At 45.8% G+C, this 278,125-nt stretch overlaps 1 protein-coding gene and 113 non-coding genes across 114 annotated transcripts; all 114 read right to left on the reverse strand.

The window, feature by feature from the left end:
- Positions 1 to 508: 508 nt before the first annotated feature.
- Positions 509 to 86,632, reverse strand: LOC126267803 (cilia- and flagella-associated protein 157-like). Its single transcript, XM_049973108.1, has 8 exons — positions 86,505 to 86,632; positions 42,872 to 42,993; positions 42,622 to 42,790; positions 42,414 to 42,516; positions 38,065 to 38,218; positions 37,872 to 37,995; positions 722 to 883; positions 509 to 598 (listed from the first exon to the last, which is right to left on the reverse strand). The coding sequence occupies exons 2-8, from the start codon at positions 42,985 to 42,987 to the stop codon at positions 509 to 511; spliced, it is 918 nt and encodes a 305-aa protein (XP_049829065.1). The 5' UTR covers positions 42,988 to 42,993; positions 86,505 to 86,632.
- Positions 86,633 to 103,934: 17,302 nt separating this feature from the next.
- Trnas-cga (transfer RNA serine (anticodon CGA)) lies at positions 103,935 to 104,009 on the reverse strand. Its single transcript has one exon. It is a non-coding gene; the product is annotated as a tRNA-Ser (tRNA).
- Positions 104,010 to 104,834: 825 nt separating this feature from the next.
- Trnas-cga (transfer RNA serine (anticodon CGA)) lies at positions 104,835 to 104,909 on the reverse strand. The gene has a single exon. It is a non-coding gene; the product is annotated as a tRNA-Ser (tRNA).
- A 225-nt stretch (positions 104,910 to 105,134) lies between these two features.
- On the reverse strand, positions 105,135 to 105,209 carry Trnas-cga (transfer RNA serine (anticodon CGA)). The gene has a single exon. It is a non-coding gene; the product is annotated as a tRNA-Ser (tRNA).
- A 1,125-nt stretch (positions 105,210 to 106,334) lies between these two features.
- On the reverse strand, positions 106,335 to 106,409 carry Trnas-cga (transfer RNA serine (anticodon CGA)). Its single transcript has one exon. It is a non-coding gene; the product is annotated as a tRNA-Ser (tRNA).
- Positions 106,410 to 108,432: 2,023 nt separating this feature from the next.
- On the reverse strand, positions 108,433 to 108,507 carry Trnas-cga (transfer RNA serine (anticodon CGA)). The gene has a single exon. It is a non-coding gene; the product is annotated as a tRNA-Ser (tRNA).
- A 525-nt stretch (positions 108,508 to 109,032) lies between these two features.
- Positions 109,033 to 109,107, reverse strand: Trnas-cga (transfer RNA serine (anticodon CGA)). The gene has a single exon. It is a non-coding gene; the product is annotated as a tRNA-Ser (tRNA).
- A 525-nt stretch (positions 109,108 to 109,632) lies between these two features.
- Positions 109,633 to 109,707, reverse strand: Trnas-cga (transfer RNA serine (anticodon CGA)). Its single transcript has one exon. It is a non-coding gene; the product is annotated as a tRNA-Ser (tRNA).
- Positions 109,708 to 114,377: 4,670 nt separating this feature from the next.
- Trnas-cga (transfer RNA serine (anticodon CGA)) lies at positions 114,378 to 114,452 on the reverse strand. The gene has a single exon. It is a non-coding gene; the product is annotated as a tRNA-Ser (tRNA).
- A 1,972-nt stretch (positions 114,453 to 116,424) lies between these two features.
- Positions 116,425 to 116,499, reverse strand: Trnas-cga (transfer RNA serine (anticodon CGA)). The gene has a single exon. It is a non-coding gene; the product is annotated as a tRNA-Ser (tRNA).
- A 4,864-nt stretch (positions 116,500 to 121,363) lies between these two features.
- Trnas-cga (transfer RNA serine (anticodon CGA)) lies at positions 121,364 to 121,438 on the reverse strand. Its single transcript has one exon. It is a non-coding gene; the product is annotated as a tRNA-Ser (tRNA).
- An 825-nt stretch (positions 121,439 to 122,263) lies between these two features.
- Positions 122,264 to 122,338, reverse strand: Trnas-cga (transfer RNA serine (anticodon CGA)). The gene has a single exon. It is a non-coding gene; the product is annotated as a tRNA-Ser (tRNA).
- Positions 122,339 to 122,863: 525 nt separating this feature from the next.
- On the reverse strand, positions 122,864 to 122,938 carry Trnas-cga (transfer RNA serine (anticodon CGA)). The gene has a single exon. It is a non-coding gene; the product is annotated as a tRNA-Ser (tRNA).
- Positions 122,939 to 125,209: 2,271 nt separating this feature from the next.
- Trnas-cga (transfer RNA serine (anticodon CGA)) lies at positions 125,210 to 125,284 on the reverse strand. Its single transcript has one exon. It is a non-coding gene; the product is annotated as a tRNA-Ser (tRNA).
- A 1,675-nt stretch (positions 125,285 to 126,959) lies between these two features.
- Trnas-uga (transfer RNA serine (anticodon UGA)) lies at positions 126,960 to 127,034 on the reverse strand. The gene has a single exon. It is a non-coding gene; the product is annotated as a tRNA-Ser (tRNA).
- A 525-nt stretch (positions 127,035 to 127,559) lies between these two features.
- Positions 127,560 to 127,634, reverse strand: Trnas-cga (transfer RNA serine (anticodon CGA)). Its single transcript has one exon. It is a non-coding gene; the product is annotated as a tRNA-Ser (tRNA).
- Positions 127,635 to 129,605: 1,971 nt separating this feature from the next.
- Trnas-cga (transfer RNA serine (anticodon CGA)) lies at positions 129,606 to 129,680 on the reverse strand. Its single transcript has one exon. It is a non-coding gene; the product is annotated as a tRNA-Ser (tRNA).
- Positions 129,681 to 141,838: 12,158 nt separating this feature from the next.
- Trnas-cga (transfer RNA serine (anticodon CGA)) lies at positions 141,839 to 141,913 on the reverse strand. Its single transcript has one exon. It is a non-coding gene; the product is annotated as a tRNA-Ser (tRNA).
- Positions 141,914 to 142,438: 525 nt separating this feature from the next.
- Positions 142,439 to 142,513, reverse strand: Trnas-cga (transfer RNA serine (anticodon CGA)). Its single transcript has one exon. It is a non-coding gene; the product is annotated as a tRNA-Ser (tRNA).
- Positions 142,514 to 142,738: 225 nt separating this feature from the next.
- Positions 142,739 to 142,813, reverse strand: Trnas-cga (transfer RNA serine (anticodon CGA)). Its single transcript has one exon. It is a non-coding gene; the product is annotated as a tRNA-Ser (tRNA).
- Positions 142,814 to 143,338: 525 nt separating this feature from the next.
- Trnas-cga (transfer RNA serine (anticodon CGA)) lies at positions 143,339 to 143,413 on the reverse strand. Its single transcript has one exon. It is a non-coding gene; the product is annotated as a tRNA-Ser (tRNA).
- A 525-nt stretch (positions 143,414 to 143,938) lies between these two features.
- On the reverse strand, positions 143,939 to 144,013 carry Trnas-cga (transfer RNA serine (anticodon CGA)). The gene has a single exon. It is a non-coding gene; the product is annotated as a tRNA-Ser (tRNA).
- Positions 144,014 to 146,637: 2,624 nt separating this feature from the next.
- On the reverse strand, positions 146,638 to 146,712 carry Trnas-uga (transfer RNA serine (anticodon UGA)). Its single transcript has one exon. It is a non-coding gene; the product is annotated as a tRNA-Ser (tRNA).
- Positions 146,713 to 147,237: 525 nt separating this feature from the next.
- Trnas-cga (transfer RNA serine (anticodon CGA)) lies at positions 147,238 to 147,312 on the reverse strand. Its single transcript has one exon. It is a non-coding gene; the product is annotated as a tRNA-Ser (tRNA).
- A 2,870-nt stretch (positions 147,313 to 150,182) lies between these two features.
- On the reverse strand, positions 150,183 to 150,257 carry Trnas-cga (transfer RNA serine (anticodon CGA)). Its single transcript has one exon. It is a non-coding gene; the product is annotated as a tRNA-Ser (tRNA).
- Positions 150,258 to 151,082: 825 nt separating this feature from the next.
- On the reverse strand, positions 151,083 to 151,157 carry Trnas-cga (transfer RNA serine (anticodon CGA)). Its single transcript has one exon. It is a non-coding gene; the product is annotated as a tRNA-Ser (tRNA).
- Positions 151,158 to 154,028: 2,871 nt separating this feature from the next.
- Trnas-cga (transfer RNA serine (anticodon CGA)) lies at positions 154,029 to 154,103 on the reverse strand. Its single transcript has one exon. It is a non-coding gene; the product is annotated as a tRNA-Ser (tRNA).
- A 525-nt stretch (positions 154,104 to 154,628) lies between these two features.
- Positions 154,629 to 154,703, reverse strand: Trnas-cga (transfer RNA serine (anticodon CGA)). Its single transcript has one exon. It is a non-coding gene; the product is annotated as a tRNA-Ser (tRNA).
- Positions 154,704 to 158,121: 3,418 nt separating this feature from the next.
- On the reverse strand, positions 158,122 to 158,196 carry Trnas-cga (transfer RNA serine (anticodon CGA)). Its single transcript has one exon. It is a non-coding gene; the product is annotated as a tRNA-Ser (tRNA).
- A 225-nt stretch (positions 158,197 to 158,421) lies between these two features.
- Positions 158,422 to 158,496, reverse strand: Trnas-cga (transfer RNA serine (anticodon CGA)). Its single transcript has one exon. It is a non-coding gene; the product is annotated as a tRNA-Ser (tRNA).
- A 2,872-nt stretch (positions 158,497 to 161,368) lies between these two features.
- Trnas-uga (transfer RNA serine (anticodon UGA)) lies at positions 161,369 to 161,443 on the reverse strand. Its single transcript has one exon. It is a non-coding gene; the product is annotated as a tRNA-Ser (tRNA).
- Positions 161,444 to 164,862: 3,419 nt separating this feature from the next.
- Positions 164,863 to 164,937, reverse strand: Trnas-cga (transfer RNA serine (anticodon CGA)). Its single transcript has one exon. It is a non-coding gene; the product is annotated as a tRNA-Ser (tRNA).
- Positions 164,938 to 168,906: 3,969 nt separating this feature from the next.
- Trnas-cga (transfer RNA serine (anticodon CGA)) lies at positions 168,907 to 168,981 on the reverse strand. The gene has a single exon. It is a non-coding gene; the product is annotated as a tRNA-Ser (tRNA).
- A 1,675-nt stretch (positions 168,982 to 170,656) lies between these two features.
- Positions 170,657 to 170,731, reverse strand: Trnas-uga (transfer RNA serine (anticodon UGA)). The gene has a single exon. It is a non-coding gene; the product is annotated as a tRNA-Ser (tRNA).
- Positions 170,732 to 171,256: 525 nt separating this feature from the next.
- On the reverse strand, positions 171,257 to 171,331 carry Trnas-cga (transfer RNA serine (anticodon CGA)). The gene has a single exon. It is a non-coding gene; the product is annotated as a tRNA-Ser (tRNA).
- Positions 171,332 to 174,153: 2,822 nt separating this feature from the next.
- Positions 174,154 to 174,228, reverse strand: Trnas-uga (transfer RNA serine (anticodon UGA)). Its single transcript has one exon. It is a non-coding gene; the product is annotated as a tRNA-Ser (tRNA).
- Positions 174,229 to 175,900: 1,672 nt separating this feature from the next.
- On the reverse strand, positions 175,901 to 175,975 carry Trnas-cga (transfer RNA serine (anticodon CGA)). Its single transcript has one exon. It is a non-coding gene; the product is annotated as a tRNA-Ser (tRNA).
- A 2,324-nt stretch (positions 175,976 to 178,299) lies between these two features.
- On the reverse strand, positions 178,300 to 178,374 carry Trnas-cga (transfer RNA serine (anticodon CGA)). The gene has a single exon. It is a non-coding gene; the product is annotated as a tRNA-Ser (tRNA).
- A 4,672-nt stretch (positions 178,375 to 183,046) lies between these two features.
- Trnas-cga (transfer RNA serine (anticodon CGA)) lies at positions 183,047 to 183,121 on the reverse strand. The gene has a single exon. It is a non-coding gene; the product is annotated as a tRNA-Ser (tRNA).
- A 9,417-nt stretch (positions 183,122 to 192,538) lies between these two features.
- Positions 192,539 to 192,613, reverse strand: Trnas-cga (transfer RNA serine (anticodon CGA)). The gene has a single exon. It is a non-coding gene; the product is annotated as a tRNA-Ser (tRNA).
- A 1,124-nt stretch (positions 192,614 to 193,737) lies between these two features.
- Positions 193,738 to 193,812, reverse strand: Trnas-cga (transfer RNA serine (anticodon CGA)). Its single transcript has one exon. It is a non-coding gene; the product is annotated as a tRNA-Ser (tRNA).
- Positions 193,813 to 194,338: 526 nt separating this feature from the next.
- Trnas-cga (transfer RNA serine (anticodon CGA)) lies at positions 194,339 to 194,413 on the reverse strand. The gene has a single exon. It is a non-coding gene; the product is annotated as a tRNA-Ser (tRNA).
- An 825-nt stretch (positions 194,414 to 195,238) lies between these two features.
- On the reverse strand, positions 195,239 to 195,313 carry Trnas-cga (transfer RNA serine (anticodon CGA)). Its single transcript has one exon. It is a non-coding gene; the product is annotated as a tRNA-Ser (tRNA).
- A 1,424-nt stretch (positions 195,314 to 196,737) lies between these two features.
- Positions 196,738 to 196,812, reverse strand: Trnas-cga (transfer RNA serine (anticodon CGA)). Its single transcript has one exon. It is a non-coding gene; the product is annotated as a tRNA-Ser (tRNA).
- Positions 196,813 to 197,936: 1,124 nt separating this feature from the next.
- Trnas-cga (transfer RNA serine (anticodon CGA)) lies at positions 197,937 to 198,011 on the reverse strand. The gene has a single exon. It is a non-coding gene; the product is annotated as a tRNA-Ser (tRNA).
- Positions 198,012 to 200,035: 2,024 nt separating this feature from the next.
- On the reverse strand, positions 200,036 to 200,110 carry Trnas-cga (transfer RNA serine (anticodon CGA)). Its single transcript has one exon. It is a non-coding gene; the product is annotated as a tRNA-Ser (tRNA).
- Positions 200,111 to 201,534: 1,424 nt separating this feature from the next.
- Trnas-cga (transfer RNA serine (anticodon CGA)) lies at positions 201,535 to 201,609 on the reverse strand. Its single transcript has one exon. It is a non-coding gene; the product is annotated as a tRNA-Ser (tRNA).
- A 1,125-nt stretch (positions 201,610 to 202,734) lies between these two features.
- Trnas-cga (transfer RNA serine (anticodon CGA)) lies at positions 202,735 to 202,809 on the reverse strand. Its single transcript has one exon. It is a non-coding gene; the product is annotated as a tRNA-Ser (tRNA).
- Positions 202,810 to 203,334: 525 nt separating this feature from the next.
- On the reverse strand, positions 203,335 to 203,409 carry Trnas-cga (transfer RNA serine (anticodon CGA)). The gene has a single exon. It is a non-coding gene; the product is annotated as a tRNA-Ser (tRNA).
- Positions 203,410 to 204,234: 825 nt separating this feature from the next.
- Trnas-cga (transfer RNA serine (anticodon CGA)) lies at positions 204,235 to 204,309 on the reverse strand. The gene has a single exon. It is a non-coding gene; the product is annotated as a tRNA-Ser (tRNA).
- A 525-nt stretch (positions 204,310 to 204,834) lies between these two features.
- Positions 204,835 to 204,909, reverse strand: Trnas-cga (transfer RNA serine (anticodon CGA)). The gene has a single exon. It is a non-coding gene; the product is annotated as a tRNA-Ser (tRNA).
- Positions 204,910 to 205,434: 525 nt separating this feature from the next.
- Positions 205,435 to 205,509, reverse strand: Trnas-cga (transfer RNA serine (anticodon CGA)). The gene has a single exon. It is a non-coding gene; the product is annotated as a tRNA-Ser (tRNA).
- Positions 205,510 to 206,334: 825 nt separating this feature from the next.
- Positions 206,335 to 206,409, reverse strand: Trnas-cga (transfer RNA serine (anticodon CGA)). Its single transcript has one exon. It is a non-coding gene; the product is annotated as a tRNA-Ser (tRNA).
- A 525-nt stretch (positions 206,410 to 206,934) lies between these two features.
- Trnas-cga (transfer RNA serine (anticodon CGA)) lies at positions 206,935 to 207,009 on the reverse strand. Its single transcript has one exon. It is a non-coding gene; the product is annotated as a tRNA-Ser (tRNA).
- Positions 207,010 to 207,234: 225 nt separating this feature from the next.
- Trnas-cga (transfer RNA serine (anticodon CGA)) lies at positions 207,235 to 207,309 on the reverse strand. Its single transcript has one exon. It is a non-coding gene; the product is annotated as a tRNA-Ser (tRNA).
- Positions 207,310 to 208,135: 826 nt separating this feature from the next.
- Positions 208,136 to 208,210, reverse strand: Trnas-cga (transfer RNA serine (anticodon CGA)). Its single transcript has one exon. It is a non-coding gene; the product is annotated as a tRNA-Ser (tRNA).
- A 225-nt stretch (positions 208,211 to 208,435) lies between these two features.
- Positions 208,436 to 208,510, reverse strand: Trnas-cga (transfer RNA serine (anticodon CGA)). Its single transcript has one exon. It is a non-coding gene; the product is annotated as a tRNA-Ser (tRNA).
- An 824-nt stretch (positions 208,511 to 209,334) lies between these two features.
- Positions 209,335 to 209,409, reverse strand: Trnas-cga (transfer RNA serine (anticodon CGA)). Its single transcript has one exon. It is a non-coding gene; the product is annotated as a tRNA-Ser (tRNA).
- An 825-nt stretch (positions 209,410 to 210,234) lies between these two features.
- Trnas-cga (transfer RNA serine (anticodon CGA)) lies at positions 210,235 to 210,309 on the reverse strand. Its single transcript has one exon. It is a non-coding gene; the product is annotated as a tRNA-Ser (tRNA).
- A 226-nt stretch (positions 210,310 to 210,535) lies between these two features.
- On the reverse strand, positions 210,536 to 210,610 carry Trnas-cga (transfer RNA serine (anticodon CGA)). Its single transcript has one exon. It is a non-coding gene; the product is annotated as a tRNA-Ser (tRNA).
- An 825-nt stretch (positions 210,611 to 211,435) lies between these two features.
- Trnas-cga (transfer RNA serine (anticodon CGA)) lies at positions 211,436 to 211,510 on the reverse strand. The gene has a single exon. It is a non-coding gene; the product is annotated as a tRNA-Ser (tRNA).
- Positions 211,511 to 212,035: 525 nt separating this feature from the next.
- On the reverse strand, positions 212,036 to 212,110 carry Trnas-cga (transfer RNA serine (anticodon CGA)). The gene has a single exon. It is a non-coding gene; the product is annotated as a tRNA-Ser (tRNA).
- A 225-nt stretch (positions 212,111 to 212,335) lies between these two features.
- On the reverse strand, positions 212,336 to 212,410 carry Trnas-cga (transfer RNA serine (anticodon CGA)). Its single transcript has one exon. It is a non-coding gene; the product is annotated as a tRNA-Ser (tRNA).
- An 825-nt stretch (positions 212,411 to 213,235) lies between these two features.
- Trnas-cga (transfer RNA serine (anticodon CGA)) lies at positions 213,236 to 213,310 on the reverse strand. Its single transcript has one exon. It is a non-coding gene; the product is annotated as a tRNA-Ser (tRNA).
- A 225-nt stretch (positions 213,311 to 213,535) lies between these two features.
- On the reverse strand, positions 213,536 to 213,610 carry Trnas-cga (transfer RNA serine (anticodon CGA)). Its single transcript has one exon. It is a non-coding gene; the product is annotated as a tRNA-Ser (tRNA).
- A 525-nt stretch (positions 213,611 to 214,135) lies between these two features.
- Positions 214,136 to 214,210, reverse strand: Trnas-cga (transfer RNA serine (anticodon CGA)). Its single transcript has one exon. It is a non-coding gene; the product is annotated as a tRNA-Ser (tRNA).
- Positions 214,211 to 214,735: 525 nt separating this feature from the next.
- On the reverse strand, positions 214,736 to 214,810 carry Trnas-cga (transfer RNA serine (anticodon CGA)). Its single transcript has one exon. It is a non-coding gene; the product is annotated as a tRNA-Ser (tRNA).
- Positions 214,811 to 215,035: 225 nt separating this feature from the next.
- Positions 215,036 to 215,110, reverse strand: Trnas-cga (transfer RNA serine (anticodon CGA)). The gene has a single exon. It is a non-coding gene; the product is annotated as a tRNA-Ser (tRNA).
- Positions 215,111 to 215,335: 225 nt separating this feature from the next.
- Trnas-cga (transfer RNA serine (anticodon CGA)) lies at positions 215,336 to 215,410 on the reverse strand. The gene has a single exon. It is a non-coding gene; the product is annotated as a tRNA-Ser (tRNA).
- Positions 215,411 to 216,235: 825 nt separating this feature from the next.
- On the reverse strand, positions 216,236 to 216,310 carry Trnas-cga (transfer RNA serine (anticodon CGA)). The gene has a single exon. It is a non-coding gene; the product is annotated as a tRNA-Ser (tRNA).
- A 525-nt stretch (positions 216,311 to 216,835) lies between these two features.
- Positions 216,836 to 216,910, reverse strand: Trnas-cga (transfer RNA serine (anticodon CGA)). Its single transcript has one exon. It is a non-coding gene; the product is annotated as a tRNA-Ser (tRNA).
- Positions 216,911 to 217,135: 225 nt separating this feature from the next.
- Positions 217,136 to 217,210, reverse strand: Trnas-cga (transfer RNA serine (anticodon CGA)). The gene has a single exon. It is a non-coding gene; the product is annotated as a tRNA-Ser (tRNA).
- An 825-nt stretch (positions 217,211 to 218,035) lies between these two features.
- On the reverse strand, positions 218,036 to 218,110 carry Trnas-cga (transfer RNA serine (anticodon CGA)). Its single transcript has one exon. It is a non-coding gene; the product is annotated as a tRNA-Ser (tRNA).
- Positions 218,111 to 218,335: 225 nt separating this feature from the next.
- On the reverse strand, positions 218,336 to 218,410 carry Trnas-cga (transfer RNA serine (anticodon CGA)). Its single transcript has one exon. It is a non-coding gene; the product is annotated as a tRNA-Ser (tRNA).
- Positions 218,411 to 218,935: 525 nt separating this feature from the next.
- Trnas-cga (transfer RNA serine (anticodon CGA)) lies at positions 218,936 to 219,010 on the reverse strand. Its single transcript has one exon. It is a non-coding gene; the product is annotated as a tRNA-Ser (tRNA).
- A 525-nt stretch (positions 219,011 to 219,535) lies between these two features.
- On the reverse strand, positions 219,536 to 219,610 carry Trnas-cga (transfer RNA serine (anticodon CGA)). The gene has a single exon. It is a non-coding gene; the product is annotated as a tRNA-Ser (tRNA).
- A 225-nt stretch (positions 219,611 to 219,835) lies between these two features.
- Trnas-cga (transfer RNA serine (anticodon CGA)) lies at positions 219,836 to 219,910 on the reverse strand. The gene has a single exon. It is a non-coding gene; the product is annotated as a tRNA-Ser (tRNA).
- A 2,025-nt stretch (positions 219,911 to 221,935) lies between these two features.
- Trnas-cga (transfer RNA serine (anticodon CGA)) lies at positions 221,936 to 222,010 on the reverse strand. The gene has a single exon. It is a non-coding gene; the product is annotated as a tRNA-Ser (tRNA).
- A 2,925-nt stretch (positions 222,011 to 224,935) lies between these two features.
- Positions 224,936 to 225,010, reverse strand: Trnas-cga (transfer RNA serine (anticodon CGA)). The gene has a single exon. It is a non-coding gene; the product is annotated as a tRNA-Ser (tRNA).
- Positions 225,011 to 225,835: 825 nt separating this feature from the next.
- On the reverse strand, positions 225,836 to 225,910 carry Trnas-cga (transfer RNA serine (anticodon CGA)). The gene has a single exon. It is a non-coding gene; the product is annotated as a tRNA-Ser (tRNA).
- Positions 225,911 to 226,135: 225 nt separating this feature from the next.
- On the reverse strand, positions 226,136 to 226,210 carry Trnas-cga (transfer RNA serine (anticodon CGA)). The gene has a single exon. It is a non-coding gene; the product is annotated as a tRNA-Ser (tRNA).
- Positions 226,211 to 227,935: 1,725 nt separating this feature from the next.
- Positions 227,936 to 228,010, reverse strand: Trnas-cga (transfer RNA serine (anticodon CGA)). Its single transcript has one exon. It is a non-coding gene; the product is annotated as a tRNA-Ser (tRNA).
- Positions 228,011 to 231,835: 3,825 nt separating this feature from the next.
- Trnar-gcg (transfer RNA arginine (anticodon GCG)) lies at positions 231,836 to 231,910 on the reverse strand. The gene has a single exon. It is a non-coding gene; the product is annotated as a tRNA-Arg (tRNA).
- A 525-nt stretch (positions 231,911 to 232,435) lies between these two features.
- On the reverse strand, positions 232,436 to 232,510 carry Trnas-cga (transfer RNA serine (anticodon CGA)). Its single transcript has one exon. It is a non-coding gene; the product is annotated as a tRNA-Ser (tRNA).
- A 225-nt stretch (positions 232,511 to 232,735) lies between these two features.
- On the reverse strand, positions 232,736 to 232,810 carry Trnas-cga (transfer RNA serine (anticodon CGA)). The gene has a single exon. It is a non-coding gene; the product is annotated as a tRNA-Ser (tRNA).
- A 1,125-nt stretch (positions 232,811 to 233,935) lies between these two features.
- Trnas-cga (transfer RNA serine (anticodon CGA)) lies at positions 233,936 to 234,010 on the reverse strand. The gene has a single exon. It is a non-coding gene; the product is annotated as a tRNA-Ser (tRNA).
- A 225-nt stretch (positions 234,011 to 234,235) lies between these two features.
- Positions 234,236 to 234,310, reverse strand: Trnas-cga (transfer RNA serine (anticodon CGA)). Its single transcript has one exon. It is a non-coding gene; the product is annotated as a tRNA-Ser (tRNA).
- Positions 234,311 to 234,835: 525 nt separating this feature from the next.
- Trnar-gcg (transfer RNA arginine (anticodon GCG)) lies at positions 234,836 to 234,910 on the reverse strand. The gene has a single exon. It is a non-coding gene; the product is annotated as a tRNA-Arg (tRNA).
- A 525-nt stretch (positions 234,911 to 235,435) lies between these two features.
- On the reverse strand, positions 235,436 to 235,510 carry Trnas-cga (transfer RNA serine (anticodon CGA)). The gene has a single exon. It is a non-coding gene; the product is annotated as a tRNA-Ser (tRNA).
- Positions 235,511 to 235,735: 225 nt separating this feature from the next.
- Trnas-cga (transfer RNA serine (anticodon CGA)) lies at positions 235,736 to 235,810 on the reverse strand. Its single transcript has one exon. It is a non-coding gene; the product is annotated as a tRNA-Ser (tRNA).
- A 225-nt stretch (positions 235,811 to 236,035) lies between these two features.
- Positions 236,036 to 236,110, reverse strand: Trnas-cga (transfer RNA serine (anticodon CGA)). Its single transcript has one exon. It is a non-coding gene; the product is annotated as a tRNA-Ser (tRNA).
- Positions 236,111 to 237,235: 1,125 nt separating this feature from the next.
- Trnas-cga (transfer RNA serine (anticodon CGA)) lies at positions 237,236 to 237,310 on the reverse strand. Its single transcript has one exon. It is a non-coding gene; the product is annotated as a tRNA-Ser (tRNA).
- Positions 237,311 to 241,135: 3,825 nt separating this feature from the next.
- On the reverse strand, positions 241,136 to 241,210 carry Trnar-gcg (transfer RNA arginine (anticodon GCG)). Its single transcript has one exon. It is a non-coding gene; the product is annotated as a tRNA-Arg (tRNA).
- A 525-nt stretch (positions 241,211 to 241,735) lies between these two features.
- Positions 241,736 to 241,810, reverse strand: Trnas-cga (transfer RNA serine (anticodon CGA)). Its single transcript has one exon. It is a non-coding gene; the product is annotated as a tRNA-Ser (tRNA).
- A 225-nt stretch (positions 241,811 to 242,035) lies between these two features.
- Positions 242,036 to 242,110, reverse strand: Trnas-cga (transfer RNA serine (anticodon CGA)). Its single transcript has one exon. It is a non-coding gene; the product is annotated as a tRNA-Ser (tRNA).
- Positions 242,111 to 243,834: 1,724 nt separating this feature from the next.
- Trnas-uga (transfer RNA serine (anticodon UGA)) lies at positions 243,835 to 243,909 on the reverse strand. The gene has a single exon. It is a non-coding gene; the product is annotated as a tRNA-Ser (tRNA).
- A 226-nt stretch (positions 243,910 to 244,135) lies between these two features.
- Trnas-cga (transfer RNA serine (anticodon CGA)) lies at positions 244,136 to 244,210 on the reverse strand. The gene has a single exon. It is a non-coding gene; the product is annotated as a tRNA-Ser (tRNA).
- A 1,125-nt stretch (positions 244,211 to 245,335) lies between these two features.
- Trnas-cga (transfer RNA serine (anticodon CGA)) lies at positions 245,336 to 245,410 on the reverse strand. Its single transcript has one exon. It is a non-coding gene; the product is annotated as a tRNA-Ser (tRNA).
- Positions 245,411 to 246,835: 1,425 nt separating this feature from the next.
- Trnas-cga (transfer RNA serine (anticodon CGA)) lies at positions 246,836 to 246,910 on the reverse strand. The gene has a single exon. It is a non-coding gene; the product is annotated as a tRNA-Ser (tRNA).
- A 225-nt stretch (positions 246,911 to 247,135) lies between these two features.
- On the reverse strand, positions 247,136 to 247,210 carry Trnas-cga (transfer RNA serine (anticodon CGA)). The gene has a single exon. It is a non-coding gene; the product is annotated as a tRNA-Ser (tRNA).
- Positions 247,211 to 249,535: 2,325 nt separating this feature from the next.
- Positions 249,536 to 249,610, reverse strand: Trnas-cga (transfer RNA serine (anticodon CGA)). Its single transcript has one exon. It is a non-coding gene; the product is annotated as a tRNA-Ser (tRNA).
- A 2,025-nt stretch (positions 249,611 to 251,635) lies between these two features.
- On the reverse strand, positions 251,636 to 251,710 carry Trnas-cga (transfer RNA serine (anticodon CGA)). Its single transcript has one exon. It is a non-coding gene; the product is annotated as a tRNA-Ser (tRNA).
- A 1,425-nt stretch (positions 251,711 to 253,135) lies between these two features.
- Trnas-cga (transfer RNA serine (anticodon CGA)) lies at positions 253,136 to 253,210 on the reverse strand. Its single transcript has one exon. It is a non-coding gene; the product is annotated as a tRNA-Ser (tRNA).
- Positions 253,211 to 254,334: 1,124 nt separating this feature from the next.
- Trnas-cga (transfer RNA serine (anticodon CGA)) lies at positions 254,335 to 254,409 on the reverse strand. The gene has a single exon. It is a non-coding gene; the product is annotated as a tRNA-Ser (tRNA).
- A 526-nt stretch (positions 254,410 to 254,935) lies between these two features.
- On the reverse strand, positions 254,936 to 255,010 carry Trnas-cga (transfer RNA serine (anticodon CGA)). The gene has a single exon. It is a non-coding gene; the product is annotated as a tRNA-Ser (tRNA).
- A 737-nt stretch (positions 255,011 to 255,747) lies between these two features.
- Positions 255,748 to 255,822, reverse strand: Trnas-cga (transfer RNA serine (anticodon CGA)). The gene has a single exon. It is a non-coding gene; the product is annotated as a tRNA-Ser (tRNA).
- Positions 255,823 to 257,547: 1,725 nt separating this feature from the next.
- Positions 257,548 to 257,622, reverse strand: Trnas-cga (transfer RNA serine (anticodon CGA)). The gene has a single exon. It is a non-coding gene; the product is annotated as a tRNA-Ser (tRNA).
- A 3,225-nt stretch (positions 257,623 to 260,847) lies between these two features.
- Trnas-cga (transfer RNA serine (anticodon CGA)) lies at positions 260,848 to 260,922 on the reverse strand. The gene has a single exon. It is a non-coding gene; the product is annotated as a tRNA-Ser (tRNA).
- A 1,425-nt stretch (positions 260,923 to 262,347) lies between these two features.
- Positions 262,348 to 262,422, reverse strand: Trnas-cga (transfer RNA serine (anticodon CGA)). The gene has a single exon. It is a non-coding gene; the product is annotated as a tRNA-Ser (tRNA).
- Positions 262,423 to 265,647: 3,225 nt separating this feature from the next.
- Trnas-cga (transfer RNA serine (anticodon CGA)) lies at positions 265,648 to 265,722 on the reverse strand. The gene has a single exon. It is a non-coding gene; the product is annotated as a tRNA-Ser (tRNA).
- A 1,425-nt stretch (positions 265,723 to 267,147) lies between these two features.
- Trnas-cga (transfer RNA serine (anticodon CGA)) lies at positions 267,148 to 267,222 on the reverse strand. The gene has a single exon. It is a non-coding gene; the product is annotated as a tRNA-Ser (tRNA).
- Positions 267,223 to 269,247: 2,025 nt separating this feature from the next.
- Positions 269,248 to 269,322, reverse strand: Trnas-cga (transfer RNA serine (anticodon CGA)). The gene has a single exon. It is a non-coding gene; the product is annotated as a tRNA-Ser (tRNA).
- A 224-nt stretch (positions 269,323 to 269,546) lies between these two features.
- Positions 269,547 to 269,621, reverse strand: Trnas-cga (transfer RNA serine (anticodon CGA)). Its single transcript has one exon. It is a non-coding gene; the product is annotated as a tRNA-Ser (tRNA).
- A 7,117-nt stretch (positions 269,622 to 276,738) lies between these two features.
- Trnas-cga (transfer RNA serine (anticodon CGA)) lies at positions 276,739 to 276,813 on the reverse strand. Its single transcript has one exon. It is a non-coding gene; the product is annotated as a tRNA-Ser (tRNA).
- Between the last annotated feature and the right edge of the window lie 1,312 nt (positions 276,814 to 278,125).

Raw genomic sequence — 278,125 nt, forward strand, 5'->3', positions numbered from 1 at the left:
TGAGGGTGAGGTGCCCCTGTGGCCACCAAAACACCAGAACTGTCCCCAGTAGAACGTGTGGGTCCAACTTGGATGCAATTCCATTCTAGTGACAGTATCCATGATGACTTGACTGGTTACAACAGATGTGAGCCAGCTTGCCTCAGGAGAGGATGCAATGGCATTATGATACCCTTCCCAATCAAATTAGTGCACACATCCATGTTACAAAAGATGCAACATTGTACTGGTGAGTGAGCTCGTACTGCCAGATTCTTTGTAAATTTAACCCTGTTTGGTAATCAATGGAAAACTTCACATATTCTCTAAGCTCATAAAGTTTTCTTTTGTTTCTTCCTCCCTTTCTGCGTGTTTCACTTTTTGTCCCTACACACAATCAGCTTTCTAATAAATTTCTAGGGCCATACTAAAAAAATTAGATTTATTTTTAAAATGACCTTGCTTTCTCTCTTGATGTGTTCAAATGTATTTCAGACATTACATTGATATCTTTTACCACAGGATGATTTCATGTTCTAGCAGGGCTCGTTAAGATGATCATATTCACAGGCTGCACTCCCAGGTGTGCTCCTTCATTATTTTTATATTTATTTTTATCCTAGAAGACAGCATTTAATGTCTTTTCCATCAACATCCATTCAAATTTTTGTATGCTTTTCAATTTCAAAATTTAGTTTAATATTACATACCCTAAGCATTAAACGTTACAAAGAAAAAATACTTGAAACTGAACACTTGCCTTTAGATGTTCAGCATTCTCCTGCATAACTATTGTTTTCTCCTCCTCTGTCAACTCCTTCTGAATTTTCATGTGCCTGTCATGTTCTTTCAACTTTTCATTTTCTTTGATTAATCTGTACGTTGTTTCCTGGACTTTACGTAGCTGAAAATCACCAAAAAGAACATATCACTATAACATATAAGTAAGAATAAATTTATCAACTGGATTATGAAATTCAATGTTAAGTACAACAAATAAGCTTGCTTTGCAATCTTTCATATGTATCTTTTAACAAATGAGAGTACACACACACACACACACACACACACACACACACACACACACACACACACACAGAGAGAGAGAGAGAGAGAGAGAGAGAGAGAGAGAGAGAAATATAAACACACACACACTGTAATGTAACGAACTACTGAAGAGTGCAATACCACCATTATAGTCGCATCTGCCCTTGCAGGGTCAGTGCTCCAATTTCATTTCTATGATTTTTTTATTTAATATTATTGTCTGTAGTATTTAATTTCGCCCAAATCTTTTTTATTATATTATTCTATAATGTGAACTTTATTTGTTTAATTCTGGAGAATATGTTGGCACCAGTGTGAGCCGAAGACATTCGTGTGTGAAAGGTAGAGAGTTGGACATTGTTAAGGTGACGGTTGGAGTGAGTTAGTTGGATGGTTGTGGGGAGAACGTGGTTTTTGTGAGGTGGACTGTTGATGGGAGTACGGAAGGAAGTCTGTCGTCTTATATAGAGAGTATCTATAAATAGTATGTGATATGAAGATGGAAATTATTGTGAAAAAATAAAATTAATAAAAATGAAGAATCAATAATAAAACAAAAAGCGAGTACCAGTTTTCATTAGCACACAAAGACCCGGACCTAATATTAACAATGTTAGATGGATGGAACACACCATGGTGAGAATCAAGACAATGAGACCAAATTCAGCATCTAAAGGTAAGGTATTTTAATTAGTTTTAGTATTCTGTGATGTATCATTCTTTTGTCTAAATATTAAGCTTAACATCGTCTGTTGTAGATACAGACCACCCAAGCTGGCGGGGTGTCGTCAATTGATCATCATAATCTCAAGGTTTGAAACAGCATTTAAATGAATTGAAAGTTTGTCGCTTGATATTTGATTTTCACCCCGGACGAAAGAGGGTACATTACAATTGGAGGCTCTTGTCCGGGATCCATTGCATTATTGGACTGATACTCATTTTTTGTTAACAGGTATGGACTAATAATGTATTAGAAAGAAGAGGAGAACAATCTAAATGAAAGGAAATATAATCTACTGACAAATGGAAGTAACAACTCAACAAGAATAAGGAAAGTAAATAATAACGGACGTGGGACTGCGCGGAAAAACAAGATAAGTACACCTATTAAGTTATTTGTATTGTTGACATTTTGGGCGTTTTGTCGGAGCAAGAGTTTCTTAATTCGATTAAAAATGACCGTGACAGACGAGTTGGAACAAAATCAGCACGGGGATAAAAAGTCTATCGAAAGTGTTCAAGCAAGTGCTAGTACAGAAATGGCAGGTAAAAAATCGGAAGGAAAGGTTGAAGAATTAGATATGTCCGCTATGTTGCAATTACTGTTAACACAGAATGCTGAACAATTCGATACTTTGAACAAACGGTTTAGTTGTTTGAATAAGCAATGTTCTGAACAATTTAGTTTCTTGAATAATGTAATTACAGAAAACGCAAGAAGTATGAAAAGGAAGTGTGTGATTTAGAAGAGAAGCTTTTAAAAGAAAATAGCCAATTGGCTAAGGAATACTTTAATGGATGTTCAACTATCAGATCAGAAATGAAAGAGACGAAAACCAGTTTGGAGGAGCGAACAGACGAAATTGAAGATAGGGTAGACAATGTGGAAGTTAAACTCAATAAAGTCGAATTAACAATCAAACGGGAAGTGGAAGAAACCGCGAAGTATTTTGAATCATTTTCGAGTGAGAGAAAAATTAAAGATAGGGAAATGATTACCAGAATTGACTTACATACAAAAAATGTCGATGACAAATTGTCATTGTTCGAAAACAAGGTAACAGAAAAAGTGAAAATTATTGAACATAATGTAGATTCTTGTAACACTGTAATTAAAGACAGTGAGCATGAGGTAGTTCGACTACAGAAACAATTAAATGAAATTCGGGATAATTTAGCTATGAAATCGGTAGCGACTTCATTTAACGAATTTTGGCCAGGTACAAATGTGCATAATTTTCTGGGAGACGGAAAATTACACCCAGTTGATTTCATTATGAACTGTCGTGACAATTTTTCGTTCGAAATGAGTAACACTGTAAAGATCAAATTTGTTAAAAAATTCTTAGATGGAGAAGCATTGTCGTGGGCTAATCTGTTGCCAGTTCTGATTTAACCTATAGTCAATTTGAAAAAAGTTTTTTGAACAAATTTTTCTCAGCGTCTGTTCAGGCCAAAATCTAAAGCGATTTTCTTAATGGGCCTAATTATAAAGAATGTGATGGTACAATGAGGGAATTTTGCGAGAAACAGCTAAGAAAGTTGGCGCATTTAGACAGACCTTTTGATGAACTAACGCAAATAGATGCTCTAAAATGGAGGTTACCAAATAGAGTTCAGTGGGACTTGGTATATGGGCCAGATGATTCAGTTGAACAATTTTTGAATTACGTAGAGAAATTGGATCGTGCATTAGAAAGAAGCAAAAGATTTAATGGGCATCATTATGAACAAAATCATGGAGCGTGGAACCAAAATTCTAATAATGGGAATAATGGTATGCGAAATAATCATAATGGGAATAATCAGCATGATCGTCAAGGTAATTTTCAGGGAGATTTCAATAGAGGAGAGAATAGCAACTGGCGTCAACTTGAGAATAAGGGAGGTAATTATTATGGTGGGAACAGAAATAGACAATGGGACAATCCAGATAGAAGACAAGATGGGAATGGGCAAGGCCAGTTAAACTAAGAGCCGTCCCAATGAGGGCCTGTCAGTTTGGGACGAACAGATTTAATGCTAGAAATCAGGCTAAGTGGAATCAGAATAGGTATGGGCAAAATGATTACAGAAAAAGACATAGTAATAACATGGCAAGAGCACCGGAAATTGATAAGAGACCATTTGATAAACAGTTTTGGCAGCAAGTCAGTGAGAAGGCTATGAACACAGATAATTATAGACACATTAGTAATGAAGATTCAGAGGTTATTGGGGAGATAATGAATAATTTGTTTAGGGAGGAAGAAAGTGATGTGAGGGGGGATGTAGGTGGTTGTTCCTATGATAATAATAGTTATGATACCTTCGGAATAAATGCATTACTGTATTCTGATGAAATTGCAGTAAATCGAGATCTGAGTGATGTAAAAACTTCTGTGGGTGAGAATGTCAATCAAGTACTGAATAATAAGGTTGTAGAATTAGAAGAAGTAGAGTGTGATGTTGATGTGAGAAGTCGTGCTGAAGTAGCTAAGGTTAGGGAAGTTGCGTCAAATGGTGAGATATTAAATGATGCTGAGGAAGAGGCAGTTGATGATAGTGATGATATGGAATATAGAAGTGAGATAAGAGTATTTGTTGTGATTAAGAACGATGCAGATGTAGTTATGAAGGAGGAGGGTAATAGTGTTAGAGAAAATAATCATTCAGTACAAGAGGATCAGGCTGCAGTCACGTGGGTTAATACATCACCAGTAATCGAGGGGATAGACAGGGATGGCATTAATATTGCGAATGAAGAGAAGGTAATTATTAACTTAGGAAACCAGGGACAAGAGTTCATTTGTAGATTGTGGGACAGCCTTAATGAGGCTAATAAACATAATATGTTTTGGATACAATTGTTATCCATCTGCGAGAAGGTATATCCTATTTGGTGGGAAAAAGCAAATACAGGTATAAAATGTAAAGAATTGCCTATGATTACTGTTAATAATAATGTGTCTAATTATGTTTGTGTTGAGAATCCTAGTTGGCTTCTGCACAATGTGCAGACTGAAAATAGTTTAGCTTATGTCAAACAAAATGATGATCTGAATTTTAAAAGTGTAGAAGATGACTTGATGCATGAAGATATTGGTGATCAGGAGAGTGAAATTGTAGGAATCCCATACATGCAAATTTGTATTAATGATTGGACAGGTTATTGTTTGATTGATACTGGAAGCCCGATATCAGGAATCAGTGAAAAACTGAGGGATAGGATAAATAAAAACCATGAATTTGCAGAATTACCAGTAGTTGGGGTTAAAATTAGGGGAGTGACAGGAAGTTTCAGTAAAACAGTAAAATGTCAAATTCTTTTGTCTTTCAAAGTTGGAGATGTGGTCTTTGATCAGGGTTGTCTTGTCATTCTGGAAAAACAAAACTGTCAAATTTAGGGAACCAACAGATAAAAATAAGTTGTATACAGAGAGCTTCATTGAGAAGAATAGTAATAGTCATAATCAGATCAGGGGAGTGGATTATTTAGATGATGGGAGATGCACTGATCCTTTTGAAAAACATACTTCTATTGATGACAAAGATTATCAAAGCAAAGTAGAAAGTAAGATTGCTGAAGCAGAGAGTTTAACTAGGGAACAACAATCTGATCTCATGAAACTTTTATGGGAATATTCTGATGTATTTAGTGACAGACCAGGCAGAATGAAAGGGTATGTACTCAAATCGCATGATCCATTTTTCATTAAACTTTATGGGATTCCATTAAGCAGGAGGAAAGCTGTAGAGAGGGAGTTGGAAAAGATGCAGACTTGGGGGGGGGGGGGGGGGGGGGTTATTCAGAGGTGTAATAGCGAATATAACAATCCTATCATAGCCATTGCCAAGAAGGATAATAGTGTAAGACTTGTCCTAGATTCTAGGTTCCTCAATAAATTATTATGTAGGGAAACTGATCATCCTGAAAACATTGATGAATTACTACACAAGTTTGAACATGTAAAGTTTATGTCTAGCCTGGATCTGACCTCTGGATTTCATCAAATACCATTAGCAAGAGAATCTCAGAAATACACAGCATTCTTATATAATGGAAAATGTTATACCTTTAGTGTAGTACCATTTGGGCTGAATGTATATGTTGCAGAGTTTATCAGAGCTTTAGATTATGTGTTGGGAAAGGAATTGTTACATAAATTAACTATATATGTAGATGATATTTTGGTATCCAGTAAAAGTTGGGAAGAACACATAGGGTTACTTAAGGAAATTTGTGAGGAGTTTAGAAAAGGAGGAATGTCACTGAAGTTATCGAAATGTAAATTTGCAGTGAAACAATTAAAATTTTTGGGGCACATTATATCTGACAATGGAATTATGCCAGATGATGAGAAAATTGAAGCAATTGCAAAGTTTCCACCACCTAGGAATAAGAAACAGCTAAAGTCATTTCTCGGACTGTGTGGATTCTATAGGAAGTATTGTGCTACTCAGGGTCTTAATGCACCTTGTTTAGGGAATTTGCTTAAAAAGAATACTATATGGGATTGGAATAAAGATTGTCAGATTGCTTTTGAAGAGATTAAACACCAGTTGGTAAATAGTAAAATCTTATGTAGGCCAGATTTTGGGTTGCCTTTCTGTATTATGACTGACAATAGTAACTATGGTTTAGGGGCACACCTTTTCCAAATGAGAAGTCAGAATGGGGTGGAAGAACATAGATCTATTGCTTTTGCCAGCAGGACATTGCAGAAACATGAGAGGCAGTACACCATTACAGAAAAGGAACTATTAGCCGTTCATTGGGCTTTCTGCAAATTTAAGAATTATTTATTGGGTCACAAGGTGATAGTCTTTTCAGAGTCTTTTCAGATCATAAAGCACTATCCTACTTACTAGAATGTAAATTATACCATAGTAGAATCACGAGATGGGCACTTTTTCTTCAGCAGTTTAACTACACCATCAAATATATTAAACGTGATGAAAATTGCATAGCAGATGCTCTTTCAAGGCATCCTTTGGGAGAAACTATTGGTGACAATGGTGATAAAGGAGGGAATGAATTTAAAATTATGTATTTAAAAGGGATAAATGAGGAGAAAGATGTCGTGAAAATCTGCAGTGACATTAGACGGTTTCAGTATCATGATGAAGAGTTATATTGGAAAGAAGGGAAAAGAAAAAGTAGGGCAGTATTACAAAGTTCATAGGGGAATATTATTTCGGAGGATGAAGGAAGATAGTGAGGTATGGAAGTTATGTTGGCCATATGAATTTGTCAAATTACTTGTAAAATATACCCATGAAATATCTGGTCATTATGGGGCAGCAAAATGTATACAAAAGATTCAAGGAAACATTTACTTTTACAATATGGCGAGGACTGTGAGGAAAATCTTGTCCACTTGTGACTTGTGTCAGAGAGTGAAGGTAACCAATCAAACGAGTAGAGGTCAGATGCAAAATATACTTCCGAAACAGCAGCTTGATATTGTAGCAATTGACTTGTATGGGCGACTGCCAACCACTAGAGGAGGGTTTATGTATGTTTTTGTAGTGGTGGACATATTTTCCAAATTTATTAAGTTGTACCCATTGAGGAATGCTACTAGCAAAAACATTATTTCATGTTTTACCCGTGACTGTTTTAAATGTGTAGGTGTACCCAAGGCAATTCTTAGTGACAATGGATCACAGTTTACATCCAAAAGTTGGGAAACATTTATATATAGAGAGGAGATCAACCACATACTTATTTCAGCTTATCTCCCATCCAGCAACCCAGCCGAAAGATACATGCGTGAAATTGGGAGATTATTTAGGACTTACTGTCATACTGACCACAACACTTGGATACATTACATTAGCAAACTTGAAGATGTGATGAATAGCTTACAGCACAGTTCAACAGAATTCTCTCCACATGAGATACTTTATGATAAAAAAAGCCACCAAATCTTATTAGTGAATTGATTTGAGTTTCCAGCATGTAACAGCTTGTCAAAAGAAAAAAAAAGCAAGGGGAAATTAGGAAAAGTAGACATGATAAGAGGGTGAAAATGTGCGAGTTTAATGTGGGAGATTTAGTCCTAGTGAAAACAGTAGAAAAGTCAAAATCATTGTGTGGGGAACTTAAGAAATTCTTTGATATTTATATAGGACCATTTGTGATATCTGAGAACCCACATCCAAATGCCTATAGGTTGATCTATCCTGAATCTAGAAAACTTTTTGGTCTACGTAACATCACGGAGTTGAAGCATTATAAAAGTCCAAGCTAAGTTTACAGTGTCACAATTTTGAAAACTTGGGACTCTGTCTTGATCTGTATCTTTGGTGTTTAATCATGCATTTTGCTTTGTATATATTTATGGTTATTACAATGAATATCTTATGCTCTTGCATTGCACGACAAGTGCAAAACTTAAATGTTTCTTTATACTCATGTGATTTGAAAATATAAATTTTTAATCTTAGTATCATTGTGTTAGTGTAAGTTGATGAGGCCATACTTTATCTGTTTGAATATGGCTATGTTGTGCTCAAAAGAGCTTATTCATTTAGACATTATGCTTAATATCTTTGTTATTGATATTTATTATACACAGTGTAAAATGTTTGTAACATTTTGTTACTGAAGATCCTTTATGGACCAGACTTTATGAGTAACTGACCAACACACTCTTATGCTAAGTATTTGTGTTGGGGAGGTTTTAACTTTTGTATTATCATTTTTATTGCATAACTTTGTCTTGTCCAATAACTATGGACTTTTAACGCAGTATTGGGCCATGTTGCTTCAAGACAGATCACTAGTCTTATCTTGTTTGAAAACATGTGCACTGTACACATAAGTAGATACCTGGACAGGCATTCACTCTTGAACCAGTGAAACAATTATCATTTCTCTGAGAAACTTACCTGAACTATAGTTTTAGAACACTTATATATGCTATACATTGTTTTTCTTGTTGAGGCACAACTCACAAAATATGAGTACTTAAGTATAATAATTTGTACCATTGCCTGTTGTGAGGCTTATCTACTATTACCTCAAGTATATATGGATTTAATAGGATACCATACCCTTTAGAAATGTACATTTTGATTTACTGATACCTAACATAAAAACACAATGATAGGACTGGAGAGAAATAACAGTAGATGAGATTTTTCAGTAGTAAACTTTTATTCGTGAATCCTTTTTATGTAATATTTAAATTTCTTTATGCCTTGTGTTATTACTTAGTCAAAATTCTGGAGGTGTGACGTTTGTTCTATACCACTGAGACATCTCATTCGAAACTTACCTTGCCACTGACAATGTTGTGTCTGTAATACACAAACACTTAGGTAATTCTGTCAAGATTTGATTCTGAGATCTATGAAATAACTGTGAAAGCAGTCTATATATGATAAAACTGTACACTCTAAATGACATTAGAAATCTGGAATTAATCACTTACTGAAGATATACATTGAAACTGCAGATATCAAAATGCTGACTATTTCACTTACTTATGCACAAAGCTATGAAACTTTGGTTCTGTTGTGTGGTCAGCTCAGTAGGGGTTAATGAAATAGGGAGTAAACATCATGTCTTATGACATAGGCAACTACACTAACCACAAATTTACACTTGTGAAGTGACTTATATGCTACGATATGGATATGTGACTGCGAGAAGTTATGACCAGAGTAACCTGTCTTTACTACAAACAATGTGAGTTGAAGTATGAGGATGAAAAACTGCAATTAATCTTGAGTAAACCAGCGTTCATACTCTAATAGTGATGATGATCCTGTTTTGCCACAGTTGTGTATACTATGTGGTTCTCATGGAGACACATAGACACCGTGCGCCTTGGTACTGGTTGGACTTCTGCATACTGTTTAGTCTTGCGTCCTGTGCATATGGCCAAGATTGATTGAAGGCTGAGTATTGGTGGCAGAAGGTGGATTATTCTGCAATTTAATTAACTAATCTACATGTTTTATGTGACGAAGGAACTGGGTATGGAGAGAGGACTACACACTGTACATAGATGTACACTTTACATGATTACACATTGCCTATGCCATGAGTAGAGGGAATTTTCATATATATGTATATATATTTTCTTTGAATTTTAGGATTAGAAGTGTGTTTGCTATTTTATTGTCTTATATTGAAAAACTGACCTGACAAAGCAATTGCTAGCTTCTGTTCTGATCAGTTGAGAAAACAAAAACACTTTTATGTGGATGGAGATCTGTATCTCCGCAGATTTATGTTTTACTGACTAACTCTGAAAGAAATTGATCTTGTATAGACACAGAATATGAGATAAGGGTAGGTTGGATGAGAGTCAGCAAGGAGTGGATTAGGATTAGAGGATAAAGTACATGCAGGAACTGACAAACACAAAACTTTGTGTAGTATTCACATGTATTCGCTTTCTTAGTATTTAATTTATATTTGTGAAAAAAGTATTTTCCCACTACATATGACGGGGTTTACAGATTCCCATTGCAATGCCACCTCTGAATTTGTACATTTGAATTATTTTATACATATGTACAAGTGAAGCATGATACCACTGATGATGGCTGGGTTAACATGATCCCATTGCACTGCCATTTCTAAACTCTCACTTTTTAGCTATTTTGCATTACATTATGGAAAACTTATTGATATGAGGACGCTGAGACACTTATTTAACTGAGATTGTTCAAATGATACTCTTTATATCAAAAAAAAATATTAGCCACATATTTCTCAGTAGATGTCTTTACTAAATTGAAAATAACCTTTTCAGCTGATGTTAAAACCAAGTCGATACAAGACCACATTTATCTCTTTTATGTCTTACTTTTAGTGTCTAATATATTTGTACAATCATTATATAAATATGTAAGTGAACTCTGGTAATCAAACCGAGTATGGTAGGGAAGAGGCATCCTGGGTGAGATACCAATGTACACTCCTGGAAATGGAAAAAAGAACACATTGACACCGGTGTGTCAGACCCACCATACTTGCTCCGGACACTGCAAGAGGGCTGTACAAGCAATGATCACACGCACGGCACAGCGGACACACCAGGAACCACGGTGTTGGCCGTCGAATGGCGCTACCTGCGCAGCATTTGTACACCGCCGCCGTCAGTGTCAGCCAGTTTGCCGTGGCATACGGAGCTCCATCGCAGTCTTTAACACTGGTAGCATGCCGCGACAGCGTGGACGTGAACCGTATGTGCAGTTGACGGACTTTGAGCGAGGGCGTATAGTGGGCATGCGGGAGGCCGGGTGGACGTACCACCGAATTGCTCAACACGTGGGGCGTGAGGTCTCCACAGTACATCGATGTTGTCGCCAGAGGTCGGCGGAAGGAGCACGTGCCCGTCGACCCGGGACCGGACCGCAGCGACGCACGGATGCACGCCAAGACCGTAGGATCCTACTCAGTGCCGTAGGGGACCGCACCGCCACTTCCCAACAAATTACGGACACTGTTGCTCCTGGGGTATCGGCGAGGACCATTCGCAACCGTCTCCATGAAGCTAGGCTATGGTCCCGCACACCGTTAGGCCGTCTTCCGCTCACGCCCCAACATCATGCAGCCCGCCTCCAGTGGTGTCGGGACATGCGTGAATGGAGGGACGAATGGAGATGTGTCATCTTCAGCGATGAAAGTTGCTTCTGCCTTGGTGCCAATGATGGTCGTATGCGTGTTTGGCACCGTGCAGGTGAGCGCCACAATCAGGACTGCATACGACCGAGGCACACAGGGCCAACACCCGGCATCATGGTGTGAGGATCGATCTCCTACACTGGCAGTACACCTCTGGTGATCGTCGAGGGGACACTGAATAGTGCACGGTACATCCAAACCGTGATCGATCCCATTGTTCTACCATTCCTAGACCGGCAAGGGAACTTGCTGTTCCAACAGGACAATGCACGTCCACATGTATCCCGTGCCACCCAACGTGCTCTAGAAGGTGTAAGTCAACTACCCTGGCCAGCAAGATCTCCGGATCTGTCCCCCATTGAGCATATTTGGGACTGGATGAAGCGTCGTCTCACGCAGTCTGCACGTCCAGCACGAACTCTCGTCCAACTGAGGCGCCAGGTGGAAATGGCATGGCAAGCCGTTACACAGGACAGCCTGCATTGCTGCGAAAGGTGGATATACACTGTACTAGTGCCAACATTGTGCATGCTCTGTTGCCTGTGTCTATGTGCCTGTGGTTCTGTCAGTGTGATCATGTGATGTATCTGACCCCAGGAATGTGTCAATAAAGTTTCCCCTTCCTGGGACAATGAATTCACGGTGTTCTTATTTCAATTTCCAGGAGTGTATTTATATGTGACTAATTAAGTGTTGTATGATTTCAGGAAAATTACCATGATATAATTTGACAGATGAGGCGATTAAGGGGACAAATTCAAGAGAAGACTAGCAGAAAGAGACGAGAAGACAACTATTGAAGATTACATTAAAAAAAAAAAACCAGCGGTTCGTTGCTTTGCGTATCTGTCGAGATCTCTTGCAAAATACTTTTGCATGAAATCTCGAGGGGGGTGTGTAACGTAACGGACTACTGAAGACTGCGATACCACCCTTATAGTCACATCTGCCCTTGCAGACTGTGAATTCATTATCCCAGGAAGGGGAAACTTTATTGACGCATTCCTGGGGTCAGATACATCACATGATCACACTGACAGAACCACATTCACATAGACACAGGCAACAGAGCATGCACAATGTTGGCACTAGTACAGTGTATATCCACCTTTCGCAGCAATGCAGGCTGCTATTCTCCCATGGAGACGATCGTAGAGATGCTGGATGTAGTCCTGTGGAACGGCTTGCCATGCCATTTCCACCTGGCGCCTCAGTTGGACCAGCGTTCGTGCTGGACGTGCAGACCGCATGAGACGACGCTTCATCCAGTCCCAAACATGCTCCCCACACCATCATGCTGGGTGTTGGCCCTGTGTGCCTCGGTCGTATGCAGTCCTGATTGTGGAGCTCACCTGCACAGTGCCAAACACGCATACGACCATCATTGGCACCAAGGCAGAAGCGACTCTCATCACTGAAGATGACACGTCTCCATTCGTCCCTCCATTCACGCCTGTCGCGACACCACTGGAGGCGGGCTGCACGATGTTGGGGAGTGAGCGGAAGACGGCCTAACGGTGTGCGGGACCGTAGCCCAGCTTCATGGAGACGGTTGCGAATGTTCCTCGCCGATACCCCAGGAGCAACAGTGTCCCTAATTTGCTGGGAAGTGGCGGTGCGGTCCCCTACGGCAATGCGTAGGATCCTATGGTCTTGGCGTGCATCCGTGCGTCGCTGCGGTCCGGTCCCAGGTCGACGGGTACGTGCACCTTCCGCCGACCTCTGGTGACAACATCGATGTACTGTGGAGACCTCACGCCCCGCGTGTTGAGCAATTCGGCGGTACGTCCACCCGGCCTCCCGCATGCCCACTATACGCCCTCGCTCAAAGTCCGTCAACTGAACATACGGTTCACGTCCACGCTGTCGCGGCATGCTACCAGTGTTAAAGACTGTGATGGAGCTCCGTATGCCACGGCAAACTGGCTGACACTGACGGCGGCGGTGCACAAATGCTGCGCAGCTAGCGCCATTCGACAGCCAACACCGCGGTTCCTGGTGTGTCCGCTGTGCTGTACGTGTGATCATTGCTTGTACAGCCCTCTCGCAGTGTCCGGAGCAAGTATGGTGGGTCTGACACACCGGTGTCAATGTGTTCTTTTTTCCATTTCCAGGACTGTATAAATAGTATGTGATATGAAGATGGAAATTATTGTGAAAAAGTTAAATTAATAAAAATGAAGAATCAATAGTAAAACAAAAAGCGAGTACCAGTTTTCATTAGCACACAAAGACCCGGACCTAATATTAACAATGTTAGATGGATGGAACGCACCATGGCGAGAACCAATATTTAGATATTAAGCTTAACATCGTCTGTTGTAGATACAGACCACACAAGCTGGCGGGGTGTCGTCAATTGATCATCATAATCTCAGGGTTTGAAATAGCAATTAAATGAATTGAAAGTTTGTCGCTTGATATTTGATTTTCACCCCGGACGAAAGAGGGTACATTACAACACACACACACACACACACACACACACACACACACACACACACACACACACACACACACACACACACACACACACCTGAGCAGCTATATTGCGCCAGAGACAGCTGTCTCATATACTCCTAAATTGTCTACATTCTGCCAGAACTTTTCTTGCTAATTGAGTAATTACAAACTCATTACATCCATAAGTTTCTAGCCTAATAACTGAATATGAAAACTTTTTCCCATTATAAGTAAAAAGGGTGATCAACTCTGAGAAGCCACGTCAATAATTTTTTGGGTGGGATGTATAAACAATCAAACTTAAGATAGCTAGATGTCTACAAAGTATTATTGGTTGCACTGTTATTAATCAAAAGTTACTGAAGGAAATGTGCTAGTACATGAATTACAAGATCTTCGTCTACCTTTTGCTCTCAACAGACGACTCCCTCTCATCCTTTGGTCTGAATGGCTTGCCCTTCCTTCAAACCTTCCCCATCTTATCCTTCTCTCCTTTTATTATTTGAGAATTCCTGCAGGATTTAGGGGCATTTATCAATTAGTACATTGTACTGTATCTTCTAAGTGGAATCTTTCCTGCATTTCATAAAAAGTTTTCATGTATATTTACTGTGCAGTCTGAGAATAAAGGTTTGACCAATGGGGAGGAAGCATGTAACTTTTGTTATTTCTGCTTGCATATATATATATGATGGAAATTTTTTTTCAAAATAATTTTGGGTTCAATTTGTGAAATAAATTAACTGAAAAGTATACAAAGAGGAATACTTATTTTTGAGAGAGTGGTAAAAAGTAATGTCTCCAAATATTTATGATAAAACTCTTAAAGCTTCGTTAATAAAAGAAATGTTATTAAAGATTAAAAATCATTATTCTTTATGTCTACATATGTATTCCTCAACATAGTCACCCAGGTAATGAACATATTTCTCCCAACAAGAGACCAGTTTGTTGATATTGTCACTGTAGAATGTTTCACTTTGTTGACAGAGCCACAACTTCACCTCTGCTTGCACGACTAAATCACTATCAAAGTGAAGTCCTGAAAAATATATTCAAGTTTTCAAAACAGATTAATATTGGACAGTGCCAAGTCAGAACTTTATGGAGGTTGATCGATGACTGTGAACCCAAGGCATCAGATTGCTGTAGATGTTGTAGCATTCATGTGTGGTCTGGCATTATCATGTTAAGGGAGGTGGTGCTCCACTTGTGGACAAACTCTTCAGATTTGTAACTCAATTACAGCATGCTGTTTCTCATGCACTGAAATAATTACTTTACACACTGCCTTGATAAATTCTACAATTTGGAGCCCTTTGGCAGCAGAGATACATGTAGCTATGAAGAATAAACATGTATAATGTTAAAAATGTTTGCTTTATGCTGTTTCAGACTTTCCCAATGTAATAACTGCTTCAGTGGTTCACAGGCATCACATTGGATAATGGTGTGAAAGATGCACAATATTTCAGTGAGAGAGCTGCTCATCATCTTCAAATGCTTGCTAACATGTTGCTACAGAGGCATGCCGATATACATGATGTATCACTATTTTTGGCAGGTGCCAAAGGATGGGACTATAATGCACTGTAGATGAATCATGGAAGACAACTACATCCAGTGCCCCTTGCTGAAGAAATGGGCCATGGTCTTTGCATGTGCAATGTGGGAAAAACAAGGCTGCAAATCAAGGCTCATCACGCTTGCAAGCAGTGCGTTTGGTGCTCAGTTTAAGGGTGTATTCTCTGTTTCCCCACCTGTGTTGCTTTCAATTCATTCATCTGAAAATGCCTTAGTACTGCCAATGCTGGTTCCAATGCCTTTTTAATTTAAGATCAGCAAGCTGTTCAAGAAACATCAAATAAAATGTGTCTTCCATCCTCCAGCGTGAGTACAAACAATAGCAGGTTCTGTTAAAAATGACCTAGGTCTAAGGAGACCAGGAATATATAAAATTCTGTGCCAGTGTGGGAAATCATATAATGGCCAGACATGTCAAACCATTAAAGACAGATGCACTGAACATAGACATCACACCAGAGTGGGTCAGCCAAAAATATTCCCTATAGCTGAATGTTGTCTTGACACAGATGATAGTAAGAACTGTGGAGAGACAAAGGTATTTTCATCTGCCTCCATGTACTGGGACTCCACCATTAAAGAAGCAGTTGAAATATGCATAAGTAATGACCTGATTAATGAAGATATGGGATTTCAACTTAGCAACATATGGGAACCAGCACTGGCAGTACTAAGGCATTGTCAGCTGCAGATGAATGAATCTGGATCAACACAGGTGTGGTATCAGAGGCCAGAGATTTAAACTAAGTCCCAAAAGACAACCAGCACCCTCACTGGGCTATGATTTGTGGCCTGTCCATTGCACATATGAACACCCAGGCCCATTTCTCTGGCATGACCACTAGATGTCATCATCCTCTATGATGATGTTATAGCTCCACTCCTTGATGCCTGGGCTTTTGTAGTATATTGGCAAGCCATTGCAGCAGCATATCAGTAAGCACCTGACCATGATGAGCTTCTGTCTTATTGAAATATTTAGCAGCTTTCACAACATTATCCAATGTGACACCCATGAGCCTCTAAAGCAACACTTGGTTATTTAAAAAATCTTTAAAAGTTTTCACATAAAAAATTCAGGTTCATTATTTTTCAACACGTCCTCATATTATGTTCTGATCTCTCAATAGTAGACGGTATGTGTTCTACATTTTGCGTTACGTATATTTTTTATTTTTTTCAATACAAGTAATATTCTTAGCATACAGTTAGCAGTTCCACAAAAAAATGAACCCATATCTTACAACTGATGGGAAACTGAGCAGAGCACTGTCCTTAATACAGCCAATTCTTTGAACTAGACAGACCAGACATTAAAACACTAAACTACATAGCTTATTTGTGGGTGGTCATGAAGCCCCAATTTGGCCTGTCAGTGCACCCTCACAGACGGAATCTCTGCCCTTGTGGACCAGCACCTTAAGCCTATTACTCATAATCTTCCTTCCTATGTAAAAGACACCAAACATTTCAGCTAATGGATTTCCACAGCTCATGTTCCTTTACTACTCAACATCCCATTCATCACTGTTAAACCTTCCTCTCTCTCTGCTTGTACACCTGCACATATGCTCTGCAAATCACTATGAAGTGCATGGTCAATGTATGTCCCACTGTACCAGTTATTAAGAGCTTATCTGTATATGTTCAACATCCCCTGTCAGTTCTATTTGTTATGGGTGTGACATACTTGTTCTAGGATGGGTCACATGAGTGATATGTAAGCAGTCCTTTTTGTAGACTGAATGCATTTTCCCAGCATTCTACCAATAAAGCAAAGTCTACATCCCTAATGCCCATGGCTCTGCAGCTATTGATCACTACATTTTCCCAATGCCTGATTGACTCCAAACCTACAACTTCTTTCCTGGTCATCATGACCAACAATAGCCTCACCTACAATTACTTCTCCTTGGAAGGCATCACTTACAAATCCATGGCACCTACATGGTACCAATCTACATAAGCCCATCCATGGGCCATCTAGAGGAATCCTCAGACCTTTTACCTGATTCAAATACACTGACGACAACTTAATGATTTGGACAAATGGTGAGGATACCCTATCTACTTTGCTCCATAACCTCGACACACTCTCCACCATACACTACACTGGTCCTCTTCAGCTCAAAAAGCTACCTTTCTCAATGTTGACCTTCACCTCAAGGATGACAACAACAGCATTTCTATCCACAATGAGTTCTGCCTCCAGTCCAACATCAAGAAGCAGTGGCAGCTTGTGAGCAAAAATGTTGGCAGTGCACTTTGCCCATCGAGAAAACAATTAACAAAGGATGGAAAATGAGTGCAGTGCTAATATTTTTGTAACCCCTGATAGAAACATTTACTCACTCATGTCACTGTAGTGTCTACTCATAACAACATCAGTAAACATACACAGAATAAAAGAAATTAAGATAAACTGCAACTCTTGCTAACCTTTCTCTGCAGAACCAATGTTAACATCATTCAATTGTATCTTGGCATTTGATGTTGTGATGATCACTTGTACAGGAATTCCATTATTGTTTCCTCCATATTTGCAAATTTCTCAATCACTCTTCAAACTAAGAAATTATTAAAACAAATTCTCATTCCATAGAGAGCAATTTAATCCAGAAAGTCTCGCACATACTTTTGTTCTCCTCCTTTCTATAAACAACAGAGAGTTTTGTTCAATGATTCTTTGCTTCCAAATGTGAAGGTATTCACTAACAGCTCTAAAAGAAGTTTCTGTGAAATTGGGGGAATAAGTGGTGCATTTCTCTGGTTGAAACAGAAAGGCTGCAACTAAGTGTCCAGTGAACATGAATGTTTCTTTCACCTCTTAACTTACAACATTATATATTTATTTTTCCTCCTGCATTAGATTACACATCTTCAGTTGTCTCTCTTTTATTGTACTGGTGCAAAAATTGTTGAATATTCAGACACACCTTCCACAATTTGTAATTTTATGCTCAATAGGTGAAAGCTCATCTTCTGCTTAAATTGGGTCAGTATCCCTTTTTTTATAGCTGTGTATACAAAACATGCATATGGATTATAACTTTATGTATAAATGAGAGCCAGAAAACAAACCATTGTCCTTAAAAATTGTTGCTAAGCCATAGGGTTATACAGTGGTGTTTTAATCACACAGTTTTTCTCCATTGATAATGTTATTCAGGCACCCAATAATATCTTCCCTACATTCAAAATAGCATTGGCACTTCTTGATTGGAATTTCCAAAGAGTAGGCACTGAACATGGCAGTTGTTTTTGTTAAAAATCGCTGTTCCTTATGGAACTGCTGAAAAGGAGCAACGAAGTTTTATCTTTGATAATGATAGAAGCTGAAGAAAAAGCTGAAGAAACGAATTAAAATGTTCACCACAGCCAGGACCTGAAAAGGGTCTCCTGCTTACTAGGAAGGTGTGCTAGCCATTACACCTCCACAGCAATATAGCTATCACATCTGTATGAACTACCCTACTCCATCACCCTCCCTGGAAAAACTTCAATTCACCTTTTCATCCTATTTCCCCTTCTTAAATCATCAGTATTGCAAAGACTCTCCTGCACTGCAATAGCACTCCAGCAGGTGTAAAGGATGGCACATCTGCCTAGTAAGAAGGAGACCCATGTTTAAGTCCCATCTGTGGCACAAATTTTAATTCATTTCTTCAGCTTGTATCATTATCAAAGATAGCATTGAGCCTCATATGTCTCAAGGAAAATTTAATTCCATCAGACCAATAGATCACCTATGCCTGAGGTACAGGCAAGATTTCTCCATTATGCATAAAGCTGAGGTGCTCTTCCAATACTGATGAGCCTCAGCAATCCTGTTGGTTTAAGGAGGGAGAATAGGCTGCAGGTGTGAACTGACGTTTGTGTTGGGGAGGACACTGGACTAGGGTAGAACATGCAGCAGGATTAGCTATACTCCTGCAATGGTGTAATGGCAAGCACATCTGCCCACTAATAAGGGAAACTCCCCATTACATCCCTCTCAGATTTACTGATAAAATGGCCCCATGGATAGCGGAACAAAAATGGAACACAGATCAAGCATGAAAACATGAAGGAGATGTACAGTGCCGTGGGAAAAAAAAAAAAAAAGTCAACAATCAAAGCTCAAGAGCTGCAACAATCGGTGAATTTGCAAGAACCATGATGACATAGTTGTGTGGTCATGCTGTTTGACTTCAAAGTGGGAGTGTTCAGATCTCCATTGTGCCCCATCTTTTTAACAAAATTATGAACTTTCCATCTGGTCGTTCATGTGTCTGTCCTTCTTCTGCAGTCTTAGCAATTACTGTACTGTAAATTGGTTATAGAATATGAGTCATATGGTAAAAATAGTTACCTTCACAAGTAAATGTGAGAATAGTGAGAACAGGTGAGATGCCACATAGGCCTCTCACAGAAATGAAAACAACAAGTAAAAGGGTGTGAACTACATTACAACAGAGGAATTTAAGAGCCAAAACTTCCATAATGGAATGCAAGAGTCATAACATGTGGTGCTTGGGTAGAAAAAATAGGAGGTACATATGTCTGGAGGTCCCTTCCCTACACCTCACTGTTTGCAAATGGGCATTACTCCATGACACAGACACAAATTTGAATACAGTGAACAGACATGTCAAAGACTGGATGGATAGTTCATAACTCTGTGAAGAAAAAAGATGTGCATGAGGGTGAACTGAACACTGATCTCCCCCTTCGTGGTTCAACACTGTGTCCATATAACCATGATGCCATTGCTGTTCATATTTATTCGATATTGCACATTTTCACCATGGATAAGTCATTGTTTCTATTTTGCTTCCTTTTTTACAATTCTGTACACCTTCTGTCTATTTTCATGCTTGATTTGTGTTCAGTTCTTGATGACCTATCCACTGGGCCATTTTACCACTATATCTCAGGAGGGTGTGATGGGGAATTTCCCTTGTAAGCAGGAGACCTGCATTCAAGTCCCAGCCATGGCACAAATTTTAATTCAGTTTTTCAGTTTCTGTCATTATTGAGGAATTCTCTTAGTGATGTATGTGTAATGTGATGTACATCACCAGACCATGGGCATCATGATTTTGGGTGCTATGATGTTCTGAAATCGTTCAGCAGATTTTCCATTAATGATGTACATATATACTACAATCACCTGAAAAACACAGGCTACATCACTGTTTTTGCCAGCTATTACAGCCAAAGCCTCAAACCCTTAATTCCCTTCTGATTTCCTCTTAGTGGACTTGAAGCACAAATTGGAAGTGTTCATTTTTGGTGATTTTAGAGATGCCTTTGAAGACTGTTTCTTTTTTCTAAATATGATTTTAATAGTGGTACCAATCCTAATGGTGCACTAAAATTTATCAAGGTATGAGACTCATTGAGTCTTGTGATGACAAGTTTCAAAGCACCACAAAACTGACTGTAGCTGATTGTTAGATTTAGTATGTACCTGTTATTGGCAATAGTTTGGTTGTGTAGTTCTCTGCCTGCAATCTAACAGACATTGCATAAACTTGTCAAATTCAAACTGTTAGTCACTTGGTCTGAAGAAATTTTGTGTTTTCTAATTTTGTCATGGAAGTGTGGAATGTCAGAGACTACCTGTTTACTTCATGAAGACAAGGAGAACAAAATAAAATGTTTTCCAAACAATGACTGCACAGCCATTCAGGCTTGTTGTACAGTGCAGAGTTAAATTTTTTATTTAATTGACATTTCTTTATAACTGTCTGTGAAATTTTCAAAGTAGGAATCTGAATATGTAGCCTGTAAATTTGTAATTTTTCTTCAAACTTGTGGAAGTTGATGGTTCATAGAGCAAGGAAATTACCTGATTTATTATTTCATGTATTCACTGGTTGCCTCAAAAATTTCTATAACACATGCTAAAATAAGAGACAGAGTGCACAGGAAATAGATACATGAACTGGTAAGGAGGTGCAAGAATCCCACTTAGTTCAAAGATCTGACAGCTCTGGTTCTCTTTGGAAGGATGATGGCTAGAGGGAGACTGTCCAGTCTATTGGACCTAAGGTTCTAAGTTTGCATATTGCAGTCAAATACTCCTTCATCATTTGTGCCATGCTAGGAGCTATGGGTACCATGATGTGATTTTGCAGCTCATGTGTGTGCCTCCAGTCATCCTTGTGGCACAGTGAGGAAATGTTGTCCCATGTTGAGGGCAAATTCTGCTCACCTTGCTCCCATCTTCCTCCTCAACTCTTGGGTGGAGTGTTTATATGCTGAAGGCCTGTATACAACAACACTGTTGCCAAGCATTGTGTCTGCATCCCCAGACCTCCCCAAGACACCCAGGTCCATGTTTGCAAAAGAGATAAATGGCCCACTGCTTCTTCATTGGTATAGAAAACTCAAAAAGCAAATATAGTTTAACAAAATTATTCATGGGAATAGTAAAAACCAGCTGATCTATACAGGAGCCAACCCTGCCAAGAAGCCCCTTTCATACAGCTTAGTCACCTGTGGTCATCACATGTACAGAGCAAATCATGTAAGATCTATCACCCCTTTTTTAAAAACAGTTTCAGATATCAAAATGAGGTTTTCAGCAAATAATAGTACATTAATGCCTACATACTTTTGTTGGACAGTAAAGAGTCTTAACGTTTGTAATGATCAAAATGCAGAAGTCATTCTTGTTATGACATTTAACAGTCTGCATGATGGCATGAGATGTATTGATAAGGAATGTAGCATCAGCCCGATGATTTTTATTTGAATCTTACAATGGTGTAAATTCCACCCTCAAAATCTGTCTTTATACCAGACACTTGGAGCATGTGATTTTGAATGTCAAATAGAATTTTGTCAGTTTGCTCTGCAACATCTGGGAGATGACACTGCATTTTTCGAGCCTGCACTCTTTGCTGGCAAAGCAATGTTTACTAACTAAGGTGCTGTAAATTTTTGTAACATGCACTACTTAGCAGCTGAAAATGCACACTGGCTTTATCAGGCAACACCAACAACCATGTAGTATAAACTTACGTTGTAGCATCATAGGAATTCCACGATGAGACCTGACTTTATCAGGTGCAACACCTACAACCATTTAGCGTAAATGTATGTTGTAGCATCAAAGGAAATTCCATGATGAGACCTTACTTAAATCCAGGGATATAAATGAAATATTGTAATCTCCTCCCTCCTTCCTAATTCCTTCTATTATCCACAATAAGTAAAATATTTTCTGAAGATTTGAGAGGAGTTAGATTACTATAAACTTTTATTCAGTTTTCTTTTCTTGTAGAGTTGTCTCCAGTTTTTCTTGTCTAGGGATCTGATTCTTGAAGCTGAAATTCTCATATTTTATGTCCTCATGGTTGAATTGATCTAAATAATTTTGAACACTGTTGTTGCAATTTTTTTCCCATTGGTATATTTTGTCACATTTTAGTATACCATGTAGATTTTTGAATTTTCACATTAACAAAGCCAAAATTACATTGTTCGCCCAAAATATAAAAATTACATCCAATCACATCAGAGGCACTACTACAATCTTCCAATGGGTTTACAATTTTTCTTGAAAAATAAATTTCTGTTAATTTTGATTATACTTTCATCAATGAATCTAGAAATAAACACAGTAAGTAGTACTAGATTGTGTAATTAATCACACAAATTTTAAGTGTGCTAAGAAATTCATAATTTCAAATGTTTCAAAAAACATAATTTTAACTGTACATTCAGAGCTAGTACCTATCAATTGTAACATCAAAAATAAAGTAACTTGTTGAAATTATTAAAAGCATATCGCATTGAAGCATGTGCTATATTTTGAACTTCTGCAAAACTTTGCCAATCTTCAGGATTTTGCATTCTTTTAAATTTTGCATGCTTTTTTCATTGCTTCTGCAACAGTGATCTCACCCATTTTGTGTACCAAGGGGGATCAGGAACATAAATTATTAATTTATGTGGGCCAGCCAGTGTGGCTGAGTGGTTCTAGACACTTCAGTCTGGAGCCACGTAGTTCCGCACTGTCGCCTGATAAACAAAGTAAGAGCCTACGGAATATCAGACCAGCTGTGTGGCTGTATGGAAGAGTTTTTAGCAAACAGAACACGGCATGTTGTTATCAATGGAGAGACGTCTACAGACCTTAAAGTAACCTCTGGCGTGCTACAGGGGAGTGTTATGGGACCATTGCTTTTCACAATATATATAAATGACCTAGTAGATAGTGTTGGAAGTGCCATGTGGCTTTTTGCAGATGATGCTGTAGTATACAGAGAAGTTGCAGCATTAGAAAATTGTAGCGAAATGCAGGAAAATCTGCAGTGGATAGGCACTTGGTGCAGGGAGTGGCAACTGACCCATAACATAGACAAATGTAATGTATTGTGAATACATAGAAAGAAGGATTCTTTATTGTATGATTATATGATAGCGGAACAAACACTGGTAGCAGTTACTTCTGTAAAATATCTCGGCGTATGCGTGCAGAACGATTTGAAGTGGAATGATCATATAAAATTAATTGTTGGTAAGGCAGGTACCAGGTTGAGATTCATTGGTAGAGTCCTTAGAAAATGTAGTCCATCAACAAAGGAGGTGGCTTACAAAACACTCGTTCGACCTATACTTGAGTATGGCTCATCAGTGTGGGATCCGTACCTGATCGGGTTTACGGAGGAGATAGAGAATATCCAAAGAAGAGCAGCGCGTTTCATCACAGGGTTACTTGGTAACCGTGATAGCATTATGGAGATGTTTGGCAAAACCCCAGTGGCAGACTCTGCAAGAGAGGCACTCTGCATTGCGGTGTAGCTTGCTGTTCAGATTTCAAGAGGGTGCATTTCTGGATGAGATATCGAATATATTGCTTCTCCCTACTTACACCTCCCGAGGAGATCACGAATGTAAAATCAGAGAGATTTGATCACGCACGGAGGCTTTCAGACAGTCGTTCTTCCCATGAACCATACGTGACTGGAACAGAAAAGGGAGGTAATGACAGTGGTATGTTAAGTTCCCTCCACCACACACCGTTGGGTGGCTTGCGGAGTATAAATGTAGATGTAGATGTAGATGTAGACTCCTACAGTCACAGGTTCAAATCTTGCCTTGGGCATGGGTGTGTGTGATGTCCCTTGGTTAGTTAGGTTTAAGAAGTTCTAAGTTCTAGGGGACTGATGACCTCAGATTTTGAGTCCCATAAAGCTCAGAACCATTTGAACAATTTAATTTATTTGGCCATCGATACTATATCTTTGAAATCATTCCACATCTTTTCGACGCTTACGTGATCAGTTCAGTAGGAGTGGAGACTGTCTCTTAAAAAGGCATTAAGAGCATTTTTATCAGTTTTTTAAACAAATGTACTTTGCTTTTCTTTTTGATGGTTGTGGGTGTTACGGTATTCAGCCTAGCAGCAACTGTCTTGTGGTTGCTAATCCCTGTATTCATCATGATACTCCCTATTTGTCCAGGATTATTTGTTGCTAAGAGGTCAAGTATGCTTTCGCAAACAGTTATGCTTCGAGTAGGCCCATGAACTAATTTTTCAAAATAGTTTTGTGAGAAAGAATTCAGTGCAATTTCAGATGATGTTTTAAGCCTGCTGGTGGCTTTAAACCTTTAATTTTTCCAGCATGTCAAGGGTAGATTGAAGTTGCCACTCACTATAATTGTATGAATGGGGTACCTATTTGAAATGAGACTCACGTTTTCTTTGAACTGTTCAGCAACTATATCTTCTAAGTCAGGGGGTTGGGAAAACAATCCAATTAATAGTTTAATTGTCATGAATACCCTACCCATACTTATTTGCAGGAACTATCTACTTAAATTTCACTACAAGGAAAACTGCTTCTGACGGAAATAAATACTCCACCACCATTTGTATTTAATCCATCCTTTCTGAATGCTGTTAGATCGCTTGAAAAAATTTTGGCTGAACTTTTTTCTGGCTTTAGCCACTTCTCTGTACTGATAACTATTTGAGCTTCAGTGCTTTCTATTAGGGCTTGGAGCTCCCAACACAGCTACGACAATTTACAACTACAATACCGATCATTTCTACAACTACCTTACTGTGTTTTACCTACCCCCTTTTAGACAGATGCCCTTCCTGTGGTTTCCTGAGACCCTCTAACCTAAAAAACTACCCAGTCTCTTCCACACAGCCACCGCTACTCATGTAGCCACTTTCTGTGTATAGTGGACTCCTGACCTATTAAGCAGAACCCAAAGCCCACCAACCAATGGCGCAAGTCAAGGAATCTGTGGCCTACATAGTCACAGAACCACCTGAGCCTCTGATTTAGACACTCCACTCAGCTTTGCACAAAATGACCACTGTCAGTTCTGTCAACGATACTGCAGATGGTGAGCTCTGCCTTAATCTTGGAAGCAAACTGGCAATCTTTACCATTTCCGCTAGCTGCTCGAAATCAGAGAGTGACACACGTCATTGGTACCAACATGGGCCACCCCCTGCAGTTGGCTGCACCCTGTATTCTTCATGGCATCCGGCAGCACCCTTTCCACATCCAGAATGACTCCCAACCCCCCGTTATGCAAACAGAGTGCACACTGGCTTTCTTCCCCTCCTTAGCAGCCATGTTCCTAAGGGACCAGATCATGCACCTGGTGTTGGAGCTCCCAATTAACAGCAAATCCACCCTCTGTGAATGCCCAGACCTTGCAGACTGAGAAGCTTCCTCTGAAAAAGGGTGGACGACTACATCCAGCTCAGAGACTTCGTCAGCCACAGATAATGCCTGAAATCAGTTTGTCAAATGAGCCGGGGAGGCCCTACGATCAGCTCAAGGGAAAGTCTTTAGCTTCCTGCCACTCGACCACGGCGAGGGGTCAACCTCAGTGCAGGCAGTACCCGGGGTGGCCACAGTAGTGGATCGATTGAGGGACACATAGGTCATGCTCGACGTCCCTCACATCCCCGGGTCCAGCCTCCCACAGTGATGCCCCTTTGCAGCAGCCTCTCAATCTGTGTGATGGAAGCCAACACTGCCTGGAGCCGTGAGCAAAGGATCACGAACTCAGCTCACATCTGTACACAGCAATCACAGTGCTTATCCATTTCTGAACTCACTCCTGTTTGAAACTTGTAAAGATAGGTAATAAACAAATGCTGTACTCCCCTTATTAGGAGCAGGAACTGAGCATGCCAAAATCAATGCCATTATACATTATAATTACTGCTTCTGGAGTTCTGATGCAAAAGGAATAATAAATGTTTCATCACCAGATCAACAATTGCAATTACTCTAGTCCATTTATTTGATTACGATATTGATCAAGATGTCAGATACTCGCTGGTATGGAAATGATACGGGTTTTGGAGGGTCATGAGCAAACCTCCACCCTGGTCATAAAATACACTCCTGGAAATGGAAAAAAGAACACATTGACACCGGTGTGTCAGACCCACCATACTTGCTCCGGACACTGCGAGAGGGCTGTACAAGCAATGATCACACGCACGGCACAGCGGACACACCAGGAACCGCGGTGTTGGCTGTCGAATGGCGCTAGATGCGCAGCATTTGTGCACCGCCGCCATCAGTGTCAGCCAGTTTGCCATGGCATACGGAGCTCCATCGCAGTCTTTAACACTGGTAGCATGCCGCGATAGTGTGGACGTGAACCGTATGTGCAGTTGACGGACTTTGAGCGAGGGCGTATAGTGGGCATGCGGGAGGCCGGGTGGACGTACCGCCGAATTGCTCAACACGTGGGGCTTGAGGTCTCCACAGTACATCGATGTTGTCACCAGTGGTCGGCGGAAGGTGCACGTGCCCGTCGACCTGGGACCGGACCGCAGCGAGCACGGATGCACGCCAAGACCGTAGGATCCTACTCAGTGCCGTAGGGGACCGCACCGCCACTTCCCAGCGAATTACGGACACTGTTGCTCCTGGGGTATCGGCGAGGACCATTCGCAGCCGTCTCCATGAAGCTGGGCTACGGTCCCGCACACCGTTAGGCCGTCTTCCGCTCACGCCCCAACATCATGCAGCCCGCCTCCAGTGGTGTCGCGACAGGTGTGAATGGAGGGACGAATGGAGACGTGTCGTCTTCAGCGATGAGAGTTGCTTCTGCCTTGGTGCCAATGATGGTCGTATGCGTGTTTGGCGCCGTGCAGGTGAGCGCCACAATCAGGACTGCATACGACCTAGGCACACAGGGCCAACACCCGGCATCGAACCCATCGTTCTACCGTTCCTAGACCGGCAAGGGAACTTGCTGTTCCAACAGACAATGCATGTCCGCATGTATCCCGTGCCACCCAACATGCACTAGAAGGTGTAAGTCAACTACCCTGGCCAGCAAGATCTCCGGATCTGTCCCCCATTGAGCATGTTTGGGACTGGATGAAGCGTCGTCTCACATGGTCTGCACGTCCAGCACGAACACTGGTCCAACTGAGGCGCCAGGTGGAAATGGCATGGCAAGCCGTTCCACAGGACTACATCCAGCATCTCTACGATTGTCTCCATGGGAGAATAACAGCCTGCATTGCTGCAAAAGGTGGATATACACTGTACTAGTGCCAACATTGTGCATGCTCTGTTGCCTGTGTCTATGTGCCTCTGGTTCTGCCAGTGTGATCATGTGATGTATCTGACCCCAGGAATGTGTCAAAAACTTTTCCCCTTCCTGGGACAATGAATTCACGGTGTTCTTATTTCAATTTCCAGGAGTGAATTTCACAAACCTGCAGAAATATCATCCAACTTCACTATCTGGCATGTATAGCATAGATCAGAGCCACTTCACACCATTTATTTTCTATTCAATTTATCACCAAATTCAATTCATGATATCAGATTAGTTTTGTGAATAATTAATAATTTTAAAGACTTGACTCAAACAGAAAATTCTAATTAATTAAAAATAAAGTCAATAGTACAGAGTGGGGGAGCTATTTTATTGTGGTCCAATGTGTGCAGAATCATTGTAATATAGTAGTCTTTTTAGTGTATTGTATTCCCCATGAACCATGGACCTTGCCGTTGGTGGGGAGGCTTGCATACCTCAGGGATACAGATGGCCGTTCCGTAGGTGCAACCACAATGGAGGGGTATCTGTTGAGAGGCCAGACAAACATGTGGTTCCTGAAGAGGGGCAGCAGTCTTTTCAGTAGTTGCAGGGGCAACAGTCTGGATGATTGACTGACCTGGCCTTGCAACGTCAACCAAAACAGCCTTGCTGTGCTGGTACTGTGAAGGGCTGAAAGCAAGGGGAAATTACAGCCGTAATTTTTCCCGAGGGCATGCAGCTTTACTGTATGAATAAATGATGATGGCGTCTTTTTGGGTAAAATATTCCGGAGGTGAAATAGTCCCCCATTCGGATCTCCCGGGCGGGGACGACTCAAGAGGACGTCATTATCAGGAAAAAGAAAACTGGCGTTCTATGGATCGGAGCTTGGTAAGTCAAATGCCTTAACCAAACAGGTAGATTAGAAAATTTAAAAAGGGAAATGGATAGGATAAAGTTAGATATAGTGGGAATTAGTGAAGTTCGGTGGCAGGAGGAACAAGACTTTTGGTCCAGTGAATACAGGGTTATAAACACAAAATCAAATAGGGGTAATGCAGGAGTAGGTTTAATAATGAATAAAAAAATAGGAGTGCGGGGAAGCTACTACAAACAACATATGTGAACGCATTATTGTGGCCAAGATAGACACGAAGCCCATGCCTACTACAGTAGTACAAGTTTATATGCCAACTGGCTCTGCAGATGATGAAGAAATTGAATAAATGTATGATGAGATAAAAGAAATTATTCAGGTAGTGAAGGGCGACAAAAATTTAATAGTCATAGGTGACTGGAATTCAAGAGTAGGAAAAGGAAGAGAAGGAAACATAGTAGGTGAATATGGACTGGGGCTACGAAATGAAAGGGGAAGCTGTATGGTAGAGTTTTGCACAGAGCATAACTTAATCATAGCTAACACTTGGTTCAAGAATCATGAAAGAAGGTTGTATAAATGGAAGAATCCTGGAGATACTAGAAGGTATCAGATAGATTATATCATGGTAAGACAGAGATTTAGGAACCAGGTTTTAAATTGTAAGACATTTCCAGGGGCAGATGTGGACTCTGACCACAATCTATTGGTTATGAAGTGCAGATTAAAACTGAAGAAACTGCAAAAAGGTGAGAATTTAAGGAGATGGGACCTGGATAAACTGTCTAAACCAGAGGTTGTACAGTGTTTCAAGGAGAGTGTATGGAAACAAATGGCAGGAATGGGTGAAAGAAATACAGTAGAAAAAGAATAGGTAGCTCTGAGGGATGAAGTAGTGAAGGCAGCAGGGGATAAAGTAGGTAAAAAGATGAGGGCTAGTAGAAATCCTTAGGTAACAGAAGAAATATTAAATTTAATTGATCAAAGAAGAAAATATAAAAATGCAGTAAGTGAAGCAAGCAAAAAGGAATTCAAATGTCTCATTTTTGAGATCGACAGGAAGTGCAAAATGGCTAAGCAGGGATGGCTAAAGGACAAATCTAAGGATGTAGAGGCTTATCTCACTAGGGGTAAGATAGATACTGCCTACAGGAAACTTAAAGAGAGCTTTGGAGAAAAGAGGATCACTTGCATGAATATCAAGCTCTCATATGGAAATCCAGTTCTAAGCAAAGAAGGGAAAGCACAAATGTGGAAGGAGTATTGTGCTCCCTGCCGCCGTTGGATAAGCAGCTGCAACAGCAAGTCATATAACCCTAGCTTACTTATTTGTTAGATAGTTTAATTAATTTCTTTGCGTGTTTTTGGGTACTTGCATTGTTTAATTCATATATTTCGGGCGTATTATAGTATTTGACAGTTGTAGCATCGCGCTTTAGTGTTTACTTCGTAGATTCTTATTTAAATTGCGTGTGAGTTTCGTATAGGAGGTGCAATTTCGAGTTTTAGTTACTGTAATCGTAAATTCAGCAGATTGTAGCGCAGTCGTTAGGCATTTGTACAGGTTAGTTGATACATTCTTTGCGTGTTTCGCTTGCGTTATCTAGGCACGGACTCGTGTTTCAGTAACTGTTGTTCAACATCGATTAGAATGGACACGGACTGCGAATGCTGTGTTCGGGTGAGGGCTGACTTGGCATCCCTTCGCTCACAGCTGCAATCGGCGCTGACTGTGGTCGCGCAGCTTGAGGCTGTTGCCAATGGGCACCACTGTGGGAAGCCGGACTTGGGTATCACGGGGATGTCAACCTCGTCCCGTCTGTCCCCAGATCGGTCTGCCGCTGTGGTTGCCCCGGTTGCTGCCCGCAGTGGGGCTGAGCTCGCCTGTGGTTGATTGGGAGGTCGTTCCAAGGCGTGGCAGGCAGCGAATGGCGTCCCAGGAGGCTGATCAGAAAGCCTCCTCGGTGCGTCTGACAAACCGGTTTCAGGCACTGTCTCTGGCTGCACCAGATGCAGCTGCCTGCCCTGTTTCAGAAGATCATTCTCAGCCTTCAAGGTCCGGGCAATCGCAGAGGGTGGGCTTACTGGTAGTTGGGAGCTCCAATGTTAGGCGCATAATGGGGCCCCTTAGGGATACGGCGGCTAAGGAGGGGAAGAAATCCAGTGTGCACTCCGTGTGCATTCCGGGAGGAGTCATTCCTGATGTGGAAAGGGTCCTTCCGGATGCCATGAAGAGCACAGGGTGCAGCCAGCTGCAGGTGGTGGCATATGTCGGCACTAATGACATGTGTCGCTTTGGATCTGAGGAAATTCTCTCTGGATTCCGGCGGCTATCTGATTTGGTGAAGGCTGCCGGTCTTGCTTACGAGATGAAGGCAGAGCTCACCATCTGCAGCATCGTTGACAGAACCGACTGCGGACCTTTGGTGCAGAGCCGGGTGGAGGGTCTGAATCAGAGGCTCAGACGGTTTTGCGACCGTATTGGCTGCACATTCCTTGACTTGCGCCATAGGGGGGGTGGGGTTTCGGGTTCCGCTGAATAGGTCAGGAGTTCACTACACTCAGCTGGCGGCTTCACGGGTAGCGGAGGCTGTGTGGCGTGGACTGGGCGGTTTTTTAGGTTAGAAGGCCTCGGGAAAGTGCGGGATGGGCTGCAATGTCAAAGGGTACTTGGCAATTACAGGACGTGCTTGGATCAAGGAACAGTCGAAATTATAGTTGTAAATTGTTGTAGTTGCGCTGGAAAAGTCCCTGAGCTTCTAGCGCTAATAGAAAGCTCAGAAGCTGATATCGTTATAGGTACAGAAAGCTGGCTAAAGCCTGAAATAAGTTCTGCAGAAATTTTTACGAAGTCTCAGACGGTGTTCAGGAAAGATAGATTAGGCAGAATTGGTGGTGGAGTTTTGGGTCTGTCAGTAGTGGTTTATCTTGTAGTGAAGTCGAAGTAGATACTCCGTGCGAATTGGTGTGGGTGAAGGTTATACTTAACAGCCAAATTAAGTTAATAATTGGCTCCTTCTACCGACCCCCAGACTCCGATGATACAGTTGCGGAACAGTTCAGAGAAAGTTTGAGTCTCGTAACAAATAAATACCCCACTCATACGGTTATAGTTGGTGAGGACTTCAACCTACCCTCGGTATGTTGGCAAAAATACTTGTTCAAAACCAGTGGTAGGCAGAAAACGTCTTCCGAGATTGTCCTAAATGCTTTCTCCGAAAATTATTTCGAGTAGTTAGTCCACGAACCCACGCGAATTGTAAATGGTTGCGAAAACACACTTGACCTCTTAGCCACAAACAATCCAGAGCTGATAGAGAGCATCATGACTGATACAGGGATTAGTGATCACAAGGTCATTGTAGCTAGGCTCAATACCATTTCTTCCAAATCCATCAGAAACAAACGCAAAATAATTTTATTTAAAAAAGCGGATAAAGTGCCACTAGAAGCCTTCCTAAAAGACAATTTTCATTCCTTCCGAACTGACTATGTGAATGTAGACGAGATGTGGCTCAAATTCAAAGATATAGTAGCAACAGCAATTGAGATATTCATACCTCATAAATTGGTAAGAGATGGAACGGATCCCCCGTGGTACACAAAAAAGGTCCGAACGCTGTTGCAGAGGCAACGGAAAAAGCATGCGAAGTTCAGAAGAACGCAAAATCCCGAAAATGGGCTAAAATTTACAAGCGCGCGAAATTTGGCACGTACTTCGATGTGAGATGCCTTTAATAGGTTCCACAATGAAACATTGTCTCGAAATTTGGTAGAAAATCCGAAGAAATTCTGGTCGTATGTAAAGTACACAAGCGGCAAGACGCAGTCAATACCTTCGCTGCGCAGTGCCGATGGTACTGTTATCGACGACTGTGCCGCTAAAGCGGAGTTATTGAATGCAGTTTTCCGAAATTCCTTCACCAGGGAAGATGAATGGAATATTCCAGAATTTGAAACACGAACATCTGCTAGCATGAGTCTCTTAGAAGTAGATACCTTAGGGGTTGCGAAGCAACTCAAATCGCTTGATTCGGGCAAGTCTTCAGGTCCAGATTGTATACCGATTAGGTTCCTTTCAGATTATGCTGATACTATAGCTCCCTACTTAGCACTCATATACAACCGCTCGCTCACCGATAGATCTGTACCTACAGATTGGAAAATTGCGCAGGTCGCACCAGTGTTCAAGAAGGGTAGTAGGAGTAATCCATCTAACTACAGACCTATATCATTGACGTCGGTTTGCAGTAGGGTTTTGGAGCATATACTGTATTCAAACATTATGAATCACCTCGAAGGGAACGATCTATTGACACGTAATCAGCATGGCTTCAGAAAACATCGCTCTTGTGCAACGCAGCTAGCTCTTTATTCGCACGAAGTAATGGCCGCTATAGACAGGGGATCTCAAGTTGATTCCGTATTTCTAGATTTCCAGAAAGCTTTTGACACCGTTCCTCATAAGCGACTTGTAATCAAGCTGCGGAGCTATGGGGTATCGTCTCAGTTGTGCGACTGGATTCGTGATTTCCTGTCAGGGAGGTCCCAGTTCGTAGTAATAGACGGCAAATCATCGAGTAAAACTGAAGTGATATCAGGTGTTCCCCAGGGAAGCGTCCTGGGACCTCTACTGTTCCTGATCTATATAAATGACCTGTGTGACAATCTGAGCAGTTCCCTTAAGACTGTTCGCAGATGATGCTGTAATTTACCGTCTAGTAAGGTCATCCGAAGACCAGTATCAGTTGCAAAGCGATTTAGAAAAGATTGCTGTATGGTGTGTCAGGTGGCAGTTGACGCCAAAAAACGAAAAGTGTGAGATGATCCACATGAGTTCCAAAAGAAATCCGTTGGAATTCGATTACTCGATAAATAGTACAATTCTCAAGGCTGTCAATTCAACTAAGTACCTGGGTGTTAAAATTACGAACAACTTCAGTTGGAAGGACCATATAACATCCCAGCTCCTCCACCAAATTATAACATTTCATCTCCTCAACACCAAATTAAAACGTTGCATTAGGAGGTGTCTGCTTCGTGCAAAAGGTCTTGAGTTCATATTGACGACAACAAGTAATTGTTCATTACAGACGTTTATTTACAAACAGAACTGACAGACTTCACAGACTCAACAACTGACTCTCAGAGCTAACCGCACTGCATATCCCAACTGGCAACTGACAACTCCTAGGTGTATTAATATCTTTCCAAACAATGAGAGTCTTTGACAATGCTTTGTTCACAATACGATAGCAATTCACGACTTAAAACTAAATTAGACATTATAGAATTTTAGTACAGATTAAAGTAAGTAAAAGGATCAGCACATATAAATTCTTACAAGCATAATTTCCAAATAGATTTTATAACATTTTTCTACCATCTTCTGGATAACCTTCACCAGATTTGTACCGATGTTTCCAGAAATATCTTGACATTTGATTCTGGATATTTCTTGAGTGATTTAGAACAACTATTTATATGTAAAATGATTTAAATCGTGTTTCAAAACGTAAATAAATCTTTTTAGCAATATTTCTTGATACAAATCGTCTTTCGAAATTAGGTTATGAAACAGTTTTCACAAGTTTTCGTATTTTTGCGATCATAATATAGAATTTCTCCATAGAACGTTCCAGAAGTGTGCATTTAACGTTCATTTACAGACTTTCTCTTTAGCTGGTGAGTTTTTAAAAGTATCTTGTCCATATTATACGAAATAATTTAGCTCAAAACTGATAATTTATACAATTAATCAGAGCTACAGCAAACAGTGAGTCTTTCTTTTACAAAATGAAATATAATTACAAAATTGAATGAAAATAGGTTACTAACACTAATATATACCTACATCAATTCTATTTTTGTTCCTTCTGCGCAAAAAGGCCCCAATATTGACACAGTACAACACTCAAACATCACCAAAGTTTCCCTTTACATTTTGCATATCTGTATCGACATCCCCTAAAAGTCTACAGTATCGAATACTTCAATATGTCCCAATATGTCCTGTAATGTTACAACCACATAGATAATATTGTCGGGAAGGCGAGCCAAAGGTTGCGTTTCATTGGCAAGACACTTAGAAGATGCAACAAGTCCACTAAAGAGACAGCTTACACTACACTCGTTCGTTCTCTGTTAGAATATTGCTGCGCGGTGTGGGATCCTTACCAGGTGGGATTGACGGAGGACATTGAAAGGGTGCAAAAAAGGGCAGCTCGTTTTGTATTATCACATTATAGGGGAGAGAGTGTGGCAGATATGATACACGAGTTGGGATGGAAGTCATTACAGCATAGACATTTTTCGTCGCGGCGAGACCTTTTTACGAAATTTCAGTCACCAACTTTCTCTTCCGAATGCGAAAATATTTTGTTGAGCCCAACCTACATAGGTAGGAATGATCATCAAAATAAAATAAGAGAAATCAGAGCTCGAACAGAAAGGTTTAGGTGTTCGTTTTTCCCGCTCGCTGTTTGGGAGTGGAATAGTAGAGAGATAGTATGATTGTGATTCGATGAACCCTCTGCCAAGCACTTAAATGTCAATTGCAGAGTAGTCATGTAGATGTAGATGTAGGGGGGCCATACAAGGGCGATGTACTTGAGGACAATATTATGGAAATAGAAGAGGATGTAGATGAAGATTAAACGGGAGATACGATACTGCGTGAAGAGTTTGATGGAGCACTGAAAGACCTGAGTTGAAACAAGGCCCAGGAGTAGAAAACATTCCGTTAGAACTACTGATGGCCTTGGGAGAGACAGTCCTGACAAAACTCTAGCATCTGGTGAGCAAGATGTACGAGATAGGCAAAATACCCTCAGACTTCAAGAAGAATATAATAATTCCATTCCCAAAGAAAGCAGGTTTTGACAGATGTGAAAATTACTGAACTATCAGTTTAATAAGTCACAGCTGCAAAATACTAACGAGAATTCTTTCCAGATGAATGGAAAAATTAGTTGAAGCTGACGTCGGGGAAGATCAGTTTGGATTCCATAGAAATATTGGAACACATGAGGCAATACTGACGTTATGACTTATCTTAGAAGAAAGATTAAGGAAAGGCAAACCTACGTTTCTAGCATTTGTAGACTTAGAGAAAGCTTTTGACAATGTTGACTGGAATACTCTCTTTCAAATTTTAAAGGTGGCAGGGGTAAAATACAGGGAACAAAAGGCTATTTACAATTTGTACAGAAACCAGATGGCAGTTATAAGAGTTGAGGAGCATGAAAGAGAAGCAGTGGTTGGGAAGGGAGTGAGACAGGGTTGTAGCCTCTCCCCAATGTTATTCAATCTGTATATTGAGCAAGCAGTAAAGGAAACTAAAGAAAAATTCAGAGTAGGTATTAAAATCCATGGAGAAGAAATAAAAACTTTGAGGTTCGCCGATGACATTGGTCAGAGACAGCAAAAGACTTGGAAGAGCAGTTGAACGGAATGGACAGTGTCTTGAAAGGAGGATATAAGATGAACATCAACAAAAGCAAAATGAGGATAATGGAATGTAGTCGAATTAAATTGGGTGATGATGAGGGAATTAGATTTGGAAATGAGGCACTTAAAGTAGTAAACGAGTTTTGCTATGTGGGGAGAAAAATAACTTATGGTGGTCGAAGTAGAGAAGATATAAAATGTAGACTGGCAATGGCAAGGAAAGTGTTTCTGAAGAAGAGAAATTTGCTAACATCGAGTATAGATTTAAGTGTCAGGAAGTCATTTCTGAAAGTATTTGTATGGAGTGTAGCCATGTATGGAAGTGAAACATGGACGATAAATAGTTTGGACAAGAAGAGAATAGAAGATTTTGAAATGTGGTGCTACAGAAGAATGCTGAAGATGAGATGGGTAGATCACATAACTAATAAGAAGGTATTGAATAGGGTTGGGGAGAAGAGGAGTATGTGGCACTACTTGACAAAAAGAAGGGACCGGTTAGTAGGATATGTTCTGAGGCATCAAGGGATCACAAATTTAGCATCGGAGGGCAGTGTGGAGGGTAAAAATCATAGAGGAAGACCAAGAGATGAATACACTAAGCAGATTCAGAAGGATGTGGGTTGCAGTAAGTACTGGGAGATGAAGAAGCTTGCACAGGATAGGGTAGCATGGAGAGCTGCATCAAACCAGTCTCAGGACTGAAGACCATAACGACAACAACAACAAAATATATTATTTGTATTTTATATGTTTAAGACATTGTATTAATGCTTGTATGTATTTTTTATTGTTGTACAGTCTATAAATGTTTGTAGGAATTGGAGACTGTAACCGAACAAAAACTGACCTTGTAAATCCGAGGGGCTATGCACCACTATGCATGCAAGTAAGCAGTATACACTCAGTTCCTTTATCACTCTGCTATTACCAAGGGATGTAAAGGGTTGTAGAAACAGAGTAGACTGACATTTTTCATTTTCATAGAATTGTTACTCTCAAAAGAACATTATGCATTATTGTAATGATCATTCCTATTAAGACTATAAGACATTATCTGTTATTGAGTACAAATATATTATATAACACAAAGGAGCAGAAATCAGTTTAAAATGTCACAACAGGAGACGACTAACATAAAGCAGGCAGTGGAAAATTTTGTGCAAGCCAAGACTAGCCCACAACAGCTTGATTCCTTAAGATATTTTGTGTAAAACTGTGGGAATGTCTCAGCAACTGTAAGAAATTTTGAAGTCTAATGACATTTTGGAAAACAAGATTGCAGAGCTTAAAGAGGCCTAATGACATCTTGGAAAACAAGACTGCAGAGTTTAAAGAGGCCTATCAGCACTTGCCCAAGGCATTCACCAGCCTAAAAAATGAAGTAGCTGAAATAAAAACCTCACTTACCAATCAAGGTACTCCACTGATGGTTAAAAGGCAGGTGAAATATCAAGCAGTGATGGAGATGATCACATCACAAAGTATAAGACTTCAATATATATTTAATCACAGTAATTGTAAAGCATTTGTCATTACATTGCCAGTAAAAATGAGGTATATTTGTTTTCTTTCATTTATTCCTACCTCATTATTAACAGCAATATTTTCTCTTATGGCTCGTTTTGTGCTTGCTGCAATACACATTTGTGTTGTTGCTTCAAACTCTGATGACAACTGGAGCTGGCGTACTTCCATATCTTTCATGGCCCTATAAAGACAAAACATGTTGCAAACAGTTTCATACCATAAATATAAATACAATTACCAGTGCTCTTACTTGTCTTTGGCAATTATGAATTTCTTTTCCACTTCATAAAGCATTCGTTTATGTTCTTTTTCTCTCTCTTCTATCTCTATTTCTTGTTGTTTAAACTTATTCATCAATTCATCTTGGTGGACACGAAAATGTTCCAAGGCTTTCAATCTACCAGCTGTTTGAATACAAACAATGAAATTAGTTTTAATGAACAATTTACTAAAAATGTGCCATTTTGCCTTTATGTTGCGGAATAACTGATACAGAATAACAAATAGTAATTTTTTTAATACCTAGATGAATAATCACATTATCTGATAGCATAAAGTTATGCATTTAGATTCAAATCAAAAATTTCTGTTAGCTACATGGCATGTGGCAGTGTTTGTTATAAAGTTGTATGATTAGTAATCTAAATAAATAAAAACCAAAAAAAAAATTTGCTCAAAATAGTGTCTCTTTGAAAATTCCCCATTGATTGCTTTGACACTTGACACAATGTTGTATTTGAATACAAACATGTTTTTATATACCCCATCAAGTACTATATGGTACATAAGAACAAACAGAATAATAAATGACATATGTTGCTAACAAAAACCTCATATTCATTTGTTTAAAATCTTAAACTTCCAAATGTTCTTTCCAATTCTTTTGATTTTTTGACACAGCATTGCATTTTAGTATGAACATGTTTTTAAATACCTACTGGAACACGATAACGTATATAAATATTATTTATTACATGTGTATAAATAAAAATGTAATATATATCTCTTTATATAACATATGGCACTCCCACAGACACGTAAAAAACCACATGTATTCAAATACAACTATGTCAAAAATTTAAAAAAGAGTCAGTGAAGAACTTCCAGAGATTTGAGATTTTGAACAAACAGACATGAGATTATTGCCAACAATGTACCAGCTTTTTGTATATATGTATAACAACAAAAATACTCAGTTTCTGACAATTTAATGTAATTGGATCGATACAAAAAACAACTCACCATGTGGCGGCAGAACACACACCTAAAAGAATATTACGCTTATGCAATCTTTCAGAGCCTGTGGCTCCTTCAGGCAAAAGGGTTGAAGGGGAAGAAAGAGAGATAAATCAAAAGGGCTGCAGAGGTTTACAAAAAAGGGTCAATTTTGAAGAAGTCACCCAGAACCAGAGGTCAGGGGAGACTTACCAGACGGGATGAGAACGAAAGATTGATTGTTGGGGACTGCACTGGATGAGTTTTGAAAACCTGAGAGCTTAAAGATGGAAGACTGGGTAATATACAAGACAGAGATTATTACTAAAACATAGTGTATGAGTGAATAAGAGTGAGAAACTAAGCACATTGTACATAACAGAGGTGGAGGGGGATGCTGAAAAATAGACAGGTTGTGAAATGGAAGATATATAACATTAAAATGGAGTGAAGAAAGCAGTAGTTAATGTGAAGAAATGCTGAGACAGAAGAAAGTAACATAGATTAAAGCCAGTTGGGTGATGAGGATCCAAGGAAACATTGTAGCGCTATTTCCCACCTGCGGAGTTCTGGGAAACTGGTGTCTGGTGGAAGAATCCAGATGGTGCATGTGTTGAAACAGGCACTGAGGTCATGACTCTCATGTTGTAGAGCATGCTCTGCAACAGGATACTGTTTGCTGGCAGTATACACCCTCTGCCTATGTTCATTCATCCTAATTGGTAATTTGGTGATAGTCATGGCCAATGTGAAAGACTATACATTGTTTACATAAAAGTTGGCATAGCATGTGCTACTTACAGGTTGATCTCCCTTTGATACTATATGTTTCACCAGTTACAAGGCTGGTATAGATGGCGGTAGGAGAGTGCATAATGCAACTCCTGCAGAGAGGATAGTTGCAGGGGTAGGAGCCACAGGTTAGGGAGATCGGTGCAGTAGGAGCATAGGGTCTGATAACCATATTATAAAGATTGGGAGGCAGTGAAAATCAATTCTAGGCATGGTGGGCAGAATCTCAAACAGAATGGATCTCATTTCGTGACACGGTTTTAGGAAGTAATGTTATTGTTGAAGTAGCTGATTAATACATTCAAGAGAAAGATAATACTGAGAAACAAGTTGTTTTTTGGAGCGAACAGCAGTACCAGGATCCAATGTACTGTAGGAACAGGTGGCTGGCAATTTTGTATATGACGTTGATTCAATTTTATCCTTAACTCTCTAGATGAGGTTGCAAGCCTAGAGAAGATAACTTCAGTTCTGATGCCTACAACACCACCAACAACAAAGATATTACATAAGTGATTACTCTTTTTCCTCAAAAAACACCAAAATTAGCACTGCTTAACTCTTGCTAGGTATGAAGACACATGCTATTTCTAGTCAAGATTTCGAGTAAATATCAGAAGAGGTATGCTCAAAGCAATCTCTGCTCAAAACTGAGTCTTTCCACATCTCTGAACTTGAAATAAATATACCTAGTTCACTTACCAGCAAGGATGTCAGGGTAATATTGTCATTTACCCAGCAATTCAGCATTAGTGTGAGTCATAAAACATTCCAATTAAGAGGGCCACAGAGATTGACTCATTATATTGTCTGCAGTCAGGGGTTTGGTGCAGTCCATAAATATTTGTTCTCCTCGTGAATTTCCATTAAGATATTTGCCTTTTGAATACTAAGAGGTGAATTGAATGCATTCAAGTATTTGACTGTGTGATCTGTTCTGGTCAGTATCTTTAATCCTCACTAAGAAGGCCATTCAGAGTTCTATTCCCAATTCTTAATGGATATAAGCAATGAAATATGCTGTGGAATGAAATAGCTTAAGAGAAAAATAATTACAATAAAAGAGATATAAGACTTATTGATATCTTTAATCTTTGTATTACAGTTTATTTTATTTGATGAATGAGAAGTAACTGATTGATATAGGGCTTTGATTATAGCAGAAACAGATATGAATTCTAAGGCCTGTAGCTAAAGTGAACTAAGTTACCAAAGGTAATAAATAAGAAGAAATACTTAAGTAAGATCTAAAAATAAACTTGTGCAACAACTCCAGTTTCAATCTTCAAATCTCTGGCACCTGTGTAGAGAGATACATTATAGATGACTAGCTGACAAACACAGCATTGCTTGGGTATACATTTTGCCACTTTTGTATTAGAAATGAAAATAAAAAATGAACTGTGTTTGTAGCACAGAATCAAAAAATTTCATTTACAAGTATCTGTAAAAACATCCTTGAGATTATAAAATAGTCACACAAGGAAATATTCATAATTTACAAATGTATAAGTACATTATTCAAATTATGGAACAGGATACTGGGCAGTTTCTGAATGATGTGTCTAGAACATGATTTTGTAAATGTCTCTATAGCAATGCCTCTCCATTGCTCTGTAAATTTCTACATCCGTTTGCAGTTTGTAGTTGAAAGCTGTCAAAAGTGCTACCTTGTGTCAGGGATTTCCTTACATTCATTTGACTGTAGGGCAGTCTTAGCAATAAAGAATAAATGTATTAAAATTTCACACATAATGTGACATTGCAGTGTTTATAACACCATATCTCTTGAACTATGGTTTGTTCAATAGTATATTTATGTAGGTGAACTCAGTGGCATATGTTGATACTATCTGCAAAATGTTTTGTGAACAGATTTAGTAGAAAAGATGAATAAATTTTAGCATCATGTAAGACACAGCAGTTCTCCACACATCTCAGTGACTACAATATCATATCTCCTGAACTGCATGTGATACAAAGATATGATTTTGAAGGTGCATTTAGTGGCATACATGGATACTGCCTGCAAACTCCATTATGAATGCAGATAGTAACTCAGATATAACACATTTAAAGGTCATGCATGATGTGGCAGTTTTTCACACATTTCAGTATATATGACGTCATATCTCCCGAACTATGATGGGTAGGCAGTTCTTAGCCCAACAGAAATTGTTGTCTAACAGTAGGGATATGTGTACCAAGTTTGGTTGAAACTGGTCCAGTAGTTTTGAAAAAGTAGTGGAACTTATACACAAATGCAAACACAAATATACACAAATGCAAAAACACATATACACACACACACACTCTTCTATTTTATGTTTGGATTTTCAAATCAAAAGTATGAGGACACAAAATTTGTTTGAAAATGTAATACAAAAAATTGCAGTTCATAATCAGTAAATTAAATATTTCGTTTTATACTTAAACAACTACAGTAGCTACAACTGTACCTTGCAGGCATCCAACTAACTAGAAAAGTTACTAATGCAACACTGGAACTTCATTGGCTTAAAAATATAAATTGTCCATCTTTACAAAAATGAAATTATATATGGTCATTTACTTTCATACTTAATCACCTACTTAAAAGTTTTATATCTCCTGTCAGCTGCTCTTGCATCACTTTGAATTCATGCTCCATCTGTGCAATTTTTGCAGAAAAGTTCTCTTGCATTGTGGTTTTCTCCTTCAGAGAAAAGCAAGATAATGGAACTATTAAATATATAGAAAGTTTTAATGAATTATTGATAATCTGTCTCAATATGTTTAAGAGTATGACAGAGTCACTTACTAAAGTCAGTTGGTCAACAGTTTCCTGCAGTTGTTTAGCTTCATCTGATTTCTCTTGTAGGGTTCGTTTTAGATAGGTAATTATGTCACCTCTATCCTCATCTAATTTTTTATACTTTTTTTCATACTCTTCATTACTCTTTTCTAACTCCAGACACTGTGCTGTGATCCTTGAAATGAAAATAGTAGCAGGTTAGAGATTTATAGTATGAGGAGAACTTAAAATAACACCTCTAATAATAACTATTAACCTCTCAAGCTTTCGTGTTATATCATTTATGTGCAGCTGGAACATTTCTCTCTCCACTTCTGCCAGAAGTGGGAGAGGTTCCTTAGGACCCTTCTTTCCTTTTCCTTTCTTCCCCATTCTTCACTGAAACAAAAACAACACACAGAATAAAGCTTCAAAATTTTGTATTCTTTTTGTGATGTCTTCTACATGTTAGCTTATGCACATTCACATCAGGTTTTTCTTTACTTCCCAGTTTGGCTATGTAGGGTCATTCCATGACAAGTGAAGGTTTTCTTATGTCTCTAAAACTTCTTGTTCCTTCAATTAGAGACAAATCAATGCAGTTCACACATCAAATCTTCACTCTGTACATTCTACTCACCAAGTGGTGGCAGGTGAACACACATATAAAAGGTATTATGTATGCAAGCTTTCGTAGCCAATGGTTTCTTCTTATCGGTGCGAGGTTCAAGAGGAAGGAATACGGATAAAGGAAAAGGACTGGTGAAGTTTAGGAAAGGGGGTACAGCTCACAAAAGTCATCCAGAACCCCAGGTCAGACAAGACTTACTGTACACGATGAGAGGGAAATATAGATTGTTGGCGACTGGGTCAGAGATTTGAAAACCTGAAAGCTTAAAGGTAGAAGACAAGGTATTTTGCAAGACAGAGATTACTGCTAAAACATTTTGCATGAGTTAATAAGAGTGAAAAGCTAAATGCATTGTATGTGATAGAAGTTGGAGGGGGATGGTGAAAAATAGACAAGTCAGAAAATGAAAGATGTAGAAAACTAAAATGGAGTGAAGAAAGGAGTAGTTATGGTGAATAAATGGTGGGACTGAATAAATTATCGTAAGTTAAGGCCAAGCAGATGGCAAGAAGGTGTTAAATGTCGTAGTGCCAGTTCCAATCTATGGAGTTCTGAGAAACTGGTGTCGGGGGAAGAATCTGGATGGCATGTATGATGAAACAGGCACCACGGTCATGACTATCATGTTGTAGTACATTCTCAGCAACAGGATATTTTGTGTTGCCAGTATACACCCTTTGCCAGTGTCCATTCATTCTAACTGATACGTTGGTGGTAGCCATGCCAATGTAAAAAAGAAGAGTAGTGTTCACATAGCATTTGATACATGAAATGTGTTGTTTCATAGGTGGCTCCCCCTTTTATAGTGTATGTTTTGTCACAGGGCAAATACAAGTGGTGGTGGGAGGCTGCATAGGGCAATTCTTTCAGTGGGGACAGTCACAGGGTTAGGAGATGGGTACAGAGGGAGCATAGGGTCTGAGAAGAATATAGCAGAGGTTGGGAAAGTGACAGAAAGCTATTCTATGTGTGGTCAACAAAATTCCAGACAGAACCATGCCCTGAAATGAGATCCATTCTGTCTGAAATTTTTCCCACCACACCTATAAGACTGAACTTGTGAAAACATTGGTTCCAAAGATTTTGTATGAAATCTTAACAATGAAAGGAGAAAATCTATTTGGATGCAATTCTTGAAATTCTGGAATAATAATTTTAAAAGACAGAACTAGATTTGAAAAATCTGCCAGAAAAACAAAATACTGAAGCTTGGAAAGATCCAGATACAAGCTAGCATTGTACTATAGTTTCTTTAAGAGGAAAACAGCAGTAGCTACAGATGCAAAAAATGGTGTTAAATAACTGGTCATTACAGTTAATTATTATTGTGTTAAATAGCTCTTCAAATGCAACAGTACACTAGGAAAGAAATATGGTTGTAGTACTGACAGTTTATACATCACCAACAGCAATTATCTTAAGCTTCTTAAAGAGCTAGAGATGGATAAGGTTATGCTTGCTAAGTGGAGAATCTTTGTTTGTGGAGATGTTGACATTGATTTTCTGCAGATTCTTACTCATTAACAACACTTAAGCATTACTGAGATGGATTTGTGTTAAGACAGTATCTAAATTAAGTTCATGGCATTTAAACAAAACTAACTGTGAGAATTAAAATTGATTAAAAAATTAAAATGTAATTAGCAAAAATGTTATAAGTGGCATGTAAACATAGGTAGTTCTTTAGGTGTTTTGTCAATAATAAATGAAGGACCTATTTTGTCACATTCGATGGGAGACCTGGAAACATATACATTGATAGAAACATTTTCTGAACTATGTATCTTTTGCATTTTACAAAAATAGTAAAAGTATTGTTGATATTGCATATTTGAGTATTCACATATTCATAAAATGTCAAATAATTAAAAATCGATAAATGCATTTGCTCTATTAGAGACTAGTGCACTATTGAAATATGTAATTAATTTTAAGGCAACAGTTTTAATTGTAATTTTATTAAAAAAAAACCTTTATAACAATACCAAGTATTGTTTGGATTTATACATAAAGTGGCAGCCATGTTGGCATGAGAGAGCAGTGTCTTAGAAGATATTTTGCAAGAAACACGTAATTGCTTAAGTAAGATGTACATCAGTATTGTAAGCATGTCAGCATAGTTATGAAATGATTTAGAATAAAGCTTCTGGAACATTTATTTATTTATTTATTTAGCATCCAATAGATCACACATGTGATATAGGATTTGTCATTTGATTACACGTAACACATAACAACACATACACATAATAAATTGACAAAAATATACAAACAGCAATCAAATTACATACACATAGTACATAAGTACTGTACAAGAACTTATTACCCATAAACAAAGTACGTGCTCATGATAAACAATTATAGATCATTCACTACGTCTCATACTCAAAACATATTACAGATATATAATATTTGTATTGATCATTCATGGTGTAAAAACCATGTTAGAGTCATCAACATGAGATTGTGGCAGCAGCAGATATAAAGCAAATGGATGAGTACACCCTATAAAATTATAATCTTCATTAATAATAATTTCACACTCATCTATACTAAGAAGTGATTGTGATAATGAAGATCAAATAATTTATTTGTTTATGATGTTATTAAGGTTTGTCACTTGTTACATTTTGTTTTAAAAGCGTTATGATGCTTTGTAAATGTGTAACTCTCCTGATTTGATTGCTATTTCCTGATCTATTCAATATTGTTTGATTGATACTTATACTGTATTTATTTTGCTGAATAATCAAAAGAGCAATAATAATTCATTAACTATTGTTAGAAAAGTTAAATATAAAAGATTACTCTAAAGAATCTTGTCCATTTAGGACTAATATGGAAAAAGAAGGAACTGTTACACACATTATGATAAGTAGATTTTGTAGTTATCTGCATGTAGAAGTGTGTATTTTTTAATTAATACTGAATAATACTTCACTTTTAATTGTAACTCTATACAGAGCCTCACTGGAAAATTTTGTACTATTCACGAGGAAGTCCTTATTATGTTATCTGTCAGACAGCAGCAAGCAGTTAATAGCCTTTGGTAATTTCAGTGTAGATTTTCTACAGGATTTTGACAGAAAAAAAGATCTGGAAACCTTATTTGGCTACTATAATTCAGTCTCCTAAATTACAATTCCCACTAAAGTGGGTAAAGACAGAGTAACTCTAATTAATAATGTTTTCTTTGATGAAGCTCAAAGCCAAATGGTAACTGCATATGCAGTAACAAATGTTCTCTCTGATCATGATGCACAGTTAGGATACATAAGGTAGTGCCTTACAGTATAAATCAGTTCAAATAATTAATGACTAATAGATAAATGTATTTTAAAGTTGTTTACAAGACATGATCTGGGTTGAAATTTATAAGGAACCACATATTGGCATAAAATTTAATCAACTCCATGATAAATTCATATAATTCCTTGTAAATAGGTTTTGAGATACACCAATCAGCAAGGATCTTAATGACCATGTCAAAATCCATTGATCACAACAGTGATTAATGTGTATTGTGAGAGAGAAATAGAAACATAACTGTTAGCTACCAGATTCTGCAGCAGTTGCACATTACTAAAGCTACTTGATATTATAAAGAAAAGTTATTAAAAAATGAAAGAACATGTGCCTGTATCAGGAACCCATAATCCTGACAACAGAGTTAGGTCTGTATGGAATGTAGTGAAACAAAACGTAGAAAAACAGGCCACAGAACAGGATAAGGTTACTACTGATTAAATGATAGGGCTATAAATCATCAGTCACAGGTAACATGTATGTTTAATAATAATTTCATAAATTTAGTAGGAAACCTAAGGACATACAGTTCAAAAGAAAAATCAAAGTAGTCTGTGGAGAAAGCTTCACGCACAAAATTCAATCATATGTATGTCTCACTTACTTCTCATACTTAAATCAAGAGAATTTTATATTTTCTAAAAATAAAAGCTCAGCTGGATTTAATGGTAATTCCAAAAGAGTACTAAAGACGTGTTCCTCTATAATAAGCCCTGCCTTATCTTAAGTAAGTAATGTATTGCTAACTCAAGACTTTTTTCCAGAGACATTGAGACATGCCATCATTAAAACCTACCTACATGTTCCACTACTGACATTATTTCTGAAGAGTTGATGTGTTCTAGAATAATATCTCGCCTTAGGAACAATAATATCCCAGCAAATCACAGTTTGAATTTCAGAAGAGTAGCTCTACAGAGTGTGCCATTTTCATATCCATTCACAACTTTTACAAGCATTAAATATCAAAATAGTGCTGGTTGGTATTTTATGTGATTTATCAAAAGCATTTGACTGTGTGAAGCACAATATTATCCTAGATAAACTGAGGTTTTTTGGGACTGATGGTATAGCTAACAATGAATAATGGCACATCTAACCAAAATAATGTAGATTGTAATACTTAGTAAGTCAAGTAATGGAATACTATTCTGACTGGGAAAAACATGTATGGGATTCCCCAAGGCTCAATCTTAGGTCCACCTTTGTTCTTCATATGTGTAAACAGTCTTTTATCTAATACACAGCAAACAGAAGCAGTTCTTTTTACAGATGGCATTGTAACTTATCCAAGCATACATATAGCACCCAAAGAAATGGTAAACAGTGTTCTTCAAAGCATCAGTGACTGATTTTCTGTGAATTCTCTCAGCCTCAATTTTAAAAAGACAAAGTATATTCACTTACGCACATCTAGAGGTTTTACAACAATGGTATATATAACACATGGTGAGAAAATAATGTGTCCATAATGATGAGAATTTAAATTGAAAAAGCACTTTTTGGACCTCCAAAAGCAGCTTAGTTCAGCCACGTTTGTCCTTAGAGTCATTGGCAATCTTGTGAACAGATAAATGAGCAAGTTGATATATTTTCTGTATTTTCATTTCATAATTGTTTTAATGTAAAAAATAAAAATAAAAAAAACAAAAAAAGCACTTGCAAATGATCAGCTTGTAGTCATACTTACAAAATGATTTGTGATGTGAATACAAATGGCATTACTATTTATCATGCAAATGAGCCATAGAACATGAAACTAACTATCATAGTTTTCTTTGTGCCGCTCAGTTTCTGAGAAGCTACACTGTCTGAAAAAGATCAGAAAATATCACTGGCAGCTCTTGGAAAATTTTAGCAATTGCAACAATGTGGAGGCCTATAACCTTTTGACTTACTAGAATAGTAATCATAATTGAAATGAATATATTAATTTTACTGCTCCTCCACAAATAAGTATACACAAGTTAAAAGACCAATGGGAACATCTGGTAGCAGGTGAGACAGGTTTATGGTACCGTTCACAGGCAAGGAAGCATGGCCTGGTGGGCTCTATAACAAATGTGGAGATGGCCGTGGAGTAATCAGGTGCAAAACAGGACGCAGGTGCAACACAGGATACCGACATGTTATGAGTAACCCATTCATTGCAGTTACAATAGTGCGTAACAACCTGTATGTTGAGGCCAAAGGGAGCTAGAAAATGCTGACATTATAAGTATTAAGGAGCACTCCACTCATTCCATCCAGAGGAACTAGTCAACATTGTAGCAAAAGGAGTATAAATAAGGGAGTCTAGAGGCTCAAGGCAAGCAGCTGTTTTGCCATTCTGTCTACATCTGGAAATGAAGAGTTTCAAGCCAACCATGATGATGATTTAACGATGAGTTTCAGCAGCCAACCAGCCCACTGAATCAACTGCCAAGTTCTGCTGCACAGGCATATCAGAGCCATGGTGAGGCGGCTCTAAAACTTGGTGCTGCACAGGTACAGGGAGCAGGGGGACAGCCAGCTTCCATTCTCTAGGTGACTCCTCCGATGGACTGCAAGCTGCCATCTGCAAGTGCAGTGGCAGGACATGATCTCACGGCTTCCTGGTTCCCAGGCTGTTATCTATCACTGACTGAGCCAGCCTGAGCAGGCAAATGGTGCTCTGAGGCTCTGTTACAGTGATGGTTGCTGGCTGGTAACCTTGTGCACTCTACATGGTGACCACAAGTAGTGTTTGAGGCAATAGCTGGCCATGGTCCAGAGGGCAGCCACAGGGCTTCCGACACAACTGACCTACTCTGCCAGCCACACCGACAGAGTGAGAACATAAGCCACTGCTTCAAGGAGATGGAGTGTATGTGTGCCATAGCAGCAGATTCTGGCACACATATACATATCACACCACAATCATCTGGATCAACAGAGGCACAGTGAATTGTTCAGTGGAATAAAATTAATGTCAAATCTGTCTGTGTATCTCTGCACACACAGCATGTTTTGCCCCTCTCTCCCAAACCATATCTCTGTCATCTTGGTCTATTACACCCCTTAGGCAGGGAGTCATAACAGTTTGGTGTCAGAGTGGTTATCTCGCTTCCTGACGCAACTTGTCACAACACATGTAGAGGTGGTGGATATTGCTGAAAAGCAAATGGTGGATCACCAGGTATTTGCTTCTCAAATCAGGTATTGGAGATATGGTTGAGAGGGGTATATACGGAAACAATGCAGACAACCAGAGTGCTATGCATGTGATAGAGCGAGCCACTGGCCATCTGACTGTAGAGTAAGAAAGATGGGATGCACTGAGAAGGGAAGCAGCCGTTAAACGCAAACAGGAGTGCTTTGACCATTGGAAGGTAGTTCACGTAGGCAATGGTAACAATGCCAGACCAGCGGGATAGTACCATGGTGTAGGCATGATGTAAACAAGTGGGTGTTGTAGTTTGGGTTACCTGATACCATAGTTACAGATCAAGGTATGAACTTTGTCTTGGATTTAATTAAACAACTATGTCGTGTGTTTCATATACAGAAGTTAGAGATGAGTCCATTTTGTCTGTATACAGTGAGAGAACTGAATATGTGCACAAGACAATTGCAAAAATGTCGAGTTATTACATTAAATCCAGGTATGATGACTGGAACATCTATCTTCCCTATGTTCTGTGTGCCTACAATTTGAAGGTTTATACTGCAATGGGCTTGTTGCCATTTGATGTGGTGTACAGCAGGAAGATTCCATCTCCCTTTGGTGTTTTGACTCCTAAATAAGGGCTGGATGGTGAGCTGGTAAGAAAGTTTGAAAGAATAACAAGAAAGGTTTGGAGGAATGTATAGAATGCAAATACAAAGGTGCTAGAATGGCAGGAACAGCTGAACAGATAGATAGGCAAGCTGTTTCAGTACTGTGTGGGAGAGTGGATAACGGTCATGAACCCTATACAGCAAAGGTGAAAACAAAGAAATTTTTAACTAAGTACCAGAGACCTCAGCAGGTCATGGAAATGACCTCACCAGTCAGCATCAAGATACGACCCCATCAAGGAAGTATGGTATACATGACGGTTGCACAAAGCTGTTTAAAGGAATTTTAGAGGGGATAGTAAAACGGGTACAAAGAAGGAACCTGGAATTGGTGAGCAATGTGAGATACAAGATACGCCATCACTGTTGCCAACAGTTAAAGTGAGTTCCCCACCAGTTTCAAGTGCAAAAACCACTAACAAAAATGTCCCTAATCTCATAATCCCTAAAATTTCCACAACATTTTTTTAAGATTATTATGAAAGAAAACAGTAAGTATATTAGCATTTAGTTCCCTTTATTAGTAAGTAATAAAATATTCACAATCATTGAATGAACATACCATCAGTAAATCAGCAAGTCAATGTCAGGAACATACAAAAATTCCTATAAAAACAGTTAATTATTTAAATGAATTCATCTTCTTCACATAAGTCATTTTTGTCTACATCATCACCATTGTCAGTTTCAGAGTGATACGATTCTGTGGTACCGATTTGTTTTCCAATGTTTATTGGAATTTCATATTTATTGCAGCATTTTCCTTCCAACCTCAAACCACAGCATATTCTTAATGTAGCAGTTAAAAGATTTAACTTCATTCTATTTTTCTGTTTGTTTTTTATTAAATTTGTACTGCTAAATAGTCTCTCAACATTGGCATTTTTTAATGAGGCAGTATTAGGAGAGTAATCACAAAAGTCGCTAATTTGTCAAATCTTGAGCATCTTTGAAATCAAATACTTCATTCCAACATTTTTTTGCATCTTTGGTCTCGTTCCAGTTCAACAAATGAATTTGTCACCACTGATCATCCACTCTAGCTACAAATTCTACACTTTTATTGAACTGAGCCATCATATCAATTACATTTTCTGTGTTTTGATTAAGTGCTTGTTCAGTGCTTTTTCTGGAAATGTTTCATCAACTTCAAATTTCCTAGTAAACTATTATTTATTTCTTCAATCATACCTAATATAAATGTTATGTACCAATTATACAACATTTCTTTATCTTCCCATGGTAATCCTTTGCTCCTGTTTCAAGCAACTGCTTTGCAAATCGTAATCCCAGATAACATCTTCAATCAAAGAAATCACAAACATTTTGAGTAAAAATACTAACTTTATTTGCAGGTAACATTACTTTGCTGACAAGCAGATCTATCAGGTTGGTTAACACAAAGAGTTTGGTGTGATCTGCATCTTTCAACTCAAACATTTTATTGACTATGTTTATTTCTGTTAATATTGGATATAAAAATGAAATATAAGCATAATTAATCTTGTTTGCATACATAGCATGCAATAACTCTGCCATATGACAACTTTAATACACTTTAGCTATAGAAAAATGTGTTTTTAGCTCTGACCATTGCGTGTACATTCTTGATTTTGTATAGCTCTGTGTAAAGAGGAGCAACTATACCAATAATATGTTTCTTTAATTAAAAACTCCAAATTTTTTGGTAAAAATTTTTTTTGCCTCAGCTGAAACAGCCAGTTGCAAGGAATGGCACAAGCAACATACTAAGATCAAGTGTGGTACCTGTTCTTTCATTTTTGTAAATACTCCAACCATGACACAGACATTACCTGTACCAATCCCCATTAAATTTTCAATCACAAATCAAATAGTTGAAGTGTTTTCCTTGTAACAGAGACAATAGTTTCACCATTACATTCATACAGTTCAGCAAGTCAAGGTACTTAATTTACTGTAATAAACTATAATCAATCCCATGTATTTATGTACAGCAATATCAGCAGAGTCATCAATTAATAGGCTAAATGGTTGATCTTTGCAGTCTTGTTTTAGAACATCAGTGAAATGCAGTGCTGACATGTTTTTTATAACTAAGGTGCACTTAGTTTGATGCATGATGAATGACTAATCAATTTTAAAAAAGGTCGCTTACCTTTTATTTCATAGATGCTTCTTTGACACAACCAAGAGACTTCAAATCTCCATAGTGACTCCTTAAAACTGTACCACAAAATTTGCACTTTGCTACCTGACCTGTACTACTTTTAATAACTTGAAGCCAATCTTTTAAATGTGTATCTTGAAGCCAAGAATCCTGATACTTTTTTTGTATATTATGGCTTTGGCATAGTCATCCTGAATGGTCATCTATGTCATGTACACATTGACACTGTCAGCCCACTCCCTCCCTCTGATGGCTTTCAGTATATACTATCTACCATCAACTGAGTCACAGGGTGGGTTGATGCCATTCCTCTATCCAATTTTATGGCTGATTCAGTTGTCCATGTCTTTGTCAACTCATGAATTTCTCACTTCAGTTGCCCTTCTACAACCACTGACCAGGGCCACCAGTTCAGATCCTTGCTATTCATCAAACTATGGGAGCTGGTTGGTGTTTTCAAGTTCCTCACCACTTGCCACCTGCAGAGCAATGGCCTTGTGCAGTGTTGGCACTGCACCCTTAAGGTGGCACTCAAGTGCCATAGCAGTTCCTGGTCAGAGGCACTTGCATGGATCCTTCTGGGAATACGCTCCACTCACAAAGAAGACTTATAAATAGTGCTTGCCTACATCCTCTGTAGAGAAGCTCTCATCCTTCCTGTCAAGTTTGTCAAACTTTCTCACCTCCTGAATGAAGCCAAGTTTCTTGTTCTAGTTCATTGAGTACATGAATGTATTATGCATATCCACCAGAAATGCATTCAGTGCCACAAGTCTTCATTCACGAAGTACTTGCACTCGGTGATTATGAATGATGCTGAGCTGCCTGCTTTAGTTGATGAGTACATGAATATTTTTTGCACGTCCATACTCCACTGCCAGAACTGCATTCAGTACCACAAGTCTTCATTCACAAAGAATGCACACTCTGGAATTATGTTATGCTTCGTGACAACTCTGTCTGTCCATCTCTCCAGCCCCTATATTCAAGCCCTCACCAGGTCCTTGAGCATGGACAGAGCACATAAAACAAAATACTAAACAGGAAATGTCAAACAGTCTCAGTGAATGGTGTAAAGCTAGCCTGATCATTAACAGATGACCTACAGCCATCTGTTCCCACAGATTCACTGGTCACAGTCAACATCACCCTCCACAAGAGACAGAGACAATGCATGAACTGTGTGACAATTCTGCCCCCCCCCCCCCCCCCCCCCCCCCCGGTTGCCCCAGTGTGACTCCGTCTCTGAATTCCTCTGACCCTGCAGCATACAGTGTTTACCATGACTGATATCAATCTGGACAATCTTTCCATCGAGATTCGAGACAGCACTGTCTCGATTTTCACCATCCTACCATCTACACAACACTTGGCCTCAACAACTCATACACAGCCACTGAAGTCCTTCGAGATCCCTCCAGATGCAGAGCAGGAACTCAAAGTGTCCATAATCTCAGGCAACAGCATATTGCCATCCCACTCTGCCCGCAGCTCATGAGCCTCCCCCCCAGGTCGGAAAACATTCCTGCTCCCACACTGGATGGCACCTTTGACCACCTAGGTGCCATCAAATTTTATCATGGACAGCATCTTCAGTCCTCTGAGGTTTGACTTTCGGACTCTTTTATCCATGATCTTTGACATCTTTGTCTTTGTGATTGCTCTCATGTTTGTACTTCATGTGTGTGTTCTGCAATCCTGTAATTAAAGTTGTTCTTCAGTGTATATTGAGTAGGTGATTTCTATTTACCACAAGGCATTTTGACTGTCACAAGCTCTCAGTAAACACAACTTTTGTTTTGTGTACAACTTATGAATCTGCTAGGAGCTCTCTGTGGCATCCCATTTAATATGATTTGTGATGCTTTTTCTGTAATACTGCACTTACCTCTGCTTCCACATTTCACTGTTAGTTTTCTCCTCACTACCTTTCATGTTTGAACTAAATGATCTTTTAGCACAAGCAAACACTATTCTGCATTTTAAAAAACACTGTTAAGGCACACGACAGCTCAGAACCACTGAATTTTATGTCATAAGTATTGTACCAAATGAAATTACACTTATCAGTACAACTACGGGGGCCTTCCTGTGCTCCAGGAGGAGACCAAGTAGATACCATAATACATAAAATATTAATACACTTTATTATAACATAGATAAGAAGAAGACTTAACTTTGTACAACTCATTTCCACAGAATCACGAGCAGGTACAATTGTCTCCGAACATTATTGTGTCACTTGATACAGACAAAATACAAATCTCTCACTCAGAGTACATTTAACGATAACTTTGATATTGTGTACTGCCTAATAAATGATCATACAACTGGCCTGCTAGAAGATGGTGCTGTGGCCTTACTATATGATCATAGATTGGGATAAGTGGTACTATGCTTGGCCATAAGTAGAAGATCTGATGCAGTGGCATAGCTACATTTTCCTAGTCATGACTATGCCAGTGTCACTCATTCATCAACACAAATTGCAGTGACTACCTTCTGTTGTCATTTTGTTGCAAGGTATCAGCTTTGCTTTGGTGCCTCGCTGTTCAGTTAACACAACATCCCCCACACCTCCCCCACCATCATCATGTAGGAAGATGGGGTGTGATGATGGAGAGAGGGAGAACTGAAGGCAGATGCAGATGAAGAGACACAAAGTGAAATGCAGATGATGGCAGTTCCCTGCCTGCATATCGGTATCCACCTTGTAAGTGACTGGGAATAACAGCTGAAAAACTGCTCACAGGGTGCACACACACATCCACAGATGCAGACACTGTGGTCAAGTGAACAGCAAGGGTATCTTCTGAGGCAATTTAATGACCATCTGGGAATGGCGTGTCCACAGACATCAATTCAGGCTGCAGGACGGCCACAGACATCTTTGCTGTCAGCAACAGTGACGGAGGAGCATTGATCTCCATGGGCATCAATGTGGATGATGCTGACTATGACTGGCAGAGAGATGGAGGTGACTGCTGGTATGGAGCATAACAACATGCTGGGTCTGTTGGCAAAAATTCTGTGGCTGAATATCTGACAGTCAGAAGTGTGCTGCAGCTAATTCTGATAAGGCCAATGCAGCACAGAGAAAACTTTTTCAGTCTAACAAGAATGTCCAATGGCTTTTGTAATGACACCATGCTCCCATTGTTGCTTGTTGCCAAACATTATAAAGAAGACTTCATCCTCTGGATGAAATTTTGGATAACAAAAGGAAATTTACTGTACGCATCTACTGCCAACAACTATTGTGTGTTCTAGAATGGACCCACAAAATCAACATGGATGTGTTGGCATAGTCCAGACCAACGTGGCCACTCAAAAAAAAAAGTGTTGCAGCAGAGATTTGTAGTAAGTCATTTGTTCAATCTGAGTATCCGTGCCCTGCCAAGTACAATGGCATCTGGCAAGTTGTTTTGTGTGAACTACACCCCAATGACCTTTATGCAATAAAGGCAAAACTTTTCACTGCAGGGAGTGAGAAATCACAACACGTGTATCATCATTCTCCATATGCAACAGAAAAACACCTGACCACATGGATAGTGACTGATGATGTGAAAAAATAGCAATGTGCCACTGGGTGGGGAATTCTTTCCCTACTATGCAGCCATCCAAGGCACAAATATTGAAAAACAACCTGAAGAGCTGAGTCAGAAGCAGTTGTTGCAGCAATATGGTGAAAATAGAAATGAAAATTTTGAAGTCTTTCAAAACTTGTGTACTGATTTGATAACATGATTCCTCAGATGAATCAAATGCTGTGTCAGTACCAACTGGTAACTGAGAACAGCAAGTCAGCCTTCAAATGTTGGGCAGTGGACCTCTACAACAATTCATACTGATAATTAGACAATACCAGAGCCCAACTTTTACCATTTTTGTGCTGTCTGAGGTGGGACAGGCCTGGTAGGATTGAACAACACTGATAAAGGCTGACGATCTGTAATCAAATAGAACTTCTGATCACACAAATATTGGTGGAAATTGGTAACACCATTGATAATAATGAGTGTGTTTTTCTCTTCCTGCCTGTAATCACACTGCACTTTGTTATGAGTTTTCGTAGCAAAAACAATAGGTATACCAGTTATATGGGAGAGCACAGCTCCAGTTCTGTAAGAACATGCATCCTTATCTAAAACAACAGGCTTAACTGGATCAAAAGTAATCATACAGTGATGACTTAATAACACATCCTTTAATTGCTGAAATGCATCTTGACATTCATGGGACCAGTCAAAAGGAATATTCTTCCAGTTCAGACAGTTGGGGGAGCCTTTATTGCAATCAAGTGCAAGGTAGCAGGATGAATTTTCTGTGCACTTATTGCATGTCCTAAATGATCAAGTTCTTCTTCCTGATTGCACTTAAAGCCAACCACAGAACTGACTTAAAAGAAGTAATCTAATCCTTAAAGCATCTGGAAGATATTATAGCAGGTTCATCAGCAACAATGTGATCAAAACAGAAAGCAACAAATAGAAAATCAAAGTTCATATAACCCGATTATGTGTCTCTTTCAATCGAAAATTGTCTAGCCTCACATAGTATTTCTGATGTCAAAAGAAATTATTTCCACACTTGTTTCCAACACAGACAACCAAGGAGGTTATTCCACACACTTGTTTTGTAATACAATTTAAAGTAATACCTCCTATCTTATGAGAAATTGTATGTTTCACGTTTGGAGTCAGTAAAGAGTTTACCTACTCATCAGAGCTGAACAAAGCCCCAGGAAATGATGTAATGCCTACCAAATTCTATGCTGCATTTGAGTTAGCCCCCTCTGTTAACCACAATCTGTCACAGATCCCTCAAACAAAAAACTGAGCCCAGGAGCTGGAAGGAAGTACGGGTTACATCTGTGTACAAGAAGAGTAGCAGAAGGTATCCACAAATATGCTGTCAAAAATCCTTCACATAAATTTATTGCAATATCTTACAACACATTATGAGCTCAAACATAATGAGGTATCTCAAAGAGAATGATCTCCATGCCAACCAGGATAGATTTCAAAAACACTGATCATGTGAAACCCAACTCGAACTTTTTTCTTGATTTCCAAAAACCATTTGACTCAGTACCATACCTATGCTTATTATCAAAAGTATATTCATGTGGGGTATCAAGTGAAATTTGTGACAGGATTGAGAAGTCATTGTTAGTGTGGATGAAGCAAGTTATCTCGGATGGAGTGTCATCAACAGATGTTGACATAACTTTGTGTGTGCCCCAGGACGTGTGTTGAGACCCTTGCTGTTTATATTGTGTATTTATGACCTTACATACAATATTAATAGTAACTTCAGATTTTTGCAAATCATGCTGTTATCTGTTGTGAAATACTGTCTGAAACTAGTTGTATAGCTATTCATTCAATTATTACTAAGATTTCGACATGCTGCACATATTGATAACTTGCTTCAAATGTTTAGAAACGTAAAACTGTGACTCCACAAAACGAAAATGAGTAGTATTCTATGACTGCAATACCAGCAAGTCACAGTTGGAATCAGCCAAGTCATAAAAATACCTGGTTGGAACACTTTGTAAGGATATGAAATGGAATGACCACATAGCCCCAGTCATAGGTAGGGCAAGGCAGCTATCGGACTTTGGTTTGTTGGTAGAATGCTGGGGAAACACAATCAGTCTAAAAGGGTAATTTCTTACAAATCCCTCACCTGGTCCATATAGCATATTGCTCAAGTGCATGGGACCAATACCTAACAGGCCTCACAGGGGATTCTGAATCAATATAGAGAATGGTCACAGGTTTGTTAGAGAGTGTCACTGAGATGTTGATAGAGTTGAACTGGCATGTACTTGAATATGGAGGCAAACTATCCCAAGAAAGCCTACTTACAAAATTTCAGGAACTAACTTTAAATTATGGCTGTAGGAAAATACTACAGCCCACTAGGTATCACTTATATAGAAATTGTGAGGATACGATTAAATTAATTACAGCGTGAATGGGATGGGGAAAAGCCCTAAAAAGTGCTAGAATAGGATATTCCCACTGCCATGCACTTTAAGCAATTTGCGGAGTATAAAGGACACACACACACACACACACACACAATTACGTATTGGATACAGTTTCACAGACATGTAGCTCGGTTCTCCTTCCTCTACAGTTTCAATACTCTGTGGTTTAGGTACTCAAATTGACACTACTGTGAATAACATATATGCAAAATGTATAAATAAAGATTTCTGTGAAAGTGTAGTCAGGACCACAAATGGTAATGCAGCTTTTAAACATGATAACTGTTCTGTAAGCACAGTTGCACCAAAATATGGATGTCTTTACTTGTGGAATAATAAGGATGCCATTGAAATGGCTTGTGTTATTCATCAGCAGAAATGTAACTCAAGTGAATATTTGAAATGTGGGCACAGCTTTTCTGTTTAATATGACTGCTTCAGTGGTGAATGTAAGTCTAGGTAATGTACTGTTTCAAAAATATCATACTGAATTTAAGGAGTCCTTTTGTGATTGGTTGGAAGCAAACTTTGTTCTGTTTATGTTAGCTGATAATGAGCTTTTTTTAATTCTTAAGAGCCTATGTTACTCTAAAAGAGGTCTTAAAATTTCCAATGGCCTGCATTTTTCTAATCATTCTAAAATGAATTGAGTGTTCTCTTGACCATCTTTTGTTTGTAGCAGTTTCCAACCTAAGGTTTACCCTTCTTTGTTTAAATGTGCTTACAGATAATGGTATGCATATTTAAAGACTATGCTAAGCTGTTAATTACTTTCCTTAACAATATTTATTTGCCTAGTGGCCAAACAGATAGGTTGTGCACTCAAATGTTTAATCATAGACCACTTGGACATTTCTGTGGTCATGATTCCATAGAGACATAAACATAACCTTTTCACATGCTTGTAAATGTTGTACACAGTAACAGCTCTATGTCTATCCTAAAATGTAAAAATAATGTAATTGGATGGATAAAAAAATCTACTTACCATGAGCAGCAGGAAAGTACAAGTATAAGGGTCTGCAAGCTTTTGGAGCCAATGACTCCTTTTTCTGGCAAGAGGGTTGAAGTTAAAGAAGATGGGGTGAATGTGGGAGTTTAAGGGTAGAAGACAGGGTAATAAATCAGACAAAAATTTCGGATTTTTGCTTTGGTTGCACTGTGAAACATTGCTGCCTGCCAAATGTTTTGATAAGTGAGTTTGCAAGTATCAAAACATGTAATATGAATGGCCATATCTTTTGATTACATTGACTTAGAAACCAATTTTTTACTCTGGCAATGGACAGTAGATGTCACTGTGAGACATGTATTTCAAGTTGATATGTCTACCCATTCCTGACGAAAAAGGGTGTTAACAGTTGGACAACAAAGTGATCCTAAAACAAGCTGCTGCATTGCCACCTCCAAAACAGTGGCACTGATATAGGCAGATTCCACAGATGACCAACATTGTGCTCAAGACAACTGATATTTTCAAATTAGTATGCCAGTACATGTGGAGTCACAATGTTACCGATCTCGTGCCTGAATTTAAAGACTTCGGATGACAATTGGCGAAATTCAGATCAGTTTGTTTTCTCCTGTCATTTTGGCTGACACAACACAAACAATGGACTGTGAGAAAGTAATAACTTTAGTCAAAGGAATATGTGGCATCCTTGAGGATGAAAAATACATGGAGGTAAAATACCTCCTTGGAAATATATCATAATCGGGATATAGTTTGGAAGCTTTCAGACAATCGTGAATATATTTAGATATTGTTTCAATCTTGTTTTGCCATTGATAGCCAAAACAGTCCAAACCACTAAACGCCACAAGTGGATTACTAGTGGTATAAAGAAATCTTGTGCTAGAAAATGTTGCCTACACAATATTGCAAGCAGTTGCAACACAACTCCAGAGTTTGATAGTTACTTCAAAAAATATAAATGTACCATAAATAAAATAATAAAGGAGGCAAAGAAAAGAGACAATGACACACACACATAGAAAATGCTCTGTTAAGCTGTAAAGAAAGAAACCCAATCTGACAAAAATAGAGTTAATAGCCAGGTGGAGTGGCCATGCGGCTAGAGGTTCCATTTCACTGATTGGCATGGCCCCTCCAGCCAGATGTTCGAGTCCTCCCTCAGGCATGGGTGTGTATGTTGTTCTTAGCATAAGCTATTTTAAGTAATGTGTAAGTCTAGGGACCGATGACCTCAGCAGTTTGGTCCCTTAGAAATTCACACACATTTGAAAAATAAAGTTAATAATATTGAATTAAAGGGTGTCTTGGAAAACATTAATAACCTGGAGGAAGTAGTTAATATGTTTAATAACTATCTTAAAAAGTAACAGGGAAACTACTACAACAGACCTTCAATAGAAAACAGAAACAGGGAAAATTTTCAACAAATCAATATTCCTGTACCCAACAAAAGTAGAAAAGTACATTTTACAATAAGGCTCAAAACAAAACACACACAGGAATAGATGATACACCTGATTTTGTTATAAAGAAATGTGGGAACCTGATTATTGAGCCCCTAAGTCACCTATGTAACACATATTTCACTACAGGAAATTTTCCTTCGTCTTTGAAAACAATAAAGGTGGAGCAATTGTACAAGAAAGGTAACAACAGACCTTTGGCATTTTTTCTATTTTCTGAAATATATTGGAAAAGCTCTTCAATAAGAGACTAACAGACTTCTTAGAGAACAATAGCATTTTGTCAGAATCTCAACATGGATTTAGAGCAAACCGTTCAACCGAATCAGCAGTTCACTCATTTCTATTTGGGGCCCTGTTAGCATTAGACAACAAAAACAGTGAGCACATTTTTAGATTCGTCAAAGGTACTTTACACCATAAATCATGATGAACTGTTATAGAAGCTAGAAAATCTTGCCATCAGAGTAGCAGCTAACAACTGGCTCAACTCTTATCTTAAGAACAGAGAATGATTTGTGGAAATATATCAGGAAAGGTATCATGTTGTTAGGAAATACAATTCCAACATCCTGACTGTTGAATATGGAGTGTGACAAGGATCAGTAATGGGTCCTGTCCTGTTCTTACTTTATGCAAATGACCTAAACATAAGCAATAACAGCAGTAACATATATTTGAGTTTGCTGATGATACAACCTTTCTAATTACAGAAAACTCAGAAGAAAGCTTTGTAAAAAACATAAGAGAAGCCACTGACAGTCTAACTTGACACTTTGGTAACAATGACTTATTAATAAATGCTGGAAAAACTGTGGTTATTGATATACACACAGCACAAACAAAAAATCTGGTATCACTCAATCTAGAGCTATATGAACAGACAATAGCAAAACCGCCTGTAACAAATTTCTTGGTCTTCATAAACAAGACAACTTGAAATGGGAAATATATATTACTTAGGTACTTCTTGTGTTGTGTTGCTGAAATTCAAAAATTGTACCAGCTATAACACTCTTCAGTGTGTATATTATGCAGCTGTACAACCTCACATCTGGTATGAGATTATGTTCTGGATAAATTCTGGAGATGCCAGCAAAACATTCAAAATTAAAAAAAAAAAAAAAAAATTATAAGAATAATGGAGGGGGTAGATAATCGCAAATCATGTAGACCACTGTTTCAAAAAAGGATGATCCTGCTGGACTCACTGCGGAAGAGAGTCATCATAGAGAAGAGATCCTTCTGACTCTTCAGATTCTTCCAACTCAAAAAGCTGTCTCTTTGGTCTCTTATTCTGATCAGACTTCTTATCATCGTATTAGATTTCTTCTTTTACTTTTTTCTGTTAATCTAGCTTCATCTTCAAGGATGTTTTTTACGGGCATGTCTGTCAGAATCATTGATTTTGATTTCTTGGTCTGTTTTCTTTTTGGAAGAGGCCAAATGTCTTCTGGAGAGATTGGTTCAGTTCTTTTGCCATTCGTCTTGACTTCTTTACAAGGCTGAGGAATATTTAAAACTGTAGTTATCGTCTTGTCAGAAACAGCAACAGTGGAAGTAGATGGCATATCATTTCTCTGGTTAGATTCAGTAGGCAAAGGCTGATTAGTTAAATAAGTTGGGTGATAATCTTCAGATCGAAAAGTGTCTCTGTGTAGTGGATCAATACCACATGCCCTAAAACCACTGCATATATTTCAGCTGGTGAACGCAAGGGGAAAGGCTCTGCCAACCAGTTCGGGACGTGAACCTTATGGCGAGAATGGCTGGGGGGGAAGGGAAGTGGAGGTTGATGAAGTGGCACCTGACACGGTCCACGAAGGGAGGTAAGTCAGACTGAGGAAGAGAAGCGGAAGGGCTCAGACGTTCACCAGGGAGAACAATGTTCTGGCCGTATACGAACTCGGCTATTGTGCCTTTGAGGTAGCACACGGGGAAGGGCCTCTGTCCAAAGAGAGTCGTGGCATCGAAGAGCCAGCGCTGAGCTAGCCCTTTTCTTTGCAGGTGATAAGCTGTGGTATGGATTCGTCGGATGCTGCAAATGTTACAAATCTTGTTGAACAGGGCCGACTCAGATTGTCTGCCCTGGCCTGAAATGCGATACCCATGACTCAACAAAAGCTTAAGCAGCTGTTTCTGCCGTGATATTGGGGAGGGGTACAGCCTTGATCCAGCGTGTTGTTCGGTCAATAGACGAGAGAACATAACAAAAGCCATTAGAGGGGGAGAGAGGGCCGACAGTGTCAATGTGAATATGCTGGAAACTCCCAGGAGGGATCTAAAAGGTGGTGCGGACGAAGTGTAGAGAAGAGATAGAGTTTGAAGTCAGGTTTTGTGTCTCCTCATCAGCAGGTTGGAGGTTAGGCAGTTCAGAGAGGTCTAACACCGAAGGAACGGCATTGACTCTTGAAAGGAAATCAGCAACTATATTGTCAGCACCCTTTATGTGTCTGACATCGGTGGTGAACTGAGATATTAATGTAGTGTATCTGAAAGTGTGGAGGCGGGTCGGCTGGTGGGTTTGAAATGGGCATCCCTCAATGTCGGTCTTAAAATGCTTGATCGCTTTGTAGACTGCAAGAAACTTCCTGTCAATATTTCCATTGTGCATTGGTGAGCTTGTGCGAAAAGAACCACAGAGGCACAGTTTGGCCGTCGACTGTCTGGCTAAGGACAGCGCCGATGGCAGTATTGCTCGCACCTGTGGTGATGAAAAGTTGTGCATTGGGATGGGGATGTGCAATGGTGCAGGTCTCAGCAAGAAGATTTTTGAGGGCAGTGAAAGAGTCAGTCATAGCAGGGGTCCACAAAATGGGCCAAGATCCAGAATTCTTGGTGCCTGCCAAGGCATCTGTCAGTGGAACCCGAATCTCCACAGCGCAAGGTAGATGACGGCGATAATAATTAACTGTCCCCAGAAAGCACTGGAGCTCTTTGAATGACGAAGGCCTGGGTAGGTTTAGTATTGTTTGTACTTTGTCATGGGGTGGTGAAATGCTGTCGGCAGAGACCCGAAAACCAAGAAAAGTGACAGCGGGTTGATGTAACTGCAATTTGTCCTGGTTGGTCTCGATGCCAGCTGCCGCGAGAGCGTCCATAACAGTTTGCACATGTTGACATGTCGAATGTTGTCCTCGATGGAGGAGCTGAACACAAGAATGTCATCAAGATATGCAAAGCAGAATTTTGGGCCAAATAGCACCTCATTGATGAAACGTTGCCAGCTCTGGGTTGCATTCTTTGGCCCGAAGGGCATGAATCGAAACTGAAATGACTAAAATTGGGTTGGTTATTGCAGTGTTCTCGATGTCTTCAGGAGCCATGGTGATTTGGTGGTAGGCCTGTTTTCAATCAATGTCAGAGAACGTGGTCGCACCTGTGCGGGAACTGGTAAAGTCGGCAATGTTGGGAATGGGGTAGGTGTTCATGCATTTAGTCGATGGTAGTCTCTGGACATGCGCCAGGACCCATCTTTCTTGGGTGTCATATGAATGGGTATAGACCAGCTGCTGGCAGAGGGTTCGATGATGCCGGAGCTTAGAAGTACAGAAATCTGCTTTTTAAGGTCAGAGAGGTGTTCAGGACAAAGTTGATGTGGCTTACTGGAGATCGGGGGCCCGGCATTAGGCGAAGCTTGTGAACTGTGCCATTGGTGATGACGGAAATGTTGCCGGCAACACTGGAGGTGGTTTGTTTACAATGTGAGGTAAGCGAAGCAGTCGAGGCGAGGTCGTGGTGTTCGGAGCCACTTGACGGATCCAACGGGAGCTGAGGCAGTGAAGTGTTCCAGGATCAATGTGACAAGATGGCCGCCATTCCAAAGCAGTGGCACCATGGTCGGGTGAGCTCGGTAGAGCTTGCGAAGCGTTAGTGAGTCCATTGTCCAAGGGTGCAGCTTGTGGAAGCACTAGCTGTGAGTGCACTGTTTGTGTCAGTGGCGCGCATGAGCCAAAGTTGCATAGTTTGAGGTGCCGTCCACAAGGGGAGGGGTAGGAGCTATCAGTACGGGAATACGTGACACTCGTCACGCATGCGCACTCGTGTCCGGCCGAGTGTCAAATGCTGCCATGTAAGGGGGGTGTGGTCCTGTGGAATTGTCAGTACACGTTATGGTAGACTTGATAGCACAGTTGTGAGGGGTAGTGGGAGGTAAGCACACGGAGGCTCGATTGCTGGTACTACAAGCACTTTCAGCTCACTTACTGAAATGCTTTGTCCTTGCTGCAGTGTCTGTAATTCCTTTGCTGCATTGGATAGCTGGAGCTGAGTTTTGCGGAGCCAAAGGGAGAGCTCGAAGTTTTACTTGTGTAGGCGAGCGATGTTTCCAAGCTCGACAAGGCACTTGTGTGTTGTTTCTTGTAACGTCGTCGACAGAGACGAGCATGTACGGATGAGATGAGCCTGGACCGACATGTCACAGGGGTTTCCTTGAAGGAGCACAGGGGAAGTGAGTTTTGGATGGGTGATGAAACACAGTGTATTGCGCTAGGGCTGGTGAAAGTTTGTGGTGTCACAAGAAGTCAACGCCTAGTATAGGTTCCTCAATATTGCACACTAAAAAAGTCCACTCGAGTTTGCTGTTTGCAGGGAGTGATATGACGTGGGAGCTTGAACCGAAGCAGCGTAGTTTAGTAGAATTCACAGCTTGCAGTGAAGTATGATGAGGGCGGATGTTCAACGACACTAAGGACGTAGGCAGTAGTGAAACATCGGCGCCTGTGTCCACTAGGAAAAAGTATTCTGATGAAATGTCTTTAATATAAAGTCGTCCATAATTATCAGGTCGTTCCCGGACAGAATGGAGCACTGGGAGGTGCCTGTCATGTTGTGTGCAGGAGGCGGCACCCGGACCTACCTGCGATTTGCGTTTGGCAAGCAGCAGGGTGGTCTGCAGTTCCATGCTGCCTCACCAAACCATATGTGGGAGTAACAGTACGGGTATTGCGGCTGCATTTCCTCTGCAAATTTTGTTGCCAGAGCTGGTGGCCGAGGTTCGGAGGCCACAGCCAGTTCAGTTGCAGGAGGGGGCATGACCGAGGGAGGAGCCGGTGACGTCCCAGCTGTTTGTATATTGCATCCCGGAGCGAGGGGAACGGTCGGTACAGTGCGGCTATGGCTGCGTCCGGCCGTGGGACGAGGAGCCTGAACCAGAGACTTGCCAGGTAGGCAGTGGCTGGCAAAATAGAGCAGTGATGCCTCATGTAGTTTGTCAGCAATTGTCATTCTTTGCTCGACAGGTTCAGGAGACCTCTGAGCCGGAGCAAAGCAGATGTGTGGAGGTAGTTTATCTGTCCAGATGGTGAGCAGAGCTGTGTCAGAGAGCAGATCGTCGCTGACTAGGGCCCGTAGCCATCTCCAAAGTTGTGAAGGCTTGTAGTTGCCTAGTTGCTCGACGTGGAGCACTTGCCGTATTGCTGTCTCAGTTGAGCACCCAAGCTGATGTAGAACTGTCTTTTTGGCTAGAGTGTACCAGGTTGCTGACTCTGGAGCGTCAACCAGGTCAGCAATCAAGTCCTCCAGGTCGTGCAGGTGGGTGATAAGGCTCAGAAATCTGGTTGATTCGTCAAGTTTGAAATGGTCGAACAGTTCGTCCACAATTTTGAACCAGGTTGTTGCCCTGTCAGAACAGAACGGCGGCAGCATCGGTAAGCTTTGTAGAACGTTTGGAAGAACAGGGTGAGTTGAATTCGTCGGGACATTGCCTGAAACGAGCTGTTGTTGCTGCAGTATTCCAGGAGAGTATGTCTCCAGGGTATGTGGCTACGACGGTTGGTCTGGTGGCAGCGTGAAGGTGACGCATTGTGGTTGAACACGATCCGTTGTGGCGTGGAAGGCCGACGTGGGTGAGACACCTTAGTGTGTCAATTGTGGTTGTGGAAGTTCGACTGGAGCTAGTGCAGGAGCGACAGGTGAGAAAAAGTTCAAAGTTTGAAAATGCATCCCAGTCCGCGGAAAACTTGATGTGCGATCAGAGTTGGAGCCACTTGTGTTGCAGGGAGGCTGCAGTGGTGCAGGCTGTCCAAAAGCACAGTGAGGAAAATTATGTCGAACGTAGGGGGAAATGTGAGAATGTTCAGTATTCATAGTCACTTCACTCAAAACGGTGTGCGGAGAAGGTGAATGTCGTGGCACAAAACACTGAGGTGTAGCAGTAGGATTGACATGGCGGAACTACACAAAGATAATGTTTTGCTAGGTTCAAAGATGATGCTCAGATCAATACTGGTGTCGATCTCATTGGCGCCACACCTGTATTTTGCTTTAAGGCAAATCAGATTGTCAGAGAACACTTTCACATTTGTGAAGCTAGTGGCCCTTGATATACTGGTCTGTTCTGGTGTTCGTAATGAAAGTCTGTTTCGTTTTATAAATGCCCTGAGCCATTTCAGTTCTGCCATTTTCTCTCTTTCCCAGTTCTGTGGTACAGATTTTCCATTCCTCTTAGCATATTCATAGTTGCAGTTTTTGTGGTTAAGCTATGATGGATATTGCATGGAGTAGTAATATACTCAGCAAGTGTTTTTTCATCCTCTTCTGTGAAAATTCGTAGATGTTCATTTGATGGTCTAAAATTTATATTTTCAACTCCTAGACGAACAGCTTCTCTATGAATCGTTTAAGGGTTGATCTAGGAATACCCACACTTCTTTCTAATTTTTGCAAAGACACTTTTTCATGGATATGTTGACTGAGTGCGTCTTTCAGAAGTTCGGGTGGATACTCTCTGTGATTGGTAGTTCACTGCCTAATTCTTGGCATCATGAACCCTGCAATTCACAGAATGTGTAAGTATTATGTTTAATAATGCTTATGTTTATATACAGTAGTAAGTATAAGGCTAATTATAAGGGATATTTTCAGTGGGGTTAACTGGGTCACTGACCAGTTAATCCCAAAACGTGCGAGCACTTAACCCCACATGCACTGATGAATTATATGGTGTAATAGCATAACCTCAACCAAAAGAACATTTGTAAATAAGATATGTAATGAAGCCTTTAAAAACATACTTTTAAATGAAAGCATCACCACCTTATTTGATACTCAATGATTGCAGGCAGAAGAAAAACACAAATAGCAAAAAAATTACCTCCAATCTTGAAAACTCAACTATGGTTAATAACACTGCAGTAACCAGCTTTAGGCACCAAAACATCACATGAAGTGATGGAGGGATGTCAACTTTATATTTTCCTTAGACTAAAATTTCCCTTCTTGTCAATTTTTAATAGAGAAGTTCAGTTAACCTCTATGACCAGTTAACCTCACTTTACCCTATTCATCACTCAGATTCACACAATAAGCAGCTATTACACAAGACAAAAATTTGATGCTGATGTTCAAAATGCCAGCATGAAGTTATTTCAAAACAGTTTTATCCATCGTAGTATAAAACTATACAATGCATTACGAGATACCATTAAACATATACAGAAAATTGGTCACTTCAAATCTAAATTGAAGTTGTACTTGGGTGATCACTGCACTTTTACAAGATGAATGAATATCGACAAAAAAATTCTATGTTAACCCAATGTAGTCTCATACAGAAGAACATTTGTATGTTATCTTCCTATATATGGTGTAACAACATTTATTTAAGCATTCATCATTAACTGATATATTAATGTGCATTATTTTACATGCAAGGTTATAATTATATATAAAATTGTTAATATTATCATAAAAAATCCAAATATCATTTGCACATTCTGCAGCTGTACATAAAATGGATCAGTAAATCAGTCAAATCAATCTATGGGCTGAAATCGTAGGTTCATTGGAAATCATAAGTAGGTAAAATTTTTATCGGAAATGTTAGGGGTAACTTCTAAATCTAATTTGTTCAAATGAGAAGGATGACTTTCTTTTGCTTGGCCCACTATTTAGCAGTTCTGTGCATATCCCTCCATAAACCACCAGCAGCAAATAAGATTCATTCTCTTTCCAAGAGACTAGCACTGAGTTACAGTTACCTAGCAAGAATCTCTCTCCTGAATCCTGCACTGCTGCCATACTTCGTGACAATGAATTTTTCATTCAACTGTCGGATTTCCCCCCCTGTAGCAATATGCCTGTAAACGTGTATGTGTAAATGTTTCGGTGCGATTAAGAAAAAAAAGTCATGTGAGAACAATAAGTATGAAGTGCTTCAAAAGCAGATGAGGGAGATTGTTTACCACATCTAACTTTTTCAAACGTGAATTTGAAAACAGGACTCCTACACCTACATCTACATCTACATCTACATCCGTACTCCGCAAGCCACCTGACGGTGTGTGGCGGAGGGTACCCTGAGTACCTCTATCGGTTCTCCCTTCTATTCCAGTCTCGTATTGTACGTGGAAAGAAGGATTGTCGGTATGCTTCTGTGTGGGCTCTAATCTCTCTGATTTTATCCTCATGGTCTCTTCGCGAGATATACGTAGGAGGGAGCAATATACTGCTTGACTCTTCGGTGAAGGTATGTTCTCGAAACTTCAACAAAAGCCCGTACCGAGCTACTGAGTGTCTCTCCTGCAGAGTCTTCCACTGGAGTTTATCTATCATCTCCGTAACGCTTTCGCAATTACTAAATGATCCTGTAACGAAGCGCGCTGCTCTCCGTTGGATCTTCTCTATCTCTTCTATCAACCCTACCTGGTGCGGATCCCACACTGCTGAGCAGTATTCAAGCATTGGGCGAACAAGCGTACTGTAACTTACTTCCTTTGTTGTCGGATTGCATTTCCTTAGGATTCTTCCAATGAATCTCAGTCTGGCATCTGCTTTACCGACGATCAACTTTATATGATCATTCCATTTTAAATCACTCCTAATGCGTACTCCCAGATAATTTATGGAATTAACTGCTTCCAGTTGCTGACCTGCTATTTTGTAGCTAAATGATAAGGGACCTATCTTTCTATGTATTCGCATCCTAGTGGTGACTTTTGAAGACACAAGGACTTACTGAAGGAGCATATGGTGCCGGCAGGAGTACAGTAGGAGAATTGTAAACGAAAGTGTAGAAACTACAGAGACCTTATGAAAAGATCATTTTGTGTCACTTGGAAAGCATTGAACCAGTAACACAAATGGTCAGTTTTGACAACAATGTTTTAAAGCACTTCATGTGAATGGTGAATGCCCGATATCACAAATCTTATTGCAATTGTGCAAGAGAAAAGCTGCTTCAAAGGTAGCTCTTCATCAATGTAAAGGATTTTAAAAGACACTGGTTTCAGATATGTTAAGAAGGGAGTTTTTAGTTGAAGTCAGTGACATGGGTGCATCATGAACCACACCCCTTCCAAAGATGCACGATACAAGTGAAGGAGGTAGTTCAACAGTGTATTACCTTGACGAAACACATTTGAATCAGAATCGAAGACCTGCTGGAAAATGACTGACTATTCTTCTGGTTTTATTGTTAGAAAAACAGCAGAAAAACAGAAAACAATGCAGAAATGAATGCTGTCAGTTTCATGAAACGGTTGTCTGAACATTTCTTAACAAGCCTTGCTTCGAAGTCAGTCATTGTAGGTACTATCAAGAACAAAAGTATGCGAACGACCTGAATTGTGATCCGCCTGACTTGCATCCAACCAACATAACGTAGCTATCTAGCACGTCCTCTAGTTGCTTTGCGGTAGAGTCGTTCGACTATACAAAATGGATACCACGAGAGACAACTAGACAACACTGTTCTTCAAGGCAATCAGTGCGATGTAACATCACACCATGATACTGCAAAAACTAAAAAATACGTAATTAGAGATGAGTTAGTCCCTAACGCTTGTACAGGTTACAATGATTTTCAAAAGCGTTAACCATCTCATTACAATCTGAAACAACTAATTATGGCACATAAACTTCTTAAACAAAGTAAATGCTTGCATCAACAAGATATACTAACACAATGTCTGGACTAATAAAGGTCTATGACAGTTCGAAGTATTTTTCCTTTCCCACACCTGCTAAATGTCCCAGTGACAACTGGTATTCGCATAAAATGGTCGTTAAAGGAACTAGTTAAAGAAAACGCGAGAAACAGCGGTAAACGCTCTATATAAACCGCAATATTAATGGAGTATAATCAGTAACCTCACTGTACTGATTATTCATTAAGAATTATTTGCCCACATGTTTGAAATACTGTATAAATGACATGATGGAATTTTTTGTTCTGGATCTGGACAGAAACCCAGCAGACGTAGCCACTACTAACTAAAATACACTTTCGCACCTGCCCGGGACTTGATCAAGGCAACGATCATCAATGCTGACTAGCGGTAAAGAGACGTGAAATATTAAGGTTTTCACCAGTATTAGTTAACACCTCTGAACTTGAAACGAAATGGCGAAATTATTTCTGCTACATCAAAACCATTATAGCTCTGTTAACTAACCGCAAAAGACGTTTAATATACTCTCCTTCACAAGTAACCAAGTATACGTGTGCTGAAAATTGGAATGCTATGATTAAAAATTTTGTGACGGGATTTTCTACCCAGCACGTTATTGGATAGTGAAATAAGTAAAATCAGATGTTAGAAATCGAAATTATTTACCAGCAGCGAGCTGTATCAATATGAGATGAGGGTAAAATTTGTTTTGCTTGCCCAGGGCTCGAACTCGGAGCGTACTGTCGCAGTTTCCGATCCATAAATAGACGTTAAGTATCAACTGCTTGCTCAGTCGAGGACTAAAAATTGCAACTTCTCAAGTTCAAATTGAATATGAACACAGTAAACGAAATAACCATTCCTAAATTAAATAAAATCAACTCTTTAGTGCTAGTTTACTGGCGACAGAGCTTGTGCCTACGGCGGCTGCCGCCTTCGTTCTGGCGCCTTTTAACCCGAGGCCTGGTCACAGTGTCCCCGTCGCCCGTCAAGGAATCAGGGACGGTAACGGGAAATATTTTGTGGGAATTTTTATTTACTTATTTTTATTTACTGTTTTCAATATATTCGTAATTTGGTTTTATTTAATATCAGAACAAAAATAAATGTACCTAGCACCGCATCATGCTCTGAGTAAAGTAAACAGTATCTCGGGACGTTCCTACACCGAGGTAATGTATATGGGGAAAACGAAAAAAAAGTCCTGTGTACATGCTGCAGAAGGGTGTGTCGCTACTCTCCTTATGCTTCATCATCTAGGTATGTCTTCACGTATGTCGTATGTTTTCCACAGAGAATCAAACTTAGTCTTGTCAGCTCACAAATGGGTGTCTTCTATCTGTTGATGATCCAGCTGCGTGGAGGGTCGCTAGAGAACGCCCTAAGTAATTAGAAAAATACTGTCTGTAGTTTGGGTTCTGTATGATCTTGCAATGACGTTCTTGTAGGTAGTTCGAAAAGTCGAATACATCTTTAGGTCCATCGTGAAGTAAGTAGTGTACTGCATGTGCATGGATCCACATGACAGCGTTGGTCTTGGTATGCGGGAAATACTGTTGATGCGGAAATAGTAAAAACCGAGGTGTAATGTGTTCTGGAGTCACTCGTAGAAAATATGACAAAATTTGCATCAGCAAGCACCATGCAGCTTCTGTCGCGCCACATGTGAGACGGTGATCATCCGTGTCTAGCATCCCGCAGTCTACACATAGAGGCGATTCCGCCATGTTTATCTTGTGGGTGATCTGTTTACCATTGACTGTGATGTACCCATGTAGCGGATGTTTGGTAGGCGCCTCTGCTGTAGGACATGATATATCCCGCGCCGACGGCTGTTTCGTCGGTGGTACTGCGATACGGACATAGCTGTGTTCAACGTGAAAGTTCCCGAAGTAGTAGAAGGGTGGGGATATGTCTTGCGTCGGTAGTGGGGGCATAAGGGAGGGCGGAGCTAAGGACTCCAACAGTAAACCTGTCAAACTTTCCAGGTGGTGGCGCCACAGCTTGATGTGTGAGCTGACATACAGGGCCACAGCTCTGCCGTGGACATGGACTAGATCAAGACCTCCCCTTTCCGGGTGAAAGGTCAGCGACTCATAACTGACTTTGAAGAGCATGCCTGTGCTGACGTAGGCTCCGAATGCCGCTAATAGACACCGAGCTATCAGTAACTGGACTGGCCTCCAAAAGCTGCTGACCTCAATCCTGTAGAGCACGTAGGGGCAGAGATGGAGAAAATTATTAGGTGTAGAAGACCTACACCAACAACCAAGGCATCGCTGTCCGAAGCAGTTCATGATTCTTGGGAAGAGCTGTCACAGAAACTTGTTGCCTCTGTTCCTTGGCAGCTAAATGCTGTTGTAGAGGAGGATGGAAACTGGACACGATACTGAATCCATTGTGTCATTAGGAAGGAAACTTAATGACAAAAGAACTTTTTGTTTACCGTTCGATTACCCTTATTGAGCATTTACGTTACACGCGATGTTTCTGATCAATCGTTACATCATTGAGAGATGAACACTAGGTTCAAATGAAGACTGAAAAATCCATGGTATAAATGAAATTCGATCCTGGGACTCTTCTAATTGCAAGCGCGCATTATACCGCTAAACTAGCAGGCCCAATACTTCCGACAAATATTCGTCTGTAGAATTTATGGATTACGTTTGCGAGTATCAGAACATTTGACATACAAGGCTGTATCTTTCGAGATACAGCCTGGGATCCAGCACTGCGTTCCGTATAAACCTCCTGAATCCAGCGATTCCATATTCTGCTAACAGTCATTGGATCTCCACCAACGCGAGCACCAATGTCGCGATACGATAAACCGCAATCGTGATTGGCTACAATCCGACCTTTGTCAAAGTCGGAAACGTGATGGTACGCATTTTTCCTTCTTACACGAGGCATCACAACGTTTCGCCAGGCAACGCCGGTCAACTGCTGTTTGTGTATGAGAAATAGGTTGGAAACTTTCCTCGTGTCAGCAAGTTGCAGCTGTCGCCACCGGCGCCAACCTTGTGTGAATGCTCAGAAAAGCTAATCATTCGCATATCACAGCATCTTCTTCCTGTCGGTGTAATTTCGCGTCTGTAGCAGGTCATCTTCGTGGTGTAGCAATTTTAATGACCAGAAGTGTATATTAAACGTCTTTCGTGGTTAGTTAACAGGAAAATAAGGGTCTTGATGTAGCACAAAAAATTTCGTCATTTAGTTCAAGTTCAGGTGTGCTGACAGCTTACAAATCAATCGTTTGACAAATACTTGAAAGTTACTCATCATTCTAAAAAGCGAAACAAGAGCAACACCTTTAGTTACACAGTTATTTAGTAAGCACCAAAGCTTCAGAGAGATGCTTAGTCACTTTTAATTGCAGACGCTGCAACAGAGGATCCCACATGGCGGTATGCACAGCGGTATAATACTAAGAGCTTACGACAAATGAATAGTCAGCTACTATACGGATTCCTCCTACTTACACCTATCGGAAAGACCATCGGGACAAAATTAGAGAGATTCTCGCGCATGCAGAGGTTTACTAGCAATCGTTCTTCCTACGAAATATTAGTGCCTGGAGTAAACAAATAGGGAAATGATAGTGTTATGTATAGTGCCCTGTATCACACACCTTAATATGGTTTGTGACATACAGGGGTAGATGAAATAATGTGTTACTCGCAGTTTACGAAATGCCTTTCTTGATGTTCGTGTTTTGTAATCAGTGTCATCGTGTGGTTCCCTCTGTTTTATTATGTGTCAGCAGCAGTGCCAAAGAAATCCTACGTAATAAATATTATTTTCACGTATTTAATAGCAAAAAGAATATTATTTCAAAAATGGCTCTGAGCACTATGGGACTCAACTGCTGTGGTCATCAGTCCCCTAGAACTTAGAACTACTTAAACCTAACTAACCTAAGGACATCACACACATCCATGCCCGAGGCAGGATTCGAACCTGCGACCGTAGCAGTCGCACGGTGAATATTATTTACTCATTCCGTTAACGGCATCAGGAGATACTACAGAACCTAATCGCTTCTCGGCTTCTAGCGGATAATTTTTTTTAGTTTGCAGTTATTATGAGACACGATAATAAAAATTGCTACAACAGCTACTTAAAAGGAGGGCCCCGTAAATTATTCCCCCGATATTTATATCTGATGTTCAAGTTGCAATCGGTAGCTAATTGGCCTTTACGTTTGTTAATTCTGGTCCCCGTCAAAGTGGCAGCAACCGGCGCTATCACAACTCCGGCCCTGCCACGTCTGTGTTGCGCGAGCTTGTCCTACGGTTACAAGCTGAAGAGACTTTTCGCATTAGCACGCGTCTTCTGCCTGTCACCAGTCTAATGGAGAATTGGCAACGTTACAGCATACATTTGGCAGCAATGTGAGCTTCGAATTACTTCCTGGACTGGTGCAAAAGTTTCCTACTAAATTCACTCACTAATACCTTATCATTCTCATTAAATATCCTGAATGATTCTCCCTTAGAGGATGATATGGAAGGTATCAATGAATAATTTTGATTCCAGGAAGCTCATTTCAACAGAAACTGCAGCTGGTTTCGCTATTTACGTCGCTGTTTAGCTGACGAATGTACGATTGAGGTGACACACAGGATAGGTTTGTTGTAGATGGCTGAGAGTGTAGGGGAAAAGTGCTTGGACATGAAATTGCGAACAGCACTTGCTGTCGGTTCAAATACTGGTGGCGACAACACTTTTTCCTTCCCTGCGAAATAGAATCTCGAAGGCAGATCAACAATCAGTAAAGACATCTCCACCATTATATCGCTACTTCTAATCTCTCGTCCGTGGATGTATAACATTTACAGAATTGCACACATGTTAATCCGTTTTTTTCTGCTTCTGTCAATAATATTGACTTAAGTGTGGCACTGAATGATTTTTTTAACTTCCTCTTGCTAATTCGTAATGATTTGGGGTACTTTGCCTTAAGAAGGCAGACTTTTTTGTAGCGTTATCATAAGTTGTAATCAATTTTATTACTATATTGCACAATGCATATGGTCTTTTCGGTAGTTTATTAAACACGACACGCAAAAATGGGGGAGATATTAATCAGCACCAACGTAACTCCCATATGATTCACAACAGTCTGACCAAGTAATCTGTAAAGCGTACAATTGACATTTAATGGCAGACATTAATATCCCTGTATTTTGAATTGTGTTTTACCTACAGATTTCACATTTTACCAGCATCGTTGCTAAGCGCAAATAAATAAAGAAAAGCAACACGATTTCCGCTCTCTTATAAAGGTTTCAATAATTAATTTAATTGAATAGGTAATTGTAAAAGCAATACATGTCCACTTTTTGGCAAAAATTAGATATGTGCCGAAAAGCCTTCAGGATACTTATATGCAGCACCTATGCAAAAAACACACTTGTCCTACACATATGAATGCTTTTACAGGCATACAGTTTTTCATGTTCTTTGCAGTATCAACATTAGTCCAGGATTTATGTCATTATTGCAAGAAATGGAAGATGGCAGCACCAAACGAACATACTCGGATCTTGTTTCATGTAGTGAGTAGAATCCATGCCAGATGGCAGCACATCTGACGCCTGTGATCTTGTTACCTGTGTGCATTGTTGTAACAGCTGAGTATACATTGTCGTTTAGTTTTGTTTATAGAAGACGTTTGTTTGGATTATCTATGGACAATGTCGAAGAAGAGAGGTAAGCAACCAGAACTATATAAAAGAAATGTAATAAAAGCTGCCAGAACGAAGGGAATTGGTTACATGAATCACAATGGAAGAGAAATTAATGCTGTAAAAATAGGACCTGACTGTGGGTAAGTTCAAAGACTATGTGAATGAATCTCTTGCCTGTATATATTTTACTTCTTAGAGGTTCCAGTCTGTTATACGTTTTATGGTACGAAAATATAGTATGCAGAATTTACTCTATCAATAAAAAATAATTGACTTTACGTAAATAATATTTTTTGCAACGCTTTTACATTTCCTGAGATTGGTATTCGTGAATTAATATGTTTCAGATGTAAGACACTATGTTTCAAGAGGATCTCTGAACATGAACCGATAGATATATTCACTAAATTTCACAATTTTGAGAGTAAGAACACACAAGATGGTTACCTTGCAGGGCTGAACGAGAAAGAAGACGTGGTACACAGTAGACCCCGGAAAAGTGATGGCCAGCCTAAGACAAGGGCACTAAATTATCGATATCATGTGGTAACTGGTGATGCTGGGTGGATCGAAGTGTGCAAAAAGGTATTTTGTAGCCTTTTTGGCATTACAAATGAACATGTGGGACGAATTTGTAACTGAGTGAAAAATAATGTTGGCCCATGTGACAGTAGAGGATGTACTGCTTCAACCAATGCAACACCACAGGAAGTCCTATCGATAATTGAGGAGCATATTAAAACATTCCCTACGAAAATCTCACATTATTCAAGCAAAGAAATGTATTACTTACATCCTGAATTATCTATAAAAAGTATGTACGAACTTTTCATGAAGTTATATCCTCATACCAGAGTGTCATACGGAATTTATTTTAGGGTATTCAATAAGCGTTTTAACTTACGTTTTGGGCAGCTGCAAATCGATAATTGCAGCTCTTGTGAGTCACTTTCAGTGAAGATTAAGAGTCCGTCATTGAATGATAATGCTAAGCGTGTGGCTGTAGCGGAAATCGGTACATAAAAGAAAAAGAAAAAAATTATATTTAAAGATGGATGCTGTTAAGGAGAAGTGTGCAGAAAAAGAGCATGTGGTACCATTGTGTTTCGATTATATGTAAAATCTACAGTTGCCTAAGCTCCCAGTACAGGAAGCTTTTTATTTATGGGAAATTAACGTAAACGCATTCCGTATTACAGACCTAAAGAGCAACAAATCTAAGGTATATCTGTACCAAGAAGGTACTGTCTACAAAGGACCTAGCAAAGTATGTTCATTTTTTGTTGATTACATCAACACAGAGATACCTGATAGTGTTAATGAATTACACCTGCTCTCAGATGGGTGCCCTGCGGAAAATATAAATGTAAAGCTTGTTACCATGGAAGAGATTTTGGGTTACAGAAAATGGTGGCCCAAATTTTATAAGCGATCCTGTTTGTCTGACGACAGTTATGGGATGAATGTGGACAAAAGCAGTAAAATAAAATTCAATGTCCTTATTTATGAGCTTCCATCACAGTGAAATATTTCCAGGTAAAGTTGACTGTTTCTATCATATTGATGGTCTCGTAAAACACCGCTTTTCATTGCGACATTCATTACAGACAGATCCCAAGTTGCCTACAGAAATTGCATATAATAACACAGTCGCAATCAATGTCAAAAAAATAAACATGTGGGACAATTCATGCAATATATTCCTGATAAGCACAAAGCCTTTTATCTGGAATTGACTGAGAGGCCTTCTGTGGAAGATGATTCATAATAAATTTTTTGTGTAAAATAACCTGTATAGTGTAGTGTTAATCCTTCATTGTCCTGTTAGGTGAAATAAGAAATTTAATTCCTAATGTCACGATATACATTGTCATATCTTTACTCTTTCCATACAGTGTGTGCATACATTAACAATATTTTTCAATTTCTCTGTAGAACAATATTAGACAATGTACAAGTAATACTGTATATTAAATTTATACAACAAAGTGATTTTTGATAACATAAACAAATGTTGATGTTAAAATGTCAGTCCAAAATGTTCATCCTGCAATAACAACATGAGTCAGTACAATTAAAAAAAAACGTTCATGCAAAGTTAATACATTTAAAGTACTTTGTTTTATTGTTAAAGCTTACCTAACATACACAGTCAATATTAAAATTAATGGATTTATCCTACTGTCCATTATTTAGCCCGTAGACAGTTTTTTGCTTCTCCTGAAAAATTTACTTTTTTGGACTAATGTTGTTTTTACAATTACTGATTCAATTTTAATGTGAGTAACGAAGAATTGGAGATTTCCGGCATTAAATCGAAAAGTATTCTCTATACATGGAAGGCACTACATAATTACTATATTTGGGCACATGGTTCTAAAATGATGAAAGAGCATACACTTTTTCTTCAATCACATGTGTAATAGCAGCATAATGAAGATAATAATAGCAACCATTACAGTAATCGTCGAATTATCTTGCAACCTCACACGCTGCAGTTGTATTTCTCGAACTAAAAAATTAGTTGTCATAGAAAAAATTTCATATTTGCATCAAATCGGAGCTATGAAGACTAGAATGTTCTTTATATCACGCAGTCATGAGATTAGAATAATGCTCGCATTAGAAACTAGCAAGTAATTAACCAATTAATAGAGAGAGCCGGATTTTTTCACAGCTTCTAGGCACGTAATCGGTCACAACAACACAATCAAGATGTTAGCAACTGTGAGTTGAAGTGGTCTGCTGGGTTGATCTTAGTTTGATAATTGAGGGGTGTAGGTTCGATTCTCACTTATGGTGCAAATTTTTAACATTCACGAAAAGATCTAATGCACCTATAGTAACCCCAGGTCCAGAATGTTACGTCGCACAGTGGTTCAGAATCCGCATTAAACACAATACACCTTCATTAGCAACAGTGTCAGAGACTGTTTAAATGGTGCCAGAACGAAGGCGACAGCCGCCGGAGGCACAAACTCTGTCGCCAGTAAACTAGCACTAAAAATTTGATTTCATTTAATTTAGGAATGGTTATTCGTACACAGTGTTCATATTTAATTTGAACTTGAGACTTTGCAATTTTTGATCCTCGACTGGAATTCGAATTCGGACCTCTGGGAATGGAACATATCTGGGTTGCAACTCTGGTCCATCACAAACATATTCATAATTTCATTTTACGCCCTAACATGTGCACATTGACAAACCACCGATAAATAATTTGCATATTTTATGTTTGTTCATGGATAGTCAACAATAACGATAGGTACCGTTATTTCTAGTGCTGGTGAGCAAGCAGTTGATACTTAACATCTATTTATGGATGGGAAACAGCGACAGTAGGCGCTGGGTTCGACCCCAGGGCAAGCATAACAAATTGTACCCTCATCTCATATTAATACAGCTCGCTGATGGTTAATAAATTCGTTTCTTAACATCTGATTTTACTTAGTTAACAATCAGATAACATGCTGGGTATAAAATCCCATCACAACATTTTAAATCACAGCATTCCAATTTCCAGCACATGCATACTTGGTTACTTGTGAAGGAGAGTATATTAAACGTCTTGATAATCGTTGCCTTGATCAAGTCTCAGGCAGGGGCGAAAGTGTATTTTACTTAATGGTGACTATGTCTGCTGGGTTTCTGTCCAGATTCAGAACAAAATATGTCGTCGTATCATTTATAGTTCAAACATGTGGGCAAATAATTCTTTATGAATAATTAGTACAGTAACTTTATTAATTATACTCCATTAATATTGCGGTTTCTATAGAGCGTTTACCGCTGTTTATCGTGTTTTCTTTAAGTAGTTCCTTTAATGAGCAGTTTGTGCAGAAACAAATTGTCACTGGGACATTTAGCAGGTGCGGGAAAACCTTATACAGAGGAAAAAATACTTTGAACTGTCACAGACTTTTATTAGTCGAGACATTGTCTCAGAATGTTCATGAAAATATTGTCTTTGTTTAAGGATTGCTACATAGTTTATGTGCCATAGTTCAAGTGGTTCAAATGGCTCTGAGCACTATGGGATTTAACTTCTGAGATCATCAGTACCCTACAACTTTTTTATCATTATTATTTTTTTAAATTTATTTATTGTTCCGTGGGACCACATTAAGAAGAAGTCTCCATGGTCATGGAACGAGTCAATACATGAAAGTATAACACGATTGTGGAAACAGATAAAATGTAATATAAGAAACATATTCAGTTGTAGATTGTAGAAACAGATAAAATGAAATATAAGAAACATATTCATGCGACAGTCTTTAGTTTAAATAAAGAAAACCAAGTATGTAACACTGGAATTTGCTTAATTTTTTAGCTCTTCCAGGAGCTCCTCGACAGGATAGAAGGAGTGAGCCATGAGGAAACTCTTCAGTTTAGACTTAAAAGTGTTTTGGCTACTGCTAAGAGTTTTGAGTTTTTGTGGTAGCTTATTGAAAATGGATGTAGTAGAATACTGCACTCCTTTCTGCAAAAGAGTCAAGGAAGTGCATTCCACATGCAGATTTGATTTCTGTCTAGTATTAACTGAGTGAAAGCTGCTAACTCTTGGGAAGAAGCTAATATTGCTAACAACAAATGACATTAAAGGAAATATATACTGTGAGGGCAATGTCAAAATTCTCAGACTATTGAATAGGGGTCGACAAGAGGTTTTAGAACTTACACCACACATAGCTCGAACAACCCGTTTTTGAGCCAAAAATACCCTTTTGGATCAGAAGAATTACCCCAAAAAATAACACCATATGACATAAGCGTATGAAAATATGCGAAGTAGACTACTTTTCGTGTTGAAATGTCAGTTATTTCAGATACTGTTCTAATGGGAAATAAAGCGGCATTTAGTTTCTGAACAAGATCCTGAACATGGGCTTTCCACAACAGCTTACTATCTATCCGAAAGCCTAGGAGCTTGAACTGTTCCATCTCGCTTATAATATGCCCAATCTGTCTGATTAAAATATCAGTTCTTGTTGAATTGTGAGTTAGAAACTGTAAAAACTGAGTCTTACTGTGATTTAGCATCAAATTATTTTCCACAAGCCATGAACTTATTTCATGAATTACATTATTTGATAATGTTTCAATATTACACACAAGATCCTTCACTACCAAGCTGGTGTCATCAGCAAACAGAAATATTTTTAATCACCTGTAATACTAGAAGGCATATTATTTATATAAATAAGAAACAGCAGCGGCCCCAGCACCGACCCTTGGGGAACGCCCCATTTAACAGTGCCCCACTAGGACTGAACATCACTACCACTCTCAATATTGCGGAGAATTACCTTCTGCTTTCTGTTCTTAAAGTAAGAGGCGAACCAACTGTAAGCTACTCCTCTTACTGCATAATGGTCCAATTTCTGCAACAATATTTCGTGGTCAACACAGTCAAAAGCCTTCGTTAAATCAAAGAAAACACCTAACGTTCGCAACCTTTTATTTAATCCGTCCAAAACCTCACAGAGAAAAGAGACTATAGCATTTTCAGTTGTTAAGCCATTTCTAAAACCAAACTGTACATTAGACAGCAAATTATGTGAATTTAAATGCTCCAGTAACCTTGTATATACAACCCTCTCAATAACTTTAGCAAACACCGATGGCATAGAAATAGGTGTATAATTGTCAACATTATCCCTGTCTCCCTTTTTATAAAGTGCCTTCACTACCGAGTACTTTAATCGGTCAGAAAACCGACCACTCCTAAAGGAAAAGTTACAGATATGGTTAAGTACTGGGCTAACATACATGGAACAATACTTCAGCATTCTGCTAGATACCCCGTCATAGCCATGAGAGTTCTTGGTATTTAGTGATTTAATTATTAACTCAATCTCCCTCTCATCAGTGTCATGGAGGAGCATTTCAGGTAACAGTCTCGGAACACTTTTTTCTACGAGCGCTGTATGATTCCCTGTTGGAACTAGGTTTCTATTTAGTTCACCTGCTATATTCAGAAAGTGATTATTAAATACTGTACATATATGCGACTTATCAATAACACAGACATTCCCACTACGCACTGTTTCTATATCCTCGATCTGTCACTGCAGACCAGCCATTTCCTTTACTACTGACCATATGGTTTTAATTTTATCCTGAGACTTAGCTATTCTATCTGCATACCACATACTTTTTTCCTTACTAATAACGTTTTTAAGCACCTTACAATACTGTTTGTAATGGGCTGCTGCATTTAGATTGTGACTGTTTTTAACGTTTTGATATAATTGCCACTTTTTTCTACAAGATATTCTTATCCCTTTAGTCAGCCACCCAGGCTGCATGTTTGTGCTAGTACCCTGTTTTGAACGTTCTAATGGAAAGCAACTTTCAAAGAGCACGAGAAAAGTCTTGAGGAAAGCATTATATTTATCGTCTACTGTATCAGCACTATAAACATCTTGCCACTCTCGTTCCTTGATAAGGTTTACAAAAGTCTCTACAGCAACTGGATCAGCTTTCCTGAAAAGTTGGTAACTATATTTAACATATGTTGCACCACAAAAATCTTTTAGACTTAAAATTTGTGCATCATGGTCTGAAAGGCCATTCACCTTTTTGCTAACAGAATGCCCTTCTAGTAATGAGGAATGAACAAAAATGTTGTCTATGGTTGTTCTACTGTTCCCTTGCACTCTTGTTGGAAAGAATACGGTTTGCATAAGATTATATGAATTAAGGAGGTCTAGCAGCATCCTTTTCCTTGCACAATTACTTATACAATTAATATTGAAGTCACCACATATGACTAACTTTTTGTATTTCCTATAAAGTGAACCAAGAACCTTCTCTAGCTTTAGCAAAAATGTTGTGAAATCGGAGTCTGGGGATCTATACATAACAACAGTAAGAAGTTTAGCTCCACTAAATTTAACCACACCTGCACAACATTTAAACACCTTTTCAGTGCAGTACTTTGAAACATTAATTGACTCAAATGGGATACCGTTTTTCACATACATGGCTACTCCCCCACACCGCAAAGAGCTCCTCGAAAACCTGCCAGCCAACCTGTATTATGGTAAAGGAAGCCTCTGAATTATCTCCTTTTTTAAGAAGCGTTCAGATATACAAATAATTTCAGAGTCAACATCTATAAGCAGTTCACTGACTTTATCTCTAATTCCCTGTATATTTTGATGAAATATACTAATTCCCTCAGTAATCGGATACCTAAGCTTTGTCTAAAGTGGTTTCTTTGTTAGAGAGACTTCCCTTAAGCAGGAATACCTATCAGATGACTTCAGTCTAAGAAAGGTACAGCTCTAACACCCACAACTACCGGAATTTTCCCATGAGTGATCCCACCACCCCCACCTCTGCTGTCACCTATAAGCTTTGCCAACCTCTCCTTTCCGTACCTGTTGAGGTGTAGGCCATGTCTAGTGAAATCCGTCCTGTCGATAGACTCCACCGACACCACTGAAATGTGACTCATGCCTTCTGTCATCAGCGCACCCCCAAGTCTCATGTTATTACGCCTGACGGCTGTATTAAGATGAGGCCAATCGTGACGCTGAAACAGTTCCACGAAATGCACATTCGTGTTGCCAGTCTGAGTGTCTTTTACAGGTCACCACCTATGTCATAGTCCTCATCCCTATCATTACTATTACCAGCCCCACCCACAATCACTACCTGATCCTCTTTAGTAAAATCCCTACATAACCCCCCTATGTTAACAGCCACCTGAGCCAATCCTGCATTAGGCTTCACAATGCTGATGACCTGGTAGTAACTCCCCAAAACTTCCTGCAACTGCTGGCCTACACCTCTACTGTGAGAACTATCTAACAGCAGAACCTTCTTCTTTCTCTTAGACTTTGCAAATGTCCTATCCACTGTAACTTCTGAGGTCTGCTGCATACTTCCTACATCTACAGCTACTAGAGATTCCTCTCCACTAGACTCTGACAGTTGATCATATCTATTACAAACACCAATAGTAAAACTATCTGAAAATCTCCCTCTCCTAGCAGATCTCTTGCCAACAGCCAGCTCCCATTCCCCAACCCCCTCCTCCCTCCTCATCCTATCTAGCTTCTCCTGTGCGTTTTTCAACTGCACCACAGATCTTACGCTCCTGCTCCTCTATTAACTTACTCTTGCTACATAACCTGCAGTTCCACTTAGAATAACTTAAACCTAACTAACGTAAGGACAGCACACACATCCATGCCTGAGGCAGGATTCGAACCTGCGACCGTAGCGGTCGCGCGGTCCCAGACTGTAGCGCCTAGAACCGCTCGGCCACTCCAGCCAGTGCCATAGTTAGTTTTTTCCAGATTGTAATGAGATGTCAACGCTTTTGAAAATCATTGTAAACTGTGCAAGCATTAGGAACTAAATCATCTCAAATTATATGTTTTTCTAGTTTTTGTAGGACCATAGTGTGATGTTACATTGCACTGATGGCCTTAAAGAATAGTGTTGTCTAGTGGTCTCTCGTGGTATCCATTTTGTATAGTCGAAGGACTGTACCGCAAAGCGATTAGAGGACCTGCTAGATAGACCGCTACGTTATGTTGGTTGCATGCAAATCAGGCTGCTCACAGTTCGTTTCGTTCGGATACTTTTGCGCATGATAGTGCCGTGCCAGTTGTTATTCAGCTATTACAGAGAAAACACCTAATACAAACACCAGGAAATTGGATATTTTGCGCTGGGTTAAAGATAAAAATATTTCATACAGTAAACTTTACCTTCCTGCATGTGAATGTGGTCACTCAGTTTTGCGTCTACCTACATATCAATGTCAGTATAATCCCATGGAATTAATTTGGACAAAGGTTAAAGGCTACATGGGAGAAAAAAATACGCTAGATAACAGTCGCTGAATGCCAACAAACTGTAAGTAATTACTTATTTACATTAGAAACGCAGCTCAAATGGCTCTGAGCACTTTGGTCATCAGTCCCCTAGAACTTAGAACTAACCTAAGGACATCACATACATCTATGCCCGAGGGATGGCGGTCGCGCGGTTCCAAACTGTAGCGCCTAGAACCGCTTACTTGAAAATCTAAAAATAACACATATCAAAAATAAACTGTATCGTTCTAGATCCCACATAAGATGCTTCAGAGTAAAAAGGAGGCTGGGAGATATAAAATACAGAACAGCAGGAAACGATTTTTTTTTCTTTTTACAAAACAAATATTTTCGTATTTGTGATTCGCAAGTTTGATGAATGACAGTCACTGAAGATTAACTGCTGTATATCTGTATTTCTTGAATTTCAGGAAAACAGAGTGTTTGTTGCATTGCTTTTCAAAGTCATTACGAATCATATCGAGTATGTAACAGAACTTTTCTCCCTTCAATTCAAATATCTGTAAAACTTGTGTGGTAGTCCGAATTACTGAGACAAGCATAGGTCATTCACATGCATTTGACATCTTTTAATAACAAAAGCCGCATTGTAGTATTCGTCTCCAAGCACAGAGGAGAGGCGTTGTGTGTGCTATCCTTCCCACACATGGAGGTTAAAACGTACCTTACTTCTCGTATATAGAATAGATTTTAACCTGTCCTGACCTCCTTGACGCCACCAAAAACTGACGAAGGGAATTGCACGCATTTGTCGTCGGCCGGTGTTAGCGCATTTTACCTCTGGCGCCAGCCAGCCACTGTGAATGCAGCCTTTTGTTCCGTTTTTATCGACTGAGATATGGACCCTAAAAAATGGTAATAAACAGTATTAAACATTCCACAGACAAACGTCACATCTCCCGACATTTTAGTACAACAAACAGTACCTAAAATTCTGCGTCTTGGTGAGATTGTTAAAGTGATGTATCACTGAAAATGTGTATTTTCGTAATATGCAAGCATAAATACGTATTTCGACCAGTGACCTGAGTGTGTGAATTGTCACGATAACTCAGCGAACTCTTTCTGAACGTATCATGGGAAATCTGTCATTTACTAATCTACTATTTAAGCAATTTGAGAGTTTGACAACTTACATAAAATTCGTTTCAGTATTCTACAGGCAGATTAGGTCAAATTTTTGCAAATTTCAATGCGAACCACCAAACACGTCCACAACACTTGGCTATAATCGTTTTAATTCACCATTGGTTTGTGTTTTCGAGTTTCCCTACTAATGTTTTGTAACTTGCGAAATAGAACTTCCTCACTGCTTTTCAGTTTCCAAGGAGTAATGAAGAATTCATAAAACAAAAACAGCCGCATCAGAATATTCAAGATCATATCTCATTCTCATACAAAACAAATCAAGTGCCGAAAAATTTCCTCTTTGATTGTCTGAAAATTAATTGGATTTTTCTTCTTCATAGCCTACACAGGAAAGAACTTTCGTACATAATAAATTACAGTCCTTCATTTGGGTTAATATCTTCCTTTTAATTGTGTCTGAAATCAAGGTTGCTAATCTCACCAAATATTCTGTTAGCCTGGTTTTCTGTAGAACTGAGGATAACAATGTGGAATGTGGGGTCTAGTTTAGCAGGGGATACAACCCGTCGGCTTTGACCAATGACGTCAGAATTCGCCCGAGAGCATGTATTACAAAGATGAAAGAGCAGAGAAGAATGTTCAGAAATAAAGAAATGCAAGAGAGAAAAACTGTACTTCACATATATAAGGGCCAGTAGTATTTTCACGTTAACGATATCGCGTGTTTGTATCTTAGTATTTCTCCGCAAAATACAATGGAAAGAAATGAATGAAGTATATTACTAGCAAAGAATACACCACGTTACATGTATGTCAGTTGTATCTCGGACGTCGTTCAAACTGTATTGCTGAAGTGCAGTACGGGATACAAGTTCAGCGTAGTCGATTTCTTAGTTTCAACTAGCATTGCTGTCCTGTTGTTCACTTGAACTATGTATCCCCTGCTTCACTAAACCGTAAATGAAACACCCGATACAAATTAAAAGCTCATTCGAAGTGTGTTGTTTATGTACAGTACGGAATACGAGTTTGTCGTAAGTCGATTTCTTCGTTTTCACTAGCATTACTGTCCTCTTCTTCACTTGAACGATGTATCCTCCGCTTCAGTAAACCCTAAGTGCAACATGGGATACAAATTGTAGATGTGTTGTTTATTTCGTCTCCGCTAATACTAACAGTCTTTTCTTACGTACATTTCAGTATTAGTGATGACAGAAGGACCTACGTATGTTATATATGTATACCAAACTTCCGTTGACCTCGATATATGTACACTCGTAACGAAAAGGTGGAAATAGACCTATGTTACATTTGCAACCTGTAACTCAATTGAACTACACGGAGACAAGAAGACGACACATGTACAATTTGCATCCCGTACTTCACTATGGGGTGCAGTTTTCTTGTTGCCTTGGACGTTAATAGTATCCCATTCGTTACTTGAGCTATATAGCTATACGCAACACTTGTATCTTGCTCGCCAATTGACATATGTAGTGTCAGTGTAAAGGCTAAGTGAAGGACGGGATACAAATTTCAGTTGTGTCGTCAGTGTAAAGGCGAAGTGAAGGACGGGATGCAAATTTTAGTTGTGTCGTCAGTGTAAAGGTGAAGTGAAGGACGGGACACAAATTTTAGTTATGTCGGGGGTTTCGCCTGTAATATAGCAAGTACACATTTCGTGACGTCATTGGTCAAAGTCGACGGGTGGTATCGGACACTAGAATTTATCCGGTTGTATCCCGTTCTTCAGTTGACCCAAATTCTGTAACAAAGAAAAATATCTTCACCTGCCACAGAACACATTAATGAAAACATTTTGCCACAAATGTACACATCACTTCTTGAATGCGTGTTTGGTTTAGTAATACAACACAGTCAGAGTGACGTCACAGGGAAGTGTCACCATGGTGAAATATGGGGGTATGAATGCAATGAGCCTAATGTTATAGGCTAGTTAAGATGGCGGATATCTGCTTGATGTTTATGATTTAGTATCACCTGCTCTCTTTTTTTTACCTCCATGTTTCTAACCATGTATTAATAATACTTGTGTTAATACGTCAACGCCACTAATCTCTATATACAGAGATCAACATATTCCGGGATACAACCCGTCTGCTTTGACCAATGACGTCATAAGTGAGACAAAGATGCTACAATGGACAATTTTTGAATGGAACAGATCGTATTCGTAAACAAACGAATGTAGCATGCCATAAAATAATATATTTAAAGCGATTATTATTTACGCGCGAATTTCATTTCAACGAGTTGAAGACGACTGAAACAAATAAGAACACGAAAGCAGATATATTATATTTTCTACACGTACTGCAAATACGTCCTAAATAATGAACCGTCGAATAGCGTGAATCGGTGACTAGAAGCAACCTATGTAGGAGGTTATTTCTGGTTAACGATTCCAATTTTACTGTTTGTTGTGCAAAAATATTATAACATATCAGAAACGTGTTTAAAAATGATCTTGTTAGTGAAATACAGAATACGACTAGACTTTAAAAAACGAAAATCTTTAAACACATTACTGCACACGCAAAGAAATAAACCGCAAAAATGACCAAACCTTGCAACCGATAATTACACACTACACGAAAGTCACACCAGCTACAGTAGCTCCAAGTAATACCCAGTAAAATCGATACACCAAGAGTGACAGTAAAAATAAAAAACTCTAGCAGAAACATGAAAAAGGAAAGCAGGAAAATGGCTACATAAAAAGAAACTTACCACATATGAACTTCCAAAGGAGTCTTAAAATCGAGACTGACAAGAACAAAATAAGGACATAACAAGAAATAATAATGTTAGAAGGTCAAACTGTAACGGAAGAAGGAAAATCCAGAATAACTAATGAAAAAATAATAAGGAACACAAACTGCCAGGCACGAATGAGGTACCACCCAAATCAGTTCTTCCCTACCACCCGCCCTCAATCGGATGCAAAATTTTAAAATAATAAAAAAAATGAAACCACCAGTGAATCACATAAACCCTCCAGCAAAGTCACAACAATACCCCTCGGCCTACTGTTGTAACCAGAAAATATTAAAACGACAGAAAAACCTCCTTCCAGAGAAACAAAAAAGTATCACTCGCAAAATACAGTAACATAAACAAACGCAACGTAAAACAAGAAAGAAGTACCAGACCCACTAACACCTAACTAACAAAACGAGACTTTTACATTTTGCTGGCTACTTTCATAAATGCAAGAAATAAACAATAACCTTTAGGAATACTCTTCCTCAGACGGTATTCATCTAAATGGCCTTGCAACACTGAAATCCTTTGCTTTCCCCGCCTGACAACAGATTTCACAGGCCACAGCTCCCCAATATCCCTCGATAATATTAGTACATGCCCCCGTCTTATAATCTTTAAGCTGAATATTGTGATTCGCGACCAAATGATGATAACCCCTTGTATGAAGCAAACCCATCCGATGTGGCTACAGAACCTTCTTCCACATATTCTTCTATTAAGGATCTCAAGACTTCCTTTGTCTGATTTGATACAACCCTAAATACAACATGAGCACAATCTACTCCAGAAACGTACTACTCCAAAAACACAAAGCTCAACAACCTCGTAGCCCCTTTCGTACTTTCTCTTTACAAAATGTGACTTCTACTTCAACTATAACCCCTGGCTGCCCCCAATGACCTCCTATACTTCATAAATTCCCCGCAGACTTCTCTACAAAAACCAGTCGACTACAGTGCCACACGAAGCCCCTGCTTCATGCATGACAGATTTGCAAGAATATTCATAGCAAAAATTGTAGGTTAGAATGACAATTGCTTTTAAATTCAGCCTCGATCTTTCGAACCACGTCCCCCTGCGTATAGATCTCTATTTGTTATTTTTTTTGCATCTCCACATGTATACGTCGGAAGTTCGTGATAATGCAACCTTGTCAAACCCACATAATTCCCACAGACACTGCACTTGCAAAATTCAACAATGACGCCCAGTGTCTGCAAAAATTTTATAGTTAATTTACGGTCACTAATTTTCTGAAGCACGATTTCCGCAGGAAAAAAAAAAATTACTTATCCATAACGAACGGAGCGAGAAATCGTAACCTTATAAATCACGACTACTTTCATTAACAAAAGATGCATAAACAAATTACGAGATGAAAACAAACGCGCGTAAGGAGGAAATCCATAGAAATCATTTAACGTTCATCGACAGCAATCTGCGGCACAAACAAAATAACATCAAATAGTACCTCATTGGTCAAAGCCGACGGTTGGTATCCGACACTAGAACTGACCTGAATAATCAATCGGTTGTCTGCTGTGAATAAGCGCCATCACTGCAAATTGAAATAAATGGATTTGTTTTTAAAAGACAGCGCTAGACATTGCGTAAGACTCTTTTCGTTTACGTTGATTTAAATAATTAGTTCTTTCGAATTCTTTCGGTACTTAATTTCATTCTTATTGAGTCTGAGATAATTTGAAAGAAATAGCTTTTCATTTAGAAGGATGTTTAGTTTTTCATTTTCGTTTGTAGTTATGGACTTATCTATTCCCTTGAATATGGAAGACTTAAAGCAGGCTTCAGGCATAGATATGATGGTAACCATTCGACTTTTCCAAATGTCTGCAGATTACGTTTGATGTCGTGAGTGCTGCGAATATATGCGCCTGTGAACATATGTGTCTGCTCGTCGTTCTCACGATTTATTTGTATGGAGGTGTAGCAAGGATTGACTATGGTGCTCAATTACACGAGGAGCATGGTTTGAGATGCTGACATTGAGGGATATAAGAAAAAATTACGTACTACTGGTGTTTGAGGTATCCTGTATGGTTGTGTGTGCATGAATGTCGTGTGAGTGAGCGTACCGTTTTATACTGGTAATCGTTTTATAGCAAAGTTCGTGGGGAATGTATAACGTATAGGGGCTTTGGGGGGGGGGGGGTTGTGTTATAGTCGGAATCGATGAGTCTCATTTTGGCAAAACCAAGTACAACAGTAGGTAACCTGTGGTGAGATTAGGGGTTTGAAGGGCTATAATTTCAGGTCCACAGAGTGATGATGCAGTTTTTAAAGTAGTTCCTAATCGAATGAAAAAGTGTTGGTGAAATTAATTGAATACCATGTTGCAGAGGGTTCTGTAGTTACTTCTGATAGTTTTTCTTCATATAGGGATTTGGGGAATAGAGGTTTTCAGCATCTTGTCGTGAATCATAATATTGAATTCAGATCTTCATCAAATGGAGGTGGTACCAATAGTATAGAAAGTTATTGATCAGCCATAAAATCTCTTGTAGGGAGGGGGCACGACGCATTTCGACACTACAGAGCGATTCAGATGAATATACATAATGTACTTAATATAAATTGCCCAATTAAGTGTTTCCTTAAACATGTTGGGCAAATGTATCGTCCAAAATTTGTTAGTTAATTTTAGATTGGGATGGAGGGAGAGGAGTGTAACTGGTAATTAAGGAATACAGTGGGGTTAGTTAAAATATTGATGTGGATGTTCTGGGATTGATCCATCATTCTTCATTTTCTTATGTTAGGTAATTTTCTTCTGTGGATATTTTTTTATTATTTTACTTCATTTCGTTGATGTGAACTTTTGGTTTTATATATGTGTATATATACCAGTTATTTCGTGATGCTGTGTTTCTTGTTTATGTGGGTATTTGTTTATTCTTGACGCCAGCTTTGTTTTTTTTGTGGAGGAGTTTGCGTGTGATAAGTTTATTTTTTTTATTTTCATGTTGTACTGAATTTGTCTGTTTTGATGTATTTCTTTGTCGTATTAAATTGTTATGTGTTTATCGTGGGTTCGTCAGATGCAGTGGAGAATACAACTTTTGCAGTCGTTGCTCTTTTTCCCTTACTTAGTACTAGTATCACTACGTTTTTTTCGGTTCTGTACAAGGACTACTTAAGGTGAAACGACTGACATACGTAAAATCTGTATACTGGTGCCAGATAGACGAAAAAAGCGACCTATGTAACACTGATGTCATTTACCCATGTGTCAACTAAAGAACAGGAGAGAAATGTTAGGTATGTGACTATATTTCGCCTTCGCTAGCAGTAGTATCTTCAGTTGACGTTTACTGTTCTCGTTTTTTTTGTCGTCGCTAGAAAGACAATGATAATTTTAAGCAAATACTATTCGTATCGAAGGAAAAAAAATATCCCATACTTCAATTGAACTCTGTGGGTCAACTGAAGTATAGGGTATAATATATGTCGTTTGTTTCCTCCTCCGTGTAGTTGAACTGAGGCCCAGGATGCCAATTTTATGTACATCGATTTTTTTCACTTTCGTTAGCGATAGTATCCTACTCTTTAGGTGACCTATATAGGTCAACTGAAGTATATATAGGACAACTGAAGTATGGGATGCAAATATTTTGTATGTAGGTCTTTTCGCCTTCGCTAGTAGTACTATCTACCTAAGAACAGAATGCTAATAGTTGCAGAAGCGAAAGAAACTACACCTGCAAAATTTGTTTCCCGTACCTCAGTCGACCTATATAGATCAACGGAAGAATAGGATACTAATGCTAATGAAAATGAAGAAGTTGACATACGTTAAATTTGTATTCCATATTTCAGCTAAGCAATACAAATCGACAGAAGTTCGAGATACATCTCATTTATATGTCAACTGAGATATTCCGTGCTAAGGTTCCTTCTATCCCTTTTTTTGTTCACTTTTTACCGAAGTACTGGAACTCAAACATGCGATATTCTTAACATTATCTTCGAAATATTACTAGATGTGATGTATGCCAACCATCTGTTTTATCTCCTGCATTTGTTTATGAACACTCGTCTTTGTTGTTAAATCTGTCTAATAAATCATCTCTGGCAATTCTGACGTCATTGGTCAAAGCTGATGGGTTGTACCCCGTTCTTCAGTAGCCCCCAAAATTTTGCGAAATAATAGAATCTTCAAAAGTTCTGTGCAAAATGTATAGCAAGACTTTTTAGGTCAATTCTAGTGTCTAGTTCCACTCGTCGGCTTTCAGGGATGACGTAATACCTAAGGCAGAGACGCTACATAGTGAAAGCAACCGACCATATTCGTAAACAAAAGAATGTTGGATACGTTAAAATTACAGAGTTCATGTGATTAATTATTTAGTCACAAATTATAGCGACAAGAATGAAAAGTAATGTAAATAAATAAGAACAGAAAAAGAAGTATACATATATATCATGCAGGAACAAAACTTTACAACAGCTTACCAAGACATATAAAATCTCTTACTGAACTACGAAGCTTTAAAAAGTCTGTGACATCCTACCTTCTGAAAAACTGCTACTGTTCAGTCTCACAGTATCTTATGCAAGAAAAAATGTAATTTGTAACTTTAATTGTAGGAATATGTTATAAATATACAGTATTTCAAAAATTTGTAATTATTAACTGTCTAGATCCAATTTGTCATAAAAAATTATAAAATTAATGTCTGACATTTGAAAATCCAATAGCTAAAAAGGCTTTCTGTCCAAAATCCTGTGTACAATATATGTACTTAAAAAGAGATTTATATGGACAAATAAATAAACATGTCTGAAATAACTTATTGTCGTAATTTATGCGAGTAAGGAAAGCACAGAGATCCTTTAAATCGAATACAGTATAGTGCGCAATGAAGCCATAAATTTATCAGCAGCATTAACTCTTAATACTAATTGTTAAATCTAACAGGACGAGTAAACAAGTAACGAAAACTGACAAAAAGTAGGCTATAAGAAATACTTGAATCGGTAACTGGAACTGACCTATATAGATTAATTCCAACCATTCTACATTTCGTTATTTAGACAGTTTTAACAACAAACGTGTGCACTGAATTGTTACAGTATTTCTATGTACGCTATTATTCTCTTCATTACTATGAAAAAGAGAAAAATTCGGAAGCTATACCTACAATATTTATTAGTTTTTCATGCTCGTTCTCATGTCGATAAGAAATTTACAAAAAAAAAAAAAAATAGTACACAGATTTACAGCAAAAGTGCCCAAAATTATGAACCATCGAAGAGTTGGAATCAGTAACTAGAATAGATCTACTATATATGTTAATTCTAGTTAACGATTCCAGTCATTCGATGATTCATTAATTAAATAGTCTTTCAACACGTGTGTGCACTGAAATGTAGGCTAATATGATTTCTGCACTTGTAATTGCTCCCTGAACTGCTCCAAAAAGTTACTAATATTGGAATTGATAACTAGAATTGATCTATATAGGAGGACAGTTAGTTACCGATTACAATTTTTGCTATACACTGGAGTTGTTTTAGAGAGCAATTACAAATGTAGAAATGCTATTACTTTTTGGAGCATACAATTGCAAAAATAATTTACTTATGAGTCTGTGACTGTAATTGACCTACATAGATTAATTCTAGTTATTGATTCCAATATTCCTTTTTTTTTTTAGATAATCGTTAGTCTTTTACTGTCTTTTCATTTAGAATGTAGATCGTTGGTTTCTCCACACTTTATGTTACTGTTTCGTATTTGTTGTTATTCATTTTATTTTTCCCGTTTTTCTGTAACATTTTGGCTTCTGTCCACCTGAAACCTTAACTTTCCTGCCTGTCTCCAGTTAGCTTCAATAATTAATAGTAAAATTAACGCTATGTTATAACGGTATGACTTCACCATGTGCTTTAATGTAATACTCTTGTCTCTAGCAACAGCGAAACAAGGGAAATGACATAGTTCACAGAAGTTACCACATCCAGTTGATGGTGTTGCAAGTGGTGATCTCCATGGAGGTCTCCTTATACCTCTATGGTAGCTTCAAATAAATATGATGTTGAAGGGAAGGTGATACCAGGTGCCCCCACTAGTGTAATACTAAAAAAATGCAATGACCTCCATAAGTTGACAAGTGGAGATTTTGCAGTTATCAGGGCAGGGGCTAATGATGTACCAAAGAATGAAGCCAAGTTGGCAATTCGTTCACTACATAAAGCCTTGTCAGCATTACAAAATACAAATACAAAGGTGATTGTAGTTGGTGTACCACATAGACATGACCTCCCTTAATGGTCTTGTGTAAACCAAGAAATTCAATCTGCAAACAGAAAACTAAAAAAAATAGTGAAAGGGTTCCATAACACTTGTTTTATTGATACTCCTAGTAACAAGGAGCTTTATACAGCACATGGACAACACCATAATGCAACTGGTAAAGAACTAATTGCTACACAGATTTATGAATCAGTGGAAACAAACAGGAAAGTGTACAAAACAGCAAAGAACTTAAATGGAAGGATACTGAAGTCTCAGATAAAGAATCAGTGAGAATTGATACTAACACAACTCCAGCACAAATAACAAAAGAATCCTTAAAAGTGAACTCTGTTTGTGTGGAGAGGACAATTACTCAAGCAATAAACTTACCCAAGAGGACAGTGCAAAAGTTTGAAGAAGCAGCAAATGAGGTGGCAGGAAAGAAGGCACCATATAAGAAGAGAGACCTACTTGCAAAAAGAAGAACAGCAAATCAAGCTCAAGGGATGAGAATACCAACACGTGGAGTACGGCAATCAACCCGAAAAAAGAAACCACAATGGAGGGGCCAGGATTTTTGGTGGGATCAGCAGTGGTTTCACAGACGAAAGCAGTTAACAAAGTGAGTCATCAAGTGGATGAACAGGTATGTGACTATCATAACACACATCACAGTGCATCAAGATTACAGACATTAATGGAACCTACAACTTCAAATATAAAGTCAAATTGCTCTTAGAGGAATACAGACAGAGGCAAACTACTTACTTTTCTACAAGTTAACATACATTGTATTAGAAATAAAATTTTAGAATTAGAACATTTATGTAACACTGAGCATGTAGATGTTATATGTATATCTGAGCACTGGCTAACACAAGAACAAGTAAATATGTTCATTCCCCAAGGGTATGTTGTGGGAGACATGATATGTAGAAAACAGAGAAAGAATGGTGGGGCGAGAATTTTTGTCGAAGAAGGAATAATGTTTTCCAGAATTGATGTATCTACATACTCCTCAGAACTAGATGGGGACTTTAGTTGTGTAAAACTAATGAATAAAAACATAGTGGTAGTTAGTCTTTATAGGTCACCAGATGGTGATGTAAATTTGTTTATTGAAAAATGTGAATTAATAATTTTAAAAAATATTGAAGAGTAAAACGAGAATTGCTATATATGGTAAACACACAGAGACCAGTTGCTAGGACATTTTTGTATGTGCTAAGATCATTAGACCTCTATTGTACAAATAACTGTACCAAAAAGAAAACTGCTGAAGTATGTCTTCGAAAATGTATGCTTAATACCATTAAAACAAGCGAAAATCCGTATTTGATGCACTGGAATATAAATGGCTTAAATTCTAAATCTTCCAGTAGCCTAGGCTACAAACTCGATGAGTTACAAATCCTTCTCTCAGAATGTAAAAACATAAAAATTATTTGTTTAAATGAGCATTGGCTTAGCTCTAATACAATAAATATTTTAAATAAAATTGAAAATTTCAATGTTGCAAGCAGCTATTGCAGGGAGAAAAAATCTCACGGAGGTTGCTGCATACTCCTGGACTCTTCTATAAGCTATGAAGCGAAAACAGATTTTAATTTTTTAAATGAAGATTGTATATTCGAAAGTTGTTGCATAGAACTTAAAGACCTTAATATTTTAATTATTTCAATTTATAGGATTCCAGACAGGCATTTAGTGACACCATTCCTCTCTAAATTCCAGTGCTTGCTAAACAAACTAAAGAAAGAAAAGAAGAAAAAAATTGTAATAGCAGCAGATTTTAATATAAACATTGCAAATGACAATAAAGAATCAACAAAATTTATTGATTCAATTTTTCGGAGTCCACCAGAGAAAATATTCACTCAGCAACATGCATCGACAACATTGTAACAAATTATAACTTTGATAATGTAAATAAATTCTGTCTAGACTTAGGTCTTTCTGATCACTCTGCCTTGTTTGTGTCACTACCAAAAACTGACAAACATAATATAAAGAAGACTTGTATCAAAAGGAGTTTCAATAAAACAAATATTGAAATATTCTATGAAAAACTAAGTAAAGTTAAGTGGTGTTTCAGGGATGGTGATTCAACAAATGAAAACTTTAGTACATTCTTAAACAGTTTTATTGAAGTATTTAATGAAACTTTCCCGCCAAGATCATATTGCAACAAAACATCAAGTAAGATAAAATGGATCACACCAGGAATAAAAATATCGAGTGAGAGGAAAAGGAAGCTACACAATCAACTGAAGTACAACAAAGATCCTGATTTTGTAAAATATGTTAGCAACTATAAAACTATTTTCAAAAAAGTTGTGAAAGCTTCAAAACAAATGGCAAATAACAAATTCATTCTAGGGCAGAAAAATAAAACAAGGGCAGTATGGTCTGTAGTTAAGTCTGTATTAGGTGTCCAAAACCATAAACAAGATATCTCAGAAATCAAACTTAAGGAAAAATTGGTTGTAAATCCAGCTCAAATATCTGAGTGCTTCAATGAATACTTTATAAATGTAGCACAATCTGATTTAGACATAGCAAATTATGAGCAGAAAGTAAATAGTTTTGGGTTAAAAGACAATACCACTCAATGTCTTAAAAAATTCAACACAGTCTCAGCAAAACTTGTTGAAAATATCATACTTTCCTTGAAAGACAAAAACTCGGCTGGCTGGGATGGGATACCCACCAAAATAATTAAAAAAGTTTACAACGTAATAGCTCATCCTCTCTCTCTCATAATAAACAAATCCTTTGAAGACGGTTACTTCCCTGATCTCTTGAAATATGCGGAAGTAAAACCATTGTATAAAAAAGGTTCAAAAGATGATATGGGAAATTATCGCCCCATGTCTATACTTCCTGTCATATCAAAAATATTTGAAAAAATTGCTGCTTTACAGATACAAAGCTTCATCACACAGAATGATATCATTTCACCAAACCAATTTGGCTTCCAACAAGGCAAAAACACAGTAGATGCAATAAATGAGTTTACTGAAAAAATTACTTCATCACTAGATAGGAAAGCTAAGGTCGCAGGAATATTTTGTGATCTTACAAAAGCATTCGACTCTGTAAACCATGCCCTCATGCTTTTCAAACTCAACAGGTATGGAATAAGGGATATTGCTTTGAAATGGTTTGAATCATACCTCTCGGAGAGGAAGCAAAGGGTAATAATCACATCAAATGGAGCAGATTACTTCTCAGAGTGGAAAACTGTCACACAAGGTGTTCCTCAAGGCTCAATTCTTGGACCCATTTTATTCTTGTTCTATGTAAATAACTTGCCTCTCAATATAAATACTCATTTAACTTTGTTTGCAGATGATACTTCTGCCCTAATTGAAAATGAAAATTCTGAAAATGTACCACATTGTGTCATGAATACGTTAAGAAACCTGGAAACATGGTTCAGTCTAAATGGCTTAAGGCTAAACATTTCAAAAACCCACATGATGAGTTTTAAATCCAAAAAGTCAAAAACTGAAGAAATCTGTATCACTCACAACAATCAAAAAATGAAAGAACTTGACTCAGTCAGGTTCCTGGGAATAAACTTAGACAAAACTTTGAGCTGGAATTCTCATATAGAATATCTAGCAAATAAATTAAACAGCCTTGCTTTTGCAATGGAAATTTTAGCCTGTGCCACTGATATGGCCACCAGGAAAATAGCGTATTATAGCTACTTCGAATCAGTTATTCGATATGGCATAATTTTTTGGGGAAACTCTGGAAACGTTACACGGATCTTAAAATTGCAAAAAAGAATCGTTAGCAACATGTGCTCTGCACAGCCAAGGGCATCATGTAGACCATTATTTAGAGATCTAAAAATATTAACTGTTCCCTCTCTATACATCCTTGAGGTGATTCTTTTCCTACGCAGGAGAGCTGATCGATTCAAAAAAAATCATTTTGAACACTCGTATGACACGAGACATAAAGAAAACTTTATGCTCACCTCTCATCGCTTAAAACTGCGTGCTCAGACTCCTCAGTATATAGCCATGAAAATTCACAACTCTATAAAAGGGTGTGGCATGATGAGTATGAAGGTAAATATTTTAAAAAGCAAGTTACATGATTTTCTAATTAAACGATGCTACTACTCTGTGGAAGATTTCATGAAGGATGAAGTGATACTTTGAGCTGGATCCCTAAAATGGAATAAAAATTTCTGATAGTTATAGTAGATGTAAATGCTATAAGTTTGACAAATTTTAAGTAAGTAAATTCTTCACAAAGTATTACTGTAAGTATGACAAAATTGTAAATAAGCTAATTGTAACCTTGACGTGTCTCCTGTACATCAGACATATAGTTATAGTAGATGTAAATGCTATAAGTTTGACAAATTTTAAGGAAGTAAATTCTTCACAAAGTATTACTGTAAGTATGACAAAATTGTAAATAAGCTAATTGTAACCTTGACGTGTCTCCTGTACATCAGACATATGTTCTGAAATATTGTACGTTATGAGATAAATAAAACACATTTAACATTTAACATTAACATGTAAGAACGCCTGTGTAGACAATATTATTGTGAATTTCCATAGGGAGGATTTTACAATTAGACTTGCAGGAAGTGGACTTGCAGATCATGAGCCACTACTCCTTACACTCTGTTAGAGGCAGCCAGTTAAAACTGAAGAATCTAAAGTAGTAGTGGTACGAGGACAGAAGGAAGAGTACATAAATATGTTTGTTGATATATTAGGAAGTGCAGATTGGGACTTTATATATAATTGTCAATCTGGAAAAAGGGAAGCTGAAATTAGCTTTGGTAACCTCTTTAAAAAATACACAGATTTAGGGTATTCTTGCTCACCAGTAAAAAAATTAGATATCCAAATGAAAGGAAAAAGAAAATTCTGAACTGGTTCACACAAGAGCTAGTAGAAATTAGAGGAAACTTGCATATGCTGTACCAGATGCATAAACAAGCCTCTGACCAAGGGGCAGAACAGAGTGTGAACATTCATAGATCATATCTGAAATGCAAAAAATACTATGAAGCTAAACTTCTTCTGGCAAAAAAGCAAGCAGTGGAGAACTATATAGAAAGAGCTCCCAATAAATGCAAGGCAGCCTGGCAAATAATAAAACAAGAGAATACACCGAAACACACTGAAACAGCTCTGCTTCATCCTGAAGAATTAAATGAGTACTTTTTAAACTCAGTTAAAGAAATAACTAACAGTATCAAAGCAACAAATACATCTGCAATGAACCTTGTTGGAACACCACTGCCTGTTAACCTGGCATTTCAATGGAGGTCTGTCACACCTGCTGATGTTATAAAAGCTGTATCCAAATTTTCAGGTTATAAAAGTATGGGCTGTTATTGGGTATCAAATAACATAATTAAAAAGACAGTAGACTCAATCACCAAACCATTAGCTTATATTTTTAAGAAATGTGTAGAATTTGGAGTTTTTCCAGATGCACTCAAGGTATCAAAAGTTGTTCCAGTTTTTAAAAAAAGGAGACAAACATCTCCCCCAAAGCTACAGACCAGTCTCCATTGTTCTAATATTATCAGAGGTATCTGAAGCTCTGAAACACACACAAATAAGAAATTTCTATGAAAAACACAATATCCTATGTAACAATCAGTTTGGCTTTCGAAAGGGGAAGAACACAACAGGGGCCATCTTGGAAATCATTGACCAAACCTTAACAGCTTTTGAAAATAATAACATGGTATCACTGGTATTATGTGAACTAAGCAAAGCTTTCGATTGCATTCCTGTTGACATACTACTGGGGAAACTAGAGTTTTATGGGTTGAGAGGGAGCACTTTATCTCTGATAAATTCTTATTTAAGTAACCGAAAACAATTCGTTTCAGCCAGAAATTTAAATTCTGCCATCATGGAAATCAGCACAAGGGTCTATCCCTCTTCTTCATTGTCGCTATTAATGATTTATCTAAAAATATAGCTCACCCTGTTGTGTGTTATGGTGACGATACAACACTACTAACCACACATCAGAACATTTCAGATCTGAATAACCTAACAAAAGATACGCTAGATAAGGCCCTGGACTGGTTTGCAGCCAATAAGCTCCTATGCAACCCTGACAAAACACAACAACTTTTAATGGGAACATCAAATGAAGTAGGCAATAAGTCGGTAAAACTCTTAGGTATTCACATTGACTGAAAACTATATTGGGAGGAACATGTCAATCATGTATGTGAAAAATATCTCAGGTGGCATACCTTCTCTTGAAACTAAGGGAAGTAGTGAGCTTGGAGTACCTCAGGGTGACATACTTTGGGCTATTCCAGTCACATATTTCATATGGTCTGATTATATGGGGGCACTCCCCTCACATCAAAAACATATTGAAATTACAAAAAAAAAAGTCATACGTATAATATGTAAAAGAGGTCAGAGGGAGCACTGTCGTCCTCTTTTTTCCTGACTCAGAATACTTACAATTATAAATTTATACATCTATGTGTCTGTACTCTATACTAAAAATAATATTTCAGTATTTATTGCCAGAAGGGAAATACATGAACACAACACCAGGGCTAGTCGGTAATTTAGACAAACCGCGCCACAGATTAGCGAGAACAGGAAATCCCCACTCAAAATGTTCAATAAACTGCCAGTTCATGTTAAGTCTATGGATACAAATTCTTTTAAAATTAAGTGGTACAGCTGGCTGTCAGATCATCCTTTCTATGACATTAAAGAATTCTTGAGATGCCTGAGGAGAATGTAAGCATTTAAAAGTTGTCTGTAGTTAAACATATTATTTTGTGTTGTGGCTAATCGTGTGTAATTAAAAAGTTTATACTATAAATAATAAAATACCATATTACATTAGATTATAAGACAGCTTGATGCGTTAACTTTTAAAAGCTATCCTTTGTAATTTGGTACACTGCCATGCTTCAAATGTATTCTATATAATGTATTGACAGAAGTTTATTTTATTATTCTGTATGCACTAGTACATCTTGGATGACGAAGCCAATATCATTCTAAAATGATCTATGGTAAATAAAATTCTTGATTCTTGATCTCTATACTAATTGGATGGCCAACTTCGGCTGTCACAGCGTGCCGTCGTCTGTTAGCGCCACCATATTGCAGTCAGGCGAGAAACTGGATGTGATATTACAGCAAGACCACCTACAATAAATTGTAGGTGGTCTTGATTTCAGTTAGGAAGGTGGCACTCATTTCGTTTGCAAGTATTTACATTTTTGACGATAATACAACTAACTACGCTAACATTAATGCAACGAACTACCAATTTCGTTTTACACGCATGAACACTAAAGTCTACTGTAATATCGTAAATATAAAGTACCTAAAAGCGAAACAATGTTTCCCCCAGGCGTAAGGAACAGTTTTATTCAAGTACATAATGCACTTATCAGTGGCGACACCATCTTTGGCGTTGACAAATACGTAATGGCGTGAATTTGGATATCCACAACAATATGCTGAGTGTTGTCAGGCACTGTATGAAACAACCAAAATTACGTGTAACACTGACACACTGGCTAAGCAGGGATGGCTAGAGGGCAAATGTAAGGATGTAGAGGCTTATCTCACTAGGGGTAAGATAGATACTGCCTACAGGAAAATTAAAGATACCTTTGGAGATAAGAGAACCACTTGTATGAACATCAAGAGCTCAGATGGAAACCCAGTTCTAAGGAAAGAAGGGAAAGCAGAAAGGTGGAAGGAGTATATAGAGTGTCTATACAAGGGCGATGTACTTAAGGCCAATATTATGGAAATGGAAGAGGATGTAGATGAAGATAAAATGGGAGATATGCTACTGCGTGAAGAGTTTGACAGAGCACTGAAAGAGTCGAAACAATCAGTTTAGTAAGTCATGGCTGCAAAATACTAATGCGAATTCTTTACCGAATGGAAAAACTGATAGAAGCCAATCTTGGGGAAGATCAGTTTGGATTCCGTAGAAATATTGGAACACGTGAGCCAATACTGACCCTACGGCTTATCTTAGAAGCTAGGTTAAGGAAAGGCAAACCTACATTTCTAGCATTTATAGACTTAGAGAAAGCTTTTGACAATGTTGACTGGAATAGTATCTTTCTAATTCTAAAGGTGGCAGGGGTAAAATACAGGGAGCGGAGGCTATTTACAATTTGCACAGAAACCAGATGGCAGTTATAAGAGTCGAGGGGCATGAAAGGGAAACAGTGGTTGGAAGGGAGTGAGACAAGGCTGTAGCTTATCCCCGATGTTATTCAATCTGTATATTGAGCAAGCAGTAAAGGAAACATAAGAAAAATTCAGAGTAGGTACTAAAATCCATGGAGAAGAAATAAAAACTTTGAGAATGAGATTTTCACTCTGCAGCGGAGTGTGCGCTGATATGAAACTTCCTAGCAGATTAAAACTGTGTGCCCGACCGAGACTCGAACTCGGGACCTTTGCCTTTCGCGGGCAAGTGCTCTACCAACTGAGCTACCGAAGCACGACTCACGTCCGGTACTCACAGCTTTACTTCTGCCAGTATCCGTCTCCTACCTTCCAAACTTTACAGAAGCTCTTCTGCGAAACTTGCAGAACTAGCACTCCTGAAAGAAAGGATATTGCGGAGACATGGCTTAGCCACAGCCTGGGGGATGTTTCCAGAATGAGATTTTCACTCTGCAGCGGAGTGTGCGCTGATATGAAACTTCCTGGCAGATTAAAACTGTGTGCCCGACCGAGACTCGAACTCGGGACCTTTGCCTTTCGCGGGCAAGTGCTCTACCAACTGAGCTACCGAAGAACGACTCACATCCGGTACACACAGCTTTACTTCTGCCAGTATCCGTCTCCTACCTTCCAAACTTTACAGAAGCTCTTCTGCGAACCTTGCAGAACTAGCACTCCTGAAAGAAAGGATATTGCGGAGACATGGCTTAGCCACAGCCTGGGGGATGTTTCCAGAATGAGATTTTCACTCTGCAGCGGAGTGTGCGCTGATATGAAACTTCCTCGCAGATTAAAACTGTGTGCCCAACCGAGACTCGAACTCGGGACCTTTGCCTTTCGCGGGCAAGTGCTCCACCAACTGAGCTACCGAAGCACGACTCACGTCCGGTACTCACAGCTTTACTTCTGCCAGTATCCGTCTCCTACCTTCCAAACTTTACAGAAGCTCTTCTGCGAACCTTGCAGAACTAGCACTCCTGAAAGAAAGGATATTGCGGAGACATGGCTTAGCCACAGCCTAGGGGATGTTTCCAGAATGAGATTTTCACTCTGCAATGGAGTGTGCGCTGATATGAAACTTCCTGGCAGATTAAAACTGTGTGCCCGACCGAGACTCGAACTCGGGACCTTTGCCTTTCGCGGGCAAGTGCTCTACCAACTGAGCTACCGAAGCACGACTCACGTCCGGTGCTCACAGCTTTACTTCTGCCAGTATCCGTCTCCTACCTTCCAAACTTTACAGAAGCTCTTCTGCGAAACTTGCAGAACTAGCACCCCTGAAAGAAAGGATATTGCGGAGACATGGCTTAGCCACAGCCTGGGGGATGTTTCCAGAATGAGATTTTCACTCTGCAGCGGAGTGTGCGCTGATATGAAACTTCCTGGCAGATTAAAAGTGTGTGCCCGACCGAGACTCGAACTCGGGACCTTTGCCTTTCGCGGGCAAGTGCTCTACCAACTGAGCTACCGAAGCACGACTCACGTCCGGTACTCACAGCCTTACTTCTGCCAGTATCCGTCTCCTACCTTCCAAACTTTACAGAAGCTCTTCCGTGAACCTTGCAGAACTAGCACTCCTGAAAGAAAGGATATTGCGGAGACATGGCTTAGCCACAGCCTGGGGGATGTTTCCAGAATGAGATTTTCACTCTGCAGCGGAGTGTGCGCTGATATGAAACTTCCTAGCAGATTAAAACTGTGTGCCCGACCGAGACTCGAACTCGGGACCTTTGCCTTTCGCGGGCAAGTGCTCTACCAACGGAGCTACCGAAGCACGACTCACGTCCGGTACTCACAGCTTTACTTCTGCCAGTATCCGTCTCCTACCTTCCAAACTTTACAGAAGCTCTTCCGCGAACCTTGCAGAGCTAGCACTCCTGAAAGAAAGGATATTGCGGAGACATGGCTTAGCCACAGCCTGGGGGATATTTCCAGAATGAGATTTTCACTCTGCAGCGGAGTGTGCGCTGATATGAAACTTCCTGGCAGATTAAAACTGTGTGCCCGACCGACACTCGAACTCGGGACCTTTGCCTTTCGCGGGCAAGTGCTCTACCAACTGAGCTACCGAAGCACGACTCACGTCTGGTACTCACAGCCTTACTTCTGCCAGTATCCGTCTCCTACCTTCCAAACTTTACAGAAGCTCTTCCGCGAACCTTGCAGAACTAGCACTCCTGAAAGAAAGGATATTGCGGAGACATGGCTTAGCCACAGCCTGGGGGATGTTTCCAGAATGAGTTTTTCACTCTGCAGCGGAGTGTGCGCTGATATGAAACTTCCTGGCAGATTAAAACTGTGTGCCCGACCGAGACTCGAACTCGGGACCTTTGCCGTTCGCGGGCAAGTGCTCTACCAACGGAGCTACCGAAGCACGACTCACGTCCGGTACTCACAGCTTTACTTCTGCCAGTATCCGTCTCCTACCTTCCAAACTTTACAGAAGCTCTTCCGCGAACCTTGCAGAGCTAGCACTCCTGAAAGAAAGGATATTGCGGAGACATGGCTTAGCCACAGCCTGGGGGATGTTTCCAGAATGAGATTTTCACTCTGCAGCGGAGTGTGCGCTGATATGAAACTTCCTGGCAGATTAAAACTGTGTGCCCGACCGAGACTCGAACTCGGGACCTTTGCCTTTCGCGGGCAAGTGCTCTACCAACTGAGCTACCGAAGCACGACTCACGTCCGGTACTCACAGCTTTACTTCTGCCAGTATCCGTCTCCTACCTTCCAAACTTTACAGAAGCTCTTCTGCGAAACTTGCAGAACTAGCACTCCTGAAAGAAAGGATATTGCGGAGACATGGCTTAGCCACAGCCTGGGGGATGTTTCCAGAATGAGATTTTCACTCTGCAGCGGAGTGTGCGCTGATATGAAACTTCCTGGCAGATTAAAACTGTGTGCCCAACCGAGACTCGAACTCGGGACCTTTGCCTTTCGCGGGCAAGTGCTCTACCAACTGAGCTACCGAAGCACGATTCACGTCCGGTACTCACAGCTTTACTTCTGCCAGTATCCGTCTCCTACCTTCGAAACTTTACAGAAGCTCTTCTGCGAACCTTGCAGAACTAGCACTCCTGAAAGAAAGGATATTGCGGAGACATGGCTTAGCCACAGCCTGGGGGATGTTTCCAGAATGAGATTTTCACTCTGCAGCGGAGTGTGCACTGATATGAAACTTCCTGGCAGATTAAAACTGTGTGCCCGACCGAGACTCGAACTCGGGACCTTTCCCTTTCGCGGGCAAGTGCTCTACCAACTGAGCTACCAAAGCACGACTCACGTCCGGTACTCACAGCTTTACTTCTGCCAGTATCCGTCTCCTACCTTCCAAACTTTACAGAAGCTCTTCTGCGAACCTTGCAGAACTAGCACTCCTGAAAGAAAGGATATTGCGGAGACATGGCTTAGCCACAGCCTGGGGTATGTTTCCAGAATGAGATTTTCACTCTGCAGCGGAGTGTGCGCTGATATGAAACTTCCTGGCAGATTAAAACTGTGTGCCCGACCGAGACTCGAACTCGGGCCTTTGCCTTTCGCGGGCAAGTGCTCTATCAGCTGAGCTACCAAAGCACGACTCACGTCCGGTACTCACAGCTTTACTTCTGCCAGTATCCGTCTCCTACCTTCCAAACTTTACAGAAGCTCTTCTGCGAACCTTGCAGAACTAGCACTCCTGAAAGAAAGGATATTCCGGAGACATGGCTTAGCCACAGCCTGGGGGATGTTTCCAGAATGAGATTTTCACTCTGCAGTGGAGTGTGCGCTGATATGAAACTTCGTGGCAGATTAAAACTGTGTGCCCGACCGAGACTCGAACTCGGGTCCTTTGCCTTTCGCGGGCAAGTGCTCTACCAGCTGAGCTACCGAAGCACGACTCACGTCCGGTACTCACAGCTTTACTTCTGCCAGTATCCGTCTCCTACCTTCCAAACTTTACAGAAGCTCTTCTGCGAACCTTGCAGAACTAGCACTCCTGAAAGAAAGGATATTGCGGAGACATGGCTTAGCCACAGCCTGGGGGATGTTTCCAGAATGAGATTTTCACTCTGCAGCGGAGTGTGCGCTGATATGAAACTTCCTGGCAGATTAAAACTGTGTGCCCGACCGAGACTCGAACTCGGGACCTTTGCGTTTCGCGGGCAAGTGCTCTACCAACTGAGCTACCGAAGAACGACTCACATCCGGTACTCACAGCTTTACTTCTGCCAGTATCCGTCTCCTACCTTCCAAACTTTACAGAAGCTCTTCTGCGAACCTTGCAGAACTAGCACTCCTGAAAGAAAGGATATTGCGGAGACATGGCTTAGCCACAGCCTGGGGATGTTTCCAGAATGAGATTTTCACTCTGCAGCGGAGTGTGCGCTGATATGGAACTTCCTGGCAGATTAAAACTGTGTGCCCGACCGAGACTCGAACTCGGGACCTTTGCCTTTCGCGGGCAAGTGCTCCACCAACTGAGCTACCGAAGCACGACTCACGTCCGGTACTCACAGCTTTACTTCTGCCAGTATCCGTCTCCTACCTTCCAAACTTTACAGAAGCTCTTCTGCGAACCTTGCAGGACTAGCACTCCTGAAAGAAAGGATATTGCGGAGACATGGCTTAGCCACAGCCTAGGGGATGTTTCCAGAATGAGATTTTCACTCTGCAATGGAGTGTGCGCTGATATGAAACTTCCTGGCAGATTAAAACTGTGTGCCCGACCGAGACTCGAACTCGGGACCTTTGCCTTTCGCGGGCAAGTGCTCTACCAACTGAGCTACCGAAGCACGACTCACGTCTGGTACTCACAGCCTTACTTCTGCCAGTATCCGTCTCCTACCTTCCAAACTTTACAGAAGCTCTTCCGCGAACCTTGCAGAACTAGCACTCCTGAAAGAAAGGATATTGCGGAGACATGGCTTAGCCACAGCCTGGGGGATGTTTCCAGAATGAGATTTTCACTCTGCAGCGGAGTGTGCGCTGATATGAAACTTCCTAGCAGATTAAAACTGTGTGCCCGACCGAGACTCGAACTCGGGACCTTTGCCTTTCGCGGGCAAGTGCTCTACCAACGGAGCTACCGAAGCACGACTCACGTCCGGTACTCACAGCTTTACTTCTGCCAGTATCCGTCTCCTACCTTCCAAACTTTACAGAAGCTCTTCCGTGAACCTTGCAGAGCTAGCACTCCTGAAAGAAAGGATATTGCGGAGACATGGCTTAGCCACAGCCTGGGGGATATTTCCAGAATGAGATTTTCACTCTGCAGCGGAGTGTGCGCTGATATGAAACTTCCTGGCAGATTAAAACTGTGTGCCCGACCGAGACTCGAACTCGGGACCTTTGCCTTTCGCGGGCAAGTGCTCTACCAACTGAGCTACCGAAGCACGACTCACGTCTGGTACTCACAGCCTTACTTCTGCCAGTATCCGTCTCCTACCTTCCAAACTTTACAGAAGCTCTTCCGCGAACCTTGCAGAACTAGCACTCCTGAAAGAAAGGATATTGCGGAGACATGGCTTAGCCACAGCCTGGGGGATGTTTCCAGAATGAGTTTTTCACTCTGCAGCGGAGTGTGCGCTGATATGAAACTTCCTAGCAGATTAAAACTGTGTGCCCGACCGAGACTCGAACTCGGGACCTTTGCCGTTCGCGGGCAAGTGCTCTACCAACGGAGCTACCGAAGCACGACTCACGTCCGGTACTCACAGCTTTACTTCTGCCAGTATCCGTCTCCTACCTTCCAAATTTTACAGAAGCTCTTCCGCGAACCTTGCAGAGCTAGCACTCCTGAAAGAAAGGATATTGCGGAGACATGGCTTAGCCACAGCCTGGGGGATGTTTCCAGAATGAGATTTTCACTCTGCAGCGGAGTGTGCGCTGATATGAAACTTCCTGGCAGATTAAAACTGTGTGCCCGACCGAGACTCGAACTCGGGACCTTTGCCTTTCGCGGGCAAGTGCTCTACCAACTGAGCTACCGAAGCACGACTCACGTCCGGTACTCACAGCTTTACTTCTGCCAGTATCCGTCTCCTACCTTCCAAACTTTACAGAAGCTCTTCTGCGAAACTTGCAGAACTAGCACTCCTGAAAGAAAGGATATTGCGGAGACATGGCTTAGCCACAGCCTGGGGGATGTTTCCAGAATGAGATTTTCACTCTGCAGCGGAGTGTGCGCTGATATGAAACTTCCTGGCAGATTAAAACTGTGTGCCCAACCGAGACTCGAACTCGGGACCTTTGCCTTTCGCGGGCAAGTGCTCTACCAACTGAGCTACCGAAGCACGACTCACGTCCGGTACTCACAGCTTTACTTCTGCCAGTATCCGTCTCCTACCTTCGAAACTTTACAGAAGCTCTTCTGCGAACCTTGCAGAACTAGCACTCCTGAAAGAAAGGATATTGCGGAGACATGGCTTAGCCACAGCCTGGGGGATGTTTCCAGAATGAGATTTTCACTCTGCAGCGGAGTGTGCGCTGATATGAAACTTCCTGGCAGATTAAAACTGTGTGCCCGACCGAGACTCGAACTCGGGACCTTTCCCTTTCGCGGGCAAGTGCTCTACCAACTGAGCTACCAAAGCACGACTCACGTCCGGTACTCACAGCTTTACTTCTGCCAGTATCCGTCTCCTACCTTCCAAACTTTACAGAAGCTCTTCTGCGAACCTTGCAGAACTAGCACTCCTGAAAGAAAGGATATTGCGGAGACATGGCTTAGCCACAGCCTGGGGTATGTTTCCAGAATGAGATGTTCACTCTGCAGCGGAGTGTGCGCTGATATGAAACTTCCTGGCAGATTAAAACTGTGTGCCCGACCGAGACTTGAACTCGGGACCTTTGCATTTCGCGGGCAAGTGCTCTACCAACTGAGCCTCCGAAGCACGACTCACGTCCGGTACTCACAGCTTTACTTCTGCCAGTATCCGTCTCCTACCTTCCAAACTTTACAGAAGCTCTTCTGCGAACCTTGCAGAACTAGCACTCCTGAAAGAAAGGATATAGCGGAGACATGGCTTAGCCACAGCCTGGGGGATGTTTCCAGAATGAGATTTTCACTCTGCAGCGGAGTGTGCGCTGATATGAAACTTCCTGGCAGATTAAAACTGTGTGCCCGACCGAGACTCGAACTCGGGCCTTTGCCTTTCGCGGGCAAGTGCTCTATCAGCTGAGCTACCAAAGCACGACTCACGTCCGGTACTCACAGCTTTACTTCTGCCAGTATCCGTCTCCTACCTTCCAAACTTTACAGAAGCTCTTCTGCGAACCTTGCAGAACTAGCACTCCTGAAAGAAAGGATATTCCGGAGACATGGCTTAGCCACAGCCTGGGGGATGTTTCCAGAATGAGATTTTCACTCTGCAGTGGAGTGTGCGCTGATATGAAACTTCGTGGCAGATTAAAACTGTGTGCCCGACCGAGACTCGAACTCGGGTCCTTTGCCTTTCGCGGGCAAGTGCTCTACCAGCTGAGCTACCGAAGCACGACTCACGTCCGGTACTCACAGCTTTACTTCTGCCAGTATCCGTCTCCTACCTTCCAAACTTTACAGAAGCTCTTCTGCGAACCTTGCAGAACTAGCACTCCTGAAAGAAAGGATATTGCGGAGACATGGCTTAGCCACAGCCTGGGGGATGTTTCCAGAATGAGATTTTCACTCTGCAGCGGAGTGTGCGCTGATATGAAACTTCCTGGCAGATTAAAACTGTGTGCCCGACGGAGACTCGAACTCGGGACCTTTGCCTTTCGCGGGCAAGTGCTCTACCAACTGAGCTACCGAAGCACGACTCACGTCCGGTACTCACAGCTTTACTTCTGCCAGTATCCGTCTCCTACCTTCCAAACTTTACAGAAGCTCTTCTGCGACCCTTGCAGAACTAGCACTCCTGAAAGAAAGGATATTGCGGAGATATGGCTTAGCCACAGCCTGGGGGTTGTTTCCAGAATGAGATTTTCACTCTGCAGCAGAGTGTGCGCTGATATGAAACTTCCTGGCAGATTAAAACTGTGTGCCCGACCGAGACTCGAACTCGGGACCTTTGCCTTTCGCGGGCAAGTGCTCCACCAACTGAGCTACCGAAGCACGTCTCACGTCCAGTACTCACAGCTTTACTTCTGCCAGTATCTGTCTCCTACCTTCCAAACTTTACAGAAGCTCTTCTGTGAACCTTGCAGAACTAGCACTCCTGAAAGAAAGGATATTGCGGAGACATGGCTTAGCCACAGCCTGGGGGATGTTTCCAGAATGAGATTTTCACTCTGCAGCGGAGTGTGCGCTGATATGAAACTTCCTGGCAGATTAAAACTGTGTGCCTGACCGAGACTCGAACTCGGGACCTTTGCCATTCGCAGGCAATTGCTCTACCAACTGAGCTACCTAAGCACGACTCACGTCCGGTACTCACAGCTTTACTTCTGCCAGTATCCGTCTCCTACCTTCCAAACTTTACAGAAGCTCTTCTGCGAACCTTGCAGAACTAGCACTCCTGAAAGAAAGGATATTGCGGAGACATGGCTTAGCCACAGCCTGGGGGATGTTTCCAGAATGAGATTTTCACTCTGCAGCGGAGTGTGCGCTGATATGAAACTTCCTGGCAGATTAAAACTGTGTGCCCGACCGAGACTCGAACTCGGGACCATTGCCTTTCCGCAGTGGTTAGCACACTGGACTCGCATTCGGGAGGACGACGGTTGAATCCCGTCTCCGGCCATTCTGATTTAGGTTTTCCGTGATTTCCCTAAATCGTTGCAGGCAAATGCCGGGATGGTCCCTTTGAAAGGGCACGGCCGATTTCCTTCCCAATCCTTCCCTAACCCGAGCTTGCGCTCCGTCTCTAATGACTTCGTCGTCGACGGGACGTTAAACACTAACCACCACCACCACCATTGCCTTTCGCGGGCAAGTGCTCTACCAACTGAGCTACCGAAGCACGACTCACGTCCGGTACTCACAGCTTTACTTCTGCCAGTATCCGTCTCCTACCTTCCAAACTTTACAGAAGCTCTTCTGCGAAACTTGCAGAACTAGCACTCCTGAAAGAGAGGATATTGCGGAGACATGGCTTAGCCACAGCCTGGGGGATGTTTCCAGAATGAGATTTTCACTCTGCAGCGGAGTGTGCGCTGATATGAAACTTCCTGGCAGATTAAAACTGTGTGCCCGACCGAGACTCGAACTCGGGACCTTTGCCTTTCGCAGGCAAGTGCTCTACCAACTGAGCCTCCGAAGCACGACTCACGTCCGGTACTCACAGCTTTACTTCTGCCAGTATCCGTCTCCTTCCTTCCAAACTTTACAGAAGCTCTTCTGCGAACCTTGCAGAACTAGCACTCCTGAAAGAAAGGATATTGCGGAGACATGGCTTAGCCACAGCCTGGGGGATGTTTCCAGAATGAGATTTTCAATCTGTAGCAGAGTGTGCGCTGATATGAAACTTCCTGGCAGATTAAAACGGTGTGCCCGACCTTGACTCGAACTCGGGACCTTTGCCTTTCACGGGCAAGTGCTCTACCAACTGAGCTACCGAAGCACGACTCACGTCCGGTACTCACAGCTTTACTTCTGCCAGTATCCGTCTCCTACCTTCCAAACTTTACAGAAGCTCTTCTGCGAACCTTGCAGAACTGGCACTCCTGAAAGAAAGGATATTGCGGAGATATGGCTTAGCCACAGCCTGGGGGATGTTTCCAGAATGAGATTTACACTCTGCAGCAGAGTGTGCGCTGATATGAAACTTCCTGGCAGATTAAAACTGTGTGCCCAACCGAGACTCGAACTCAGGACCTTTGCCTTTCGCGGGCAAGTGCTCTACCAACTGAGCTACCGAAGCACGACTCACGTCCGGTACTCACAGCTTTACTTCTGCCAGTATCCGTCTCCTACCTTCCAAACTTTACAGAAGCTCTTCTGCGAACCTTGCAGAACTAGCACTCCTGAAAGAAAGGATATTGCGGAGACATGGCTTAGCCACAGCCTGGGGGATGTTTCCAGAATGAGATTTATACTCTGCAGCGGAGTGTGCGCTGATATGAAACTTCCTGGCAGATTAAAACTGTGTGCCCGACCGAGACTCGAACTCGGGCCTTTGCCTTTCGCGGGCAAGTGCTCTATCAGCTGAGCTACCAAAGCACGACTCACGTCCGGTACTCACAGCTTTACTTCTGCCAGTATCCGTCTCCTACCTTCCAAACTTTACAGAAGCTCTTCTGCGAACCTTGCAGAACTAGCACTCCTGAAAGAAAGGATATTGCGGAGACATGGCTTAGCCACAGCCTGGGGGATGTTTCCAGAATGAGATTTTCACTCTGCAGCGGAGTGTGCGCTGATATGAAACTTCCTGGCAGATTAAAACTGTGTGCCCGACCGAGACTCGAACTCTGGTCCTTTGCCTTTCGCGGGCAAGTGCTCTACCAGCTGAGCTACCGAAGCACGACTCACGTCCGGTACTCACAGCTTTACTTCGGCCAGTATCCGTCTCCTACCTTCCAAACTTTACAGAAGCTCTTCTGCGAAACTTGCAGAACTAGCACTCCTGAAAGAAAGGATATTGCGGAGACATGGCTTAGCCACAGCCTGGGGGATGTTTCCAGAATGAGATTTTCACTCTACAGCGGAGTGCGCGCTGATATGAAACTTCCTGGCAGATTAAAACTGTGTGCCCGACCGAGACTCGAACTCGGGACCTTTGCCTTTCGCGGGCAAGTGCTCTACCAACTGAGCTACCGAAGCACGACTCACGTCCGGTACTCACAGCTTTACTTCTGCCAGTATCCGTCTCCTACCTTCCAAACTTTACAGAAGCTCTTCTGTGAACCTTGCAGAACTAGCACTCCTGAAAGAAAGGATATTGCGGAGACATGGCTTAGCCACAGCCTGGGGGATGTTTCCAGAATGAGATTTTCACTCTGCAGCGGAGTGTGCGCTGATATGAAACTTCCTGGCAGATTAAAACTGTGTGCCCGACCGAGACTCGAACTCGGGACCTTTGCCTTTCGCAGGCAAGTGCTCTACCAACTGAGCTACCGAAGCACGACTCACGTCCGGTACTCACAGCTTTACTTCTGCCAGTATCCGTCTCCTACCTTCCAAACTTTAGAGAAGCTCTTCCGCGAACCTTGCAGAACTAGCACTCCTGAAAGAAAGGATATTGCGGAGACATGGCTTAGCCACAGCCTGGGGGATGTTTCCAGAATGAGATTTTCACTCTGCAGCGGAGTGTGCGCTGATATGAAACTTCCTGGCAGATTAAAACTGTGTGCCCAACCGAGACTCGAACTCGGGACCATTGCCTTTCCGCAGTGGTTAGCACACTGGACTCGCATTCGGGAGGACGACGGTTCAATCCCGTCTCCGGCCATTCTGATTTAGGTTTTCCGTGATTTCCCTAAATCGTTTCAGGAAAATGCCGGGATGGTCCCTTTGAAAGGGCACGGCCGATTTCCTTCCCAATCCTTCCCTAACCCGAGCTTGCGCTAAGTCTCTAATGACCTCGTCGTCGACGGGACGTAAAACACTAACCACGACCACCAACAATGCCTTTCGCGGGCAAGTGCTCTACCAACTGAGCTACCGAAGCACGACTCACGTCCGGTACTCACAGCTTTACTTCTGCCAGTATCCGTCTCCTTCCTTCCAAACTTTACAGAAGCTCTTCTGCGAACCTTGCAGAACTAGCACTCCTGAAAGAAAGGATATTGCGGAGACATGGCTTAGCCACAGCCTGGGGGATGTTTCCAGAATGAGATTTTCACTCTGCAGCGGAGTGTGCGCTGATATGAAACTTCCTGGCAGATTAAAACTTTGTGTCCGACCGAGACTCGAACTCGGGATCTTTGTCATTCGCGGGCAAGTGCTCTACCAACTGAGCTACCGAAGCACGACTCACGTCCGGTACTCACAGCTTTACTTCTGCCAGTATCCGTCTCCTACCTTACAAACCTTACAGAAGCTCTTCTGCGAAACTTGCAGAACTAGCACTCCTGAAAGAAAGGATATTGCGGAGACATGGCTTAGCCACAGCCTGGGGGATGTTTCCAGAATGAGATTTTTACTCTGCAGCGGAGTGTGCGCTGATATGAAACTTCCTGGCAGATTAAAACTGTGTGCCTGACCGAGACTCGAACTCGGGACCTTTGCCTTTCGCGGGCAAGTGCTCTACCAACTGAGCTACCGAAGCACGACTCACGTCCGGTACTCACAGCTTTACTTCTGCCAGTATCCGTCTCCTTTCTTCCAAACTTTACAGAAGCTCTTCTGCGAACCTTGCAGAACTAGCACTCCTGAAAGAGAGGATATTGCGGAGACATGGCTTAGCCACAGCCTGGGGGATGTTTCCAGAATGAGATTTTCACTCTGCAGCGGAGTGTGCGCTGATATGAAACTTCCTGTCAGATTAAAACTGTGTGCCCGACCGAGACTCGAACTCGGGACCTTTGCCTTTCGCAGGCAAGTGCTCTACCAACTGAGCCTCCGAAGCACGACTCACGTCCGGTACTCACAGCTTTACTTCTGCCAGTATCCGTCTCCTACCTTCCAAACTTTACAGAAGCTCTTCTGCGAAACTTGCAGAACTAGCACTCCTGAAAGAAAGGATATTGCGGAGACATGGCTTAGCCACAGCCTGGGGGATGTTTCCAGAATGAGATTTTCAATCTGCAGCAGAGTGTGCGCTGATATGAAACTTCCTGGCAGATTAAAACTGTGTGCCCGACCGAGACTCGAACTCGGGACCTTTGCCTTTCGCGGGCAAGTGCTCTACCAACTGAGCTACCGAAGCACGACTCACGTCCGGTACTCACAGCTTTACTTCTGCCAGTATCCGTCTCCTTCCTTCCAAACTTTACAGAAGCTCTTCTGCGAAACTTGCAGAACTAGCACTCCTGAAAGAAAGGATATTGCGGAGACATGGCTTAGTCACAGCCTGGGGGATGTTTCCAGAATGAGATTTTCACTCTGCAGCGGAGTGTGCGCTGATATGAAACTTCCTGGCAGATTAAAACTGTGTGCCCGATCGAGACTCGAACTCGGGACCTTTGCCTTTCGCGGGCAAGTGCTCTACCAACTGAGCTACCGACGCACGATTCATGTCCGGTACTCACAGCTTTACTTCTGCCAGTATCCGTCTCCTACCTTCCAAACTTTACACAAGCTCTTCCGCGAACCTTGCAGAACTAGCACTCCTGAAAGAAAGGATATTGCGGAGACATGGCTTAGCCACAGCCTGGGGGATGTTTCCGGAATGAGATTTTCACTCTGCAGCGGAGTGTGCGCTGATATGAAACTTCCTGGCAGATTAAAACTGTGTGCCCAGCCGAGACTCGAACTCAGGACCTTTGCCTTTCGCGGGCAAGTGCTCTACCAACTGAGCTACCGAAGCACGACTCACGTCCGGTACTCACAGCTTTACTTCTGCCAGTATCCGTCTCCTACCTTCCAAACTTTACAGAAGCTCTTCCGCGAACCTTGCAGAACTAGCACTCCTGAAAGAAAGGATATTGCGGAGATATGGCTTAGCCACAGCCTGGGGGATGTTTCCAGAATGAGATTTTCACTCTGCAGCGGAGTGTGCGCTGATATGAAACTTCCTGGCAGATTAAAACTGTGTGCCCGACCGAGACTCGAACTCGGGACCTTTGCCTTTCGCAGGCAAGTGCTCTACCAACTGAGCTTCCGAAGCACGACTCACGTCCGGTACTCACAGCTTTACTTCTGCCAGTATGTGTCTCCTACCTTCCAAACTTTACAGAAGCTCTTCCGCGAACCTTGCAGAACTAGCACTCCTGAAAGAAAGGATATTGCGGAGACATGGCTTAGCCACAGCCTGGGGGATGTTTCCAGAATGAGATTTTCACTCTGCAGCGGTGTGTGCTCTGATATGAAACTTCCTGGCAGATTAAACTGTGTGCCCGACCGAGACTCGAACTCGGGACCATTACCTTTCCGCAGTGGTTAGCACACTGGACTCGCATTCGGGAGGACGACGGTTCAATCCCGTCCCCGGCCATTCTGATTTAGGTTTTCCGTGATTTCCCTAAATCGTTTCAGGAAAATGCCGGGATGGTCCCTTTGAAAGGGCACGGCCGATTTCCTTCCCAATCCTTCCCTAACCCGAGCTTGCGCTCCGTCTCTAATGACCTCGTCGTCGACGGGACGTTAAACACTAACCACGACCACCACCAATGCCTTTCGCGGGCAAGTGCTCTACCAACTGAGCTACCGAAGCACGACTCACGTCCGGTACTCACAGCTTTACTTCTGCCAGTATCCGTCTCCTTCCTTCCAAACTTTACAGAAACTCTTCTGCGAACCTTGCAGAACTAGCACTCCTGAAAGAAAGGATATTGCGGAGACATGGCTTAGCCACAGCCTGGGGGATGTTTCCAGAATGAGATTTTCACTCTGCAGCGGAGTGTGCCCTGATATGAAACTTCCTGGCAGATTAAAACTGTGTGCCCGACCGAGACTCGAACTCGGGACCATTGCCTTTCCGCAGTGGTTAGCACACTGGACTCGCATTCGGGAGGACGACGGTTCAATCCCGTCTCCGGCCATTCTGATTTAGGTTTTCCGTGATTTCCCTAAATCGTTTCAGGCAAATGCCGGGATGGTCCCTTTGAAAGGGCACGGCCGATTTCCTTCCCAATCCTTCCCTAACCCGAGCTTGCGCTCCGTCTCTAATGACCTCGTCGTCGACGGGACGTTAAACACTAACCACCACCACCACCATTGCCTTTCGCGGGCAAGTGCTCTACCAACTGAGCTACCGAAGCACGACTCACGTCCGGTACTCACAGCTTTACTTCTGCCAGTATCCGTCTCCTACCTTCCAAACTTTACAGAAGCTCTTCTGCGAAACTTGCAGAACTAGCACTCCTGAAAGAAAGGATATTGCGGAGACATGGCTTAGCCACAGCCTGGGGGATGTTTCCAGAATGAGATTTATACTCTGCAGCGGAGTGTGCGCTGATATGAAACTTCCTGGCAGATTAAAACTGTGTGCCCGACCGAGACTCGAACTCGGGCCTTTGCCTTTCGCGGGCAAGTGCTCTATCAGCTGAGCTACCAAAGCACGACTCACGTCCGGTACTCACAGCTTTACTTCTGCCAGTATCCGTCTCCTACCTTCCAAACTTTACAGAAGCTCTTCTGCGAACCTTGCAGAACTAGCACTCCTGAAAGAAAGGATATTGCGGAGACATGGCTTAGCCACAGCCTGGGGGATGTTTCCAGAATGAGATTTTCACTCTGCAGCGGAGTGTGCGCTGATATGAAACTTCCTGGCAGATTAAAACTGTGTGCCCGACCGAGACTCGAACTCTGGTCCTTTGCCTTTCGCGGGCAAGTGCTCTACCAGCTGACCTACCGAAGCACGACTCACGTCCGGTACTCACAGCTTTACTTCTGCCAGTATCCGTCTCCTACCTTCCAAACTTTACAGAAGCTCTTCTGCGAAACTTGCAGAACTAGCACTCCTGAAAGAAAGGATATTGCGGAGACATGGCTTAGCCACAGCCTGGGGGATGTTTCCAGAATGAGATTTTCACTCTACAGCGGAGTGCGCGCTGATATGAAACTTCCTGGCAGATTAAAACTGTGTGCCCGACGGAGACTCGAACTCGGGACCTTTGCCTTTCGCGGGCAAGTGCTCTACCAACTGAGCTACCGAAGCACGACACACGGCCGGTACTCACAGCTTTACTTCTGCCAGTATCCGTCTCCTACCTTCCAAACTTTACAGAAGCTCTTCTGTGAACCTTGCAGAACTAGCACTCCTGAAAGAAAGGATATTGCGGAGACATGGCTTAGCCACAGCCTGGGGGATGTTTCAAGAATGAGATTTTCACTCTGCAGCGGAGTGTGCGCTGATATGAAACTTCCTGGCAGATTAAAACTGTGTGCCCGACCGAGACTCAAACTCGGGACCTTTGCCTTTCGCAGGCAAGTGCTCTACCAACTGAGCCACCGAAGCACGACTCACGTCCGGTACTCACAGCTTTACTTCTGCCAGTATCCGTCTCCTACCTTCCAAACTTTACAGAAGCTCTTCCGCGAACCTTGCAGAACTAGCACTCCTGAAAGAAAGGATATTGCGGAGACATGGCTTAGCCACAGCCTGGGGGATGTTTCCAGAATGAGATTTTCACTCTGCAGCGGAGTGTGCGCTGATATGAAACTTCCTGGCAGATTAAAACTGTGTGCCCGACCGAGACTCGAACTCGGGACCATTGCCTTTCCGCAGTGGTTAGCACACTGGACTCGCATTCGGGAGGACGACGGTTCAATCCCGTCTCCGGCCATTCTGATTTAGGTTTTCCGTGATTTCCCTAAATCGTTTCAGGAAAATGCCGGGATGGTCCCTTTGAAAGGGCACGGCCGATTTCCTTCCCAATCCTTCCCTAACCCGAGCTTGCGCTAAGTCTCTAATGACCTCGTCGTCGACGGGACGTTAAACACTAACCACGACCACCAACAATGCCTTTCGCGGGCAAGTGCTCTACCAACTGAGCTACCGAAGCACGACTCACGTCCGGTACTCACAGCTTTACTTCTGCCAGTATCCGTCTCCTTCCTTCCAAACTTTACAGAAGCTCTTCTGCGAACCTTGCAGAACTAGCACTCCTGAAAGAAAGGATATTGCGGAGACATGGCTTAGCCACAGCCTGGGAGATGTTTCCAGAATGAGATTTTCACTCTGCAGCAGAGTGTGCGCTGATATGAAACTTCCTGGCAGATTAAAACTTTGTGTCCGACCGAGACTCGAACTCGGGATCTTTGTCATTCGCGGGCAAGTGCTCTACCAACTGTGCTACCGAAGCACGACTCACGTCCGGTACTCACAGCTTTACTTCTGCCAGTATCCGTCTCCTACCTTACAAACTTTACAGAAGCTCTTCTGCGAAACTTGCAGAACTAGCACTCCTGAAAGAAAGGATATTGCGGAGACATGGCTTAGCCACAGCCTGGGGGATGTTTCCAGAATGAGATTTTTACTCTGCAGCGGAGTGTGCGCTGATATGAAACTTCCTGGCAGATTAAAACTGTGTGCCTGACCGAGACTCGAACTCGGGACCTTTGCCTTTCGCGGGCAAGTGCTCTACCAACTGAGCTACCGAAGCACGACTCACGTCCGGTACTCACAGCTTTACTTCTGCCAGTATCCGTCTCCTTTCTTCCAAACTTTACAGAAGCTCTTCTGCGAACCTTGCAGAACTAGCACTCCTGAAAGAGAGGATATTGCGGAGACATGGCTTAGCCACATCCTGGGGGATGTTTCCAGAATGAGATTTTCACTCTGCAGCGGAGTGTGCGCTGATATGAAACTTCCTGGCAGATTAAAACTGTGTGCCCGACCGAGACTCGAACTCGGGACCTTTGCCTTTCGCAGGCAAGTGCTCTACCAACTGAGCCTCCGAAGCACGACTCACGTCCGGTACTCACAGCTTTACTTCTGCCAGTATCCGTCTCCTTCCTTCCAAACTTTACAGAAGCTCTTCTGCGAAACTTGCAGAACTAGCACTCCTGAAAGAAAGGATATTGCGGAGACATGGCTTAGCCACAGCCTGGGGGATGTTTCCAGAATGAGATTTTCAATCTGCAGCAGAGTGTGCGCTGATATGAAACTTCCTGCCAGATTAAAACGGTGTGCCCGACCGAGACTCGAACTCGGGACCTTTGCCTTTCGCGGGCAAGTGCTCTACCAACTGAGCTACCGAAGCACGACTCACGTCCGGTATTCACAGCTTTACTTCTGCCAGTATCCGTCTCCTATCTTCCAAACTTTACAGAAGCTCTTCTGCGAACCTTGCAGAACTAGCACTCCTGAAAGAAAGGATATTGCGGAGACATGCCTTAGCCACAGCCTGGGGGATGTTTCCAGAATGAGATTTTTACTCTGCAGCGGAGTGTGCGCTGATATGAAACCTTCTGGCAGATTAAAACTGTGTGCCCGACCGAGACTCGAACTCAGGACCTTTGCCTTTCGCGGGCAAGTGCTCTACCAACTGAGCTACCGAAGCACGACTCACGTCCGGTACTCACAGCTGTACTTCTGCCAGTATCCGTCTCCTACCTTCCAAACTTTACAGAAGCTCTTCCGCGAACCTTGCAGAACTAGCACTCCTGAAAGAAAGGATATTGCGGAGATATGGCTTAGCCACAGCCTGGGGGATGTTTCCAGAGTGAGATTTTCACTCTGCAGCGGAGTGTGCGCTGATATGAAACTTCCTGGCAGATTAAAACTGTGTGCCCGACCGAGACTCGAACTCGGTACCTTTGCCTTTCATGGGTAAGTGCTCCACATACTGAGCTACCGAAGCACGACTCACGTCCGGTACTCACAGCTTTACTTCTGCCAGTATCCGTCTCCTACCTTCCAAACTTTACAGAAGCTCTTCCGCGAACCTTGCAGAACTAGCACTCCTGAAAGAAAGGATATTGCGGAGACATGGCTTAGCCACAGCCTGGGGGATGTTTCCAGAATGAGATTTTCACTCTGCAGCGGAGTGTGCGCTGATATGAAACTTCCTGGCAGATTAAAACTGTGTGCCCGACCGAGACTCGAACTCGGGACCTTTGCCTTTCGCGGGCAAGTGCTCTACCAACTGAGCTACCGAAGCACGACTCACGTCCGGTACTCACAGCTTTATTTCTGCCAGTATCCGTCTCCTTCCTTCCAAACTTTACAGAAGCTCTTCTGCGAAACTTGCAGAACTAGCACTCCTGAAAGAAAGGATATTGCGGAGACATGGCTTAGTCACAGCCTGGGGGATGTTTCCAGAATGAGATTTTCACTCTGCAGCGGAGTGTGCGCTGATATGAAACTTCCTGGCAGATTAAAACTGTGTGCCCGATCGAGACTCGAACTCGGGACCTTTGCCTTTCGCGGGCAAGTGCTCTACCAACTGAGCTACCGACGCACGATTCATGTCCGGTACTCACAGCTTTACTTCTGCCAGTATCCGTCTCCTACCTTCCAAACTTTACACAAGCTCTTCCGCGAACCTTGCAGAACTAGCACTCCTGAAAGAAAGGATATTGCGGAGACATGGCTTAGCCACAGCCTGGGGGATGTTTCCGGAATGAGATTTTCACTCTGCAGCGGAGTGTGCGCTGATATGAAACTTCCTGGCAGATTAAAACTGTGTGCCCGACCGAGACTCGAACTCGGGACCTTTGCCTTTCGCGGGCAAGTGCTCTACCAACTGAGCTACCGAAGCACGACTCACGTCCGGTACTCACAGCTTTACTTCTGCCAGTATCCGTATCCTACCTTCCAAACTTTACAGAAGCTCTTCCGCGAACCTTGCAGAACTAGCACTCCTGAAAGAAAGGATATTGCGGAGACATGGCTTAGCCACAGCCTGGGGGATGTTTCCAGAATGAGATTTTCACTCTGCAGCGGAGTGTGCGCTGATATGAAACTTCCTGGCAGATTAAAACTGTGTGCCCAACCGAGACTTCAACTCGGGACCTTTGCCTTTCGCGGGCAAGTGCTCTACCAACTAAGCTACCGAAGCACGACTCACGTCCGGTACTCACAGCTTTACTTCTGCCAGTATCTGTCTCCTATCTTCCAAACTTTACAGAAGCTCTTCTGCGAACCTTGCAGAACTAGCACTCCTGAAAGAAAGGATATTGCGGAGACATGGCTTAGCCACAGCCTGGGGGATGTTTCCAGAATGAGATTTTCACTCTGCAGCGGAGTGTGCCCTGATATGAAACTTCCTGGCAGATTAAAACTGTGTGCCCGACCGAGACTCGAACTCGGGACCATTGCCTTTCCTCAGTGGTTAGCACACTGGACTCGCATTCGGGAGGACGACGGTTCAATCCCGTCTCCGGCCATTCTGATTTAGGTTTTCCGTGATTTCCCTAAATCGTTTCAGGCAAATGCCGGGATGGTCCCTTTGAAAGGGCACGGCCGATTTCCTTCCCAATCCTTCCCTAACCCGAGCTTGCGCTCCGTCTCTAATGACCTCGTCGTCGACGGGACGTTAAACACTAACCACCACCACCACCATTGCCTTTCGCGGGCAAGTGCTCTACCAACTGTGCTACCGAAGCACGACTCACGTCCGGTACTCACAGCTTTACTTCTGCCAGTATCCGTCTCCTACCTTACAAACTTTACAGAAGCTCTTCTGCGAAACTTGCAGAACTAGCACTCCTGAAAGAAAGGATATTGCGGAGACATGGCTTAGCCACAGCCTGGGGATGTTTCCAGAATGAGATTTTCACTCTGCAGCGGAGTGTGCGCTGATATGAAACTTCCTGGCAGATTAAAACTGTGTGCCTGACCGAGACTCGAACTCGGGACCTTTGCCTTTCGCGGGCAAGTGCTCTACCAACTGAGCTACCGAAGCACGACTCACGTCCGGTACTCACAGCTTTACTTCTGCCAGTATCCGTCTCCTTCCTTCCAAACTTTACAGAAGCTCTTCTGCGAACCTTGCAGAACCAGCACTCCTGAAAGGAAGGATATTGCGGAGACATGGCTTAGCCACAGCCTGGGGGATGTTTCCAGAATGAGATTTTCACTCTGCAGCGGAGTGTGCGCTGATATGAAACTTAGTGGCAGATTAAAACTGTGTGCCCGACCGAGACTCGAACTCGGGACCTTTGCCTTTCGCAGGCAAGTGCTCTACCAACTGAGCCTCCGAAGCACGACTCACGTCCGGTACTCACAGCTTTACTTCTGCCAGTATCCGTCTCCTTCCTTCCAAACTTTACAGAAGCTCTTCTGCGAACCTTGCAGAACTAGCACTCCTGAAAGAAAGGATATTGTGGAGATATGGCTTAGCCACAGCCTGGGGGATGTTTCCAGAATGAGATTTACACTCTGCAGCAGAGTGTGCGCTGATATGAAACTTCCTGGCAGATTAAAACTGTGTGCCCAACCGAGACTCGAACTCAGGACCTTTGCCTTTCGCGGGCAAGTGCTCTACCAACTGAGATACCGAAGCACGACTCACGTCCGGTACTCACAGCTGTACTTCTGCCAGTATCCGTCTCCTACCTTCCAAACTTTACAGAAGCTCTTCTGCGAACCTTGCAGAACTAGCACTCCTGAAAGAAAGGATATTGCGGAGACACGGCTTAGCCACAGCCTGGTGGATGTTTCCGGAATGAGATTTTCACTCTGCAGCGGAGTGTGCGCTGATATGAAACTTCCTGGCAGATTAAAACTGTGTGTCCAACCGAGACTCGAACTCGGGACCGTTGCCTTTCGCGGGCAAGTGCTCTACCAACTGAGCTAGTGAAGCACGACTCACGTCCGGTACTCACAGCTTTACTTCTGCCAGTATCCGTCTCCTACCTTCCAAACTTTACAGAAGCTCTTCTGCGAAACTTGCAGAACTAGCACTCCTGAAAGAAAGGATATTGCGGAGACATGGCTTAGCCACAGCCTGGGGGATGTTTCCAGAATGAGATTTTCACTCTGCAGCGGAGTGTGCGCTGATATGAAACTTCCTGGCAGATTAAAACTGTGTGCCCGACCGAGACTCGAACTCGGGACCTTTGCCTTTCGCGGGCAAGTGCTCTACCAACTGAGCTACCGAAGCACGACTCACGTCCGGTTCTCACAGCTTTACTTCTGCCAGTATCCATCTCCTAAATTCGAAACTTTACAGAAGCTCTTCTGTGAACCTTGCAGAACTAGCACTCCTGAAAGAAAGGATATTGCGGAGACATGGCTTAGCCACAGCCTGGGGGATGTTTCCAGAATGAGATTTTCACTCTGCAGCGGAGTGTGCGCTGATATGAAACTTCCTGGCAGATTAAAACTGTGTGCCCGACCGAGACTCGAACTCGGGACCTTTGCCTTTCGCAGGCAAGTGCTCTACCAACTGAGCTACCGAAGCACGACTCACGTCCGGTACTCTCAGCTTTACTTCTGCCAGTATCCGTCTCCTACCTTCCAAACTTTACAGAAGCTCTTCCGCGAACCTTGCAGAACTAGCACTCCTGAAAGAAATGATATTGCGGAGACATGGCTTAGCCACAGCCTGGGGGATGTTTCCAGAATGAGATTTTCACTCTGCAGCGGAGTGTGCGCTGATATGAAACTTCCTGGCAGATTAAAACTGTGTGCCCGACCGAGACTCGAACTCGGGACCATTGCCTTTCCGCAGTGGTTAGCACACTGGACTCGCATTCGGGAGGACGACGGTTCAATCCCGTCTCCGGCCATTCTGATTTAGGTTTTCCGTGATTTCCCTAAATCGTTTCAGGAAAATGCCGGGATGGTCCCTTTGAAAGGGCACGGCCGATTTCCTTCCCAATCCTTCCCTAACCCGAGCTTGCGCTCCGTCTCTAATGACCTCGTCGTCGACGGGACGTTAAACACTAACCACCACCACCACCACCATTGCCTTTCGCGGGCAAGTGCTCTACCAACTGAGCTACCGAAGCACGACTCACGTCCGGTACTCACAGCTTTACTTCTGCCAGTATCCGTCTCCTTCCTTCCAAACTTTACAGAAGCTCTTCTGCGAACCTTGCAGAACTAGCACTCCTGAAAGAAAGGATATTGCGGAGACATGGCTTAGCCACAGCCTGGGGGATGTTTCCAGAATGAGATTTTCACTCTGCAGCGGAGTGTGCGCTGATATGAAACTTCCTGGCAGATTAAAACTGTGTGTCCGACCGAGACTCGAACTCGGGACCTTTGTCATTCGCGGGCAAGTGCTCTACCAACTGAGCTACCGAAGCACGACTCACGTCCGGTACTCACAGCTTTACTTCTGCCAGTATCCATCTCCTGCCTTCCAAACTTTAAAGAAGCTCTTCTGCGAACCTTGCAGAACTAGCACTCCTGAAAGAGAAAATATTGCGGAGACATGGCTTAGCCACAGCCTGGGGGATGTTTCCAGAATGAGATTTTCACTCTGCAGCGGAGTGTGCGCTGATATGAAACTTCCTGGCAGATTAAAACTGTGTGCCCGACCGAGACTCGAACTCGGGACCTTTGCCTTTCGCAGGCAAGTGCTCTACCAACTGAGCCTCCGAAGCACGACTCACGTCCGGTACTCACAGCTTTACTTCTGCCAGTATCCGTCTCCTTCCTTCCAAACTTTACAGAAGCTCTTCTGCGAAACTTGCAGAACTAGCACTCCTGAAAGAAAGGATATTGCGGAGACATGGCTTAGCCACAGCCTGGGGGATGTTTCCAGAATGAGATTTTCACTCTGCAGCAGAGTGTGTTCTGATATGAAACTTCCTGGCAGATTAAAACGGTGTGCCCGACCGAGACTCGAACTCGGGACCTTTGCCTTTCACGGGCAAGTGCTCTACCAACTGAGCTACCGAAGCACGACTCACGTCCGGTACTCACAGCTTTACTTCTGCCAGTATCCGTCTCCTACCTTCCAAACTTTACAGAAGCTCTTCTGCGAACCTTGCAGAACTAGCACTCCTGAAAGAAAGGATATTGCGGAGATATGGCTTAGCCACAGCCTGGGGGATGTTTCCAGAATGAGATTTTCACTCTGCAGGAGAGTGTGCGCTGATATGAAACTTCCTGGCAGATTAAAACTGTGTGCCCAACCGAGACTTGAACTCGGGACCTTTGCCTTTCGCGGGCAAGTGCTCTACCAACTGAGCTACCGAAGCACGACTCACGTCCGGTACTCACAGCTTTACTTCTGCCAGTATCCGTCTCCTACCTTCCAAACTTTACAGAAGCTCTTCTGCGAAACTTGCAGAACTAGCACTCCTGAAAGAAAGGATATTGCGGAGACATGGCTTAGCCACAGCCTGGGGGATGTTTCCAGAATGAGATTTTTACTCTGCAGCGGAGTGTGCGCTGATATGAAACTTCCTGGCAGATTAAAAGTGTGTGCCCGACCGAGACTCGAACTCGGGACCTTTGCCTTTCGCGGGCAAGTGCTCTACCAACTGAGCTACCGAAGCACGACTCACGTCCGGTACTCACAGCTTTACTTCTGCCAGTATCCGTCTCCTTCCTTCCAAACTTTACAGAAGCTCTTCTGCGAACCTTGCAGAACTAGCACTCCTGAAAGAGAGGATATTGCGGAGACATGGCTTAGCCACAGCCTGGGGGATGTTTCCAGAATGAGATTTTCACTCTGCAGCGGAGTGTGCCCTGATATGAAACTTCCTGGCAGATTAAAACTGTGTGCCCGACCGAGACTCGAACTCGGGACCATTGCCTTTCCGCAGTGGTTAGCACACTGGACTCGCATTCGGGAGGACGACGGTTCAATCCCGTCTCCGGCCATTCTGATTTAGGTTTTCCGTGATTTCCCTAAATCGTTTCAGGCAAATGCCGGGATGGTCCCTTTGAAAGGGCACGGCCGATTTCCTTCCCAATCCTTCCCTAACCCGAGCTTGCGCTCCGTCTCTAATGACCTCGTCGTCGACGGGACGTTAAACACTAACCACCACCACCACCATTGCCTTTCGCGGGCAAGTGCTCTACCAACTGAGCTACCGAAGCACGACTCACGTCCGGTACTCACAGCTTTACTTCTGCCAGTATCCGTCTCCTACCTTCCAAACTTTACAGAAGCTCTTCTGCGAAACTTGCAGAACTAGCACTCCTGAAAGAAAGGATATTGCGGAGACATGGCTTAGCCACAGCCTGGGGGATGTTTCCAGAATGAGATTTTCACTCTGCAGCGGAGTGTGCGCTGATATGAAACTTCCTGGCAGATTAAAACTGTGTGCCTGACCGAGACTCGAACTCGTTACCTTTGCCTTTCGCGGGCAAGTGCTCTACCAACTGAACTACCGAAGCACGACTCACGTCCGGTACTCACAGCTTTACTTCTGCCAGTATCCGTCTCCTTCCTTCCAAACTTTACAGAAGCTCTTCTGCGAACCTTGCAGAACCAGCACTCCTGAAAGGAAGGATATTGCGGAGACATGGCTTAGCCACAGCCTGGGGGATGTTTCCAGAATGAGATTTTCACTCTGCAGCGGAGTGTGCGCTGATATGAAACTTCCTGGCAGATTAAAACTGTGTGCCCGACCGAGACTCGAACTCGGGACCTTTGCCTTTCGCAGGCAAGTGCTCTACCAACTGAGCCTCCGAAGCACGACTCACGTCCGGTACTCACAGCTTTACTTCTGCCAGTATCCGTCTCCTTCCTTCCAAACTTTACAGAAGCTCTTCTGCGAACCTTGCAGAACTAGCACTCCTGAAAGAAAGGATATTGCGGAGATATGGCTTAGCCACAGCCTGGGGGATGTTTCCAGAATGAGATTTACACTCTGCAGCAGAGTGTGCGCTGATATGAAACTTCCTGGCAGATTAAAACTGTGTGCCCAACCGAGACTCGAACTCAGGACCTTTGCCTTTCGCGGGCAAGTGCTCTACCAACTGAGATACCGAAGCACGACTCACGTCCGGTACTCACAGCTGTACTTCTGCCAATATCCGTCTCCTACCTTCCAAACTTTACAGAAGCTCTTCTGCGAACCTTGCAGAACTAGCACTCCTGAAAGAAAGGATATTGCGGAGACACGGCTTAGCCACAGCCTGGGGGATGTTTCCGGAATGAGATTTTCACTCTGCAGCGGAGTGTGCGCTGATATGAAACTTCCTGGCAGATTAAAACTGTGTGTCCAACCGAGACTCGAACTCGGGACCGTTGCATTTCGCGGGCAAGTGCTCTACCAACTGAGCTACTGAAGCACGACTCACGTCCGGTACTCACAGCTTTACTTCTGCCAGTATCCGTCTCCTACCTTCCAAACTTTACAGAAGCTCTTCCGCGAAACTTGCAGAACTAGCACTCCTGAAAAAAGGATATTGCGGAGACATGGCTTAGCCACAGCCTGGGGGATGTTTCCAGAATGAGATTTTCACTCTGCAGCGGAGTGTGCGCTGATATGAAACTTCCTGGCAGATTAAAACTGTGTGCCCGACCGAGACTCGAACTCGGGACCTTTGCCTTTCGCGGGCAAGTGCTCTACCAACTGAGCTACCGAAGCACGACTCACGTCCGGTTCTCACAGCTTTACTTCTGCCAGTATCCGTCTCCTAAATTCGAAACTTTACAGAAGCTCTTCTGTGAACCTTGCAGAACTAGCACTCCTGAAAGAAAGGATATTGCGGAGACATGGCTTAGCCACAGCCTGGGGGATGTTTCCAGAATGAGATTTTCACTCTGCAGCGGAGTGTGCGCTGATATGAAACTTCCTGGCAGATTAAAACTGTGTGCCCGACCGAGACTCGAACTCGGGACCTTTGCCTTTCGCAGGCAAGTGCTCTACCAACTGAGCTACCGAAGCACGACTCACGTCCGGTACTCACAGCTTTACTTCTGCCAGTATCCGTCTCCTACCTTCCAAACTTTACAGAAGCTCTTCCGCGAACCTTGCAGAACTAGCACTCCTGAAAGAAATGATATTGCGGAGACATGGCTTAGCCACAGCCTGGGGGATGTTTCCAGAATGAGATTTTCACTCTGCAGCGGAGTGTGCGCTGATATGAAACTTCCTGGCAGATTAAAACTGTGTGCCCGACCGAGACTCGAACTCGGGACCATTGCCTTTCCGCAGTGGTTAGCACACTGGACTCGCATTCGGGAGGACGACGGTTCAATCCCGTCTCCGGCCATTCTGATTTAGGTTTTCCGTGATTTCCCTAAATCGTTTCAGGAAAATGCCGGGATGGTCCCTTTGAAAGGGCACGGCCGATTTCCTTCCCAATCCTTCCCTAACCCGAGCTTGCGCTCCGTCTCTAATGACCTCGTCGTCGACGGGACGTTAAACACTAACCACCACCACCACCACCATTGCCTTTCGCGGGCAAGTGCTCTACCAACTGAGCTACCGAAGCACGACTCACGTCCGGTACTCACAGCTTTACTTCTGCCAGTATCCGTCTCCTTCCTTCCAAACTTTACAGAAGCTCTTCTGCGAACCTTGCAGAACTAGCACTCCTGAAAGAAAGGATATTGCGGAGACATGGCTTAGCCACAGCCTGGGGGATGTTTCCAGAATGAGATTTTCACTCTGCAGCGGAGTGTGCCCTGATATGAAACTTCCTGGCAGATTAAAACTGTGTGCCCGACCGAGACTCGAACTCGGGACCATTGCCTTTCCGCAGTGGTTAGCACACTGGACTCGCATTCGGGAGGACGACGGTTCAATCCCGTCTCCGGCCATTCTGATTTAGGTTTTCCGTGATTTCCCTAAATCGTTTCAGGCAAATGCCGGGATGGTCCCTTTGAAAGGGCACGGCCGATTTCCTTCCCAATCCTTCCCTAACCCGAGCTTGCGCTCCGTCTCTAATGACCTCGTCGTCGACGGGACGTTAAACACTAACCACCACCACCACCATTGCCTTTCGCGGGCAAGTGCTCTACCAACTGAGCTACCGAAGCACGACTCACGTCCGGTACTCACAGCTTTACTTCTGCCAGTATCCGTCTCCTACCTTCCAAACTTTACAGAAGCTCTTCTGCGAAACTTGCAGAACTAGCACTCCTGAAAGAAAGGATATTGCGGAGACATGGCTTAGCCACAGCCTGGGGGATGTTTCCAGAATGAGATTTTCACTCTGCAGCGGAGTGTGCGCTGATATGAAACTTCCTGGCAGATTAAAACTGTGTGCCTGACCGAGACTCGAACTCGGGACCTTTGCCTTTCGCGGGCAAGTGCTCTACCAACTGAACTACCGAAGCACGACTCACGTCCGGTACTCACAGCTTTACTTCTGCCAGTATCCGTCTCCTTCCTTCCAAACTTTACAGAAGCTCTTCTGCGAACCTTGCAGAACCAGCACTCCTGAAAGGAAGGATATTGCGGAGACATGGCTTAGCCACAGCCTGGGGGATGTTTCCAGAATGAGATTTTCACTCTGCAGCGGAGTGTGCGCTGATATGAAACTTCCTGGCAGATTAAAACTGTGTGCCCGACCGAGACTCGAACTCGGGACCTTTGCCTTTCGCAGGCAAGTGCTCTACCAACTGAGCCTCCGAAGCACGACTCACGTCCGGTACTCACAGCTTTACTTCTGCCAGTATCCGTCTCCTTCCTTCCAAACTTTACAGAAGCTCTTCTGCGAACCTTGCAGAACTAGCACTCCTGAAAGAAAGGATATTGCGGAGATATGGCTTAGCCACAGCCTGGGGGATGTTTCCAGAATGAGATTTACACTCTGCAGCAGAGTGTGCGCTGATATGAAACTTCCTGGCAGATTAAAACTGTGTGCCCAACCGAGACTCGAACTCAGGACCTTTGCCTTTCGCGGGCAAGTGCTCTACCAACTGAGATACTGAAGCACGACTCACGTCCGGTACTCACAGCTGTACTTCTGCCAGTATCCGTCTCCTACCTTCCAAACTTTACAGAAGCTCTTCTGCGAACCTTGCAGAACTAGCACTCCTGAAAGAAAGGATATTGCGGAGACACGGCTTAGCCACAGCCTGGGGGATGTTTCCGGAATGAGATTTTCACTCTGCAGCGGAGTGTGCGCTGATATGAAACTTCCTGGCAGATTAAAACTGTGTGTCCAACCGAGACTCGAACTCGGGACCGTTGCCTTTCGCGGGCAAGTGCTCTACCAACTGAGCTACTGAAGCACGACTCACGTCCGGTACTCACAGCTTTACTTCTGCCAGTATCCGTCTCCTACCTTCCAAACTTTACAGAAGCTCTTCCGCGAAACTTGCAGAACTAGCACTCCTGAAAGAAAGGATATTGCGGAAACATGGCTTAGCCACAGCCTGGGGGATGTTTCCAGAATGAGATTTTCACTCTGCAGCGGAGTGTGCGCTGATATGAAACTTCCTGGCAGATTAAAACTGTGTGCCCGACCGAGACTCGAACTCGGGACTTTTGCCTTTCGCGGGCAAGTGCTCTACCAACTGAGCTACCGAAGCACGACTCACGTCCGGTACTCACAGCTTTACTTCTGCCAGTATCCGTCTCCTACCTTCCAAACTTTACAGAAGCTCTTCCGCGAACCTTGCAGTACTAGCACTCCTGAAAGAAATGATATTGCGGAGACATGGCTTAGCCACAGCCTGGGGGATGTTTCCAGAATGAGATTTTCACTCTGCAGCGGAGTGTGCGCTGATATGAAACTTCCTGGCAGATTAAAACTGTGTGCCCGACCGAGACTCGAACTCGGGACCATTGCCTTTCCGCAGTGGTTAGCACACTGGACTCGCATTCGGGAGGACGACGGTTCAATCCCGTCTCCGGCCATTCTGATTTAGGTTTTCCGTGATTTCCCTAAATCGTTTCAGGAAAATGCCGGGATGGTCCCTTTGAAAGGGCACGGCCGATTTCCTTCCCAATCCTTCCCTAACCCGAGCTTGCGCTCCGTCTCTAATGACCTCGTCGTCGACGGGACGTTAAACACTAACCACCACCACCACCACCATTGCCTTTCGCGGGCAAGTGCTCTACCAACTGAGCTACCGAAGCACGACTCACGTCCGGTACTCACAGCTTTACTTCTGCCAGTATCCGTCTCCTTCCTTCCAAACTTTACAGAAGCTCTTCTGCGAACCTTGCAGAACTAGCACTCCTGAAAGAAAGGATATTGCGGAGACATGGCTTAGCCACAGCCTGGGGGATGTTTCCAGAATGAGATTTTCACTCTGCAGCGGAGTGTGCGCTGATATGAAACTTCCTGGCAGATTAAAACTGTGTGTCCGACCGAGACTCGAACTCGGGACCTTTGTCATTCGCGGGCAAGTGCTCTACCAACTGAGCTACCGAAGCACGACTCACGTCCGGTACTCACAGCTTTACTTCTGCCAGTATCCGTCTCCTTCCTTCCAAACTTTACAGAAGCTCTTCTGCGAACCTTGCAGAACTAGCACTCCTGAAAGAGAAAATATTGCGGAGACATGGCTTAGCCACAGCCTGGGGGATGTTTCCAGAATGAGATTTTCACTCTGCAGCGGAGTGTGCGCTGATATGAAACTTCCTGGCAGATTAAAACTGTGTGCCCGACCGAGACTCGAACTCGGGACCTTTGCCTTTCGCAGGCAAGTGCTCTACCAACTGAGCCTCCGAAGCACGACTCACGTCCGGTACTCACAGCTTTACTTCTGCCAGTATCCGTCTCCTTCCTTCCAAACTTTACAGAAGCTCTTCTGCGAACCTTGCAGAACTAGCACTCCTGAAAGAAAGTATATTGCGGAGACATGGCTTAGCCACAGCCTGGGGGATGTTTCCAGAATGAGCAAATCAAGCTCAAGGGATGAGAATACCAACACGTGGAGTACGGCAATCAACCCGAAAAAAGAAACCACAATGGAGGGGCCAGGATTTTTGGTGGGATCAGCAGTGGTTTCACAGACGAAAGCAGTTAACAAAGTGAGTCATCAAGTGGATGAACAGGTATGTGACTATCATAACGCACATCACAGTGCATCAAGATTACAGACATTAATGGAACCTACAACTTCAAATATAAAGTCAAATTGCTCTTAGAGGAATACGGACAGAGGCAAACTACTTACTTTTCTACAAGTTAACATACATTGTATTAGAAATAAAATTTTAGAATTAGAACATTTATGTAACACTGAGCATGTAGATGTTATATGTATATCTGAGCACTGGCTAACACAAGAACAAGTAAATATGTTCATTCCCCAAGGGTATGTTGTGGGAGACATGATATGTAGAAAACAGAGAAAGAATGGTGGGGCGAGAATTTTTGTCGAAGAAGGAATAATGTTTTCCAGAATTGATGTATCTACATACTCCTCAGAACTAGATGGGGACTTTAGTTGTGTAAAACTAATGAATAAAAACATAGTGGTAGTTAGTCTTTATAGGTCACCAGATGGTGATGTAAATTTGTTTATTGAAAAATGTGAATTAATAATTTTAAAAAATATTGAAGAGTAAAACGAGAATTGCTATATATGGTAAACACACAGAGACCAGTTGCTAGGACATTTTTGTATGTGCTAAGATCATTAGACCTCTATTGTACAAATAACTGTACCAAAAAGAAAACTGCTGAAGTATGTCTTCGAAAATGTATGCTTAATACCATTAAAACAAGCGAAAATCCGTATTTGATGCACTGGAATATAAATGGCTTAAATTCTAAATCTTCCAGTAGCCTAGGCTACAAACTCGATGAGTTACAAATCCTTCTCTCAGAATGTAAAAACATAAAAATTATTTGTTTAAATGAGCATTGGCTTAGCTCTAATACAATAAATATTTTAAATAAAATTGAAAATTTCAATGTTGCAAGCAGCTATTGCAGGGAGAAAAAATCTCACGGAGGTTGCTGCATACTCCTGGACTCTTCTATAAGCTATGAAGCGAAAACAGATTTTAATTTTTTAAATGAAGATTGTATATTCGAAAGTTGTTGCATAGAACTTAAAGACCTTAATATTTTAATTATTTCAATTTATAGGATTCCAGACAGGCATTTAGTGACACCATTCCTCTCTAAATTCCAGTGCTTGCTAAACAAACTAAAGAAAGAAAAGAAGAAAAAAATTGTAATAGCAGCAGATTTTAATATAAACATTGCAAATGACAATAAAGAATCAACAAAATTTATTGATTCAATTTTTCGGAGTCCACCAGAGAAAATATTCACTCAGCAACATGCATCGACAACATTGTAACAAATTATAACTTTGATAATGTAAATAAATTCTGTCTAGACTTAGGTCTTTCTGATCACTCTGCCTTGTTTGTGTCACTACCAAAAACTGACAAACATAATATAAAGAAGACTTGTATCAAAAGGAGTTTCAATAAAACAAATATTGAAATATTCTATGAAAAACTAAGTAAAGTTAAGTGGTGTTTCAGGGATGGTGATTCAACAAATGAAAACTTTAGTACATTCTTAAACAGTTTTATTGAAGTATTTAATGAAACTTTCCCGCCAAGATCATATTGCAACAAAACATCAAGTAAGATAAAATGGATCACACCAGGAATAAAAATATCGAGTGAGAGGAAAAGGAAGCTACACAATCAACTGAAGTACAACAAAGATCCTGATTTTGTAAAATATGTTAGCAACTATAAAACTATTTTCAAAAAAGTTGTGAAAGCTTCAAAACAAATGGCAAATAACAAATTCATTCTAGGGCAGAAAAATAAAACAAGGGCAGTATGGTCTGTAGTTAAGTCTGTATTAGGTGTCCAAAACCATAAACAAGATATCTCAGAAATCAAACTTAAGGAAAAATTGGTTGTAAATCCAGCTCAAATATCTGAGTGCTTCAATGAATACTTTATAAATGTAGCACAATCTGATTTAGACATAGCAAATTATGAGCAGAAAGTAAATAGTTTTGGGTTAAAAGACAATACCACTCAATGTCTTAAAAAATTCAACACAGTCTCAGCAAAACTTGTTGAAAATATCATACTTTCCTTGAAAGACAAAAACTCGGCTGGCTGGGATGGGATACCCACCAAAATAATTAAAAAAGTTTACAACGTAATAGCTCATCCTCTCTCTCTCATAATAAACAAATCCTTTGAAGACGGTTACTTCCCTGATCTCTTGAAATATGCGGAAGTAAAACCATTGTATAAAAAAGGTTCAAAAGATGATATGGGAAATTATCGCCCCATGTCTATACTTCCTGTCATATCAAAAATATTTGAAAAAATTGCTGCTTTACAGATACAAAGCTTCATCACACAGAATGATATCATTTCACCAAACCAATTTGGCTTCCAACAAGGCAAAAACACAGTAGATGCAATAAATGAGTTTACTGAAAAAATTACTTCATCACTAGATAGGAAAGCTAAGGTCGCAGGAATATTTTGTGATCTTACAAAAGCATTCGACTCTGTAAACCATGCCCTCATGCTTTTCAAACTCAACAGGTATGGAATAAGGGATATTGCTTTGAAATGGTTTGAATCATACCTCTCGGAGAGGAAGCAAAGGGTAATAATCACATCAAATGGAGCAGATTACTTCTCAGAGTGGAAAACTGTCACACAAGGTGTTCCTCAAGGCTCAATTCTTGGACCCATTTTATTCTTGTTCTATGTAAATAACTTGCCTCTCAATATAAATACTCATTTAACTTTGTTTGCAGATGATACTTCTGCCCTAATTGAAAATGAAAATTCTGAAAATGTACCACATTGTGTCATGAATACGTTAAGAAACCTGGAAACATGGTTCAGTCTAAATGGCTTAAGGCTAAACATTTCAAAAACCCACATGATGAGTTTTAAATCCAAAAAGTCAAAAACTGAAGAAATCTGTATCACTCACAACAATCAAAAAATGAAAGAACTTGACTCAGTCAGGTTCCTGGGAATAAACTTAGACAAAACTTTGAGCTGGAATTCTCATATAGAATATCTAGCAAATAAATTAAACAGCCTTGCTTTTGCAATGGAAATTTTAGCCTGTGCCACTGATATGGCCACCAGGAAAATAGCGTATTATAGCTACTTCGAATCAGTTATTCGATATGGCATAATTTTTTGGGGAAACTCTGGAAACGTTACACGGATCTTAAAATTGCAAAAAAGAATCGTTAGCAACATGTGCTCTGCACAGCCAAGGGCATCATGTAGACCATTATTTAGAGATCTAAAAATATTAACTGTTCCCTCTCTATACATCCTTGAGGTGATTCTTTTCCTACGCAGGAGAGCTGATCGATTCAAAAAAAATCATTTTGAACACTCGTATGACACGAGACATAAAGAAAACTTTATGCTCACCTCTCATCGCTTAAAACTGCGTGCTCAGACTCCTCAGTATATAGCCATGAAAATTCACAACTCTATAAAAGGGTGTGGCATGATGAGTATGAAGGTAAATATTTTAAAAAGCAAGTTACATGATTTTCTAATTAAACGATGCTACTACTCTGTGGAAGATTTCATGAAGGATGAAGTGATACTTTGAGCTGGATCCCTAAAATGGAATAAAAATTTCTGATAGTTATAGTAGATGTAAATGCTATAAGTTTGACAAATTTTAAGTAAGTAAATTCTTCACAAAGTATTACTGTAAGTATGACAAAATTGTAAATAAGCTAATTGTAACCTTGACGTGTCTCCTGTACATCAGACATATAGTTATAGTAGATGTAAATGCTATAAGTTTGACAAATTTTAAGGAAGTAAATTCTTCACAAAGTATTACTGTAAGTATGACAAAATTGTAAATAAGCTAATTGTAACCTTGACGTGTCTCCTGTACATCAGACATATGTTCTGAAATATTGTACGTTATGAGATAAATAAAACACATTTAACATTTAACATTAACATGTAAGAACGCCTGTGTAGACAATATTATTGTGAATTTCCATAGGGAGGATTTTACAATTAGACTTGCAGGAAGTGGACTTGCAGATCATGAGCCACTACTCCTTACACTCTGTTAGAGGCAGCCAGTTAAAACTGAAGAATCTAAAGTAGTAGTGGTACGAGGACAGAAGGAAGAGTACATAAATATGTTTGTTGATATATTAGGAAGTGCAGATTGGGACTTTATATATAATTGTCAATCTGGAAAAAGGGAAGCTGAAATTAGCTTTGGTAACCTCTTTAAAAAATACACAGATTTAGGGTATTCTTGCTCACCAGTAAAAAAATTAGATATCCAAATGAAAGGAAAAAGAAAATTCTGAACTGGTTCACACAAGAGCTAGTAGAAATTAGAGGAAACTTGCATATGCTGTACCAGATGCATAAACAAGCCTCTGACCAAGGGGCAGAACAGAGTGTGAACATTCATAGATCATATCTGAAATGCAAAAAATACTATGAAGCTAAACTTCTTCTGGCAAAAAAGCAAGCAGTGGAGAACTATATAGAAAGAGCTCCCAATAAATGCAAGGCAGCCTGGCAAATAATAAAACAAGAGAATACACCGAAACACACTGAAACAGCTCTGCTTCATCCTGAAGAATTAAATGAGTACTTTTTAAACTCAGTTAAAGAAATAACTAACAGTATCAAAGCAACAAATACATCTGCAATGAACCTTGTTGGAACACCACTGCCTGTTAACCTGGCATTTCAATGGAGGTCTGTCACACCTGCTGATGTTATAAAAGCTGTATCCAAATTTTCAGGTTATAAAAGTATGGGCTGTTATTGGGTATCAAATAACATAATTAAAAAGACAGTAGACTCAATCACCAAACCATTAGCTTATATTTTTAAGAAATGTGTAGAATTTGGAGTTTTTCCAGATGCACTCAAGGTATCAAAAGTTGTTCCAGTTTTTAAAAAAAGGAGACAAACATCTCCCCCAAAGCTACAGACCAGTCTCCATTGTTCTAATATTATCAGAGGTATCTGAAGCTCTGAAACACACACAAATAAGAAATTTCTATGAAAAACACAATATCCTATGTAACAATCAGTTTGGCTTTCGAAAGGGGAAGAACACAACAGGGGCCATCTTGGAAATCATTGACCAAACCTTAACAGCTTTTGAAAATAATAACATGGTATCACTGGTATTATGTGAACTAAGCAAAGCTTTCGATTGCATTCCTGTTGACATACTACTGGGGAAACTAGAGTTTTATGGGTTGAGAGGGAGCACTTTATCTCTGATAAATTCTTATTTAAGTAACCGAAAACAATTCGTTTCAGCCAGAAATTTAAATTCTGCCATCATGGAAATCAGCACAAGGGTCTATCCCTCTTCTTCATTGTCGCTATTAATGATTTATCTAAAAATATAGCTCACCCTGTTGTGTGTTATGGTGACGATACAACACTACTAACCACACATCAGAACATTTCAGATCTGAATAACCTAACAAAAGATACGCTAGATAAGGCCCTGGACTGGTTTGCAGCCAATAAGCTCCTATGCAACCCTGACAAAACACAACAACTTTTAATGGGAACATCAAATGAAGTAGGCAATAAGTCGGTAAAACTCTTAGGTATTCACATTGACTGAAAACTATATTGGGAGGAACATGTCAATCATGTATGTGAAAAATATCTCAGGTGGCATACCTTCTCTTGAAACTAAGGGAAGTAGTGAGCTTGGAGTACCTCAGGGTGACATACTTTGGGCTATTCCAGTCACATATTTCATATGGTCTGATTATATGGGGGCACTCCCCTCACATCAAAAACATATTGAAATTACAAAAAAAAAAGTCATACGTATAATATGTAAAAGAGGTCAGAGGGAGCACTGTCGTCCTCTTTTTTCCTGACTCAGAATACTTACAATTATAAATTTATACATCTATGTGTCTGTACTCTATACTAAAAATAATATTTCAGTATTTATTGCCAGAAGGGAAATACATGAACACAACACCAGGGCTAGTCGGTAATTTAGACAAACCGCGCCACAGATTAGCGAGAACAGGAAATCCCCACTCAAAATGTTCAATAAACTGCCAGTTCATGTTAAGTCTATGGATACAAATTCTTTTAAAATTAAGTGGTACAGCTGGCTGTCAGATCATCCTTTCTATGACATTAAAGAATTCTTGAGATGCCTGAGGAGAATGTAAGCATTTAAAAGTTGTCTGTAGTTAAACATATTATTTTGTGTTGTGGCTAATCGTGTGTAATTAAAAAGTTTATACTATAAATAATAAAATACCATATTACATTAGATTATAAGACAGCTTGATGCGTTAACTTTTAAAAGCTATCCTTTGTAATTTGGTACACTGCCATGCTTCAAATGTATTCTATATAATGTATTGACAGAAGTTTATTTTATTATTCTGTATGCACTAGTACATCTTGGATGACGAAGCCAATATCATTCTAAAATGATCTATGGTAAATAAAATTCTTGATTCTTGATCTCTATACTAATTGGATGGCCAACTTCGGCTGTCACAGCGTGCCGTCGTCTGTTAGCGCCACCATATTGCAGTCAGGCGAGAAACTGGATGTGATATTACAGCAAGACCACCTACAATAAATTGTAGGTGGTCTTGATTTCAGTTAGGAAGGTGGCACTCATTTCGTTTGCAAGTATTTACATTTTTGACGATAATACAACTAACTACGCTAACATTAATGCAACGAACTACCAATTTCGTTTTACACGCATGAACACTAAAGTCTACTGTAATATCGTAAATATAAAGTACCTAAAAGCGAAACAATGTTTCCCCCAGGCGTAAGGAACAGTTTTATTCAAGTACATAATGCACTTATCAGTGGCGACACCATCTTTGGCGTTGACAAATACGTAATGGCGTGAATTTGGATATCCACAACAATATGCTGAGTGTTGTCAGGCACTGTATGAAACAACCAAAATTACGTGTAACACTGACACACTGGCTAAGCAGGGATGGCTAGAGGGCAAATGTAAGGATGTAGAGGCTTATCTCACTAGGGGTAAGATAGATACTGCCTACAGGAAAATTAAAGATACCTTTGGAGATAAGAGAACCACTTGTATGAACATCAAGAGCTCAGATGGAAACCCAGTTCTAAGGAAAGAAGGGAAAGCAGAAAGGTGGAAGGAGTATATAGAGTGTCTATACAAGGGCGATGTACTTAAGGCCAATATTATGGAAATGGAAGAGGATGTAGATGAAGATAAAATGGGAGATATGCTACTGCGTGAAGAGTTTGACAGAGCACTGAAAGAGTCGAAACAATCAGTTTAGTAAGTCATGGCTGCAAAATACTAATGCGAATTCTTTACCGAATGGAAAAACTGATAGAAGCCAATCTTGGGGAAGATCAGTTTGGATTCCGTAGAAATATTGGAACACGTGAGCCAATACTGACCCTACGGCTTATCTTAGAAGCTAGGTTAAGGAAAGGCAAACCTACATTTCTAGCATTTATAGACTTAGAGAAAGCTTTTGACAATGTTGACTGGAATAGTATCTTTCTAATTCTAAAGGTGGCAGGGGTAAAATACAGGGAGCGGAGGCTATTTACAATTTGCACAGAAACCAGATGGCAGTTATAAGAGTCGAGGGGCATGAAAGGGAAACAGTGGTTGGAAGGGAGTGAGACAAGGCTGTAGCTTATCCCCGATGTTATTCAATCTGTATATTGAGCAAGCAGTAAAGGAAACATAAGAAAAATTCAGAGTAGGTACTAAAATCCATGGAGAAGAAATAAAAACTTTGAGAATGAGATTTTCACTCTGCAGCGGAGTGTGCGCTGATATGAAACTTCCTAGCAGATTAAAACTGTGTGCCCGACCGAGACTCGAACTCGGGACCTTTGCCTTTCGCGGGCAAGTGCTCTACCAACTGAGCTACCGAAGCACGACTCACGTCCGGTACTCACAGCTTTACTTCTGCCAGTATCCGTCTCCTACCTTCCAAACTTTACAGAAGCTCTTCTGCGAAACTTGCAGAACTAGCACTCCTGAAAGAAAGGATATTGCGGAGACATGGCTTAGCCACAGCCTGGGGGATGTTTCCAGAATGAGATTTTCACTCTGCAGCGGAGTGTGCGCTGATATGAAACTTCCTGGCAGATTAAAACTGTGTGCCCGACCGAGACTCGAACTCGGGACCTTTGCGTTTCGCGGGCAAGTGCTCTACCAACTGAGCTACCGAAGAACGACTCACATCCGGTACTCACAGCTTTACTTCTGCCAGTATCCGTCTCCTACCTTCCAAACTTTACAGAAGCTCTTCTGCGAACCTTGCAGAACTAGCACTCCTGAAAGAAAGGATATTGCGGAGACATGGCTTAGCCACAGCCTAGGGGATGTTTCCAGAATGAGATTTTCACTCTGCAATGGAGTGTGCGCTGATATGAAACTTCCTGGCAGATTAAAACTGTGTGCCCGACCGAGACTCGAACTCGGGACCTTTGCCTTTCGCGGGCAAGTGCTCTACCAACTGAGCTACCGAAGCACGACTCACGTCCGGTGCTCACAGCTTTACTTCTGCCAGTATCCGTCTCCTACCTTCCAAACTTTACAGAAGCTCTTCTGCGAAACTTGCAGAACTAGCACCCCTGAAAGAAAGGATATTGCGGAGACATGGCTTAGCCACAGCCTGGGGGATGTTTCCAGAATGAGATTTTCACTCTGCAGCGGAGTGTGCGCTGATATGAAACTTCCTGGCAGATTAAAACTGTGTGCCCGACCGAGACTCGAACTCGGGACCTTTGCCTTTCGCGGGCAAGTGCTCTACCAACTGAGCTACCGAAGCACGACTCACGTCCGGTACTCACAGCCTTACTTCTGCCAGTATCCGTCTCCTACCTTCCAAACTTTACAGAAGCTCTTCCGCGAAACTTGCAGAACTAGCACTCCTGAAAGAAAGGATATTGCGGAGACATGGCTTAGCCACAGCCTGGGGGATGTTTCCAGAATGAGATTTTCACTCTGCAGCGGAGTGTGCGCTGATATGAAACTTCCTAGCAGATTAAAACTGTGTGCCCGACCGAGACTCGAACTCGGGACCTTTGCCTTTCGCGGGCAAGTGCTCTACCAACGGAGCTACCGAAGCACGACTCACGTCCGGTACTCACAGCTTTACTTCTGCCAGTATCCGTCTCCTACCTTCCAAACTTTACAGAAGCTCTTCCGCGAACCTTGCAGAGCTAGCACTCCTGAAAGAAAGGATATTGCGGAGACATGGCTTAGCCACAGCCTGGGGGATATTTCCAGAATGAGATTTTCACTCTGCAGCGGAGTGTGCGCTGATATGAAACTTCCTGGCAGATTAAAACTGTGTGCCCGACCGAGACTCGAACTCGGGACCTTTGCCTTTCGCGGGCAAGTGCTCTACCAACTGAGCTACCGAAGCACGACTCACGTCTGGTACTCACAGCCTTACTTCTGCCAGTATCCGTCTCCTACCTTCCAAACTTTACAGAAGCTCTTCCGCGAACCTTGCAGAACTAGCACTCCTGAAAGAAAGGATATTGCGGAGACATGGCTTAGCCACAGCCTGGGGGATGTCTCCAGAATGAGTTTTTCACTCTGCAGCGGAGTGTGCGCTGATATGAAACTTCCTAGCAGATTAAAACTGTGTGCCCGACCGAGACTCGAACTCGGGACCTTTGCCGTTCGCGGGCAAGTGCTCTACCAACGGAGCTACCGAAGCACGACTCACGTCCGGTACTCACAGCTTTACTTCTGCCAGTATCCGTCTCCTACCTTCCAAACTTTACAGAAGCTCTTCCGCGAACCTTGCGGAGCTAGCACTCCTGAAAGAAAGGATATTGCGGAGACATGGCTTAGCCACAGCCTGGGGGATGTTTCCAGAATGAGATTTTCACTCTGCAGCGGAGTGTGCGCTGATATGAAACTTCCTGGCAGATTAAAACTGTGTGCCCGACCGAGACTCGAACTCGGGACCTTTGCCTTTCGCGGGCAAGTGCTCTACCAACTGAGCTACCGAAGCACGACTCACGTCCGGTACTCACAGCTTTACTTCTGCCAGTATCCGTCTCCTACCTTCCAAACTTTACAGAAGCTCTTCTGCGAAACTTGCAGAACTAGCACTCCTGAAAGAAAGGATATTGCGGAGACATGGCTTAGCCACAGCCTGGGGGATGTTTCCAGAATGAGATTTTCACTCTGCAGCGGAGTGTGCGCTGATATGAAACTTCCTGGCAGATTAAAACTGTGTGCCCAACCGAGACTCGAACTCGGGACCTTTGCCTTTCGCGGGCAAGTGCTCTACCAACTGAGCTACCGAAGCACGACTCACGTCCGGTACTCACAGCTTTACTTCTGCCAGTATCCGTCTCCTACCTTCGAAACTTTACAGAAGCTCTTCTGCGAACCTTGCAGAACTAGCACTCCTGAAAGAAAGGATATTGCGGAGACATGGCTTAGCCACAGCCTGGGGTATGTTTCCAGAATGAGATGTTCACTCTGCAGCGGAGTGTGCGCTGATATGAAACTTCCTGGCAGATTAAAACTGTGTGCCCGACCGAGACTTGAACTCGGGACCTTTGCATTTCGCGGGCAAGTGCTCTACCAACTGAGCCTCCGAAGCACGACTCACGTCCGGTACTCACAGCTTTACTTCTGCCAGTATCCGTCTCCTACCTTCCAAACTTTACAGAAGCTCTTCTGCGAAACTTGCAGAACTAGCACTCCTGAAAGAAAGGATATTGCGGAGACATGGCTTAGCCACAGCCTGGGGGATGTTTCCAGAATGAGATTTTCACTCTGCAGCGGAGTGTGCGCTGATATGAAACTTCCTGGCAGATTAAAACTGTGTGCCCAACCGAGACTCGAACTCGGGACCTTTGCCTTTCGCGGGCAAGTGCTCTACCAACTGAGCTACCGAAGCACGACTCACGTCCGGTACTCACAGCTTTACTTCTGCCAGTATCCGTCTCCTACCTTCCAAACTTTACAGAAGCTCTTCTGCGAAACTTGCAGAACTAGCACTCCTGAAAGAAAGGATATTGCGGAGACATGGCTTAGCCACAGCCTGGGGGATGTTTCCAGAATGAGATTTTCACTCTGCAGCGGAGTGTGCGCTGATATGAAACTTCCTGGCAGATTAAAACTGTGTGCCCAACCGAGACTCGAACTCGGGACCTTTGCCTTTCGCGGGCAAGTGCTCTACCAACTGAGCTACCGAAGCACGACTCACGTCCGGTACTCACAGCTTTACTTCTGCCAGTATCCGTCTCCTACCTTCGAAACTTTACAGAAGCTCTTCTGCGAACCTTGCAGAACTAGCACTCCTGAAAGAAAGGATATTGCGGAGACATGGCTTAGCCACAGCCTGGGGGATGTTTCCAGAATGAGATTTTCACTCTGCAGCGGAGTGTGCGCTGATATGAAACTTCCTGGCAGATTAAAACTGTGTGCCCAACCGAGACTCGAACTCGGGACCTTTCCCTTTCGCGGGCAAGTGCTCTACCAACTGAGCTACCAAAGCACGACTCACGTCCGGTACTCACAGCTTTACTTCTGCCAGTATCCGTCTCCTACCTTCCAAACTTTACAGAAGCTCTTCTGCGAACCTTGCAGAACTAGCACTCCTGAAAGAAAGGATATTGCGGAGACATGGCTTAGCCACAGCCTGGGGTATGTTTCCAGAATGAGATGTTCACTCTGCAGCGGAGTGTGCGCTGATATGAAACTTCCTGGCAGATTAAAACTGTGTGCCCGACCGAGACTTGAACTCGGAACCTTTGCATTTCGCGGGCAAGTGCTCTACCAACTGAGCCTCCGAAGCACGACTCACGTCCGGTACTCACAGCTTTACTTCTGCCAGTATCCGTCTCCTACCTTCCAAACTTTACAGAAGCTCTTCTGCGAACCTTGCAGAACTAGCACTCCTGAAAGAAAGGATATTGCGGAGACATGGCTTAGCCACAGCCTGGGGGATGTTTCCAGAATGAGATTTTCACTCTGCAGCGGAGTGTGCGCTGATATGAAACTTCCTGGCAGATTAAAACTGTGTGCCCGACCGAGACTCGAACTCGGGCCTTTGCCTTTCGCGGGCAAGTGCTCTATCAGCTGAGCTACCAAAGCACGACTCACGTCCGGTACTCACAGCTTTACTTCTGCCAGTATCCGTCTCCTTCCTTCCAAACTTTACAGAAGCTCTTCTGCGAACCTTGCAGAACTAGCACTCCTGAAAGAGAGGATATTGCGGAGACATGGCTTAGCCACAGCCTGGGGGATGTTTCCAGAATGAGATTTTCACTCTGCAGCGGAGTGTGCGCTGATATGAAACTTCCTGGCAGATTAAAACTGTGTGCCCGACCGAGACTCGAACTCGGGACCTTTGCCTTTCGCAGGCAAGTGCTCTACCAACTGAGCCTCCGAAGCACGACTCACGTCCGGTACTCACAGCTTTACTTCTGCCAGTATCCGTCTCCTTCCTTCCAAACTTTACAGAAGCTCTTCTGCGAACCTTGCAGAACTAGCACTCCTGAAAGAAAGGATATTGCGGAGACATGGCTTAGCCACAGCCTGGGGGATGTTTCCAGAATGAGATTTTCAATCTGTAGCAGAGTGTGCGCTGATATGAAACTTCCTGGCAGATTAAAACGGTGTGCCCGACCGAGACTCGAACTCGGGACCTTTGCCTTTCACGGGCAAGTGCTCTACCAACTGAGCTACCGAAGCACGACTCACGTCCGGTACTCACAGCTTTACTTCTGCCAGTATCCGTCTCCTACCTTCCAAACTTTACAGAAGCTCTTCTGCGAACCTTGCAGAACTGGCACTCCTGAAAGAAAGGATATTGCAGAGATATGGCTTAGCCACAGCCTGGGGGATGTTTCCAGAATGAGATTTACACTCTGCAGCAGAGTGTGCGCTGATATGAAACTTCCTGGCAGATTAAAACTGTGTGCCCAACCGAGACTCGAACTCAGGACCTTTGCCTTTCGCGGGCAAGTGCTCTACCAACTGAGCTACCGAAGCATGACTCACGTCCGGTACTCACAGCTGTACTTCTGCCAGTATCCGTCTCCTACCTTCCAAACTTTACAGAAGCTCTTCTGCGAACCTTGCAGAACTAGCACTCCTGAAAGAAAGGATATTGCGGAGACATGGCTTAGCCACAGCCTGGGGGATGTTTCCAGAATGAGATTTTCACTCTGCAGCGGAGTGTGCGCTGATATGAAACTTCCTGGCAGATTAAAACTGTGTGCCCGACCGAGACTCGAACTCGGGACCTTTGCCTTTCGCGGGCAAGTGCTCTACCAACTGAGCTACCGAAGCACGACTCACGTCCGGTACTCACAGCTTTACTTCTGCCAGTATCCGTCTCCTACCTTCCAAACTTTACAGAAGCTCTTCTGCGAAACTTGCAGAACTAGCACTCCTGAAAGAAAGGATATTGCGGAGACATGGCTTAGCCACAGCCTGGGGGATGTTTCCAGAATGAGATTTATACTCTGCAGCGGAGTGTGCGCTGATATGAAACTTCCTGGCAGATTAAAACTGTGTGCCCGACCGAGACTCGAACTCGGGCCTTTGCCTTTCGCGGGCAAGTGCTCTATCAGCTGAGCTACCAAAGCACGACTCACGTCCGGTACTCACAGCTTTACTTCTGCCAGTATCCGTCTCCTACCTTCCAAACTTTACAGAAGCTCTTCTGCGAACCTTGCAGAACTAGCACTCCTGAAAGAAAGGATATTGCGGAGACATGGCTTAGCCACAGCCTGGGGGATGTTTCCAGAATGAGATTTATACTCTGCAGCGGAGTGTGCGCTGATATGAAACTTCCTGGCAGATTAAAACTGTGTGCCCGACCGAGACTCGAACTCGGGCCTTTGCCTTTCGCGGGCAAGTGCTCTATCAGCTGAGCTACCAAAGCACGACTCACGTCCGGTACTCACAGCTTTACTTCTGCCAGTATCCGTCTCCTACCTTCCAAACTTTACAGAAGCTCTTCTGCGAACCTTGCAGAACTAGCACTCCTGAAAGAAAGGATATTGCGGAGACATGGCTTAGCCACAGCCTGGGGGATGTTTCCAGAATGAGATTTTCACTCTGCAGCAGAGTGTGCGCTGATATGAAACTTCCTGGCAGATTAAAACTGTGTGCCCGACCGAGACTCGAACTCTGGTCCTTTGCCTTTCGCGGGCAAGTGCTCTACCAGCTGAGCTACCGAAGCACGACTCACGTCCGGTACTCACAGCTTTACTTCTGCCAGTATCCGTCTCCTACCTTCCAAACTTTACAGAAGCTCTTCTGCGAAACTTGCAGAACTAGCACTCCTGAAAGAAAGGATATTGCGGAGACATGGCTTAGCCACAGCCTGGGGGATGTTTCCAGAATGAGATTTTCACTCTACAGCGGAGTGCGCGCTGATATGAAACTTCCTGGCAGATTAAAACTGTGTGCCCGACGGATACTCGAACTCGGGACCTTTGCCTTTCGCGGGCAAGTGCTCTACCAACTGAGCTACCGAAGCACGACTCACGTCCGGTACTCACAGCTTTACTTCTGCCAGTATCCGTCTCCTACCTTCCAAACTTTACAGAAGCTCTTCTGTGAACCTTGCAGAACTAGCACTCCTGAAAGAAAGGATATTGCGGAGACATGGCTTAGCCACAGCCTGGGGGATGTTTCCAGAATGAGATTTTCACTCTGCAGCGGAGTGTGCGCTGATATGAAACTTCCTGGCAGATTAAAACTGTGTGCCCGACCGAGACTCGAACTCGGGACCTTTGCCTTTCGCAGGCAAGTGCTCTACCAACTGAGCTACCGAAGCACGACTCACGTCCGGTACTCACAGCTTTACTTCTGCCAGTATCCGTCTCCTACCTTCCAAACTTTACAGAAGCTCTTCCGCGAACCTTGCAGAACTAGCACTCCTGAAAGAAAGGATATTGCGGAGACATGGCTTAGCCACAGCCTGGGGGATGTTTCCAGAATGAGATTTTCACTCTGCAGCGGAGTGTGCGCTGATATGAAACTTCCTGGCAGATTAAAACTGTGTGCCCAACCGAGACTCGAACTCGGGACCATTGCCTTTCCGCAGTGGTTAGCACACTGGACTCGCATTCGGGAGGACGACGGTTCAATCCCGTCTCCAGCCATTCTGATTTAGGTTTTCCGTGATTTCCCTAAATCGTTTCAGGAAAATGCCGGGATGGTCCCTTTGAAAGGGCACGGCCGATTTCCTTCCCAATCCTTCCCTAACCCGAGCTTGCGCTAAGTCTCTAATGACCTCGTCGTCGACGGGACGTTAAACACTAACCACGACCACCAACAATGCCTTTCGCGGGCAAGTGCTCTACCAACTGAGCTACCGAAGCACGACTCACGTCCGGTACTCACAGCTTTACTTCTGCCAGTATCCGTCTCCTTCCTTCCAAACTTTACAGAAGCTCTTCTGCGAACCTTGCAGAACTAGCACTCCTGAAAGAAAGGATATTGCGGAGACATGGCTTAGCCACAGCCTGGGGGATGTTTCCAGAATGAGATTTTCACTCTGCAGCAGAGTGTGCGCTGATATGAAACTTCCTGGCAGATTAAAACTTTGTGTCCGACCGAGACTCGAACTCGGGATCTTTGTCATTCGCGGGCAAGTGCTCTACCAACTGAGCTACCGAAGCACGACTCACGTCCGGTACTCACAGCTTTACTTCTGCCAGTATCCGTCTCCTACCTTACAAACTTTACAGAAGCTCTTCTGCGAAACTTGCAGAACTAGCACTCCTGAAAGAAAGGATATTGCGGAGACATGGCTTAGCCACAGCCTGGGGGATGTTTCCAGAATGAGATTTTCACTCTGCAGCGGAGTGTGCGCTGATATGAAACTTCCTGGCAGATTAAAACTGTGTGCCCGACCGAGACTCGAACTCGGGACCTTTGCCTTTCGCAGGCAAGTGCTCTACCAACTGAGCCTACGAAGCACGACTCACGTCCGGTACTCACAGCTTTACTTCTGCCAGTATCCGTCTCCTACCTTCCAAACTTTACAGAAGCTCTTCTGCGAAACTTGCAGAACTAGCACTCCTGAAAGAAAGGATATTGCGGAGACATGGCTTAGCCACAGCCTGGGGGATGTTTCCAGAATGAGATTTTCAATCTGCAGCAGAGTGTGCGCTGATATGAAACTTCCTGGCAGATTAAAACTGTGTGCCCGACCGAGACTCGAACTCGGGACCTTTGCCTTTCGCGGGCAAGTGCTCTACCAACTGAGCTACCGAAGCACGACTCACGTCCGGTACTCACAGCTTTACTTCTGCCAGTATCCGTCTCCTTCCTTCCAAACTTTACAGAAGCTCTTCTGCGAAACTTGCAGAACTAGCACTCCTGAAAGAAAGGATATTGCGGAGACATGGCTTAGTCACAGCCTGGGGGATGTTTCCAGAATGAGATTTTCACTCTGCAGCGGAGTGTGCGCTGATATGAAACTTCCTGGCAGATTAAAACTGTGTGCCCGATCGAGACTCGAACTCGGGACCTTTGCCTTTCGCGGGCAAGTGCTCTACCAACTGAGCTACCGAAGCACGACTCACGTCCGGTACTCACAGCTTTACTTCTGCCAGTATCCGTCTCCTACCTTCCAAACTTTACAGAAGCTCTTCTGCGAACCTTGCAGAACTGGCACTCCTGAAAGAAAGGATATTGCGGAGATATGGCTTAGCCACAGCCTGGGGGATGTTTCCAGAATGAGATTTACACTCTGCAGCAGAGTGTGCGCTGATATGAAACTTCCTGGCAGATTAAAACTGTGTGCCCAACCGAGACTCGAACTCAGGACCTTTGCCTTTCGCGGGCAAGTGCTCTACCAACTGAGCTACCGAAGCATGACTCACGTCCGGTACTCACAGCTGTACTTCTGCCAGTATCCGTCTCCTACCTTCCAAACTTTACAGAAGCTCTTCTGCGAACCTTGCAGAACTAGCACTCCTGAAAGAAAGGATATTGCGGAGACATGGCTTAGCCACAGCCTGGGGGATGTTTCCAGAATGAGATTTTCACTCTGCAGCGGAGTGTGCGCTGATATGAAACTTCCTGGCAGATTAAAACTGTGTGCCCGACCGAGACTCGAACTCGGGACCTTTGCCTTTCGCGGGCAAGTGCTCTACCAACTGAGCTACCGAAGCACGACTCACGTCCGGTACTCACAGCTTTACTTCTGCCAGTATCCGTCTCCTACCTTCCAAACTTTACAGAAGCTCTTCTGCGAACCTTGCAGAACTAGCACTCCTGAAAGAAAGGATATTGCGGAGACATGGCTTAGCCACAGCCTGGGGGATGTTTCCAGAATGAGATTTATACTCTGCAGCGGAGTGTGCGCTGATATGAAACTTCCTGGCAGATTAAAACTGTGTGCCCGACCGAGACTCGAACTCGGGCCTTTGCCTTTCGCGGGCAAGTGCTCTGTCAGCTGAGCTACCAAAGCACGACTCACGTCCGGTACTCACAGCTTTACTTCTGCCAGTATCCGTCTCCTACCTTCCAAACTTTACAGAAGCTCTTCTGCGAACCTTGCAGAACTAGCACTCCTGAAAGAAAGGATATTGCGGAGACATGGCTTAGCCACAGCCTGGGGGATGTTTCCAGAATGAGATTTTCACTCTGCAGCGGAGTGTGCGCTGATATGAAACTTCCTGGCAGATTAAAACTGTGTGCCCGACCGAGACTCGAACTCTGGTCCTTTGCCTTTCGCGGGCAAGTGCTCTACCAGCTGAGCTACCGAAGCACGACTCACGTCCGGTACTCACAGCTTTACTTCTGCCAGTATCCGTCTCCTACCTTCCAAACTTTACAGTAGCTCTTCTGCGAAACTTGCAGAACTAGCACTCCTGAAAGAAAGGATATTGCGGAGACATGGCTTAGCCACAGCCTGGGGGATGTTTCCAGAATGAGATTTTCACTCTACAGCGGAGTGCGCGCTGATATGAAACTTCCTGGCAGATTAAAACTGTGTGCCCGACGGATACTCGAACTCGGGACCTTTGCCTTTCGCGGGCAAGTGCTCTACCAACTGAGCTACCGAAGCACGACTCACGTCCGGTACTCACAGCTTTACTTCTGCCAGTATCCGTCTCCTACCTTCCAAACTTTACAGAAGCTCTTCTGTGAACCTTGCAGAACTAGCACTCCTGAAAGAAAGGATATTGCGGAGACATGGCTTAGCCACAGCCTGGGGGATGTTTCCAGAATGAGATTTTCACTCTGCAGCGGAGTGTGCGCTGATATGAAACTTCCTGGCAGATTAAAACTGTGTGCCCGACCGAGACTCGAACTCGGGACCTTTGCCTTTCGCAGGCAAGTGCTCTACCAACTGAGCTACCGAAGCACGACTCACGTCCGGTACTCACAGCTTTACTTCTGCCAGTATCCGTCTCCTACCTTCCAAACTTTACAGAAGCTCTTCCGCGAACCTTGCAGAACTAGCACTCCTGAAAGAAAGGATATTGCGGAGACATGGCTTAGCCACAGCCTGGGGGATGTTTCCAGAATGAGATTTTCACTCTGCAGCGGAGTGTGCGCTGATATGAAACTTCCTGGCAGATTAAAACTGTGTGCCCAACCGAGACTCGAACTCGGGACCATTGCCTTTCCGCAGTGGTTGGCACACTGGACTCGCATTCGGGAGGACGACGGTTCAATCCCGTCTCCAGCCATTCTGATTTAGGTTTTCCGTGATTTCCCTAAATCGTTTCAGGAAAATGCCGGGATGGTCCCTTTGAAAGGGCACGGCCGATTTCCTTCCCAATCCTTCCCTAACCCGAGCTTGCGCTAAGTCTCTAATGACCTCGTCGTCGACGGGACGTTAAACACTAACCACGACCACCAACAATGCCTTTCGCGGGCAAGTGCTCTACCAACTGAGCTACCGAAGCACGACTCACGTCCGGTACTCACAGCTTTACTTCTGCCAGTATCCGTCTCCTTCCTTCCAAACTTTACAGAAGCTCTTCTGCGAACCTTGCAGAACTAGCACTCCTGAAAGAAAGGATATTGCGGAGACATGGCTTAGCCACAGCCTGGGGGATGTTTCCAGAATGAGATTTTCACTCTGCAGCAGAGTGTGCGCTGAGATGAAACTTCCTGGCAGATTAAAACTTTGTGTCCGACCGAGACTCGAACTCGGGATCTTTGTCATTCGCGGGCAAGTGCTCTACCAACTGAGCTACCGAAGCACGACTCACGTCCGGTACTCACAGCTTTACTTCTGCCAGTATCCGTCTCCTACCTTACAAACTTTACAGAAGCTCTTCTGCGAAACTTGCAGAACTAGCACTCCTGAAAGAAAGGATATTGCGGAGACATGGCTTAGCCACAGCCTGGGGGATGTTTCCAGAATGAGATTTTTACTCTGCAGCGGAGTGTGCGCTGATATGAAACTTCCTGGCAGATTAAAACTGTGTGCCTGACCGAGACTCGAACTCGGGACCTTTGCCTTTCGCGGGCAAGTGCTCTACCAACTGAGCTACCGAAGCACGACTCACGTCCGGTACTCACAGCTTTACTTCTGCCAGTATCCGTCTCCTTTCTTCCAAACTTTACAGAAGCTCTTCTGCGAACCTTGCAGAACTAGCACTCCTGAAAGAGAGGATATTGCGGAGACATGGCTTAGCCACAGCCTGGGGGATGTTTCCAGAATGAGATTTTCACTCTGCAGCGGAGTGTGCGCTGATATGAAACTTCCTGGCAGATTAAAACTGTGTGCCCGACCGAGACTCGAACTCGGGACCTTTGCCTTTCGCAGGCAAGTGCTCTACCAACTGAGCCTCCGAAGCACGACTCACGTCCGGTACTCACAGCTTTACTTCTGCCAGTATCCGTCTCCTACCTTCCAAACTTTACAGAAGCTCTTCTGCGAAACTTGCAGAACTAGCACTCCTGAAAGAAAGGATATTGCGGAGACATGGCTTAGCCACAGCCTGGGGGATGTTTCCAGAATGAGATTTTCAATCTGCAGCAGAGTGTGCGCTGATATGAAACTTCCTGGCAGATTAAAACTGTGTGCCCGACCGAGACTCGAACTCGGGACCTTTGCCTTTCGCGGGCAAGTGCTCTACCAACTGAGCTACCGAAGCACGACTCACGTCCGGTACTCACAGCTTTACTTCTGCCAGTATCCGTCTCCTTCCTTCCAAACTTTACAGAAGCTCTTCTGCGAAACTTGCAGAACTAGCACTCCTGAAAGAAAGGATATTGCGGAGACATGGCTTAGTCACAGCCTGGGGGATGTTTCCAGAATGCGATTTTCACTCTGCAGCGGAGTGTGCGCTGATATGAAACTTCCTGGCAGATTAAAACTGTGTGCCCGATCGAGACTCGAACTCGGGACCTTTGCCTTTCGCGGGCAAGTGCTCTACCAACTGAGCTACCGACGCACGATTCATGTCCGGTACTCACAGCTTTACTTCTGCCAGTATCCGTCTCCTACCTTCCAAACTTTACACAAGCTCTTCCGCGAACCTTGCAGAACTAGCACTCCTGAAAGAAAGGATATTGCGGAGACATGGCTTAGCCACATCCTGGGGGATGTTTCCGGAATGAGATTTTCACTCTGCAGCGGAGTGTGCGCTGATATGAAACTTCCTGGCAGATTAAAACTGTGTGCCCGACCGAGACTCGAACTCGGGACCTTTGCCTTTCGCGGGCAAGTGCTCTACCAACTGAGCTACCGAAGCACGACTCACGTCCGGTACTCACAGCTTTACTTCTGCCAGTATCCGTATCCTACCTTACAAACTTTACAGAAGCTCTTCCGCGAACCTTGCAGAACTAGCACTCCTGAAAGAAAGGATATTGCGGAGACATGGCTTAGCCACAGCCTGGGGGATGTTTCCAGAATGAGATTTTCACTCTGCAGCGGAGTGTGCGCTGATATGAAACTTCCTGGCAGATTAAAACTGTGTGCCCGACCGAGACTCGAACTCGGGACCTTTGCCTTTCGCAGGCAAGTGCTCTACCAACTGAGCTTCCGAAGCACGACTCACGTCCGGTACTCACAGCTTTACTTCTGCCAGTATGTGTCTCCTACCTTCCAAACTTTACAGAAGCTCTTCCGCGAACCTTGCAGAACTAGCACTCCTGAAAGAAAGGATATTGCGGAGACATGGCTTAGCCACAGCCTGGGGGATGTTTCCAGAATGAGATTTTCACTCTGCAGCGGTGTGTGCTCTGATATGAAACTTCCTGGCAGATTAAAACTGTGTGCCCAACCGAGACTTCAACTCGGGACCTTTGCCTTTCGCGGGCAAGTGCTCTACCAACTAAGCTACCGAAGCACGACTCACGTCCGGTACTCACAGCTTTACTTCTGCCAGTATCTGTCTCCTATCTTCCAAACTTTACAGAAGCTCTTCTGCGAACCTTGCAGAACTAGCACTCCTGAAAGAAAGGATATTGCGGAGACATGGCTTAGCCACAGCCTGGTGGATATTTCCAGAATGAGATTTTTACTCTGCAGCGGAGTGTGCGCTGATATGAAACTTCCTGGCAGATTAAAACTGTGTGCCCAGCCGAGACTCGAACTCAGGACCTTTGCCTTTCGCGGGCAAGTGCTCTACCAACTGAGCTACCGAAGCACGACTCACGTCCGGTACTCACAGCTTTACTTCTGCCAGTATCCGTCTCCTACCTTCCAAACTTTACAGAAGCTCTTCCGCGAACCTTGCAGAACTAGCACTCCTGAAAGAAAGGATATTGCGGAGATATGGCTTAGCCACAGCCTGGGGGATGTTTCCAGAATGAGATTTTCACTCTGCAGCGGAGTGTGCGCTGATACGAAACTTCCTGGCAGATTAAAACTGTGTGCCCGACCGAGACTCGAACTCGGGACCTTTGCCTTTCGCAGGCAAGTGCTCTACCAACTGAGCTTCCGAAGCACGACTCACGTCCGGTACTCACAGCTTTACTTCTGCCAGTATGTGTCTCCTACCTTCCAAACTTTACAGAAGCTCTTCCGCGAACCTTGCAGAACTAGCACTCCTGAAAGAAAGGATATTGCGGAGACATGGCTTAGCCACAGCCTGGGGGATGTTTCCAGAATGAGATTTTCACTCTGCAGCGGTGTGTGCTCTGATATGAAACTTCCTGGCAGATTAAAACTGTGTGCCCAACCGAGACTCGAACTCGGGAGCATTACCTTTCCGCAGTGGTTAGCACACTGGACTCGCATTCGGGAGGACGACGGTTCAATCCCGTCCCCGGCCATTCTGATTTAGGTTTTCCGTGATTTCCCTAAATCGTTTCAGGAAAATGCCGGGATGGTCCCTTTGAAAGGGCACGGCCGATTTCCTTCCCAATCCTTCCCTAACCCGAGCTTGCGCTCCGTCTCTAATGACCTCGTCGTCGACGGGACGTTAAACACTAACCACGACCACCACCAATGCCTTTCGCGGGCAAGTGCTCTACCAACTGAGCTACCGAAGCACGACTCACGTCCGGTACTCACAGCTTTACTTCTGCCAGTATCCGTCTCCTTCCTTCCAAACTTTACAGAAACTCTTCTGCGAACCTTGCAGAACTAGCACTCCTGAAAGAAAGGATATTGCGGAGACATGGCTTAGCCACAGCCTGGGGGATGTTTCCAGAATGAGATTTTCACTCTGCAGCGGAGTGTGCCCTGATATGAAACTTCCTGGCAGATTAAAACTGTGTGCCCGACCGAGACTCGAACTCGGGACCATTGCCTTTCCGCAGTGGTTAGCACACTGGACTCGCATTCGGGAGGACGACGGTTCAATCCCGTCTCCGGCCATTCTGATTTAGGTTTTCCGTGATTTCCCTAAATCGTTTCAGGCAAATGCCGGGATGGTCCCTTTGAAAGGGCACGGCCGATTTCCTTCCCAATCCTTCCCTAACCCGAGCTTGCGCTCCGTCTCTAATGACCTCGTCGTCGACGGGACGTTAAACACTAACCACCACCACCACCATTGCCTTTCGCGGGCAAGTGCTCTACCAACTGAGCTACCGAAGCACGACTCACGTCCGGTACTCACAGCTTTACTTCTGCCAGTATCCGTCTCCTACCTTCCAAACTTTACAGAAGCTCTTCTGCGAAACTTGCAGAACTAGCACTCCTGAAAGAAAGGATATTGCGGAGACATGGCTTAGCCACAGCCTGGGGGATGTTTCCAGAATGAGATTTTCACTCTGCAGCGGAGTGTGCGCTGATATGAAACTTCCTGGCAGATTAAAACTGTGTGCCCGACGGAGACTCGAACTCGGGACCTTTGCCTTTCGCAGGCAAGTGCTCTACCAACTGAGCCTCCGAAGCACGACTCACGTCCGGTACTCACAGCTTTACTTCTGCCAGTATCCGTCTCCTTCCTTCCAAACTTTACAGAAGCTCTTCTGCGAACCTTGCAGAACTAGCACTCCTGAAAGAAAGGATATTGCGGAGACATGGCTTAGCCACAGCCTGGGGGATGTTTCCAGAATGAGATTTATACTCTGCAGCGGAGTGTGCGCTGATATGAAACTTCCTGGCAGATTAAAACTGTGTGCCCGACCGAGACTCGAACTCGGGCCTTTGCCTTTCGCGGGCAAGTGCTCTATCAGCTGAGCTACCAAAGCACGACTCACGTCCGGTACTCACAGCTTTACTTCTGCCAGTATCCGTCTCCTACCTTCCAAACTTTACAGAAGCTCTTCTGCGAACCTTGCAGAACTAGCACTCCTGAAAGAAAGGATATTGCGGAGACATGGCTTAGCCACAGCCTGGGGGATGTTTCCAGAATGAGATTTTCACTCTGCAGCGGAGTGTGCGCTGATATGAAACTTCCTGGCAGATTAAAACTGTGTGCCCGACCGAGACTCGAACTCTGGTCCTTTGCCTTTCGCGGGCAAGTGCTCTACCAGCTGAGCTACCGAAGCACGACTCACGTCCGGTACTCACAGCTTTACTTCTGCCAGTATCCGTCTCCTACCTTCCAAACTTTACAGAAGCTCTTCTGCGAAACTTGCAGAACTAGCACTCCTGAAAGAAAGGATATTGCGGAGACATGGCTTAGCCACAGCCTGGGGGATGTTTCCAGAATGAGATTTTCACTCTGCAGCGGAGTGTGCGCTGATATGAAACTTCCTGGCAGATTAAAACTGTGTGCCCGACCGAGACTCGAACTCGGGACCTTTGCCTTTCGCGGGCAAGTGCTCTACCAACTGAGCTACCGAAGCACGACTCACGTCCGGTACTCACAGCTTTACTTCTGCCAGTATCCGTCTCCTACCTTCCAAACTTTACAGAAGCTCTTCTGTGAACCTTGCAGAACTAGCACTCCTGAAAGAAAGGATATTGCGGAGACATGGCTTAGCCACAGCCTGGGGGATGTTTCCAGAATGAGATTTTCACTCTGCAGCGGAGTGTGCGCTGATATGAAACTTCCTGGCAGATTAAAACTGTGTGCCCGACCGAGACTCGAACTCGGGACCTTTGCCTTTCGAAGGCAAGTGCTCTACCAACTGAGCTACCGAAGCACGACTCACGTCCGGTACTCACAGCTTTACTTCTGCCAGTATCCGTCTCCTACCTTCCAAACTTTACAGAAGCTCTTCCGCGAACCTTGCAGAACTAGCACTCCTGAAAGAAAGGATATTGCGGAGACATGGCTTAGCCACAGCCTGGGGGATGTTTCCAGAATGAGATTTTCACTCTGCAGCGGAGTGTGCGCTGATATGAAACTTCCTGGCAGATTAAAACTGTGTGCCCGACCGAGACTCGAACTCGGGACCATTGCCTTTCCGCAGTGGTTAGCACACTGGACTCGCATTCGGGACGACGACGGTTCAATCCCGTCTCCGGCCATTCTGATTTAGGTTTTCTGTGATTTCCCTAAATCGTTTCAGGAAAATGCCGGGATGGTCCCTTTGAAAGGGCACGGCCGATTTCCTTCCCAATCCTTCCCTAACCCGAGCTTGCGCTAAGTCTCTAATGACCTCGTCGTCGACGGGACGTTAAACACTAACCACGACCACCAACAATGCCTTTCGCGGGCAAGTGCTCTACCAACTGAGCTACCGAAGCACGACTCACGTCCGGTACTCACAGCTTTACTTCTGCCAGTATCCGTCTCCTTCCTTCCAAACTTTACGGAAGCTCTTCTGCGAACCTTGCAGAACTAGCACTCCTGAAAGAAAGGATATTGCGGAGACATGGCTTAGCCACAGCCTGGGAGATGTTTCCAGAATGAGATTTTCACTCTGCAGCAGAGTGTGCGCTGATATGAAACTTCCTGGCAGATTAAAACTTTGTGTCCGACCGAGACTCGAACTCGGGATCTTTGTCATTCGCGGGCAAGTGCTCTACCAACTGAGCTACCGAAGCACGACTCACGTCCGGTACTCACAGCTTTACTTCTGCCAGTATCCGTCTCCTACCTTACAAACTTTACAGAAGCTCTTCTGCGAAACTTGCAGAACTAGCACTCCTGAAAGAAAGGATATTGCGGAGACATGGCTTAGCCACAGACTGGGGGATGTTTCCAGAATGAGATTTTTACTCTGCAGCGGAGTGTGCGCTGATATGAAACTTCCTGGCAGATTAAAACTGTGTGCCTGACCGAGACTCGAACTCGGGACCTTTGCCTTTCGCGGGCAAGTGCTCTACCAACTGAGCTACCGAAGCACGACTCACGTCCGGTACTCACAGCTTTACTTCTGCCAGTATCCGTCTCCTTTCTTCCAAACTTTACAGAAGCTCTTCTGCGAACCTTGCAGAACTAGCACTCCTGAAAGAGAGGATATTGCGGAGACATGGCTTAGCCACATCCTGGGGGATGTTTCCAGAATGAGATTTTCACTCTGCAGCGGAGTGTGCGCTGATATGAAACTTCCTGGCAGATTAAAACTGTGTGCCCGACCGAGACTCGAACTCGGGACCTTTGCCTTTCGCAGGCAAGTGCTCTACCAACTGAGCCTCCGAAGCACGACTCACGTCCGGTACTCACAGCTTTACTTCTGCCAGTATCCGTCTCCTTCCTTCCAAACTTTACAGAAGCTCTTCTGCGAAACTTGCAGAACTAGCACTCCTGAAAGAAAGGATATTGCGGAGACATGGCTTAGCCACAGCCTGGGGGATGTTTCCAGAATGAGATTTTTACTCTGCAGCGGAGTGTGCGCTGATATGAAACCTTCTGGCAGATTAAAACTGTGTGCCCGACCGAGACTCGAACTCAGGACCTTTGCCTTTCGCGGGCAAGTGCTCTACCAACTGAGCTACCGAAGCACGACTCACGTCCGGTACTCACAGCTGTACTTCTGCCAGTATCCGTCTCCTACCTTCCAAACTTTACAGAAGCTCTTCTGCGAACCTTGCAGAACTAGCACTCCTGAAAGAAAGGATATTGCGGAGATATGGCTTAGCCACAGCCTGGGGGATGTTTCCAGAATGAGATTTTCACTCTGCAGCGGAGTGTGCGCTGATATGAAACTTCCTGGCAGATTAAAACTGTGTGCCCGACCGAGACTCGAACTCGGTACCTTTGCCTTTCATGGGTAAGTGCTCCACCAACTGAGCTACCGAAGCACGACTCACGTCCGGTACTCACAGCTTTACTTCTGCCAGTATCCGTCTCCTACCTTCCAAACTTTACAGAAGCTCTTCCGCGAACCTTGCAGAACTAGCACTCCTGAAAGAAAGGATATTGCGGAGACATGGCTTAGCCACAGCCTGGGGGATGTTTCCAGAATGAGATTTTCACTCTGCAGCGGAGTGTGCGCTGATATGAAACTTCCTGGCAGATTAAAACTGTGTGCCCGACCGAGACTCGAAGTCGGGACCTTTGCCTTTCGCGGGCAAGTGCTCTACCAACTGAGCTACCGAAGCACGACTCACGTCCGGTACTCACAGCTTTATTTCTGCCAGTATCCGTCTCCTTCCTTCCAAACTTTACAGAAGCTCTTCTGCGAAACTTGCAGAACTAGCACTCCTGAAAGAAAGGATATTGCGGAGACATGGCTTAGTCACAGCCTGGGGGATGTTTCCAGAATGAGATTTTCACTCTGCAGCGGAGTGTGCGCTGATATGAAACTTCCTGGCAGATTAAAACTGTGTGCCCGATCGAGACTCGAACTCGGGACCTTTGCCTTTCGCGGGCAAGTGCTCTACCAACTGAGCTACCGACGCACGATTCATGTCCGGTACTCACAGCTTTACTTCTGCCAGTATCCGTCTCCTACCTTCCAAACTTTACACAAGCTCTTCCGCGAACCTTGCAGAACTAGCACTCCTGAAAGAAAGGATATTGTGGAGACATGGCTTAGCCACAGCCTGGGGGATGTTTCCGGAATGAGATTTTCACTCTGCAGCGGAGTGTGCGCTGATATGAAACTTCCTGGCAGATTAAAACTGTGTGCCCGACCGAGACTCGAACTCGGGACCTTTGCCTTTCACGGGCAAGTGCTCTACCAACTGAGCTACCGAAGCACGACTCACGTCCGGTACTCACAGCTTTACTTCTGCCAGTATCCGTATCCTACCTTCCAAACTTTACAGAAGCTCTTCCGCGAACCTTGCAGAACTAGCACTCCTGAAAGAAAGGATATTGCGGAGACATGGCTTAGCCACAGCCTGGGGGATGTTTCCAGAATGAGATTTTCACTCTGCAGCGGAGTGTGCGCTGATATGAAACTTCCTGGCAGATTAAAACTGTGTGCCCAACCGAGACTTCAACTCGGGACCTTTGCCTTTCGCGGGCAAGTGCTCTACCAACTAAGCTACCGAAGCACGACTCACGTCCGGTACTCACAGCTTTACTTCTGCCAGTATCTGTCTCCTATCTTCCAAACTTTACAGAAGCTCTTCTGCGAACCTTGCAGAACTAGCACTCCTGAAAGAAAGGATATTGCGGAGACATGGCTTAGCCACAGCCTGGTGGATGTTTCCAGAATGAGATTTTTACTCTGCAGCGGAGTGTGCGCTGATATGAAACTTCCTGGCAGATTAAAACTGTGTGCCCAGCCGAGACTCGAACTCAGGACCTTTGCCTTTCGCGGGCAAGTGCTCTACCAACTGAGCTACCGAAGCACGACTCACGTCCGGTACTCACAGCTTTACTTCTGCCAGTATCCGTCTCCTACCTTCCAAACTTTACAGAAGCTCTTCCGCGAACCTTGCAGAACTAGCACTCCTGAAAGAAAGGATATTGCGGAGATATGGCTTAGCCACAGCCTGGGGGATGTTTCCAGAATGAGATTTTCACTCTGCAGCGGAGTGTGCGCTGATATGAAACTTCCTGGCAGATTAAAACTTTGTGCCCGACCGAGACTCGAACTCGGGACCTTTGCCTTTCGCAGGCAAGTGCTCTACCAACTGAGCTTCCGAAGCACGACTCACGTCCGGTACTCACAGCTTTACTTCTGCCAGTATGTGTCTCCTACCTTCCAAACTTTACAGAAGCTCTTCCGCGAACCTTGCAGAACTAGCACTCCTGAAAGAAAGGATATTGCGGAGACATGGCTTAGCCACAGCCTGGGGGATGTTTCCAGAATGAGATTTTCACTCTGCAGCGGTGTGTGCTCTGATATGAAACTTCCTGGCAGATTAAAACTGTGTGCCCGACCGAGACTCGAACTCGGGACCATTACCTTTCCGCAGTGGTTAGCACACTGGACTCGCATTCGGGAGGACGACGGTTCAATCCCGTCCCCGGCCATTCTGATTTAGGTTTTCCGTGATTTCCCTAAATCGTTTCAGGAAAATGCCGGGATGGTCCCTTTGAAAGGGCACGGCCGATTTCCTTCCCAATCCTTCCCTAACCCGAGCTTGCGCTCCGTCTCTAATGACCTCGTCGTCGACGGGACGTTAAACACTAACCACGACCACCACCAATGCCTTTCGCGGGCAAGTGCTCTACCAACTGAGCTACCGAAGCACGACTCACGTCCGGTACTCACAGCTTTACTTCTGCCAGTATCCGTCTCCTTCCTTCCAAACTTTACAGAAGCTCTTCTGCGAACCTTGCAGAACTAGCACACCTGAAAGAAAGGATATTGCGGAGACATGGCTTAGCCACAGCCTGGGGGATGTTTCCAGAATGAGATTTTCACTCTGCAGCGGAGTGTGCCCTGATATGAAACTTCCTGGCAGATTAAAACTGTGTGCCCGACCGAGACTCGAACTCGGGACCATTGCCTTTCCGCAGTGGTTAGCACACTGGACTCGCATTCGGGAGGACGACGGTTCAATCCCGTCTCCGGCCATTCTGATTTAGGTTTTCCGTGATTTCCCTAAATCGTTTCAGGCAAATGCCGGGATGGTCCCTTTGAAAGGGCACGGCCGATTTCCTTCCCAATCCTTCCCTAACCCGAGCTTGCGCTCCGTCTCTAATGACCTCGTCGTCGACGGGACGTTAAACACTAACCACCACCACCACCATTGCCTTTCGCGGGCAAGTGCTCTACCAACTGAGCTACCGAAGCACGACTCACGTCCGGTACTCACAGCTTTACTTCTGCCAGTATCCGTCTCCTACCTTCCAAACTTTACAGAAGCTCTTCTGCGAACCTTGCAGAACTAGCACTCCTGAAAGAAAGGATATTGCGGAGACATGGCTTAGCCACAGCCTGGGGGATGTTTCCAGAATGAGATTTTCACTCTGCAGCGGAGTGTGCGCTGATATGAAACTTCCTGGCAGATTAAAACTGTGTGCCTGACCGAGACTCGAACTCGGGACCTTTGCCTTTCGCGGGCAAGTGCTCTACCAACTGAGCTACCGAAGCACGACTCACGTCCGGTACTCACAGCTTTACTTCTGCCAGTATCCGTCTCCTTCCTTCCAAACTTTACAGAAGCTCTTCTGCGAACCTTGCAGAACCAGCACTCCTGAAAGGAAGGATATTGCGGAGACATGGCTTAGCCACAGCCTGGGGGATGTTTCCAGAATGAGATTTTCACTCTGCAGCGGAGTGTGCGCTGATATGAAACTTCCTGGCAGATTAAAACTGTGTGCCCGACCGAGACTCGAACTCGGGACCTTTGCCTTTCGCAGGCAAGTGCTCTACCAACTGAGCCTCCGAAGCACGACTCACGTCCGGTACTCACAGCTTTACTTCTGCCAGTATCCGTCTCCTTCCTTCCAAACTTTACAGAAGCTCTTCTGCGAACCTTGCAGAACTAGCACTCCTGAAAGAAAGGATATTGTGGAGATATGGCTTAGCCACAGCCTGGGGGATGTTTCCAGAATGAGATTTACACTCTGCAGCAGAGTGTGCGCTGATATGAAACTTTCTGGCATATTAAAACTGTGTGCCCAACCGAGACTCGAACTCAGGACCTTTGCCTTTCGCGGGCAAGTGCTCTACCAACTGAGATACCGAAGCACGACTCACGTCCGGTACTCACAGCTGTACTTCTGCCAGTATCCGTCTCCTACCTTCCAAACTTTACAGAAGCTCTTCTGCGAACCTTGCAGAACTAGCACTCCTGAAAGAAAGGATATTGCGGAGACACGGCTTAGCCACAGCCTGGGGGATGTTTCCGGAATGAGATTTTCACTCTGCAGCGGAGTGTGCGCTGATATGAAACTTCCTGGCAGATTAAAACTGTGTGTCCAACCGAGACTCGAACTCGGGACCGTTGCCTTTCGCGGGCAAGTGCTCTACCAACTGAGCTACTGAAGCACGACTCACGTCCGGTACTCACAGCTTTACTTCTGCCAGTATCCGTCTCCTACCTTCCAAACTTTACAGAAGCTCTTCCGCGAAACTTGCAGAACTAGCACTCCTGAAAGAAAGGATATTGCGGAGACATGGCTTAGCCACAGCCTGGGGGATGTTTCCAGAATGAGATTTTCACTCTGCAGCGGAGTGTGCGCTGATATGAAACTTCCTGTCAGATTAAAACTGTGTGCCCGACCGAGACTCGAACTCGGGACCTTTGCCTTTCGCGGGCAAGTGCTCTACCAACTGAGCTACCGAAGCACGACTCACGTCCGGTTCTCACAGCTTTACTTCTGCCAGTATCCGTCTCCTAAATTCGAAACTTTACAGAAGCTCTTCTGTGAACCTTGCAGAACTAGCACTCCTGAAAGAAAGGATATTGCGGAGACATGGCTTAGCCACAGCCTGGGGGATGTTTCCAGAATGAGATTTTCACTCTGCAGCGGAGTGTGCGCTGATATGAAACTTCCTGGCAGATTAAAACTGTGTGCCCGACCGAGACTCGAACTCGGGACCTTTGCCTTTCGCAGGCAAGTGCTCTACCATCTGAGCTACCGAAGCACGACTCACGTCCGGTACTCACAGCTTTACTTCTGCCAGTATCCGTCTCCTACCTTCCAAACTTTACAGAAGCTCTTCCGCGAACCTTGCAGAACTAGCACTCCTGAAAGAAATGATATTGCGGAGACATGGCTTAGCCACAGCCTGGGGGATGTTTCCAGAATGAGATTTTCACTCTGCAGCGGAGTGTGCGCTGATATGAAACTTCCTGGCAGATTAAAACTGTGTGCCCGACCGAGACTCGAACTCGGGACCATTGCCTTTCCGCAGTGGTTAGCACACTGGACTCGCATTCGGGAGGACGACGGTTCAATCCCGTCTCCGGCCATTCTGATTTAGGTTTTCCGTGATTTCCCTAAATCGTTTCAGGAAAATGCCGGGATGGTCCCTTTGAAAGGGCACGGCCGATTTCCTTCCCAATCCTTCCCTAACCCGAGCTTGCGCTCCGTCTCTAATGACCTCGTCGTCGACGGGACGTTAAACACTAACCACCACCACCACCACCATTGCCTTTCGCGGGCAAGTGCTCTACCAACTGAGCTACCGAAGCACGACTCACGTCCGGTACTCACAGCTTTACTTCTGCCAGTATCCGTCTCCTTCCGTCCAAACTTTACAGAAGCTCTTCTGCGAACCTTGCAGAACTAGCACTCCTGAAAGAAAGGATATTGCGGAGACATGGCTTAGCCACAGCCTGGGGGATGTTTCCAGAATGAGATTTTCACTCTGCAGCGGAGTGTGCGCTGATATGAAACTTCCTGGCAGATTAAAACTGTGTGTCCGACCGAGACTCGAACTCTGGACCTTTGTCATTCGCGGGCAAGTGCTCTACCAACTGAGCTACCGAAGCACGACTCACGTCCGGTACTCACAGCTTTACTTCTGCCAGTATCCGTCTCCTTCCTTCCAAACTTTAAAGAAGCTCTTCTGCGAACCTTGCAGAACTAGCACTCCTGAAAGAGAAAATGTTGCGGAGACATGGCTTAGCCACAGCCTGGGGGATGTTTCCAGAATGAGATTTTCACTCTGCAGCGGAGTGTGCGCTGATATGAAACTTCCTGGCAGATTAAAACTGTGTGCCCGACCGAGACTCGAACTCGGGACCTTTGCCTTTCGCAGGCAAGTGCTCTACCAACTGAGCCTCCGAAGCACGACTCACGTCCGGTACTCACAGCTTTACTTCTGCCAGTATCCGTCTCCTTCCTTCCAAACTTTACAGAAGCTCTTCTGCGAACCTTGCAGAACTAGCACTCCTGAAAGAAAGGATATTGCGGAGACATGGCTTAGCCACAGCCTGGGGGATGTTTCCAGAATGAGATTTTCACTCTGCAGCGGTGTGTGCTCTGATATGAAACTTCCTGGCAGATTAAAACTGTGTGCCCGACCGAGACTCGAACTCGGGACCAATACCTTTCCGCAGTGGTTAGCACACTGGACTCGCATTCGGGAGGACGACGGTTCAATCCCGTCCCCGGCCATTCTGATTTAGGTTTTCCGTGATTTCCCTAAATCGTTTCAGGAAAATGCCGGGATGGTCCCTTTGAAAGGGCACGGCCGATTTCCTTCCCAATCCTTCCCTAACCCGAGCTTGCGCTCCGTCTCTAATGACCTCGTCGTCGACGGGACGTTAAACACTAACCACGACCACCACCAATGCCTTTCGCGGGCAAGTGCTCTACCAACTGAGCTACCGAAGCACGACTCACGTCCGGTACTCACAGCTTTACTTCTGCCAGTATCCGTCTCCTTCCTTCCAAACTTTACAGAAGCTCTTCTGCGAACCTTGCAGAACTAGCACTCCTGAAAGAAAGGATATTGCGGAGACATGGCTTAGCCACAGCCTGGGGGATGTTTCCAGAATGAGATTTTCACTCTGCAGCGGAGTGTGCCCTGATATGAAACTTCCTGGCAGATTAAAACTGTGTGCCCGACCGAGACTCGAACTCGGGACCATTGCCTTTCCGCAGTGGTTAGCACACTGGACTCGCATTCGGGAGGACGACGGTTCAATCCCGTCTCCGGCCATTCTGATTTAGGTTTTCCGTGATTTCCCTAAATCGTTTCAGGCAAATGCCGGGATGGTCCCTTTGAAAGGGCACGGCCGATTTCCTTCCCAATCCTTCCCTAACCCGAGCTTGCGCTCCGTCTCTAATGACCTCGTCGTCGACGGGACGTTAAACACTAACCACCACCACCACCATTGCCTTTCGCGGGCAAGTGCTCTACCAACTGAGCTACCGAAGCACGACTCACGTCCGGTACTCACAGCTTTACTTCTGCCAGTATCCGTCTCCTACCTTCCAAACTTTACAGAAGCTCTTCTGCGAAACTTGCAGAACTAGCACTCCTGAAAGAAAGGATATTGCGGAGACATGGCTTAGCCACAGCCTGGGGGATGTTTCCAGAATGAGATTTTCACTCTGCAGCGGAGTGTGCGCTGATATGAAACTTCCTGGCAGATTAAAACTGTGTGCCTGACCGAGACTCGAACTCGGGACCTTTGCCTTTCGCGGGCAAGTGCTCTACCAACTGAGCTACCGAAGCACGACTCACGTCCGGTACTCACAGCTTTACTTCTGCCAGTATCCGTCTCCTTCCTTCCAAACTTTACAGAAGCTCTTCTGCGAACCTTGCAGAACCAGCACTCCTGAAAGGAAGGATATTGCGGAGACATGGCTTAGCCACAGCCTGGGGGATGTTTCCAGAATGAGATTTTCACTCTGCAGCGGAGTGTGCGCTGATATGAAACTTCCTGGCAGATTAAAACTGTGTGCCCGACCGAGACTCGAACTCGGGACCTTTGCCTTTCGCAGGCAAGTGCTCTACCAACTGAGCCTCCGAAGCACGACTCACGTCCGGTACTCACAGCTTTACTTCTGCCAGTATCCGTCTCCTTCCTTCCAAACTTTACAGAAGCTCTTCTGCGAACCTTGCAGAACTAGCACTCCTGAAAGAAAGGATATTGTGGAGATATGGCTTAGCCACAGCCTGGGGGATGTTTCCAGAATGAGATTTACACTCTGCAGCAGAGTGTGCGCTGATATGAAACTTCCTGGCAGATTAAAACTGTGTGCCCAACCGAGACTCGAACTCAGGACCTTTGCCTTTCGCGGGCAAGTGCTCTACCAACTGAGATACCGAAGCACGACTCACGTCCGGTACTCACAGCTGTACTTCTGCCAGTATCCGTCTCCTACCTTCCAAACTTTACAGAAGCTCTTCTGCGAACCTTGCAGAACTAGCACTCCTGAAAGAAAGGATATTGCGGAGACACGGCTTAGCCACAGCCTGGGGGATGTTTCCGGAGTGAGATTTTCACTCTGCAGCGGAGTGTGCGCTGATATGAAACTTCCTGGCAGATTAAAACTGTGTGTCCAACCGAGACTCGAACTCGGGACCGTTGCCTTTCGCGGGCAAGTGCTCTACCAACTGAGCTACTGAAGCACGACTCACGTCCGGTACTCACAGCTTTACTTCTGCCAGTATCCGTCTCCTACCTTCCAAACTTTACAGAAGCTCTTCCGCGAAACTTGCAGAACTAGCACTCCTGAAAGAAAGGATATTGCGGAGACATGGCTTAGCCACAGCCTGGGGGATGTTTCCAGAATGAGATTTTCACTCTGCAGCGGAGTGTGCGCTGATATGAAACTTCCTGGCAGATTAAAACTGTGTGCCCGACCGAGACTCGAACTCGGGACCTTTGCCTTTCGCGGGCAAGTGCTCTACCAACTGAGCTACCGAAGCACGACTCACGTCCGGTTCTCACAGCTTTACTTCTGCCAGTATCCGTCTCCTAAATTCGAAACTTTACAGAAGCTCTTCTGTGAACCTTGCAGAACTAGCACTCCTGAAAGAAAGGATATTGCGGAGACATGGCTTAGCCACAGCCTGGGGGATGTTTCCAGAATGAGATTTTCACTCTGCAGCGGAGTGTGCGCTGATATGAAACTTCCTGGCAGATTAAAACTGTGTGCCCGACCGAGACTCGAACTCGGGACCTTTGCCTTTCGCAGGCAAGTGCTCTACCAACTGAGCTACCGAAGCACGACTCACGTCCGGTACTCACAGCTTTACTTCTGCCAGTATCCGTCTCCTACCTTCCAAACTTTACAGAAGCTCTTCCGCGAACCTTGCAGAACTAGCACTCCTGAAAGAAATGATATTGCGGAGACATGGCTTAGCCACAGCCTGGGGGATGTTTCCAGAATGAGATTTTCACTCTGCAGCGGAGTGTGCGCTGATATGAAACTTCCTGGCAGATTAAAACTGTGTGCCCGACCGAGACTCGAACTCGGGACCATTGCCTTTCCGCAGTGGTTAGCACACTGGACTCGCATTCGGGAGGACGACGGTTCAATCCCGTCTCCGGCCATTCTGATTTAGGTTTTCCGTGATTTCCCTAAATCGTTTCAGGAAAATGCCGGGATGGTCCCTTTGAAAGGGCACGGCCGATTTCCTTCCCAATCCTTCCCTAACCCGAGCTTGCGCTCCGTCTCTAATGACCTCGTCGTCGACGGGACGTTAAACACTAACCACCACCACCACCACCATTGCCTTTCGCGGGCAAGTGCTCTACCAACTGAGCTACCGAAGCACGACTCACGTCCGGTACTCACAGCTTTACTTCTGCCAGTATCCGTCTCCTTCCTTCCAAACTTTACAGAAGCTCTTCTGCGAACCTTGCAGAACTAGCACTCCTGAAAGAAAGGATATTGCGGAGACATGGCTTAGCCACAGCCTGGGGGATGTTTCCAGAATGAGATTTTCACTCTGCAGCGGAGTGTGCGCTGATATGAAACTTCCTGGCAGATTAAAACTGTGTGTCCGACCGAGACTCGAACTCGGGACCTTTGTCATTCGCGGGCAAGTGCTCTACCAACTGAGCTACCGAAGCACGACTCACGTCCGGTACTCACAGCTTTACTTCTGCCAGTATCCGTCTCCTTCCTTCCAAACTTTAAAGAAGCTCTTCTGCGAACCTTGCAGAACTAGCACTCCTGAAAGAGAAAATATTGCGGAGACATGGCTTAGCCACAGCCTGGGGGATGTTTCCAGAATGAGATTTTCACTCTGCAGCGGAGTGTGCGCTGATATGAAACTTCCTGGCAGATTAAAACTGTGTGCCCGACCGAGACTCGAACTCGGGACCTTTGCCTTTCGCAGGCAAGTGCTCTACCAACTGAGCCTCCGAAGCACGACTCACGTCCGGTACTCACAGCTTTACTTCTGCCAGTATCCGTCTCCTTCCTTCCAAACTTTACAGAAGCTCTTCTGCGAACCTTGCAGAACTAGCACTCCTGAAAGAAAGGATATTGCGGAGACATGGCTTAGCCACAGCCTGGGGGATGTTTCCAGAATGAGATTTTCACTCTGCAGCAGAGTGTGCGCTGATATGAAACTTCCTGGCAGATTAAAACGGTGTGCCCGACCGAGACTCGAACTCGGGACCTTTGCCTTTCACGGGCAAGTGCTCTACCAACTGAGCTACCGAAGCACGACTCACGTCCGGTACTCACAGCTTTACTTCTGCCAGTATCCGTCTCCTACCTTCCAAACTTTACAGAAGCTCTTCTGCGAACCTTGCAGAACTAGCACTCCTGAAAGAAAGGATATTGCGGAGATATGGCTTAGCCACAGCCTGGGGGATGTTTCCAGAATGAGATTTTCACTCTGCAGGAGAGTGTGCGCTGATATGAAACTTCCTGGCAGATTAAAACTGTGTGCCCAACCGAGACTTGAACTCGGGACCTTTGCCTTTCGCGGGCAAGTGCTCTACCAACTGAGCTACCGAAGCACGACTCACGTCCGGTACTCACAGCTTTACTTCTGCCAGTATCCGTCTCCTACCTTCCAAACTTTACAGAAGCTCTTCTGCGAAACTTGCAGAACTAGCACTCCTGAAAGAAAGGATATTGCGGAGACATGGCTTAGCCACAGCCTGGGGGATGTTTCCAGAATGAGATTTTTACTCTGCAGCGGAGTGTGCGCTGATATGAAACTTCCTGGCAGATTAAAACTGTGTGCCCGACCGAGACTCGAACTCGGGACCTTTGCCTTTCGCGGGCAAGTGCTCTACCAACTGAGCTACCGAAGCACGACTCACGTCCGGTACTCACAGCTTTACTTCTGCCAGTATCCGTCTCCTTCCTTCCAAACTTTACAGAAGCTCTTCTGCGAACCTTGCAGAACTAGCACTCCTGAAAGAGAGGATATTGCGGAGACATGGCTTAGCCACAGCCTGGGGGATGTTTCCAGAATGAGATTTTCACTCTGCAGCGGAGTGTGCGCTGATATGAAACTTCCTGGCAGATTAAAACTGTGTGCCCGACCGAGACTCGAACTCGGGACCATTGCCTTTCCGCAGTGGTTAGCATACTGGACTCGCATTCGGGAGGACGACGGTTCAATCCCGTCTCCGGCCATTCTGATTTAGGTTTTCCGTGATTTCCCTAAATCGTTTCAGGCAAATACCGGGATGGTCCCTTTGAAAGGGCACGGCCGATTTCCTTCCCAAACCTTCCCTAACCCGAGCTTGCGCTCCGTCTCTAATGACCTCGTCGTCGACGGGACGTTAAACACTAACCACCACCACCACCATTGCCTTTCGCGGGCAAGTGCTCTACCAACTGAGCTACCGAAGCACGACTCACGTCCGGTACTCACAGCTTTACTTCTGCCAGTATCCGTCTCCTTCCTTCCAAACTTTACAGAAGCTCTTCTGCGAACCTTGCAGAACTAGCACTCCTGAAAGAAAGGATATTGCGGAGATATGGCTTAGCCACAGCCTGGGGGATGTTTCCAGAATGAGATTTACACTCTGCAGCAGAGTGTGCGCTGATATGAAACTTCCTGGCAGATTAAAACTGTGTGCCCAACCGAGACTCGAACTCAGGACCTTTGCCTTTCGCGGGCAAGTGCTCTACCAACTGAGATACCGAAGCACGACTCACGTCCGGTACTCACAGCTGTACTTCTGCCAGTATCCGTCTCCTACCTTCCAAACTTTACAGAAGCTCTTCTGCGAACCTTGCAGAACTAGCACTCCTGAAAGAAAGGATATTGCGGAGACACGGCTTAGCCACAGCCTGGGGGATGTTTCCGGAATGAGATTTTCACTCTGCAGCGGAGTGTGCGCTGATATGAAACTTCCTGGCAGATTAAAACTGTGTGTCCAACCGAGACTCGAACTCGGGACCGTTGCCTTTCGCGGGCAAGTGCTCTACCAACTGAGCTACTGAAGCACGACTCACGTCCGGTACTCACAGCTTTACTTCTGCCAGTATCTGTCTCCTACCTTCCAAACTTTACAGAAGCTCTTCCGCGAAACTTGCAGAACTAGCACTCCTGAAAGAAAGGATATTGCGGAGACATGGCTTAGCCACAGCCTGGGGGATGTTTCCAGAATGAGATTTTCACTCTGCAGCGGAGTGTGCGCTGATATGAAACTTCCTGGCAGATTAAAACTGTGTGCCCGACCAAGACTCGAACTCGGGACCTTTGCCTTTCGCGGGCAAGTGCTCTACCAACTGAGCTACCGAAGCACGACTCACGTCCGGTTCTCACAGCTTTACTTCTGCCAGTATCCGTCTCCTAAATTCGAAACTTTACAGAAGCTCTTCTGTGAACCTTGCAGAACTAGCACTCCTGAAAGAAAGGATATTGCGGAGACATGGCTTAGCCACAGCCTGGGGGATGTTTCCAGAATGAGATTTTCACTCTGCAGCGGAGTGTGCGCTGATATGAAACTTCCTGGCAGATTAAAACTGTGTGCCCGACCGAGACTCGAACTCGGGACCTTTGCCATTCGCAGGCAAGTGCTCTACCAACTGAGCTACCGAAGCACGACTCACGTCCGGTACTCACAGCTTTACTTCTGCCAGTATCCGTCTCCTACCTTCCAAACTTTACAGAAGCTCTTCCGCGAACCTTGCAGAACTAGCACTCCTGAAAGAAATGATATTGCGGAGACATGGCTTAGCCACAGCCTGGGGGATGTTTCCAGAATGAGATTTTCACTCTGCAGCGGAGTGTGCGCTGATATGAAACTTCCTGGCAGATTAAAACTGTGTGCCCGACCGAGACTCGAACTCGGGACCATTGCCTTTCCGCAGTGGTTAGCACACTGGACTCGCATTCGGGAGGACGACGGTTCAATCCCGTCTCCGGCCATTCTGATTTAGGTTTTCCGTGATTTCCCTAAATCGTTTCAGGAAAATGCCGGGATGGTCCCTTTGAAAGGGCACGGCCGATTTCCTTCCCAATCCTTCCCTAACCCGAGCTTGCGCTCCGTCTCTAATGACCTCGTCGTCGACGGGACGTTAAACACTAACCACCACCACCACCACCATTGCCTTTCGCGGGCAAGTGCTCTACCAACTGAGCTACCGAAGCACGACTCACGTCCGGTACTCACAGCTTTACTTCTGCCAGTATCCGTCTCCTTCCTTCCAAACTTTACAGAAGCTCTTCTGCGAACCTTGCAGAACTAGCACTCCTGAAAGAAAGGATATTGCGGAGACATGGCTTAGCCACAGCCTGGGGGATGTTTCCAGAATGAGATTTTCACTCTGCAGCGGAGTGTGCGCTGATATGAAACTTCCTGGCAGATTAAAACTGTGTGTCCGACCGAGACTCGAACTCGGGACCTTTGCCTTTCGCAGGCAAGTGCTCTACCAACTGAGCCTCCGAAGCACGACTCACGTCCGGTACTCACAGCTTTACTTCTGCCAGTATCCGTCTCCTTCCTTCCAAACTTTACAGAAGCTCTTCTGCGAACCTTGCAGAACTAGCACTCCTGAAAGAAAGGATATTGCGGAGACATGGCTTAGCCACAGCCTGGAGGATGTTTCCAGAATGAGATTTTCACTCTGCAGCAGAGTGTGCGCTGATATGAAACTTCCTGGCAGATTAAAACGGTGTGCCCGACCGAGACTCGAACTCGGGACCTTTGCCTTTCACGGGCAAGTGCTCTACCAACTGAGCTACCGAAGCACGACTCACGTCCGGTACTCACAGCTTTACTTCTGCCAGTATCCGTCTCCTACCTTCCAAACTTTACAGAAGCTCTTCTGCGAACCTTGCAGAACTAGCACTCCTGAAAGAAAGGATATTGCGGAGATATGGCTTAGCCACAGCCTGGGGGATGTTTCCAGAATGAGATTTTCACTCTGCAGGAGAGTGTGCGCTGATATGAAACTTCCTGGCAGATTAAAACTGTGTGCCCAACCGAGACTTGAACTCGGGACCTTTGCCTTTCGCGGGCAAGTGCTCTACCAACTGAGCTACCGAAGCACGACTCACGTCCGGTACTCACAGCTGTACTTCTGCCAGTATCCGTCTCCTACCTTCCAAACTTTACAGAAGCTCTTCTGCGGACCTTGCAGAACTAGCACTCCTGAAAGAAAGGATATTGCGGAGATATGGCTTAGCCACAGCCTGGGGGATGTTTCCAGAATGAGATTTACACTCTGCAGCAGAGTGTGCGCTGATATGAAACTTCCTGGCAGATTAAAACTGTGTGCCCAACCGAGACTCGAACTCAGGACCTTTGCCTTTTGCGGGCAAGTGCTCTACCAACTGAGCTACCGAAGCATGACTCACGTCCGGTACTCACAGCTGTACTTCTGCCAGTATCCGTCTCCTACCTTCCAAACTTTACAGAAGCTCTTCTGCGAACCTTGCAGAACTAGCACTCCTGAAAGAAAGGATATTGCGGAGATATGGCTTAGCCACAGCCTGGGGGATGTTTCCAGAATGAGATTTTCACTCTGCAGCGGAGTGTGCGCTGATATGAAACTTCCTGGCAGATTAAAACTGTGTGCCCGACCGAGACTCGAACTCGGGACCATTGCCTTTCCGCAGTGGTTAGCATACTGGGCTCGCATTCGGGAGGACGACGGTTCAATCCCGTCTCCGGCCATTCTGATTTAGGTTTTCCGTAATTTCCCTAAATCGTTTCAGGAAAATGCCGGGATGGCCCCTTTGAAAGGGCACGGCCGATTTCCTTCCCAATCCTTCCCTAACCCGAGCTTGCGCTCCATCTCTAATGACCTCGTCGTCGACGGGACGTTAAACACTAACCACCACCACCACCATTGCCTTTTGCGGGCAAGTGCTCTACCAACTGAGCTACCGAAGCACGACTCACGTCCGGTACTCACAGCTTTACTTCTGCCAGTATCCGTCTCCTTCCTTCCAAACTTTACAGAAGCTCTTCTGCGAACCTTGCAGAACTAGCACTCCTGAAAGAAAGGATATTGCGGAGACATGGCTTAGCCACAGCCTGGGGGATGTTTCCAGAATGAGATTTTCACTCTGCAGCGGAGTGTGCACTGATATGAAACTTCCTGGCAGATTAAAACTGTGTGTCCGACCGAGACTCGAACTCGGGACCTTTGTCATTCGCGGGCAAGTGCTCTACCAACTGAGCTACCGAAGCACGACTCACGTCCGGTACTCACAGCTTTACTTCTGCCAGTATCCGTCTCCTACCTTCCAAACTTTACAGAAGCTCTTCTGCGAAACTTGCAGAACTAGCACTCCTGAAAGAAAGGATATTGCGGAGACATGGCTTAGCCACAGCCTGGGGGATGTTTCCAGAATGAGATTTTTACTCTGCAGCGGAGTGTGCGCTGATATGAAACTTCCTGGCAGATTAAAACTGTGTGCCCGACCGAGACTCGAACTCGGGACCTTTGCCTTTCGCGGGCAAGTGCTCTACCAACTGAGCTACCGAAGCACGACTCACGTCCGGTACTCACAGCTTTACTTCTGCCAGTATCCGTCTCCTTCCTTCCAAACTTTACAGAAGCTCTTCTGCGAACCTTGCAGAACTAGCACTACTGAAAGAGAGGATATTGCGGAGACATGGCTTAGCCACAGCCTGGGGGATGTTTCCAGAATGAGATTTTCACTCTGCAGCGGAGTGTGCGCTGATATGAAACTTCCTGGCAGATTAAAACTGTGTGCCCGACCGAGACTCGAACTCGGGACCTTTGCCTTTCGCAGGCAAGTGCTCTACCAACTGAGCCTCCGAAGCACGACTCACGCCCGGTACTCACAGCTTTACTTCTGCCAGTATCCGTCTCCTTCCTTCCAAACTTTACAGAAGCTCTTCTGCGAACCTTGCAGAACTAGCACTCCTGAAAGAAAGGATATTGCGGAGACATGGCTTAGCCACAGCCTGGGGGATGTTTCCAGAATGAGATTTTCACTCTGCAGCAGAGTGTGCGCTGATATGAAACTTCCTGGCAGATTAAAACGGTGTGCCCGACCGAAACTCGAACTCGGGACCTTTGCCTTTCACGGGCAAGTGCTCTACCAACTGAGCTACCGAAGCACGACTCACGTCCGGTACTCACAGCTTTACTTCTGCCAGTATCCGTCTCCTACCTTCCAAACTTTACAGAAGCTCTTCTGCGAACCTTGCAGAACTAGCACTCCTGAAAGAAAGGATATTGCGGAGATATGGCTTAGCCACAGCCTGGGGGATGTTTCCAGAATGAGATTTTCACTCTGCAGGAGAGTGTGCGCTGATATGAAACTTCCTGGCAGATTAAAACTGTGTGCCCAACCGAGACTTGAACTCGGGACCTTTGCCTTTCGCGGGCAAGTGCTCTACCAACTGAGCTACCGAAGCATGACTCACGTCCGGTACTCACAGCTTTACTTCTGCCAGTATCCGTCTCCTATCTTCCAAACTTTACAGAAGCTCTTCTGCGACCCTTGCAGAACTAGCACTCCTGAAAGAAAGGATATTGCGGAGACATGGCTTAGCCACAGCCTGGGGGATGTTTCCAGAATGAGATTTTTACTCTGCAGCGGAGTGTGCGCTGATATGAAACTTCCTGGCAGATTAAAACTGTGTGCCCGACCGAGACTCAAACTCAGGACCTTTGCCTTTCGCGGGCAAGTGCTCTACCAACAGAGCTACCGAAGCACGACTCACGTCCGGTACTCACAGCTGTACTTCTGCCAGTATCCGTCTCCTACCTTCCAAACTTTACAGAAGCTCTTCTGCGAACCTTGCAGAACTAGCACTCCTGAAAGAAAGGATATTGCGGAGACATGGCTTAGCCACAGCCTGGGGGATGTTTCCAGAATGAGATTTTTACTCTGCAGCGGAGTGTGCGCTGATATGAAACTTCCTGGCAGATTAAAACTGTGTGCCCGACCGAGACTCGAACTCAGGACCTTTGCCTTTCGCGGGCAAGTGCTCTACCAACAGAGCTACCGAAGCACGACTCACGTCCGGTACTCACAGCTGTACTTCTGCCAGTATCCGTCTCCTACCTTCCAAACTTTACAGAAGCTCTTCTGCGAACCTTGCAGAACTAGCACTCCTGAAAGAAAGGATATTGCGGAGACATGGCTTAGCCACAGCCTGGGGGATGTTTCCAGAATGAGATTTTCACTCTGCAGCAGAGTGTGCACTGATATGAAACTTCCTGGCAGATTAAAACGGTGTGCCCGACCGAAACTCGAACTCGGGACCTTTGCCTTTCACGGGCAAGTGCTCTACCAACTGAGCTACCGAAGCACGACTCACGTCCGGTACTCACAGCTTTACTTCTGCCAGTATCCGTCTCCTACCTTCCAAACTTACAGAAGCTCTTCTGCGAACCTTGCAGAACTAGCACTCCTGAAAGAAAGGATATTGCGGAGATATGGCTTAGCCACAGCCTGGGGGATGTTTCCAGAATGAGATTTTCACTCTGCAGGAGAGTGTGCGCTGATATGAAACTTCCTGGCAGATTAAAACTGTGTGCCCAACCGAGACTTGAACTCGGGACCTTTGCCTTTCGCGGGCAAGTGCTCTACCAACTGAGCTACCGAAGCACGACTCACGTCCGGTACTCACAGCTTTACTTCTGCCAGTATCCGTCTCCTATCTTCCAAACTTTACAGAAGCTCTTCTGCGACCCTTGCAGAACTAGCACTCCTGAAAGAAAGGATATTGCGGAGACATGGCTTAGCCACAGCCTGGGGGATGTTTCCAGAATGAGATTTTTACTCTGCAGCGGAGTGTGCGCTGATATGAAACTTCCTGGCAGATTAAAACTGTGTGCCCGACCGAGACTCGAACTCGGGACCTTTGCCTTTCGCGGGCAAGTGCTCTACCAACTGAGCTACCGAAGCACGACTCACGTCCGGTACTCACAGCTTTACTTCTGCCAGTATCCGTCTCCTTCCTTCCAAACTTTACAGAAGCTCTTCTGCGAACCTTGCAGAACTAGCACTCCTGAAAGAGAGGATATTGCGGAGACATGGCTTAGCCACAGCCTGGGGGATGTTTCCAGAATGAGATTTTCACTCTGCAGCGGAGTGTGCGCTGATATGAAACTTCCTGGCAGATTAAAACTGTGTGCCCGACCGAGACTCGAACTCGGGACCTTTGCCTTTCGCAGGCAAGTGCTCTACCAACTGAGCCTCCGAAGCATGACTCACGCCCGGTACTCACAGCTTTACTTCTGCCAGTATCCGTCTCCTTCCTTCCAAACTTTACAGAAGCTCTTCTGCGAACCTTGCAGAACTAGCACTCCTGAAAGAAAGGATATTGCGGAGACATGGCTTAGCCACAGCCTGGGGGATGTTTCCAGAATGAGATTTTCACTCTGCAGCAGAGTGTGCGCTGATATGAAACTTCCTGGCAGATTAAAACGGTGTGCCCGACCGATACTCGAACTCGGGACCTTTGCCTTTCACGGGCAAGTGCTCTACCAACTGAGCTACCGAAGCACGACTCACGTCCGGTACTCACAGCTTTACTTCTGCCAGTATCCGTCTCCTACCTTCCAAACTTTACAGAAGCTCTTCTGCGAAACTTGCAGAACTAGCACTCCTGAAAGAAAGGATATTGCGGAGATATGGCTTAGCCACAGCCTGGGGGATGTTTCCAGAATGAGATTTTCACTCTGCAGGAGAGTGTGCGCTGATATGAAACTTCCTGGCAGATTAAAACTGTGTGCCCAACCGAGACTTGAACTCGGGACCTTTGCCTTTCGCGGGCAAGTGCTCTACCAACTGAGCTACCGAAGCACGACTCACGTCCGGTACTCACAGCTTTACTTCTGCCAGTATCCGTCTCCTATCTTCCAAACTTTACAGAAGCTCTTCTGCGACCCTTGCAGAACTAGCACTCCTGAAAGAAAGGATATTGCGGAGATATGGCTTAGCCACAGCCTGGGGGATGTTTCCAGAATGAGATTTTCACTCTGCAGGAGAGTGTGCGCTGATATGAAACTTCCTGGCAGATTAAAACTGTGTGCCCGACCGAGACTCGAACTCAGGACCTTTGCCTTTCGCGGGCAAGTGCGCTACCAACAGAGCTACCGAAGCACGACTCACGTCCGGTACTCACAGCTGTACTTCTGCCAGTATCCGTCTCCTACCTTCCAAACTTTACAGAAGCTCTTCTGCGAATCTTGCAGAACTAGCACTCCTGAAAGAAAGGATATTGCGGAGATATGGCTTAGTCACAGCCTGGGGGATGTTTCCAGAATGAGATTTTCACTCTGCAGCGGAGTGTGCGCTGATATGAAACTTCCTGGCAGATTAAAACTGTGTGCCCGACCGAGACTCGAACTCGGTACCTTTGCCTTTCACGGGTAAGTGCTCCACCAACTGAGCTACCGAAGCACGACTCACGTCCAGTACTCACAGCTTTACTTCTGCCAGTATCCGTCTCCTACCTTCCAAACTTTACAGAAGCTCTTCTGCGACCCTTGCAGGACTAGCACTCCTGAAAGAAAGGATATTGCGGAGATATGGCTTAGCCACAGCCTGGGGGATGTTTCCAGAATGAGATTTTCACCCTGCAGCGGAGTGTGCGCTGATATGAAACTTCCTGGCAGATTAAAACTGTGTGCCCGACCGAGACTCGAACTCGGGACCTTTGCCTTTCGCGGGCAAGTGCTCCACCAACTGAGCTACCGAAGCACGACTCACGTCCAGTATTCACAGCTTTACTTCTGCCAGTATCTGTCTCCTACCTTCCAAACTTTACAGAAGCTCTTCTGCGAACCTTGCAGAACTAGCACTCCTGAAAGAAAGGATATTGCGGAGACATGGCTTAGCCACAGCCTGGGGGATTTTTCCAGAATGAGATTTTCACTCTGCAGCGGAGTGTGCGCTGATATGAAACTTCCTGGCAGATTAAAACTGTGTGCCCGACCGAGACTCGAACTCAGGACCTTTGCCTTTCGCGGGCAAGTGCTCTACCAACTGAGCTACCGAAGCACGACTCACGTCCGGTACTCACAGCTTTACTTCTGCCAGTATCCGTCTCCTACCTTCCAAACTTTACAGAAGCTCTTCTGTGAACCTTGCAGAACTAGCACTCCTGAAAGAAAGGATATTGCGGAGACATGGCTTAGCCACAGTCTGGGGGATGTTTCCAGAATGAGATTTTCACTCTGCAGCGGAGTGTGCGCTGATATGAAACTTCCTGGCAGATTAAAACTGTGTGCCCGACCGAGACTCGAACTCGGGACCTTTGCCTTTCGCAGGCAAGTGCTCTACCAACTGAGCTACCGAAGCACGACTCACGTCCGGTACTCACAGCTTTACTTCTGCCAGTATCCGTCTCCTACCTTCCAAACTTTACAGAAGCTCTTCTGCGAACCTTGCAGAACTAGCACTCCTGAAAGAAAGGATATTGCGGAGACATGGCTTAGCCACAGCCTGGGGGATGTTTCCAGAATGAGATTTTCACTCTGCAGCGGAGTGTGCGCTGATATGAAACTTCCTGGCAGATTAAAACTGTGTGCCCGACCGAGACTCGAACTCGGGACCATTGCCTTTCCGCAGTGGTTAGCACACTGGACTCGCATTCGGGAGGACGACGGTTCAATCCCGTCTCCGGCCATTCTGATTTAGGTTTTCCGTGATTCCCCTAAATCGTTTCAGGAAAATGCCGGGATGGTCCCTTTGAAAGGGCACGGCCGATTTCCTTCCCAATCCTTCCCTAACCCGAGCTTGCGCTCCGTCTCTAATGACCTCGTCGTCGACGGGACGTTAAACACGAACCACCACCACCACCATTGCCTTTCGCGGGCAAGTGCTCTACCAACTGAGCTACCGAAGCACGACTCACGTCCGGTACTCACAGCTTTACTTCTGCCAGTATCCGTCTCCTTCCTTCCAAACTTTACAGAAGCTCTTCTGCGAAACTTGCAGAACTAGCACTCCTGAAAGAAAGGATATTGCGGAGACATGGCTTAGCCACAGCCTGGGGGATGTTTCCAGAATGAGATTTTCACTCTGCAGCGGAGTGTGCGCTGATATGAAACTTCCTGGCAGATTAAAACTGTGTGTCCGACCGAGACTCGAACTCGGGACCTTTGTCATTCGCGGGCAAGTGCTCTACCAACTGAGCTACCAAAGCACGACTCACGTCCGGTACTCACAGCTTTACTTCTGCCAGTATCCGTCTCCTATCTTCCAAACTTTACAGAAGCTCTTCTGCGAAACTTGCAGAACTAGCACTACTGAAAGAAAGGATATTGCGGAGACATGGCTTAGCCACAGCCTGGGGGATGTTTCCAGAATGAGATTTTTACTCTGCAGCGGAGTGTGCGCTGATATGAAACTTCCTGGCAGATTAAAACTGTGTGCCTGACCGAGACTCGAACTCGGGACCTTTGCCTTTCGCGGGCAAGTGCTCTACCAACTGAGCTACCGAAGCACGACTCACGTCCGGTACTCACAGCTTTACTTCTGCCAGTATCCGTCTCCTTCCTTCCAAACTTTACAGAAGCTCTTCTGCGAACCTTGCAGAACTAGCACTCCTGAAAGAGAGGATATTGCGGAGACATGGCTTAGCCACAGCCTGGGGGATGTTTCCAGAATGAGATTTTCACTCTGCAGCGGAGTGTGCGCTGATATGAAACTTGCTGGCAGATTAAAACTGTGTGCCCGACCGAGACTCGAACTCGGGACCTTTGCCTTTCGCAGGCAAGTGCTCTACCAACTGAGCCTCCGAAGCACGACTCACGTCCGGTACTCACAGCTTTACTTCTGCCAGTATCCGTCTCCTTCCTTCCAAACTTTACAGAAGCTCTTCTGCGAACCTTGCAGAACTAGCACTCCTGAAAGAAAGGATATTGCGGAGATATGGCTTAGCCACAGCCTGGGGGATGTTTCCAGAATGAGATTTTCACTCTGCAGGAGAGTGTGCGCTGATATGAAACTTCCTGGCAGATTAAAACTGTGTGCCCAACAGAGACTTGAACTCGGGACCTTTGCCTTTCGCGGGCAAGTGCTCTACCAACTGAGCTACCGAAGCACGACTCACGTCCGGTACTCACAGCTTTACTTCTGCCAGTATCCGTCTCCTATCTTCCAAACTTTACAGAAGCTCTTCTGCGAACCTTGCAGAACTAGCACTCCTGAAAGAAAGGATATTGCGGAGACATGGCTTAGCCACAGCCTGGGGGATGTTTCCAGAATGAGATTTTTACTCTGCAGCGGAGTGTGCGCTGATATGAAACTTCCTGGCAGATTAAAACTGTGTGCCCGACCGAGACTCGAACTCGGTACCTTTGCCTTTCACGGGTAAGTGCTCCACCAACTGAGCTACCGAAGCACGACTCACGTCCGGTACTCACAGCTTTACTTCTGCCAGAATCCGTCTCCTACCTTCCAAACTTTACAGAAGCTCTTCCGCGAACCTTGCAGAACTAGCACTCCTGAAAGAAAGGATATTGCGGAGACATGGCTTAGCCACAGCCTGGGGGATGTTTCCAGAATGAGATTTTCACTCTGCAGCGGAGTGTGCGCTGATATGAAACTTCCTGGCAGATTAAAACTGTGTGCCCGACCGAGACTCGAACTCGGGACCTTTGCCTTTCGCGGGCAAGTGCTCTACCAACTGAGCTACCGAAGCACGACTCACGTCCGGTACTCACAGCTTTACTTCTGCTAGTATCCGTCTCCTTCCTTCCAAATTTACAGAAGCTCTTCTGCGAAACTTGCAGAACTAGCACTCCTGAAAGAAAGGATATTGCGGAGACATGGCTTAGTCACAGCCTGGGGGATGTTTCCAGAATGAGATTTTCACTCTGCAGCGGAGTGTGCGCTTATATGAAACTTCTTGGCAGATTAAAACTGTGTGCCCGACCGAGACTCGAACTCAGGACCTTTGCCTTTCGCGGGCAAGTGCTCTACCAACTGAGCTACCGAAGCACGACTCACGTCCGGTACTCACAGCTTTACTTCTGCCAGTATCCGTCTCCTACCTTCCAAACTTTACAGAAGCTCTTCTGCGAACCTTGCAGAACTAGCACTCCTGAAAGAAAGGATATTGCGGAGACATGGCTTAGCCACAGCCTGGGGGATGTTTCCGGAATGAGATTTTCACTCTGCAGCGGAGTGTGCGCTGATATGAAACTTCCTGGCAGATTAAAACTGTGTGCCCAACCGAGACTTGAACTCGGGACCTTTGCCTTTCGCGGGCAAGTGCTCTACCAACTGAGCTACCGAAGCACGACTCACGTCCGGTACTCACAGCTTTACTTCTGCCAGTATCCGTCTCCTATCTTCCAAACTTTATAGAAGCTCTTCTGCGAACCTTGCAGAACTAGCACTCCTGAAAGAAAGGATATTGCGGAGACATGGCTTAGCCACAGCCTGGGGGATGTTTCCCGAATGAGATTTTTACTCTGCAGCGGAGTGTGCGCTGATATGAAACTTCCTGGCAGATTAAAACTGTGTGCCCGGCCGAGACTCGAACTCAGGACCTTTGCCTTTCGCGGGCAAGTGCTCTACCAACTGAGCTACCGAAGCACGACTCACGTCCGGTACTCACAGCTGTACTTCTGCCAGTATCCGTCTCCTACCTTCCAAACTTTACAGAAGCTCTTCTGCGAACCTTGCAGAACTAGCACTCCTGAAAGAAAGGATATTGCGGAGATATGGCTAAGCCACAGCCTGGGGGATGTTTCCAGAATGAGATTTTCACTCTGCAGCGGAGTGTGCGCTGATATGAAACTTCCTGGCAGATTAAAACTGTGTGCCCGACCGAGACTCGAACTCGGTACCTTTGCCTTTCGCGGGTAAGTGCTCCACCAACTGAGCTACCGAAGCACGACTCACGTCCGGTACTCACAGCTTTACTTCTGCCAGTATCCGTCTCCTACCTTCCAAACTTTACAGAAGCTCTTCTGCGAACCTTGCAGAACTAGCACTCCTGAAAGAAAGGATATTGCGGAGACATGGCTTAGCCACAGCCTGGGGGATGTTTCCAGAATGAGATTTTCACTCTGCAGCGGAGTGTGCGCTGATATGAAACTTCCTGGCAGATCAAAACTGTGTGTCCGACCGAGACTTGAACTCGGGACCTTTGCCTTTCGCGGGCAAGTGCTCTACCAACTGAGCTACCGAAGCACGACTCACGTCCGGTACTCACAGCTTTACTTCTGCCAGTATCCGTCTCCTTCCTTCCAAACTTTACAGAAGCTCTTCTGCGAAACTTGCAGAACTAGCACTCCTGAAAGAAAGGATATTGCGGAGACATGGCTTAGTCACAGCCTGGGGGATGTTTCCAGAATGAGATTTTCACTCTGCAGCGGAGTGTGCGCTGATATGAAACTTCCTGGCAGATTAAAACTGTGTGCCCAACCGCGACTCGAACTCGGGACCTTTGCTTTTCGCGGGCAAGTGCTCTACCAACTGAGCTACCGAAGCACGTTTCACGTCCGGTACTCACAGCTTTACTTCTGCCAGTATCCGTCTCCTACCTTCCAAACTTTACAGAAGCTCTTCCGCGAACCTTGCAGAACTAGCACTCCTGAAAGAAACGATATTGCGGAGACATGGCTTAGCCACAGCCTGGGGGATGTTTCCGGAATGAGATTTTCACTCTGCAGCGGAGTGTGCGCTGATATGAAACTTCCTGGCAGATTAAAACTGTGTGCCCGACCGAGACTCGAACTCGGGACCTTTGCCTTTCGCGGGTAAGTGCTCCACCAACTGAGCTACCGAAGCACGACTCACGTCCAGTACTCACAGCTTTACTTCTGCCAGTATCCGTCTCCTACCTTCCAAACTTTACAGAAGCTCTTCTGCGACCCTTGCAGGACTAGCACTCCTGAAAGAAAGGATATTGCGGAGATATGGCTTAGCCACAGCCTGGGGGATGTTTCCAGAATGAGATTTTCACTCTGCAGCGGAGTGTGCGCTGATATGAAACTTCCTGGCAGATTAAAACTGTGTGCCCGACCGAGACTCGAACTCGGGACCTTTGCCTTTCGCGGGTAAGTGCTCCACCAACTGAGCTACCGAAGCACGACTCACGTCCAGTACTCACAGCTTTACTTCTGCCAGTATCCGTCTCCTACCTTCCAAACTTTACAGAAGCTCTTCTGCGACCCTTGCAGGACTAGCACTCCTGAAAGAAAGGATATTGCGGAGACATGGCTTAGCCACAGCCTGGGGGATGTTTCCCGAATGAGATTTTTACTCTGCAGCGGAGTGTGCGCTGATATGAAACTTCCTGGCAGATTAAAACTGTGTGCCCGGCCGAGACTCGAACTCAGGACCTTTGCCTTTCGCGGGCAAGTGCTCTACCAACTGAGCTACCGAAGCACGACTCACGTCCGGTACTCACAGCTGTACTTCTGCCAGTATCCGTCTCCTACCTTCCAAACTTTACAGAAGCTCTTCTGCGAACCTTGCAGAACTAGCACTCCTGAAAGAAAGGATATTGCGGAGATATGGCTAAGCCACAGCCTGGGGGATGTTTCCAGAATGAGATTTTCACTCTGCAGCGGAGTGTGCGCTGATATGAAACTTCCTGGCAGATTAAAACTGTGTGCCCGACCGAGACTCGAACTCGGTACCTTTGCCTTTCGCGGGTAAGTGCTCCACCAACTGAGCTACCGAAGCACGACTCACGTCCGGTACTCACAGCTTTACTTCTGCCAGTATCCGTCTCCTACCTTCCAAACTTTACAGAAGCTCTTCTGCGAACCTTGCAGAACTAGCACTCCTGAAAGAAAGGATATTGCGGAGACATGGCTTAGCCACAGCCTGGGGGATGTTTCCAGAATGAGATTTTCACTCTGCAGCGGAGTGTGCGCTGATATGAAACTTCCTGGCAGATCAAAACTGTGTGTCCGACCGAGACTTGAACTCGGGACCTTTGCCTTTCGCGGGCAAGTGCTCTACCAACTGAGCTACCGAAGCACGACTCACGTCCGGTACTCACAGCTTTACTTCTGCCAGTATCCGTCTCCTTCCTTCCAAACTTTACAGAAGCTCTTCTGCGAAACTTGCAGAACTAGCACTCCTGAAAGAAAGGATATTGCGGAGACATGGCTTAGTCACAGCCTGGGGGATGTTTCCAGAATGAGATTTTCACTCTGCAGCGGAGTGTGCGCTGATATGAAACTTCCTGGCAGATTAAAACTGTGTGCCCAACCGAGACTCGAACTCGGGACCTTTGCTTTTCGCGGGCAAGTGCTCTACCAACTGAGCTACCGAAGCACGTTTCACGTCCGGTACTCACAGCTTTACTTCTGCCAGTATCCGTCTCCTACCTTCCAAACTTTACAGAAGCTCTTCCGCGAACCTTGCAGAACTAGCACTCCTGAAAGAAACGATATTGCGGAGACATGGCTTAGCCACAGCCTGGGGGATGTTTCCGGAATGAGATTTTCACTCTGCAGCGGAGTGTGCGCTGATATGAAACTTCCTGGCAGATTAAAACTGTGTGCCCGACCGAGACTCGAACTCGGGACCTTTGCCTTTCGCGGGTAAGTGCTCCACCAACTGAGCTACCGAAGCACGACTCACGTCCAGTACTCACAGCTTTACTTCTGCCAGTATCCGTCTCCTACCTTCCAAACTTTACAGAAGCTCTTCTGCGACCCTTGCAGGACTAGCACTCCTGAAAGAAAGGATATTGCGGAGATATGGCTTAGCCACAGCCTGGGGGATGTTTCCAGAATGAGATTTTCACTCTGCAGCGGAGTGTGCGCTGATATGAAACTTCCTGGCAGATTAAAACTGTGTGCCCGACCGAGACTCGAACTCGGGACCTTTGCCTTTCGCGGGCAAGTGCTCTACCAACTGAGCTACCGATGCACGACTCACGTCCGGTACTCACAGCTTTACTTCTGCCAGTATCCGTCTCCTTCCTTCCAAACTTTACAGAAGCTCTTCTGCGAACCTTGCAGAACTAGCACTCCTGAAAGAAAGGATATTGCGGAGACATGGCTTAGCCACAGCCTGGGGGATGTTTCCAGAATGAGATTTTCACTCTGCAGCGGAGTGTGCCCTGATATGAAACTTCCTGGCAGATTAAAACTGTGTGCCCGACCGAGACTCGAACTCGGGACCATTGCCTTTCCGCAGTGGTTAGCACACTGGACTCGCATTCGGGAGGACGACGGTTCAATCCCGTCTCCGGCCATTCTGATTTAGGTTTTCCGTGATTTCCCTAAATCGTTTCAGGCAAATGCCGGGATGGTCCCTTTGAAAGGGCACGGCCGATTTCCTTCCCAATCCTTCCCTAACCCGAGCTTGCGCTCCGTCTCTAATGACCTCGTCGTCGACGGGACGTTAAACACTAACCACCACCACCACCATTGCCTTTCGCGGGCAAGTGCTCTACCAACTGAGCTACCGAAGCACGACTCACGTCCGGTACTCACAGCTTTACTTCTGCCAGTATCCGTCTCCTTCCTTCCAAACTTTACAGAAGCTCTTCTGCGAACCTTGCAGAACTAGCACTCCTGAAAGAAAGGATATTGCGGAGACATGGCTTAGCCACAGCCTGGGGGATGTTTCCAGAATGAGATTTTCACTCTGCAGCGGAGTGTGCGCTGATATGAAACTTCCTGGCAGATTAAAACTGTGTGTCCGACCGAGACTCGAACTCGGGACCTTTGTCATTCGCGGGCAAGTGCTCTACCAACTGAGCTACCGAAGCACGACTCACGTCCGGTACTCACAGCTTTACTTCTGCCAGTATCCGTCTCCTACCTTCCAAACTTTACAGAAGCTCTTCTGCGAAACTTGCAGAACTAGCACTCCTGAAAGAAAGGATATTGCGGAGACATGGCTTAGCCACAGCCTGGGGGATGTTTCCAGAATGAGATTTTTACTCTGCAGCGGAGTGTGCGCTGATATGAAACTTCCTGGCAGATTAAAACTGTGTGCCTGACCGAGACTCGAACTCGGGACCTTTGCCTTTCGCAGGCAAGTGCTCTACCAACTGAGCTACCGAAGCACGACTCACGTCCGGTACTCACAGCTTTACTTCTGCCAGTATCCGTCTCCTTCCTTCCAAACTTTACAGAAGCTCTTCTGCGAACCTTGCAGAACTAGCACTCCTGAAAGAGAGGATATTGCGGAGACATGGCTTAGCCACAGCCTGGGGGATGTTTCCAGAATGAGATTTTCACTCTGCAGCGGAGTGTGCGCTGATATGAAACTTGCTGGCAGATCAAAACTGTGTGCCCGACCGAGACTCGAACTCGGGACCTTTGCCTTTCGCAGGCAAGTGCTCTACCAACTGAGCCTCCGAAGCACGACTCACGTCCGGTACTCACAGCTTTACTTCTGCCAGTATCCGTTTCCTTCCTTCCAAACTTTACAGAAGCTCTTCTGCGAACCTTGCAGAACTAGCACTCCTGAAAGAAAGGATATTGCGGAGATATGGCTTAGCCACAGCCTGGGGGATGTTTCCAGAATGAGATTTTCACTCTGCAGGAGAGTGTGCGCTGATATGAAACTTCCTGGCAGATTAAAACTGTGTGCCCAACCGAGACTTGAACTCGGGACCTTTGCCTTTCGCGGGCAAGTGCTCTACCAACTGAGCTACCGAAGCACGACTCACGTCTGGTACTAACAGCTTTACTTCTGCCAGTATCCGTCTCCTATCTTCCAAACTTTACAGAAGCTCTTCTGCGAACCTTGCAGAAATAGCACTCCTGAAAGAAAGGATATTGCGGAGACATGGCTTAGCCACAGCCTGGGGGATGTTTCCAGAATGAGATTTTTACTCTGCAGCGGAGTGTGCGCTGATATGAAACTTCCTGGCAGATTAAAACTGTGTGCCAGACCGAGACTCGAACTCAGGACCTTTGCCTTTCGCAGGCAAGTGCTCTACCAACAGAGCTACCGAAGCACGACTCACGTCCAGTACTCACAGCTGTACTTCTGCCAGTATCCGTCTCCTATCTTCCAAACTTTACAGAAGCTCTTCTGCGAACCTTGCAGAACTAGCACTCCTGAAAGAAAGGATATTGCGGAGATATGGTTTAGCCACAGCCTGGGGGATGTTTCCAGAATGAGATTTTCACTCTGCAGCGGAGTGTGCGCTGATATGAAACTTCCTGGCAGATTAAAACTGTGTGCCCGACCGAGACTCGAACTCGGGACCATTGCCTTTCCGCAGTGGTTAGCCCACTGGACTCGCATTCGGGAGGACGACGGTTCAATCCCGTCTCCGGCCATTCTGATTTAGGTTTTCCGTGATTCCCCTAAATCGTTTCAGGAAAATGCCGGGATGGTCCCTTTGAAAGGGCACGGCCGATTTCCTTCCCAATCCTTCCCTAACCCGAGCTTGCGCTCCGTCTCTAATGACCTCGTCGTCGTCGGGACGTTAAACACGAACCACCACCACCACCATTGCCTTTCGCGGGCAAGTGCTCTACCAACTGAGCTACCGAAGCACGACTCACGTCCGGTACTCACAGCTTTACTTCTGCCAGTATCCGTCTCCTTCCTTCCAAACTTTACAGAAGCTCTTCTGCGAACCTTGCAGAACTAGCACTCCTGAAAGAAAGGATATTGCGGAGACATGGCTTAGCCACAGCCTGGGGGATGTTTCCAGAATGAGATTTTCACTCTGCAGCGGAGTGTGCGCTGATATGAAACTTCCTGGCAGATTAAAACTGTGTGTCCGACCGAGACTCGAACTCGGGACCTTTGTCATTCGCGGGCAAGTGCTCTACCAACTGAGCTACCGAAGCACGACTCACGTCCGGTACTCACAGCTTTACTTCTGCCAGTATCCGTCTCCTACCTTCCAATCTTTACAGAAGCTCTTCTGCGAAACTTGCAGAACTAGCACTCCTGAAAGAAAGGATATTGCGGAGACATGGCTTAGCCACAGCCTGGGGGATGTTTCCAGAATGAGATTTTTACTCTGCAGCGGAGTGTGCGCTGATATGAAACTTCCTGGCAGATTAAAACTGTGTGCCTGACCGAGACTCGAACTCGGGACCTTTGCCTTTCGCGGGCAAGTGCTCTACCAACTGAGCTACCGAAGCACGACTCACGTCCGGTACTCACAGCTTTACTTCTGCCAGTATCCGTCTCCTTCCTTCCAAACTTTACAGAAGCTCTTCTGCGAACCTTGCAGAACTAGCACTCCTGAAAGAGAGGATATTGCGGAGACATGGCTTAGCCACAGCCTGGGGGATGTTTCCAGAATGAGATTTTCACTCTGCAGCGGAGTGTGCGCTGATATGAAACTTGCTGGCAGATCAAAACTGTGTGCCCGACCGAGACTCGAACTCGGGACCTTTGCCTTTCGCAGGCAAGTGCTCTACCAACTGAGCCTCCGAAGCACGACTCACGTCCGGTACTCACAGCTTTACTTCTGCCAGTATCCGTTTCCTTCCTTCCAAACTTTACAGAAGCTCTTCTGCGAACCTTGCAGAACTAGCACTCCTGAAAGAAAGGATATTGCGGAGATATGGCTTAGCCACAGCCTGGGGGATGTTTCCAGAATGAGATTTTCACTCTGCAGGAGAGTGTGCGCTGATATGAAACTTCCTGGCAGATTAAAACTGTGTGCCCAACCGAGACTTGAACTCGGGACCTTTGCCTTTCGCGGGCAAGTGCTCTACCAACTGAGCTACCGAAGCACGACTCACGTCTGGTACTCACAGCTTTACTTCTGCCAGTATCCGTCTCCTATCTTCCAAACTTTACAGAAGCTCTTCTGCGAACCTTGCAGAACTAGCACTCCTGAAAGAAAGGATATTGCGGAGACATGGCTTAGCCACAGCCTGGGGGATGTTTCCAGAATGAGATTTTTACTCTGCAGCGGAGTGTGCGCTGATATGAAACTTCCTGGCAGATTAAAACTGTGTGCCCGACCGAGACTCGAACTCAGGACCTTTGCCTTTCGCAGGCAAGTGCTCTACCAACAGAGCTACCGAAGCACGACTCACGTCCAGTACTCACAGCTGTACTTCTGCCAGTATCCGTCTCCTATCTTCCAAACTTTACAGAAGCTCTTCTGCGAACCTTGCAGAACTAGCACTCCTGAAAGAAAGGATATTGCGGAGATATGGCTTAGCCACAGCCTGGGGGATGTTTCCAGAATGAGATTTTCACTCTGCAGCGGAGTGTGCGCTGATATGAAACTTCCTGGCAGATTAAAACTGTGTGCCCGACCGAGACTCGAACTCGGTTCCTTTGCCTTTCACGGGTAAGTGCTCCACCAACTGAGCTACCGAAGCACGACTCACGTCCGGTACTCACAGCTTTACTTCTGCCAGTATCCGTCTCCTACCTTCCAAACTTTACAGAAGCTCTTCCGCGAACCTTGCAGAACTAGCACTCCTGAAAGAAAGGATATTGCGGAGACATGGCTTAGCCACAGCCTGGGGGATGTTTCCAGAATGAGATTTTCACTCTGCAGCGGAGTGTGCGCTGATATGAAACTTCCTGGCAGATTAAAACTGTGTGCCCGACCGAGACTCGAACTCAGGGCCTTTGCCTTTCGCGGGCAAGTGCTCTACCAACTGAGCTACCGAAGCACGACTCACGTCCGGTACTCACAGCTTTACTTCTGCCAGTATCCGTCTCCTTCCTTCCAAATTTACAGAAGCTCTTCTGCGAAACTTGCAGAACTAGCACTCCTGAAAGAAAGGATATTGCGGAGACATGGCTTAGTCACAGCCTGGGGGATGTTTCCGGAATGAGATTTTCACTCTGCAGCGGAGTGTGCGCTGATATGAAACTTCCTGGCAGATTAAAACTGTGTGCCCAACCGAGACTCGAACTCGGGACCTTTGCCTTTCGCGGGCAAGTGCTCTACCAACTGAGCTACCAAAGCACGATTCACGTCCGGTACTCACAGCTTTACTTCTGCCAGTATCCGTCTCCTACCTTCCAAACTTTACAGAAGCTCTTCCGCGAAACTTGCAGAACTAGCACTCCTGAAAGAAAGGATATTCCGGAGACGTGGCTTAGCCACAGCCTGGGGGATGTTTCCGGAATGAGATTTTCACTCTGCAGCGGAGTGTGCGCTGATATGAAACTTCCTGGCAGATTAAAACTGTGTGCCCGACCGAGACTCGAACTCGGGACCTTTGCCTTTCGCGGGCAAGTGCTCTACCAACTGAGCTACCGAAGCACGACTCACGTCCGGTACTCACAGCTTTACTTCTGCCAGTATCCGTCTCCTACCTTCCAAACTTTACAGAAGCTCTTCTGCGAACCTTGCAGAACTAGCACTCCTGAAAGAAAGGATATTGCGGAGACATGGCTTAGCCACAGCCTGGGGGATGTTTCCGGAATGAGATTTTCACTCTGCAGTGGAGTGTGCGCTGATATGAAACTTCCTGGCAGATTAAAACTGTGTGCCCGACCGAGACTTGAACTCGGGACCTTTGCCTTTCGCGGGCAAGTGCTCTACCAACTGAGCTACCGAAGCACGACTCACGTCCGGTACTCACAGCTTTACTTCTGCCAGTATCCGTCTCCTATCTTCCAAACTTTATAGAAGCTCTTCTGCGAACCTTGCAGAACTAGCACTCCTGAAAGAAAGGATATTGCGGAGACATGGCTTAGCCACAGCCTGGGGGATGTTTCCAGAATGAGATTTTTACTCTGCAGCGGAGTGTGCGCTGATATGAAACTTCCTGGCAGATTAAAACTGTGTGCCCGGCCGAGACTCGAACTCAGGACCTTTGCCTTTCGCGGGCAAGTGCTCTACCAACTGAGCTACCGAAGCACGACTCACGTCCGGTACTCACAGCTGTACTTCTGCCAGTATCCGTCTCCTACCTTCCAAACTTTACAGAAGCTCTTCTGCGAACCTTGCAGAACTAGCACTCCTGAAAGAAAGGATATTGCGGAGATATGGCTAAGCCACAGCCTGGGGGATGTTTCCAGAATGAGATTTTCACTCTGCAGCGGAGTGTGCGCTGATATGAAACTTCCTGGCAGATTAAAACTGTGTGCCCGACCGAGACTCGAACTCGGTACCTTTGCCTTTCGCGGGTAAGTGCTCCACCAACTGAGCTACCGAAGCACGACTCACGTCCGGTACTCACAGCTTTACTTCTGCCAGTATCCGTCTCCTACCTTCCAAACTTTACAGAAGCTCTTCTGCGAACCTTGCAGAACTAGCACTCCTGAAAGAAAGGATATTGCGGAGACATGGCTAAGCCACAGCCTGGGGGATGTTTCCAGAATGAGATTTTCACTCTGCAGCGGAGTGTGCGCTGATATGAAACTTCCTGGCAGATTAAAACTGTGTGTCCGACCGAGACTCGAACTCGGGACCTTTGCCTTTCGCGGGCAAGTGCTCTACCAACTGAGCTACCGAAGCACGACTCACGTCCGGTACTCACAGCTTTACTTCTGCCAGTATCCGTCTCCTTCCTTCCAAACTTTACAGAAGCTCTTCTGCGAAACTTGCAGAACTAGCACTCCTGAAAGAAAGGATATTGCGGAGACATGGCTTAGTCACAGCCTGGGGGATGTTTCCAGAATGAGATTTTCACTCTGCAGCGGAGTGTACGCTGATATGAAACTTCCTAGCAGATTAAAACTGTGTGCCCGACCGAGACTCGAACTCGGGACCTTTGCTTTTCGCGGGCATGTGCTCTACCAAATGAGCTACCGAAGCACGTTTCACGTCCGGTACTCACAGCTTTACTTCTGCCAGTATCCGTCTCCTACCTTCCAAACTTTACAGAAGCTCTTCCGCGAACCTTGCAGAACTAGCACTCCTGAAAGAAAGGATATTGCGGAGACATGGCTTAGCCACAGCCTGGGGGATGTTTCCGGAATGAGATTTTCACTCTGCAGCGGAGTGTGCGCTGATATGAAACTTCCTGGCAGATTAAAACTGTGTGCCCGACCGAGACTCGAACTCGGGACCTTTGCCTTTCGCGGGCAAGTGCTCTACCAACTGAGCTACCGAAGCACGACTCACGTCCTATACTCACAGCTTTACTTCTGCCAGTATCCGTCTCCAACCTTCCAAACTTTACAGAAGCTCTTCTGCGAACCTTGCAGAACTAGCACTCCTGAAAGAAAGGATATTGCGGAGACATGGCTTAGCCACAGCCTGGGGGATGTTTCCAGAATGAGATTTTCACTCTGCAGCGGAGTGTGCGCTGACATGACACTTCCTGGCAGATTAAAACTGTGTGCCCGACCGAGACTCGAACTCGGGACCTTTGCCTTTCGTGGGCAAGTGCTCTACCAACTGAGCTACCGAAGCACGACTCACGTCCGGTACTCACAGCTTTATTTCTGCCAGTATCCGTCTCCTACCTTGCAAACTTTACAGAAGCTCTTCTGCGAAACTTGCAGAACTAGCACTCCTGAAAGAAAGGATATTGCGGAGACATGGCTTAGACACAGCCTGGGGGATGTTTCCAGAATGAGATTTTCACTCTGCAGCGGAGTGTGCGCTGATATGAAACTTCCTGGCAGATTAAAACTGTGTGCCCGACCGAGACTCGAACTCGGGACCTTTGCATTTCGCGGGCAAGTGCTCCACCAACTGAGCTACCGAAGCACGACTCACGTCCGGTACTCACAGCTTTACTTCTGCCAGTATCCGTCTCCTTCCTTCCAAACTTTACAGAAGCTCTTCTGCGAACCTTGCAGAACTAGCACTCCTGAAAGAAAGGATATTGCGGAGACATGGCTTAGCCACAGCCTGGGGGATGTTTCCAGAATGAGATTTTCACTCTGCAGCGCAGTGTGCGCCGATATGAAACTTCCTGGCAGATTAAAACTGTGTGCCCGACCGAGACTCGAACTCGGGACCTTTGCCTTTCGCGGGCAAGTGCTCTACCAACTGAGCTACCGAAGCACGACTCACGTCCGGAACTCACAGCTTTACTTCTGCCAGTATCCGTCTCCTTCCTTCCAAACTTTACAGAAGCTCTTCTGCGAACCTTGCAGAACTAGCACTCCTGAAAGAAAGGATATTGCGGAGACATGGCTTAGCCACAGCCTGGGGGATGTTTCCAGAATGAGATTTTCACTCTGCAGCGGAGTGTGCGCTGATATGAAACTTCCTGGCAGATTAAAACTGTGTGCCCGACCGAGACTCGAACTCGGGACCTTTGCCTTTCGCGGGCAAGTGCTCTACCAGCTGAGCTACCGAAGCACGACTCACGTCCGGTACTCACAGCTTTACTTCTGCCAGTATCCGTCTCCTACCTTCCAAACTTTACAGAAGCTCTTCTGCGAACCTTGCAGAACTAGCACTCCTGAAAGAAAGGATATTGCGGAGATATGGCTTAGCCACAGCCTGGGGGATGTTTCCAGAATGAGATTTTCACTCTGCAGCGGAGTGTGCGCTGATATGAAACTTCCTGGCAGATTAAAACTGTGTGCCCGACCGAGACTCGAACTCGGGACCTTTGCCTTTCGCGGGCAAGTGCTCCACCAACTGAGCTACCGAAGCACGACTCACGTCCGGTACTCACAGCTTTACTTCTGCCAGTATCCGTCTCCTTCCTTCCAAACTTTACAGAAGCTCTTCTGCGAACCTTGCAGAACTAGCACTCCTGAAGAAAGGATATTGCGGAGACATGGCTTAGCCACAGCCTGGGGGATGTTTCTAGAGTGAGATTTTCACTCTGCAGCGGAGTGTACGCTGATATGAAACTTCCTGACAGATTGAACCTGTGTGCCCGACCGAGACTCGAACTCGGGACCTTTGCCTTTCGCGGGCAAGTGCTCTACCAACTGAGGCTCCGAAGCACGACTCACGTCCGGTACTCACAGCATTACTTCTGCCAGTATCCGACTCCTACCTTCCAAACTTTACAGAAGCTCTTCTGCGAACCTTGCAGAACTAGCACTCCTGAAAGAAAGGATATTGCGGAGATATGGCTTAGCCACAGCCTGGGGGATGATTCCAGAATGAGATTTTCACTCTGCAGCGGAGTGTGCGCTGATATGAAACTTCCTGGCAGATTAAAACTGTGTGCCCGACCGAGACTCGAACTCGGGACCTTTGCCTTTCGCGGGCAAGTGCTCCACCAACTGAGCTACCGAAGCATGACTCACGTCCGGTACTCACAGCTTTACTTCATCCAGTATCTGTCTCCTACCTTCCAAACTTTACAGAAGCTCTTCTGCGAACCTTGCAGAACTAGCACTCCTGAAAGAATGGATATTGCGGAGACATGGCTTAGCCACAGCCTGGGGGATGTTTCCAGAATGAGATTTTCACTCTGCAGCGGAGTGTGCGCTGATATGAAACTTCCTGGCAGATTAAAACTGTGTGCCCGACCGAGACTCGAACTCGGGACCTTTGCCTTTCGCGGGCAAGTGCTCTACCAACTGAGCTACCGAAGCACGACTCACGTCTATTACTCACACCTTTACTTCTGCCAGTATCCGTCTCCTACCTTCCAAACTTTACAGAAGCTCTTCTGCGAACCTTGCAGAACTAGCACTCCTGAAAGAAAGGATATTGCGGAGACATGGCTTAGCCACAGCCTGGGGGATGTTTCCAGAATGAGATTTTCACTCTGCAGCGGAGTGTGCGCTGATATGAAACTTCCTGGCAGATTAAAACTGTGTGCCCGACCGAGACTCAAACTCGGGACCTTTGCCTTTCGCGGGCAAGTGCTCTACCAACTGAGCTACCGAAGCACGACTCACGTCCGGTACTCACAGCTTTACTTCTGCCAGTATCCGTCTCCTTCCTTCCAAACTTTACAGAAGCTCCTCTGCGAACCTTGCAGAACTAGCACTCCTGAAGAAAGGATATTGCGGAGACATGGCTTAGCCACAACCTGGGGGATGTTTCCAGAATGAGATTTTCACTCTGCAGCGGAGTGTACGCTGATATGAAACATCCTGGCAGATTGAAACTGTGTGCCCGACCGAGACTCGAACTCGGGACCTTTGCCTTTCGCGGGCAAGTGCTCTACCAACTGAGGCTCCGAAGCACGACTCACGTCCGGTACTCACAGCTTTACTTCTGCCAGTATCCGTCTCCTACCTTCCAAACTTTACAGAAGCTCTTCTGCGAACCTTGCAGAACTAGCACTCCTGAAAGAAAGGATATTGCGGAGATATGGCTTAGCCACAGCCTGGGGGATGATTCCAGAATGAGATTTTCACTCTGCAGCGGAGTTTGCGCTGATATGAAACTTCCTGGCAGATTAAAACTGTGTGCCTGACCGAGACTCGAACGCGGGACCTTTGCCTTTCACGGGCAAGTGCTCCACCAACTGAGCTACCGAAGCACGACTCACGTCCGGTACTCACAGCTTTACTTCTGCCAGTATCTGTCTCCTACCTTCCAAACTTTACAGAAGCTCTTCTGCGAACCTTGCAGAACTAGCACTCCTGAAAGAAAGGATATTGCGGAGACATGGCTTAGCCACAGCCTGGGGGATGTTTCCAGAATGAGATTTTCACTCTGCAGCGGAGTGTGCGCTGATATGAAACTTCCTGGCAGATTAAAACTGTGTGCCCGACCGAGACTCGAACTCGGGACCTTTGCCTTTCGCGGGCAAGTGCTCTACCAACTGAGCTACCGAAGCACGACTCACGTCTGGTACTCACACCTTTACTTCTGCCAGTATCCGTCTCCTACCTTCCAAACTTTACAGAAGCTCTTCTGCGAACCTTGCAGAACTAGCACTCCTGAAAGAAAGGATATTGCGGAGACATGGCTTAGCCACAGCCTGGGGGATGTTTCCAGAATGAGATTTTCACTCTGCAGCGGAGTGTGCGCTGATATGAAACTTCCTGGCAGATTAAAACTGTGTGCCCGACCGAGACTCAAACTCGGGACCTTTGCCTTTCGCGGGCAAGTGCTCTACCAACTGAGCTTCCGAAGCACGACTCACGTCCGGTACTCACAGCTTTTTTTCTGCCAGTATCCGTCTCCTTCCTTCCAAACTTTACAGAAGCTCCTCTGCGAACCTTGCAGAACTAGCACTCCTGAAAGAGAGGATATTGCGGAGAAATGGCTTAGCCACAGCCTGGGGGATGTTTCCAGAATGAGATTTTCACTCTGCAGCGGAGTGTGCGCTGATATGAAACTTCCTGGCAGATTAAAACTGTGTGGCCGACCGAGACTCGAACTCAGGACCTTTGAGTTTCGCGGGCAAGTGCTCTACCAACTGAGCCTCCGAAGCACGACTCACGTCCGGTACTCACAGCTTTACTTCTGCCAGTATCCGTCTCCTACCTTGCAAACTTTACAGAAGCTCTTCTGCGAACCTTGCAGAACTAGCACTCCTGAAAGAAAGGATATTGCAGAGACATGGCTTAGCCACAGCCTGGGGGATGTTTCCAGAATGAGATTTTCACTCTGCAGCGGAGTGTGCGCTGATATGAAACTTCCTGGCAGATTAAAACTGTGTGCCCGACCGAGACTCGAATTCGGGACCTTCGCCTTTCGCAGGCAAGTGCTCTACCAACTGAGCTACCGAAGCACGACTCACGTCCGGTACTCACAGCTTTACTTCTGCCAGTATCCGTCTCCTACCTTCCAAACTTTACAGAAGCTCTTCCGTGAACCTTGCAGAACTAGCACTCCTGAGAGAAAGGATATTGCGGAGACATGGCTTAGCCACAGCCTGGGGGATGTTTCCAGAATGAGATTTTCACTCTGCAGCGGAGTGTGCGCTGATATGAAACTTCCTGGCAGATTAAAACTGTGTGCCCGACCGAGACTCGAACTCGGGACCATTGCCTTTCGCGGGCAAGTGCTCTACCAACTGAGCTACCGAAGCACGACTCACGTCCGGTACTCACAGCTTTACTTCTGCCAGTATCCGTCTCCTACCTTCCAAACTTTACAGAAGCTCTTCTGCGAACTTTGCAGAACTAGCACTCCTGAAAGAAAGGATATTGCGGAGAAATGCTTAGCCACAGCCTGGGGGATGTTTCCAGAATGAGATTTTCACTCTGCAGCGGAGTGTGTGCTGATATGAAACTTCCTGGCAGATTAAAACTGTGTGCCCGACCGAGACTCGAACTCGAGACCTTTGCCTTTCGCGGGCAAGTGCTCTACCAACTGAGCTACCGAAGCACGACTCACGTCCGGTACTCACAGCTTTACTTCTGCCAGTATCCGTCTCCTACCTTCCAAACTTTACAGAAGCTCTTCTGCGAACCTTGCAGAACTAGCACTCCTGAAAGAAAGGATATTGCGGAGATATGGCTTAGCCACAGCCTGGGGGATGATTCCAGAATGAGATTTTCACTCTGCAGCGGAGTGTGCGCTGATATGAAACTTCCTGGCAGATTAAAACTGTGTGCCTGACCGAGACTCGAACGCGGGACCTTTGCCTTTCACGGGCAAGTGCTCCACCAACTGAGCTACCGAAGCACGACTCACGTCCGGTACTCACAGCTTTACTTCTGCCAGTATCTGTCTCCTACCTTCCAAACTTTACAGAAGCTCTTCTGCGAACCTTGCAGAACTAGCACTCCTGAAAGAAAGGATATTGCGGAGACATGGCTTAGCCACAGCCTGGGGGATGTTTCCAGAATGAGATTTTCACTCTGCAGCGGAGTGTGCGCTGATATGAAACTTCCTGGCAGATTAAAACTGTGTGCCCGACCGAGACTCGAACTCGGGACCTTTGCCTTTCGCGGGCAAGTGCTCTACCAACTGAGCTACCGAAGCACGACTCACGTCTGGTACTCACACCTTTACTTCTGCCAGTATCCGTCTCCTACCTTCCAAACTTTACAGAAGCTCTTCTGCGAACCTTGCAGAAATAGCACTCCTGAAAGAAAGGATATTGCGGAGACATGGCTTAGCCACAGCCTGGGGGATGTTTCCAGAATGAGATTTTCACTCTGCAGCGGAGTGTGCGCTGATATGAAACTTCCTGGCAGATTAAAACTGTGTGCCCGACCGAGACTCAAACTCGGGACCTTTGCCTTTCGCGGGCAAGTGCTCTACCAACTGAGCTTCCGAAGCACGACTCACGTCCGGTACTCACAGCTTTTTTTCTGCCAGTATCCGTCTCCTTCCTTCCAAACTTTACAGAAGTTCCTCTGCGAACCTTGCAGAACTAGCACTCCTGAAAGAGAGGATATTGCGGAGAAATGGCTTAGCCACAGCCTGGGGGATGTTTCCAGAATGAGATTTTCACTCTGCAGCGGAGTGTGCGCTGATATGAAACTTCCTGGCAGATTAAAACTGTGTGGCCGACCGAGACTCGAACTCAGGACCTTTGAGTTTCGCGGGCAAGTGCTCTACCAACTGAGCCTCCGAAGCACGACTCACGTCCGGTACTCACAGCTTTACTTCTGCCAGTATCCGTCTCCTACCTTGCAAACTTTACAGAAGCTCTTCTGCGAACCTTGCAGAACTAGCACTCCTGAAAGAAAGGATATTGCAGAGACATGGCTTAGCCACAGCCTGGGGGATGTTTCCAGAATGAGATTTTCACTCTGCAGCGGAGTGTGCGCTGATATGAAACTTCCTGGCAGATTAAAACTGTGTGCCCGACCGAGACTCGAATTCGGGACCTTCGCCTTTCGCAGGCAAGTGCTCTACCAACTGAGCTACCGAAGCACGACTCACGTCCGGTACTCACAGCTTTACTTCTGCCAGTATCCGTCTCCTACCTTCCAAACTTTACAGAAGCTCTTCCGTGAACCTTGCAGAACTAGCACTCCTGAAAGAAAGGATATTGCGGAGACATGGCTTAGCCACAGCCTGGGGGATGTTTCCAGAATGAGATTTTCACTCTGCAGCGGAGTGTGCGCTGATATGAAACTTCCTGGCAGATTAAAACTGTGTGCCCGACCGAGACTCGAACTCGGGACCATTGCCTTTCGCGGGCAAGTGCTCTACCAACTGAGCTACCGAAGCACGACTCACGTCCGGTACTCACAGCTTTACTTCTGCCAGTATCCGTCTCCTTCCTTCCAAACTTTACAGAAGCTCTTCTGCGAACCTTGCAGAACTACCACCCCTGAAAGAAAGGATATTGCGGAGACATGGCTTAGCCACAGCCTGGGGGATGTTTCCAGAATGAGATTTTCACTCTGCAGCGGAGTGTGCGCTGATATGAAACTTCCTGGCAGATAAAAACTGTGTGTCCGACCGAGACTCGAACTCGGGACCTTTGCCTTTCGCGGGCAAGTGCTCTACCAACTGAGCTACCGAAGCACGACTCACGTCCGGTACTCACAGCTTTACTTCTGCCAGTATCCGTCTCCTACCTTCCAAACTTTACAGAAGCTCTTCTGCGAACTTTGCAGAACTAGCACTCCTGAAAGAAAGGATATTGCGGAGAAATGCTTAGCCACAGCCTGGGGGATGTTTCCAGAATGAGATTTTCACTCTGCAGCGGAGTGTGTGCTGATATGAAACTTCCTGGCAGATTAAAACTGTGTGCCCGACCGAGACTCGAACTCGAGACCTTTGCCTTTCGCGGGCAAGTGCTCTACCAACTGAGCTACCGAAGCACGACTCACGTCCGGTACTCACAGCTTTACTTCTGCCAGTATCCGTCTCCTTCCTTCCAAACTTTACAGAAGCTCTTCTGCGAACTTTGCAGAACTAGCACTCCTGAAAGAAAGGATATTGCGGAGACATGGCTTAGCCACAGCCTGGGGGATGTTTCCAGAATGAGATTTTCACTCTGCAGCGGAGTGTGCGCTGATATGAAACTTCCTGGCAGATTAAAACTGTGTGCCCGACCGAGACTCCAACTCGGGACCTTTGCCTTTCGCGGGCAAGTGCTCTACCAACGGAGCCTCCGAAGCACGACTCACGTCCGGTACTCACAGCTTTACTTCTGCCAGTATCTGTCTCCTACCTTCCAAACTTTACAGAAGCTCTTCTGCGAACCTTGCAGAACTAGCACTCCTGAAAGAAAGGATATTGCGGAGACATGGCTTAGCCACAGCCTGGGGGATGATTCCAGAATGAGATTTTCACTCTGCAGCGGAGTGTGCGCTGATATGAAACTTCCTGGCAGATTAAAACTGTGTGTCCGACCGAGACTCGAACTCAGGACCTTTGCCTTTCGCGGGCAAGTGCTCTACCAACTGAGCTACCGAAGCACGACTCACGTCCGGTACTCACAGCTTTACTTCTGCCAGTATCCGTCTCCTACCTTCCAAACTTTACAGAAGCTCTTCTGCGAAACTTGCAGAACTAGCACTCCTGAAAGAAAGGATATTGCGGAGACATGGCTTAGCCACAGCCTGGGGGATGTTTCCAGAATGAGATTTTCACTCTGCAGCGGAGTGTGCGCTGATATGAAACTTCCTGGAGGATTTAAACTGTGTGCCCGACCGAGACTCGAACTCGGGACCTTTGCCTTTCGCGGGCAAGTGCTCTACCAACTGAGCTACCGAAGCACGACTCACGTCCGGTACTCACAGCTTTACTTCTGCCAGTATCCGTCTCCTATCTTCCAAACTTTACAGAAGCTCTTCTGCGAAACTTGCAGAACTAGCACTCCTGAAAGAAAGGATATTGCGGAGACATGGCTTAGCCACAGCCTGGGGGATGTTTCCAGAATGAGATTTTCACTCTGCAGCGGAGTGTGCGCTGATATGAAACTTCCTGGCAGATTAAAACTGTGTGCCCGACCGAGACTCGAACTTGGGACCTCTGCATTTCGCGGGCAAGTGCTCTACCAACTGAGCCTCCGAAGCACGACTCACGTCCGGTACTCACAGCTTTACTTCTGCCAGTATCCGTCTCCTACCTTCCAAACTTTACAGAAGCTCTTCTGCGAACCTTGCAGAACTAGCACTCCTGAAAGAAAGGATATTGCGGAGATATGGCTTAGCCACAGCCTGGGGGATGTTTCCAGAATGAGATTTTCACTCTGCAGCGGAGTGTGCGCTGATATGAAACTTCCTGGCAGATTAAAACTGTGTGCCCGACCGAGACTCGAACTCGGGACCTTTGCCTTTCGCGGGCAAGTGCTCTACCAACTGAGCTACCGAAGCACGACTCACGTCCGGTACTCACAGCTTTACTTCTGCCAGTATCCGTCTCCAACCTTCCAAATTTTACAGAAGCTCTTCTGCGAACCTTGCAGAACTAGCACTCCTGAAAGAAAGGATATTGCGGAGATATGGCTTAGCCACAGCCTGGGGGATGTTTCCAGAATGAGACTTTCACTCTGCAGCGGAGTGTGCGCTGATATGAAACTTCCTGGCAGATTAAAACTGTGTGCACAACCAAGACTTCAACTCGGGACCTTTGCCTTTCGCGGGCAAGTGCTCTACCAACTGAGCTACCAAAGCACGACTCACGTCCGGTACTCACAGCTTTACTTCTGCCAGTATCCGTCTCCTACCTTCCAAACTTTACAGAAGCTCTTCTGCGAAACTTGCAGAACTAGCACTCCTGAAAGAAAGGATATTGCGGAGACATGGCTTAGCTACAGCCTGGGGGATGTTTCCAGAATGAGATTTTCACTCTGCAGCGGAGTGTGCGCTGATATGAAACTTCCTGGCAGATTAAAACTGTGTGCCTGACCGAGACTCGAACTCGGGACCTTTGCCTTTCACGGGCAAGTGCTCTATCAGCTGAGCTACCAAAGCACGACTCACGTCCGTTACTCACAGCTTTACTTCTGCCAGTATCCGTCTCCTATCTTCCAAACTTTTCAGAAGCTCTTCTGCGAACCTTGCAGAACTAGCACTCCTGAAAGAAAGGATATTGCGGAGACATGGCTTAGCCACAGCCTGGGGGATGTTTCCAGAATGAGATTTTTACTCTGCAGCGGAGTGTGCGCTGATATGAAACTTCCTGGCAGATTAAAACTGTGTGCCCGACCGAGACTCGAACTCGGGACCTTTGCCTTTCGCGGGCAAGTGCTCTACCAACTGAGCTACCGAAGCACGACTCACGTACGGTACTCACAGCTTTACTTCTGCCAGTATCCGTCTCCTACCTTCCAAACTTTACAGAAGCTCTTCTGCGAACCTTGCAGAACTAACACTCCTGAAAGAAAGGATATTGCGGAGATATGGCTTAGCCACAGCCTGGGGGATGTTTCCAGAATGAGATTTTCACTCTGCAGCGGAGTGTGCGCTGATATGAAACTTCCTGGCAGATTAAAACTGTGTGCCCGACCGAGACTCGAACTCGGGACCCTTGCCTTTCGCGGGCAAGTGCTCTACCAACTGAGCTACCGAAGCACGACTCACGTCCGGTACTCACAGCTTTACTTCTGCCAGTATCCGTCTCCTTCCTTCAAAACTTTACAGAAGCTCTTCTGCGAACCTTGCAGAAGTAGCTCTCCTGAAAGAAAGGATATTGCGGAGACATGGCTTAGCCACAGCCTGGGGGATGTTTCCAGAATGAGATTTTCACTCTGCAGCGGAGTGTGCGCTGATATGAAACTTCCTGGAGGATTTAAACTGTGTGCCCGACCGAGACTCGAACTCGGGACCTTTGCCTTTCGCGGGCAAGTGCTCTACCAACTGAGCTACCGAAGCACGACTCACGTCCGGTACTCACAGCTTTACTTCTGCCAGTATCCGTCTCCTATCTTCCAAACTTTACAGAAGCTCTTCTGCGAACCTTGCAGAACTAGCACTCCTGAAAGAAAGGATATTGCGGAGACATGGCTTAGCCACAGCCTGGGGGATGTTTCCAGAATGAGATTTTCACTCTGCAGCGGAGTGTGCGCTGATATGAAACTTCCTGGCAGATTAAAACTGTGTGCCCGACCGAGACTCGAACTTGGGACCTCTGCGTTTCGCGGGCAAGTGCTCTACCAACTGAGCCTCCGAAGCACGACTCACGTCCGGTACTCACAGCTTTACTTCTGCCAGTATCCGTCTCCTACCTTCCAAACTTTACAGAAGCTCTTCTGCGAACCTTGCAGAACTAGCACTCCTGAAAGAAAGGATATTGCGGAGATATGGCTTAGCCACAGCCTGGGGGATGTTTCCAGAATGAGATTTTCACTCTGCAGCGGAGTGTGCGCTGATATGAAACTTCCTGGCAGATTAAAACTGTGTGCCCGACCGAGACTCGAACTCGGGACCTTTGCCTTTCGCGGGCAAGTGCTCTACCAACTGAGCTACCGAAGCACGACTCACGTCCGGTACTCACAGCTTTACTTCTGCCAGTATCCGTCTCCTACCTTCCAAATTTTACAGAAGCTCTTCTGCGAACCTTGCAGAACTAGCACTCCTGAAAGAAAGGATATTGCGGAGATATGGCTTAGCCACAGCCTGGGGGATGTTTCCAGAATGAGACTTTCACTCTGCAGCGGAGTGTGCGCTGATATGAAACTTCCTGGCAGATTAAAACTGTGTGCACAACCAAGACTTCAACTCGGGACCTTTGCCTTTCGCGGGCAAGTGCTCTACCAACTGAGCTACCAAAGCACGACTCACGTCCGGTACTCACAGCTTTACTTCTGCCAGTATCCGTCTCCTACCTTCCAAACTTTACAGAAGCTCTTCTGCGAAACTTGCAGAACTAGCACTCCTGAAAGAAAGGATATTGCGGAGACATGGCTTAGCTACAGCCTGGGGGATGTTTCCAGAATGAGATTTTCACTCTGCAGCGGAGTGTGCGCTGATATGAAACTTCCTGGCAGATTAAAACTGTGTGCCTGACCGAGACTCGAACTCGGGACTTTTGCCTTTCACGGGCAAGTGCTCTATCAGCTGAGCTACCAAAGCACGACTCACGTCCGTTACTCACAGCTTTACTTCTGCCAGTATCCGTCTCCTATCTTCCAAACTTTTCAGAAGCTCTTCTGCGAACCTTGCAGAACTAGCACTCCTGAAAGAAAGGATATTGCGGAGACATGGCTTAGCCACAGCCTGGGGGATGTTTCCAGAATGAGATTTTTACTCTGCAGCGGAGTGTGCGCTGATATGAAACTTCCTGGCAGATTAAAACTGTGTGCCCGACCGAGACTCGAACTCGGGACCTTTGCCTTTCGCGGGCAAGTGCTCTACCAACTGAGCTACCGAAGCACGACTCACGGACGGTACTCACAGCTTTACTTCTGCCAGTATCCGTCTCCTACCTTCCAAACTTTACAGAAGCTCTTCTGCGAACCTTGCAGAACTAACACTCCTGAAAGAAAGGATATTGCGGAGATATGGCTTAGCCACAGCCTGGGGGATGTTTCCAGAATGAGATTTTCACTCTGCAGCGGAGTGTGCGCTGATATGAAACTTCCTGGCAGATTAAAACTGTGTGCCCGACCGAGACTCGAACTTGGGACCCTTGCCTTTCGCGGGCAAGTGCTCTACCAACTGAGCTACCGAAGCACGACTCACGTCCGGTACTCACAGCTTTACTTCTGCCAGTATCCGTCTCCTTCCTTCAAAACTTTACAGAAGCTCTTCTGCGAACCTTGCAGAAGTAGCTCTCCTGAAAGAAAGGATATTGCGGAGACATGGCTTAGCCACAGCCTGGGGGATGTTTCCAGAATAAGATTTTCACTCTGCAGCGGAGTGTGCGCTGATATGAAACTTCCTGGCAGATTAAAACTGTGTGCCCGACCGAGACTCGAACTCGGGACCTTTGCCTTTCGCGGGCAAGTGCTCTACCAACTGAGCTACCGAAGCACGACTCACGTCCGGTACTCACAGCTTTACTTCTGCCAGTATCCGTCTCCTACCTTCCAAACTTTACTGAAGCTCTTCCGCGAACCTTGCAGAATTAGCACTCCTGAAAGAAAGGATATTGCGGAGACACGGCTTAGCCACAGCCTCGGGGATGTTTCCAGAATGAGACTTTCACTCTGCAGCGGAGTGTGCGCTGATATGAAACTTCCTGGCAGATTAAAACTGTGTGCCCGACCGAGACTCGAACTCGGGACCTTTGCCTTTCGCGGGCAAGTGCTCTACCAACTGAGCTACCGAAGCACGACTCACGTCCGGTACTCACAGCTTTACTTCTGCCAGTATCCGTCTCCTACCTTCCAAACTTTACAGAAGCTCTTCTGCGAACCTTGCAGAACTAGCACTCCTGAAAGAAAGGATATTGCGGAGACATGGCTTAGCCACAGCCTGGGGGATGTTTCCAGAATGAGATTTTCACTCTGCAGTGGAGTGTGCGCTGATATGAAACTTCCTGGCAGATTAAAACTGTATGCCCGACCGAGACTCGAACTCGGGACCTTTGCCTTTCGCGGGCAAGTGCTCTATCAGCTGAGCTACCAAAGCACGACTCACGTCCGGTACTCACAGCTTTACTTCTGCCAGTATCCGTCTCCTACCTTCGAAACTTTTACAGAAGCTCTTCTGCGAACCTTGCAGAACTAGCACTCCTGAAAGAAAGGATATTGCGGAGACATGGCTTAGCTACAGCCTGGGGGATGTTTCCAGAATGAGATTTTCACTCTGCAGCGGAGTGTGCGCTGATATGAAACTTCCTGGCAGATTAAAACTGTGTGCCTGACCGAGACTCGAACTAGGGACCTTTGCCTTTCACGGGCAAGTGCTCTATCAGCTGAGCTACCAAAGCACGACTCACGTCCGTTACTCACAGCTTTACTTCTGCCAGTATCCGTCTCCTATCTTCCAAACTTTTCAGAAGCTCTTCTGCGAACCTTGCAGAACTAGCACTCCTGAAAGAAAGGATATTGCGGAGACATGGCTTAGCCACAGCCTGGGGGGTGTTTCCAGAATGAGATTTTTACTCTGCAGCGGAGTGTGCGCTGATATGAAACTTCCTGGCAGATTAAAACTGTGTGCCCGACCGAGACTCGAACTCGGGACCTTTGCCTTTCGCGGGCAAGTGCTCTACCAACTGAGCTACCGAAGCACGACTCACGTCCGGTACTCACAGCTTTACTTCTGCCAGTATCCGTCTCCTACCTTCCAAACTTTACAGAAGCTCTTCTGCGAACCTTGCAGAACTAGCACTCCTGAAAGAAAGGATATTGCGGAGATATGGCTTAGCCACAGCCTGGGGGATGTTTCCAGAATGAGATTTTCACTCTGCAGCGGAGTGTGCGCTGATATGAAACTTCCTGGCAGATTAAAACTGTATGCCCGACCGAGACTCGAACTCGGGACCCTTGCCTTTCGCGGGCAAGTGCTCTACCAACTGAGCTACCGAAGCACGACTCACGTCCGGTACTCACAGCTTTACTTCTGCCAGTATCTGTCTCCTTCCTTCCAAACTTTACAGAAGCTCTTCTGCGAACCTTGCAGAAGTAGCACTCCTGAAAGAAAGGATATTGCGGAGACATGGCTTAGCCACAGCCTGGGGGATGTTTCCAGAATAAGATTTTCACTCTGCAGCGGAGTGTGCGCTGATATGAAACTTCCTGGCAGATTAAAACTGTGTGCCCGACTGAGACTCGAACTCGGGACCTTTGCCTTTCGCGGGCAAGTGCTCTACCAACTGAGCTACCGAAGCACGACTCACGTCCGGTACTCACAGCTTTACTTCTGCCAGTATCCGTCTCCTACCTTCCAAACTTTACAGAAGCTCTTCCGTGAACCTTGCAGAACTAGCACTCCTGAAAGAAAGGATATTGCGGAGACATGGCTTAGCCACAGCCTGGGGGATGTTTCCAGAATGAGATTTTCACTCTGCAGCGGAGTGTGCGCTGATATGAAACTTCCTGGCAGATTAAAACTGTGTGCCCGACCGAGACTCGAACTCGGGACCATTGCCTTTCGCGGGCAAGTGCTCTACCAACTGAGCTACCGAAGCACGACTCACGTCCGGTACTCACAGCTTTACTTCTGCCAGTATCCGTCTCCTTCCTTCCAAACTTTACAGAAGCTCTTCTGCGAACCTTGCAGAACTAGCACCCCTGAAAGAAAGGATATTGCGGAGACATGGCTTAGCCACAGACTGGGGGATGTTTCCAGAATAAGATTTTCACTCTGCAGCGGAGTGTGCGCTGATATGAAACTTCCTGGCAGATAAAAACTGTGTGTCCGACCGAGACTCGAACTCGGGACCTTTGCCTTTCGCGGGCAAGTGCTCTACCAACTGAGCTACCGAAGCACGACTCACGTCCGGTACTCACAGCTTTACTTCTGCCAGTATCCGTCTCCTACCTTACAAACTTTACAGAAGCTCTTCTGCGAAACTTGCAGAACTAGCACTCCTGAAAGAAAGGATATTGCGGAGACATGGCTTAGCCACAGCCTGGGGGATGTTTCCAGAATGAGATTTTCACTCTGCAGCGGAGTGTGTGCTCATATGAAACTTCCTGGCAGATTAAAACTGTGTGCCCGACCGAGACTCGAACTCGAGACCTTTGCCTTTCGCGGGCAAGTGCTCTACCAACTGAGCTACCGAAGCACGACTCACGTCCGGTACTCACAGCTTTACTTCTGCCAGTATCCGTCTCCTTCCTTCCAAACTTTACAGAAGCTCTTCTGCGAACTTTGCAGAACTAGCACTCCTGAAAGAAAGGATATTGCGGAGACATGGCTTAGCCACAGCCTGGGGGATGTTTCCAGAATGAGATTTTCACTCTGCAGCGGAGTGTGCGCTGATATGAAACTTCCTGGCAGATTAAAACTGTGTGCCCGACCGAGACTCGAACTCGGGACCTTTGCCTTTCGCGGGCAAGTGCTCTACCAACTGAGCCTCCGAAGCACGACTCACGTCCGGTACTCACAGCTTTACTTCTGCCAGTATCTGTCTCCTACCTTCCAAACTTTACAGAAGCTCTTCTGCGAACCTTGCAGAACTAGCACTCCTGAAAGAAAGGATATTGCGGAGACATGGCTTAGCCACAGCCTGGGGGATGATTCCAGAATGAGATTTTCACTCTGCAGCGGAGTGTGCGCTGATATGAAACTTCCTGGCAGATTAAAACTGTGTGTCCGACCGAGACTCGAACTCGGGACCTTTGCCTTTCGCGGGCAAGTGCTCTACCAACTGAGCTACCGAAGCACGACTCACGTCCGGTACTCACAGCTTTACTTCTGCCAGTATCCGTCTCCTACCTTCCAAACTTTACAGAAGCTCTTCTGCGAACCTTGCAGAACTAGCACTCCTGAAAGAAAGGATATTGCGGAGATATGGCTTAGCCACAGCCTGGGGGATGTTTCCAGAATGAGATTTTCACTCTGCAGCGGAGTGTGCGCTGATATGAAACTTCCTGGCAGATTAAAACTGTGTGCCCGACCGAGACTCGAACTCGGGACCTTTGCCTTTCGCGGGCAAGTGCTCTACCAACTGAGCTACCGAAGCACGACTCACGTCCGGTACTCACAGCTTTACTTCTGCCAGTATCCGTCTCCAACCTTCCAAATTTTACAGAAGCTCTTCTGCGAACCTTGCAGAACTAGCACTCCTGAAAGAAAGGATATTGCGGAGATATGGCTTAGCCACAGCCTGGGGGATGTTTCCAGAATGAGACTTTCACTCTGCAGCGGAGTGTGCGCTGATATGAAACTTCCTGGCAGATTAAAACTGTGTGCACAACCAAGACTTCAACTCGGGACCTTTGCCTTTCGCGGGCAAGTGCTCTACCAACTGAGCTACCAAAGCACGACTCACGTCCGGTACTCACAGCTTTACTTCTGCCAGTATCCGTCTCCTACCTTCCAAACTTTACAGAAGCTCTTCTGCGAACCTTGCAGAACTAGCACTCCTGAAAGAAAGGATATTGCGGAGACATGGCTTAGCTACAGCCTGGGGGATGTTTCCAGAATGAGATTTTCACTCTGCAGCGGAGTGTGCGCTGATATGAAACTTCCTGGCAGATTAAAACTGTGTGCCTGACCGAGACTCGAACTCGGGACCTTTGCCTTTCACGGGCAAGTGCTCTATCAGCTGAGCTACCAAAGCACGACTCACGTCCGTTACTCACAGCTTTACTTCTGCCAGTATCCGTCTCCTATCTTCCAAACTTTTCAGAAGCTCTTCTGCGAACCTTGCAGAACTAGCACTCCTGAAAGAAAGGATATTGCGGAGACATGGCTTAGCCACAGCCTGGGGGATGTTTCCAGAATGAGATTTTTACTCTGCAGCGGAGTGTGCGCTGATATGAAACTTCCTGGCAGATTAAAACTGTGTGCCCGACCGAGACTCGAACTCGGGACCTTTGCCTTTCGCGGGCAAGTGCTCTACCAACTGAGCTACCGAAGCACGACTCACGTCCGGTACTCACAGCTTTACTTCTGCCAGTATCCGTCTCCTACCTTCCAAACTTTACAGAAGCTCTTCTGCGAACCTTGCAGAACTAACACTCCTGAAAGAAAGGATATTGCGGAGATATGGCTTAGCCACAGCCTGGGGGATGTTTCCAGAATGAGATTTTCACTCTGCAGCGGAGTGTGCGCTGATATGAAACTTCCTGGCAGATTAAAACTGTGTGCCCGACCGAGACTCGAACTCGGGACCCTTGCCTTTCGCGGGCAAGTGCTCTACCAACTGAGCTACCGAAGCACGACTCACGTCCGGTACTCACAGCTTTACTTCTGCCAGTATCCGTCTCCTTCCTTCAAAACTTTACAGAAGCTCTTCTGCGAACCTTGCAGAAGTAGCTCTCCTGAAAGAAAGGATATTGCGGAGACATGGCTTAGCCACAGCCTGGGGGATGTTTCCAGAATAAGATTTTCACTCTGCAGCGGAGTGTGCGCTGATATGAAACTTCCTGGCAGATTAAAACTGTGTGCCCGACCGAGACTCGAACTCGGGACCTTTGCCTTTCGCGGGCAAGTGCTCTACCAACTGAGCTACCGAAGCACGACTCACGTCTGGTACTCACAGCTTTACTTCTGCCAGTATCCGTCTCCTACCTTCCAAACTTTACTGAAGCTCTTCCGCGAACCTTGCAGAATTAGCACTCCTGAAAGAAAGGATATTGCGGAGACACGGCTTAGCCACAGCCTGGGGGATGTTTCCAGAATGAGATTTTCACTCTGCAGCGGAGTGTGCGCTGATATGAAACTTCCTGGCAGATTAAAACTGTGTGCCCGACCGAGACTCGAACTCGGGACCTTTGCCTTTCGCGGGCAAGTGCTCTACCAACTGAGCTACCGAAGCACGACTCACGTCCGGTACTCACAGCTTTACTTCTGCCAGTATCCGTCTCCTACCTTCCAAACTTTACAGAAGCTCTTCTGCGAACCTTGCAGAACTAGCACTCCTGAAAGAAAGGATATTGCGGAGACATGGCTTAGCCACAGCCTGGGGGATGTTTCCAGAATGAGATTTTCACTCTGCAGTGGAGTGTGCGCTGATATGAAACTTCCTGGCAGATTAAAACTGTGTGCCCGACCGAGACTCGAACTCGGGACCTTTGCCTTTCGCGGGCAAGTGCTCTATCAGCTGAGCTACCAAAGCACGACTCACGTCCGGTACTCACAGCTTTACTTCTGCCAGTATCCGTCTCCTACCTTCGAAACTTTACAGAAGCTCTTCTGCGAACCTTGCAGAACTAGCACTCCTGAAAGAAAGGATATTGCGGAGACATGGCTTAGCTACAGCCTGGGGGATGTTTCCAGAATGAGATTTTCACTCTGCAGCGGGGTGTGCGCTGATATGAAACTTCCTGGCAGATTAAAACTGTGTGCCTGACCGAGACTCGAACTAGGGACCTTTGCCTTTCACGGGCAAGTGCTCTATCAGCTGAGCTACCAAAGCACGACTCACGTCCGTTACTCACAGCTTTACTTCTGCCAGTATCCGTCTCCTATCTTCCAAACTTTTCAGAAGCTCTTCTGCGAACCTTGCAGAACTAGCACTCCTGAAAGAAAGGATATTGCGGAGACATGGCTTAGCCACAGCCTGGGGGATGTTTCCAGAATGAGATTTTTACTCTGCAGCGGAGTGTGCGCTGATATGAAACTTCCTGGCAGATTAAAACTGTGTGCCCGACCGAGACTCGAACTCGGGACCTTTGCCTTTCGCGGGCAAGTGCTCTACCAACTGAGCTACCGAAGCACGACTCACGTCCGGTACTCACAGCTTTACTTCTGCCAGTATCCGTCTCCTACCTTCCAAACTTTACAGAAGCTCTTCTGCGAACCTTGCAGAACTAGCACTCCTGAAAGAAAGGATATTGCGGAGATATGGCTTAGCCACAGCCTGGGGGATGTTTCCAGAATGAGATTTTCACTCTGCAGCGGAGTGTGCGCTGATATGAAACTTCCTGGCAGATTAAAACTGTATGCCCGACCGAGACTCGAACTCGGGACCCTTGCCTTTCGCGGGCAAGTGCTCTACCAACTGAGCTACCGAAGCACGACTCACGTCCGGTACTCACAGCTTTACTTCTGCCAGTATCTGTCTCCTTCCTTCCAAACTTTACAGAAGCTCTTCTGCGAACCTTGCAGAAGTAGCACTCCTGAAAGAAAGGATATTGCGGAGACATGGCTTAGCCACAGCCTGGGGGATGTTTCCAGAATAAGATTTTCACTCTGCAGCGGAGTGTGCGCTGATATGAAACTTCCTGGCAGATTAAAACTGTGTGCCCGACTGAGACTCGAACTCGGGACCTTTGCCTTTCGCGGGCAAGTGCTCTACCAACTGAGCTACCGAAGCACGACTCACGTCCGGTACTCACAGCTTTACTTCTGCCAGTATCCGTCTCCTACCTTCCAAACTTTACTGAAGCTCTTCCGCGAACCTTGCAGAATTAGCACTCCTGAAAGAAAGGATATTGCGGAGACATGGCTTAGCCACAGCCTCGGGGATGTTTCCAGAATGAGATTTTCACTCTGCAGCGGAGTGTGCGCTGATATGAAACTTCCTGGCAGATTAAAACTGTGTGCCCGACCGAGACTCGAACTCGGGACCTTTGCCTTTCGCGGGCAAGTGCTCTACCAACTGAGCTACCGAAGCACGACTCACGTCCGGTACTCACAGCTTTACTTCTGCCAGTATCCATCTCCTACCTTCCAAACTTTACAGAAGCTCTTCTGCGAACCTTGCAGAACTAGCACTCCTGAAAGAAAGGATATTGCGGAGACATGGCTTAGCCACAGCCTGGGGGATGTTTCCAGAATGAGATTTTCACTCTGCAGTGGAGTGTGCGCTGATATGAAACTTCCTGGCAGATTAAAACTGTGTGCCCGACCGAGACTCGAACTTGGGACCTTTGCCTTTCGCGGGCAAGTGCTCTATCAGCTGAGCTACCAAAGCACGACTCACGTCCGGTACTCACAGCTTTACTTCTGCCAGTATCTGTCTCCTACCTTCCAAACTTTACAGAAGCTCTTCTGCGAACCTTGCAGAACTAGCACTCCTGAAAGAAAGGATATTGCGGAGACATGGCTTAGCCACAGCCTGGGGGATGTTTCCAGAATGAGATTTTCACTCTGCAGCGGAGTGTGCGCTGATATGAAACTTCCTGGCAGATTAAAACTGTGTGCCCGACCGAGACTCGAACTCGGGACCTTTGCCTTTCGCGGGCAAGTGCTCTACCAACTGAGCTACCGAAGCACGACTCACGTCCGGTACTCACAGCTTTACTTCTGCCAGTATCCGTCTCCTACCTTCCAAACTTTACTGAAGCTCTTCCGCGAACCTTGCAGAATTAGCACTCCTGAAAGAAAGGATATTGCGGAGACATGGCTTAGCCACAGCCTGGGGGATGTTTCCAGAATGAGATTTTCACTCTGCAGCGGAGTGTGCGCTGATATGAAACTTCCTGGCAGATTAAAACTGTGTGCCCGACCGAGACTCGAACTCGGGACCTTTGCCTTTCGCGGGCAAGTGCTCTACCAACTGAGCTACCGAAGCACGACTCACGTCCGGTACTCACAGCTTTACTTCTGCCAGTATCCATCTCCTACCTTCCAAACTTTACAGAAGCTCTTCTGCGAACCTTGCAGAACTAGCACTCCTGAAAGAAAGGATATTGCGGAGACATGGCTTAGCCACAGCCTGGGGGATGTTTCCAGAATGAGATTTTCACTCTGCAGCGGAGTGTGCGCTGATATGAAACTTCCTGGCAGATTAAAACTGTGTGCCCGACCGAGACTCGAACTCGGGACCTTTGCCTTTCGCGGGCAAGTGCTCTACCAACTGAGCTACCGAAGCACGACTCACGTCCGGTACTCACAGCTTTACTTCTGCCAGTATCCGTCTCCAACCTTCCAAATTTTACAGAAGCTCTTCTGCGAACCTTGCAGAACTAGCACTCCTGAAAGAAAGGATATTGCGGAGATATGGCTTAGCCACAGCCTGGGGGATGTTTCCAGAATGAGACTTTCACTCTGCAGCGGAGTGTGCGCTGATATGAAACTTCCTGGCAGATTAAAACTGTGTGCACAACCAAGACTTCAACTCGGGACCTTTGCCTTTCGCGGGCAAGTGCTCTACCAACTGAGCTACCAAAGCACGACTCACGTCCGGTACTCACAGCTTTACTTCTGCCAGTATCCGTCTCCTACCTTCCAAACTTTACAGAAGCTCTTCTGCGAAACTTGCAGAACTAGCACTCCTGAAAGAAAGGATATTGCGGAGACATGGCTTAGCTACAGCCTGGGGGATGTTTCCAGAATGAGATTTTCACTCTGCAGCGGAGTGTGCGCTGATATGAAACTTCCTGGCAGATTAAAACTGTGTGCCTGACCGAGACTCGAACTCGGGACCTTTGCCTTTCACGGGCAAGTGCTCTATCAGCTGAGCTACCAAAGCACGACTCACGTCCGTTACTCACAGCTTTACTTCTGCCAGTATCCGTCTCCTATCTTCCAAACTTTTCAGAAGCTCTTCTGCGAACCTTGCAGAACTAGCACTCCTGAAAGAAAGGATATTGCGGAGACATGGCTTAGCCACAGCCTGGGGGATGTTTCCAGAATGAGATTTTTACTCTGCAGCGGAGTGTGCGCTGATATGAAACTTCCTGGCAGATTAAAACTGTGTGCCCGACCGAGACTCGAACTCGGGACCTTTGCCTTTCGCGGGCAAGTGCTCTACCAACTGAGCTACCGAAGCACGACTCACGTCCGGTACTCACAGCTTTACTTCTGCCAGTATCCGTCTCCTACCTTCCAAACTTTACAGAAGCTCTTCTGCGAACCTTGCAGAACTAACACTCCTGAAAGAAAGGATATTGCGGAGATATGGCTTAGCCACAGCCTGGGGGATGTTTCCAGAATGAGATTTTCACTCTGCAGCGGAGTGTGCGCTGATATGAAACTTCCTGGCAGATTAAAACTGTGTGCCCGACCGAGACTCGAACTCGGGACCCTTGCCTTTCGCGGGCAAGTGCTCTACCAACTGAGCTACCGAAGCACGACTCACGTCCGGTACTCACAGCTTTACTTCTGCCAGTATCCGTCTCCTTCCTTCAAAACTTTACAGAAGCTCTTCTGCGAACCTTGCAGAAGTAGCTCTCCTGAAAGAAAGGATATTGCGGAGACATGGCTTAGCCACAGCCTGGGGGATGTTTCCAGAATAAGATTTTCACTCTGCAGCGGAGTGTGCGCTGATATGAAACTTCCTGGCAGATTAAAACTGTGTGCCCGACCGAGACTCGAACTCGGGACCTTTGCCTTTCGCGGGCAAGTGCTCTACCAACTGAGCTACCGAAGCACGACTCACGTCCGGTACTCACAGCTTTACTTCTGCCAGTATCCGTCTCCTACCTTCCAAACTTTACTGAAGCTCTTCCGCGAACCTTGCAGAATTAGCACTCCTGAAAGAAAGGATATTGCGGAGACACGGCTTAGCCACAGCCTGGGGGATGTTTCCAGAATGAGATTTTCACTCTGCAGCGGAGTGTGCGCTGATATGAAACTTCCTGGAAGATTAAAACTGTGTGCCCGACCGAGACTCGAACTCGGGACCTTTGCCTTTCGCGGGCAAGTGCTCTACCAACTGAGCTACCGAAGCACGACTCACGTCCGGTACTCACAGCTTTACTTCTGCCAGTATCCGTCTCCTACCTTCCAAACTTTACAGAAGCTCTTCTGCGAACCTTGCAGAACTAGCACTCCTGAAAGAAAGGATATTGCGGAGACATGGCTTAGCCACAGCCTGGGGGATGTTTCCAGAATGAGATTTTCACTCTGCAGTGGAGTGTGCGCTGATATGAAACTTCCTGGCAGATTAAAACTGTGTGCCCGACCGAGACTCGAACTCGGGACCTTTGCCTTTCGCGGGCAAGTGCTCTATCAGCTGAGCTACCAAAGCACGACTCACGTCCGGTACTCACAGCTTTACTTCTGCCAGTATCCGTCTCCTACCTTCGAAACTTTACAGAAGCTCTTCTGCGAACCTTGCAGAACTAGCACTCCTGAAAGAAAGGATATTGCGGAGACATGGCTTAGCTACAGCCTGGGGGATGTTTCCAGAATGAGATTTTCACTCTGCAGCGGGAAGTGCGCTGATATGAAACTTCCTGGCAGATTAAAACTGTGTGCCTGACCGAGACTCGAACTAGGGACCTTTGCCTTTCACGGGCAAGTGCTCTATCAGCTGAGCTACCAAAGCACGACTCACGTCCGTTACTCACAGCTTTACTTCTGCCAGTATCCGTCTCCTATCTTCCAAACTTTTCAGAAGCTCTTCTGCGAACCTTGCAGAACTAGCACTCCTGAAAGAAAGGATATTGCGGAGACATGGCTTAGCCACAGCCTGGGGGATGTTTCCAGAATGAGATTTTTACTCTGCAGCGGAGTGTGCGCTGATATGAAACTTCCTGGCAGATTAAAACTGTGTGCCCGACCGAGACTCGAACTCGGGACCTTTGCCTTTCGCGGGCAAGTGCTCTACCAACTGAGCTACCGAAGCACGACTCACGTCCGGTACTCACAGCTTTACTTCTGCCAGTATCCGTCTCCTACCTTCCAAACTTTACAGAAGCTCTTCTGCGAACCTTGCAGAACTAGCACTCCTGAAAGAAAGGATATTGCGGAGATATGGCTTAGCCACAGCCTGGGGGATGTTTCCAGAATGAGATTTTCACTCTGCAGCGGAGTGTGCGCTGATATGAAACTTCCTGGCAGATTAAAACTGTATGCCCGACCGAGACTCGAACTCGGGACCCTTGCCTTTCGCGGGCAAGTGCTCTACCAACTGAGCTACCGAAGCACGACTCACGTCCGGTACTCACAGCTTTACTTCTGCCAGTATCTGTCTCCTTCCTTCCAAACTTTACAGAAGCTCTTCTGCGAACCTTGCAGAAGTAGCACTCCTGAAAGAAAGGATATTGCGGAGACATGGCTTAGCCACAGCCTGGGGGATGTTTCCAGAATAAGATTTTCACTCTGCAGCGGAGTGTGCGCTGATATGAAACTTCCTGGCAGATTAAAACTGTGTGCCCGACTGAGACTCGAACTCGGGACCTTTGCCTTTCGCGGGCAAGTGCTCTACCAACTGAGCTACCGAAGCACGACTCACGTCCGGTACTCACAGCTTTACTTCTGCCAGTATCCGTCTCCTACCTTCCAAACTTTACTGAAGCTCTTCCGCGAACCTTGCAGAATTAGCACTCCTGAAAGAAAGGATATTGCGGAGACATGGCTTAGCCACAGCCTCGGGGATGTTTCCAGAATGAGATTTTCACTCTGCAGCGGAGTGTGCGCTGATATGAAACTTCCTGGCAGATTAAAACTGTGTGCCCGACCGAGACTCGAACTCGGGACCTTTGCCTTTCGCGGGCAAGTGCTCTACCAACTGAGCTACCGAAGCACGACTCACGTCCGGTACTCACAGCTTTACTTCTGCCAGTATCCATCTCCTACCTTCCAAACTTTACAGAAGCTCTTCTGCGAACCTTGCAGAACTAGCACTCCTGAAAGAAAGGATATTGCGGAGACATGGCTTAGCCACAGCCTGGGGGATGTTTCCAGAATGAGATTTTCACTCTGCAGTGGAGTGTGCGCTGATATGAAACTTCCTGGCAGATTAAAACTGTGTGCCCGACCGAGACTCGAACTCGGGACCTTTGCCTTTCGCGGGCAAGTGCTCTATCAGCTGAGCTACCAAAGCACGACTCACGTCCGGTACTCACAGCTTTACTTCTGCCAGTATCTGTCTCCTACCTTCCAAACTTTACAGAAGCTCTTCTGCGAACCTTGCAGAACTAGCACTCCTGAATGAAAGGATATTGCGGAGACATGGCTTAGCCACAGCCTGGGGGATGTTTCCAGAATGAGATTTTCACTCTGCAGCGGAGTGTGCGCTGATATGAAACTTCCTGGCAGATTAAAACTGTGTGCCCGACCGAGACTCGAACTCGGGACCTTTGCCTTTCGCGGGCAAGTGCTCTACCAACTGAGCTACCGAAGCACGACTCACGTCCGGTACTCACAGCTTTACTTCTGCCAGTATCCGTCTCCTACCTTCCAAACTTTACTGAAGCTCTTCCGCGAACCTTGCAGAATTAGCACTCCTGAAAGAAAGGATATTGCGGAGACATGGCTTAGCCACAGCCTGGGGGATGTTTCCAAAATGAGATTTTCACTCTGCAGCGGAGTGTGCGCTGATATGAAACTTCCTGGCAGATTAAAACTGTGTGCCCGACCGAGACTCGAACTCGGGACCTTTGCCTTTCGCGGGCAAGTGCTCTACCAACTGAGCTACCGAAGCACGACTCACGTCCGGTACTCACAGCTTTACTTCTGCCAGTATCCATCTCCTACCTTCCAAACTTTACAGAAGCTCTTCTGCGAACCTTGCAGAACTAGCACTCCTGAAAGAAAGGATATTGCGGAGACATGGCTTAGCCACAGCCTGGGGGATGTTTCCAGAATGAGATTTTCACTCTGCAGCGGAGTGTGCGCTGATATGAAACTTCCTGGCAGATTAAAACTGTGTGCCCGACCGAGACTCGAACTCGGGACCTTTGCCTTTCGCGGGCAAGTGCTCTATCAGCTGAGCTACCAAAGCACGACTCACGTCCGGTACTCACAGCTTTACTTCTGCCAGTATCTGTCTCCTACCTTCCAAACTTTACAGAAGCTCTTCTGCGAACCTTGCAGAACTAGCACTCCTGAAAGAACGGATATTGCGGAGACATGGCTTAGCCACAGCCTGGGGGGTGTTTCCAGAATGAGATTTTCACTCTGCAGCGGAGTGTGCGCTGATATGAAACTTCCTGGCAGATTAAAACTGTGTGCCCGACCGAGACTCGAACTCGGGACCTTTTCCTTTCGCGGGCAAGTGCTCTACCAACTGAGCTACCAAAGAACGACTCACGTCCAGTACTCACAGCTTTACTTCTGCCAGTATCCGTCTCCTACCTTCCAAACTTTACAGAAGCTCTTCTGCGAACCTTGCAGAACTAGCACTCCTGAAAGAAAGGATATTGCGGAGACATGGCTTAGCCACAGCCTGGGGGATGTTTCCAGAATGAGATTTTCACTCTGCAGCGGAGTGTGCGTTGATATGAAACTTCCTGGCAGATTAAAACTGTGTGCCCGACCGAGACTTCAACTCGGGACCTTTGCCTTTCGCGGGCAAGTGCTCTACCAACTGAGCTACCGAAGCACGACTCACGTCCGGTACTCACAGCTTTACTTCTGCCAGTATCCGTCTCCTACCTTCCAAACTTTACAGAAGCTCTTCTGCGAACCTTGCAGAACTAGCACTCCTGAAAGAAAGGATATTGCGGAGACATGGCTTAGCCACAGCCTGGGGGATGTTTCCAGAATGAGATTTTCACTCTACAGCGCAGTGTGCGCTGATATGAAACTTCCTGGCAGATTAAAACTGTGTGCCCAACCGAGACTCGAACTCGGGACCTTTGCCTTTCGTGGGCAAGTGCTCTACCAACTGAGCTACCGAAGCACGACTCACGTCCGGTACTCACAGCTTTACTTCTGCCAGTATCCGTCTCCTACCTTCCAAACTTTACAGAAGCTCTTCTGCGAAACTTGCAGAACTAGCACTCCTGAAAGAAAGGATATTGCGGAGATATGGCTTAGCCACAGCCTGGGGGATGTTTCCAGAATGAGATTTTCACTCTGCAGCGGAGTGTGCGCTGATATGAAACTTCCTGGCAGATTAAAACTGTGTGCCCGACCGAGACTCGAACTCGGGACCCTTGCCTTTCGCGCGCAAGTGCTCTACCAACTGAGCTACCGAAGCACGACTCACGTCCGGTACTCACAGCTTTACTTCTGCCAGTATCCGTCTCCTTCCTTCCAAACATTACAGAAGCTCTTCTGCGAACCTTGCAGAACTAGCACTCCTGAATGAAAGGATATTGCGGAGACATGGCTTAGACACAGCCTGGGGGATGTTTCCAGAATGAGATTTTCACTCTGCAGCGGAGTGTGCGCTGATATGAAACTTCCTGGCAGATTAAAACTGTGTGCCCGACCGAGACTCGAACTCGGGACCTTCGCCTTTCGCGGGCAAGTGCTCTACCAACTGAGCCTCCGAAGCACGACTCACGTGCGGTACTCACAGCTTTTTTTCTGCCAGTATCCGTCTCCTACCTTCCAAACTTTACAGAAGCTCTTCTGCGAACCTTGCAGAACTAGCACTCCTGAAAGAAAGGATATTGCGGAGACATGGCTTAGCCACAGCCTGGGGGATGTTTCCAGAATGAGATTTTCACTCTGCAGCGGAGTGTGCGCTGATATGAAACTTCCTGGCAGATTAAAACTGTGTGCCCGACCGAGACTCGAACTCGGGACCTTTGCCTTTCGCGGGCAAGTGCTCTACCAACTGAGCTACCGAAGCACGACTCACGTCCGGTACTCACAGCTTTACTTCTGCCAGTATCCGTCTCCTACCTTCCAATTTTTACAGAAGCTCTTCTGCGAACCTTGCAGAACTAGCACTCCTGAAAGAAAGGATATTGTGGAGACATGGCTTAGCCACAGCCTGGGGGATGTTTCCAGAATGAGATTTTCACTCTGCAGCGGAGTGTGCGCTGATATGAAACTTCCTGGCAGATTAAAACTGTGTGCCCGGACCAGACTCGAAATCGGGACCTTTGCCTTTCGCGGGCAAGTGCTCTACCAACTGAGCTACCGAAGCACGACTCACGTCCGGTACTCACAGCTTTACTTCTGCCAGTATCCGTCTCCTACCTTCCAAACTTTACAGAAGCTCTTCTGCGAACCTTGCAGAACTAGCACTCCTGAAAGAAAGGATATTGCGGAGACATGGCTTAGCCACAGCCTGGGGGATGTTTCCAGAATGAGATTTTCACTCTGCAGCGGAGTGTGCGCTGATATGAAACTTCCTGGCAGATTAAAACTGTGTGCCCGAACGAGACTCGAACTAGGGACCTTTGCCTTTCGCGGGCAAGTGCTCTATCAGCTGAGCTACCAAAGCACGACTCACGTCCGGTACTCACAGCTTTACTTCTGCCAGTATCCGTCTCCTACCTTCCAAACTTTACAGAAGCTCTTCTGCGAACCTTGCAGAACTAGCACTCCTGAAAGAAAGGATATTGCGGAGACATGGCTTAGCCACAGCCTGGGGGATGTTTCCAGAATGAGATTTTTACTCTGCAGCGGAGTGTGCGCTGATATGAAACTTCCTGGCAGATTAAAACTGTGTGCCCGACCGAGACTCGAACTCGGGACCTTTGCCTTTCGTGGGCAAGTGCTCTACCAACTGAGCTACCGAAGCACGACTCACGTCCGGTACTCACAGCTTTACTTCTGCCAGTATCCGTCTCCTACCTTCCAAACTTTACAGAAGCTCTTCTGCGAACCTTGCAGAACTAGCACTCCTGAAAGAAAGGATATTGCGGAGACATGGCTTAGCCACAGCCTGGGGGATGTTTCCAGAATGAGATTTTCACTCTGCAGCGGAGTGTGCGCTGATATGAAACTTCCTGGCAGATTAAAACTGTGTGCCCGACCGAGACTCGAACTCGGGACCATTGCCTGTCGTGGGCAAGTGCTCTACCAACTGAGCTACCGAAGCACGACTCACGTCCGGTACTCACAGCTTTACTTCTGCCAGTATCCGTCTCCTTCCTTCCAAACTTTACAGAAGCTCTTCTGCGAACCTTGCAGAACTAGCACTCCTGAAAGAAAGGATATTGCGGAGACATGGCTTAGCCACAGCCTGGGGGATGTTTCCAGAATGAGATTTTCACTCTGCAGCGGAGTGTGCGCTGATATGAAACTTCCTGGCAGATTAAAACTGTGTGTCCGACCGAGACTCGAACTCGGGACCTTTGCCCTTCGCGGGCATGTGCTCTACTAACTGAGCCTCCGAAGCACGACTCACGTCCGGTACTCACAGCTTTACTTCTGCCAGTATCCGTCTCCTACCTTCCAAACTTTACAGAAGCTCATCTGCGAACCTTGCAGAACTAGCACTCCTGAAAGAAAGGATATTGCGGAGACATGGCTTAGCCACAGCCTGGGGGATGTTTCCAGAATGAGATTTTCACTCTGCAGCGGAGTGTGCGCTGATATGAAACTTCCTGGCAGATTAAAACTATGTGCCCGACCGAGACTCGAACTCGGGACCCTTGCCTTTCGCGGGCAAGTGCTCTACCAATTGAGCTACCGAAGCACAACTCACGTCCGGTACTCACAGCTTTACTTCTGCCAGTATCCGTCTCCTTCCTTCCAAACATTACAGAAGCTCTTCTGCGAACCTTGCAGAACTAGCACTCCTGAATGAAAGGATATTGCGGAGACATGGCTTAGACACAGCCTGGGGGATGTTTCCAGAATGAGATTTTCACTCTGCAGCGGAGTGTGCGCTGATATGAAACTTCCTGGCAGATTAAAACTGTGTGCCCGACCGAGACTCGAACTCGGGACCTTCGCCTTTCGCGGGCAAGTGCTCTACCAACTGAGCCTCCGAAGCACGACTCACGTCCGGTACTCACAGCTTTTTTTCTGCCAGTATCCGTCTCCTACCTTCCAAATTTTACAGAAGCTCTTCTGCGAACCTTGCAGAACTAGCACTCCTGAAAGAAAGGATATTGCGGAGACACGGCTTAGCCACAGCCTGGGGGATGTTTCCAGAATGAGATTTTCACTCTGCAGCGGAGTGTGCGCTGATATGAAACTTCCTGGCAGATTAAAACTGTGTGCCCGACCGAGATTTCAACTCGGGACCTTTGCCTTTCGCGGGCAAGTGCTCTACCAACTGAGCTACCGAAGCACGACTCACGTCCGGTACTCACAGCTTTACTTCTGCCAGTATCCGTCTCCTACCTTCCAAACTTTACAGAAGCTCTTCTGCGAACCTTGCAGAACTAGCACTCCTGAAAGAAAGGATATTGCGGAGACATGGCTTAGCCACAGCCTGGGGGATGTTTCCAGAATGAGATTTTCACTCTGCAGCGGAGTGTGCGCTGATATGAAACTTCCTGGCAGATTAAAACTGTGTGCCCGAACGAGACTCGAACTAGGGACCTTTGCCTTTCGCGGGCAAGTGCTCTACCAACTGAGCTACCGAAGCACGACTCACGTCCGGTACTCACAGCTTTACTTCTGCCAGTATCCGTCTCCTACCTTCCAAACTTTACAGAAGCTCTTCTGCGAACCTTGCAGAACTAGCACTCCTGAAAGAAAGGATATTGCGGAGATATGGCTTAGCCACAGCCTGGGGGATGTTTCCAGAATGAGATTTTCACTCTGCAGCGGAGTGTGCGCTGATATGAAACTTCCTGGCAGATTAAAACTGTATGCCCGACCGAGACTCGAACTCGGGACCCTTGCCTTTCGCGGGCAAGTGCTCTACCAACTGAGCTACCGAAGCACGACTCACGTCCGGTACTCACAGCTTTACTTCTGCCAGTATCTGTCTCCTTCCTTCCAAACTTTACAGAAGCTCTTCTGCGAAACTTGCAGAAGTAGCACTCCTGAAAGAAAGGATATTGCGGAGACATGGCTTAGCCACAGCCTGGGGGATGTTTCCAGAATAAGATTTTCACTCTGCAGCGGAGTGTGCGCTGATATGAAACTTCCTGGCAGATTAAAACTGTGTGCCCGACTGAGACTCGAACTCGGGACCTTTGCCTTTCGCGGGCAAGTGCTCTACCAACTGAGCTACCGAAGCACGACTCACGTCCGGTACTCACAGCTTTACTTCTGCCAGTATCCGTCTCCTACCTTCCAAACTTTACTGAAGCTCTTCCGCGAACCTTGCAGAATTAGCACTCCTGAAAGAAAGGATATTGCGGAGACATGGCTTAGCCACAGCCTCGGGGATGTTTCCAGAATGAGATTTTCACTCTGCAGCGGAGTGTGCGCTGATATGAAACTTCCTGGCAGATTAAAACTGTGTGCCCGACCGAGACTCGAACTCGGGACCTTTGCCTTTCGCGGGCAAGTGCTCTATCAGCTGAGCTACCAAAGCACGACTCACGTCCGGTACTCACAGCTTTACTTCTGCCAGTATCTGTCTCCTACATTCCAAACTTTACAGAAGCTCTTCTGCGAACCTTGCAGAACTAGCACTCCTGAATGAAAGGATATTGCGGAGACATGGCTTAGCCACAGCCTGGGGGATGTTTCCAGAATGAGATTTTCACTCTGCAGCGGAGTGTGCGCTGATATGAAACTTCCTGGCAGATTAAAACTGTGTGCCCGACCGAGACTCGAACTCGGGACCTTTGCCTTTCGCGGGCAAGTGCTCTACCAACTGAGCTACCGAAGCACGACTCACGTCCGGTACTCACAGCTTTACTTCTGCCAGTATCCGTCTCCTACCTTCCAAACTTTACTAAAGCTCTTCCGCGAAACTTGCAGAATTAGCACTCCTGAAAGAAAGGATATTGCGGAGACATGGCTTAGCCACAGCCTGGGGGATGTTTCCAGAATGAGATTTTCACTCTGCAGCGGAGTGTGCGCTGATATGAAACTTCCTGGCAGATTAAAACTGTGTGCCCGACCGAGACTCGAACTCGGGACCTTTGCCTTTCGCGGGCAAGTGCTCTACCAACTGAGCTACCGAAGCACGACTCACGTCCGGTACTCACAGCTTTACTTCTGCCAGTATCCATCTCCTACCTTCCAAACTTTACAGAAGCTCTTCTGCGAACCTTGCAGAACTAGCACTCCTGAAAGAAAGGATATTGCGGAGACATGGCTTAGCCACAGCCTGGGGGATGTTTCCAGAATGAGATTTTCACTCTGCAGCGGAGTGTGCGCTGATATGAAACTTCCTGGCAGATTAAAACTGTGTGCCCGACCGAGACTCGAACTCGGGACCTTTTCCTTTCGCGGGCAAGTGCTCTACCAACTGAGCTACCAAAGAACGACTCACGTCCAGTACTCACAGCTTTACTTCTGCCAGTATCCGTCTCCTACCTTCCAAACTTTACAGAAGCTCTTCTGCGAACCTTGCAGAACTAGCACTCCTGAAAGAAAGGATATTGCGGAGACATGGCTTAGCCACAGCCTGGGGGATGTTTCCAGAATGAGATTTTCACTCTGCAGCGGAGTGTGCGCTGATATGAAACTTCCTGGCAGATTAAAACTGTGTGCCCGACCGAGACTTCAACTCGGGACCTTTGCCTTTCGCGGGCAAGTGCTCTACCAACTGAGCTACCGAAGCACGACTCACGTCCGGTACTCACAGCTTTACTTCTGCCAGTATCCGTCTCCTACCTTCCAAACTTTACAGAAGCTCTTCTGCGAACCTTGCAGAACTAGCACTCCTGAAAGAAAGGATATTGCGGAGACATGGCTTAGCCACAGCCTGGGGGATGTTTCCAGAATGAGATTTTCACTCTACAGCGCAGTGTGCGCTGATATGAAACTTCCTGGCAGATTAAAACTGTGTGCCCAACCGAGACTCGAACTCGGGACCTTTGCATTTCGTGGGCAAGTGCTCTACCAACTGAGCTACCGAAGCACGACTCACGTCCGGTACTCACAGCTTTACTTCTGCCAGTATCCGTCTCCTACCTTCCAAACTTTACAGAAGCTCTTCTGCGAAACTTGCAGAACTAGCACTCCTGAAAGAAAGGATATTGCGGAGATATGGCTTAGCCACAGCCTGGGGGATGTTTCCAGAATGAGATTTTCACTCTGCAGCGGAGTGTGCGCTGATATGAAACTTCCTGGCAGATTAAAACTGTGTGCCCGACCGAGACTCGAACTCGGGACCCTTGCCTTTCGCGGGCAAGTGCTCTACCAACTGAGCTACCGAAGCACGACTCACGTCCGGTACTCACAGCTTTACTTCTGCCAGTATCCGTCTCCTTCCTTCCAAACATTACAGAAGCTCTTCTGCGAACCTTGCAGAACTAGCACTCCTGAATGAAAGGATATTGCGGAGACATGGCTTAGACACAGCCTGGGGGATGTTTCCAGAATGAGATTTTCACTCTGCAGCGGAGTGTGCGCTGATATGAAACTTCCTGGCAGATTAAAACTGTGTGCCCGACCGAGACTCGAACTCGGGACCTTCGCCTTTCGCGGGCAAGTGCTCTACCAACTGAGCCTCCGAAGCACGACTCACGTGCGGTACTCACAGCTTTTTTTCTGCCAGTATCCGTCTCCTACCTTCCAAACTTTACAGAAGCTCTTCTGCGAACCTTGCAGAACTAGCACTCCTGAAAGAAAGGATATTGCGGAGACATGGCTTAGCCACAGCCTGGGGGATGTTTCCAGAATGAGATTTTCACTCTGCAGCGGAGTGTGCGCTGATATGAAACTTCCTGGCAGATTAAAACTGTGTGCCCGACCGAGACTCGAACTCGGGACCTTTGCCTTTCGCGGGCAAGTGCTCTACCAACTGAGCTACCGAAGCACGACTCACGTCCGGTACTCACAGCTTTACTTCTGCCAGTATCCGTCTCCTACCTTCCAATTTTTACAGAAGCTCTTCTGCGAACCTTGCAGAACTAGCACTCCTGAAAGAAAGGATATTGTGGAGACATGGCTTAGCCACAGCCTGGGGGATGTTTCCAGAATGAGATTTTCACTCTGCAGCGGAGTGTGCGCTGATATGAAACTTCCTGGCAGATTAAAACTGTGTGCCCGGACCAGACTCGAAATCGGGACCTTTGCCTTTCGCGGGCAAGTGCTCTACCAACTGAGCTACCGAAGCACGACTCACGTCCGGTACTCACAGCTTTACTTCTGCCAGTATCCGTCTCCTACCTTCCAAACTTTACAGAAGCTCTTCTGCGAACCTTGCAGAACTAGCACTCCTGAAAGAAAGGATATTGCGGAGACATGGCTTAGCCACAGCCTGGGGGATGTTTCCAGAATGAGATTTTCACTCTGCAGCGGAGTGTGCGCTGATATGAAACTTCCTGGCAGATTAAAACTGTGTGCCCGAACGAGACTCGAACTAGGGACCTTTGCCTTTCGCGGGCAAGTGCTCTATCAGCTGAGCTACCAAAGCACGACTCACGTCCGGTACTCACAGCTTTACTTCTGCCAGTATCCGTCTCCTACCTTCCAAACTTTACAGAAGCTCTTCTGCGAACCTTGCAGAACTAGCACTCCTGAAAGAAAGGATATTGGGGAGACATGGCTTAGCCACAGCCTGGGGGATGTTTCCAGAATGAGATTTTCACTCTGCAGCGGAGTGTGCGCTGATATGAAACTTCCTGGCAGATTAAAACTGTGTGCCCGACCGAGACTCGAACTCGGGACCATTGCCTGTCGTGGGCAAGTGCTCTACCAACTGAGCTACCGAAGCACGACTCACGTCCGGTACTCACAGCTTTACTTCTGCCAGTATCCGTCTCCTTCCTTCCAAACTTTACAGAAGCTCTTCTGCGAACCTTGCAGAACTAGCACTCCTGAAAGAAAGGATATTGCGGAGACATGGCTTAGCCACAGCCTGGGGGATGTTTCCAGAATGAGATTTTCACTCTGCAGCGGAGTGTGCGCTGATATGAAACTTCCTGGCAGATTAAAACTGTGTGTCCGACCGAGACTCGAACTCGGGACCTTTGCCCTTCGCGGGCAAGTGCTCTACTAACTGAGCTACCGAAGCACGACTCACGTCCGGTACTCACAGCTTTACTTCTGCCAGTTTCCGTCTCCTAACTTCCAAACTTTACACAAGCTCTTCTGCGAAACTTGCAGAACTAGCACTCCTGAAAGAAAGGATATTGCGGAGACATGGCTTAGCCACAGCCTGGGGGATGTTTCCAGAATGAGATTTTCACTCTGCAGCGGAGTGTGCGCTGATATGAAACTTCCTGGCAGATTAAAACTATGTGCCCGACCGAGACTCGAACTCGGGACCTTTGCCTTTCGCGGGCAAGTGCTCTACCAACTGAGCCTCCGAAGCACGACTCACGTCCGGTACTCACAGCTTTACTTCTGCCAGTATCCGTCTCCTACCTTCCAAACTTTACAGAAGCTCATCTGCGAACCTTGCAGAACTAGCACTCCTGAAAGAAAGGATATTGCGGAGACATGGCTTAGCCACAGCCTGGGGGATGTTTCCAGAATGAGATTTTCACTCTGCAGCGGAGTGTGCGCTGATATGAAACTTCCTGGCAGATTAAAACTATGTGCCCGACCGAGACTCGAACTCGGGACCCTTGCCTTTCGCGGGCAAGTGCTCTACCAACTGAGCTACCGAAGCACAACTCACGTCCGGTACTCACAGCTTTACTTCTGCCAGTATCCGTCTCCTTCCTTCCAAACATTACAGAAGCTCTTCTGCGAACCTTGCAGAACTAGCACTCCTGAATGAAAGGATATTGCGGAGACATGGCTTAGACACAGCCTGGGGGATGTTTCCAGAATGAGATTTTCACTCTGCAGCGGAGTGTGCGCTGATATGAAACTTCCTGGCAGATTAAAACTGTGTGCCCGACCGAGACTCGAACTCGGGACCTTCGCCTTTCGCGGGCAAGTGCTCTACCAACTGAGCCTCCGAAGCACGACTCACGTCCGGTACTCACAGCTTTTTTTCTGCCAGTATCCGTCTCCTACCTTCCAAATTTTACAGAAGCTCTTCTGCGAACCTTGCAGAACTAGCACTCCTGAATGAAAGGATATTGCGGAGACATGGCTTAGCCACAGCCTGGGGGATGTTTCCAGAATGAGATTTTCACTCTGCAGCGGAGTGTGCGCTGATATGAAACTTCCTGGCAGATTAAAACTGTGTGCCCGACCGAGACTTCAACTCGGGACCTTTGCCTTTCGCGGGCAAGTGCTCTACCAACTGAGCTACCGAAGCACGACTCACGTCCGGTACTCACAGCTTTACTTCTGCCAGTATCCGTCTCCTACCTTCCAAACTTTACAGAAGCTCTTCTGCGAACCTTGCAGAACTAGCACTCCTGAAAGAAAGGATATTGCGGAGACATGGCTTAGCCACAGCCTGGGGGATGTTTCCAGAATGAGATTTTCACTCTGCAGCGGAGTGTGCGCTGATATGAAACTTCCTGGCAGATTAAAACTGTGTGCCCGAACGAGACTCGAACTAGGGACCTTTGCCTTTCGCGGGCAAGTGCTCTATCAGCTGAGCTACCAAAGCACGACTCACGTCCGGTACTCACAGCTTTACTTCTGCCAGTATCCGTCTCCTACCTTCCAAACTTTACAGAAGCTCTTCTGCGAACCTTGCAGAACTAGCACTCCTGAAAGAAAGGATATTGCGGAGACATGGCTTAGCCACAGCCTGGGGGATGTTTCCAGAATGAGATTTTCACTCTGCAGCGGAGTGTGCGCTGATATGAAACTTCCTGGCAGATTAAAACTGTGTGCCCGACCGAGACTCGAACTCGGGACCATTGCCTGTCGTGGGCAAGTGCTCTACCAACTGAGCTACCGAAGCACGACTCACGTCCGGTACTCACAGCTTTACTTCTGCCAGTATCCGTCTCCCTCCTTCCAAACTTTACAGAAGCTCTTCTGCGAACCTTGCAGAACTAGCACTCCTGAAAGAAAGGATATTGCGGAGACATGGCTTAGCCACAGCCTGGGGGATGTTTCCAGAATGAGATTTTCACTCTGCAGCGGAGTGTGCGCTGATATGAAACTTCCTGGCAGATTAAAACTGTGTGTCCGACCGAGACTCGAACTCGGGACCTTTGCCTTTCGCGGGCATGTGCTCTACTAACTGAGCTACCGAAGCACGACTCACGTCCGGTACTCACAGCTTTACTTCTGCCAGTATCCGTCTCCTACCTTCCAAACTTTACAGAAGCTCTTCTGCGAAACTTGCAGAACTAGCACTCCTGAAAGAAAGGATATTGCGGAGACATGGCTTAGCCACAGCCTGGGGGATGTTTCCAGAATGAGATTTTCACTCTGCAGCGGAGTGTGCGCTGATATGAAACTTCCTGGCAGATTAAAACTGTGTGCCCGACCGAGACTCGAACTCGGGACCTTTGCCTTTCGCGGGCAAGTGCTCTACCAACTGAGCCTCCGAAGCACGACTCACGTCCGGTACTCACAGCTTTACTTCTGCCAGTATCCGTCTCCTACCTTCCAAACTTTACAGAAGCTCATCTGCGAAACTTGCAGAACTAGCACTCCTGAAAGAAAGGATATTGCGGAGACATGGCTTAGCCACAGCCTGGGGGATGTTTCCAGAATGAGATTTTCACTCTGCAGCGGAGTGTGCGCTGATATGAAACTTCCTGGCAGATTAAAACTATGTGCCCGACCGAGACTCGAACTCGGGACCTTTGCGTTTCGCAGGCAAGTGCTCTACCAACTGAGCTACCGAAGCACGACTCACGTCCGGTACTCACAGCTTTACTTCTGCCAGTATCCGTCTCCTACCTTCCAAACTTTACAGAAGCACTTCTGCAAACCTTGCAGAACCAGCACTCCTGAAAGAAAGCATATTGCGGAGATATGGCTTAGCCACAGCCTGGAGGATGTTTCCAGAATGAGATTTTCACTCTGCAGCAGAGTGTGCGCTGATATGAAACTTCCTGGCAGATTAAAACTGTGTGCCCAACCGAGACTTGAACTCGGGACCTTTGCCTTTCGCGGGCAAGTGCTCTACCAACTGAGCTACCGAAGCACGACTCACGTCCGGTACTCACAGCTGTACTTCTGCCAGTATCCGTCTCCTACCTTCCAAACTTTACAGAAGCTCTTCTGCGAACCTTGCAGAACTAGCACTCCTGAAAGAAAGGATATTGCGGAGACATAGCTTAGCCACAGCCTGGGGGATGTTTCCAGAATGAGATTTTCACTCTGCAGCGGAGTGTGCGCTGATATGAAACTTCCTGGCAGATTAAAACTGTGTGCCCGACCGAGACTCGAACTCGGGACCTTTGCCTTTCGCGGGCAAGTGCTCTACCAACTGAGCTACCGAAGCACGACTCACGTCCGGTACTCACAGCTTTACTTCTGTCAGTATCCGTCTCCTTCCTTCCAAACTTTACAGAAGCTCTTCTGCGAACCTTGCAGAACTAGCACTCCTGAAAGAAAGGATATTGCAGAGACATGGCTTAGCCACAGCCTGGGGGATGTTTCCGGAATGAGATTTTCACTCTGCAGCGGAGTGTGCGCTGATATGAAACTTCCTGGCAGATTAAAACTGTGTGCCCGACCGAGACTCGAACTCGGGACCTTTGCCTTTCGCGGGCAAGTGCTCTACCAACTGAGCTACCGAAGCACGACTCACGTCCGGTACTCACAGCTTTACTTCTGCCAGTATCCGTCTCCTACCTTCCAAACTTTACAGAAGCTCTTCCGCGAATCTTGCAGAACTAGCACTCCTGAAAGAAAGGATATTGCGGAGACATGGCTTAGCCACAGCCTGGGGGATGTTTCCAGAATGAGATTTTCACTCTGCAGCGGAGTGTGCGCTGGTATGAAACTTCCTGGCAGATTAAAACTGTGTATAAGACCGAGACTCGAACTCGGGACCTTTGCCTTTCGCGGGCAAGTGCTCTACCAACTGAGCTACCGAAGCACAACTCACGTTCGGTACTCACAGCTTTACTTCTGCCAGTATCCGTCTCCTACCTTCCAAACTTTACAGAAGCTCTTCTGCGAACCTTGCAGAACTAGCACTCCTGAAAGAAAGGATATTGCGGAGACATGGCTTAGCCACAGCCTGGGGGATGTTTCCAGAATGAGATTTTCACTCTGCAGCGGAGTGTGCGCTGATATGAAACTTCCTGGCAGATTAAAACTGTGTGCCCGACCGAGACTCGAACTCGGGACATTTGCCTTTCGCGGGCAAGTGCTCTACCAACTGAGCTACCGAAGCACGACTCACGTCCGGTACCCACAGCTTTACTTCTGCCAGTATCTGTCTTCAACCTTCCAAACTTTACAGAAGCTCTTCCGCGAAACTTGCAGAACTAGCACTCCTGAAAGAAAGGATATTGCGGAGACATGGCTTAGCCACAGCCTGGGGGATGTTTCCAGAATGAGATTTTCACTCTGCAGCGGAGTGTGCGCTGATATGAAACTTCCTGGCAGATTAAAACTATGTGCCCAACCGAGACTCGAACTCGGGACCTTTGCCTTTCGCGGGCAAGTGCTCCACCAACTGAGCTACCGAAGCACGACTCACGTCCGGTACTCACAGCTTTACTTCTGTCAGTATCCGTCTCCTTCCTTCCAAACTTTACAGAAGCTCTTCTGCGAACCTTGCAGAACTAGCACTCCTGAAAGAAAGGATATTGCGGAGACATGGCTTAGCCACAGCCTGGGGGATGTTTCCAGAATGAGATTTTCACTCTGCAGCGGAGTGTGCGCTGATATGAAAGTTCCTGGCAGATTAAAACTGTGTGCCCGACCGAGACTCGAACTCGGGACCTTTGCCTTTCGCGGGCAAGTGCTCTACCAACTGAGCTACCGAAGCACGACTCACGTCCGGTACTCACAGCTTTACTTCTGTCAGTATCCGTCTCCTTCCTTCCAAACTTTACAGAAGCTCTTCTGCGAACCTTGCAGAACTAGCACTCCTGAAAGAAAGGATATTGCAGAGACATGGCTTAGCCACAGCCTGGGGGATGTTTCCGGAATGAGATTTTCACTCTGCAGCGGAGTGTGCGCTGATATGAAACTTCCTGGCAGATTAAAACTGTGTGCCCGACCGAGACTCGAACTCGGGACCTTTGCCTTTCGCGGGCAAGTGCTCTACCAACTGAGCTACCGAAGCACGACTCACGTCCGGTACTCACAGCTTTACTTCTGCCAGTATCCGTCTCCTACCTTCCAAACTTTACAGAAGCTCTTCCGCGAATCTTGCAGAACTAGCACTCCTGAAAGAAAGGATATTGCGGAGACATGGCTTAGCCACAGCCTGGGGGATGTTTCCAGAATGAGATTTTCACTCTGCAGCGGAGTGTGCGCTGGTATGAAACTTCCTGGCAGATTAAAACTGTGTATAAGACCGAGACTCGAACTCGGGACCTTTGCCTTTCGCGGGCAAGTGCTCTACCAACTGAGCTACCGAAGCACGACTCACGTCCGGTACTCACAGCTTTACTTCTGCCAGTATCCGTCTCCTACCTTCCAAACTTTACAGAAGCTCATCTGCGAAACTTGCAGAACTAGCACTCCTGAAAGAAAGGATATTGCGGAGACATGGCTTAGCCACAGCCTGGGGGATGTTTCCAGAATGAGATTTTCACTCTGCAGCGGAGTGTGCGCTGATATGAAACTTCCTGGCAGATTAAAACTATGTGCCCGACCGAGACTCGAACTCGGGACCTTTGCGTTTCGCAGGCAAGTGCTCTACCAACTGAGCTACCGAAGCACGACTCACGTCCGGTACTCACAGCTTTACTTCTGCCAGTATCCGTCTCCTACCTTCCAAACTTTACAGAAGCACTTCTGCAAACCTTGCAGAACCAGCACTCCTGAAAGAAAGCATATTGCGGAGATATGGCTTAGCCACAGCCTGGAGGATGTTTCCAGAATGAGATTTTCACTCTGCAGCAGAGTGTGCGCTGATATGAAACTTCCTGGCAGATTAAAACTGTGTGCCCAACCGAGACTTGAACTCGGGACCTTTGCCTTTCGCGGGCAAGTGCTCTACCAACTGAGCTACCGAAGCACGACTCACGTCCGGTACTCACAGCTGTACTTCTGCCAGTATCCGTCTCCTACCTTCCAAACTTTACAGAAGCTCTTCTGCGAACCTTGCAGAACTAGCACTCCTGAAAGAAAGGATATTGCGGAGACATAGCTTAGCCACAGCCTGGGGGATGTTTCCAGAATGAGATTTTCACTCTGCAGCGGAGTGTGCGCTGATATGAAACTTCCTGGCAGATTAAAACTGTGTGCCCGACCGAGACTCGAACTCGGGACCTTTGCCTTTCGCGGGCAAGTGCTCTACCAACTGAGCTACCGAAGCACGACTCACGTCCGGTACTCACAGCTTTACTTCTGTCAGTATCCGTCTCCTTCCTTCCAAACTTTACAGAAGCTCTTCTGCGAACCTTGCAGAACTAGCACTCCTGAAAGAAAGGATATTGCAGAGACATGGCTTAGCCACAGCCTGGGGGATGTTTCCGGAATGAGATTTTCACTCTGCAGCGGAGTGTGCGCTGATATGAAACTTCCTGGCAGATTAAAACTGTGTGCCCGACCGAGACTCGAACTCGGGACCTTTGCCTTTCGCGGGCAAGTGCTCTACCAACTGAGCTACCGAAGCACGACTCACGTCCGGTACTCACAGCTTTACTTCTGCCAGTATCCGTCTCCTACCTTCCAAACTTTACAGAAGCTCTTCCGCGAATCTTGCAGAACTAGCACTCCTGAAAGAAAGGATATTGCGGAGACATGGCTTAGCCACAGCCTGGGGGATGTTTCCAGAATGAGATTTTCACTCTGCAGCGGAGTGTGCGCTGGTATGAAACTTCCTGGCAGATTAAAACTGTGTGCCCGACCGAGACTCGAACTCGGGACCTTTGCCTTTCGCGGGCAAGTGCTCTACCAACTGAGCTACCGAAGCACAACTCACGTTCGGTACTCACAGCTTTACTTCTGCCAGTATCCGTCTCCTACCTTCCAAACTTTACAGAAGCTCTTCTGCGAACCTTGCAGAACTAGCACTCCTGAAAGAAAGGATATTGCGGAGACATGGCTTAGCCACAGCCTGGGGGATGTTTCCAGAATGAGATTTTCACTCTGCAGCGGAGTGTGCGCTGATATGAAACTTCCTGGCAGATTAAAACTGTGTGCCCGACCGAGACTCGAACTCGGGACATTTGCCTTTCGCGGGCAAGTGCTCTACCAACTGAGCTACCGAAGCACGACTCACGTCCGGTACCCACAGCTTTACTTCTGCCAGTATCTGTCTTCAACCTTCCAAACTTTACAGAAGCTCTTCCGCGAAACTTGCAGAACTAGCACTCCTGAAAGAAAGGATATTGCGGAGACATGGCTTAGCCACAGCCTGGGGGATGTTTCCAGAATGAGATTTTCACTCTGCAGCGGAGTGTGCGCTGATATGAAACTTCCTGGCAGATTAAAACTATGTGCCCAACCGAGACTCGAACTCGGGACCTTTGCCTTTCGCGGGCAAGTGCTCCACCAACTGAGCTACCGAAGCACGACTCACGTCCGGTACTCACAGCTTTACTTCTGTCAGTATCCGTCTCCTACCTTCCAAACTTTACAGAAGCTCTTCTGCGAACCTTGCAGAACTAGCACTCCTGAAAGAAAGGATATTGCGGAGACATGGCTTAGCCACAGCCTGGGGGATGTTTCCAGAATGAGATTTTCACTCTGCAGCGGAGTGTGCGCTGATATGAAAGTTCCTGGCAGATTAAAACTGTGTGCCCGACCGAGACTCGAACTCGGGACCTTCGCCTTTCGCGGGCAAGTGCTCTACCAACTGAGCCTCCGAAGCACGACTCACGTGCGGTACTCACAGCTTTTTTTCTGCCAGTATCCGTCTCCTACCTTCCAAACTTTACAGAAGCTCTTCTGCGAACCTTGCAGAACTAGCACTCCTGAAAGAAAGGATATTGCGGAGACATGGCTTAGCCACAGCCTGGGGGATGTTTCCAGAATGAGATTTTCACTCTGCAGCGGAGTGTGCGCTGATATGAAACTTCCTGGCAGATTAAAACTGTGTGCCCGACCGAGACTCGAACTCGGGACCTTTGCCTTTCGCGGGCAAGTGCTCTACCAACTGAGCTACCGAAGCACGACTCACGTCCGGTACTCACAGCTTTACTTCTGCCAGTATCCGTCTCCTACCTTCCAATTTTTACAGAAGCTCTTCTGCGAACCTTGCAGAACTAGCACTCCTGAAAGAAAGGATATTGTGGAGACATGGCTTAGCCACAGCCTGGGGGATGTTTCCAGAATGAGATTTTCACTCTGCAGCGGAGTGTGCGCTGATATGAAACTTCCTGGCAGATTAAAACTGTGTGCCCGGACCAGACTCGAAATCGGGACCTTTGCCTTTCGCGGGCAAGTGCTCTACCAACTGAGCTACCGAAGCACGACTCACGTCCGGTACTCACAGCTTTACTTCTGCCAGTATCCGTCTCCCTCCTTCCAAACTTTACAGAAGCTCTTCTGCGAACCTTGCAGAACTAGCACTCCTGAAAGAAAGGATATTGCGGAGACATGGCTTAGCCACAGCCTGGGGGATGTTTCCAGAATGAGATTTTCACTCTGCAGCGGAGTGTGCGCTGATATGAAACTTCCTGGCAGATTAAAACTGTGTGCCCGAACGAGACTCGAACTAGGGACCTTTGCCTTTCGCGGGCAAGTGCTCTATCAGCTGAGCTACCAAAGCACGACTCACGTCCGGTACTCACAGCTTTACTTCTGCCAGTATCCGTCTCCTACCTTCCAAACTTTACAGAAGCTCTTCTGCGAACCTTGCAGAACTAGCACTCCTGAAAGAAAGGATATTGCGGAGACATGGCTTAGCCACAGCCTGGGGGATGTTTCCAGAATGAGATTTTCACTCTGCAGCGGAGTGTGCGCTGATATGAAACTTCCTGGCAGATTAAAACTGTGTGCCCGACCGAGACTCGAACTCGGGACCATTGCCTGTCGTGGGCAAGTGCTCTACCAACTGAGCTACCGAAGCACGACTCACGTCCGGTACTCACAGCTTTACTTCTGCCAGTATCCGTCTCCTTCCTTCCAAACTTTACAGAAGCTCTTCTGCGAACCTTGCAGAACTAGCACTCCTGAAAGAAAGGATATTGCGGAGACATGGCTTAGCCACAGCCTGGGGGATGTTTCCAGAATGAGATTTTCACTCTGCAGCGGAGTGTGCGCTGATATGAAACTTCCTGGCAGATTAAAACTGTGTGTCCGACCGAGACTCGAACTCGGGACCTTTGCCCTTCGCGGGCAAGTGCTCTACTAACTGAGCTACCGAAGCACGACTCACGTCCGGTACTCACAGCTTTACTTCTGCCAGTTTCCGTCTCCTAACTTCCAAACTTTACACAAGCTCTTCTGCGAAACTTGCAGAACTAGCACTCCTGAAAGAAAGGATATTGCGGAGACATGGCTTAGCCACAGCCTGGGGGATGTTTCCAGAATGAGATTTTCACTCTGCAGCGGAGTGTGCGCTGATATGAAACTTCCTGGCAGATTAAAACTATGTGCCCGACCGAGACTCGAACTCGGGACCTTTGCCTTTCGCGGGCAAGTGCTCTACCAACTGAGCCTCCGAAGCACGACTCACGTCCGGTACTCACAGCTTTACTTCTGCCAGTATCCGTCTCCTACCTTCCAAACTTTACAGAAGCTCATCTGCGAACCTTGCAGAACTAGCACTCCTGAAAGAAAGGATATTGCGGAGACATGGCTTAGCCACAGCCTGGGGGATGTTTCCAGAATGAGATTTTCACTCTGCAGCGGAGTGTGCGCTGATATGAAACTTCCTGGCAGATTAAAACTATGTGCCCGACCGAGACTCGAACTCGGGACCCTTGCCTTTCGCGGGCAAGTGCTCTACCAACTGAGCTACCGAAGCACAACTCACGTCCGGTACTCACAGCTTTACTTCTGCCAGTATCCGTCTCCTTCCTTCCAAACATTACAGAAGCTCTTCTGCGAACCTTGCAGAACTAGCACTCCTGAATGAAAGGATATTGCGGAGACATGGCTTAGACACAGCCTGGGGGATGTTTCCAGAATGAGATTTTCACTCTGCAGCGGAGTGTGCGCTGATATGAAACTTCCTGGCAGATTAAAACTGTGTGCCCGACCGAGACTCGAACTCGGGACCTTCGCCTTTCGCGGGCAAGTGCTCTACCAACTGAGCCTCCGAAGCACGACTCACGTCCGGTACTCACAGCTTTTTTTCTGCCAGTATCCGTCTCCTACCTTCCAAATTTTACAGAAGCTCTTCTGCGAACCTTGCAGAACTAGCACTCCTGAAAGAAAGGATATTGCGGAGACATGGCTTAGCCACAGCCTGGGGGATGTTTCCAGAATGAGATTTTCACTCTGCAGCGGAGTGTGCGCTGATATGAAACTTCCTGGCAGATTAAAACTGTGTGCCCGACCGAGACTTCAACTCGGGACCTTTGCCTTTCGCGGGCAAGTGCTCTACCAACTGAGCTACCGAAGCACGACTCACGTCCGGTACTCACAGCTTTACTTCTGCCAGTATCCGTCTCCTACCTTCCAAACTTTACAGAAGCTCTTCTGCGAACCTTGCAGAACTAGCACTCCTGAAAGAAAGGATATTGCGGAGACATGGCTTAGCCACAGCCTGGGGGATGTTTCCAGAATGAGATTTTCACTCTGCAGCGGAGTGTGCGCTGATATGAAACTTCCTGGCAGATTAAAACTGTGTGCCCGAACGAGACTCGAACTAGGGACCTTTGCCTTTCGCGGGCAAGTGCTCTATCAGCTGAGCTACCAAAGCACGACTCACGTCCGGTACTCACAGCTTTACTTCTGCCAGTATCCGTCTCCTACCTTCCAAACTTTACAGAAGCTCTTCTGCGAAACTTGCAGAACTAGCACTCCTGAAAGAAAGGATATTGCGGAGACATGGCTTAGCCACAGCCTGGGGGATGTTTCCAGAATGAGATTTTCACTCTGCAGCGGAGTGTGCGCTGATATGAAACTTCCTGGCAGATTAAAACTGTGTGCCCGACCGAGACTCGAACTCGGGACCATTGCCTGTCGTGGGCAAGTGCTCTACCAACTGAGCTACCGAAGCACGACTCACGTCCGGTACTCACAGCTTTACTTCTGCCAGTATCCGTCTCCCTCCTTCCAAACTTTACAGAAGCTCTTCTGCGAACCTTGCAGAACTAGCACTCCTGAAAGAAAGGATATTGCGGAGACATGGCTTAGCCACAGCCTGGGGGATGTTTCCAGAATGAGATTTTCACTCTGCAGCGGAGTGTGCGCTGATATGAAACTTCCTGGCAGATTAAAACTGTGTGTCCGACCGAGACTCGAACTCGGGACCTTTGCCTTTCGCGGGCATGTGCTCTACTAACTGAGCTACCGAAGCACGACTCACGTCCGGTACTCACAGCTTTACTTCTGCCAGTATCCGTCTCCTACCTTCCAAACTTTACAGAAGCTCTTCTGCGAAACTTGCAGAACTAGCACTCCTGAAAGAAAGGATATTGCGGAGACATGGCTTAGCCACAGCCTGGGGGATGTTTCCAGAATGAGATTTTCACTCTGCAGCGGAGTGTGCGCTGATATGAAACTTCCTGGCAGATTAAAACTGTGTGCCCGACCGAGACTCGAACTCGGGACCTTTGCCTTTCGCGGGCAAGTGCTCTACCAACTGAGCCTCCGAAGCACGACTCACGTCCGGTACTCACAGCTTTACTTCTGCCAGTATCCGTCTCCTACCTTCCAAACTTTACAGAAGCTCATCTGCGAAACTTGCAGAACTAGCACTCCTGAAAGAAAGGATATTGCGGAGACATGGCTTAGCCACAGCCTGGGGGATGTTTCCAGAATGAGATTTTCACTCTGCAGCGGAGTGTGCGCTGATATGAAACTTCCTGGCAGATTAAAACTATGTGCCCGACCGAGACTCGAACTCGGGACCTTTGCGTTTCGCAGGCAAGTGCTCTACCAACTGAGCTACCGAAGCACGACTCACGTCCGGTACTCACAGCTTTACTTCTGCCAGTATCCGTCTCCTACCTTCCAAACTTTACAGAAGCACTTCTGCAAACCTTGCAGAACCAGCACTCCTGAAAGAAAGCATATTGCGGAGATATGGCTTAGCCACAGCCTGGAGGATGTTTCCAGAATGAGATTTTCACTCTGCAGCAGAGTGTGCGCTGATATGAAACTTCCTGGCAGATTAAAACTGTGTGCCCAACCGAGACTTGAACTCGGGACCTTTGCCTTTCGCGGGCAAGTGCTCTACCAACTGAGCTACCGAAGCACGACTCACGTCCGGTACTCACAGCTGTACTTCTGCCAGTATCCGTCTCCTACCTTCCAAACTTTACAGAAGCTCTTCTGCGAACCTTGCAGAACTAGCACTCCTGAAAGAAAGGATATTGCGGAGACATAGCTTAGCCACAGCCTGGGGGATGTTTCCAGAATGAGATTTTCACTCTGCAGCGGAGTGTGCGCTGATATGAAACTTCCTGGCAGATTAAAACTGTGTGCCCGACCGAGACTCGAACTCGGGACCTTTGCCTTTCGCGGGCAAGTGCTCTACCAACTGAGCTACCGAAGCACGACTCACGTCCGGTACTCACAGCTTTACTTCTGTCAGTATCCGTCTCCTTCCTTCCAAACTTTACAGAAGCTCTTCTGCGAACCTTGCAGAACTAGCACTCCTGAAAGAAAGGATATTGCAGAGACATGGCTTAGCCACAGCCTGGGGGATGTTTCCGGAATGAGATTTTCACTCTGCAGCGGAGTGTGCGCTGATATGAAACTTCCTGGCAGATTAAAACTGTGTGCCCGACCGAGACTCGAACTCGGGACCTTTGCCTTTCGCGGGCAAGTGCTCTACCAACTGAGCTACCGAAGCACGACTCACGTCCGGTACTCACAGCTTTACTTCTGCCAGTATCCGTCTCCTACCTTCCAAACTTTACAGAAGCTCTTCCGCGAATCTTGCAGAACTAGCACTCCTGAAAGAAAGGATATTGCGGAGACATGGCTTAGCCACAGCCTGGGGGATGTTTCCAGAATGAGATTTTCACTCTGCAGCGGAGTGTGCGCTGGTATGAAACTTCCTGGCAGATTAAAACTGTGTATAAGACCGAGACTCGAACTCGGGACCTTTGCCTTTCGCGGGCAAGTGCTCTACCAACTGAGCTACCGAAGCACAACTCACGTTCGGTACTCACAGCTTTACTTCTGCCAGTATCCGTCTCCTACCTTCCAAACTTTACAGAAGCTCTTCTGCGAACCTTGCAGAACTAGCACTCCTGAAAGAAAGGATATTGCGGAGACATGGCTTAGCCACAGCCTGGGGGATGTTTCCAGAATGTGATTTTCACTCTGCAGCGGAGTGTGCGCTGATATGAAACTTCCTGGCAGATTAAAACTGTGTGCCCGACCGAGACTCGAACTCGGGACATTTGCCTTTCGCGGGCAAGTGCTCTACCAACTGAGCTACCGAAGCACGACTCACGTCCGGTACCCACAGCTTTACTTCTGCCAGTATCTGTCTTCAACCTTCCAAACTTTACAGAAGCTCTTCCGCGAAACTTGCAGAACTAGCACTCCTGAAAGAAAGGATATTGCGGAGACATGGCTTAGACACAGCCTGGGGGATGTTTCCAGAATGAGATTTTCACTCTGCAGCGGAGTGTGCGCTGATATGAAACTTCCTGGCAGATTAAAACTATGTGCCCAACCGAGACTCGAACTCGGGACCTTTGCCTTTCGCGGGCAAGTGCTCCACCAACTGAGCTACCGAAGCACGACTCACGTCCGGTACTCACAGCTTTACTTCTGTCAGTATCCGTCTCCTTCCTTCCAAACTTTACAGAAGCTCTTCTGCGAACCTTGCAGAACTAGCACTCCTGAAAGAAAGGATATTGCGGAGACATGGCTTAGCCACAGCCTGGGGGATGTTTCCAGAATGAGATTTTCACTCTGCAGCGGAGTGTGCGCTGATATGAAACTTCCTGGCAGATTAAAACTGTGTGCCCGACCGAGACTCGAACTCGGGACCTTTGCGTTTCCCGGGCAAGTGCTCTACCAACTGAGCTACCGAAGCACGACTCACGTCCGATACTCACAGCTTTACTTCTGCCAGTATCCGTCTCCTACCTTCCAAACTTTACAGAAGCTCTTCCGCGAACCTTGCAGAACTAGCACTCCTGAAAGAAAGGATATTGCGGAGACATGGCTTAGCCACAGCCTGGGGGATGTTTCCAGAATGAGATTTTCACTCTGCAGCGGAGTGTGCGCTGATATGAAACTTCCTGGCAGATTAAAACTGTGTGCCCGACCGAGACTCGAACTCGGGACCTTTGCCTTTCGCGGGCAAGTGCTCTACCAACTGAGCTACCAAAGCACGACTCACGTCCGGTACTCACAGCTTTACTTCTGCCAGTATCCGTCTCCTTCCTTCCAAACTTTACAGAAACTCTTCTGCGAACCTTGCAGAACTAGCACTCCTGAAAGAAAGGATATTGCGGAGACATGGCTTAGCCACAGCCTGGGGGATGTTTCCAGAATGAGATTTTCACTCTGCAGCGGAGTGTGCGCTGATATGAAACTTCCTGGCAGATTAAAACTGTGTGTCCGACCGAGACTCGAACTCGGGACCTTTGCCTTTCACGGGCAAGTGCTCTACCAACTGAGCTACCGAAGCACGACTCACGTCCGGTACTCACAGCTTTACTTCTGCCAGTATCCGTCTCCTACCTTCCAAACTTTACAGAAGCTCTTCTGCGAACCTTGCAGAACTAGCACTCCTGAAAGAAAGGATATTGCGGAGACATGGCTTAGCCACAGCCTGGGGGATGTTTCCAGAATGAGATTTTCACTCTGCAGTGGAGTGTGCGCTTATATGAAACTTCCTGGCAGATTAAAACTGTGTGCCCGACCGAGACTCGAACTCGGGACCTTTGCCTTTCGCGGGCAAGTGCTCTACCAACTGAGCTACCGAAGCACGACTCATGTCCGGTACTCACAGCTTTACTTCTGCCAGTATCCGTCTCCTTCCTTCCAAACTTTACAGAAGCTCTTCTGCGAACCTTGCAGAACTAGCACTCCTGAAAGAGAGGATATTGCGGAGACATGGCTTAGCCACAGCCTGGGGGATGTTTCCAGAATGAGATTTTCACTCTGCAGCGGAGTGTGCGCTGATATGAAACTTCCTGGCAGATTAAAACTGTGTGCCCGACGGAGACTCGAACTCGGGACCTTTGCCTTTCGCGGGCAAGTGCTCTACCAACTGAGCTACCGAAGCACGACTCACGTCCGGTACTCACAGCTTTACCTCTGCCAGTATCCGTCTCCTACCTTCCAAACTTTACAGAAGCTCTTCTGCGAACCTTGCAGAACTAGCACTCCTGAAAGAAACGATATTGCGGAGACATGGCTTAGCCACAGCCTGGGGGATGTTTCCAGAATGAGATTTTCACTCTGCAGCGGAGTGTGCGCTGATATGAAACTTCCTGGCAGATTAATACTGTGTGCCCGACCGAGACTCAAACTCGGGACCTTTGCCTTTCGCGGGCAAGTGCTCTACCAACTGAGCTACCGAAGCACGACTCATGTCCGGTACTCACAGCTTTACTTCTGCCAGTATCCGTCTCCTTCCTTCCAAACTTTACAGAAGCTCTTCTGCGAACCTTGCAGAACTAGCACTCCTGAAAGAGAGGATATTGCGGAGACAGGGCTTGGCCACAGCCTGGGGGATGTTTCCAGAATGAGATTTTCACTCTGCAGCGGAGTGTGCGCTGATATGAAACTTCCTGGCAGATTAAAACTGTGTATAAGACCGAGACTCGAACTCGGGACCTTTGCGTTTCACGGGCAAGTGCTCTACCACCTGAGCTACCGAAGCACGACTCACGTCCGGTACTCACAGCTTTACTTCTGCCAGTATCTGTCTCCTACCTTCCAAACTTTACAGAAGCTCTTCTGCGAACCTTGCAGAACTAGCACTCCTGAAAGAAAGGATATTGCGGAGACATGGCTTAGCCACAGCCTGGGAGATGTTTCCAGAATGAGATTTTCACTCTGCAGCGAAGTGTGCGCTGATATGAAACTTCCTGGCAGATTAAAACTGTGTGCCCGACCGAGACTCGAACTCGGGACCTTTGCCTTTCGCGGGCAAGTGCTCTACCAACTGAGCTACCGAAGCACGACTCACGTCCGGTACTCACAGCTTTACTTCTGCCAGTATCCGTCTCCTACCTTCCAAACTTTACAGAAGCTCTTCTGCGAACCTTGCAGAACTAGCACTCCTGAAAGAAAGGATATTGCGGAGACATGGCTTAGCCACAACCTGGGGGATGTTTCCAGAATGAGATTTTCACTCTGCAGCGGAGTGTGCGCTGATATGAAACTTCCTGGCAGATTAAAACTGTGTGCCCGACCGATACTCGAACTCGGGACCTTTGCCTTTCGCGGGCAAGTGCTCTACCAACTGAGCTACCGAAGCACGACCCATGTCCGGTACTCACAGCTTTACTTCTGCCAGTATCCGTCTCCTTCCTTCCAAACTTTACAGAAGCTCTTCTGCGAACCTTGCAGAACTAGCACTCCTGAAAGAGAGGATATTGCGGAGACATGGCTTAGCCACAGCCTGGGGGATGTTTCCAGAATGAGATTTTCACTCTGCAGCGGAGTGTGCGCTGATATGAAACTTCCTGGCAGATTAAAACTGTGTGCTCGACGGAGACTCGAACTCGGGACCTTTGCCTTTCGCGGGCAAGTGCTCTACCAACTGAGCTACCGAAGCACGACTCACGTCCGGTACTCACAGCTTTACTTCTGCCAGTATCCGTCTCCTACCTTCCAAACTTTACAGAAGCTCTTCTGCGAACCTTGCAGAACTAGCACTCCTGAAAGAAACGATATTGCGGAGACATGGCTTAGCCACAGCCTGGGGGATGTTTCCAGAATGAGATTTTCACTCTGCAGCGGAGTGTGCGCTGATATGAAACTTCCTGGCAGATTAAAACTGTGTGCCCGACCGAGACTCAAACTCGGGACCTTTGCCTTTCGCGGGCAAGTGCTCTACCAACTGAGCTACCGAAGCACGACTTATGTCCGGTACTCACAGCTTTACTTCTGCCAGTATCCGTCTCCTTCCTTCCAAACTTTACAGAAGCTCTTCTGCGAACCTTGCAGAACTAGCACTCCTGAAAGAGAGGATATTGCGGAGACAGGGCTTGGCCACAGCCTGGGGGATGTTTCCAGAATGAGATTTTCACTCTGCAGCGGAGTGTGCGCTGATATGAAACTTCCTGGCAGATTAAAACTGTGTATAAGACCGAGACTCGAACTCGGGACCTTTGCGTTTCGCGGGCAAGTGCTCTACCACCTGAGCTACCGAAGCACGACTCACGTCCAGTACTCACAGCTTTACTTCTGCCAGTATCCGTCTCCTACCTTCCAAACTTTACAGAAGCTCTTCTGCGAACCTTGCAGAACTAGCACTCCTGAAAGAAAGGATATTGCGGAGACATGGCTTAGCCACAGCCTGGGAGATGTTTCCAGAATGAGATTTTCACTCTGCAGCGGAGTGTGCGCTGATATGAAACTTCCTGGCAGATTAAAACTGTGTGCCCGACCGAGACTCGAACTCGGGACCTTTGCCTTTCGCGGGCAAGTGCTCTACCAACTGAGCTACCGAAGCACGACTCACGTCCGGTACTCACAGCTTTACTTCTGCCAGTATCCGTCTCCTACCTTCCAAACTTTACAGAAGCTCTTCTGCGAACCTTGCAGAACTAGCACTCCTGAAAGAAAGGATATTGCGGAGACATGGCTTAGCCACAGCCTGGGGGATGTTTCCAGAATGAGATTTTCACTCTGCAGCGGAGTGTGCGCTGATATGAAACTTCCTGGCAGATTAAAACTGTGTGCCCGACCGAGACTCGAACTCGGGACCTTTGCCTTTCGCGGGCAAGTGCTCTACCAACTGAGCTATCGAAGCACGACTCATGTCCGGTACTCACAGCTTTACTTCTGCCAGTATCCGTCTCCTTCCTTCCAAACTTTACAGAAGCTCTTCTGCGAACCTTGCAGAACTAGCACTCCTGAAAGAGAGGATATTGCGGAGACATGGCTTAGCCACAGCCTGGGGGATGTTTCCAGAATGAGATTTTCACTCTGCAGCGGAGTGTGCGCTCATATGAAACTTCCTGGCAGATTAAAACTGTGTGCCCGACGGAGACTCGAACTCGGGACCTTTGCCTTTCGCGGGCAAGTGCTCCACCAACTGAGCTACCGAAGCACGACTCACGTCCGGTACTCACAGCTTTACTTCTGCCAGTATCCGTCTCCTACCTTCCAAACTTTACAGAAGCTCTTCTGCGAACCTTGCAGAACTAGCACTCCTGAAAGAAAGGATATTGCGGAGATATGGCTTAGCCACAGCCTGGGGGATGTTTCCAGAATGAGATTTTCACTCTGCAGCGGAGTATGCGCTGATATGAAACTTCCTGGCAGATTAAAACTGTGTGCCCGACCGAGACTCGAACTCGGGACCTTTGCGTTTCGCGGGCAAGTGCTCCACCAACTGAGCTACTGAAGCACGACTCACGTCCGGTACTCACAGCTTTACTTCTGCCAGTATCTGTCTCCTACCTTCCAAACTTTACAGAAGCTCTTCTGCGAACCTTGCAGAACTAGCACTCCTGAAAGAAAGGATATTGCGCAGACATGGCTTAGCTACAGCCTGGGGGATGTTTCCAGAATAAGATTTTCACTCTGCAGCGGAGTGTGCGCTGATATGAAACTTCCTGGCAGATTAAAACTGTGTGCCTGACCGAGACTCGAACTCGGGACCTTTGCCTTTCGCGGGCAAGTGCTCTATCAGCTGAGCTACCAAAGCACGACTCACGTCCGGTACTCACAGCTTTACTTCTGCCAGTATCCGTCTCCTACCTTCCAAACTTTACAGAAGCTCTTCTGCGAACCTTGCAGAACTAGCACTCCTGAAAGAAAGGATATTGCGGAGACATGGCTTAGCCACAGCCTGGGGGATGTTTCCAGAATGAGATTTTCACTCTGCAGCGGAGTGTGCGCTGATATGAAACTTCCTGGCAGATTAAAACTGTGTGCCCGACCGAGACTCGAACTCGGGACCTTTGCGTTTCGCGGGCAAGTGCTCTACCAACTGAGCCTCCGAAGCACGACTCACGTCCGGTACTCACAGCTTTACTTCTGCCAGTATCCGTCTCCTACCTTCCAAATTTTACAGAAGCTCTTCTGCGAACCTTGCAGAACTAGCACTCCTGAAAGAAAGGATATTGCGGAGATATGGCTTAGCCACAGCCTGGGGGATGTTTCCAGAATGAGATTTTCACTTTGCAGCGGAGTGTGCGCTGATATGAAACTTCCTGGCAGATTAAAACTGTGTGCCCGAACGAGACTCGAACTAGGGACCTTTGCCTTTCGCGGGCAAGTGCTCTATCAGCTGAGCTACCAAAGCACGACTCACGTCCGGTACTCACAGCTTTACTTCTGCCAGTATCCGTCTCCTACCTTCCAAACTTTACAGAAGCTCTTCTGCGAACCTTGCAGAACTAGCACTCCTGAAAGAAAGGATATTGCGGAGACATTGCTTAGCCACAGCCTGGGGGATGTTTCCAGAATGAGATTTTCACTCTGCAGCGGAGTGTGCGCTGATATGAAACTTCCTGGCAGATTAAAACTGTGTGCCCGACCGAGACTCGAACTCGGGACCTTTGCCTTTCGCGGGCAAGTGCTCTACCAACTGAGCCTCCGAAGCACGACTCACGTCCAGTACTCACAGCTTTACTTCTGCCAGTATCCGTCTCCTACCTTCCAAACTTTACAGAAGCTCTTCTGCGAACCTTGCAGAACTAGCACTCCTGAAAGAAAGGATATTGCGGAGACATGGCTTTGCCACAGCCTGGCGGATGTTTCCAGAATGAGATTTTCACTCTGCAGCGGAGTGTGCGCTGATATGAAACTTCCTGGCAGATTAAAAATGTGTGCCCGACCAAGACTCGAACTCGGGACCTTTGCCTATCGCGGGCAAGTGCTCTACCAACTGAGCTACCAAAGCACGACTCACGTCCGGTACTCACAGCTTTACTTCTGCCAGTATCCGTCTCCTTCCTTCCAAACTTTACAGAAGCTCTTCTGCGAACCTTGCAGAACTAGCACTCCTGAATGAAAGGATATTGCGGAGACATGGCTTAGCCACAGCCTGGGGGATGTTTCCAGAATGAGATTTTCACTCTGCAGCGGAGTGTGCGCTGATATGAAACTTCCTGGCAGATTAAAACTGTGTGCCCGACCGAGACTCGAACTCGGGACCTTTGCCTTTCGCGGGCAAGTGCTCTACCAACTGAGCTACCGAAGCACAACTCACGTCCGGTACTCACAGCTTTACTTCTGCCAGTATCCGTCTCCTACCTTCCAAACTTTACAGAAGCTCTTCTGCGAAACTTGCAGAACTAGCACTCCTAAAAGAAAGGATATTGCGGAGACATGGCTTAGCTACAGCCTGGGGGATGTTTCCAGAATAAGATTTTCACTCTGCAGCGGAGTGTGCGCTGATATGTAACTTCCTGGCAGATTAAAACTGTGTGCCTGACCGAGACTCGAACTCGGGACCTTTGCCTTTCGCGGGCAAGTGCTCTATCAGCTGAGCTACCAAAGCACGACTCACGTCCGTTACTCACAGCTTTACTTCTGCCAGTATCCGTCTCCTATCTTCCAAACTTTACAGAAGCTCTTCTGCGAACCTTGCAGAACTAGCACTCCTGAAAGAAAGGATATTGCGGAGACATTGCTTAGCCACAGCCTGGGGGATGTTTCCAGAATGAGATTTTCACTCTGCAGCGGAGTGTGCGCTGATATGAAACTTCCTGGCAGATTAAAACTGTGTGCCCGACCGAGACTCGAACTCGGGACCTTTGCGTTTCGCGGGCAAGTGCTCTACCAACTGAGCCTCCGAAGCACGACTCACGTCCAGTACTCACAGCTTTACTTCTGCCAGTATCCGTCTCCTACCTTCCAAACTTTACAGAAGCTCTTCTGCGAACCTTGCAGAACTAGCACTCCTGAAAGAAAGGATATTGCGGAGACATGGCTTAGCCACAGCCTGGCGGATGTTTCCAGAATGAGATTTTCACTCTGCAGCGGAGTGTGCGCTGATATGAAACTTCCTGGCAGATTAAAACTGTGTGCCCGACCGAGACTCGAACTCGGGACCTTTGCCTTTCGCGGGCAAGTGCTCTACCAACTGAGCCTCCGAAGCACGACTCACGTCCGGTACTCACAGCTTTACTTCTGCCAGTATCCGTCTCCTACCTTCCAAATTTTACAGAAGCTCTTCTGCGAACCTTGCAGAACTAGCACTCCTGAAAGAAAGGATATTGCGGAGATATGGCTTAGCCACAGCCTGGGGGATGTTTCCAGAATGAGATTTTCACTTTGCAGCGGAGTGTGCGCTGATATGAAACTTCCTGGCAGATTAAAACTGTGTGCCCAACCGAGACTTCAACTCGGGACCTTTGCCTTTCGCGGGCAAGTGCTCTACCAACTGAGCTACCAAAGCACGACTCACGTCCGGTACTCACAGCTTTACTTCTGCCAGTATCCGTCTCCTACCTTCCAAACTTTACAGAAGCTCTTCTGCGAAACATGCAGAAATAGCACTCCTGAAAGAAAGGGTATTGCGGAGACATGGCTTAGCTACAGCCTGGGGGATGTTTCCAAAATAAGATTTTCACTCTGCAGCGGAGTGTGCGCTGATATGAAACTTCCTGGCAGATTAAAACTGTGTGCCTGACCGAGACTCGAACTCGGGACCTTTGCCTTTCGCGGGCAAGTGCTCTACCAACTGAGCTACCGAAGCACAACTCACGTCCGGTACTCACAGCTTTACTTCTGCCAGTATCCGTCTCCTACCTTCCAAACTTTACAGAAGCTCTTCTGCGAACCTTGCAGAACTAGCACTCCTGAAAGAAAGGATATTGCGGAGACATGGCTTAGCTACAGCCTGGGGGATGTTTCCAGAATAAGATTGTCACTCTGCAGCGGAGTGTGCGCTGATATGAAACTTCCTGGCAGATTAAAACTGTGTGCCCGACCGACACTCGAACTCGGGACCTTTGTCTTTCGCGGGCAAGTGCTCTACCAACTGAGCTACCGAAGCACGACCCACGTCCGGTACTCACAGCTTTACTTCTGCCAGTATCCGTATCCTTCCTTCCACACTTTACAGAAGCTCTTCTGCGAACCTTGCAGAACTAGCACTCCTGAAAGAGAGGATATTGCGGAGACATGGCTTAGCCACAGGCTGGGGGATGTTTCCAGAATGAGATTTTCACTCTGCAGCGGAGTGTGCGCTGATATGAAACTTCCTGGCAGATTAAAACTGTGTGCCCGACCGAGACTCGAACTCGGGACCTTTGCCTTTCGCGGGCAAGTGCTCTACCAACTGAGCTACCGAAGCACGACTCACGTCCGGTACTCACAGCTTTACTTCTGCCAGTATCCGTCTCCTACCTTCCAAACTTTACAGAAGCTCTTCTGCGAACCTTGCAGAACTAGCACTCCTGAAAGAAAGGATATTGCGGAGACATGGCTTAGCTACAGCCTGGGGGATGTTTCCAGAATAAGATTTTCACTCTGCAGCGGAGTGTGCGCTGATATGAAACTTCCTGGCAGATTAAAACTGTGTGCCTGACTGAGACTCGAACTCGGGACCTTTGCCTTTCGCGGGCAAGTGCTCTATCAGCTGAGCTACCAAAGCACGACTCACGTCCGTTACTCACAGCTTTACTTCTGCCAGTATCCGTCTCCTATCTTCCAAACTTTACAGAAGCTCTTCTGCGAACCTTGCAGAACTAGCACTCCTGAAAGAAAGGATATTGAGGAGACATGGCTTAGCCACAGCCTGGGGGATGTTTCCAGAATGAGATTTTCACTGTGAGGCGGAGTGTGCGCTGATATGAAACTTCCTGGCAGATTAAAACTGTGTGCCCGACCGAGACTCGAACTCGGGACCTTTGCCTTTCGCGGGCAAGTGCTCTACCAACTGAACTACCGAAGCACGACTCACGTCCGCTACTCACAGCTTTACTTCTGCCAGTATCCGTCTCCTTCCTTCCAAACTTTACAGAAGCTCTTCTGCGAACCTTGCAGAACTAGCACTCCTGAAAGAAAGGATATTGCGGAGACATGGCTTAGCCACAGCCTGGCGGATGTTTCCAGAATGAGATTTTCACTCTGCAGCGGAGTGTGCGCTGATATGAAACTTCCTGGCAGATTAAAACTGTGTGCCCGACCGAGACTCGAACTCGGGACCTTTGCGTTTCGCGGGCAAGTGCTCTACCAACTGAGCCTCCGAAGCACGAATCACATCCAGTACTCACAGCTTTACTTCTGCCAGTATCCGTCTCCTACCTTCCAAATTTTACAGAAGCTCTTCTGCGAACCTTGCAGAAGTAGCACTCCTGAAAGAAAGGATATTGCGGAGATATGGCTTAGCCACAGCCTGGGGGATGTTTCCAGAATGAGATTTTCACTTTGCAGCGGAGTGTGCGCTGATATGAAACTTCCTGGCAGATTAAAACTTTGTCCCCAACCGAGACTTCAACTAGGGACCTTTGCCTTTCGCGGGCAAGAGCTCTACCAACTGAGCTACCGAAGCACGACTCACGTCCGGTACTCACAGTTTTACTTCTGCCAGTATCCGTCTCCTACCTTCCAAACTTTACAGAAGCTCTTCTGCGAACCTTGCAGAACTAGCACTCCTGAAAGAAAGGATATTGCGGAGACATGGCTTAGCTACAGCCTGGGGGATGCTTCCAAAATAAGATTTTCACTCTGCAGCGGAGTGTGCGCTGATATGAAACTTCCTGGCAGATGAAAACTGTGTGCCTGGCCGAGACTCGAACTCGGGACCTTTGCCTTTCGCGGGCAAGTGCTCTACCAACTGAGCTACCGAAGCACAACTCACGTCCGGTACTCACAGCTTTACTTCTGCCAGTATCCGTCTCCTACCTTCCAAACTTTACAGAAGCTCTTCTGCGAACCTTGCAGAACTAGCACTCCTGAAAGATAGGATATTGCGGAGACATGGCTTAGCTACAGCCTGGGGGATGTTTCCAGAATAAGATTTTCACTCTGCAGCGGAGTGTGCGCTGATATGAAACTTCCTGGCAGATTAAAACTGTGTGCCCGACCGAGACTCGAACTCGGGACCTTTGCGTTTCGCGGGCAAGTGCTCTACCAACTGAGCTACCGAAGCACGACTCACGTCCGGTACTCACAGCTTTACTTCTGCCAGTATCCGTCTCCTACCTTCCAAATTTTACAGAAGCTCTTCTGCGAACCTTGCAGAACTAGCACTCCTGAAAGAAAGGATATTGCGGAAACATAACTTAGCCACAGCCTGGGGGATGTTTCCAGAATGAGATTTTCACTCTGCAGCGGAGTGTGCGCTGATATGAAACTTCCTGGCAGATTAAAACTGTGTGCCAGAATGAGACTCGAACTCAGTACCTTTGCCTTTCGCGGGCAAGTGCTCTACCAACTGAGCTACCAAAGCACGACTCACGTCCGGTACTCACAGCTTTACTTCTGCCAGTATCCGTCTCCTACCTTCCAAACTTTACAGAAGCTCTTCTGCGAACCTTGCAGAACTAGCACTTCTGATAGAAAGGATATTGCGGAGACATGGCTTAGCCACAGCCTGGGGGATGTTTCCAGAATGAGATTTTCACTCTGCAGCGGAGTGTGCGCTGATATGAAACTTCCTGGCAGATTAAAACTGTGTGCCCGAACGAGACTCGAACTCGGGACCTTTGCCTTTCGCGGGCAAGTGCTCTACCAACTGAGCTACCGAAGCACGACTCACGTCCGGTACTCACAGCTTTACTTCTGCCAGTATCCATCTCCTTCCTTCCAATCTTTACAGAAGCTCTTCTGCGAACCTTGCAGGAGTAGCACTCCTGAAAGAAAGGATATTGCGGAGACATGGCTTAGCCACAGCCTGGGGGATGTTTCCAGAATGAGATTTTCACTCTGCAGCGGAGTGTGCGCTAATATGAAACTTCCTGGCAGATTAAAACTGTGTGTCCGACCGAGACTCGAACTCGGGACCTTTGCCTTTCGCGGGCAAGTGCTCTACCAACTGAGCTACCGAAGCACGACTCACGTCCGGTACTCACAGCTTTACTTCTGCCAGTATCCGTCTCCTTCCTTCCAAACTTTACAGAAGCTCTTCTGCGAACCTTGCAGAACTAGCACTCCTGAAAGAAAGGATATCGCGGAGACATGGCTTAGCCACAGCCTGGGGGATGTTTCCAGAATGAGATTTTCACTCTGCAGCGGAGTGTGCGCTGATATGAAACTTCCTGGCAGATTAAAACTGTGTGTCCGACAGTGACTCGAACTCGGGACCTTTGCCTTTCGCGGGCAAGTGCTCTACCAACTGAGCTACCGAAGCACGACTCACGTCCGGTACTCACAGCTTTACTTCTGCCAGTATCCATCTCCTTCATTCCAAACTTTACAGAAGCTCTTCTGCGAACCTTGCAGAAGTAGCACTCCTGAAATAAAGGATATTGTGGAGACATGGCTTAGCCACAGCCTGGGGGATGTTTCCAGAATGAGATTTTCACTCTGCAGCGGAGTGTGCGCTGATATGAAACTTCCTGGCAGATTAAAACTGTGTGCCCGACCGAGACTCGAACTCGGGACCTTTGCCTTTCGCGGGCAACTGCTCTACCAACTGAGCTACCGAAGCACGACTCACGTCCGGTACTCACAGCTTTACTTCTGCCATTATCCGTCTCCTTCCTTCCAAACTTTACAGAAGCTCTTCTGCGAATCTTGCAGAACTAGCACACCTGACACAAAGGATATTGCGGAGACATGGCTTAGCCACAGCCTGGGGGATGTTTCCAGAATGAGATTTTCACTCTGCAGCGGAGTGTGCGCTGATATGAAACTTCCTGGCAGATTAAAACTGTGTGCCCGACCGACACTCGAACTCGGGACCTTTGCCTTTCGTGGGCAAGTGCTCTACCAACTGAGCTGCCGGCCGCGGTGGTCTCGCGGTTCTAGGCGCGCAGTCCGGAACCGTGCGACTGCTACGGTCGCAGGTTCGAATCCTGCCTCGGGCATGGATGTGTGTGATGTCCTTAGGTTAGTTAGGTTTAAGTAGTTCTAAGTTCTAGGGGACTAATGACCATAGCAGTTGAGTCCCATAGTGCTCAGAGCCATTTGAACCATTTGAACCAACTGAGCTACCGAAGCACGACTCACGTCCGGTACTCACAGCTTTACTTCTGCCAGTATCCGTATCCATCCTTCCAAACTTTACAGAAGCTCTTCTGCGAACCTTGCAGAACTAGCACTCCTGAAAGAGAGGATATTGCGGAGACATGGCTTAGCCACAGCCTGGGGGATGTTTCCAGAATGAGATTTTCACTCTGCAGCGGAGTGTGCGCTGATATGAAACTTCCTGGCAGATTAAAACTGTGTGCCCGACCGAGACTCGAACTCGGGACCTTTGCCTTTCGCGGGCAAGTGCTCTACCAACTGAGCTACCGAAGCACGACTCACGTCCGGTACTCACAGCTTTACTTCTGCCAGTATCAATCTCCTTCCTTCCAAACTTTACAGAAGCTCTTCTGCGAACCTTGCAGAACTAGCACTCCTGAAAGAAAGGATATTGCGGAGACATGGCTTAGCCACAGCCTGGGGGATGTTTCCAGAATGAGATTTTCACTCTGCAGCAGAGTGTGCGCTGATATGAAACTTCCTGGCAGATTAAAACTGTGTGCCCGACCGAGACTCGAACTCGGGACCTTTGCCTTTCGCGGGCAAGTGCTCTACCAGCTGAGCTACCGAAGCACGACTCACGTCCGGTACTCACAGCTTTACTTCTGCCAGTATCCGTCTCCTACCTTCCAAACTTTACAGAAGCTCTTCTGCGAACCTCGCAGAACTAGCACTCCTGAAAGAAAGGATATTGCGGAGACATGGCTTAGCCACAGCCTGGGGGATGTTTCCAGAATGAGATTTGCACTCTGCAGCGGAGTGTGCGCTAATATGAAACTTCCTGTCAGATTAAAACTGTGTGCCCGACCGAGACTTGAACTCGGGACCTTTGCCTTTCGCGGGCAAGTGCTCTACCAACTGAGCTACCGAAGAACGACTCACGTCCGGTACTCACAGCTTTACTTCTGCCAGTATCCGTCTCCTACATTCCAAATTTTACAGAAGCTCTTCTGCGAACCTTGCAGAACTAGCACTCCTGAAAGAAAGGATATTGCGGAGATATGGCTTAGCCACAGCCTGGGGGATGTTTCCAGAATGAGATTTTCTCTCTGCAGCGGAGTGTGCGCTGATATGAAACTTCCTGGCAGATTAAAACTGTGTGCCCAACCGAGACTCGAACTCGGGACCTTTGCCTTTCGCGGGCAAGTGCTCTACCAACTGAGCTACCGAAGCACGACTCACGTCCGGTACTCACAGCTTTACTTCTGCCAGTATCTGTCTCCTACCTTCCAAACTTTACAGAAGCTCTTCTGCGAACCTTGCAGAACTAGCACTCCTGAAAGAAAGGATATTGCGGAGACATGGCTTAGCCACAGCCTGGGGGATGTTTCCAGAATGAGATTTTCACTCTGCAGCGGAGTGTGCGCTGATATGAAACTTCCTGGCAGATTAAAACTGTGTGCCCGACCGACACTCGAACTCGGGACCTTTGCCTTTCGCGGGCAAGTGCTCTACCAACTGAGCTACCGAAGCACGACTCACGTTCGGTACTCACAGCTTTACTTCTGCCAGTATCCGTCTCCTACCTTCCAAACTTTACAGAAGCTCTTCTGCGAACCTTGCAGAACTAGCAGTCCTGAAAGAAAGGATATTGAGGAGACATGGCTTAGCCACAGCCTGGGGGATGTTTCCAGAATGAGATTTTCACTCTGCAGCGGAGTGTGCGCTGATATGAAACTTCCTGGCAGATTAAAACTGTGTGCCCGACCGAGACTCGAACTCAGGACCTTTGCCTTTCGCGGGCAAGTGCTCTACCAACTGAGCTACCGAAGCACGACTCACGTCCGGTACTCACAGCTTTACTTCTGCCAGTATCCGTCTCCTACCTTCCAAACTTTACAGAAGCTCGTCTGCGAACCTTGCAGAACTAGCACTCCTGAAAGAAAGGATATTGCGGAGACATGGCTTAGCCACAGCCTGGGGGATGTTTCCAGAATGAGATTTTCACTCTGCAGCGGAGTGTGCGCTGATATGAAACTTCCTGGCAGATTAAAACTGTGTGCCCGACCGAGACTCGAACTCGGGACCTTTGCCTTTCGCGGGCAAGTGCTCTACCAACTGAGCTACCGAAGCACGACTCACGTTCGGTACTCACAGCTTTACTTCTGCCAGTATCCGTCTCCTACCTTCCAAACTTTACAGAAGCTCTTCTGTGAACGTTGCAGAACTAGCACTCCTGAAAGAAAGGATATTGCGGAGACATGGCTTAGCCACAGCCTGGGGGATGTTTCCAGAATGAGATTTTCACTCTGCAGCGGAGTGTGCGCTGATATGAAACTTCCTGGCAGATTAAAACTGTGTGCCCGACCGAGACTCGAACTCGGGACCTTTGCCTTTCGCGGGCAAGTTCTCTACCAACTGAGCTACCGAAGCACGACTCACGTCCGGTACTCACAGCTTTACTTCTGCCAGTATCCGTCTCCTACCTTCCAAACTTTACAGAAGCTCTTCTGCGAACCTTGCAGAACTAGCACTCCTGAAAGAAAGGATATTGCGGAGACATGGCTTAGCCACAGCCTGGCTGATGTTTCCAGAATGAGATTTTCACTCTGCAGCGGAGTGTGCGCTGATATGAAACTTCCTGGCAGAATAAAACTGTGTGCCCGACCGAGACTCGAACTCGGGACCTTTGCCTTTCGCGGGCAAGTGCTCTATCAGCTGAGCTACCAAAGCACGACTCTCGTCCGGTACTCACAGCTTTACGTCTGCCAGTATCCGTCTCCTACCTTCCAAACTTTACAGACGCTCTTCTGCGAAACTTGCAGAACTAGCACTTCTGAAAGAAAGGATATTGCGGAGACATGGCTTAGCCACAGCCTGGGGGATGTTTCCAGAATGGGATTTTTACTCTGCACCGGAGTGTGCGCTGATATGAAACTTCCTGGCAGATTAAAACTGTGTGCCCGACCGAGACTCGAACTCGGGACGTTTGCCTTTCGCGGGCAAGTGCTCTACCAACTGAGCTACCGAAGCACGACTCACGTCCGGTACTCACAGCTTTACTTCTGCCAGTATCCGTCTCCTACCTTCCAAACTTTACAGAAGCTCTTATGCGAACCTTGCAGAACTAGCACTCCTGAAAGAAAGGATATTGCGGAGACATGGCTTAGCCACAGCCTGTGGGATGTTTCCAGAATGAGATTTTCACTCTGCAGCGGAGTGTGCGCTGATATGAAACTTCCTGGCAGATTAAAACTGTGTGCCCGACCGAGACTCGAACTCGGGACGTTTGCCTTTCGCGGGCAAGTGCTCTACCAACTGAGCTACCGAAGCATGACTCACGTCCGGTACTCACAGCTTTACTTCTGCCAGTATCCGTCTCCTTCCTTCCAAACTTTACAGAAGCTCTTCTGCGAACCTTTCAGAACCAGCACTCCTGAAAGGAAGGATATTGCGGAGACATGGCTTAGCCACAGCCTGGGGGATGTTTCCAGAATGAGATTTTCACTCTGCAGCGGAGTGTGCGCTGATATGAAACTTCCTGGCAGATTAAAACTGTGTGCCCGACCGAGACTCGAACTCGGGACCTTTGCCTTTCGCGGGCAAGTTCTCTACCAACTGAGCTACCGAAGCACGACTCACGTCCGGTACTCACAGCTTTACTTCTGCCAGTATCCGTCTCCTACCTTCCAAACTTTACAGAAGCTCTTCTGCGAACCTTGCAGAACTAGCACTCCTGAAAGAAAGGATATTGCGGAGACATGGCTTAGCCACAGCCTGGGGGATGTTTCCAGAATGAGATTTTCACTCTGCAGCGGAGTGTGCGCTGATATGAAACTTCCTGGCAGAATAAAACTGTGTGCCCGACCGAGACTCGAACTCGGGACCTTTGCCTTTCGCGGGCAAGTGCTCTATCAGCTGAGCTACCAAAGCACGACTCTCGTCCGGTACTCACAGCTTTACGTCTGCCAGTATCCGTCTCCTACCTTCCAAACTTTACAGACGCTCTTCTGCGAAACTTGCAGAACTAGCACTCCTGAAAGAAAGGATATTGCGGAGACATGGCTTAGCCACAGCCTGGGGGATGTTTCCAGAATGGGATTTTTACTCTGCACCGGAGTGTGCGCTGATATGAAACTTCCTGGCAGATTAAAACTGTGTGCCCGACCGAGACTCGAACTCGGGACGTTTGCCTTTCGCGGGCAAGTGCTCTACCAACTGAGCTACCGAAGCACGACTCACGTCCGGTACTCACAGCTTTACTTCTGCCAGTATCCGTCTCCTACCTTCCAAACTTTACAGAAGCTCTTCTGCGAACCTTGCAGAACTAGCACTCCTGAAAGAAAGGATATTGCGGAGACATGGCTTAGCCACAGCCTGGGGGATGTTTCCAGAATGAGATTTTCACTCTGCAACGGAGTGTGCGCTGATATGAAACTTCCTGGCAGATTAAAACTGTGTGCCCGACCGAGACTCGAACTCGGGACCTTTGCCTTTCGCGGGCAAGTGCTCTATCAGCTGAGCTACCAAAGCACGACTCACGTCCGGTACTCACAGCTTTACTTCTGCCAGTATCCGTCTCCTACCTTCCAAACTTTACAGAAGCTCTTCTGCGAACCTTGCAGAACTAGCACTCCTGAAAGAAAGGATATTGTGGAGACATGGCTTAGCCACAGCCTGGGGGATGTTTCCAGAATGAGATTTTCACTCTGCAGCGGAGTGTGCGCTGATATGAAACTTCCTGGCAGATTCAAATTGTGTGCACGACCGAGACTCGAACTCGGGACCTTTGCTTTTCGCGGGCAAGTGCTCTACCAACTGAGCTACCGAAGCACGACTCACATCCGGTACTCACAGCTTTACTTCTGCCAGTATCCGTCTCCTACCTTCCAAACTTTACAGAAGCTCTTCTGCGAACCTTGCAGAACTAGCACTCCTGAAAGAAAGGATATTGCGGAGACATGGCTTAGCCACAGCCTGGGGCATGTTTCCAGAATGAGATTTTTACTCTGCAGCGGAGTGTGCGCTGATATGAAACTTCCTGGCAGATTAAAACTGTGTGCCCGACCGAGACTCGAACTCGGGACCTTTGCCTTTCGTGGGCAAGTGCTCTACCAACTGAGCTACCGAAGCACGACTCACGTCCGGTACTCACAGCTTTACTTCTGCCAGTATCCGTCTCCTACCTTCCAAACTTTACAGAAGCTCTTATGCGAACCTTGCAGAACTAGCACTCCTGAAAGAAAGGATATTGCGGAGACATGGCTTAGCCACAGCCTGTGGGATGTTTCCAGAATGAGATTTTCACTCTGCAGCGGAGTGTGCGCTGATATGAAACTTCCTGGCAGATTAAAACTGTGTGCCCGACCGAGACTCGAACTCGGGACCTTTGCCTTTCGCGGGCAAGTGCTCTACCAACTGAGCTACCGAAGCACGACTCACGTCCGGTACTCACAGCTTTACTTCTGCCAGTATCCGTCTCCTTCCTTCCAAACTTTACAGAAGCTCTTCTGCGAACCTTTCAGAACCAGCACTCCTGAAAGGAAGGATATTGCGGAGACATGGCTTAGCCACAGCCTGGGGGATGTTTCCAGAATGAGATTTTCACTCTGCAGCGGAGTGTGCGCTGATATGAAACTTCCTGGCAGATTAAAACTGTGTGCCCGACCGAGACTCGAACTCGGGACCTTTGCCTTTCGCGGGCAAGTTCTCTACCAACTGAGCTACCGAAGCACGACTCACGTCCGGTACTCACAGCTTTACTTCTGCCAGTATCCGTCTCCTACCTTCCAAACTTTACAGAAGCTCTTCTGCGAACCTTGCAGAACTAGCACTCCTGAAAGAAAGGATATTGCGGAGACATGGCTTAGCCACAGCCTGGGGGATGTTTCCAGAATGAGATTTTCACTCTGCAGCGGAGTGTGCGCTGATATGAAACTTCCTGGCAGAATAAAACTGTGTGCCCGACCGAGACTCGAACTCGGGACCTTTGCCTTTCGCGGGCAAGTGCTCTATCAGCTGAGCTACCAAAGCACGACTCTCGTCCGGTACTCACAGCTTTACGTCTGCCAGTATCCGTCTCCTACCTTCCAAACTTTACAGACGCTCTTCTGCGAAACTTGCAGAACTAGCACTCCTGAAAGAAAGGATATTGCGGAGACATGGCTTAGCCACAGCCTGGGGGATGTTTCCAGAATGGGATTTTTACTCTGCACCGGAGTGTGCGCTGATATGAAACTTCCTGGCAGATTAAAACTGTGTGACCGACCGAGACTCGAACTCGGGACGTTTGCCTTTCGCGGGCAAGTGCTCTACCAACTGAGCTACCGAAGCACGACTCACGTCCGGTACTCACAGCTGTACTTCTGCCAGTATCCGTCTCCTACCTTCCAAACTTTACAGAAGCTCTTCTGCGAAACTTGCAGAACTAGCACTCCTGAAAGAAAGGATATTACGGAGACATGGCTTAGCCACAGCCTGGGGGATGTTTCCAGAATGAGATTTTCACTCTGCAGTGGAGTGTGCGCTGATATGAAACTTCCTGGCAGATTAAAACTGTGTGCCCGGACCAGACTCGAAATCGGGACCTTTGCCTTTCGCGGGCAAGTGCTCTACCAACTGAGCTACCGAAGCACGACTCACGTCCGGTATTCACAGCTTTACTTCTGCCAGTATCCGTCTCCTACCTTCCAAACTTTACAGAAGCTCTTCTGCGAACCTTGCAGAACTAGCACTCCTGAAAGAAAGGATATTGCGGAGACATGGCTTAGCCACAGCCTGGGGGATGTTTCCAGAATGGGATTTTTACTCTGCAGCGGAGTGTGCACTGATATGAAACTTCCTGGCAGATTAAAACTGTGTGCCCGACCGAGACTCGAACTCGGGACCTTTGCCTTTCGCGGGCAAGTGCTCTACCAACTGAGCTACCGAAGCACGACTCACGTCCGGTACTCACAGCTTTACTTCTGCCAGTATCCGTCTCCTACCTTCCAAACTTTACAGAAGCTCTTCTGCGAACCTTGCAGAACTAGCACTCCTGAAAGAAAGGATATTGCGGAGACATGGCTTAGCCACAGCCTGGGGGATGTTTCCAGAATGAGATTTTCACTCTGCAGCGGAGTGTGCGCTGACATGAAACTTCCTGGCAGATTAAAACTGTGTGCCCGACCGAGACTCGAACTCGGGACCTTTGCCTTTCGCGGGCAAGTGCTCTATCAGCTGAGCTACCAAAGCACGACTCACGTCCGGTACTCACAGCTTTACTTCTGCCAGTATCCGTCTCCTACCTTCCAAACTTTACAGAAGCTCTTCTGCGAACCTTGCAGAACTAGCACTCCTGAAAGAAAGGATATTGCGGAGACATGGCTTAGCCACAGCCTGGGGCATGTTTCCAGAATGAGATTTTTACTCTGCAGCGGAGTGTGCGCTGATATGAAACTTCCTGGCAGATTAAAACTGTGTGCCCGACCGAGACTCGAACTCGGGACCTTTGCCTTTCTCGGGCAAGTGCTCTACCATCTGAGCTACCGAAGCACGACTCACGTCCGGTACTCACAGCTTTACTTCTGCCAGTATCCGTCTCCTACCTTCCAAACTTTACTGAAGCTCATCTGCGAACCTTGCAGAACTAGCACTCCTGAAAGAAAGGATATTGAGGAGACATGGCTTAGCCACAGCCTGGGGGATGTTTCCAGAATGAGATTTTCACTCTGCAACGGAGTGTGCGCTGATATGAAACTTCCTGGCAGATTAAAACTGTGTGCCCGACCGAGACTCGAACTCGGGACCTTTGCCTTTCGCGGGCAAGTGCTCTATCAGCTGAGCTACCAAAGCACGACTCACGTCCGGTACTCACAGCTTTACTTCTGCCAGTATCCGTCTCCTACCTTCCAAACTTTACAGAAGCTCTTCTGCGAACCTTGCAGAACTAGCACTCCTGAAAGAAAGGATATTGTGGAGACATGGCTTAGCCACAGCCTGGGGGATGTTTCCAGAATGAGATTTTCACTCTGCAGCGGAGTGTGCGCTGATATGAAACTTTCTGGCAGATTCAAATTGTGTGCACGACCGAGACTCGAACTCGGGACCTTTGCTTTTCGCGGGCAAGTGCTCTACCAACTGAGCTACCGAAGCACGACTCACATCCGGTACTCACAGCTTTACTTCTGCCAGTATCCGTCTCCTACCTTCCAAACTTTACAGAAGCTCTTCTGCGAACCTTGCAGAACTAGCACTCCTGAAAGAAAGGATATTGCGGAGACATGGCTTAGCCACAGCCTGGGGCATGTTTCCAGAATGAGATTTTTACTCTGCAGCGGAGTGTGCGCTGATATGAAACTTCCTGGCAGATTAAAACTGTGTGCCCGACCGAGACTCGAACTCGGGACCTCTGCCTTTCGCGGGCAAGTGCTCTACCAACTGAGCTACCAAAGCACGACTCACGTCCGGTACTCACAGCTTTACTTCTGCCAGTATCCGTCTCCTACCTTCCAAACTTTACAGAAGCTCTTCTGCGAACCTTGCAGAACTAGCACTCCTGAAAGTAAGGATATTGCGGAGACATGGCTTAGCCACAGCCTGGAGGATGTTTCCAGAATGAGATTTTCACTCTGCAGCGGAGTGTGCGCTGATATGAAACTTCCTGGCAGAATAAAACTGTGTGCCCGACCGAGACTCGAACTCGGGACCTTTGCCTTTCGCGGGCAAGTGCTCTATCAGCTGAGCTACCAAAGCACGACTCTCGTCCGGTACTCACAGCTTTACGTCTGCCAGTATCCGTCTCCTACCTTCCAAACTTTACAGACGCTCTTCTGCGAAACTTGCAGAACTAGCACTCCTGAAAGAAAGGATATTGCGGAGACATGGCTTAGCCACAGCCTGGGGGATGTTTCCAGAATGGGATTTTTACTCTGCACCGGAGTGTGCGCTGATATGAAACTTCCTGGCAGATTAAAACTGTGTGCCCGACCGAGACTCGAACTCGGGACGTTTGCCTTTCGCGGGCAAGTGCTCTACCAACTGAGCTACCGAAGCACGACTCACGTCCGGTACTCACAGCTTTACTTCTGCCAGTATCCGTCTCCTACCTTCCAAACTTTACAGAAGCTCTTCTGCGAACCTTGCAGAACTAGCACTCCTGAAAGAAAGGATATTGCGGAGACATGGCTTAGCCACAGCCTGGGGGATGTTTCCAGAATGAGATTTTCACTCTGCAACGGAGTGTGCGCTGATATGAAACTTCCTGGCAGATTAAAACTGTGTGCCCGACCGAGACTCGAACTCGGGACCTTTGCCTTTCGCGGGCAAGTGCTCTATCAGCTGAGCTACCAAAGCACGACTCACGTCCGGTACTCACAGCTTTACTTCTGCCAGTATCCGTCTCCTACCTTCCAAACTTTACAGAAGCTCTTCTGCGAACCTTGCAGAACTAGCACTCCTGAAAGAAAGGATATTGTGGAGACATGGCTTAGCCACAGCCTGGGGGATGTTTCCAGAATGAGATTTTCACTCTGCAGCGGAGTGTGCGCTGATATGAAACTTCCTGGCAGATTCAAATTGTGTGTACGACCGAGACTCGAACTCGGGACCTTTGCTTTTCGCGGGCAAGTGCTCTACCAACTGAGCTACCGAAGCACGACTCACATCCGGTACTCACAGCTTTACTTCTGCCAGTATCCGTCTCCTACCTTCCAAACTTTACAGAAGCTCTTCTGCGAACCTTGCAGAACTAGCACTCCTGAAAGAAAGGATATTGCGGAGACATGGCTTAGCCACAGCCTGGGGCATGTTTCCAGAATGAGATTTTTACTCTGCAGCGGAGTGTGCGCTGATATGAAACTTCCTGGCAGATTAAAACTGTGTGCCCGACCGAGACTCGAACTCGGGACCTTTGCCTTTCGTGGGCAAGTGCTCTACCAACTGAGCTACCGAAGCACGACTCACGTCCGGTACTCACAGCTTTACTTCTGCCAGTATCCGTCTCCTACCTTCCAAACTTTACAGAAGCTCTTATGCGAACCTTGCAGAACTAGCACTCCTGAAAGAAAGGATATTGCGGAGACATGGCTTAGCCACAGCCTGTGGGATGTTTCCAGAATGAGATTTTCACTCTGCAGCGGAGTGTGCGCTGATATGAAACTTCCTGGCAGATTAAAACTGTGTGCCCGACCGAGACTCGAACTCGGGACCTTTGCCTTTCGCGGGCAAGTGCTCTACCAACTGAGCTACCGAAGCACGACTCACGTCCGGTACTCACAGCTTTACTTCTGCCAGTATCCGTCTCCTTCCTTCCAAACTTTACAGAAGCTCTTCTGCGAACCTTTCAGAACCAGCACTCCTGAAAGGAAGGATATTGCGGAGACATGGCTTAGCCACAGCCTGGGGGATGTTTCCAGAATGAGATTTTCACTCTGCAGCGGAGTGTGCGCTGATATGAAACTTCCTGGCAGATTAAAACTGTGTGCCCGACCGAGACTCGAACTCGGGACCTTTGCCTTTCGCGGGCAAGTTCTCTACCAACTGAGCTACCGAAGCACGACTCACGTCCGGTACTCACAGCTTTACTTCTGCCAGTATCCGTCTCCTACCTTCCAAACTTTACAGAAGCTCTTCTGCGAACCTTGCAGAACTAGCACTCCTGAAAGAAAGGATATTGCGGAGACATGGCTTAGCCACAGCCTGGGGGATGTTTCCAGAATGAGATTTTCACTCTGCAGCGGAGTGTGCGCTGATATGAAACTTCCTGGCAGAATAAAACTGTGTGCCCGACCGAGACTCGAACTCGGGACCTTTGCCTTTCGCGGGCAAGTGCTCTATCAGCTGAGCTACCAAAGCACGACTCTCGTCCGGTACTCACAGCTTTACGTCTGCCAGTATCCGTCTCCTACCTTCCAAACTTTACAGACGCTCTTCTGCGAAACTTGCAGAACTAGCACTCCTGAAAGAAAGGATATTGCGGAGACATGGCTTAGCCACAGCCTGGGGGATGTTTCCAGAATGGGATTTTTACTCTGCACCGGAGTGTGCGCTGATATGAAACTTCCTGGCAGATTAAAACTGTGTGACCGACCGAGACTCGAACTCGGGACGTTTGCCTTTCGCGGGCAAGTGCTCTACCAACTGAGCTACCGAAGCACGACTCACGTCCGGTACTCACAGCTGTACTTCTGCCAGTATCCGTCTCCTACCTTCCAAACTTTACAGAAGCTCTTCTGCGAACCTTGCAGAACTAGCACTCCTGAAAGAAAGGATATTACGGAGACATGGCTTAGCCACAGCCTGGGGGATGTTTCCAGAATGAGATTTTCACTCTGCAGTGGAGTGTGCGCTGATATGAAACTTCCTGGCAGATTAAAACTGTGTGCCCGGACCAGACTCGAAATCGGGACCTTTGCCTTTCGCGGGCAAGTGCTCTACCAACTGAGCTACCGAAGCACGACTCACGTCCGGTATTCACAGCTTTACTTCTGCCAGTATCCGTCTCCTACCTTCCAAACTTTACAGAAGCTCTTCTGCGAACCTTGCAGAACTAGCACTCCTGAAAGAAAGGATATTGCGGAGACATGGCTTAGCCACAGCCTGGGGGATGTTTCCAGAATGGGATTTTTACTCTGCAGCGGAGTGTGCACTGATATGAAACTTCCTGGCAGATTAAAACTGTGTGCCCGACCGAGACTCGAACTCGGGACCTTTGCCTTTCGCGGGCAAGTGCTCTACCAACTGAGCTACCGAAGCACGACTCACGTCCGGTACTCACAGCTTTACTTCTGCCAGTATCCGTCTCCTACCTTCCAAACTTTACAGAAGCTCTTCTGCGAACCTTGCAGAACTAGCACTCCTGAAAGAAAGGATATTGCGGAGACATGGCTTAGCCACAGCCTGGGGGATGTTTCCAGAATGAGATTTTCACTCTGCAGCGGAGTGTGCGCTGATATGAAACTTCCTGGCAGATTAAAACTGTGTGCCCGACCGAGACTCGAACTCGGGACCTTTGCCTTTCGCGGGCAAGTGCTCTATCAGCTGAGCTACCAAAGCACGACTCACGTCCGGTACTCACAGCTTTACTTCTGCCAGTATCCGTCTCCTACCTTCCAAACTTTACAGAAGCTCTTCTGCGAACCTTGCAGAACTAGCACTCCTGAAAGAAAGGATATTGCGGAGACATGGCTTAGCCACAGCCTGGGGCATGTTTCCAGAATGAGATTTTTACTCTGCAGCGGAGTGTGCGCTGATATGAAACTTCCTGGCAGATTAAAACTGTGTGCCCGACCGAGACTCGAACTCGGGACCTTTGCCTTTCTCGGGCAAGTGCTCTACCATCTGAGCTACCGAAGCACGACTCACGTCCGGTACTCACAGCTTTACTTCTGCCAGTATCCGTCTCCTACCTTCCAAACTTTACTGAAGCTCATCTGCGAACCTTGCAGAACTAGCACTCCTGAAAGAAAGGATATTGAGGAGACATGGCTTAGCCACAGCCTGGGGGATGTTTCCAGAATGAGATTTTCACTCTGCAACGGAGTGTGCGCTGATATGAAACTTCCTGGCAGATTAAAACTGTGTGCCCGACCGAGACTCGAACTCGGGACCTTTGCCTTTCGCGGGCAAGTGCTCTATCAGCTGAGCTACCAAAGCACGACTCACGTCCGGTACTCACAGCTTTACTTCTGCCAGTATCCGTCTCCTACCTTCCAAACTTTACAGAAGCTCTTCTGCGATCCTTGCAGAACTAGCACTCCTGAAAGAAAGGATATTGTGGAGACATGGCTTAGCCACAGCCTGGGGGATGTTTCCAGAATGAGATTTTCACTCTGCAGTGGAGTGTGCGCTGATATGAAACTTTCTGGCAGATTCAAATTGTGTGCACGACCGAGACTCGAACTCGGGACCTTTGCTTTTCGCGGGCAAGTGCTCTACCAACTGAGCTACCGAAGCACGACTCACATCCGGTACTCACAGCTTTACTTCTGCCAGTATCCGTCTCCTACCTTCCAAACTTTACAGAAGCTCTTCTGCGAACCTTGCAGAACTAGCACTCCTGAAAGAAAGGATATTGCGGAGACATGGCTTAGCCACAGCCTGGGGCATGTTTCCAGAATGAGATTTTTACTCTGCAGCGGAGTGTGCGCTGATATGAAACTTCCTGGCAGATTAAAACTGTGTGCCCGACCGAGACTCGAACTCGGGACCTCTGCCTTTCGCGGGCAAGTGCTCTACCAACTGAGCTACCAAAGCACGACTCACGTCCGGTACTCACAGCTTTACTTCTGCCAGTATCCGTCTCCTACCTTCCAAACTTTACAGAAGCTCTTCTGCGAACCTTGCAGAACTAGCACTCCTGAAAGTAAGGATATTGCGGAGACATGGCTTAGCCACAGCCTGGAGGATGTTTCCAGAATGAGATTTTCACTCTGCAGCGGAGTGTGCGCTGATATGAAACTTCCTGGCAGATTAAAACTGTGTGCCCGACCGAGACTCGAACTCGGGACCTTTGCCTTTCGCGGGCAAGTGCTCCACCAACTGAGCTACCGAAGCACGACTCACGTCCGCTACTCACAGCTTTACTTCTGCCAGTATCCGTCTCCTACCTTCCAAACTTTACAGAAGCTCTTCTGCAAACCTTGCAGAACTAGCACTCCTGAAAGAAAGGATATTGCGGAGACATGGCTTAGCCACAGCCTGGGGGATGTTTCCAGAATGAGATTTTCACTCTGCAGCGGAGTGTGCGCTGATATGAAACTTCCTGGCAGATTAAAACTGTGTGCCCGACCGAGACTCGAACTCGGGACCTTTGCCTTTCGCGGGCAAGTGCTCTACCAACTGAGCTACCGAAGCACGACTCACGTCCGGTACTCACAGCTTTACTTCTGCCAGTATCCGTCTCCTACCTTCCAAACCTTACAGAAGCTCTTCTGCGAACCTTGCAGAACTAGCACTCCTGAAAGAAAGGATATTGCGGAGACATGGCTTAGCCACAGCCTGGGGGATGTTTCCAGAATGAGATTTTCACTCTGCAGCGGAGTGTGCGCTGATATGAAACTTCCTGGCAGATTAAAACTGTGTGTCCGACCGAGACTCGAACTCGGGACCTTTGCCTTTCGCGGGCAAGTGCTCTACCAACTGAGCTACCGAAGCACGACTCACGTCCGGTACTCACAGCTTTACTTCTGCCAGTATCCGTCTCCTACCTTCCAAACTTTACAGAAGCTCTTCTGCGAACCTTGCAGAACTAGCACTCCTGAAAGAAAGGATATTGCGGAGACATGGCTTAGCCACAGCCTGGGGGATGTTTCCAGAATGAGATTTTCACTCTGCAGCGGAGTGTGCGCTGATATGAAACTTCCTGGCAGATTAAAACTGTGTGCCCGACCGAGACTCGAACTCGGGACCTTTGCCTTTCGCGGGCAAGTGCTCTACCAGCTGAGCTACCGAAGCACGACTCACGTCCGGTACTCACAGCTTTACTTCTGCCAGTATCCGTCTCCTACCTTCCAAACTTTACAGAAGCTCTTCTGCGAACCTTGCAGAACTAGCACTCCTGAAAGAAAGGATATTGCGGAGACATGGCTTAGCCACAGCCTGGGGGATGTTTCCAGAATGAGATTTTCACTCTGCAGCGGAGTGTGCGCTGATATGAAACTTCCTGGCAGATTAAAACTGTGTGCCCGACCGAGACTCGAACTCGGGACCTTTGCCTTTCGCGGGCAAGTGCTCTACCAACTGATCTACCGAAGCACGACTCACGTCCGGTACTCACAGCTTTACTTCTGCCAGTATCCGTCTCCTACCTTCCAAACTTTACAGAAGCTCTTCTGCGAACCTTGCAGAACTAGCACTCCTGAAAGAAAGGATATTGCGGAGACAGCATGGCTTCAGAAAGCATCGCTCTTGTGCAATGCAGCTAGCTCTTTATTCGCCCGAAGTAATGGCCGCTATCGACAGGGGATCTCAAGTTGATTCCGGATTTCTAGATTTCCGGAAAGCTTTTGACACCGTTCCTCACAAGTGACTTCTAATCAAGCTGCGGAGCTATGGGGTATCGTCTCAGTTGTGCGACTGGATTCGTGATTTCCTGTCAGGAAGGTCGCAGTTCGTAGTAATAGACGGCAAATCATCGAGTAAAACTGAAGTGATATCAGGTGTTCCCCAGGGAAGCGTCCTGGGACCTCTACTGTTCCTGATCTATATAAATGATCTGGGTGACAATATGAGCAGTTCTCTTAGGTTGTTCGCAGATGATGCTGTAATTTACCGTCTAGTAAGGTCATCCGAAGACCAGTATCAGCTGCAAAGCGATTTAGAAAAGATTGCTGTATGGTGTGTCAGGTGGCAGTTGACGCTAAATAACGAAAAGTGTGAGATGATCCACATGAGTTCCAAAAGAAATCCGTTGGAATTCGATTACTCGGTAAATAATACAATTCTCAAGGCTGTCAAATCAACTAAGTATCTGGGTGTTAAAATTACGAACAACTTCAGTTGCAAGGACCACATAGATAATATTGTCGGGAAGGCGAGCCAAAGGTTGCGTTTCATTGGCAGGACACTTAGAAGATGCAACAAGTCCACTAAAGAGACAGCTTACACTACACTCGTTCGTCCTCTGTTAGAATATTGCTGCGCGGTGTGGGATCCTTACCAGGTGGGATTGACGGAGGACATCGAGAGGGTGCAAAGAAGGGCAGCTCGTTTTGTATTATCGCGTTATAGAGGAGAGAGTGTGGCAGATATGATACACGAGTTGGGATGGAAGTCATTACAGCATAGACGTTTTTCGTCGCGGCGAGAGCTTTTTACGAAATTTCAGTCACCAACTTTCTCTTCCGAATGCGAAAATATTTTGTTGAGCCCAACCTACATAGGTAGGAATGATCATCAAAATAAAATAAGAGAAATCAGAGCTCGAACAGAGAGGTTTAAGTGTTCGTTTTTCCCGCTCGCTGTTCGGGAATGGAATAGTAGAGAGATAGTATGATTGTGGTTCGATGAACCCTCTGCCAAGCAATTAAATGTGAATTGCAGAGTAGTCATGTAGATGTAGATGTAGATGTAGACATGGCTTAGCCACAGCCTGGGGGATGTTTCCAGAATGAGATTTTCACTCTGCAGCGGAGTGTGCGCTGATATGAAACTTCCTGGCAGATTAAAACTGTGTGCCCGACCGAGACTCGAACTTGGGACCTTTGCCTTTCGCGGGCAAGTTCTCCACCAACTGAGCTACCGAAGCACGACACACGTCCGGTACTCACAGCTTTACTTCTGCCAGTATCCGTCTCCTACCTTCCAAACTTTACAGAAGCTCTTCTGCGAACCTTGCAGAACTAGCACTCCTGAAAGAAAGGATATTGCGGAGACATGGCTTAGCCACAGCCTGGGGGATGTTTCCAGAATGAGATTTTCACTCTGCAGCGGAGTGTGCGCTGATATGAAACTTCCTGGCAGATTAAAACTGTGTGCCCGACCGAGACTCGAACTCGGGACCGTTGCCTTTCACGGGCAAGTGCTCTACCAACTGAGTTACCGAAGCACGACTCACGTAAAGTACTCACAGCTTTACTTCTGCCAGTATCCGTCTCCTACCTTCCAAACTTTACAGAAGCTCTTCTGCGAACCTTGCAGAACTAGCACTCCTGAAAGAAAGGATATTGCGGAGACATGGCTTAGCCACAGCCTGGGGGATGTATCCAGAATGAGATTTTCACTCTGCAGCGGAGTGTGCGCTGATATGAAAGTTCCTGGCAGATTAAAACTGTGTGCCCGACCGAGACTCGAACTCGGGACCTTTGCCTTTCGCGGGCATGTGCTCTATCAGCTGAGCTACCAAAGCACGACTCACGTCCGGTACTCACAGCTTTACTTCTGCCAGTATCCGTCTCCTACCTTCCAAACTTTACAGAAGCTCTTCTGCAAACCTTGCAGAACTAGCACTCCTGAAAGAAAGGATATTGCGGAGACTTGGCTTAGCCACAGCCTGGGGGATGTTTCCAGAATGAGATTTTTACTCTGCAGCGGAGTGTGCGCTGATATGAAACTTCCTGGCAGATTAAAACTGTGTGCCCGACCGAGACTCGAACTCGGGACCTTTGCCTTTCGCGGACATGTGCTCTACCAACTGACCAACTGAATTACCAAAGCACGACTCACGTCCGGTACTCACAGCTTTACTTCTGCCAGTATCCGTCTCCTACCTTCCAAACTTTACAGAAGCTCTTCTGCGAACCTTGCAGAACTAGCACTCCTGAAAGAAAGGATATTGCGGAGACATGGCTTAGCCACAGCCTGGGGCATGTTTCCAGAATGAGATTTTTACTCTGCAGCGGAGTGTGCGCTGATATGAAACTTCCTGGCAGATTAAAACTGTGTGCCCGACCGAGACTCGAACTCGGGACCTCTGCCTTTCGCGGGCAAGTGCTCTACCAACTGAGCCACCAAAGCACGACTCACGTCCGGTACTCACAGCTTTACTTCTGCCAGTATCCGTCTCCTACCTTCCAAACTTTACAGAAGCTCTTCTGCGAACCTTGCAGAACTAGCACTCCTGAAAGAAAGGATATTGCGGAGACATGGCTTAGCCACAGACTGGAGGATGTTTCCAGAATGAGATTTTCACTCTGCAGCGGAGTGTGCGCTGATATGAAAATTCCTGGCAGATTAAAACTGTGTGCCCGACCGAGACTCGAACTCGGGACCTTTGCCTTTCGCGGGCAAGTGCTCCACCAACTGAGCTACCGAAGCACGACTCACGTCCGGTACTCACAGCTTTACTTCTGCCAGTATCCGTCTCCTACCTTCCAAACTTTACAGAAGCTCTTCTGCGAACCTTGCAGAACTAGCACTCCTGAAAGAAAGGATATTGCGGAGACAGCATGGCTTCAGAAAGCATCGCTCTTGTGCAACGCAGCTAGCTCTTTATTCGCACGAAGTAATGGCCGCTATCGACAGGGGATCTCAAGTTGATTCCGGATTTCTAGATTTCCGGAAAGCTTTTGACACCGTTCCTCACAAGTGACTTCTAATCAAGCTGCGGAGCTATGGGGTATCGTCTCAGTTGTGCGACTGGATTCGTGATTTCCTGTCAGGAAGGTCGCAGTTCGTAGTAATAGACGGCAAATCATCGAGTAAAACTGAAGTGATATCAGGTGTTCCCCAGGGAAGCGTCCTGGGACCTCTACTGTTCCTGATCTATATAAATGATTGGGTGACAATATGAGCAGTTCTCTTAGGTTGTTCGCAGATGATGCTGTAATTTACCGTCTAGTAAGGTCATCCGAAGACCAGTATCAGCTGCAAAGCGATTTAGAAAAGATTGCTGTATGGTGTGTCAGGTGGCAGTTGACGCTAAATAACGAAAAGTGTGAGATGATCCACATGAGTTCCAAAAGAAATCCGTTGGAATTCGATTACTCGGTAAATAATACAATTCTCAAGGCTGTCAAATCAACTAAGTATCTGGGTGTTAAAATTACGAACAACTTCAGTTGCAAGGACCACATAGATAATATTGTCGGGAAGGCGAGCCAAAGGTTGCGTTTCATTGGCAGGACACTTAGAAGATGCAACAAGTCCACTAAAGAGACAGCTTACACTACACTCGTTCGTCCTCTGTTAGAATATTGCTGCGCGGTGTGGGATCCTTACCAGGTGGGATTGACGGAGGACATCGAGAGGGTGCAAAGAAGGGCAGCTCGTTTTGTATTATCGCGTTATAGAGGAGAGAGTGTGGCAGATATGATACACGAGTTGGGATAAAAGTCATTACAGCAAAGACGTTTTTCGTCGCGGCGAGAGCTTTTTACGAAATTTCAGTCACCAACTTTCTCTTCCGAATGCGAAAATATTTTGTTGAGCCCAACCTACATAGGTAGGAATGATCATCAAAATAAAATAAGAGAAATCAGAGCTCGAACAGAAAGGTTTAGGTGTTTGTTTTTCCCGCTCGCTGTTCGGGAGTGGAATAGTAGAGAGATAGTATGATTGTGGTTCGATGAACAATCTGCCAAGCAATTAAATGTGAATTGCAGAGTAGTCATGTAGATGTAGATGTAGATGTAGACATGGCTTAGCCACAGCCTGGGGGATGTTTCCGGAATGAGATTTTCACTCTGCAGCGGAGTGTGCGCTGATATGAAACTTCCTGGCAGATTAAAACTGTGTGCCCGACCGAGACTCGAACTTGGGACCTTTGCCTTTCGAGGGCAAGTGCTCCACCAACTGAGCTACCGAAGCACGACTCACGTCCGGTACTCACAGCTTTACTTCTGCCAGTATCCGTCTCCTACCTTCCAAACTTTACAGAAGCTCTTCTGCGAACCTTGCAGAACTAGCACTCCTGAAAGAAAGGATATTGCGGAGACATGGCTTAGCCACAGCCTGGGGGATGTTTCCAGAATGAGATTTTCACTCTGCAGCGGAGTGTGCGCTGATATGAAACTTCCTGGCAGATTAAAACTGTGTGCCCGACCGAGACTCGAACTCGGGACCTTTGCCGTTCGCGGGCATGTGCTCTATCAGCTGAGCTACCAAAGCACGACTCACGTCCGGTACTCACAGCTTTACTTCTGCCAGTATCCGTCTCCTACCTTCCAAACTTTACAGAAGCTCTTCTGCGAACCTTGCAGAACTAGCACTCCTGAAAGAAAGGATATTGCGGAGACTTGGCTTAGCCACAGCCTGGGGGATGTTTCCAGAATGAGATTTTTACTCTGCAGCGGAGTGTGCGCTGATATGAAACTTCCTGGCAGATTAAAACTGTGTGCCCGACCCAGACTCGAAATCGGGACCTTTGCCTTTCGCGGGCAAGTGCTCTTCCAACTGAGCTACAGAAGCACGACTCACGTCCGGTACTCACAGCTTTACTTCTGCCAGTATCTGTCTCCTACCTTCCAAACTTTACAGAAGCTCTTCTGCGAACCTTGCAGAACTAGCACTCCTGAAAGAAAGGTTATTGCGGAGACATGGCTTAGCCACAGCCTGGGGGATATTTCCAGAATGAGATTTTCACTCTGCAGCGGAGTGTGCGCTGATATGAAACTTCCTGGCAGATTAAAACTGTGTGCCCGACCGAGACTCGAACTCGGGACCTTTGCATTTCGCGGGCAAGTGCTCTACCAACTGAGCTACCGAAGCACGACTCACGTCCGGCACTCACAGCTTTACTTCTGCCAGTATCCGTCTCCTACCTTCCAAACTTTACAGAAGCTCTTTTGCGAACCTTGCAGAACTAGCACTCCTGAAAGAAAGGTTATTGCGGAGACATGGCTTAGCCACAGCCTGGGGGATGTTTCCAGAATGAGATTTTCTCTCTGCAGCGGAGTGTGCGCTGATATGAAACTTCCTGGCAGATTAAAACTGTGTGCCCGACCGAGACTCGAACTCGGGACCTTTGCATTTCACGGGCAAGTGCTCTACCAACTGAGTTACCGAAGCACGACTCACGTCCGGTACTCACAGCTTTACTTCTGCCAGTATCCGTCTCCTACCTTCCAAACCTTACAGAAGCTCTTCTGCGAACCTTGCAGAACTAGCACTCCTGAAAGAAAGGATATTGCGGAGACATGGCTTAGCCACAGCCTGGGGGATGTTTCCAGAATGAGATTTTCACTCTGCAGCGGAGTGTGCGCTGATATGAAACTTCCTGGCAGATTAAAACTGTGTGCCCGACCGAGACTCCAACTCAGGACCTTTGCATTTCGCGGGCAAATGCTCTACCAACTGAGCTACCAAAGCACGACTCACGTCCGGTACTCACAGCTTTACTTCTGCCAGTATCCGTCTCCTACCTTCCAAACTTTACAGAAGCTCTTCTGCGAACCTTGCAGAACTAGCACTCCTGAAAGAAAGGATATTGCGGAGACATGGCTTAGCCACAGCCTGGGGGATGTTTCCAGAATGAGATTTTCACTCTGCAGCGGAGTGTGCACTGATATGAAACTTCCTGGCAGATTAAAACTGTGTGCCCGACCGAGACTCGAACTCGGGACCTTTGCATTTCGCGGGCAAGTGCTCTACCAACTGAGCTACCGAAGCACGACTCACGTCCGGTACTCACAGCTTTACTTCCGCCAGTATCCGTCTCCTACCTTCCAAACTTTACAGAAGCTCTTCTGCGAACCTTGCAGAACTAGCACTCCTGAAAGAAAGGATATTGCGGAGACATGGCTTAGCCACAGCCTGGGGGATGTTTCCAGAATGAGATTTTCACTCTGCAGCGGAGTGTGCGCTGATATGAAACTTCCTGGCAGATTAAAACTGTGTGCCCGACCGAGACTCGAACTCGGGACCTTTGCCTTTCGCGGGCAAGTGCTCTACCAACTGAGCTACCGAAGCACGACTCACGTCCGGTACTCACAGCTTTACTTCTGCCAGTATCCGTCTCCTACCTTCCAAACTTTACAGAAGCTCTTCTGCGAACCTTGCAGAACTAGCACTCCTGAAAGGAAGGATATTGCGGAGACATGGCTTAGCCACAGCCTGGGGGATGTTTCCAGAATGAGATTTTCACTCTGCAGCGGAGTGTGCGCTGATATGAAACTTCCTGGCAGATTAAAACTGTGTGCCCGACCGAGACTCGAAATCGGGACCTTTGCCTTTCGCGGGCAAGTGCTCTTCCAACTGAGCTACCGAAGCACGACTCACGTCCGGTACTCACAGCTTTACTTCTGCCAGTATCCGTCTCCTACCTTCCAAACTTTACAGAAGCTCTTCTGCGAACCTTGCAGAACTAGCACTCCTGAAAGAAAGGTTATTGCGGAGACATGGCTTAGCCACAGCCTGGGGGATGTTTCCAGAATGAGATTTTCACTCTGCAGCGGAGTGTGCGCTGATATGAAACTTCCTGGCAGATTAAAACTGTGTGCCCGACCGAGACTCGAACTCGGGACCTTTGCCTTTCGCGGGCAAGTGCTCTATCAGCTGAGCTACCAAAGCACGACTCACGTCCGGTACTCACAGCTTTACTTCTGCCAGTATCCGTCTCCTACCTTCCAAACTTTACAGAAGCCCTTCTGCGAAACTTGCAGAACTAGCACTCCTGAAAGAAAGGATATTGCGGAGACATGGCTTAGCCACAGCCTGGGGCATGTTTCCAGAATGAGATTTTTACTCTGCAGCGGAGTGTGCGCTGATATGAAACTTCCTGGCAGATTAAAACTGTGTGCCCGACCGAGACTCGAACTCGGGACCTCTGCCTTTCGCGGGCAAGTGCTCTCCCAACTGAGCTACCAAAGCACGACTCACGTCCGGTACTCACAGCTTTACTTCTGCCAGTATCCGTCTCCTACCTTCCAAACTTTACAGAAGCTCTTCTGCGAACCTTGCAGAACTAGCACTCCTGAAAGAAAGGATATTGCGGAGACATGGCTTAGCCACAGCCTGGAGGATGTTTCCAGAATGAGATTTTCACTCTGCAGCGGAGTGTGCGCTGATATGAAACTTCCTGGCAGATTAAAACTGTGTGCCCGACCGAGACTCGAACTCGGGACCTTTGCCATTCGCGGGCAAGTGCTCCACCAACTGAGCTACCGAAGCACGACTCACGTCCGGTACTCACAGCTTTACTTCTGCCAGTATCCGTCTCCTACCTTCCAAACTTTACAGAAGCTCTTCTGCGAACCTTGCAGAACTAGCACTCCTGAAAGAAA

The sequence above is a fragment of the Schistocerca gregaria genome, chromosome 4, assembly GCF_023897955.1.
Source record: "Schistocerca gregaria isolate iqSchGreg1 chromosome 4, iqSchGreg1.2, whole genome shotgun sequence".
NCBI lineage: Eukaryota > Metazoa > Arthropoda > Insecta > Orthoptera > Acrididae > Schistocerca > Schistocerca gregaria.

Excerpts from the sequence above, each read along its gene's own strand:
- LOC126267803 (XM_049973108.1), bottom strand. The coding sequence starts at position 42,987 with ATGGGGAAGAAAGGAAAAGGAAAGAAGGGTCCTAAGGAACCTCTCCCA. Across the intron at positions 37,996-38,064 it reads TTCATAATTGCCAAAGACAA|GGCCATGAAAGATATGGAAG; the intron begins GTAAGAGCACTG and ends TTGTCTTTATAG. Across the intron at positions 884-37,871 it reads ATATTGCTGTTAATAATGAG|CTACGTAAAGTCCAGGAAAC; the intron begins GTAGGAATAAAT and ends GGTGATTTTCAG.